A 271,854-nucleotide genomic window follows, 5' to 3' on the forward strand; every position below is an offset into this window, starting at 1 on the left:
TTTTCACTAAAAGAGTAGACTTTTTTTGCTTCATTCCTTTTCAGCCATTGCTGTGTCTTATCACATTTACTTTTTTGTAAGTTTTTTTTTTTCCCTTCAGCTTCATTACCCCAGTCTTTGATGATGACATGGCATGACCTGAGTTCCTGTATAGTGAATTCCTGATTGATAGTGGAGTGGTCATGAAATGAAACTAAGATGATTGATCACTCATAAGAAATATTGATCCTTGACTTTAACATTATATCCTTAACGTTTTCATGAATATATGAAATAATTTTAGTTTATAACTTAGCTGTTTAAAGTGTTATAAGTATAAAGTGTTTCATCTCATTGCTGTTCATCCAGACCATTTCACTGCCAGCCACTGTGTCCCTTGAATATCTACTGAGCTCTGAGTTAACTAGCACAATACTCCCTACTTCATACACCTTGGACTTAGGATTTTGGCATTTCGTTCACTCTTTGGTGATATACACATTTTATGGTCACTCTTTCATTCGTTTCTTTAGTCAAAAATCCAAACAGCATCATATTAATGGCAGAAAGAAAGTCCATTACAAAGTGCTTGCTTGGATGAAGCTTCACATTTGTGCAAGCTGTACTGAGGTCAGAAAATTATAAAGACATTTAACAATATAAAGAAGCTGTTGACAACAATTACAGAAAAATTCTCACGGATTTTTCAACCAGATAATTTTCCCTCATTTCAATGGCAACGAAGCTACAGCATCAATTTCATGAATAACTAAAGGCAGTTGTGTTTTCACAACTATATCTCTGATTGCATAGTCTTATCTCTCTCTGGACATTAATTCCTACCTGCTGAAATGCAATGCAAATGTAATGAACCAATTTTAACCTTCTTTGCTAGCAAATTTTCTCTTTCCACATTGCATTATCAAACTGCACTCTTAAGCCTTTTTTGAATCAACAGAGGTTTGAAAGCTGCATTCACAGACAACACACATTCAACTTTCTCATTGCTTTTCTTGTTTCCAGTAAGTTCATACTGAACAGGACTTTTTATATAGCCTGTCTTGTACAAAGGATTATGTTTGCTGTATCCAAACATCTTGGCCAGCTATGTTATCTAACCTCTCTTTCTGTCTAGTTCTTTTTTTTGTCTGGCTGAGCTGAACTCTATTAGATTCAGGTAATGTGCACTGTCAAAGAAAAAGTTCCCTATGACTGAATATCATGCACTTGACTCCAAAAGTTAAATATTTCTCCTCCTCTCAGAAATATTTTCCCCATTTTCCATCACCAAATATTCCTTAAGTCAATAGTGGGTGTTAGCACATACACTTTTGTTCTGAGGGGTCATGTAATTGTCCTTCTTTGAATCTTTGCCTTTCAGAGAAACTGATATTCTGTAACTGGCTTCAGGAATGCACATGACAGTGGTCAGCTTTTGAAGACACTTAAGGTAGTCTACATGCTGAAATTCTATGCAGAATATGAGCATACAGAGGTCTTAAAAACTTTTTACTTTAAAATAATGTGTTGAGATGCTTCTGAATTTGCTCATCATGAATCAGACTTTTAGAGTAATTTAGCAACACTGGAAAATGTTGCACCTATTTTCTACAAACAAAATGAGAAACAAGGGTGAAGAAACAGAGAAATTTGCTGTAGTGACAGAAAATGAAATAACATTTCCTGCCACAGAATTTTTTTTTTTTGTCTTCTAAAAGGGCATGTAAAAATTTAACACATATTAAATGCTTAACTCTATATCCACTATTATACCTAGAACAGGCAAAGCCTCTAAGCTCATGCAAAGCCATGTGTGTCCTGATAGTATTATGTTCAAGAAGACATATAAGCTTCCTTCATATATCATGGGTTGATCATGTTGTTATTTCATTCCAAATCAAATTGACCTAACAGCCAACTTAAATTGCATTTTTTCAGAGTGCGTGGAAATTTTGCATTCACACTCCCTATATGAATGTGCATTGTTTGAATTTTCAAAAATTAGAACAGGAAAAGAATCCCACTTCAGTGCTTAGTGAGATGCTTTATGGTTTTATTTCATTCTTACTGGGGCAAATTCAAGAATACTTGTATTAAATGAAAGGTAATGGTAGCTCAGTTCCAGAGAAGTGTTCAATTGCTCTGAGGTGGATTCTGCTTCCAAGTTCAGGAGCTACCAAACACTACAGCTCAGATATAATCATGTAAAAGTACCCAAAATTGGAATGATTAGAAGAAAATCCCTTTACGGTGTGAGAACTCAAAAAAACCACTGATCAAATATTTTTCCAATCAGGCTCTACTCTGTATACATAGCAAGCACAACCACTATTTCTCTAAGTAATATTCAATTGGCATATTCCAGAATAAAATTTGGATTTTCTTTGTGCTTTTGTAGTTCACATACAGGTAATCTGTGAAATTAAATCTTTGCAGATACTTCTCTTTCAAGATCAGTCTGACATGAATTGGACTGCTGTTTAATTACTCCCTAAATTTCATAGGTTGACACTGGAATAAAATATTGAGATGATGACCTCAGATCACCACAGCAATGACTGAAACTGCTGTGTTTATGACAAAGTACTGGTTTGTATGTATTTGTGTTGAATTTGGATCTTCTTTTTCTGTTATTTAGTGATTAATAAATAATTAAATTAATTTCTCCCCCACAACAATTTTTTAAAGACATATGCAAGGCAACACCATGCTGGTTGACAAAACACAAAAAATTAATAGAAAATATTCTTTTCTGCCAATTTACTCCTGCTCCAGGCAACAACCCAGGCTACTTGTGCAGCTCTAAAGAGATCCTTCTGTGCTATGCATTATGCAAAACCAAACAAAAGGTATTTCCCTGACACTGCTTTTAATCTACTTCTAAGATGAAAAAGGTACACATGAATAATAAATAAAAGAGAAGATTAATTCAAAATTGTTGTCATAATTACTTATCTGTGGCCACAAGATTTCCTTTTTTTCATTTCTAGGAGTTTTAATATTGTCAGTACACAGAGTCACATTGTTTCTGAGGACAAACTTGTTGGAAGAAAATTTAACTGACCAATATTTGTAATGGCCCACCAAATAACCTCACTAGCCATGATTTTTAAAAAGTTGAAAACTGTAAATTATTTTCCCCAATGTTCAGAAGTACTGCATAAGGATTTCATTAACATCATTAATGGAAGGCATCAAATGGCATGTCCAGTGACAGCTACAGGCTGGAAGAGCTCTTTGAGAGCAGCCCTGCTGCAAGGACTTGGGGGTGCTGGTAGGTGAGAGGCTGGCCATGAGCTGTCAGTGTGCACTCAGCCCAGAAAGCCAAACGTGTCCTGGGCTGCACCCAGTGGTGGCAGCAGGGCCAGGGAGGGGATTCTGCCCCTCTGCTCTGCTCTGTGAGACCCACCTGCAGTGCTGCATCAGCTCTGGGGCCAGCACAGGGAGGACAGGGAATGCTGGAGTCTCCTATGAGACCTCTTCTAGGAAGGCAGGTTGAGACAGCTTGGATTGTTCAGCACAAAGGAAAGAATGCCTCAGGATCACCTGAGTGTGGCTTTCCAGTGCCTGAAGGGGCTAATAAAATAGAGGGGGAGTGACTTTTCACATGGGCAGATAGTGACAATGGGTAATGGTCATAAACAAAGAGAGACTTAGGTGTTAGAGACTTAAATGTTAGGCAGAATTTACTCAGAGGGTGTTGAGACACTGGCACAGGTTGCCCAGAGAAGCTGTGGATGTCTCATCCCTGGCAGAGTTCAAATCCAGGCTGGCTGAGTCTCTGAGCAACCTGGTCTAGTGGGAGCTGTCCCTGCCCTTAGCAGGGGGTTTGGAACACCTTATACAATGTCACTTCCAACCCAAACCATTCCATCATTCTGTGATCTTCTTTGATCAGTCAGCAGTGCTCAGTTCTTCAGCCTTGCAATGGCAGGAACAGGATTCCGACCAGATGGATTCAAGCCTTGATCTTTCTTGCATTTAGTTCCCTTAAAACAAGGTCCCTGCTCTGCTAGTGTTAGGATACTGTGAGGTTCTAGAAACAGTGGTGATTTAAATGTTAAATGCAGCAATAGATTTTGAGACTCATTTCTTTTCAAGTTAGGTAAATACATTCTTAGTACATAAAATATAAGTAAACTAAGAAATAGTTTATGCAACTTACAATCATTAAATCACACTGCTACGGCTGTATAATATGAAATGTATGCATTTATATGTCTCAGTCTTCAATCGTCTTGAATTTAAAGTCATAAAAGCACACTTTATATACAATAAAAGTCTGCTTTATTACATCAGAAAGTCTAGTAAGATTCTTTATTCTTGCTCTCTGTTTTCCTTTTTATATACGGTTGCAGTCTATACAGTTTATATAACAATATTTTGTTATATATATAAATATATAATAACACTTTTCTTAGCCTGGAGAAAAGGAGATGAAAGGAGGAACTTATGGTTTCTGCAAGTACCTGAAAGGAGGTTGTAGACATGTGGGGGTCAGTCTTTTTTTCACAGGTAACAAGTAATAGGATGAGAGAAAATGGCCTGGGGAGATTTAAATTAGATAGGAGGAAAAAATTTTCACACAAAGGGTTGTCAAGCATTGGAACAGACTGTACAGGGGAGTGGTGGATTCACCCCTCCTGGAAGTGTTCAAAAAATGTGGATATGAGGGCATGGTTTAGTGGTGAACATGGTGGTACTGCTCAGTTGAACTTCATGACCTTAGAAATCTTTTCCTACCTAAACGACTCTACAGTTCAACAGTTCTATTTCTAATGTACTATAAAGGTGACTACTGTTTATATAGTTCCTGTAAAAAATCTGTATTATGTGGACAGTAACCTTCACAGTTACATTGCAACAAGATTTAAATATGCAACAGTAAGATTTGTAAACTGCTTTGTATTTCCTGAAGGGTAGCCACAGCAGAGATGTAAAAATACTAAAATGAACACATGCAAAAAGAAGCAAGTAAACTCAAAATACAGAGAGAAAATGAGTAAACAAAGGATTAATAAAGCATATCACCAACATTCTCAAGTAACAAGAGATGCATTTCTTTGATACTACTAATAAAACTTATTATTAAACTTTACAGCAGGGCCTAAGCACCTACTGAACTGGACATAACACAAATGGCAGCAAAAGACAGATGTTACAATTTCTTTTACCCAAGAGATATAACATTAAATAATAAAAAAACCAAATTGTACAGTGGTAGACTGTATCAATAAAAGTATTTGCAGAGGCTCAGGAAATATTAATGCTGTTTTATAGTGTACTCATGAGATTTCATCTGGAAACTCCATAAAGTTCTAGCTATCCTCATACAAAAAGAAGAGTTTAAATGGCAAAAGCAGGAGAGAAAATTTCCTACCATGAACAGGGAAATGAGAAAGGTTTTCTTCACAGACAGCACTCAAAGAGCATGACTTGCTCACTTTACCAAAATGAAGGCTGTGATGTGGAAAGGAATTACAAGTGTTTCTTTTACAGAACGAAGGAATGAAGGAAGGTGTAGGAAGATGAAGTAGGATGGTGTCAGATGGAAAGAGAACCAGTGTGGAGGTAGAAGAATCACATAAACTGCAAGAGAGACTAACACAAAAAAATATGTAAACTAGTACAGAAATAAATTCAGGCTGAAAATTAGGATTCTGTTATGAGAGTAATGAGCTTCTGGAACCAGCTTTTGGTTTACATGGCAGATAAAGGGGAACCCACACCGAAATTTTACATGGCCCTGATCAGGTCAGCTCACTGATAGCAGGGAGCTTGAGTTTAAAGCCCAGGGCTTTCCTGCAGTGCCACTTTTCATATCAGTTCAAGGAGTTCATTGAGCTTCACAGCAATGAATTTTGATAAAATGAAAGATAAGACACAGCAAAAGAGTTAGCCCTAATCTCCAGCACTGCATTAAATCTTCCAGAAATGAGTATAGTTTTTTGGAGTTTCTGTTCACCTCTTGGTCTACTGTCAAACTCTGGTGACACTCAAAACAGCTACCATGGTGGATTGAGTTCAGACATGTGAAGAAAATCACAGTCCTTATGTGCTGCAGTCTTTTTTTTTTCCTACTAATGATTTTTCCCAAGGTATACTGCAGACTGTGTTTGCTCTTAATCCCTGAAATTTGACAGGCTATAGATTTTTATAGATACAATCACCATGGTATCCCAACACCTTCTATATTGGGACACTTCAGCACTTGACTTGATCAGAAACACTCCTTTAATGGATTTCCAGAAGAGTGTCAATACTTTTATGCTAATTTTACTGTGTAAATTGGATTAAAAAAAAAAACAAAAAAAAAAAAAAAAAAAAAAACAACCTAGCTAGAAAAACACGATATTATCATATTTCAAGTGACACATCTTCTACACTTTCTCTGTTCCTAGAATTGAAAGAATTGATCCAGACAAGACACTCAGCTGTATATTCCAGAACATCTGCTAAATTTTTAAATACAAGCTCAGAAGAAAATACAGTCAGCAGCTTCCACTTGCTTTTTATTCTTGCTATTAGCAAGTGAAAGTAATCTAAGGTCAAAAATGATTCCCCATAAAATGCAAAAGCTGTGGAAGATATATCTAAACTGAAGAAAATTATCTTATTAACTATCTAAATATGTTAGTTGTGCTCCTTAATCTTGAAGAAAAAGTCATCTGCTAGATTTTGTTCTGTTAATAGCTGCAGGATGACTCAGAATGAGCTGGAAAAAAAAAATAAAGCAGAGAGTGTAGTAGGTCTGGGAGCTGTGTGTATAGATCTGTTCACAGGGAGAGACTTGCACTGCACAATACAAATATAGAGGGTGTACCCACTTCTTGAGTGCTGCAACATCTCACAGCACTGCAGACACCAAGGAACACTGGAGAAATACAGCTGAGTGTAAGACCAGGGACCAGACCCACCTGCACTTGTGCTAAAGGAAAAATGGTTCATCCTTTGAAACTACTCATTTCCTCCCCTTGGAGATGCTGATGAAGTCAAGGCTTTGTGGACAGTGAGGAATACACAGAAATAAATTGAAATATATACCATGACACCCCAAAAGGCCATTTCAAACTCTTCAAATGCATAGACCTTCCTAAATTGGATAATTTTTCTTTAGAAGACATACATCAAGTGTTAATTTCCTGGAGATTTCTGAGGAACCTCCATAAGTTTAGGTCAGGGAAAAAAAATCAGAATAAAATCCTGCCAAACTCTTAATTATTTTTATGGTCTTTCCCCTGGAAAAAGATCTCTGCTACAAACAGAAATATCCATGCAAGTCTCTGTTGCAGAAAATGTCTAGCCTAATTCAACAAATATTTTATTGAAAGGTCAGACACAGGAGTGCTAGGCAAACCTCTATTGGACACAACATGATGCTTCTACTGAAATATAAGATATATTCTTAAATCTCTTTCTTGAAGCCTTGCTCCAGCAGTGTAGTAACTTATTTCATAAACACCCTCTGTCTGCATGCCATTTGCATTTTTGGTGAAGACAAAACATAATTCTTATATTGAATGCAGTAATCCAGAAACTGCTGCATGGTTTGCATGTTGCAATGATTGGCCTAATGTGCTGGCTGAATGGAAAAAAATAACTATTATCTGTACAAAACAGCAACCTTAGATTACAGATGTTCAGGAGTTCTGAGTGTTATATAAAGGCATAACTGATATACTGGGAAGATGATGCTGAGAGAACTTCCATAAGTTTAAAAATAATAAAATTAGTACAAAAGGAAATTTCAGAACTGAAAAAATCTTTAATTGCTGCAAGAACAGTAGTATCTGTGCAAAACTTCTGCTTCAGCATTCCACTGATGCACACAGTAAATGCTTTTAGGGTAAAGGAAACAGTACTATTGGGTATTTACAGGCAAACCAGAATCTTCAGAGACAAAAATTTTTATTTTAATCTTGTAATTCATCATTAAATAAATCTGAATGTGTGACAGAGAATCAGTGGGAGATGAAAAGGGGAGATAAACTCCTTTTGCACCCCCCAATCTTCTCACTGGTGGGGTAGGGTGGGGTGAGAGGCAGAAAAGCCCTTGACTCTGTGCAAGCCCTGCTCAGCAGTGACTGAAACATCCCTGTGGCATCAACACTGTTTCCAGCAAAAATACAAAACACAGCCCTTTAAAGCCCATTGTGACTTAAATCTACCCCTACAAAACAAGTGTTCCAGGAAAACCACCAGTTAATTTATTCAATAGTATTTTCTATCCCCAAATCCACTTTTCCTAGATTCCTTAGAGGTATCTTCTATGTATTAGATTATTGGAGAAAAGAAAAATTACCTTTTTGTCTGTCTAATGCAGCTATAACTCAAAAAATATGTCTATTTTATTATGGAGCACCCAATTTGACTTGGTTGTTTTTATTTATAAGTTTTAAACAAGTCATTTACATATTTTCATATTCTTCTCTGGACACTCTGAAACTGTCAGGTCTTTGTAATCTCTTGCTACAGACCTACTTTTTGAAACTGGGGAGTTCATTCTGTTGTTTCTCTTGCAGAATGCTTGAACTGTCCAGAAAAATTTAAATGGGAACAGCTTTTAGTGCAGAAGGCAATTCTAGCAAGGTTAATACTTGGTGAAAACATCTTCACTGGGATTTTTTTCTTTAAGTGTGGGGGGATTATTAATGAAAGGAAGAAAATGTGACAGAACAAGAGCATGAATTAAACCTTCTTTGAAATTAATTAAACCTTTATTCCCTCCTCATTGTTTAACTTATTTAATCTGTCTGAAGGCTAATGCAGTGGTTAGAATCAAATATGAGCCCTGTTTTCCTGCTATTTCAGGAAAACAATCAGAATTTTTAAGAGCCCCTTACTGCCCTGATAAGTCAGGACCTACAGATTTGTGCAAAGAGACAAGGTTACGTCAGCATTTAAGGACCTGCCTCTGAAAACTGATGTGAAAAACTTTTAGTATTTCCTTTTCCAAGATAGGGTTCTTGTAGATGGATGTATCTGTGGATATTTTTGTAGCAGTGTGATTATTCCTGGCAAGGACACCTGACCCAGTGACAGTTTCTGACAATGGCTTAAGCACAAAAGTATCACTGCAAGGTAAGAATCACTTGGAAAGTCATTGTTTGATGGCCATTTTCTTCCCAGCTATAATAAATAACTTTTGTTGTTGTTGTTATATTCTGTTTAGCAAACCTCAGCAACCAAGTGATAAAATGGCTGTTGAAATTCACAGCAAAGTGAGAAGTAATGCAAGAAGGAAAAATATCTTTATTGATGGACGCTGAGGACTCCACGTCAACCAGCTCCACTAAGAAAAAACTATTAGAACTTCTGTGGATAATCTTCTGAAAATGTCAGGAAAAACACTCAACCAGGAATTCAGGTAGCAACTGAATGCTGAGGATCATTCCAGAACAAATTAAGAGCAACCTACAAGAAATTATTGCATCACCTTTTGAAACCACAGTTTCCATTGGAAAATTTCATAAAGGTCTGGGCAAATCATTGCAAAAAAAGTATCCTAGAAGATGAACACAACTATAGAATATTTTGCATATTACAGGAAATGACAAAGATTTCAGCAAGGAAAATAAATATAATGATTTCACAGAAAACACCTATTGACACAAAAAAGGAAGAAATATATGTCTTTATGTATCATGGCAAGATAACTGGAGAACATGCTAAGAAATAATCAGGCAGTAAGTGTAGATCAAACATTAAAATAAAATAAAATAAAATAAAATAAAATAAAATAAAATAAAATAAAATAAAATAAAATAAAATAATAATAAAACTGTGAAATTGACTGCAGGATGCCATGAAAGGTTAAAATACAGGGACAGCTCCAGATAGGTCAGACATGCTCATGAGATGTGTTAGTCCTGCTGTTTAGAGGTTTAATTTTTTGCTAACTGGACCAAACTAGCTCTTGATAATCATGATTCCATCTTCTAGATTATTTCTGTCATATTAGGAAATAACTCAGCTGGATTCATGCCTTTGACCTACAAAATAATCAATTATTTACACAGTGGTGCACTGCCATCAGGATATATCAGTGTTTCCCACATTGGAGCACCCAGCAGGTATTAGGCATTCTTCTGTGTTATGAAAAGTACAGAAACAAATCCCATCATTTTGCAGAAGAGAATCCTGCCTGCTGCCCACAATGGGCAGGAAGGGACAGGATTTTCTAATCTTCAACACAGGCTTTAGGCACCTAAGTACTGTGACCTATTCTACTAAAAAGAAACTGCTTGGTGAGTTCAATAGTGCTGCTGAAGCTTCTGGTCCTTTCCTCTGCCTCCAAATCTCTGTGTGATTAAGCAACATGAGTGCTGCAGATTAGCAAGTGTCAATTAAAGGGAGGTTGGGATAATCACAAGTGCTGGAGCAGCAACATTTTCTGTGCTACTATAAGCAGCAGGACTCGAAAACACGCAGAACCCACGTGCTTGCAGAGAACCTTGTGTAGGAATCTCTCTTAGACAGGTTTCCAAAATGCTGCAGGGAGTGAGAAGGTGCCTGCTTGTCACAAGCCACACATTGCTAATGCCACGTGTACAGGGCTGAGCAGCAGCAGGGTCTGTTTGAGGCAGGTTGGAGCTGCATCTTCCCCATTGCCCCAAAGCTCTGCAGCCTTGCAGGACACACACAGCTACTCCAAGGGCTCTGGAAACACCAAACATTCATTAATGGGATGGATGCAGCTCATCACAAGGGTGCAGCAAGGTCAGGGAGAGCTCCAGGGGCCACAGTCCCACACCTGAAGGGTGCAGTGCCACTGACACAGGGCAGGGCAGGGCAGGGCAGGGCAGGGGTGACAGCACAGTGTCCTGTCAACAGCCCAGTGGTCACCAGGCAATGGCAAGGCAGCAGGTCAAGCCAGGCAATCCACACCATTTTCTAGGAATGAGAGCAGACACACACACCTACAACAGGGCTCAGACTTGATGGTCCTGGACTGGGCTTAAATGGGACCTTCACTCAGAGGTGTGGAGAGGTCCTAAGCCAGCCTTGTCAAGGCCATCAAGGACTATCCATGACTTCAGGACTCCTACATCTGCATGTAAGGCAAACTCTACTGCACCAAACAATTGTGTGCAAAAATACTTGCCATTTGAGCTGAGATGCACATCTCAGAAATGGAAAATGAAAAGTACTGGGCTGTAAAATCATAGCATACTGCCCTTTGCAAGCTTAGCTCACTGAAAAAGAGTTATTTTCACATTTCCAGTGAAACTCTATGACATGGCTAAATTGATTTACAAAAGCATTTAAAATAGGAATGTGTGGGATTTAAAAAAACCTGCTGATTTTATAGTACTCTGGCAAAACTGAGGTTTTATGCACCCTTATTACAACAATAAGCAATTCATCAAAACAATGGTGCTGCTATAATGTGAGCTGTTGGTAGTACTGTGCAGAAAACATAGAGCAGGACCAGGTGCCTGAGCCTTAAGGAAAACCCAGCAATAATGTTTCCATCCTGCTCTGCATCTGCAGAAGCCCCTACTCCATTAACCAGTGCTAGCTGCAGTGGCAGCTCAGGTGAGACAGTGATGCTGTCTCTGACTGCAATTCTCACCCACCCAGTCTGTACTGGGCATTTACATCAGCATCCAGCCCTCTTTCCTTATTGTCTCACAGGTTGCTGCTTTCAGTACCCACTTATCTCATTTTCTTACAGTAGGGCTCAGTAAATTCATTTCCCTAAGACAAGACTAAGGAGGCATTTTAGCAGCACACATCATCACAGTGTGACATTCTCAAACACTGTTGCTGAGGGTGAATGCATGATCCAACTTCAAAGAAAGACTGAACTTGCCACAGAGTCTGCCTGGGTTACTTATAGCTTATCATGTCTTGTTATTTTGTTTGTGAACCAGTGTATATGTAAAATCAACCTTTCTATTCCCCACCAATCACTGAAAAGGTTTCTCTTTATTTTGTAATATTATTGGAAACCATTTTCCACCAGTCAATTTTAGCATCCTGGAATAATCAAAACCTCTTTAAAAAATAATAAGCTTGCTTGAAAATTTATCTGCTTACTAATGGAATTTGCTGATAATGATTGCCTGTTCAAAGCTTTTATTACTTTCCAGTCCATTTTCTAATAAAATTTACATCTGCAATATATCAATAGGCACATGATCAAGTTGGTTTATGAAAAGAGCATGTACTAGATGGAAAAAAATCAATACACTAACTTTGTATCCTAACAGCCAATTTATAGTAGCATTTGACATTAACTTCAAATAGTTGCTTCATCATTTTAGGGCAGTGTTTATGAGAGGGGAAAAAACTTCTCCAGTGTTCAGGCAACAGGAATTACACAGAAAAGCTTCTGCAACAGATATGACTTGATGTAAAATGGAAGTCTACTAACCTCTACTGCACTGGGTTTGTGCAGCCAGGTTTTGGTATCAGCTGGGTTTGGATACAGGGGGGATGCTTTGAGAAACAGCCTGAAGCTTCCCCCATGTTTGACAGAACCAATTCCAGATGGATACACCACTGGTAAAAGACGATCCCACCAGTGACAGTGGTAGTGCCTGGGATAGAATTGTTAAGAAGGGGTAAAAAAATATCAGTGTGCAGAAATAGTTAAGGCCAAAGAAGTGAGGAGTGAGAATCTGTAAGAACAACCAAGAGCACAGAAGGAGGGGCAGGAGGTGCTCCAGGTGCCAGAGCAGAGATTCCCCTGCAGCCCCCGGTGCAGCTGTGCCCCTGCAGCCCCTGGAGATCCATGGGGATGCAGAGATCCACATCCCACTCCAGAGCAGAGGGATGCCCAAAGAGGTTGTTGCCCTGGCTCCTGGCAGGAACTGTGGCTTCTTGGAGAGAACCTGGAAGAGTTTGCTGGCAGGACTTGTGACCTTATGGTCATGAAAATAAGTTCTCAGGCATGAAGACAAAGTAATATACAGGAAATCATTAACTTTTTTTAAAGTATCATTCAGCAGCCATTTTCCAGTATCACTCTAGAAACCAGCTTATCTTTTTCTCTCATGATAAAGGTGATTTTTCATTACTTAGATTCATATGCCTCACTTTCTTAGAGATTTTCAAATTACAGTAGCTCTGTGCATCACAATCTTCTTCTAACTCCACAACAAAATATGAGTTAATGACTAAAATAAACCCCTAACCTACATTTCTGAGATTTTAGTAACCCTACAAAGCATCATGGCTGCTGACTAAAATGCTTTGACTTTGAAACTATCTATATAAGTTGATTACTTTACTTTAGGCTAGAAGAAAAAGCCCAGCAGCATGGAAAAAGAAAAGAGCAATGAAAGGACATGCCAGCTTATGTGATGCTTTTATTTCAGTCAGAGACCCAAATATCAGTGTACTTCTGCTTCAATTTCAATTTTGTTGTGTTATCAAGCATAACACCATTTCACATGAACAATGCCATCAACACTAAATGTACCACATGTGGCAAGCCTACATTTATAAATAATTATAAAATAACCATATTTACCTGAGACTATCTTGGTATGAATCACAATTCTGATTGTTTAATTTTCTATCTGTATGTCCTCAACAGGATTTTACAGGTAAAAAAGGCATTTATATTTAAAGAAAGTCAAATTATGCCTGAATAGTTTGCAGTACAAGAAGAAAAAGAAGACAGTGATTTTTGCAGATGCTTCTCTTTCTTAAAAAAGTCTGTTCACTTTTCGAGAATCTTCCCCGCTGTCAAAGAATCTGCATGCTGATGTTCTGAAAACCTGGTGACATGGCAATAAATATTTAGTGGAGAATTTAATTTCATACTCATTAACTTTCTGAAAACAAGCTGGTATTCCTTTTCTACAAATCCAAGTTACAATCTTGAACAGAAACAAGAGCCCAGTTCCCAAAACAGAAGTTAGGATGAGAGACAGCATTGTGCATCATGAAAAAAGGCTTTTAAAAAACACACAATAAATAGAAAATTAGTCTTCTTCCAAAGCCTAGCTCTACATCTGTGCTCAGAAAGCATGAACCATGAGACACATGATGAATGTCTGTAAATGCTCACTGAGACTCAGAGGAAAGGTCAGAGTATAAAATATCAGTCAGTCCATCAGCCCAGCATCTGTTTGCACTGATTCTTACAGGCTGATTTTTAAATGCACAGGTGTGGCATTTAAACCATTTGCTGCTGCAAGTTATGAAGCATCACAATGGTCCTTCCCCATATTTCAACCCTCTACCTCACACCTCTTAGAATCTCATCCTTGCAACATGGTAAGTCATTCTGCATTGTATTAACTTTGAATAACTCCTCAGAGGTAGCAGGATTGCTTCATTGTTAACTTATATATGTAAATAATTTTACAGGATCAAGACCACACTGTATAAATACTTGGGTCATGTACTATATCTAAGGTATATTTGAATTGTTGAACACAGTCTGTTTTTGAACATGATTCATAAACAGTCAAACTTTGAAGTTTGCATATTATAATCTCTTAAACTCCTACTAAAAATAATTTATAGGTTTTTTTAGTTGTGCTGACACACTGAGATTCATCTTTTCTTGATGAGAAAACTAAAGCAACTGCAGGAAGCCTTGACCACCTGGAAATAATTTGATCATGTCTCAGCTATTGCTGTTTTTATTATTACCTGACATCCTTCTCAGCCAGCTCCCACTTCTCTATTTGGCTGGGGTTTCTTTCCTATTGAGAACTTTTTTGGTGGGCCATCTGAAGCAGTACACTTCACTTCTTCATGCACATAGTACCTGAAGGAATATCAAACCCTTTAGCACTAATAACAAGAGCAACTTCAAATATCTTGGAATATATACCACTAGATTTCTACAAGACATTTTTCTTCCTGTGCCTGAGAAAATAGGCCTAAACTCTTGAAAAGCATTTTTACTAAAAAGTTCACCAACTCAGTGTAAACATAGGAGCAATAGAATAACTATGAAAAGTGGTCCTGTTTGAGAGAAAAAGTTACAGCTGATTTCCACAAAATTTTATCAGAAAATTCAGAAAACCAGGCTGGTTTTCAATTTGCTCTAATTTTCAGTAGTTTTGAATATATGAAGATAGCTATACATTAACATTCCCTTCCCCTCTGCAGTTACTGAACCTGTCTAGAACTACCAAGGAAGAAAAAACAATTTTGATTTCATGCAAAACAGCTGATACCCTTCCAGATCATCCTCTATTGTTTTTAGTGCATGTCTGGCACATTGCAAGACTTTTTATTTTGCAATTTGACAAATCCTTTAGATTCAGAATTAGTTGGATATATTTGTTTCTTCACTGTAACCACAATATATGCCAGTATTTGCACTTGCATGGATCAAGTGCTCTCAAATCGTGAGATGAGCTTTCCTGATGTGATCTGTGTGATGATGCTTTCCTGTTAGATCTCTCTCAGAGCAAGATGCACCAAGCCCAGGGGAAAAATCCCAAAATCAGAATTCATTTTCTCTTATTTTTCTCTATTTAGGATGACACACCTAGAGTTTCCTAACTTATGATTCATAGAATAGGTGCTTCTGTTTTTTGATGACTTCCAAGCAGAAGTGATCTGGCAAAGCAAGAAGTAGCACCAGGGCTTAGCATCCAGATGTAAACTTTCACAACTATGTGATATTTCCAGAGGTCTATTAGAACAAATTTAATCCACAGGTTTCCTATTTTCGTTTATCTCAGCAGTGGAAACACACTAGGTTGTTTTTCTTTTGCAAGTTTTTGATTTTCTTTTCTTGAATCTAATGGTACTTTATCAATAAGCCTCTAAGTCAACTTTCCAAAGGTATGATTTGGTTATCTCTTGGGGAAGAAATAATTCTTCTTGAGGAAGAAAGTTGGTTGATGCAGTGTTTCTGGAAGAGCTAGATTCCCCTCAAATTTGAAATCCCACACTTTGAACTGGACACTCAAGCCAGGTGTGCAGGTATTGAGATATGGGGTGACAAGTTGGTGTTAAGAACTGTAGCTTGGAAATAAATCAAGCAATATGATTTCTGGTAGGCCACACAGTAAGGATGAAACAAGATTAGGAAAACAACAGATTACAATAATTTATCAGTCTGCCTGTTAACTGTGATTTGTCCTTTATTATGCAATATCTACTGCTTGATCTGATCTTGTTTTAAGCTCTTTCAAATTAAGAACATATTTGTTCCCTTAGATCAAGATCCCCAGCTCACAATTCCCACATCAGTGACATCTTCAGCTAGTGCCAATGGCAAATCTTGAATTACAGATAACAGATGTTTTACTAAAAAAGAGCTAAATATGCCTAATACTTCTCCATTTGCTAAATCTTAACTGTATTTATTATTGCACACTTTGTAAACATATTCTGCATTTAGGTGGAATAGCTCTATGCTTAGATCTGGATAAACTAGCTCAGTTTTACCAGTTTTCAGATTTTTTTATTATTTCTCCTTCTGCTCTACAGAAATTCCCTTAATTTCTTACAGTGAGTTTCCTTACTCAGACTTCATCCTGAAAAATCTCATTCATTAGTTAAGTCAGGACTCTCCTGTCCTATAAAAACAGGGTTGCTGAGCATTTGCATAACTTCCTGTTAGCAGAGTAAATTTCACCTTAAAAGCACCCACAATTTTTGGGGGGAGAACTTATTAATTTGTAAGCATGCTCTTACTAGAGACTGAGTTTTCAAGAAATTTTCTGTAGAAGCCCACTTGTTTGTGCCAAAAAGAGAAAGACTATTATTATATCAGCTCTCATGCTTCAAGATAAACCAGCTAAAAATTTAGAAGTTCATAATCTTCCAGCTCCATTAGAGCTCAAGTTTTTGGTGTTGTTTTGTTTTTTGGTGTTTTTTTTGTTTTGTTTTGTTTTTTTAATTTTGGTCTAAGCTTAATAATTTTAGTGAGTTTGCATAATAGTGAAAGATCCTTTTCTCCATATAGGCAGATATAAATCTATTCAAAAGACACTGAACATGAAGAAGAAAATTTAAGAAAAGACAAGCACTGTGTCCAATATAATTCTGAAGAATGCAACAATGAAGCCTGAGAAATAAATTTTTCTCACTTTTACATTCAGTAGTTACCCTGTTGGAGGAGCTTTTTTACTTCCTTCTTAAAGTTATGCTACAGGAGAAGAAAAGCCCTACAAGATATGCAGCTAAAATAGTAAAATCAAGCAGTTAGAACTGTGAAAATCAAGGGGTTGGAGCTGCATTTGTGATTTTAAATTTGTTCATTTTAAGACATAATTTAAACTGTCATTACTATAAACTGTCATTACACAATTACTTTGAATATTTTCCACATAATTCTGACTCGGTATGTAGTCATTATTCAAGTGAGTAAATATTTAGTGGAAAAATTCAACCCATCTTTATCTACAATCAAAGAATCACAGAATGGTTTAGGTTGGAAAAGACCTAAAAGAGCCTTCATGGGGAGATCTGATGAATGTGCTACAATGATGCATTGGCCAATAACATTAGCAAACACTAAATTTGACATATTTTCCCTCATTAAGCTCACTTGAATATATGTAATATTCATTGACAAGACTGCACCAACACCATTTTTTTAAGACTGCCATTTCTTCTTCTGGGACTATACTGCAGCCTAAATCCTAAAAATGTCAAAAAGTGTTTTATGTACAAATCCTCACTCCTTGCTGCTCCTGGTAGCCAGCAGCACTGCAAGGTAGTCTATAAAGCACACAAATTAGGAGATCTTCACAAGAACATTTTCTTTCTATTAGGTGGGCCAAATAAGTGAAGTCTGATTTTTCCTCCATGACCTGTTAGGCAGCTCAGGCAAAGAATTCCTTCAGATATTAGGTACATGTAGTTTGCCACACATCATCATCAGAAATCATGCATATTTTTTTTCAATGAATAAGGTTTAATTAAATCTTTCCAGAAACATCTGATCATAGATCAAATCATAATTTGGAGAAGTAAAACAGAAATTTCCAAATTCTCAGTTGTTGAATAGCAGGTAATTGCTGAAGCCTAAGAAAATATTTTTGAGCCTATTAGCACTGTCTAGTTTCTTGAGCAACTCTTAAGATGTAATTACCAAGAAAATCACATATGTTTTGATTTGTTCACACTTCTATGCTAGAAACTTCTGATCAGCCACAGTGAATGACTCTTAGCAGCTTTGGCTTAGGAAATCCTGCTTTTCCTAACCTGTGAGAAGGATTTTCAGAGCCCTCCCTGGGCTTCATGCTTCAGCACAGATATCTGGCTACTTCTATTTAAAGTGCATATTTTAAAACTCACTTTACAGCTCCAACCTGCACTAGCACCACATCAGCAACTGCCACCTAGACCTGCTCACAGATGGTCTGGCTGCATATAACTTGACAGCTGCTGTTGATTCCATCCTAATACCATTAACCTATGAAAACACATTCACCATAACTGCAGCCTTCCACACTGAACTTCATAAAGTAGCTCAAATCATTGTTTGCTGCAGGTCATTAAGAAACTAGTAAACAGACTACTTAACAATGATGCTAATGTAAATTTTCCATGACAGCAGCCACTGGTATCCTGCTGACAAATGATAATGTCCTCACAACGTGTCCTTAGAGCTCAGTAATTACTTCTGTATTCATGAGTGTATTTGGCTGGAAGCTTACCTGATCTGAATGTAAAATCTCTCTGCAAAGTCTACATGTGCTGAGTGCATCAGGTGCATGTACAACATGAATATGTACAAAATACCTCTAAGAGAAATAATCTGTTCACCTCAGGCATTACACAATCTTTTTCCCACCACTCAAGATTCTTTCTGAAATACTGCTGTATTCAACTATTGCTTTAGCTTCTCACCTTACAAGGTAACACAATAAGAAAACATTTCAAGGAACAAAAAGTGACATGCTCCAAAAGAAATGCAGAAAAAAAAGCTTCACAAGTGCCTTGGCTACTTGTGTAAAACAGACTTTTGATATTTCAAACAACACTTGCACAGTTTGAAGCAGAATTTTATGATGATGATGATTCTTTCAAGCTGCTTTTAAACCTTCTAAACTATTTGAAGGATAAAATTTGAATTTCAGTAGTTAAGACAGAATAGCTAATATTTTTAAATGAGTTTTTTATTTTAAAGTGTCCTCTACTTGATTAAATTTACCCCAAGTGCAGAAAGAAATAAACAAGACTGTATTTGAAGCATTAGTGATTACATGTGAAAATCATATTAAAGAGGTATAGTCTCAGAAAATAAGCAAATGTGTATCTTTAAAAGAGGGATAATGGGGAATATAAAGAAAACAGAACACTTCAATTAACTACAGACTGCAGTAAAATGGAATAGATGTGTACACAGAAAACTTAGAAACACCTGAAGAATAATAAAATCAAAAAATGTATATTTTTCAAAAATTAACTGTGTCAAGCCAAGCTAACCTCCTGGGGTAGGATAACTATATCACTGGGTGAGCTGATTTTAACTGGTGTAACTTCCTTCAGGGTTTGGGACTGTGTTCTGCAGTTGTGCTGGAAGCAGTGTTGGTAACACAGGGATGTTTTAGTCTGTGCTGAGCAACACTTACACAGAGTTAAGGGCTTTTCCTGCCTCTCACCCCACCAGTGTTAATTTTTTTTGTTTCCTTATTAAGCAGTCTTTATCTCAACCCCTGAGTTTTCTCATTTTTACCATTCTGATTCCCTGATCAAGATGCACAGGGAGAGAGCAAGTGGCTGTGTGGTGCTGAGATGGGGTTAAACCATGACACAGGGAAGAAGAATAAAAAAAATTTGCAGTATCTTGAGTACAGTAAGAAATTTAATATTTTTTCATATTAAATTCTCATAGGAAAAAAGGGAAATGTCATCTAGATGAAAAAACATATAGAGACTGTGTATGACTTCTTGGAAAGCTCTTCTCAAAAGTAACTATCAGTATCAAATGGGGATTTTCTTTCAGACTGTATCCCTCAGAGATTTCAGGCCCAGCTCTGTTCAATGCTTTCATTAAAAGTATGGATTAAAAAGTTTAAAAAGCTTGTAGATGAAATAGGATATGTGCAGGTTACAGAAGTCTGGAGAACAGCCTGAAAATCCAGAACTAATAAATACAGAATTTAGAATTAAATACATGATCTAGAATTAAAAAGAAATTACTAAAATAGAAATAAAGTTCAGAGCAAAATAACGAGTAAGGACAAATTAAACTGAAAATGCCAAGTGAGGAAAGAAGGACCTGGAAGTTTAAGAGTATTAGCAAAGACCTGTGAGTCAATACTGAAGTATTACTGCAAAAGAAGGAAAGGGAAAATCTGTTGTCAAGCATTTTGCAGGTAAGATATGGGTCAGAATCATTTCCTTCTACTTGTTTACAGGGAGAATGAAGCTGAAGGAGTGCCAGTGGCTTCCAGTGACATACTCCAAAACACACATAGTCACTCTGGAAAGAATACAGAAGAAAACAGCAGGAAAGAGAAAAGGGCTCAGAAAGTATTAGTAGTGAAGGAAGACTGCAAAAATAAGGGTTTCATTAAGTCTGGGCAGACAAAGGATTGACAGATCTTTTAGGATATAGCAGATTGTTAATAGGAAAGACAATGATCAATGCTACCAACTGTTCAGGTGAAGGAAAGACAAAAAAAAACCCAGTATAACTTGCAGTAAAGACTATATAGGTCATATATTACCAAAAAAATTGAGAAGAGAAAGCTTGAACAGGACACCCTTGGAGAGTCTTTTAGCAGAAATTCTAAAAAAAAGTAGCAGATAAAAATCTCTGTAGGAAGCTGTGGTGTATTTGTTCCTTCCCCAGAGCCAGAGGACTGGACGATGTAACCTTTGGGATCTATTCCATCCCTGCATTTCTAATTCAATGACCACATGATGTGCTTTAGTGAGGACCACTTATGGGTTTTTTAAAAGAGTCCTCTCAGTGACATAAGGTTAGATAATTTCACCCTTTCACAAAGTAGTATTTTCTTCCCTCAAGGCACCCCTGCTTGCCTTGCACTAATTTACAGATTACAGTGCTATTCAGCACAGCAGAAGTCTGAGAAAGTTAACATAAAATATATTTAGGGTAATTTTTGTAAGTATGTATACATCAATGATCATGACAAAATCTGACCTGTTTTAAAAGATGCTCAATGGAAAACTTTCTACCAATTATCACTAGTCCTTAGAGTATGAATCATTTTGTATCAACTATTAAATAAACCAGCAGCTTATAAATTACTTTCTTTTCAGGGACATTAGTGCTAGATGGGATCATTACAGCACTAAATTGCTTCATAAACTTTACTTAATAATGCAACAGATAAACCCACCTTGTACCACTACATATCTCTAAAGAAGAAGTAACTGGATAAAAGCTGACATGTCTTGACTATCAGAGTGCTAGTAAGAACTCGCAGCATTTAAGGCATCAGAGACTGATTTTCTAGGGAAACAGACTTTAGTTCTGCAAACACAGCACATGGCTATAGCTGAATGACAGCAATTATCTAGTCTGCAGCTTTTGCAGTGTGGGGCACGGGGGCTGGAAGCCAGCTAGAGCTGAGCCAAAGAGACAGATTTATTTGAGATAAACTTTAACCCTACCAAGGAGAAATAATACATTTCTGAATACAGAGAGGCCAAAACTGTGGGCTGAAAATGCATCTTCCAATCCAGGCAATATTTTATGTGCCCTAATTAATGAGAAAATTTAGCAGAAAATAGAGAATGTGTGTGTGTGACTTGAGAAAAGCATACTTGATTGTATGTTTATTTTCTGAAGCTGAGAAATAGCTTCATGTAAGCAAGCAATGCTTTGGTACCAAAGTATAGATGTTATGACAGCAGGATATTTATCTCTCAGACATGCAGATATAGGTCTGTTAGGGACTGGGAAATACAAGGCAAGATCACAGGATGTAAGTGAAAAGTATCATTTTTATTGGCAATAAAGCTCACTAAAACTAATTTTTATGAGCAATTTAGTGTATCAAACTGCAGTTATATTCTGTAAGTATGATTTTGCAGAAACAGCACTGAGGGTTTCCTGCTTATCATGCTTGAAATATTTTTTATCAAATTTGTTTCACTTCATCAGTTAAAAAGACAGGGCAGAGGCTTTTTCTCAGCAACTTCACCATTCCCTTTCTCCTCCTGGATCTGGAATTGTCCTTTCTGCTCATCCAGCATCATCAATACTGAGACTTCTGCAGCTGGATCTGCTGAGGTGATTCTCTGATAGTGGTGGCACAAGCCACCAGAAACCAGCTCACTCCTTCTTGTGGATGACAGCTCTGGGGAGGTGAACAAGAGAAATGAGCTGAAAACTACTGCCTTCAAACAAAGGTGAACTTTGGGGTGTTTTTTCACAAGAAGTGACAATTAGGTCAATACAGCAAAATGCTATGGGTAGTGAACAGAGGCTATTCTTCACATGGCTCTGACATCTTCCTCACTCTGCTGAGTAGATTATGTCACAGAGGTTATGGCAAAACATTTTAATGAGAACTGGTAAGAAAACAAAAAGTATTTTCCATCAACTTCTGGCAAAAAAAAAAAAAAAAAGCCCCAAAGTACATAAATGTTTAGGGCAAAAATATTTTTTTTCATGGAATTAGGGTGATGTTTTAATATGTTTTTTGGTTTGTTTTTTTTTTTTTGTTTTGTTTTTTGTTTTTTTTTTTTTTTTAATATAACCCAAAGGAACAGTCTTTTTTTTTTTATTTAGGAAAAACAAATTTTTATTCATAAGAATTCACATTCCAAACATCTGTAATTACCTAAAAGGAGTTTCTGTCTCCTGATTTTCTTCTGGTTTCTTCCCCTCTCATTCCACACTGAATTGAGTTTCACTACAAAGCATTCACCTGCAGGGAGCTGTCTTTGTTACTCTGACTGCTCTTTGCTCAGGAGAGGTAAAACCAATGTCCCAGTCCCAGATAAAAAAAGAGAATTTTTAAGTGCTGCATGATTCAGAAGAGCCATATGCATGTCTCCTGCCCACAGCAGAAGGACAGGTGGGTGAATGACCTTTCTCAACTTGTTCCCTTGCTCCCTTACAGGCAGCAACCTGACTTTTTGGTGTGGGTGATTATTAACTACACTCCTCAGATATACCCAGGGGGAACCCTTCCTTTGCTACTTTAGAATGCCACTCAAATGAATAAGTATAAAAATGAGAATGAAATACACTTATTTTAAACCTTATTTTATGTAAGTTTACAGACAGTTGGTCTAGCTTTCCCAGCACCTAGAAGAGTAGCAATAACTCATTTTGAATTCAGAAATTATTACAAATGATGAGCAGAAACCAGCATTAGCAAAAGTTGATCTTTTATTCATGTATAAACAAGGCCAGATGGGCTCAGGTGGAATGCTTTTAAGTTGCTGCATTTTCCCCACAAGCACACCTCTAATTGATGAGGAAATTGCCCCATCCTTCAGAATTGCCTGGCATTTACTACTGCAATAAGCTGTACTTAGGAAAGAAACATTGCTTCAAACTTTTGTATTTTCTCAGGTACATGCCATGATGCAGCCCAGGTTATAAATATGGACAGAAAAAAAAACTATTAAGCCATTATAAATGTAATGAATATGAGATCAAATTTAAAGGGAATAGATTCTGATTTTGTTATTTTATCAAATTCCCAGGGACTGAAGCTGCCTGGGAAGTATTGCAGAAGATTTTCACAATACTATTTCATTGAGAAATGCAATTGCAAATTAAATTCTGTATAAAAAAAAAAAATACAAAGCAGTGTACATGAGAAAAACAACCTTAACAATGCATAGACAATTATAGGCTCTAAATTAGCTATTACCATCCAGGAAAGAGATATGGAAGTCTTTGTGGATAGTTTCCTGAAAACATCATTTGCATGGCCAGAAGAAAATGATGTTTTAGGAATGATGAGGAAAAAAAATGAGTTAAGCAGAATCCAGTTTTATAGCTCAAAAAATGTGTCCTATTTCATGTGTCCTGTCTTTCAGAAAGACAAAAGAGGCAGCAGAGAGAATAGTGACAAGGAGGACTGATATATAGCAAAGATTACAAGACATGGGAAGAAAGTAAGAAAGAGGTGACTGAAAGGTGACGTTATAATAGTATACAAAGCTATGGAGGATATGGCAAAATAAACAATTTTTTTTTAGTATTATTACTTTCTGAAATTTCCAGGAAATGATCAATACAAAATCAGGGTTTAAATCAAACTAAATAAACTGTTTTCTTACTATGGGGTTATAGAGTGCATTTGCATAGGATGCTGCTGGACATGGAAATAAATATAAGGCAGCAACATCATAGGCAACTCTTCAACCAAGGACCTCTAGAAAATCTTTAGTTTAGAAGCCTCAAAGCCCTGACTGTCAGGAGGTCAGAGGACTCTGTGAGAAATAACCTCCCGAGGTCCCTTAAAATTTAAAGGAAAAGTTACTCAGCTCTCATTCTCTTCCCTAATAAACCTCTATCAGTTAATGTTACACATAAGATGCTGTTAAAAAAGGACATTGAGTCTAACTTAATAAGGCAGTTCTTAATTATATCAGTGTTGCCACATTTTTCTCAAACTGAATAAACTCCCTGACTAATATCAGCACAATTTAAATTATGATCAGGATTTTTCACTTTCCACAACTACTTCTCCTTTTGTGGTCATGCTGTCTTACAGCACCCCTTTAATTTCTTCAGGTCATTGGGTTCACAAGGAATGATGTCAATGTGCATCACAGTAGAAAGGAGTAGGACTGGTGGATGAACACATTCAAAGCCAGATGCATTGTACAGTTGTTCCAGTATCAAAATAAAACTCTTAATGAGAAGTATTATTAGAAAGAATTAACTGTTCTCTCTACCCCAGAATTTAGATGAATGAAAAATTCTAAGAATGAAAATGGGAGGAAAAAATCTTGCAAAATGAAAGAAATTGCTGTAAAGTGATCTCTTGCAAAGGAGTTCTGCTACTGAAAGAAAACTGTATCTTCTTCTGTGGCTGTTCAGTACTGCTGGTATGACTACAAAAGGTCAGGTGAGACCATGCTGTGGTGGAGTGCAAACAATTTTGCTTAGGTGATTTGTATTTTATTTACTCTTTATTGCTTAGAAGTGCTAAGCACAAAAGACACAGCCTTGTCCCCAGAGTTTACAGTCTAAGGGATCTGTTTGACAGATGTGTGAGCTACAGCATTTCATAAGGCAAGAAAGGACCCAGAAAGCACAGACTCAATTGGATTTACCATCACTTATTTATTGCTGAAGCATTTCCAGTGGCCACACAGTGAAAGCTGCAATGGAAATTGAAGCAAGACTAACCCAAATGAAGGAGCCCCTTTTTGGGATGGATCTCTGTGCCCAGATGGTTGTGCCATAGGGAGCCACTGTGGCACAGACATTTGGCTACCCTGGAAGGACTCACTGGGAGCCCTGGCAAACAGGCCAGGGGCATGGTGTTGTCTGTTTTAAAGCTGTCACTGCCTCTGTGCACCTGGAACCTGCTAGGAAGGGGTGATGCTGGATCTTTATTTTTGTGTCTTTTGATGGTGAAATTGTTGTTCTTCTTTCCTCCTCTCTGTGCCCCTAATTGTCACAACCTGTCCTTGACAATTGGCACAGCCTTTCCTTTCCCCCTTTCTCACTCAAGTCCTCCCTCACAAAGTTACATGCCTCCAGACACAAAATGACATATCTTTTCAATAGATGGTGTAGATGGAATTTGCATTTTGGATGCAAGAAAATATAAATAGGAATCAAAGCTGCTACTTCAGCATGTGGATATTTATTACATATGCATCACAAACTCTCTTCACAGTGCTGTGTCTGTCTCCCCCATACCCTGCTTTTCCTCTGGGATTCCCATAAGATGAATGCCTCTGGTATCTACTCTGCAGTTTTATTCCTCCTAGCTAACATACAGCCTTCATCTCTTCCTTAAAATAAATCTTCTCACGTTATTCAAGTTCCTGCAGGGTCTTTTCATACAGGCATTTTGTTCAAGCACAAGTCTATCTGATCAAGAAAATAGCCAAGGATTTCCAAACCTTGCCAGAAGGGAAAAAAATCCCATTCACGCACCTTCTGCTGCAGGAGTCATTGATGAGCTGCAGCAGCCAGCCAGCCTCAGCTGATTCTCCACAGAGTGAGTCTTCTCTCTAGTGGTGGCCTCCAGCCAAGGCCAGCATGAGCTGTTTGTGCCCTAGGGCAGAGCAAGCCTTCAGCACCACGGTCAGCACTGCCTGGACTGACCCCCTCCAGTCTATTACTTCCATACAACCAATGCAACAAAACTTCTTCCAATAATTTCTCTGATATTCCATTGTGGAACTCCAAGATCTGTCACTTAATCACCTTATCCACAACCTTCCTGGTCTGCCTAAAGGGGAACTAAGGGATCCTGGTACCTCAGTTTAGAAAAGGCTTCAGGGCAGCACCTCCCCAGCTGCCACCAGGAAAACACACAGGCTCTTCCTTCTGGTCACCTCTTGCTTGGCAGCACACAGCTGCACTGGTTTGTGTGGTCAGGCTGGGGTGGGAGGGTGTGCTGCAGGGGTGGCCTCTGCCACAAGGCACCACAAGCTCCCAGGTTTCATCCAGCTCCAAAACAGACCCATTGCTGCCCAAATCTGAGGCCATCAGTGATGCTTGGTGGCACCTCTGGGATGATATATTTAAGAAAGTGACAAAAACCTGCTGCACAGCAGCTGCATGAGAAGAGTGACAAAAATGGGGAAGAAACAGCCCTGCAGACACCAAAGCCAGGGAAGAAGAAGGGGAAGGAGGTGCCCCAGGCATCCCAGCAGCCCGTGGTCAAGATCATGGAGCAGAAACCAGCACTGCAGCCATCCTGTGGAATACCCTACGCTGGAGCAGGTGCAGGTGCCTCAAAAAGCTGCAGCCCTCTGAGAGCTCATGCTGGAGAGGTTTTCTGTCAGGAATGGCAGCCCATGGAAAGCATCCACTGGAACAGACTGTTCTTGAACAACTGCTCCCAGTGGGGAAGACCCACCCTAAAGCAGAGAAAAACAATGAGAAGAAAGGAGCAGCAGAGTTTTATGGACTAACCAGAACTTCCATTCCTCATCCCTCTGTACTGCTCAGGAGGAGGAAGGAGAAAAAGGCAAGAAAGAAGGAGTCAAGTTGGGCCTGGTAAGAGCTATGTATGTCTGAAGTGTTTATAGCTCTGGTCTGTTTCTTACCGTCTATTCTATCCCTCACTGGCAACAAATTAAATTACCTTTACCCAATTTGAGTCTGTTTTGCCTGTGATAGAAACTGGTGAGTGATGTCCCTGTGTTTATCGTGATACATCAGTTCTTCACCTTATTTTTCACCCTGTCCTTCTTGGGAATGGGAGAGCAGCTTCATGAGCACTTGGCGATCAGACAAAGTTAACCCACAGAGCAGTAGAGAGTCCGAATTCTCATCTCACCTTTCCTCTCCTCCAGCCTTAATCCTGATTACATCCCTGTTATCTTTCCTGTTCCAGTTCCTCTGTAAGGTAAACATTGTGATCAATTACTTGATCATCTGCCATTCACTTCTCAAAACTTACTGAAATGGGATTTTACTCCTTTGATACTGCAATTCTTTTTTCTTTTTTCACCTCGTGTCTTTTAAACAAAATTGCTATAGTATGGCCTCATCCCCTTTCTTTCCTCTGCTTTCCACAGCAGCCAAAATGATGCTCAGCTGTCTGAGCAAGAGAGTGTCAAGTGGAGGACAGGATTATTTCCAGGAATAGCACTGAGTGATACCATTACAGGAATACCAGGTTCATCTCTGACAGTGAACATTAGAAACCAAAGCTAGAAAAATGCAGGTTTTAACAAATGAGAAGAGATATCAACTTGAACAACTTACCCTGGGAAGTGATGGATTTCCTGTCTCTTGAGGTCTTTAAATCAAGATTGGATGTTTCTCTAAAATACATTGTCCAACTCCAAGAGAAATTACAGATTTGATGTAGGAACTGCTGGGTGAGACTCTTGGTCAGATCAGCTTGGACCACCATATGTTCCTTGTGCACTCTCAAATTAAATTTAAATTAATGTGCTATCATTGTGTTTGAAAAAGACCAAAGGATATTCCTCAGCTTGGTTAGCAGGCAGTAACTTGCTGATCCACTCTAATGGACATACGTCTAAAATCCTAATATTTAATACTTATTTTGCATGAATTCACATGCAGATGTGCCAGCAAATTGACTAAATACTTTCCCAAGTTCACTTGTTCCTAGTGGTGAAGAACCAGCCAGCCATGGAAATATTATCTAATTTTCGTTGATTTTTATTTGGGTTTACAATGTCAAAAAGTTAAATGACGAAGAATGGAGGAAAAGAGGAACCAAATTTGGGGAGAACTTGGGGAGACAAAGGAGGCAAATGAAGGAAGAAGAAAAGAAAATCAAGCAAGAGCAAAAGCAGAGGTCACAAAAAAGAGATGGGTAAATAATGTGAAGAGCAAGCCTGCTGTTTCAGAGAGAAGACTGAAAAACGTGAAGGGAAAGTAAACAGAAGTAGAAGATTTACTGAAACATAAAGGAATGAGCACTCTGAAATGCAGGTTAAGTCTGTTTGCCATTGATCTAAATCTTTCAAAAAGTAATTTATTTACAGTCTCCCAAACACACACACACACACACACACACACACACACACACACACGCACACACAGAGCCCTGCACACAGCTGGACACGTCCATGCTGGTAAGTCTGTCTGTCTGTACATCTCTGCTTTCAATGTTCTCTGCTTACTCTCCCATGTGGTAGGAGCCCACAATCATCCTTCACAAATCACTGTCACTCTCTGCAGCAAATAGAGGGGCTGTCTTTCACCCTGCAACAGGAGATTTTGAGGACACAAGGTGCAGTAAAAACTAAGAAAGTAAACTTGAGTGAAAGAAGGCAAAACTCTTATCTTGGAGCAAACGTGTGTTTCAAAGCAGAGCACAAAGTTCAACTTAAAAAAAACCCAACATTCTTTCATACTGCCAATTAACATTTTAAAATTATGCTATTGCAACTCCAATCATTCCCTGCGACTGATAGAAATATCTCATAAAGCCACATGTGAAGCTAGAAGCTCCCTCCTCCGATGCACAGCTATTGTTGGATGATTTCATTACCTATCATTTATTATATATATCTTTTAATTATTAACTGCAATAGACCCAGACTTCTGGCAGCTCCTCTGGGAAACTTCCAAGGCTCGAAAAGAGAAAAAATTCAAAGGCACCGAAAAAAGACTAGAGCTCCGCTTTTTTTTTTTTTTTATTCCCCACTTAAAAATATTAAGGAAGAAAAAAAAAAAAAAAAAGAAAAAAAATAAACAAAAAAAGAGGCAGCGAAGAGGAGGCGGCACAGGAGCGGTGAAGTTTTCCTTCCCATCCGCTCTCCCTCCCTTTGGCAGGAGTGCCACAGCGCCGAGCGCTGTGGAGGATGCGCTCCGTGCTGTGCCGCAAAGCCGGGCAGCGCGGACGGGTCCCGGAGATGCGGCGCTGACCCTGCCTGGCCCGCAGCGCAAAGTTCCGCGGGTGGGCGAGGAAAAAGTCGGGGGGGAAAAAAAAATAAAAATAATAAAAAAAAAAAATTTAAAACAAAATAAAACAAAATAAAATAAAATTAAAATAAAATAAAATAAAATATAAAATAAAATAAAATAAAATAAAATAAAATAAAATAAAATAAAAATTAAAATAAAATAAAATAAAATAAAATAAAATAAAATAAAATAAAATAAAATAAAATAAAATAAAATAAAATAAAATAAAATAAAATAAAATAAAATAAAATAAAATAATATAAAATAAAATGAAAAAGCCAAAGCAAGCACACAGCACCCCCGAGGAAGGAGCGGCGGCGGGGCGGAGCGGGGCGCACGGCGGCGCTCCCGCCCGCGGCGGTGCGGGCGGCGGGGGGCGCACGGCGCATGTCCGCCCGCGCCCGCCGCGCCTCCGCCGGGCGCTGCCCCCGCCGCCAAACTCACCACCATCTTCTGCATGTGCAACATCCGCGGCCGGACACACTGCTCCGCTCCCCGGCGATGGAGACTGCGGGAAAAATCCGCCGCGGCGGCGTGGCTTGCTGAGGCGGCAGCCGGGAGAGGGGCAGAGCGCGAGCGGGAGAGGATAGCGGACAAATTCTAAAACAAATCCACCAGGAGAAAAAAAAAACAAAACAAACAAACAAAAAAAAAAAAAAAAACAGAAAAAAAAAAAAAAAAAAGAAAAAAGAGGAAACCTCTCTTTTTCTCTCTCCCCCCTCCCCCTTTTTTTTAATTTTTTTTTTTTTTTTTTTTTTTTTTTTTTTTTTTTTTATTCCTGGTTTTGTGTGCATCCTCCTCGCCCTCGATGCCTCTTTGAGCAGCATCCAGCGAGCGAGCGGGAGAAGGGGAGACAGAGAGGCAGAAGAGAAGATGAGGATAATTTGCAGACAGCTTGTCTTGTTGTTTTCTGGCTTTTGGGGACTAGCAATGGGAGCTTTTCCTAGCAGCGTTCAAATAGGTAAGCGCTGCATTGGGCTGCGTGCATGTGTCCGGAGGTTCAATGCTTTAATGCTTTGCGAAGTGAGTTGGAAAGGAGGCTCTGAAGGCAGTTTTTGCACATTTCTCCTGCAGCACCATCCCATTTCCATGCCCGCACGAATCATCCTCGTGTCTCTGTGTATGTGCCTCCGTGTGTGTGTGTGTAAATATTTCTGTGTGCGTTCGCGTGCGGGAGGAAGGATGCTCATCTCGTGCGGAGCTCATTCCAGCCCCGGGCGTGCGATATCGGCAGGGCAGGAAGGCGCTCGGGGCTGATGCCCCTTGGCTGCTTCAGCCCCCTCCGACTCCCCTTGCTTTTGCCTGACTCTCGAAGGAATGGCGAGTCCTGGGCACCGGGGGTTGCGGTAGCCGGCAGGGATGGGGGGGTAAAAGGCTACACCGTCCTTCGTTCCTCTCTGTAGCTGGAAAGTTTAGGGTTTTGTAGGTGTCTCCCTGTAGTCCTGTACCCCATCCTCACCCCTCTCCCATCGCCTCCTGCTTCCCTCCTTTCGGTCGTGTTTCGGATGGGACGCAGCTATCTGAATTCTTTCCAGCTCAGCTCCATCACTGCATCATTTCTTGTGGACTTGTAAAGATGCTGCTAATAATGCTGAGCTGCTCCCTGCCTGCACATGGCTGCAGAGGAGCAAAGTTCATTATATTCCTCTCCAGTGTGGATTATCCAACACCAAGTTGGTATTCCCTTTTTTTAATCCAGAAAGCATCGTTCCGCTTAATCAGCCCGCCACTTAATGTGAGAGACTGTTGAGCAGCTGATTTACCAGTGTGCTCGGTATCAGGGAGAGATGGAGGCTAAACACTTTAAAAGGTCACTGTAATCATGACAAATCTGGGCATTTATGTATGAAAGGCTGAAAACCGAGAAGTCAGGAAAGAAGCATGAATGCATCAGGGAGGTTAAAATCGATTGAGGACGGTGATTTAAAGGCAGTGGTTGTGATTATGAATACGATTAGTTCCTTATCCATTAAAGTCTTAGCACTTGCCTTACTGTGCAGCTTTGGGAGAGACAGTTGCTCGGTCTTACAAGACAGTGAGTAGCTTGCAAATGATTTACCCGGCTTCTTTTGCTTTTTGTTTTTTTTTTTTTTTTTTTTTCTTTCTGTTTTTTGTAGGTGGTCTCTTCATCAGGAACACAGATCAGGAATACACTGCTTTTCGATTAGCAATCTTTCTTCATAACACCAGCCCCAATGCATCCGAAGCACCTTTTAATTTGGTTCCTCATGTAGACAACATTGAAACAGCTAACAGCTTCGCTGTAACAAATGCCTGTAAGTAAACATGCCACTGATCTGACCACCCTAGGCATAAATTGCAGTGGAAAGAACAGGAAACTACATCGTTATCTTGCATTATAAATACGTCAGGAAGTCTGTCTTCGGTACAGATACCCTTTGCAGAAGAGCAAAAGGGGCAGCAGTCCTTGTTAGTTCCATAGTGGAGCAAAATCCCCTCTCCTGCCTTCTGCTGACTAACCTGATGTGACATTTGCTTTAGTGTTATTACTGTAGTTTCTTGCTTCCTGGTTTCTATGGAGATGAATTTTGTTGTTGTAAAGAAAAATTATGAATGTCTCAGTAAGTGCATAAACCCCACACTTACTCTTGTTTGCTTCTGTGCATGCTGTGCGTGTATTTGAAAATATATGGTAATGTTTGTGCTCCCAAATGCTTTTCTAATGGCTGGAAAGGAGACAGGGAAGCAGTGGTGTGCAGGATAATATATCTGAGTTGCTTGACGCTGCAGTTGATCTGGTGATGTCACTTGAGGCAGCCCTGCTCTTATATTCTAGGTTGTAAATGTCTCTTACCATTTCGTAATGCATACATCCTGTGGATATGTCTCTATGCATCCATACATTGGTGCCAAATCAAGTTAGTATCTGATCTACTTGATTTCACAGACCACCTCAACTGGAACAAATATTCTCATCCTACTATATATTTTATAAACACACACATACCCACATACAGAATCACATACACAATGAGAGGAAGACAGAGCAAGAAATGCCCTTAACAAATGAGGTAACATTTAATTTCTTTATTTTTTATTAAAAAAAAAAAAAAGTGACAAGTAATTAGCTGAACTTGCTACAGTTCAGTCACCTCAGGGTCTTTACCAGGGGCTAAAACACATGCTAGATATGCCTAATCTCTGAGAGGGCATTATTTCTATTATTTCTATTTATTTTCATGTATGTCTGTCTCTATTCTTAAAAGAATTCATGTTATTATGTAAGACTGTGGTATAGAGTGGGGCAAAGCTGCAGACTGTAGTAGCGTTGCTACTTTGATGTTCATGTTTCAGGACTCTGTAGGTTTTCCTCTGTAGCTCTTAAGTTTTCGAATTCCTCCTCTTCATTGAAGAGTGAATTGCCTCTGGAAGTAGATGCACTAAGCAACATTGCTGAGCAAGTCTAAAATAGAAACATACTGGAGAATGTCTTAGTGCTCACTGTGCCTTTAAAATACGTCCTGTGTTTCTCTTCACTTTCTCACTGCCATCTCTGTGGCACCTTTTAGTATGTAAACATACAATATGCTGTGCAGTTCTCATGAATAATTTATTGCATGATTGCTAAATTTATTTATACAAGTCCTTGCTACTTCAAGTTTCAGATGACCTTGCCACCTTGTTTAAGAGGAAAAGCTTCTGAGCTGCCAAAATGGCTCCATTCATTTTATGCAGGAAAGACCGATGTCCCATAAAGTGTGAATTCTGTATAAGGCAATGTACTCATTGTGCATAGTGGGAAAGTCAGTATCAAATTCCTTACAGTAAAAACATTTACCTTAAAAAGATGCTTTGAAACCACAAGGAATCAGATCTGTGCAGCTGTAGTTCATTGAGAAAATATTACAGTTAATGTCAACTTTTGAGGCACTGATAATATTTATTCCATGGAGATCAATAATACAGTTCCTTTTTTAACTTAAATTATTAGTAAAAGAGGATGAGAATAAAAATCAGTAATTTTAGGTGAAGTCAGTTATTCTAGATTCTGCCTATCATCTAGTTCTGATAATTTCTCAGGCTATTGTTAATTTTTGGATTAAGGATATTGCTTAATGTTTCCATTTGACTGTTAGTGAGTTGATTCTGATTTGCACAAATTTAAAAATGTCTCTAATAGGGCCACTTTTCTGTGTAAAACTAAACACCTTAAATTCATAAAGTGTTTGCCCAAAACTTTGCTCATTTACACTATTTGCAGCAGATTCTTCTCTCATTCCAACCACCTTATGGCTTTTTGCTTTATATTTAACTGAGGAACACCTTTCCCATTATGTTTGCTGTCATTTATAGAAATAGTGATTCATAACCTGATCCTTTTTTTTCCCTTTTAAGCTGAACCTAGTTTCAGTTCCAAAATGTTTAATGGCTTTAGAAATTATGAATCCTTGTAGTGTGGAGGGAGGCAGAGGAAAGGGAAAATTAAATTTATATGCTTATGTGTGTGTATGCTCATGCAATTCTGTATCTCTGTATTAAACAGAAGTAATCCTAAGGGCCTTGTTTATGTTCTTGCCACTTAAACCCACATGTATTTTTGAATTAGTCCAAGCTTGCTTTGATTTCATGTTTTGCATTCTTGTGCCAATAATCTGACTACTTCTTCTTTTTAAAAACATTTTATTACTGAAGAATATTTTTTAAGCAACAGATATTCTCCTAATGAAATGTAGGCAAACTGACTGACAAATGAATGAACATATCTCATGTTCCTTAAGCTAAATGTGAGCAGAATCCTGCAAAAATCAATTGTCTGATAGCTGGAGGACACTGGCTTCCATGTGATTGAATTTGCTGGCTTGACAGAGGCTTCTAAAGCACAGATGTGTGAGTTTTTTCCTAACCTAATTAAAGAAACCCCCACCATCAGCTCTGAATTAAGTGATCTCATGGTAATATGAAATGAAAACTCTCTGCTGAACTGCTGTGAAACGGTGGGTTTGGACCTTGCTGTTTGTGTAGAAATTACTCAGAAATTGTCCCCAAATATACAGTACAAAAGCCTTGGAGCTGCTGGACCGAGATGAATATTCATGTGAGTTCAAGCATAAAGCTCTGAGACATTACCAGTTTCCTCTATTTCTGTTTCCATTTGCTGCAGAGGTTACTTGGGAAGATTCAGGGCCTGACCCTTTGCATGTGTCAGGGACAGTAGACAGATTATTCCAAAGGATTATGGATGGCATACTAGCAGGTAACTCACTGCAGCACAGGCAAAACTTTAATGTTTTTTTTTTTCTTTTCACTGAGTAAAAACCATATATCAAAATGTTCACCCAGGAGTACTTTTGGAACTGGAATAATTTGTGTATTCAATGTCATAGCTAGTTTCCAATGGTTATTTTATGCATTTTTGTTTTCTTCAAACAGGCCTAGAACATTAGTATTTTTATTTTAAATCTTGAATACATATGAAACAGGTTGCCTTAGCAGATAGAATCTGTTGTGAGTTGTCAAAATTGATCTGATCTATATCACTTTGGAGATTTCAACCCTTTTTCTTTTCCCTTCACATTTGCGTGTTTTATTTAAACTCTGTTCATTTCTTCTGCACTACATACATTATTCAGAAAATCCCTCTTACTGACAGAACTGAAATTATTCCAAAACATGAATAGTACAAGATTCTTACTCATCAGAACACAATACACCAGAGCTGAAACATTTGTCTATTGGCATACATTGGTTTGCAACTTATAAGCAGGAAAGCTGCTTGTGATTAGAAATCTACCTGCATTCAGTTTGATTTCAGGTGTTGGAGCAATACACTGATTTTTGGAGAGGATTGTATGTATTTATTCTTTAGCTGAATGCAAAATAAGTTTCTTCCCTCCATGCACCCTCTATATAGTACATTAGTATATCTCAGCAAAGCAGTCAACATTAAAACATGCTTGAATACTTTTGAGAGGTAGTGCTGTAATTTTTACAGAGAACTATCTGCCTTTCAGCTCTTGTCTTGTGGTTGAGAATTTTTCTGTTGAAGTTTGAAAAATATTTAATCTGTAGCAGTTTGCAGCTCTTGCACAGAATTAGGCTGAAGGGGATGAAGAGAGATTGATTCAAGTCTTTTGTTAGTGTTTTATACTAAAAGTAAAGCTTATCTCTTTGAGAGTGTTTGAATTCATGTGTGTTTTGAGATGAATATATAACTAATAAGTGTGATTTAGGGAAAATGAGACACTTCCTTCCTCTTTTGCACAGTTCTGTTCTTACTAGATTTTAATCCCAGGAGAAGCAACCCCCCTAAAACATAACCTTGTTTATTATCTGCCACATGAATGAGCAGAAAAGCCTACTGGAATTAAAAATTTTGTATCTTGGAATAACTTTCCTCTTTCTCCAAGAGTTAGTGTCTCTGATTCTTTTGCCTTCTCGATTTATGTGGGGTTGGTGACCTGAAATTGGAGGGCCTGGTTCTGCCTCACTGGTGGGAATGCAGTTTCTGGGGAAGATCTGCTGAGGTCAGGGGCAGCCCTGGGGACAGACAGGAGCCTCCCTTGTCACCCTCACCTCTCTGTGTGTTTGTCTCTGGCTTGTGCATGCTACTGAGGGGAGAGGTAATGCCATTTTGGAGTTAACTTTCTGCTGAGAACTCCAGAAAGCTGAGGAAATAGACTCACACAAGTATTGCCCTTGTATTGTGACTATCTTTCATTTTACCTACAGGAGTTTCAACTTTGATTTACTCAGCTGCATCATAATGGGATTTTCATTAAATTTGCTTATTAATTCTGCTTTATAATTACAACTCAATTTGGCAATAGAAGTGTAACCTTGGTTGAATAATCAGTGTCATTTAAAACCATGGAGTTCTTTATTTAGAAAGTGAGGTTTCATACATCTGAATGGTGTTTTATGATCAAGAGCAGTGCGGTATTCCCAAGGATGCAGCTTGGAGTGTGTTGGGAGTTAACATACAGTCAGGTTTTAACTGCAAAAGCAAATAGTGTACCAGTTAGCTAGGAAGATGAAACTGGATTAAATTTTATCCTTCTAAGACAGGTTTGATTACAAAAAATCATTTTGAAGTGAGTGTTTTGCTTTGATACATGGAATTTATCTCAAGCTAGACTCCCAACCCAAGTATTGAAACAATTTCTCTTAACATTTTTATTATTAGCATTTGCTGATGGAATCAAAGAATGTGTGTGCACTTGGGTGTCATCTACCATAAGAAGGATTCTGTATATTATTAAGAGATAAGAACACCCATATGCAAAGAGTTTCATAGCTCTAAATGTGATATTTATAAAGAGCCATACAACAGAGGGAAGATCAACTGTCACTATCTCCAATCCCTCAGAGACTGGTTTTAATTTTCAAGGTTATTGTTGGGATGATAAATTATGGGCCTTCACTGACATACAGTCAAATTTCTACCCTGGAATCCAGAACTTTCATTTCCCTGGCATTAAACACGACTTTTGTCCTAGCATGTTACTGGACTGACTAAAGCTTTATACTCAAAAGCTTTATAGTAGTCTGTAGAAATAATTTAATGTTCATTTCATAGGATTAATAAGAAAGATTGTGTTCTTTCATTCCTTTTGCAGAAGGCAATGCAGTGCAGTACTTCTTGTGTAGGACAAAGCACTTTAACAAGTAAATTAAATTGATTAACTTCAGCTTTATCATTGTGATCTAAGTTTGTATGCTAGTCAAAATAACTCATGCATTTCATTTTTAGGTCTTGATTGTTTTGAGGCTTGTTTGTTCATGAGAGGGGAAGACGTCTGCTTTGATTTCTTAACGGGCTTAGATCCTGCAATGAATTGTGCAATTTCAGATTGTGAGCAGGTGAAATTCTTTGGATTTAAACATGTTGGATCATTTCTCATAGTTCCTATTCCTTAATATGTGACTGATTCAAGGGTATGCAATTTGTGCTAGTGCAAAAGTGAAGATGTCCCTATGATTGCACCAGTGTAGTTATAGGGAAAGATTGGCCTCCTCTCTGAATTTCCATTCCTCTGGCAAAGATTTTGGACTAGAACAGCACCAAGTCTGCTTCTGCAGCTGAGGTGGGCATACCAAAGTTAAGTCATAGGACACAAAGTCAAATTAGATAATTTATTCCTGTGTAAATCAAGAATTGTTCTGAATTTTGGAAAATAAATTTACTAAAAAGCATCTGATCACAGTGTCTTGTCTTGAAATTCTGGCGTTGCTTTACTTTTAATAATTTTCTCAGAAGTTTTAACGTCTTCCTCTATCTAGTTCAGGTTTTTACATAGATTTTGGTTCTTATTATGGTTTATAAAGATCTTACTGGCTTTTATCAATGTTGATGTGGATTAAGTTGTTTGCCAATGCAGTTACATGTTGAGTAATCTCAAAAATTCTAAATTAGTGATGTCTGCTTTCAGGCATCCAAGTTCGAATAGAAAGCCTACCCTACATTTTGGCACTCAGAGACATTCTGGTATTTTCCAGAGTCCTTAGCATCACTTGCCTTCCTGTTGGGAACTGCTTACTGCTGAGCACTTGGGAAAATCTGTCCCCCTCTGTGAAATAGCACATGGGGCAAGTGTCTTCTGCCAGTAGGGCTGCTTCCTTGTGAGAACTGGGTTTCTTCCCTATTCTTTTCCCATAGTTCAGGTGGAGTTTGCCTGACTTGCACAAATAATTCAGGGTCCATATGGTAAGAAGGTGGAACCAGAGTGACACATACCTGTCACCCTTGTCCTGGCAACATATTGGAAAGACCCAGCTCATCCTTCCTCTTCACCAGTTTCTCCAGAGCTGACTATAGCTAAGTTTTATGTTGGACTCAAGTGGGAATACCAGGATACTTGCAACAAAGCTACTGCAATGGCTGGACTTTGACCAGCCATGCTAACATTAACAAATTCCAATGCAAACACTGGCCCTTGTCCTGCAGGCATTTCCCTCCCAGACAGATCTGTTTGTGATTTAAACAGGGGCTCTACCTGAGCAGTGATTGCAGATTGGAACCTCTTAAAAAGAAGGAGTAGTAGGAATCCACTTGATTTGCAAGGGGAATTTGTTCTCATTTTTCATCTCATAGCTCAAATTTTAAAATATATTAAATTGCTTAACTCCTATTATTTTTAAAAACCAACATGTTTAGCAATTGAACCCCTGGTACATAATGGCCTGTTTACAAAGAAAGTCAGTGGGGCTACTGTTTTCTTTCATTCCACAGGCTATTTCAATGTTGTATTTGTATGCAGCAGTTGCTCCTGGAGCATGCAGGCTCGTGCAGTACCTTTCACTGTATTCATGGCCAACATGCAGTTGTTTTCTTCCTGTAAATACAAATACAGCCCAAGAGAAAGAAAAAATACTTGCACTTTTCACTAGATTATTTATTAGGCTGTTCGTGAGGAAAGGCTTTAAGCACATTTTGAAGATGGATTAAAAGACATGATTATTTAACTACTTATAACAGCTCTCTGTTTCTTGCTTTCACACCCTGTGGGGTAGATCCTGTGCCATTTCTGCATGCACACTCTTCCAGTTGCTTCTGTGGTGTATTTTCATAGTGAACTTTTAAACCCATAAAACTGCAGCTTCATTTTTATTGGCACACATTCTTGATGTAAGGTTGAGATATGCATAATGAGTATCCATCAAATTTTAGGAAAGTTCACAGGTAGAGAGCTAATTGCTGGAAGAATTGAGACCTTTATGCTTTGCTTACCACAGTTTTCAAGGATATGGTATTTACATCTTCACATTGTAATGTAAAAGGTGATGCATATGTTAGTATTAGAAATTATTATGCAAAATGGATAGGAATTATTATAAAAAATATTCTGGTTTTGTTAATTTCTTTCTCAGATATGCGTTATAATTCATTTTTTACTATCTTCAAGGTCCCCTTCCAACCCAAACTGTTCCATGATTTATTTTTGTTGGAGATTCTACTGATGTCAGGGTCAGATCTGCTTTCCCAGTGGATAAAGTGATTCAGGTAATACATATGCAAGGTAAAAACAGCAGAAAGAGAGGAAATTCTTGTAGAAAAGAAAGTACAAAATGTAGCATATTATTTTTCCCCAAAAGCTTCCTGTGCTACTTTAATATTCCTGCTTTCCAGTACAGGTGTTTCACACTACTAGTTAAATTGGGATATGGATCTGGATGGTGCTGTGTTAAGGTCTGGAAAACATTGAGTATGGGGGAGAAAGGTCTTATCAAACACAGATACATTAATGTAAAATCCAGGAGAAAAAGCTATCATGATTTTTAAATAGCATGTGCCTATCAATAAACTGAAATCTGTTTTCTCACCTAAGTTGATGAGGTGAAAAGGGAAGAAGATTTTACAGACCCTCAGTCTCAGCAGAGTAGTGCAGGGTCTTCTTTCAGTGATTTCCTCCAGGTTTTCTGTGTGGATGTGTCCTGGAGAGGTTTGCTAATAAAGGCCTTCAGTCTCAGTAATTTCCATTTGTTTAAACCTGAGAAGAGTGTTTAAGAGTGGACTTTTCAAAAACACTGCAGCTGGGAGGATAATTTCCTTTAAAAATCAATAGTCATGGGCTCTTGGCTGACTCAGGAGTTTTTCCCACTTCTCCTCCAAGTAGAAAGCACAAGCCAAGTAAAAAGCTGGCATTTGGGGCTGTTTGCACACCCTGTTAACACTGTCTCTGTATCTAGCTGTTTGTGTGGCCTCCAGCTGAGAGCTGGTCAGGGGTTTTTCTTTCTCAGGTCCTTTGTTTAAAAATCAGTATCTTTGGACTGTGCTTCTCTCAGGTGGTAAAAGCAGCAGAGTAATACCCTATGATATGTTGTTATTATATAGATTAATTAATAATTAGAGTTGCTGTCTGGAGGCACCAACAAAAGTCCAAGAAAAAGAGCATAAGGGGTGTATTGGGAGGACCTTCATTGGCATTTTCTGTAGGATTACATGTATCCCATGAAAGTGTGTCTGGAAGTTCAGGTGTAGTGCTGAATGGAAGTGATCCAAGCTACAGGTCCATTCCAGATGATGTAGGAGAGGTGTGAAACCAGTCTGGGGAGGAAATATTGACTGATGGCTACGAGCATCGTTGCTTCAACAAAGAAAATGTAAAGGTCACCAATAAGTGGGAGTGTAGAGAGAATGCAATAATTTTCACAGATTAAGGCTAGGTGGGACCATTTTGGTCACCCAGTGGGACCATCAAGATGCTTGTCAGCCAGCCTCAATACCTTTTTTTTTCCCAAATAAATCCAGTGTTGACTTGAAGACTGAAAAAAATATCAGGTAAATTGTCATCAACACTTCATTGAGATATGTCATCCAGTGTCTTTATCTGTGTTGAATGTAGGAGCCATAAAGAGTAGGCAAGGGGGAAAAAGTCTACTGAGTTCATTGTTGGCTTTTACTTTAGAGGGATACCAAAATCAGCATGACTTGTGCAGCTCCCAGAGCCCCTGAGGTTTGGTCAGGATGGTTGGAACTGTGTCTTGCCAGCACAGAAAGGTGGCTGGGGACACCCTTAGTAGCATGGTTTAGGTATGGCAAGACATGTAAGGACTTACTGGGGCCTTTTTCAAGTTCCTTTGAAAAATACTTATGGTGGTCACAAATGGTAGGGCTTTTTCCTTCTCATAAGAAAAAAGACATCTCCTAATTCCAGCAGGGACTGTGGCTAGAAGCAACAGTAATACAAGCTTGGTAAATGTGTTCCAAGAACATTAAGTATATTTTTGCTAACAAATGTGTGGTAATCCCCATTGTTTGTATTCACAGACTCATCTACCTACAAATACAACTTAATGGTCATATATGTTGTACATATTTCACTTTCTATGAGCCACAGAGGATGTGAATCTATTACTGCTTTCACCTGGAGGCTTTGGGCTGTTAGCTTAAGATATCAAGTGTTATGAATTTAGCTTTGGAAATCCCTAGTTTCATCTGCTTTGTGTGTTGGACAAGATTGGAGCCTGAACACAAACACGATGATAAATGAGATTTAAAACACAAGAATATTTGCAGAAAGCAAAAGACTGAATAAAGGAATACAAGAAATACTCCCATAGCTGTCTTTGATGATCTGTTGCACTGTTCTGAATAAGAAATGTATATGGAAAGAATAAAAAAGGACAAACTCTTTCTTTTCTGATACTGTAAGTCACTAAAACTGGGACAAATAGTAAAGAAGACCTCAACAATTAATCATTGTTATAGTAATAGCTATATTTACAATGTTCTGTGTACTACCACTCCATCCACTAAATGCTTTATTTAAATTATTTATTATTCAGTTATTATTTAAATCAGCTGAAAAATGTAAAGTTGTTTTCAGATAACTCAGCAAAAGAACAGGCACAGTTAATGCAAATGCATGTGTGCAGCAGATAATTGACAAGGTTTCAGCAGGTGCTGTGGGAGGTGATTTGGAGCCCAGGTGGGAGGTGGGTCTTCAAGAACCTTTGCAGACTCAGAAATGAGAGGTTATCCAGAGTAAGGACTGTAATTTAGAATTTGAGATCTTGCCCCTGAAGTTGCTCTTTTCCCTCCACTGATCCCCAGCTGGGAGGGAGAAGGGGCTCAAGATACATCAGGAGCTGTGTATTAAGGAAACACCATTATTTGGTCTTGGGGAAAGACATTTCAAAGGGCAGAGAACAGACTGACATGGAGCACTACTTGCTGCATGGGGAATTTTCTGCTTCTGAAAACAGCTGGAAGGTGTGGCTGGTGCTTGTGAACTAGGGATTATAGTTGGTGTGAGCTGACATGTATTTAAAAAGCTTTAAGGTGAACATGTGGTTGTGCCAAGCTGAAAACTTTGTACAGAGGGGGAAGTAACACCTAGACCAGACATCCAGTGAAGCACAGGAGGAGTTACAGAAAAATAGCACAAGACTATAAAATACTGATCCTAGAGAAAACTCTGTTCTCTTCCATCAGCTATCTTCTTCTCCCTGGTTTTTATTGTTACATGCTCCAGCTGTATCTGAGAAAATGGGGACAGTGTTCAAGAAGCGGCACCAGTGGAGCCAGCTGACATGGTGCTTCCCATGCTCTGCACCACTGAAGAGGATCCTGGCATCCCAGAAGTGAAGTCACAAGGTCCCAACCCCACCCCACAGCTGGGGACAGGCTGTTGTGGCTTCTGGGTTCAGCACCAGCAGCCACAGCAGCATATTAGCTCCTGTAATGTATTGATTGCAGGTAACTGTCAGCTTAACTACTGCAGGAAAGGAAGGAAAGGGAAAGAGCATAAAACCTTTGCTTCTTGGTTACAAACAAAAAAGAAATTGCATCCTCATATGACCTCAGGAAAACTCTGCCTGCTTCCATCTCTGTCTTACTCCCCCAAGTCAGACTTGGACTTCAGCATGGCAAACACTTTGAGGGAGTGGTGGTGCTGTACCATAAAAAACAGTTCATGCAGATGAACTGGATTGCTTCCCCCCATTCATTTCTGGGTCTCTAACAGATGTTGAAGGATGTTTTTTTTTTATTTCCTCATGACCTGAAAGTCCATCATTCATTCAGTTACTGTTTGTGATGGGAATCTCTTGCTCTTCAGAGCAGCTGGCAGGCACTAGAGCTTCACACCTTAATCACATTTTCTTTGTCAGCCTTTCACATACTATGCTAAATGGGAGACTAGCAGAAAATCCTTCCAGCAATTACATTAATAGGATAATAATAATTATTGCAGTTCCTTGCACTTATATGGTGTCTGTGAGATTAAAATGAGATCCAGCATAATGTTACCCCTTTGAAAAGGTGTGGATATCCCCTGTCAGCAGCATCACCTTGAGAAACTGCTCTCCAGGGCCTCACCTTCCTGCTCCCTGGTATTTGATATGGTAAAGCAGGGCTGTACTGCCACCTTCCTATTCATGTCTGTGAGCAATTGACTGAACAAATGAAGTCATGAAAGAGAATGCAAATAAGAGGAATTGGCACCATGAAGAAGTTTTTTTTTCCTTTTTATGCCTATAAAAGACAGGAGAACATTAAAGGGTAATCTCTCCAGTTCAGAGGGAGCATGCTTACATAAGATATTTTCCTTTCTTGACTGCACATCATGTAGGTCTTAGACATACTAGTTAAGAAGTGTGTGCCACCAAAAATGTAACACACAGGTGTAGCTTTAAGCCTGTCAATTTCTTAAAAGATGTGCATTTCAATAACAAACTGCCTTCCTGTCTGGGAAGGTATTGTCTGCAAACTTGGATTATTGGCACAGTAAGTTAGCAGTTTCTAGCTGCTGAAATAAAATCCCTTGAGGCCTTTTCTTGGCCCCAATAAAAATGTTTCACATTTAACTAAAATTACAAGGTTCAATGTCAAGCTTTCAAAACTCTGTACCTATTGTTAGTGCTGTGATGATGGTAAGTTCCTTACAGTATGTGACCATTATAAAGTCATGCTATGTTTTTTTCACTGAGACAAAAATAGAAAAGTAATTAAAAATCCTAGGGTTTTTTTTGTTTTCTTTTTTTCTTGTTGATATAGACTGTAACTTCCCACACTGAGAATAAAGAGCTATTCTAGATTTTAGTGGGAACCTGCTCCTTTTTTCTCACCTTTCTCAGCAGACAGAGATGGAAGCATCCAAAACCTGTCAGAAGGCAGGAAGAAAGCAGACTATCTCCCTGCATCTGTAGCATGGGTGACTGAAAGGCTTGTTTGTCACTTCCATTGATGTGTCTATCCTGATGCTTGACTTCAAGGGAGAAGATAATGGCTCAAACTTCCAAAAATCCAGGATGTACCAGAATTCTTCTCCCTATGTAGCCAGCTGTTACCCATAGTAGACCTCCATTGAGGACAGCTTGGATGTGGCCATTCCCAGTGCCACACTGGATGAAATGCTTTTACTGGTCATCATCATTTCATGAAAAAGCAATGTCAGAGATTATGCTGTAATACTTCTCACTCTCTTCTCTTCAACCTCACCAAACAGATGTTTTGGTTCCTGGTGTCTTTTTGGTCATTTTGGGATGGTGTCTTACATTGAGCTGCAGATACGTGCAAAAACATCTTACTTGGTTTCTTCCATCTGTATGTAGAGAAAGCTCTATAAAACATTTGAACACCTTTAAAATGCTGTATTTTGACTTTATATGGAGAACTGTAAACCTTAAGGAGATGCTTTTCAGGACTTTAAGGTAATTCAGGCATTGCACATCCTGGCAGGGCAAATTCCAAAACACTGTTGGAAGCCTGGGTGGGAGTTTTTTTGCTTAGACCAAGTTGTTAATTTCTGATTGAAACTGTTGCCCAGAAGTCTGTGTAAATGTGTATAGCTGTCCCTCTGTGCATGTATTTTTGTACTACTTCCAGCCACTGCAATGATCAAAATACTAAATGCAGCACTCAGACAGCTTCTGGATTTATGACAGTCCCTGAAGGACTTTGGCTTACAGTTATTCATATAGGTAGTTTTGAAAATTTATGACAGAAATAATAACTCTGTGGTAATATTCATCCAATTCCTTATTTAGAGCACACAGTGTGAGAACAAAAAAATGAGCAGCTGGAAATTCCTGGGGCAAAGCTTTGGTTCAGTGCTCTGCTGTCCCTCACAGGATGGGGACATTTCAGAGACTTAAGGCAGTTTTCAGAATTTGCAGAGATTAAAACCGAAGTGAAATTTGTCCCTGAGCAGCAACTAGCATATTTAACTGTATTTTAGGTGCTGTCCTTATCTATTTCAACTTAATTATTGTTTTCTAATATTCATGGATATAGTGCATATGCACTGTAGCAGTATTTAGTGAGTCACCTCTGTTCCACTCCACATGCTGCTCACAGGATGACAGTGATTTTCAGCAGCTTGTTCTGCCCCTCTTGCTCCTCTGTCATTGTCTGTGGTGTTGCCCAGAGCACACTCTGGATCTCAGGAGGCTACAGCAGATCTCTCAGGTCTAGGTAGTAGCAAGGGCACCCTGGAAAAATAAGAACAGGCAGCAGGAGATGAGTGGAGTCAAGTCCCAGTGACCTGAATGATGTGGTGTTGCCTTTCCTTCTCCTTTCTCTCTTGGGCCATCACTTCCACTAAGCTTTGTGAAAGGAGCCTGCCAACTACCAGGGATGAGTTATATATTTATATTTTTCATATTTTTGGTATACCTACCATCAGTGTTTTCTGCATTCTTTGTTCAAAAAGACCAACTGTGACCTGAAGGAAAGTCCTTTGCAGAGGGGGCAGAACGTGTCCTTCTAGCATGCATGTGTTTGTGAGAGGAGGGATGGTGATGTGATCAAGCATGAGCAAGAGATGTGAGCATTCAGGTGTGATCTCTCAGATATGCTTGGGATGATAGTTTTGCTTTAATGTTTGTTTTTTGTTTGGTTTTTTGGAGGATGTTTTCTCTAAAATTCAAAACTAATAACGAAGAATCACTTGCGTAAATCTTAAAAATCTTTAAAAAAAAAGGGGGAGGGGGGACAGGTAGGGCTGATTATCAGATGGGGCTGAGATTTAACTGGTAAAATTGTACAGAAGTCGAGGGGGCTGCAGCTCTTTGGGAGTAATGGAACAAACCTGCCCTGAGCTCCATCTCTATGGAGCATTGCCCACCTCTGTGGCTGCCTGCCATGGAGCTGCCCACCTACCTCCCTCCTGGGGAGGTGGCCAGGCAGCAGGGCTGGAGAGAAATCAGCATTTCTTCCATAGAGGTAAGAACCTAAAAATGCTGATTATCAGCGTCAGGCTTACTGCAGGGAGAGTTCTGCTTTAAAAGTTCAGTTGCAGCTACTAAGATGAATATAAGTGACTCCAAAAATAGGTGATTTCAGAGGGAAACTCTCAGACTTTTCAATAAGCAAAATAACTGGTGCTTATTTGTATGCCTTGAAATAATGTGGGTTTTCTTCTTGCTCTTCAGGGTTAATACACTGTGGCCATGTCAAAAGAGAGTGTCTGCTAAGTGTTTCTAGCAAGGCATCTTGAAATGCTGCCAGGGACCTGGAGGTCTGCATACCTTGCTTTTAACACAGAGTGACAGCTTTGAATCACACATTGTGCCACTGCACAGCCAGGATTGTAAATACCAAATTTTAATTATCAAGTATATTCATAATTCATTAATAGGAGGCAGACAAATAGACTGGGCTGGCTTTGCAAGCAAGAAAGATAAATGGGAGATGGTGCATAGGTAATAGATGCTGGAGTGGAATGTGTAGAATTTTTCTTTCCTCCATTTTGTCTTGCTGCAGCTATTTGTCTTGAACTCTCAAAGTCATTCCAGGAAGAGGGGCTGGAAATAGGACAAATGTACATTCATCACAAACCTTCAGAATTCTGAAACTGAGCTCTAAGTATATTGTGAGCTGTTGAATGCAAAAGCTACATGATCAGCCATTATGTTATGTTCTGTGGCAAATATTTCTCTAGTTACTTAATAGCACCCATTTAAACTTCAGATGTATTAAATAAAATAATTCTTAACCATATCCATTGCATTTGTTCTTGAATATATAAATTTAACTGACTTAATGATAAATATACCAGGAATTGCTTATCAATTTGGGTGGTGTGATAGATGATATGTCATTGATTTAATGACATAGAACCATCTTTAGGTAATGAACTTTTCACAGTCTTTCTGTTGTTAACATACAATCCACAGTTTGGGGTTTTTTTCAGGCTAAATTAAAAGTAGCATGTGAGGAGTGTAATATATATTCAGTATATCACATACTCAGCTGAAACTTGAGGCTAGATAGCAGAGCACACGATTGCCTAACCATCAGGTTGGCTTTGGAGAAGTAATCAGCTATAAGAAAATGATGAGCACATAATTTTAGATCATTAGAGGTAATTATTGTAACTAGGAATGCTTTTAACCTAAAGGTGAATAAATGGCACCTCTGCAGTGTATATGCCCATGGCTTGAAATACCATCTTAAATGAAAGATGTTGTGGAAGATAGAAAATGGAAATTCTTTGTTTGTTCATTATATTCTTTTTTCTTGTGGAGGTGTCTTGGGACGCTTAGGATGGAAATGACATTTAATACAGTATACTATATGGAGGCTTAGTATCAGATGTATGTTAACCTTGCTCCTAAATGGGGTAGTTCTTTGACTGTCTGGATCAGGGCTTGGCTGGGAGGCTCCATGGCCTCTTCTAGTCCCCACAGCTGGGTGTTTGGAGAGCCTGGGGGAGCACAGAATTACAGGGCCATTAACTTGTTTTACTGCCAGATACCCCATTGCCTACTGTGAAAACACCTGCTTATAAAATGATATTCAGAAGCATACTTGAGAAGTCATGGCAGGCAGGTGGAGTTCCCACTGACTGGAAAAGGGGAAGCATAACCTCCATTTTTAAAAAGGGGGAAAAAAGGAAGATATAGGGAACTAGGGACCAGTGAGTCTCACCTTGGCTGGCAAAGTCATGGAGCAGGTCCTCCTGGAAGCTGTGCTGGGATTTAGATTAGATATTAGGAAGAAACTCTTCCCTGTGAGGATGGTGAGGCACTGGGAGAGGTTTCCCAGAGAAGCTGTGGATGTCCCATCCCTGGCAGTGTCCAAGGCCAGGCTGGATGGGGCTCTGAGCAGCCTGCTCTAGTGGAAGGTGTCCCTGCCTAGGCAGGGGTTGGGATGAGACAGTCTTTCAGGTTCTTTCCAATTCCACCCAGTCTATGATTCTTTCATTTTCTACTGATCAGGCATTTGGTGTCTTTCCAGGAGTGGTGTGCTGAAATCACACACGGTTCCATCAGCCACAAAGCTAATGGGAGTGGGTGTTCTCACTTTTCTGAAAAACAGGGCTGAATTTTCCCCCCAGCTGTATCACCAAAGGCCAAAGGCAGTTTATTTTGTTTGGACAAAAAGGGCAGTAGGGTTTCTGCTGAAGCACATAAACGGTTTCATGCAATTACAAAGTTGGTAGTTTGGTGAAGTGACTTCAGCTATCAACTTCTGGTTCCATTTTTGGTTGTAAAATAAGTAAAATTAGCCAAAACCAACTTTTTTTATGATTTCCAGGACAGCTGCAAATTTCAGAAAGGTTCAATTCTCATTCAATGTATGCTGTGTGTGCAATAGCATCTCCTAGGGAAATGCCATGGCAAAATGACTTGAGATCCAATCTCCAACAGTTTATTCATGAATGTACCAAACATAGAAATTTCATCTTATCTAGATGTTCTCATCAGCAGTGATCTGCTACTTAAAGACTGAAAATACACAAAAATGTTTAAGAGAAGGAAATTAATGGCATAATCATCTCAGTTATGGTCCTATTCCCTCTATCTGAGAGTTTAAGGGGACACTTTTATACTTCAAAAAGACATTACACCCTATTAGTTGCAAGTTACTTGTAGCCAAGCTAGAGTGAAAATAATCATTACTTTATGATCCACCCAGTATGCTTTTAGCATTTCCACTTTAAAACACAAGCTACAAATGTTCTTCAAGGCTCATCTCAGAAAAAAAAATTCCTTTTTTTTCAAGAAAACCTATTATGTCAAAGTCATTGCAATTATGTGTAAAGTTAAGCATATGTACTTCAAAATGCTTAACTGAACAAGGCATTCAGGACATTTCAGTGTTCCTCAGGCCAAAACACAAATATTTTACAAATGGGGAAAACAAAGTGAAATACTTGCTTGAGGCTAAGGAACCAATTGCCAGCAGGCTTGGAAAGGACTAAATTCCCTCACTAGCTTCTTGACAGATGGAGCACAGCCTGAAAGCCACTTACTTACTCAGATATAGGTGTAAGAAACTTCATGATGGGTGTGTTTTATAGTTGTCTTCATTCTCTGTCTGAAAAATAGGAAATTTTTAAAAGAGTGAATAAGCTATTACATGGCAATCTATTATTATGAAAATAAATTTAAAATTGTGTATACTTTCTTGTTTTCATCTTATAGTGTGGTCATGAATAAGTTTATAGCTTTAGCAATATGTTTTATTTTCCCTTGAAACATTGAAGCTGTCATTTAATTTTAGTGGGATAGATAATTGCTAGTTGGTTTATCATCCAATTTAGAGGGCCTATTCCTGTTGCATGGAGCACAGTATTTCCCAGGAAAATTAATTCCCTGATTGTAAATGTCAAGAACAGTTGCTGAACTTTAGCTTTACTATTCTGTTTTTAAATTTTGTTTTAATAATATATTAAATATGTAGTGTAAACTTCTGGCACAATAATCTTTGCCTGAAAAAAATCTGAAAATAATCTTATGTTTATTGTTGGGCTGTTTAAAGGGAAAATTTATGTCTCTGATGACTTTTTAATGACAATTGAAGTATGGAAACAATTGTTTCCAGAGAGTGGAATGAAGTTTTAGAGTTTAAAGTAATAATGGTGTAAATTAAAGTTATTTATTTAATTATTTTTTCTGCATTTCCTCAACAGAGCTTTTAAGAAGCAGAATCAAAACAAACAAACAAATAATGAAAAAACAAACAGATGTGGTTTTGCATGGCAAGTGGTAGTCCTGAGGGACCTTTTTCTGAAGAAAAAGGGGGTTGCCAACAGTTTGCATGGCTTCAAGTTCAGATTAGCTGTGCACTGGCAGAGATCCATGAGTCCAGACCACTCAGGAATTGTGAATGCAAATGTTCAGGGGAGAATATTCAGGGGAATTACTGACTTCTGGGCACTAGTGGAGATAGGTGGATGCTTTACCTGAGGCAAAATTACCATTCTTACTCTGAGGCATGTTCCCAATGCTGCTGCAATTACAGGCTCTTCTGTGCACCACTGTGCTAGTGTAAGGACATGGCAAACCAACATCTTTGGGCTGCTGGGACTGACCTGAGGTGTCTTTGGACACCTGTTTCTAGGAAGCAAGGACCAGCTTGCTCATGCTGCTGAGCATCATCAGCCTCTTGTGGCTGTAGGTAATAGCACAGGGTGGAAGGGCCAGAACCAGGGAAGCAATTCCTGTCCAATGCAAACACCAGCACTAATGAAAGCCTCACAGGTATTTTCAGAGGAGAGTGTACCCTTTCTATGCATAAACATCAAAGGATTCATGGGGTTACTGATTAGGAACTGCAGCTTGTGTTAGTTAGAGAAGGCATGGTTAATTAATGATTTTGCGTTCTGATTAGAAAATTAACATTGCTAATGCTGTTATTAGATAACTGAGTTTGGTGTTATAAAAGCCTTTTGAAATGCAATTTGACAGAGCATATATCAGATTAAATTGGATTGATTATGGGAGTTTTGAAGTTGTTGATTTCTTGGAGAGCTCTGTTAACGAGGCATTATATTGCAACAGGATCCATTAATAGCTCTGTTCTCCTTAGCTGACAGCCTGTTACCCTTGGTAGGTGATGGAGTGCAGAAGTGAGAACCCTAGCAGGGTAGGACACAGTTACCCCACTGTGTCCACTGCAGATCTTCATGTACACTTGTACTTTTGTAGAGCTGTTCTACTGTTGGCTTGGGTGGTGACACAGTCCCACAGAGCTCTGCCATGGAGCAAAGCCATGGTTTGGCACTGTCTGTGTGGCAGTACCACCTGGCAGCATGGTGCAGAGACAATGTTCTGTCTAATCCAGGAGCTGGTGAAAAGAATTGACACACTGGGGCATGTGACCCTCCCAAAATGGCAAATACCACCTGCACATCCTCACCTCCCAAGCCTTCTGTTTTGCACTCTACATATGCCAAGGCAATTTCCACAGATTTGCTGATGTGCTAGATACCTAAGTGATCAAGATAATATTATGGGTTTCCCCCTCCCAGGTGGGGGTAGGAATCTTCCATCCCAGAACTAGCAAACTGATTTATTTACCTGATATTTCTGTGTAAAACAGACTTTTCTAAAACGTGTCAGAGTACCTAAAGACATTTACTGTGCATTTCGGGACATCATTAAATTGCTAGTGTGGCATTGCCTTAAGAGTACTAGTGTTTTTTCTTTGTGTTTGGATGACATTTGACACATTCTTTTTTTTTTTTTTTTTTTTTTTTTTTTAAGACAAACTGGCTAATAGTTGAACATAGTGATCTTAAAGGTGTCTTCCAACATAAAAAAATTCTGTGATTTTATGATTCTATGTTGTTTTGCTAAGTTTCTTTCAGGTGAAGTACTTTTCTCCCTGAAGGCTAAAACAAGCATGTTGTACTCTGGGGTGCCATACAAGAAATTAAAAATATGCATTGACTGTTAAAATAAGGAAGCCAGCCTCCAAGCTAACAGCAACTAGAGGCTTTGGCTAAATACCAGAAACTCTTGTCAATTCTTTCACAAACTTCTCTGCATTGGATCTTGGATGAAACCTTATGTTGCCAAACCCTGTATGTTCAAAACTTTGGAGAGAAGAAGCCTTGGTGTCTCATCTCTGAGTGTCAGTGCTGCATCTTTGCTGCTTTCCCATCCATTACTGCAATGCTCCCACTGAAGGCAATGGGCACTTCCACAGCAAAACTCAAGAGTATAATCCAAAATCCGGTGGTGCACAGACACACCAAAAAGTTATTTTTCATCTTCTAAAATTTTTTGCAACAGTAATGATGCAGGAAAAGGTATTTTCACAGCCAGCAGTTGGAAACTGGAATATTTAAGGTCAGGAATATGAAAGGTCGAAAAATAAAATCCATGGTGCTATCTATTGTCACCTTTTGCAGTAAAATTGCCTTTAATGTAAAGCTGCCAAGTCCACAGTTACATACTGTGGTTGTCTGGGAACCCTGAAAAAGAAGCCTGCAAAGGAAACAACCAATAGGGAAATAAATTATACAGCAGTTCTGTTGCCATCCTGACATGCAGTGTCTGCTTTTTTATGCCTGGGAGATAAAGCAAAACTTTTATTTTATTCTGTGAGGAGATTTTTGAGGGTGGAAGGAAAATTGGGGATGTGAGAAACTATGTACTTTCTGGTGGTTTCTATTAAATTACATGCCCCAACTATCCCTGCATGATCTTGAATGCAAAAGGAGAAATCTGGGCTCAGTAGAGGCTAATAGGTCCCAGAGCAATAACCCAAGAATACCTAAATGCACCTGTCAAAGACTGATAAGAGCTGAGGTCTGTCAGCTGCATTCCTGTAGTTCCAGAATTGTGTCAGCCCAATTTCCTCTCCATTTTATTACTTTCCAGTGACACAAAATTCTTAGGAGTGTCTGGTGCCTTGCAACCCCTGAAACATAATTCAAATTATTTGCCACCAGAAATACACTCACAGACCTGGAATATTAAAATTCTGCCTGCATTGCAGGGTGGAGGCAGTAGGCAATTTATTTTTTTTAAGCCCAAACAAAAAAAACCCAAAAAAAACCCCAAAAAAACCCCAAAAAACAAAAACAAACCAAAAACCAAAATACAAACAAACAAAAAACCAACCAAACAAAAAAAGCAAGACATGACATTGTTAGTCTTTGATGTTAGATTCCTCTTTGTCAGACTGTTTTGTTCTTTTTTTTTTAACGAAAATGACTTTACACAAAGTTAACTAGGTTGAGTTGACATTTATCTGAATTACCATTGGATCTTAATTGTTTTATCAAATTTTCATTTTCAGTAGTTTGGGTTGTATTTTGGAAAGTACTCTCCACACCTGGAGTTGCAGACTTGTGAAGCAGCCTTGTTGTTAATGTGGTCTCTTTCACTCAAGATAATGAAGGAAAGTAAAAAGCAGATGGAAAGGATTCACTGCCATGAGACAAATAGGAAAGTAAAAGAAGCAAGTCCAGGGCACTGGAACATGAGAATAGTTACACTGTGCCATTTCTACCAGGATGCAGAGATTTCTGGAGCCAGTGTGTTTATCCATGCCATGGTGACACATTTAATCAGTTTATCTCTCCTTCAGGAATTTACATAATCCCTTTCTGAATTTGTGTTTCCTCCTGAAATTCTTAGCATCCTGGTGTGGGAAGGGAGCTGGAGATACATCATATCCATCACCTACAGCATCTTTCCTGTTTTAAATTATGAAATTAATGGGAAGGAGTAAAATCTTCAGCTACTGGCTGTTGCTTTTCTGGAGTTTATGAGGAAAGCTGCATTAAGTTTTGATTAAACCAGAAAAAATGTTTCCTCCAAAATATCATTTAGCCAAACATGCAAATCTGTTGCTATTGATATATTTCATTAATCCATTTAGGTTTTATGAGTATGTCTGATAGCATGTTCTCTCCCTGTCTCTCTCATCTCCTTCACATTAGATATACTTGAATACCAATTTTAGGCTTAGTATTTGACATTTCAGTTTTGAAAACTACTTTGAATTCAGTATAAAACAATGAAATTACTCAAATACAGAAGATTTTTTTTTTTTACCTACAGATATGTTTCTGACTGTTTTAGTGTAAAGTAAAAATCCCCATAATACGTTGACTTCATTTGCAGAGTTTCAAACAAACTGAAAAAAAAGTTATTTGGACAATTTTCCTCATGCATCTTTGGAAAACTCACATTTATTTTAGAAGTCTCAGATGACAATAATTTGTACTGTAGTACTCACTGGTGTACTCTACTCCTGCAAATAATAAAAGAACATATATTGACATTGGTGCATTGCATGGAGTGTCACAGGTGGTAGTACTACAATGTACTGGATGCCCAGAATAAACAGTTAACTGTAAAATTAGTCCCTTTATGCAGCTATGAAGTTGCTGCACAACTCCCTGTCCCCTTAAGATTCTTGTGACTGCTCTGTCAATGAAAATCCAAGTGGAGCAAGTAGCTCTTCAGGACACTGGATTTGTCAAAGTCCTTTGGAGAGGTGGCATTTGATTAAAAAGATCAAAATGACAGTAAAATTTTCTGTAATATCTGTGACTTCTTTTCCTGATACCACTGCACTAAAATTTTGAAACATGGAGAGTGTTTGAAGACTTCATTTTGGAAATTGTACTTTTAGGATAAGTAAGCACAGAACAATTATAAAGGATATTACAATGTCTGTATGAATGATCAAAATTTGCAAATTGTTTAATAAGTGGGCACAGTTTTTTATGTCATGTCAGTGCAGAAAGACAGTGAAGCACAGTGAGCAAGGACAGAGCTGAAATGGAGAAGTAATTCCATGATGTTACAGGTAGCTGTTCCCTTCCAGAGTTATTACAACTCTATGTCCCTTGAGAAATTCATTTGCTTGCTTTACTCTCAACTCTTTACACCACTTAATAGAGAACAAGAAATAATCCTTATGACAAATCAGTGTAACTAGATAATTTAGATTTTATTTTCCCTATGTTTTTCCCTCCCTGTATTTTATCACACTGCCTAATTAGGAAGATACCCATGATAGGTGAGAAAATTTCTTGAATATTTAAGTCCTTTTCTTGGTTTATTTTGAAGCAGCAGAAAGCATCTAGAAAAAGGTGTTCATATTTGGTGCCAAATATTGACCTAATAATTTTTAACAGAGCCATTTAAAAAAAAAAACAAACAACTTTTTAATGCAAGCTAAAATATAAATTGGGGAGAGGATTTATGTTATTCATGTACTGTGAGTGGTATCAGAAAATCTGCTAGGGTATGCTTTTTTTCTCCTTTTTTCCTATATAAAACCAGCATACATCTCTTTGTGGGATTTTAGTTTTCAGCATTACATGTGGTAATCCCTGAAATAAAGGCATTGGATAACTATTGCAGCTACAAATATAGCACAATAGGCTACACACACCTTCTCCTCATTTCCACCTGGGATGTTTCATAAGGAGAACAAGATTTTTTTTTTTCCTCCAATTGGACAGACTTCTGGTTGTGCAGACAGTGAATGAGACTGATTCAACATCAATATTCTCAGTAAAATTAGACAGATGTATTAGTAATCTTGCTGCAGTCTGTGTGCTGACAAGCAGTGCATGAATAATGAAGAGGTCTTTCCAATGTGACCCTACTGCAGAGCACTAATGAACAGGGATGTGTGTTATTAGTTGATATACATACCAGAATTAGAACAAAGAAATGTAGTTTAGGGTGCTGCATATGTATCTAATGTTCTAGCTGTTTTACCTTAGGGAGCAGAAGAGAAGTGGGATTTCTCTGCTGGACCTGGACAACTGAAGTTTTCCTTATTTTTTTTTAAGGAATTATAGCTTTTTCAAAAAGATTGTAGAAAGCTTCCAGAAATTATTGTTCCTGTCTTTACAGTCAAAAAAGCAGACTATCTGACCTGTAAAAATATTTCCATTTAAATTGCAGTATGGGTGAACAGGTAGATGCTTTTAAAACTAACAGTCATGTTCAGTTGAAGGTAATAAATACTCTACTTAAAAATGTAAATACATTTTTTTAGGTTTTGACATCCGCTCTTACCTCAGAACTTATAGTCAAACAAACAAACCATTTTCTGTGTTTTTCTCTAGCATATGCTAACAGACCTTATATTTTGCTTCCTATTTGCTGATTTGTTGATAATGAACAGCAACACTTAGGACAAAATCAATTTTTGTATACTTTAGATTGCAGATTAACTCTTTGCATGTTTTGAAATTGCGATCAGTTACATAACAGGAGAAAAAGTAAGATATTACAGAAAAAAATTTAATCTCGGAAACATTGGAATTCATAGGTGCTCATTCAAGTGGGGAGATAGTCCTGGGGAGCTGTCAGAGGTCCAAGGATTCCAGTGCCAATAGCAGTTTGCTCCAGTTGGGCATTGGTGACACATGGGCACTGCTGGAACCCACAACAGTCAAGCACTGGGCCAAGGCAGACACTCACCACCCAACACAGACATTGTCTTTTGGTGCAGTAGTGTGGCTGTTGAGAGGGTTTTTCTGCCCCTTCAGGCTTGCAGCTGTGTGTACACAGGTAGTAGAAAGGAGATGTGTGATGAATTGCTGGCTGGAAGTAGTGTGTGGAAGGAAAATAGCAACTGGTGCTGAGTTCATGCAAGGGGCTTGACTTGTTCCTTGGAGCAAAGGTACTCAGAGAGACTCCAGAGGATCAAAAGAGATTGTAAAATATCCCATAAACCATGCTACTGTGGAAAAAAGTTTCTCTCTCCCAACTTTTAAATTACAGCTAGATGAGAATCAGTATAAAAGATGTTTTTCATTGTCATTGAATAATACATGTTTAGAATAAGGAACACCTAGCTATTATCAGAGCATGAAATCATCATTTTGGTTTTCTTAAAACCAAAAGTTAGCCCCTATTCTGCATTCTAAATACTGTAAAGATGTTGAAATAGTGGAAGAAGGTAAGTAACTCTTTTTGTAAGTCATTTCTCTGTTCATTTTGCTTAGATTGGTTTCAATGAGAATTTGCTTGGTCATATGCACAATAGGTGAAAAAGCAGCTAGCCCAGCCAAACTGGGTAGCATTTTTTACCAGTTTGGCAGTGGATCTTCCAGATGAAGTCCTCTCTGTGTATTGGAGATCAGCTGAATTATTGTCCTTTGTGTTACAACTTTGTTTGCAAAAGTAATGTCATTTTAGTACTTCTATATACTAAAGCATTTTACAAAGTCAGTATGTAAGTTTTAGAACAGGGAAATGCAAGAGACTTAATTTTGTTTCTTTTGTGGTTTGTTTTTATATTAGGTATTTTAAAATATGTGTGTTTTGGTTCTGCTTACCTATTTTCCTCTAGAAAAAAAAAATTCATAGAAATTACAGCAACATTTGCATATATATATATATATATATATATATATGAATGTATGTGTACATGCATGCATGTATGTTAGACTTACCCTAAACCTAGTTATTGGTTCTGATGCAAGTTTGATACCTCTAGTGAAGTAACTGTAAATACCTCTGGAAAATATGCTCATTAGGTTAATAAAAACTGTGTGAAAGTTGTGCTCCTTTTTTTTTTTTTTTTCCTTGCAAAAATTAACATGTTTCTGGGATTGTTTACACCAAATTAGCCAGGCATGAGATTTCTCTGCCTTTACACCATTTTCTGGCTGCCTTGCAGGCTCTCTAGGTCTGGCATGGAGTGCTGTGGGACTGTAGGTCCAGCTGTGGGCACTGGAGGAAATAATCCATTATTTGAACCCAATTGCAAAGATAGAACAGAGGAAAGAACAAAGTATTCCCATTTCTCTGAATGGTTCCTCCCCTTCAGGTGCACAACCTTACCCCACATGAAGTTATTTTCCTTTCCAGAGGGGTGAATGGAGATTAAAGCATTATATCCCCAAGCTCCCCATCTTGTAGAGAAGCTAGGGTGAGTGAACCTGTGGGAAGCAAAAGCCCTTGGCTAAAATTAAGCTAGCTACAAAGAGCACTGGAAGTTTTCCTCTCTGGCAAATTGGCTTTTGACCAGGTATAACCTTAAGGCTTTCCAATGGGAAATTCAGCATACCTTTTGCTGTGACCCTGCCCTAGTAACCATTTGCACCTGTAGCAGCTCAGTGAGTTGGCAGTCCTGCTGTTTTTACAAGAAGTATTCATGAGCATAATGCAATTCAGGGTCATGAAATAAGTTTATAAACCTTATGTTTTCACAGTAGGAAAATAATGCAAATATATTTTACTTTCTAAACAATTCCTTGTGTTCTAGCATAACAGGCAATTTGTATTTTTTTTTTTTTTTTTTTGGTGGGACTTTAATATGTGATTTAACTACATAAATATTTTAACAATAATCTGAACAAGTGATCTCTTTAATTAGTAAGCACTGCTTTAAAAGAACAACTAAAATGTTAAATAAAACTGTAGGGACCCTGAACAACCAAATCCCTGAGCTTTCATACTCTTGCAGTCTAAGTGTGCCATAGTTTGGGCTCCTCTTGCTGGTCCTTGTTTGCTGCAGTGTCTCTGAGTGTCTGCTCTCCTGGCTGGCCCCAGAGGTCTCTGTTGTGCAGAGGGGCAGCAGCAGCAGTTCAGGACCTTTTGCTGGGGCTCCCATCATCTCCTGACAGCCAGAGCCCAACCTGCAGCTCACACTGAGATATCTGCACTGAATGGATTCCTCAGCTGGACCACTGAAGTTGGTGTTTACTGACACGAGTTCCAGAGTGCTCTGCCATCCCACATGCTGAGTTTCATGGAGTTTACCATAATGCATTATGAATGCTGTAGAATGGGAATTATAAAGCTTTACCTGATGTTTTGTTAGAGTCACAGTGGCTGTACACTGAGGATTTGTCATGCCTGACAAATCAGATAATAGACTCTCATGTACTGGGACGGGTGCCCATCAGTGCACTCCAAATTAAGCCATGAGAGGCATACTTAATCATATTGATTAGATGAGAAGAGTTGGAGATGTAGAGGAAGAATCTCGAATGGACTAAAACTCAGAGCAAAAAAATGAACCCAAGAAAGGCAGGGCTGAACTGAAAACCTGGTAAATCCCTGTGCCAAGCCATTATTCCCTGCTTGCAGAAGAGGCAGGGGAAGGAGGCACTGTGTCTGCCTTTGTCCCTGCCAGCACAGCCCAGCTTCATGGCAATGAACCCTGTGGGTGCAGTGACTGTGGCTGCTGTGGCTCCTGTCAGTGTACTAGAGTCAGTGCTAAGCAGGGCTGGAAATTAAGGGAATTGCCCTGTAACTCATGGAGGGCCTTCCTAGAAGGCACTTGTCATATGCTATTAAAGATTGCATCTCTTTGTGCTCTGTTGACTAAAAATTATAATTTAAACCTTTAAAATCACAGTGTCTGTATACTATAACATTTACTAACTTGTACTGATTATGACAAGATAATATATGACTGACAAGATAATATATATTTCAATAAAAAAATGACAGTGGGGCTCCACCAGATTTCCCTGGGATACAACCTGCAATTAAACATTACTCAGTCTTCTTTGTGCCACAAATTAATGAAGAGATAGAACAATGAGGGGGGAAGATTACAGCCAGAAAATACCATTTACATGAAGTGATCATGGGTAGGAAGTCAATATTTACTGCACTGCAAATGCACAGTCTTTCCTTTAGTAAAAAAAATGTAACCACAGGCCCATAGTACATGTCTTTACAGAGATGACTAATGTAGCTGCAAACAGCTATCAAGTAAATACACTGCCAAATGCTATTACCACTTGTTCTTGCCATAGAAATAATAAAAGCTTACATATATTTCTTCAATGAGGGCAGTATAAGTAGCTCTGGGCAGTAATTCAGGATGTCCAGTTGTGTCACTTTTACAAGAGGACTGTGACTAACAATAGCTCTCCAGTACCAGGAATAGTGAGACCAGCTTGGGATGGGATGCTGGATGTAGAAATTTGGGTTATGGGTTATCCAAGTGCTGCTAACTCAGGCTCAGACCTTGTGGGTTTTTTAAAAGGAATCTGTTACTTCAAGATGTTGGGTTAGGTGTGCAATATGAGTAAAAACACAGCGGTGTTAGCCATCAGAGCTGACAGTAAGTGTGGTATTACCACTGAATAACAGCAGGAATTCACTGCTGAAGAGAAGTCATACCTCAAAATTAAAATTGATTAGGAACTTAAAAATCATAAAATCAGCTAGAGTGAATAAAATAATGGCTTAACTGACAGTACTTTAAAAAGGGAAAAACCAAACCAAATTGCTTGTTTCTATCAATGCACTGAAACAGGGACAAAATTCCACTAACATGAACTGTAACAACATTTATTCAGTTTCAGGGTAGAACTGCTTGACAGCATGTTTCCTCAGCTCAGTAAAAGATGTAGTGAGCTTGACAAGTGATAATCGAAATAAATCACTGTCTAACCCTAAATTCATTATAGTATTGCAGTGATAACCTGTACTTAAGGTTGCACTGCCAAATTTAGTCTCATAAAATATTGTTTCAGCTGGGTAATAATACTGAAATGTCAGTCATGTTTTTATTCAGGCAATGTTCAAATAATTAATAGACAGATTCATAGCCATTAATATTATAATTAATATTAAATGTTTTATTACTTCAAATGTCCTAGCACTTGCCTTAACTGGAGGTGACTTCTTTTTGAAGGTAAAATAAACTCAACAACTTTGAGGTTTTCAAGTGCCTGAACAGTGGAGTTTCTTCACCTAAGATAATAGATGGAAAAATATTTTTACACATGTGTAAGAGAGTATAAATTTTAGTCCTTATATTTAAGATGCATAGTATATTCTTGAATGATGAAATATGTCCTCTGTCTTGCTTGAAGATTATTTCCATTAATACAAGTACTGTTTAGATCAGATGGAAGTCAAAATGTGAATTTAGGACTACAGTAAGCGTTCTAGTGTTGCTGCTGAATTGGAGTAAGAAGTGTATGTGTAGTTCAAATTGAAAAAAAAATGTACATTTACATAATTAGCTTTGAGATAGAGTTGTTAAAGTAGCATAATACATATATTTATATGTGTCAATCATAGTAAGGGTTGGGGGTTTTTTTATACTGCAGGTTTCTAGGAAAGGGAGGTACTTTTCCAGATACATTATTTTTTGCAATAGACTTGGGAAAAAAATATTTTTTTTTCCAAATAATAGATTGTTTAAAAAATGAGAAAAATTAAAATCTTCAAATAAAAACTGATCATTTTTTATTTGGATTAAGAAATGTTTATGCTTTTATTTTCATCCTTTGGAGATGAGCAATTGAATTTGGAATGAGTAATTAGCCTGTTTTAAAATACTACTTCAAAGGCAGAAGTGAAATGAAATTATTGTTTCTCCACTGAAACAAGCAAAACTTTATTTCAAAAAATTTGGCAAAAATACCTGCCATTTCTAAACATACTTTATGGTGTATGGTTTTCAGTATTGAGAAGCACATTAAGACATCACAGCTATATTCTTTAACTGACACCTTTCTGAGTATAAGGGTGAATATTTTCTTATGGCAAAGAAAGACAGTCATATTTGCAATAAAAAAAAAAAAAAAGGCATTATCAAAGAAAATTCCTTTGAGTTATATAAAACCAAGTTACCAACCAAACCAAGTTATTAAATTTACCTTGCCTTTTGAAATTTCTATTATATATTCACTCTAAAAAAGATAATCTTATATACCTGTGTGTGCCATTCAACTATATGCCTTGGCTTTTCAGTGTCTATTGTGCTCTTCTGTATTTGAATAGATGTGATGTATTATTTAGTGTTAGGAAGCCACCACCATTTAGTTACAGAAACTCTCTTTATAGTACTAAGAATGGAATATTATCTTCTCATAAGAATTTATTATACAAGTTAGACTAGGCTGTAGTTTTGGAGGAAGGATACAGAACAGATGACCTTTGTGTCCAGTATTGATTTGATTTAATCTAATTAAAAGCCACATGAAATGGTCTCTGATGAAATGCTGCTAAGCAAGGACTCAATATTTCAGCTTTACATTTCTATGCCAGCAGTGGCTCACTCAGCAGTTGGGAGCATTGTGAAATCTTTTTAATACCTGAGGTGCTTCCAGGTTTCCTGGTAGGAGCCACTTATAACATGGTTGCAGGCAGCAGCCTGAGCCTTGCCAGGGTGGGCTGTCTGGCTGCAGTGTGAGCCAGAAATGTACTTTCCCAGTGAAGACCTAAAATATCCTGATGTGCCGTCTTGGCTTGTCACCTCGGATCCCCATCAGGCTTTTCAGTGCTGAGCAGAGACATGGAGGACGAGCTTCTGCCCTACTTTGTGCAAGGTGGCTATGAGGCACACTCAGAGCCACATCAGTGCTACACAGCTCTATTTAATATCATTCTGGGGAGGTTTCTGGCCAGATGTGACTGCCTGTAGGAAGTGCAATGCAGGGGAGTGTCAGGTACTATGATGGGAGCAGGGTTCTTTCTGTTTTGATGGAGAAAATACGAGCTGGCTACGGTAGACTGAGTTCATGTGGTTCAAATTGTTAGCTAATAATTTCCAGGATGATTAGTTATCTTTGTTACAATAGTAGCTACATGCTATTAACACTTCCTTACTTTGTATGCAGCAGGCAAGACCACAGTCTTGTAATATAGGCTTAGTTGGCTTGGGGAACTGATGCTTTGTTTTATTTGTTGGTATTTTTCTCTTTTTATTTTTTTTTTTTTTTTTTCTGGATCTAAATGGAAGAATCTATCTGGAGCTAAAAGATTAATCCAAGCTAGGACTATACTTTTTATACTGAAATTTCTGTTTTGTTTATACCATGTTTGTGAGTATGGCTGAGGCAATACCTGGTAGTCCTTGGGCTGTAGGTGCTTTGAGGTTTGGGTAGCATGGATGCACTGTGTAAATTTTAATAAAAAAAAAAAAAAATAGCCTATGAAAAGAGACTTTACTTCTCCATAATCTGGCTGCCTTGTGTATTTTTCTCTTTGGACACTAAGGTACTGAAACCATCACATCGATTTATGACTTTCTTGGGGAACTTACAGCAGCTCAACAAGTTTTTTATGTGCCCATTTATCGTCTATTTTAAGCAGACTTGGTGGATATTTTTTAGACCTGAATCAGTGTATGAGTCTCTGAATATTATTCATGCATAATTTATTTTTTTTTTGGAAGCATAACATTTTTCATGCATTTAACTTTTCAGTCCAACAGAAGTGTAATGGCAAGTGTTGATTTAGTATAAAAATATTGAATGTTGAGTATATGAAATGCTGAATTTAGAAAAGCATATAGCTGAGAGCTGCCTCTGTGAGTGTTCAATGAAGGTTTAGACTGCAAGTTGTTCACTACCAAAAGTCAGTCTAGTGGAAGTATTTGATTTCAAGAAGTCACAGATTGTGGTCTCCATGTGTACTGTGTATTAGTATTGCCTGAGGTTCTAATTTGAAGGTAGTAACATCTAAAATAGTGCTGTGCTAGGCACTATAGCTGCATAAGGAATCTGTCCCTGCCCAAGGGGCAGGAGATGATCAGTGCAGGGAGCAGGAGTCCCCTCCCTCCCAAAAAAACCAGCAGTGCTCATATGGGCAGATGTTGATAAGGCAGCAGTGGTACCAAGCTCTACAATATCTATGGATGAAACATGTTGATATGAGAAAGGAAGAAAACATATTTTAGCCTAAATTTTCTACTGCAGGTGTCAATACCAAGTACTTAAGTGCTTGAGAGGAGTGAGAATGTTGTACTATTTCCACTGAAATTAACTGATAGAGAGGCAGCTCTCCCAATCAGGCCTGAATTTGTGAATTTTGAGATATTGGCCTCTATATCCCCCTCATATGTGTGTTCCTTCACGGTTTGCATCCTTTAATTTTCTTATAAAATGTTGTTTATTTAGTACATAATTAGAATTCTAGCAATTTCTCTGCTTTCTAAGAAAGAAAGGCAGAATCAGAGTAATAAAATCACACAGGAGAGGCTTGCCTGTATCCACAAAAAAAAGTTAAGCAGTGCAATTTTGTCAGGGTCATGGATATGTAAACCCTACACAAAGATCTGCAACATATTCTGTTATTCTCTTCCTATTTAAGGGCTTCTAGGAAACGAACTCAAGGGTTTTCTGGTATTTCTGGTGTTGTAGTCTTAAGGACTTGATGCTCACAAGAACAAAATCTTGGAGGTGACCCATTTTCCTGAAAGGTGCACTGGGAATTGCCCTTTAGAACCTATGGAGAAAAAAAAATAATGACAGACACAAGTATTCTTGAATATAAATAGTTTTCAGTACTCTTAGAAAAGCTGCACCATTCTCATTTTCTGTGTGTCCTTTTCTGCCTTCCACAAGCTTTCTTTCCTGCATTTATTAATTATTTATTATATGATAATACATTTTATTAAATTACAGGAAACGTTCATGTGATTTTGTGCTTTGAGTTTTGCAAACTCAGTAAGGAAATGCATTAGAACACCAGTAGAGATGTAGTGTGGTTACATTCACTTCTGCCATGTAAGCCTGTACTGAATTTGCCTTACTGGCATAAAACCTCTAGAAAATAGACATTTTTACACAAATGTCATAAGAATAGACTCTTAAGAAAATGAAAGCACTTGCTCTTTCTGACTTCTTATCTAAGTTACCTTTAGAGAGTGTAAAGTATTAAAAAGGTATTTAAAAGGTAAATGTAACAATAAACAATAATATTAATAAGCAATGTTTCAAAGTCAAGGGTATGCTTGCAAGTCTATTCTATCCACCTTACACATCTCATGAGTGCCTGCAGGGTCTAAAAGGGGTGCTGCATGCCCATGCTGAGTTAGGGAAAGGCAGAAAGGGACAGAGAGTTCCAATTTGCAGTTGTTCTTTTACCCTGAGTTTTGTCACCAGCCTACTGAAAAGAAGGTTTTGGCAAGTTGTCTTCATTGGTACTTGCTGAAAAAGAGCCAAAGGGGCTTTATGGCTTACATGTGCTGATGCTGAGTGTGTGGTAGCACTGTTCCAGAATTTCCTTAGGAGGCTTCTCAGGCTGTGGCTGCATTTGTGCCACCTGGAGTGACTGTGCCAGGGTTGTTGGACCTGGAGGTGTTTCTAGGTTCTAAGATCTGTCTGTATATCCTGGATCCATTATCTACTGTGCCTCAAATCCATGCTGCAACACAGACTTGTTTGTGAAACTGTGTGCTTGCCGTTCTTGAATCCATGCAATTTCTAACCCTAATTGCAGATAAGATACAAGACAGCTAAACAGACAAAACTCACCCTGAATAAATAGAGAGATGCTGAATGGTATAAACATGTTGGGAATTTTGCATGTTCCTTAGAAAGCTTTTGCTAACAGCATGTTTCCAGGTACATCAACTAGTGAGACTGGGATTCTGTGAATTCTTCCAGAGTGTTTTCTGTGCACTGGATCTTTTCCCATTCCAGTGCCCTGAGGTCATCTCAGCCTTGTTTGGATATGTGCTTCCTTGGTCATTCTCCAGTCCTTCCTACTGTGTCTCCTTGCTTCACAGTTCAAAAATGTTCAGTTTGTGAAGATCCTTCATTTCTTACAGCTGCTGTGTCTTTATGTCTCCCTCTGATCTCTCCTATCCTCTTCACCTGCATCACTAGACCTTCACCATCACAAGAGCATTACACAGCACTTGTGGCATAAAGAGATTCCAGCAGATCTTGCCAGCCTTGCAGGGTTGGCATCCTGTCACTTGCATGTCAGGAGAAGATATTCCTGTGAAAGCAACTGAATGAATGTACCCCATATTCACAACTTATTAAGAAAGAGCCCTTGCAGAATAAAAGCACCTACTGTTTTCATTTGTTGTGGAACTGTTTGCTGTTTTATTCATTGTTAATTTAGACAATGCTTGCCATAAAACCTATGCTTGTTTGAACTCTAAGTGCCTGTAACTTTTTTGCACTGTTGCAGTATCCCTTCCCATCACATATACAAGTTACTAAAAATGTTAGTTCAGTTTTAAGTCACTTACTCTTTGCAACTACTGAAGCAAAAGCTTTGTCATAATCCTTTCTACACAAGTATTTGGCATAGAGGAGGACTAGTAACAGGGAGGAAAAACAAAAGTAAAGTGTCCATTTTGAACTGCATTTATTATAAATTCTAAAGCCTGAATATGGACCCCACTTCCTGAACTCAATTAAATAGCCTTACATAAGGACATTTTCTGTTTAATACAGCTTTTTTTCTCTTATTTTTAGTGTTTGCCATCTAAAAGAGCAAATGACATCCTGCACTTATAAGCTGAACCTGCTACATGACCAGGGGGCAATAGTTCTGCAGTAGAGGGAAATAATATCAAGTTGCCTTGTATTCTATGTGGAATTAGTGAGCATGTGAATTGATCTGCTGCTTCCTCTCAGTTGTCACCAGATGGGTCACCAGATGTGTATAGTACCAGTCACTGTCCTACCTCTATTTTGTATTATCCATTATGAAATAAAAAGCTCCAGGTAAACAGCAGAACGGTTCAGTACCCTGCTGATTTATGCACACATGCAATAAGGCTATGAAATCAGAAGCAATTGCAGTGTAGAAGAAAGAAACATAATTTTTGGGCAGACCAGGAAAGCTGAAATTGTATTACCAGTTTGTAGTCAATGCGCAGTGAAGCCCTTTCCTACAAGAGCATTTTAGTGTCTAATTAATGGCTCTGTCTTGCTGGGAATTGAACTCCTAACATGAACCATATAGTGTGCTGCAGCCTTGCTTGAGGGAGCAAAGGGTGGGCTAGTCAGCAGTTCACCTGCATGACCTTTTCATTTCTCTGGAGGATTGTGCAGAGTTTGTTTCCTCTCTTGTCTTCTGTAGGAGGGAGGTGTAGAGTGTCCCCTGCATACCATGCACGCACTTAACTCCTCTTAATCCTTTTGGGGGCAACACCGTGGTATCAAAGCAGCTATATACTTTTAATCTCTAAAGCAGCCCTCTAAGAGGTAACTGGAATTTATAGGTCTTATCAATTTGCAGCAGTGCAGGTGCGTAAAGAGAGTCTCTAAAATAAAGCAATTGCTGACTCAGCTTACACAGAGGCTTGGGGAGTAAAACTGAAAATTCAGCAGTGCTAGTCCCTCCTCAGCTATCAGCTGGTTGAAAGTATTACCCTTTTTATGCTAATCCTCTGAGACTGGTGTAAGGTAAAGTACTGGAGACATGGGTGTCTAAATAACAGTAGATCAGTGGTGTTTGGAGACCCTTTAAAGGGCAGCTCCTCAGGGTATCCTCCCACAGCAGGCAGGGAGAAACTCAGAATATTAAGGTTTGCTTTATGTCTGAAAGCTAACAAAACTGTTTAAGTAAATTCAGGAAATTTGCTAGCATGGAGACAGTTCAGATGGATTTCCTTTGCTATGGAAAGGTGGCAGGAGCATCTGCTTTTGATCACTTTTGTATTTTGATTACCTGGGACAAGTAAGGTTCGATAGTCATCCTAACTCGAATAACAGCTGTCCAAATAGCTCACTGCCAATACATGTTGAATAACAGTATCATTGTGTAATGCCAGGTTTATGTAATATGCTATTTGTCAGATCAAAGATAACAGAAATGCAAGTTTGTTGCATGGTTTGTTGTATGGTTGTATGGGATGAGCACATTTGGGATCCACTTTTGTGAGCCAACCTCAATTAAATAAAAAATCACTCCAACCCATAATTAATTATGTTACCCTTCCAATCTAGTCCTAATAGCTCAAATGTCTGTTTAATATTTGAAGATATGTTGAAAAATGGAGCTTAACAAATAGTTCACAAATAAAGAGCACTCAGAGAGCTGTTCCTGCTGCTAATTTTAAATCAACATACTTTCAGACAGTTATGTTTATCTCCTTAGATACTGGTGATATGATGAGTAATAGCAAAATGTACAGTGGAATAAGAAGTCTAGTGCATAGATAATAAATATTATTTAGTGCAGTTAATAAAAATGAGCAGTGGTGTCTTGAAAAGCTTAAAAAATTCAGTGAGAGTTCTGATATTCTCCTGTTAATTAATTTCTAATATCTGTTGTTTGATTAATAATTTCCATAAAATAATGGCCTTCTATTCTTTTGCTTAATTTTTTTTTTCTCACTGTGTACAACCATTGTGCATGGTAGTCCTAGCCCAGGGCACTTTAAGAGCCAGAACCTTGTTCTTAGTTGTCAGAAAAGGGTTTTTTCAAGTGCTATTCACAGGCGTTACTTCCTGCAAGAAACTACATTCAATTTCATATGACCATATTGCAGCCAACTTCTGAGTTTTAGAATGATAAATCACACTGAATTATATCTTTTAAGGATGCAGAAATTGCAGGTTTTCTGAGTCTTATTCTCATTACTCATTGCACTTTGATTTTGAATAAAATGTTCACCCACCTACTAAATGCCTCCTTCACAATGCACAATATAAGAAACAAGTACTGTGAACAGAATTCCATAAAGTAAATATTGCTTATTCTTGTAGAAATGGAGGCATTTTGAAATTTCAAATGCAATGAGGAAAAATGCAAATAAAAAACCACTGTGCTTGCAGATACTTACTGAGAAATTTCCTGGATCATTAAATGCCTCTTTTCATTCATACTAAGGAAGCATAGCAAGATGCATCTGGTATTTCTGTTGAAAAAAATCACATTCAATTTTTTCAGCTTCCTGAAGCTTAAGACATTCATGAATCTGAATAACAGATCTTACAAGAAAAAGATTTACCAGTTAATTCTAAAGGCTGATAACATGAGACAAAATATCAGAATACTTAATTATATGCATAAATCCAGGTAATGAGGGCATGGGGCAAGTCTGCAAAAAACTTTTTGAACCTAGGACATATTTTAATTACTGTTCTATATATAGAAAATAGTTTTCTAAGAACTCACAGTATCTGTAGTTAAATTACAAAGAAGATAACATTATACAAAAGAAGAAACATAAATTTGGAGTTTATGTGCATGACTTCAAAGTCTAGGGATCTGCATATCATCTCAGAAATGAAACAAAAGCTGAACCATAAATCAGCTGGTGTTCATTATAATTTACATACATGTATGTAATTAGAAGTGAATGGAACAGTAGAAAAATACCATCATTTACTATCTTTTCTTAAGAATTGTCTGTAAACATTTTGTGTCTTGACTGTTTGCTAAGTGGCAGCTGTAAGTTGGTGTCTTTCAAAGACAAGAGGCTGTAAAGCAGGTCCCATCATGGGTCCTAGACTCTGCTAGAACATTGCTCATTGGGCTATTTCAGCCTGAGATTGCTGTGGAGTGAATTCCTTGGCAGTGGCAGCTGTTCTTTGCTGGGGCTAGCTGCTGATGCTTTTAATGTGGCAACCCAGCTCCTGTAATTCCATATTGCTGCTGTTGTACTCGGTGTGTGTGTGACTGCTGCCTTCCCTATTCCCTTGACCTTTTCCTTGTTTGAGTGTGGAGTCAAGCATGTTAGATTGAAATGCCTTCACTGTTGATTTAAGATTAAAAAAATTAAAAAAAAAAAAAAAAGAATTTTTACTGGGGCATTGAGTCTAGGAAGCACTCATGGGCTCCATTTAATTTGCTTTGCTGTTGTCATGGTGAACTCCAACATGGAAGTGGAAAAAAATGGCCTGAGGTACTAACATTTGCAGCTCTTCCAGCTGCCTGCAAAGTAAATATGAGTCTGTGACCTTAAATTCTAGGATGTAGTTTTATAGTTTAAAGTGAATTTCTGTCCCTAAAATAAATGCGAATTTTTAAAATGAACCCTTTGAAAAATATATCAATTTAAATCTATAAGATCACATTTTGATAGTTAATAGTAGGGACTGTAACTGCATGTTGTTACTTTGAGGATGCATATCTTGGTGCTTGGCTTTCCCAAGACATTCTCTAAGATCCTGTAATCCTCCCTGGTCCAACAGTAGAGACAGTCTTGTAAACATGGGAGTTTTCTCCATAAAGCTGTCCTTGCAAAATATATCTGTGCAATTAGCCCTCTGTCACTCTGTTCAGCACTTGCTCCTGCAAATATAATGTTTCACTATTCAATGGGTCTAATTTAGAATAAGTCTTCAGATGAGGGTTGTAATTTCTCTGTCTGCTTACATCTGTAGTGCTATTTAAAGATGTCGTATTGTTGACCAAAATTGTAACTTAACAGACATATTTTTATCCAGTAATGTCTGGTGAGGCTATCTGATTACAAGGTGAATGGGGAGAAAAAAGTGCATTTCTAGAGGGACTGGAGATCTTTTTTCAGTCTTTGCATTTTCTGAGGTGCTATGTGAGGGAATTGTGAATTGTGAATGGGGAGAAAAAAATGCATTGCTAGAGGGACTGGAGAGCTTTTTTCAGTCTTTGCATTTTCTGAGGTGCTGCATGAGGGAGCTGTGAATGATAAAGGAATGGTGCAGTGTGTCCAAAGCCTCCAGTTTCTTTTGCAACAACTCAAAGGAGTAGGAAGAAAATGGAACATTTTCTAAGATTTCTTCTGTTTGAAAGCCATGCTCAAAGACTCTGTGAATAATGTTCTATTGATACCCAGGTACCAAGACAAGAGGGGACTCTTCCATCAGCCCCAGTTTTCCTTTGAGCCCACTTAGGTTGCTACTTTGGGCACGTGAAATGACCTGAGAATGGGCATAGCTAACGAGATGACTTGTGGCAATGTCCATTGGGATCTGGGATTGCATCTGTCACTGCACATTGCACTGCCTTATCTCTCTGCAGCTCAGAAAAGTCTCCTCTTGCAGCTCAGAATAATCCTTCCTTTAGGTGATGTTTCTGTCTTTATCGAGCTCTTCTTACATGACTTCACTTTTCTTAAACCATGAAATATATTCCTTCAGCACTGGAAGAAGACCTGCAAATATATCTGTCATTGGCCTCAATTCAGGCTGTGGGGATGTGGCAGGCTGGCTGCTGCAGAGCTGTCCCAGTAGTTAAATCTGTATCTGTCAAAGCTGATGTTTCATTTCTCTATGCATCTCTCTACTTACATCCCCAAAGTTAGAAGCTGGGTCTTAGAATTATTTAAGTCTGTGTACACAATTTTCTACTTGCACCTGAAAGCTTAGGACACTTCTGGACTATTCAGGGCTTTTCACCTTGGCCAAGCCTGCATGGCTGGGTGTGTGTCCTGTCTGTAAAATGCACACTGAAACCAGTCCTAGCTAGTGATCACTGAGGAGAACAATTCTGTGCACAACCTGGCGTGCAGGCAAGGTCTGGTGGGTGTTGGCTGTATTCATGCACCTGAGTGATCTGATATTTCATCACTTGAGGTACAAACTGAGCCAATTTAAATCACTGACAGAGGAGTGGTGCCACAAGGGAGGATACAGGTGAGCTGCTGTGTTTGGGCTGGGTGTGAGATGGAGGTGCTCTGTATGCACAGTGCTTGCATGGCAGAGATGGAGGTATAATGAGTGCAGGGTGAAAGATTTCGTGCCAGGAGGTGTTCCTGGGGTTCTCCTGAAAGCTTTCCCATGGGGCATGTGAGCGTGGAACTGGCCAAATGTTCTATGAATCATCAGTACACATAGCTCAAAGAGGTAAGAAGTTAATGGAGGTGCTTTAGGATAATGCAAAAGGACATATTTAATTAAGGCATATAGCTTCAGGTGCCTTACAAGCACATAAATTTGTTCCTTAAAACTGCACTGAGCAGTTCTGGAATTTCTGTCATTTGACTGAGAAAATCATGAAGTGTCTGTGAACTTCTGTGACTTGAATTCACACAGGAGGACTAAGGGTAGGGTCAGACAGATGCTTGGTATGCATTTACAAGCTCAGTTTCAGTTTGATCTTGAAATTGTAGCTAGATTCACTTAACCATACATCAGTGCCTCTGTGGGTAGTAAATGGGATGGCAGAGGTCTGTCATTTAACAAATTTTTTTTTCTTCAAACCCTTCTTGGGCAAAGCATTGTATTTTAATTACCTGCTGACAATTTATTTTTTATTTGAAAATTGTGAAAGGGGAGGAGAGAAAGGCTTTATTTCCACTTGTCCTGAATAAAACTGAATCATTAATCAATTTAAGTGTTTATTTCATTATTATAATTGATGCAAACATATTAGAAGGGGAGGTGGGGGTGCATTACAGTATCTTTTTATTATTGCTTTGCTTTTCACTATTTTTTATTACTTGGTAGTTATGAAAAATATTATTGATGATGGCTTTAAAGCTGGAATGTATAGTAGTTATTTAGCATCCTTGCTTTTTCTTTAAGATGCCTTAAGCTACCGGAAAAATCATTTACTATGTCACAAAATTTCCTGCCTTATTAGTTAAAAGAAAATATTTCCCTACAGATATTTTCACATGTAATGCTATTTCCCATTTTTCACAAGTTGTTTGCAGTTTAGACTTAATCATATTTGCCTCTCTGCCACTGAGGCTCTTTAGAATTACCTTAGAGATCTAGATATTATTTGGATATTTATAGCATAATTAGATTTGACGTATCATACTTTGTTTATCTCAGTTAATGCCTAAGGGCTTGATTCTGATCTGAGATCTGCAGAGGCATAGCACCAAATTTGGAATAAATTCTGTATTGGAAATGCTAATAGCACTTTCTGTCCAAAACAGTTACCCTGCTCTCCTCCTGTCTCCTAAAATGTGTTAGATTGGAAGGATGCATTTGTATTTTTTTTTTAAGAATGAGGTAATGGCAGGAAGTGGAGCCAGTCTGCAGTACTTTAGTCTTCTCTTATGGGGGTACTCTCTGTAGATAATATTGTGTATCTAACATAAGAATACTTTTTATTTTCTCAAATCAATATGTCTTTCAAATATACCCTCCCACAAAGAGACAAAATCACCTGTATTTTCTGTACTTTTGATTTGTATTTTTTCTCTCAATTTTTAGTAAAACAGAGATCCAGTCATAACATTTAGCATCCCTGGAAAGTCAGTCTGGACTGGTGATGCTCCCCAGAGATCTTTAGTCTCATGAATCAATGAATTAATCATTGCCCAGAATTTGTAGTTTACCCTCAGTAAACGAAAAATATTTTTGGTTATCTTCCTTCATATGTATTTGCCAAGGATAACTGTAGGTTTCTGACTGTATGAATTCACATCTTTCCTTGCTGTAAAAAAAAAGTTTAGTGTGATCCTATCATGCTAGAGATACATGTTCCTTTCAAGACATGGAATGCATTTGTGGATTTCCTGAATGAGATAAAGCAGGGGAGAGGTGTTTTTGAATAACCTGTTGTAATAGACTGAAAATATGGGATTGTGACTTGAAGGTTGTTTATAGGGTTATGTTTATATATATATATATATATATATATATATATTTAGCAATATGCTAAATTAAAGTTTGCTGACATACATTACAGGTTTAACTACACTTAAAAAGAACAATACACATAAAATACTCTGCAATTCTCATAAAAACACAGGCAGGGAGACTGATTTTTTTTTTCTGGTTTAACCTTTAGATGAAGAATGCTGTTTAGTATTCATAAGGCAGAGGGTAAAGTCTTGCTTTTTGAATTCTGGTGCACTGTTGAAAAAATGACTAGTGCTGAAAATCACTATTTCTACAGAATTTAATTTCTTGTTGGACCATTTGTGTCATTTTAGAGAAATATGGCTTTATTAAAGAAAAGACAAATTAATATCCTTTACTCATTAGTAAGAGGTTCTGCATACACCAATTAGCACTATGTTTTCTCAGATATTCAAATTACAGTGTACAAATAAATTTTAATTGCTTATGATTTGTACAAAAGTTATCAATTTCATTATTACAGAATTTTGATACTGTGGAAAATTATTATTTCACTAAGTATTTTAGACAAGAGCAGGGCAGTAATTATTGCTACTATTAGTGTTCTGTGGCTGGGAAATGCTCCCATGTCCTCCTGTGGGCATGAAATGCTTCAGAGCTCTGGATGTGCTTCCCTGCCCCGCTGCCCCCCAGCCCCATTTGGGGATGAGCTGTCTCTTACTTTCATTCCCCTGGAGTGTGATGATGCAGCACGTAGTAGCAGCTGGAATTTGGGCTGCTTCTAGCCTTTTTCCTGCAACACTTCTGGCTAGCTGAGTGTGGGCTTTGTACCTATGGGCCCTACAATGTGTATGAGAGCTGCCATAGGGGAGAAGAGTGACTCAAGGAGACACCTGGCAGGGAGTGGGAAGCTTTTCCAAACATTTCAGAGCAGGTGATCCCCTTGGAGTTGAACCATGGAAGGAAGTGAGGGCATAACTGTGAGAAATGTAATAAATGAGGTGTGAATAATGCCTTCATGACTATTTGCTTTCAATTTGCTGCAGCTGGAGATCTCAGAAGTAGCACTGGTGAGAGCTCAGAGGTGATGCTGTGATGAGGAGCAGCAAGGGAGACCCTGTCAGAGATGACTCTTGCATGGACCAGAACATAATGAGTGTGATTTCTGTCAGGCCAGTGTGCAGGCATCACTGTGAGTTGAGCTGGTGGAGGTGCAATAGGAGAACAAGGCAAAGAAGATGTCTTGTATGCAGTGTGAGAAAAAAGTATTAGACCTGACTTGTGGGAGGGAGGAAGATGAGGAAAAGGGTCAGCACTGAGTTGGGCTATATCAGAACTACATGGTGAAGCAGTTCCTTGAGGAAGCAGAAGAGCTCTGCTTTGCCATGGTGAGTTGGGCAGATATTGTGAAATCATGAATTAGGCTGATTTATAGAACAGAGTAAATTGAGACAGGCCATCACTGAAGAGGCAGCTTTGCTGTGAGTCACCTATACAAGAATATTACCTAACAGTGTGTGAGCATGCAAAATTGGGGAAAAAGAGAGAGAAAAAGGGCATCTTCAAGAGAAATCAGCGAATATGGGTAGACAACTGCATTTGACTGAGCCAAAAAAATATAATGACTGCTCTCACTGTTTTCCATTTTCTCAGCTCATGGTAAATTAACATGTCAATCGGTTTGAATTTACAACAACTGAAAATCAGACCTTCAATACTGAAACAAAGTAGCATTCATAAAACAGGCAGAAAGACCCAATAAATAACTTATTTGACCTTTATATATTATTTATAAAGGGCTATGAATGCAAAGCACTAAGCATCTTCCATTTTCAATAACCAGCCTGCAGCAGATCCCATAAAAGCATTGCTTCAGTCTCACATGGAAGGAAGCCAGATTTATCAGGGGGTTAACCTCAGGCAGTGGGATGTGATGACTTCTGCTGCCTTATTGACATGAACCAGCTGTGTAGTGATACCCAAAAGGAGATTTTAAATAAATAAATGCAAAAAAAGTAAGTGTGCTGGCCTGGCAGTGGTGCTGAAATAATGACAAAAAACCCCAAAGGAATGAAATCCTCTGATACAAATTAATTTAAATATGGTTTATGTTTAAGACTTTCTAAGATTAAAGAAAAACAAAAACTCATAATCTTAAGGCATAACCTGAAGTTATGGTTTATGCAGGGGTGCTAGTGGAGAATGGACCATCTAGGAAAGTTATTGCAAGTCAAACAATTATTTATGTAATGTGCCACATGTATACCAGTGAGCAAGAACAAGTGGAAGCTGTTGCAGCTGTGAAGTTCCTGACATGAAAAGGTTTACAGTCACGGTCAGGATTTGCAGGATTCTGCACTGGGTTATTTAGGTACAGATTCCCCAGTGCTTAATGGGCTGAGATCTACAGACTCGTCTTCAGATCAACCAAAAGTCTGGTACCAGAGGCTATGACTCTAGCACATGTAATTTTAAATGCAGGTTTGGAAACAAGAAAGAACTTCAAAGTTTTGTAGCCCATTCCTTTTCTTAACTTACAAATATACCTGCTTCCTTTCTCAGATCTGATCAGGCTTTTTGTTACAATTACAAACAAACAAACAAACAAACAAGCAAAAGAGCCCAAAAAAATTTTAACTTTCAAAACTCTGTAGAAGAGTCATTAAATTTTTAATTAATTAAAATAGGGCAAATAAACTACTTAGTTTATATCATGAGGGTGGCTAGACAAGATTTTATTATGTTGTCTTCTGAACTAAATATCTGTGTGTCCAGGGTGTTGTGGTAGATTGGTTGATAGCAAAGGGTCTTATTTGTAAATATTGGCTGGGTTTACAGCAGCTCATATCTTAGATGGGGTGATTGGTGGAAGAAGCTATAGGATGTATTTGGCCTTCTTGAGAGTGGCAAAGCATTAATTGCTCATATTTCAAGCTTTACCAATGCAGAAGATTTTGTACATTGGGATTAGCTGGATTTCCTACAGAACTGTGTTTCTTGTACAAATGGCTTAAAGGTGTACCTTTTTTCTTTCAAATCGTGAAGAGTTTTTTGTCTTCGTGAATTCTACATTTGCTGCAATTCAGCTGCTCTGAGAAATCAAAGTTTTTTACAGTGCATAGATTGGAACTTCCAGTGTATATTGGAAGGTTGAATTTTATGATCTTGGAAGTGTTTTCCAACCCTAATGATTCTAAGATGTCCTGTTGGTGTTGGTCTTCCCCCACCTCATGAAGCTTTCTGAGTGTTCAGCTTGCAGCTCAGTGTGTCTGAGGGAGCAGGGCTTCTGCTTCTGCTTATGGGGCAGTTGATCTACACATTGGAATGGCTGGATTGATTCTTCATACTTGTCTTAAGTCATGAGTGTGCAATCTGTGCAAGCCAAAGTATCTTTTCTATCCTTCTCTTCATTTAAGTGTTTGCAGACTATTACTTTTCTATCCTTTAGAAATGTTTCTTCTGATCTCTCTGAGGAAGCAAATTTAAAATTATTTTTTCTTTGGAATCTTCATTCTCCCCTTTGCTTCTCACTTTTGTATGTTTGTATTGTTTGAGTTTTCTAAAAAAATAATAGAATCTCATAAAGAGTGTCATTGCCTGACCTTGGCTAAGGGCCACCTTACCAGTTACTGCCATGGACAACACAGACATGATTTTGGGAAAATTAATTAAGCAGCTTTTCCCAGGTCAGCTGCAGTCCTTCCCTCCTGAGTCCTTCACCTTGGCTGCAGGGCTCAGCCATGCCCTGTGGTGGGGCCCTTGGAGGCAGTGCCTGGGTGCTGACACTCATACAGACACAATTCAGGGAAAACATCCAAAGAAAAGTTCTTCCCAAGCCCAAGTACATTTTCCCCATTCTGTTTTCTAGTACTTTTGGGCTAAAGCTTTTTTTCCTGTCTGGGTATGTGCATGAAAGCTGTCTTGTTTTATATATATAAATTTTATACTTTTCAAATTATATTATTTAATTCATAAGATGCTGCTGCTTCTTGCATAAGTTTATCTCCCTTGCTCTGCTGGTTGTTACCTCCATTTTTTTTCCCCTCTCACAATCAACTGTTAATTAGGGTTTACTGCTCTGTATTTATCAGGCACTTTTGGTGCCCTGCTAGAGCTTGCCTATAGTTTTTGTTTAGTATCAGAGGGCCAGTCTGTGGCACTGGGCCCATTCACTTCTTCCTCTTCCAGTGTGCTCTGGGCATGAGCCTGGTTGATGCCCAAATCCTTGCCCAAGCCTTGCCTCTTTCACCCTTTTGGGCAGCATTACCAATTCCAGCTTGCTTCTTACTGTGCTTGTCTACTGCTTTCAGGAGTAAATGTGCTTTTCTTCTTGGACTTCTTTTCTTGTTTTCTAAGGGCAAGATTGTTTTCATAAGCCTCAGACATTTGATTGTACACTCACAGCCATACTACCTTTTACCTTAGCCTACTTTACATTTTACTTTTCTGTTAGGTGTATATTGATATCTCAGAGGGGTTTTTCCCTACACATATATGTTACATTTATTACATTTATATGTATTTTGTACTTTACAATATATGGCATATTAATATTTCCTCTCCTTAAACTTTAGCCACCCTTATAAATGGTTTAATGCCTTTGCCAGACTCTCACTGTACTCTTGATTGAAAATTATGTTTTTCTTGCTATGTTAGCTATCCTTTATCATGATGGGGTCACACTCCTCTTTCACAGCTACAGATGACTTAATTACTGGAGTCTTCTGTTGATATGAAAACTGAGATTGAACATGGGAATATTTAGACTCAAAAGCTGAGTTTTTTGAGGGAGCTAGTTAAACATTCCTGATCTGAGAAAAGTTTAACAGTGTAAAAGATGATAAAATGTCTTTGTCAAATCCATCTCTGGGCAGCCTGTAAGCTGAACACATGAGCTGTGTACATGTGATTTTAGCTTAGTGAAATGTTATCTTCTGAAGTATAAAAATATAATCACTGCAGAGCTCTGTTTAACGAGTTCAAAATCTGAGTCACAGGAGCTTAATTGCAGTATTTTGTGAAATCCAAGTCAACTATTTTTGTCTTACAAAATTGTGACTTCCTGTCCTTATAAAACTACTATCTATTTTGATGTGCTTGTTTCAACGCTTGGCAGTGATGAAGGTGTATGTATTATTCATGGTCCTTGAATGTCAGGTGTATTTCCAGTTGCATAGCTCTCAAAGTTAGACTGCTCATTTCATGACAGGCTTTTTGAGTAGCACTAGTGTCAGGTATGACCAAGCCACTTGTTAAAAAAATCCTCTTTCTGCTTTACTCTTAGACATTTATAGAAAAAAATGCAGATCAAGTAGTTGTATTATGTGACATATACTTACATATCTTTAGAATAAATTAAGATGGAAAATCACTGCTCCTTCTTCCTTCTACCCTAGCAGCAGCTCTTGTAACCATCCTGTTCAGGAGACCAGGGGAAATGTTTTGTTCCATCATGGGAATTGTGGTTCTGACCAGAGAGCTCCGTTTCAAGTGAGAATGAAAAATTGTCTGAAAAGGGAAATGAATAAGGATAGACAGTTCTGAAACAAAATTTTGCAAGTCAGTTTATAAAAATGAAATATTTTAATCTTATTTGAAATATAATTATTTGTTTAGATTTTACTGGTGAAAGATGGGAGTCTTCAGGTAGTTGTGAGTAGATGTCACTGACCTCTACATTTACAGAAATTGTATTTGCCTAATAGTATTCCTATTTAGATGTCAGAAAAAGAGGGTTTTTTTGATCACACTCTATACCTTGTGATTGCCCTTGCGGCTTTTTTAATTAAATTAGAACCATTAGTTATCATTAGATACTTTTATTTGAAATTGAAATTTGAAATTATTTGGTAGTCCTTGGTTTTTTGACATGTGGGATCTCAAGAGATGAACAGGTGAAAATTCAAGAAAGGTCAGTAAGTAATCATATGCAATTAAAAATGTTTCATGTTGTTTATGAAATCTAACTCAGACAAATATCACAATTTCTAATAACTTTTCTCTTGTGTTAAATACCAAACCAAAAAGTAATTATGGCAAAAAATAATTTGACTGTGTGCATATACACATGTAACTACATTTTTACTTCATTGTTTGTGTGCTGTATCATTCTCTGTTTTGTCCCTATGATAATCTAAAATGTGTACATCATGTAATAGATGTAATTTAAAGAGAGTAGCCTTGCAAAAAGACGATATTTGTCCTTGCCTGTGTGATGCAGTACACAAGGAGAAAAATGCAGCATTTTGCATAAGAGAGAGCCCTCTATCAGAGACTGCTTAAGGCATATCTCACTCGCTGCTTGATTTCCTGATTGCTCAGCATTTTGCAGAAGATTGGAGTTACACTAAAAGCAAAGTTATGTGGTTTTGACAAATTATTCACCATTCCTTTGCTGCCAGGCTAGTGCAGAAAACAGCTTGCCCTTCCCTGGTTTGGCACAGAGGAGGTTTTAGGTGCAGCAAGGCGATAACCTCGCTTCACCTGGCAAACCAGAGCACTGCCCAGCACTGAGGTGTCAGCACTTGGTGCCAGGCAAAGTGCATCAGGAGGGGCCTGGAGAGCTGCTGTTTCCCTTTATCCCCAAGGAGAAGCATCCCTGTCCATCACTCTGTGGTGAGGTGCTCAGTGCTCAGTGCTGTGACTGCCTCCCCTGCCCCATTCCTGCATAAGAGGAGTGGGATGGAACAACCTCGAGGATGATGCTCCATCTAGCTTGGAGGTGTCAGCAAGGTTAACCCATCCTACACCCTGCATCAAAACCACTTCCATAGACCAAAAAAGATGTCTCATTGCCATTGGAGATGGCCTCCTGCAGGGAACACAATATGCAGAGTGGACCAACTACTTAGGGGAGCCTGCTGCTGATTCCCTGGGGGTCTGGTTAAAGATCTGAAGGAAAAGCCTCCTACTCTGGATATGGGCCTCAGATTTTCAGGTCATTATTGATTTATCAGGTATGCAGTGTTGAACTTGCACCAAGAAGTCCAAGGACAATCCAGAGACTTCATTGCCTTGGGATGACAGGTCAAGGGATGAGGAGCACAAGTTATATTCTCCAGCCATCCAGTTGCAGGGAGTGATGTGGGAAAAAATGGGAAGAGCCAACAGATTCTCTTAAATGTACGTACCTTAAATACTAAATTGAAATATATTTCAAAGACATATATCTATATTCTTCACAATCTTTCCACTAACTTCAGGGTGTGGATCACTTATAATGTGTGTCCTCTGTCTACATAGCCTCCTAATTTTGTTAATAAATAGAATCTGCTGTGCCTCTGTAGGAACTGATTTCCACAGGTGTTCTGTTACAGCTCTGTTCTGCCATATACTTCCTTGAGGTAATGCTAAAAGATATGATAGTAAATAGAGAATAGTAGGACAGGATGAAATATAACCTCTAAAGAGCAAGGCCTTTGCACTATACTGACATGTCTAGACCTATGCCTTAGGCTGTGTACAGTGTCAAATAATCAAATTGTGTTGTTTAAAATACTCATTGATATATGTTGCTTTATTTTCTGATGCTGTGGGATGACTTCAGGCTAGATTTTGCCCTTCTGTGAGCAGAAGCAGTTTTTACTGACTTTGAGGCAAGGTGACTCCACACAGAAGTGGGATGCTGTCTCTCAGCCTTTATGGCAATGCAATTATCTAATCAATTGGAGCTGGGCTTTTGCAACACCTCATAGTGCACCAAATCCATAAAAAATGATCAGTCTGGATTTCTGGAGTTAGTAAGTGATTCGGAATAAAACATGTTCCTCAGTGTGTAAATAACATTTTGTCATGGGCTTGTCCCTGCATAAGTGGGTGTGACTTTCTTTATGTTTCTACAGTTGCCTTACCTGTGGTCCAAACTTGTATTGGGATAGAACAATATGATTATCAAGTGCAAGATTATTGTGTTTTAAGTCCGTATTTTCAGACACATGCGTACATTTGTGCTCATTGATAAGCCTTGGTTGTTTTTCTAGTAGCTGTACTGAGTTTGATCATGGTAGTTACTTAATGCTTGCAGTGAGCAATGAAAATTGTGATGTTTTCAGGTAAAATTTATAAAAGGGCCTGTATCAGTATCCAGGGCTGTATTAAAAGTGGCAGAGACAGTAGATAAGTGTATTACCCACCTTGAGCACCAGCCATGTGAGGAGAGGCTGGGGGCTCTGTCTTGTTGAGCCTGGAGCAGGGATGGCTTTGGGGGGTCCTGGCAGCAGCCCCCAGTCCTGTGGGAGATCATCTAGGAGATGGAACTGGGCTCAGTGAAGTGAGGCTGGGGAGAGGACAGTGAAAGTAAAGTGAATCAAGAGAGGGTCAGACTGAAATTTTTTTTTGTTTTTTAAATCCCCCTGTGAAGACAAGCAGTGGCACAGAACAAGCAGATCCATTGTGCCATTTCTGTGCTTAGAGATTTTCAGCCTTAGCCAGGTGAAGCCCTGAAAATATGGCCTGACCTCAGAGCTGACCTCCTGTGAGCAGGAGGTTGGACCAGAGACTGCTGAGGTTACTCCCAGCCTGAACCATCCTGTGATTCTGTTCCTGCCCTCCAGACAGGTTACTTGAAACCTCTGTTTCTATTTGCTTTTCTGAATTTTGATCTCAGCCAAACTCAAGGATAAAAAGTACCATGGTAAGGAAATCCTGTGAGGTTGTGCTGAGTTTGTCAGCCCTGAGATCAGAAGATTGTAGCAAGGAGCATGGTGCTGGAGGAGATTCCTTTGAGTCTCCAATATAGTCCTCTCTACTCTCACAGGCCACCAGCTGGCACACCATCCCTCTTCTTCAGTCCAGAATAAAGGAGAGAAGAAAATCAGGCAGCTGGTTTGGTTAAGCTATCTCTTGATCATATCATACTTGTACTTAGAGGAAGAATTACTCAGCAAGTGAAGTGTATGTGGCTGTGAAGTGGATGATCCAGGCATTGAAAACCAAGAAAGTACAAGGACTGGGTTTTTTTTGTCTCTTCAGTGTGATTTCAGCAAGACATACCTTGAATCCAGATGAACCTGGAAGTTAAATGACCTTACCTAGATTATGTTTTATCTTAAGCAAAAGAGTAACTAGTGCATCTCTTTTTTTTGTGAGTAGGTATAGAAGCATAACTACTATGGAAATGGTAAAAAATAGGCTAAGAAAGAAACTGTAGGGAAAATCAAGTTTTAAAAGGACAAGTTTTCTGTGCTTCTGTGTATTATGCCTTTTCCACAACAAACCTTTTACTTCAAATCAAGCTGTGAAAAAGATTCTGTATTTTTCTTCTGAAGCTTGAGTAGCATCTATGTTCCTTTGTTTACCCATAAGCAAAACAAATTAATCAGGCAGAGTAGTTCTATTTTGCATAACCGTGTAGGAGTAAAAAATGCTTTGCTCTGTTCCTTTTTCCTGACCAAGTTTAGATATATGTCAGCATTTCTTTTAAGTCTTTGGTTGATTGAAAAGTTATAATCAGCATCATCAGCATTTTCTAGACTTGAAGAAGTTGATTTTGGCCAGTAATTGCATATCTGTGTGATAAAATCATTGTGGTGCCTGCTACTGAGTTTTCTGTATGTTAGAAATGTAAAGATCATAAAACTTCTTTGAGACAAATATAATGGGACTTTAAAAAAAAAATACATGCTATGGTAGTTTTGAGCTACCAAAAATTAATAGTTTTTAATGACAGAGGTACTTATATATGTTAGCATATGTACATTAGGAAATGTGTAACAATCCTTGTTCAGGGAAAACTTCCATTTCTGTTAATGAAGTTTTTGCTTGAAACAGAAGAGTATGCAAAATAAGTTTCAGAGTGTAAGGAAAAACTTGTTTTATTAGAACTGTTTTGAGTACATCTTGCTGGAACCAATAAAACCTTTCATTGCCCTTTTTTTAAAAATCTAATTTTATGACTAACAAAAATAAGATTGAACCAGGTTTTCTTAAATACTCTGCTTATATTACTTTCTTTTCCCCCAGTGTGCCTGGAGGCAGTACCAATCCATTATCCTAAGGCAGTAGTGTGGTCCTGAAGAGCACTGTGGAGAAAGGCAGTGTGTACAGAAGCATTTCTGCACTTGCTGTTCTGTGTGATTGGTTTGGTTCCACATTACCACACTCACATCTCATCCACCAGCTCTTTGGCCACTCTTAATATTTTTTTCTCTTTTCTCTTTGCTGTATATAGCAACAGATTGACTGGGAATTATGAATGGATATATGCTAATTAGGACAATAAAGTAGTTTAAAGATACACAAATGTTAATAGGATTTGAAATAAGAGGTAGCTTGAGGCCACTGCTGTAACAAACAGGCCATTTAAAAATTATTAGCACCAGGCCCAGTGGATCAGTAGTAAAATACAGCTGCCTTTTTAGTAGAGTATCAGAGCTAGCAGCCCCTAGACCCTGAGCTTTACTCCAGTGATCACAGCTGTGAGCTGTGCTGAACTAATTTTGCTTATTCCTGCAAATGCCAGCACAGAAGCTACTTGCCTTGCATAATGCCTAAGGTGATAGATACAATATTTTATTATTCTTAAAGCAGTCTTTACAGCAAATTAATTTCAATGCATCAACAAAGACATGTTCTTGCATATCAAGCTGTTAATTATTTTATCACATTTCAGTTGTCTGTTTTCATGTACAAAAGAAGAGTGTATATTGCTCATTTTGTTGACCAAACAGTTCATTGAAGTGATGGACTCTGATTAGCCTAAAGTCCAAAAATAAACAGAAAAAACAAAGGTTTCATTTGAGAAGGCTGCTGTTGGAACAGAAAAATAAGTTTACATAAGGTGACTGCTATTTTAAATCTCTTGTGATAAACATGATAAAAAAAAATTGTAATGGCAGTGCCTGTTTAACAATTTGCCTCCTTTTCCCCCAGACCCCACAGTACACCCTCCTTTGGTCCATTCACAGAGATAACAGGGTGCCAGCCAAACAGTCTCATCTCCCTTCTTATCTGTCTTCTTTTCTAAAACTGTCACCAGCACATTTGCCAGCTCTGTAGAAATCCCAATTATAGATAGTCCATTTCAAAATGTCTCATGGATGAAGCCCCATTCCTGTAAAAGATATGAGAGAACAAAATGAGAGGGCTCATGCTCCTATTTTAAGTTAGTGAAATTGTGGAAATACTTAAGATGGTGCCTGAAAACCAGGCAAAGAGAAGACAGAATTAGTTCAAAATTTAGAAAGAAATGGAGAGGACTGAAAACATATTTTTGTCACTGCTTTTTTTTTTTTTTTTCTTTTTTTTTCTTTTTTTTGGTTAAGCGTTTTCCAACTACAAAAGTCATGAGCTCTGCCTTCAGAAGGTGTATTTTTTGAGATGAAGAAAACTCATTGCATGTAGAAAGATGTGAATTGGTGCATAAAACTGAATATTGACTGCTGCTTTAGGCTTGGGCCAGCAATGCCCTCTCACTTAAATGGTTTCAAATGCATTTTGCCATATTTTTGTGGTGCTTTACAGACTATTGTTCTCATTTAAAACCTCACAACCTGGCAATGTCAATGGAAGAGAGATGGAAACAGCATTTTTGATTGTTGTGCCAAAAGCAGGGTGGGAGCTGAAATACCTGAATCACAGCATGCCCAAGGAGAGCAGTGGGGAGATGGTTTATGAGACACAGTTTGATTTCTTGGGGTTTCTCATTTTAAGTCAGTAGGTTGCACTGGCATCTTTTTGTGTGGTTGCAGGAAAGATTCTGGTATTACTGTAGTCAAGAGCGTAATAATTAAATTTAGTAACATCAACTGATTTTAATGCAAGTTAGCAGTTTTGATGTTAGAGGAGAATACAAGGTATGCTAGGCAATTTCTGCCTATGAAAGGCAGTGTTAGGTTTCAGAGTGGCTCCTTGAGTCAAGGGGAGATAGGTCATGCCAAGTATTCAAAAACTTTACTTCTATCCTACAGTCTGCTTTTAGTTTGGAAGCCCTTAAGAGCTTCAGTTTTGGGTGAAGACACCATTTTTTTTAATGTTTTACAATTACAGAGTTTAAAAAGAGGTGTTCATTCATAACAGAAGTTAATTATTTAATGTAGAAGTTAATTATTTCATGTGAAAAAATGTCTTGTGTGTGGTAACAGTGCTTTATGAGACAGCATAAACATTCTCCTCTCATCAACTGCTAGGCCCTCAGACAATAGCACATTCATTTCCATAAGAATCTCCTGCCCCAGAATGGAAATGAAATAAACTCTCCTTGTTCAAATAAACATGGAGAAATATGTAAGTAAGACAAATATGTTAGACACAAAGTGATGTCCTTTATTAGGCTTATCTGCATGCTTCTTTTAGAGACATCTGAGCTAACATCTGTCTTTTGGTAGTAGAGATTTATGTGTTTAAAACAAGAAGCTGCACAGATTAGAAAAATTTGTGATCCACAGAAACAGAGAACATGCATACATATTATGATGCATACACAGGCATGCTTAGGCATGTATTAAACTTCTTTTCTTAAGTCTTGTTTTAGCTGAAAAGAGTTATTTAGACAGCATACCCTATTCATGGCATTTGACACTGAAAACTGCCTTTCATATCAAAGAGTTGGAGCTTGAAGTCATTAAACACAGAGCACAGCCAGAGTATGTTTTGCACTTGGGTCTGATGAGGCTGGTCTTCCATTTAGAAGGTGAATGCCTTTCACTGTGAATAACCCTGGTCAAGTGGTTCATCCATATTTTATGTTTAGGAAAGTAATTCCTTCTTCTCATTACTGTAGTTATTATGTGAGACCTATAGCTATTGAAAAATGTCTTTTACACATAAAAGGAGTTGAAAGATTAGTTTTTTAGAGAAAGAAAAAGCAGCTTGGTGGAAAAAAATGGAAGACAGTGGAACATGCATTTCCAATCATCCATGCCAAGCATTTGATTTTAAAATCACCCATTTGTACTTTGGCTGATTTCCACTGGCATAATCATGACAGGTAAGAGGAAGCCCTCATAAAATGAGGAGAAAATTCAAGGCACACTGGGAGGAAATGGGCAGAGAGCAGGGGGCTAGCTTGGGGTTTCTTATATTTTGGAGTTCTGGCCCTTCACAGACAGTAATTCCCTAATGTCCTTTGGATCAGATATGTCTGAGTAGGCAGAGTGTGCATCTGAAAAAATTCCTTAGCTATGATTACTGCATTATCTGTCAATCTACAAGATGCTGGGAAAACCTCAGTGCAGTGAGATGTTTGAAACATCAACATAAAGGACCAAGTACAATTAGAGAAGACAGAATCTGTTTGAGTGTTCAGCATGAGATAACCATGATTCCCAGATGTACATAGTCACCCCAGCAGGCTAAGATCCAAATGTCTGGAGAAAAAAATCTCTTGGTATGGATTTGGTTTTATGCAGTTAAGACTGATAATGCCAAGGATTTTTGAGGGAGGGCTGCATTATGAAGTACAAAATGATGAAAGAAATCTCAGAGAATCCTTGCTGAAGAGGCCAGTGATGGGTAATAAGGGTATCTACAGTCATCTTACTGATTCTTTGAAAATACTTTATTCTTTACTTCAATTATATGAGGAACTTAATGTTAGCATTTTAGTTTTCAGAAAACTGGTTCTTGGAAAACTCAGAAGAGCTAATTGACATGCCTGTTGGAAATTAATATAGGAGTTTGAAAATTTACAAGCTCCTTGGCTTTCACTTCTGTATCCTCCAGGTACCATTAAGGGAGTTCATTAGATCAAGGCTAGGAAAAACAGTGAAAACAGAAAGATGGTACCATTTATGAGGTAATTCTGGGCTGTTGGAAGCAGCTAAATTCTGAAAAAGCTGTCATTACCAATTCTCGTGTGGAAGAAGAAACAATCCAAATAATCATGAAGTAAATCTTAGATTTACATGGCAAAGTAAATTTCACATTATTTTTAAAATTTATTTACTCTTCAGAACACACTTGCACCATCACAGAATAAAACTCATGGGAGCCTGGAAATCTCTTATCCTCTGTAAGTAAAGGTCCTCAAATGTGGGTAGACTAATAGAACAATTGGCACTTGATAGATCTTCATCCCTGAAATGATGGCTCAGGAGATATCCATGATTGGGGAGTAGCTTCAGAGAGCCCCATGCACTTTGTCAACAATTCCTTTCCTGCCAATACCTAGTCACAGGCTGCAGAAGGCAGCAGCAGAATTTTTCTAGATTCTGTGATGTTCTGTCTCTCTGATCAAGTTGTATACAACCTCATGATTTGATAGCACATTTCATTTATCCAACAGTAATCCTGGTTTCAAGCTGTGCTTCCTACCATCAAGAGGAAGGAAGCAAGGGAAAGACAAACAGATTTTTTCAAAAGTATTCAGAAACTTTTTGTCTGTAAATCCCAGGTATGGGTATTAAAAAATTACTGAAAATGCTTTTTTTTTCAAGTTAAAGTATGTGTAATTAGGTAATAGTGGTTATTAACCTATGGGAAATTGGGAAAAAATAGATAAGACTTTCATCACACATAGCCTCCTAACATGAAAATATTTTCAGTGATTAGAACCCATGTTTTCTGGATCTTTAAAAGTTACTCAGATCTAAGAGTGGCCAAGGAAGCAATTTTTATTTAATGTTATTTAATCAATATCATGTCATGGATGTCTGTTAACCTTATTGAGGTCAAAAGAAATCCATGACTTCACTCATTCTTAAGAGTAAACAGCAAAGTGGGAGAAATTATTTAAGATTACATCTTTGCACAATAGCATGAATCAAAGTCAGCAATGTTTTAAGTTGCTAGTGAGGGAACTCCTGATGATGTGAAATCAGTTACTGAGGACAGAAGTAGAACCTCAGCCCCACCCTGGGCCAATACATTCTAAAGCCTGGACAGAGATCATTGCAATTCATGGACAACCTGGAAGTGTTGGCTGAAAGATTAAGGTGGAAGAAAAATAATTTAAGAAATAGACTCATTAACAAAAAAAAAAAAAAAAAAAAAAAAAAAAAAAAAAAAAAAAAAAAAAAATAGAGTTCTAGTGATGGATCAAATGACATCACTCCCCTAAGGACTACAAATCAGACAAAAAATAACATATTTGATCAAGTTTGAATGAAAACCATGTTGGAATGAATCCTCGTGCTGAACCAGGTTAGTTACATCTTTTATGATTACCTGCCTTCTGTGTCTTCCTTTGCCAAAGTTTTCAGTGATCTGGGGAGATATTTCCTAACCAGAGGGAGCAGTTAAATGTCTAGTCCCCTTTTACACTCACATAGAAGTGTTATGCCAAGCTTCTCCAATACTTCAAAAAATGCTGTACTTGAGCTTCCTCGAATTAAAGCAGCATTCATGGGTTTTTTTTCAGTTCAGTAAAATTAGAACACAACATTTGTCATAAAGAAGCAAAATGGTTCAAAATGTGAGTTTGAGAATCACAGAATCATTAAAGCTGGAAAAAGACCTCTAAGACCAGAAATCTTAACCTTCTCTGAAGAGGTATGAAAACCAGTGCATTAGGAAAATGTGCTTTCAAGAGAAAATACAGGCTGTGATGTAGGATGCTCTGGCATGTGCTCTCTTTAGAAGATGATGGATAAAATTGGAAGTCCATCCCCCCCCACAGTTTAATAGAATTATAGAATCATTTAGGTTGGAAAAAGACCTCTAAGATCATTCTGTCCAGATATTTACATGCCATATAAACCATGTCCCAAAATCTGCAGGCTTTCTAAACTTTCAGGTAAAGTAATTTAACCACTCTGTGGGCAGCCTGTTCCAATGCTTGACCCTCTTTTTAGGGAAGAAATCTCCAATCTAAACCTCCCTTGGCACAACTTCCCATTTCCTCTTGTCCTGTCATTGTCACCTGGCAGAAGAGGCCGATCCCCCCCCGGCTCCCCCTCCTGTCAGGCAGCTGCAGAGTGCTGGGTCCCCCCTGAGCCTCCTTTTCTCCAGGCTAAACACCCCCAGCTCCCTCAGCTGCTCCTCACAGCACTTGTGCTCCAGAGCCTTCCCCAGCTCCGTGTCCCTTCTCTGGACACGCTCCAGCCCCTCAATGTCTTTCTTGCAGTGGTGCCTCAAACTAAAAGAGTATTTGAGGTCTAAATTATGGTAAAGCTGTCATCAAAACAGCTTAGGTTAAGAGCCATATTGTATAGGTTCACCTCACATCTAAAATGAAAATCAGTTAATTCCTGTCAATGATGGTTTTGCTGGTGGGAGTTCTGCAAAATTAACATGTATTTCTCCAAAATGAAGTGAAAAACTGTTGCTATTTTTTTCTGTGAACTGCAAATAGTTCTATGTGTAAGATAAACCTGTGATTACATAGCTATGTATAAAAAGTTATTTTTGTGTAATTAACTGCATGCTTCATAAGATACCCTCTGATTTAAAACTGATAAAACTGGTTTTTTTCTTCAGCCCTTTTTCTTCTGGAAAGAAAAACTTCTTTTTAAATATGGTTATTTTTTTCCTTTTCAAGATAAATAAACTTTAAAAAAGAGGCTAGTGTTGAAGAGAAGGGGCCATCAAAGGATTACTTCTTAAAACAAAATTCGTATTTTTCTTTGCTCTGTTTCATTAAAATAGGATATAGGGGCAGGTTTTATAAAATCTTAGATTTTGAGGGAAGAAACAAGCTGCAAAGTAATTTATTTTCTCTTCAAAGAAATGTTTGGATTAAGTTCAAATTTGAGCTGAAAGAAGTAATATGTCCTGTAAGGAAATGAATCAATCCAAGAAAGAGAGAAAATGTTTAACCAGAGAAGCAAAAAATGTTTAATCACACAGACAATCTAGATAAGTTATCAAACATGATTTCTCTAGATATTAATTTGATGAGGATGAGTTTTCCCTCAGCTAGCAAACTGAAAAGGTGATAGGATTTTGCTAGATCTCTAACCACCAGGAGTACCAGAGGTATAATGTTCACATCAGTTAAGCAACTGGGAATTGTACGACTGATTCCATAAACCAGTTTTTTACTGTAGTCCAGTCTAATTTCCATGCAATCTGTTATGCCTCTCTAAGCTTTTATCCTGAAGCAGAAAAAAAAAAAAAAAAATTCAAAAGATGGCTGTAGAGACTTTGCCCTTGGGAAAACCTGCCAGTGTCATAGGAACTTCCTACCACGTTTCACTTTTTATAAAACTTCTATAGCTCTGAAAAGCTTGGAACTCTCACACGTTGCTGATATTTTTATCAGCTTTTAAAAACAACCAAAAAAGAACTTCTGTACTGATGTGGATTCTCATTCATGTGGCTATGAAAGGTAAATGCTGCATGTGGATTCTCTATGGGAGAGCTTTCAAAAAGAAAGTTTTGGCAGAGTTAGGGATAGGCACGTGTATGTGCATTGCCAGACAGCTATAAATATCAGATCCATGGAGTGCACAGGACTGGAGGACAAAGGCACAAAGACTGGATGATTTATTGTTGACAGAGCTGTAAAGTGCTTTTAAAAATGAGAAAAATTTGTAAGTGTTCAGCAAACGTGAAGTTCTTGAGGGGTGCCCTATCAAATTTGCCAAGGCACAGAGGAAAAAGAAATTTTCTAAATAAACCCAGTGGAATTTTTTTTTCCTGTTCTGTAAAAACATTCAATTGGATTTAAATTATGCGGAATTATACATTAAGGAAAGTAAAATACTTTAGTGGTGCCCAAGTTTTCAGATGGAAAGTATTTAAAGATGAAAGCCATTTCCCTCACAGAAATTTTTAAATGGCCAGGCTACTTGGTGTTCTTTATCAAGAAATGAGAGTTGTGAGCACTTGTAAAGGAAATAGATACATGATCTCTGTGTGAGAAGTACCTGGAGCCCCTGGCTGCAAGGGACCTGTGTCAGTCATAGGAGGTGGCCTCAGGGAAGGGCAGCTCCAAATCACATTGAATCAAGGGATGGAATGGGAATTTAAAATACAGAGGTATTTTTCCTTAAGTGAGATTGTGTGAACAATTTTTAATCTATCTATCTAAATGTAGGTACCAAGCCTTTTGTAATTGTGTGGTTTCATTTTGCAGTTAAAAAGAGAAAGGTACCTCTAGAGGATAAATCAGTACGAGCAATTTATCACCCATTTTAAGATCTGTCTTCAGAATATGCCTTTTTTTCTATTTTAGAGACACAAAAAAACTGCCAGAATTTAAACCCTTGACTTTTGGGTGGTAAGAACCAGGTGAGACAGACTCCTCCACTCTCCCTTTGTGCCTCTATAATGCAAAGACACACAGGCTTGTTTCACAACTTCTTTTGCAATTGGCTTGCAACTTTAATCAATGCAATAATTTGTGGAGAGAAAATCTTGCCTTCATATGAAGCATGGAGAAGAGTTCAGCAGTTGGATTTACAAGCCAGTCTTACCTGGTCTTAATGGTCTCTTTTATTTTGGGCATCTCTCAGGGTAACCTTCCAAAGTTAATGTTCTGTAGACTAGTGATCTGATATAAGACATTGTACACAAAATACTATATTAGAAAGTTTAAATTTATTTTAAAAGAACAAAATACCATGCATGCTAGCTGAACTCATTCAATTCCATTTTCCATTCAATAGGCAAGAAATGCACTATCACTTTCTGATGTTGTTTCAGGAATTGTCATTGAGCAGAAATAGTCTTTTAGAGACAATTCACAAAAATGATTTCTAGAAATGTAACAATTAATTGTAAAATGTAGTAAGTTTATATCTTGTTTTGCAATATGTTCTCACATCTGCAGCTGAACAAACAGAATTGCTTTCCCCAAATTACCATTTGATCTAGCACATTAAACCAAGGCTTTCATTGTACTTAGGAGAGTATTTTTAAATGAGCTGGTAGGTCTATTAGAAGGGAGTACTAGAAGGAACCCACTGCTATGAGTAAAAAACACTCCTGAATTTTCTCTGTTCAGTGGATGTGTCTGTTGAACTCTATTTTAATACTCCTGCACACTTTTGAGTACTTGCTTAATCTTATGCATACAGCCAAACACAATGACCTTTAGGACAAAGGCTTATGTGGTTTCAGGGTTTCAGAATTTAATATGGAAATTCCAGATACAGCCCCATAGGTATAGGATTCATGCACATGGGGGTAGCACTCAGAAGCCACCCTGAGACACCTGGACCATTGTGCTACACTTTCTACAGATACCTAATAGGAGTCTGGCCTTCCTGTCAAGTGTTTGTAGTCCTCAATAGAACAGACTGTTTAAAACTGAGATGTGGGAATGCAAAATGACTTGCTCCAGGGAATGAATTTAGTTTCAGAGATTCAGTACCCAACATGCCAGACTTCTCATTATGCAATATCTTATTATAGGAGGACAAATGTTTGAGAGGAATAAATACTCAAGAGGATAATACTTGTGATTCACGTAGTGCTTTTTTGTTAAATTTTAGAGCAACAAGCTGGTTTTGGTTAAAGCAATGCTGTGATACTATTTCTGGTTATAAAACTTTAGATATGTTGCTGACATTTGATATATGCCTCCTAAATGCAAGATAATTAATTTTCTTGAAGGAGTTTGGGATCAAAAGACAAAGGTAGATGATGATTTAGAGGCTGCAGGGTCTGTAAATAGAACACAGATAGGGTTTTGTTGGATGTATTAACGATATAATTTGTAAAAAACTCCTTGTTTCCCTTTTGTCCTATTTTGGATAACCATATTTAGAGGTATCCTATTGTACTCCAGACAATTTTTAAGATAGTATAAAACTGGTCCTAATAAATCTATAATGTTTTTCATCTACCCACTTTATGTAACACTGTTTCTCTTTTATAATCCTGTCTGTCATCTTATATCAGTGATTTAGTTCAGCTCATTAAGTTCGTCTCAGTGTTGGGAATTTTTCTTAATGCAAGAGCATAATTTAGTATTAAGCCAGCAGTCTCAAACACAACTGAGGAAAAACATATGAGTTTCAAATCTGTACTGGATTTGGGTGCAAGATAGTTTAAACTGCAGAGGGATGAATTTTGATAATTTGGTTTTAGTTCCAGAGCTCTAACTAGCCCTGTATCCTCTTCCAGAAGGTGGAGGTCAGTGGAGTGATCAGGTGGAGTTGGATCAGAGAGCAGAGAGGAGTAAGAGGGTGTTGGGGTGAACTGTGCAAAATGAGCAGAAAGATCTTTGGACATCTTAACAGGAAATGCCAATCTCAGAGCTATTTTAACAATACTGCCTAATCTCATCTCCAATGTCCTAGTTCTCATGGACATAAGTTGATAAATTAATTGACCTTAGGGGGCAGGTTCATATTTAGATTAAATAATTCTCTGTTCTGTGCTTCATTTCACTTGTAGATCTTGCATTTCCATATGGGTAGGATGTTCCTCTTGGAAGGAGTTCTTCAGGTTGGGAAAATTTGCACACTATTTTTTCATTAGTGCTGGCAGGTGCACAGCAGCTGAACAAAATAGTGTTTATGACTGTGACCCATGAAGATATGAACCACTGATGGCATTGCAGATGTATCTCAAAGTCTTCATGTGCTGTTATGGCAGCACAAGGAAATGTGACTCCCTAAATATATATATTTTTTTTATTTGTTACTCTCTGGAGTTTACCAGATCAAAGAAGCTTAGAATAAGCTGGGTTGGAAGGGACCCTCAAGAATAATTAAGTCCAGCTCCCCGCCCTGCACATTCACAAGAGTCACACCACATGCCCAAGAGTATTGTCCAAATGCTCCTTGAACTCTGCCAGGCTGGTGCTCTGACCACTGCCCTGGGGAGCTGTTCCACTTTCCAACCACCCTCTGGGTGAAGAACCTTTTTCTAATATCCAACTAAACCTCCCCTGACACAGCTCAGGCCATTCCCTCAGGTCCTGCCACTGGTCAGCACAGAGAAGAGATCAGTGCCTGCCCTTCTCTGGCTGGGGAGAAGGAACACAGGGACAGCCTCTGTGAGAAGATGCCAGGGGCCACTCCCATGTCAGAGTTTTCAGCCAGCCCCAAAACAGACCTGCTGGTGGTGAAAGCTGAGCTTGTCAGTGATGCTGTGGTACCTGTGTGATAACACATTTAGTAAAGGAATAAAAACACTGCATAGGAGCAGTGAGAGAGTGGAGTGAGAACCTGTGAGAGGAACAGAAGGAGGGGCTGGAGGTGCTGCAGGTGCCAGAGCTGATTCCCCTGCAGCCCCTGGTGCAGCCCATGGGAGCAGCTGTGCCCCTGCAGCCCCTGGAGATCCATGGGGATGCAGAGATCCCCCTGCAGCCGTGGAGGATCCACACCAGAACAGGTGGAAGTGCCCTAAATGAAGCTGCAGCCCCTGGCAAGGGCCCATGCTGGAGAAGTTTGCAAAGGATGGTGTCCCCTGGGAGGATCCAGTGCGGGGTTGGGCAAGCAGTCTGAGGAGGAAGGACAGTCAGACATGAGTTGTCATTGACCCATCACAATCCCCAATCCCTGTTTGGATGCCCAAAGCATGGGAGGAAGCGAAGAGACAGCAATGAAAAACTTTCCTCATATCTGAAAACTGCCACAATGCAAACTACTCTTGAGTCTCTCACTTTTGGCACTTCCACAGTTTGTGTTTTTATGACAGGCCAGTGTGTCTGTCAATATATCTGTAATAGTTTTCAAAGTATGCTCATAAAAGTGTATTTGTCACTGCTTTGTATTTATGTGGGAAAAAGTCTTGAGCAAAATTTTCTTAGAATGCTAGTATGCAAGTCTTCTGCCAAGCATAATTTAGTGCATTTTTAATAAGTAAAATGCCTTTAGAAGTGCAAGAGAAATGGAAGAAGAATTGGCAAATTCAGGTAGTCATTTTTGCTGGGAGGCATTTTCTGAGAACTGTAGCGAGTTGGAATGCAAATCCTCATGGCTTTGCTGATTTTGTGGTCCCTGCTGATTACTGTAAAATTGATTCAGGAGTGTTGCAGCATCTCTGCATATGTTTAAGCTTCATCTCCATAGTGTCACAGGCATTTTTCCTCTCTGTGGGTTTTGTACTGAGTAAGAAAAAAGTCTCATAACCCTCATCTTGCATTTTTTCTTATCAAGGAGCAAAGAAGGACACTCTTTAGCTATTTCCCAGTCTTGATCTCAAGAATAATAGCACAAATTTTCTTGGATAGGCTATTTCAGGAGTTTAATGTTATTCAGATAATGTTTTATCACATTTGGATTTAGACTGGGGCAAGGATAGTTTGCTTTGAACACGAAGAATTATTATTCTGTTACTCTAAGTTACAAGTATTTCAGGGTCATTTTATATTATTTAATGATATTTCAAGTTTGACTTTTTTCTCCATCCTGAGAATGAATTCGAGCTTTAACTCCACTAAGTGTACAATTTCACAGCTTGGCATTGATTTCTTGAATTTTTCATCATGTGGATTCCTACTGTAAGGGCCATGTGTTATGAAAAGTACTCTGTGCCCCCGTAAAACTGCAAATAAGTACAACAGCAAGGAGCCTTAAGGAAGGATTTTGTCCAAACAAGAAACACATTAAGTAATTACCACTTACATGAGGTTTGTGTTCAATTATTTCAGTTGTCAGAGTTAATTGAACTGCATTTAAAAATAGAGAAGGCCTGCAATATCCTCACAGAAATACTTGTAAAACACAGAGAAATCCCTTTGCAGAGGGAAGTAACGTACAGGATGTGACTGAATGAATGATTATAGAAGGAAGATACAATAAACAAGTCTTTAAAAAGAATTATTAATGAGAAAGGTTGTGTTTTTAAAAGAGGAGATATAAAGGACATTTGCTGCAGAAATGGAATATTAGGTTAGGGCTTCCACTGAAAAATGAAACTTTAAAAGGACATTAAAATGACAGTAGAAGGTCATTTAGATACTTGAATAAAAATACAGGAAATAGGAAAATAATTGAAGCTGTTCTGTATTGATGATGGGATGGAAAAGCAGGAAAATCTGGTTGGAGATTTAAAACTAACTGATATTTCACATTGATTTTCACTCAAGGAGAATGTTGATCTTAAAAGAGGTGTGATGACTAATGGGAACAGAGAGGTCTCATCTTTCTTCCCTGGTTCTTCAGGAACTGGTTTACTGAAGGGCAGAGGCAATAACAGGTGCCTCTTACTACAGCTGTTAAGTAAGTTGTGGTATGTATGATCAATGAAGTTATAGAACAGATTTTGATGGAAAGAAAGCTTTATATAGGGATATAGACTGAAAATTGCATAAAATGCAACCAGAAATTGCTAAGGTAGACAGCATAGGATTGATCTCTATCTTTCAGTTCCTAAGAGCATGCAATAAAATAGACATGCTCTTAAGAGAAGTGATTTATGGAAATGAAGGCAAACAGAGACAAAAGACAAGCAAGAAACTGTGGAGAAGATGGCAACAAATTTTGGTAGAGGAGGAGGTACCAGGCTGGAGAAGCACAATTACAGGAGAAAGATTATAATTTAATATAAGTCTAATTTTACAATAGACACAGATATAAAATGTCAGGGTACCATGACAGAATTTACTGGAAAGGGAGATGGGTACACCAAGCAGAGCAGACTAAGACTATAAGCATAGAAGTAAATAATTTTAAAGGAGTGCAGAAATATGTGTGGCATGATGGAAAACAAATAATAGTGACTAATGAAAATATTCTGCTATAAGCAGAATCTTATCATTTGCAAATGGCCCAGAAGGAAGAAGGAACAGACTTTTGATCCCAACATGATCATCAACCATCACTGAGGTTCAGATTTTAGAAAAACACAGTGTCTTCTTAGGATATGTCAGAAAAAAAAATATTTTATGGTTGAGATGGGGAAATAATACTAAAAAAAAAAAAAAGCAGGAAACCTTTAAGTGAATTTCTCAACATGATGGTCATCTGTATTCAAGCAAAATGAGATGGAGCTGGGAAAGCAGAGAGCAATGTTCCCTGTGATGATTGGTGGAATGACAAGGGAATTAGTGGAATCCTTTGAGGGATCTGTGGGAATCTGTTTTGTGTGGTCCAGAAAAGAAAATACCAAGAGGATTTGTAAGAAATGTGTATACTGAAGTTGAACTTAGGTAAGGGAAGAAAGCTTTTGAAAAAGCTTTATAGATATAAAATCTGGCTATAAAAATCATTAGGATGGGAGCCATAACAGTGAAGGAGAACATAAAATCACAAAACTGCCCTCAAGCTACTTACTCTAGTTCTGGCATCAGAACTGGGTAAATCACCCAAGTCTTAGGAGAAAAACGCACAGTTTGTATTTTCAGCTCTTTATGCAGTAAATGCAATATGAGAAAATTAAAGCTGAAGTGATTTGGATTTGCTAAGGGTGTACATTGTACCCTGAGTGTGCTGCACGTGCAGAATGGCTGTGAACTCCAGGCTGGTGGGAGGGTGTCTGAAGTTTTCCCATGTTTAGGCAACGTGTAGGAACGGGCTGTGAGAAGAGACGATCTGGAACCAGAGAACACAGGAAATACTGAGAGGAAAGCACAGGAAATATTATGATCCCCTAACTGACTGTTCCTTTCTCCATGTTCTGTGATTCTGGGAGAGGTAACACTAGTAATGACCACACAGTTTCTAATAACTTAGTTTGTGCTTAGAAAAATGGGACATTTTTTGTAAGACACTTTATTAATTCATAGAAATGCAATAGTTGCTCAAGTAAATGCCCACATGCCTACTTTTATGTGCAGAGATCAGTAAAATCCTTACCCAGTCTGATGAAATCAATGGAAGTTTTTCCCTGTGTCTTATGTGAGTCCAAGAGCAAATATATATTCCGAATATTATTCAGGTCATTTGTTTTCTGGTTTTCAGTTAGCACAGAGTAGAAACAAAAGGGTTTGAGCAAAAGTCAGATCCCATTGACTTGCAAAGTTTTACTTAACCTGCCCCCTTTAAGTCAAGGAGATTTTCCATGAAGTAGATTTTTACTCAATGTCTCTAGAAGTGTTTTTATGTACCACAAGGGCGTCCTACTTAAAAGGGAGCAAAGGTTCTACATTGTTGCAATCCAAAATGTCCAAATTTCACTTGCAAGGTCAGCAACATGGTTTTGATAATTTTCACATCTTAGAATATGAACATTTTTCAGTTGGAGATAATGGAAATGCTCAGTGCCTGGTACTATGATTTTTTTCACTGATAAGCGTTTTATTTTGGAGAAAAGCCACTATAGATACTTTAGTGTTCTATGAATAGGATCAGAAGGTCACAAAATGTTATTTAGCTACTTATTTATTGGTTTCCAGAACAAAACACATATGAAAATTGAATGCAACTGTACAGGCAGAATTGCAAATCTTCAAATCAAAAATTTGATGATGTTGGAATGTGAAAGTTTGTATTTATAGATTTTTGTCGCTGCTTAAACTCTGTTTGTCTGTTTGTGTGTTTCAGTTTGCTCCCAGTATTCCAGAGGAGTTTTTGCCATTTTTGGACTGTATGACAAGCGATCAGTGCACACCCTGACCTCATTCTGCAGCGCCTTGCACATCTCCCTGATCACGCCCAGCTTCCCCACGGAGGGGGAGAGCCAGTTCGTGCTGCAGCTGCGGCCGTCGCTGCGGGGAGCCCTGCTGAGCCTGCTGGACCACTACGAGTGGAACCGCTTCGTTTTCCTCTACGACACGGACCGAGGTGAGCCTTGTGCCTGTGCTACAGCTCATGGCCCCTGGAGAGCTTGGGGAGCCACATTAAAGGTGAAATACCTCTGACTGGGTAGCTGTGTGGCTGAAGGAAGAACTCCTAGTCTGCAAGAGTTGGGTGTTGGATTCACATAGTGTGTAATCGACCAGGCAAAGCCTGTGCTTCAAGTCTAGAATACTAAAATCTTTAAAGTAATGGCAGTGAAATAAAAACTCAGTTCAATAGGCAGAATGTTACAGCTCTGTTCTCTCTTCAATTCACTTCGTAAGTGGCAGCAGTACAAAGAAGCAGAGAGGAGCAGCCACTTCTCTGCATCTGCTGTAATCTGGTGTAAACTGGGATGAGAGTGAGCCTGTGGGACTTCCAGGTCAGAGAAAGGCTCTGCCCTCAGGTGTGCCAGAGGGGTGGAGGTCAGAGGCAATACCTGCCAGGCAGAGCTATCCACAGGCCAGAGAGGGAGGGAGTGCTGCCACAGCACATCTTCTACTCCTTCCAGCTGGAGTTATCTCTGTGATGGACCACACTCTTACAAAATGTATAGTTAATTGCAGAAAAGGGTGTATTTTCCTACCCATGTTCTCCATTCCATCTCCCAGTGCATCTCAGAACTGTTTAAGTGTTAAAAAACTGTAAGTGCATCACTATACATCACCACTCAGTGAGGAATTCAGAGGTAAAAGCTGTTCTCTGAGTTGTGTGTTCATTCTGCTGGCAAAGTCTTTGTTTGTGGAATAGGACTGAACCAGCTTAGCTGAGCTTCTGTGGAAGAGGAAAGATTTTTCTGTTGGTGGCTTGCAGTTGGGGGGAAGCAAACAGCATTGCTGTAGTCAAATAATTATTTTACTACAGCTGTTTCAATATAGTTCCCCATGTGGACAGCCTATTCCAGAATTAAAGTGGCTTTATTCCAGTATAATTACTCTACAGAAGAAATAGGGAATTACACAGACCTAACTAAATCTGTTTAATTATTTGATTATGGTTATGGAAGTTAATTTTCTCATATATACAAGCACTACATTTTAGTGAGTTTTTACCTTGATGTGCTGCCTAAATACCTGAATTTGAATCAAAATGAATAATGGAAGAAAATGAAAGAGTTTGTATTGCTTCATAATTGTTTGTTTGTTGGTTTTAATTAAATATTTTTTAATGCTTGCTGGACCCATAAAGGAAGTTCTGGGAAGCACTATAGAATGTATTAGGTGACTGGAAAGAGAAAAATATAGTTTTAAAGTATTTCTGCACAAGTTATGCTTATGGGTAACAAGAAAACAAGTACAGAATTACAGATGTGGTCTTACAAGTTCAACAGATTGTTAAGTAAAGAAGTGCACAACCTGCAGTTACCTTTCTCATCTAAATTCACACACTTAATTAGATTGAGACATCGTTTTTGAGCAGGTGATATCGCACCAAGGACAGTTTCAGAACAGAGTCTATAACAGCATGGTTAACAATTAATTCTTATGGCACTGAACCTGGCCACCCTGAACTCATCAGCATGTCTTTGATAAAGACATGACATTTTCCAGCTTGGATTCAGGAGGTGCTGAATTGGATAGTCTCTCAGATCCTGGTCTTGTGATGCAGTTTCATGCAGGAGAAAATAAGGTTCAATGTATCTTTTGGTATTAAGAGTACTGTAAAGACACATAGTTGTTGAGTAAATTTTCACCATCTTTGCACAAAACAAAATTTCAATGTGAACCTGAGATATGCTTTAAAAAAAAGTAAGCATCACCTTAGTATCAGAGTAAAAGAAAAAGAAATAAATCACTAACTAGCTGTCTGTGAAGAAGGAAGTATTTAGCAGCTGTCACTATTGCAAATGGCAGAACTCCTTCACAAAAAGTACAATGACAAAACACACTTAGGCAAACCTTCAGCAGTGGTGGACAATGTTGTTTTCAGACCTGCTTTCAAACCTTTCTGTCCTGCTTGCTTCTCGGTTCTGTTGCATGTGACTCAGTTGCTGCTCACTCCTGGGGCTGAGCAATTAAATCCTGTTATCAAGGTAGGTTTCTCTGTTGTGTCATTCCCCTCATGTCTTTGACAGCCCCTAAGCTCCCTGCAGAACCCCAGTGTTTAATGCTGCAGCCACCTCTGTTACCAGTTCAGTTTAGGCCAGCAATGTACTTCTGTTGGTTCTCTGTAAGTCATTCCCACATACCACACGTGGGGTTGCACCCTGCAGCAGTCTTGGACCACACAAGATCTCATGAGCTGGTGGCTTCAGCTATTATGTGAAATCTGCCTTTCTGATGTTCTGCCAAACTCACAGTCTGGAAAATCACTGTCCTGTGGCAGAATGAAGATACTAGGAAGAATGGCAAAAGTACAAAATTAATTGGCTCTAGCAGGGGACATTATGGAAAAGGAGATCAGGTTTTTGCATTAGACCTAAGAGAAAGATGAAGGAAAATTCAGCTCATTATTTAACAGCAAAAAGTGAGCAAGGAAAGAGTGACATGGAAGGCTAAAGCCTGAAGGATCCTTTTGTTTCAATACATTCCTCTTACTCTTATCCTCCTTCCACATTTAAAAAGGTTTAATTATGACCTGATGCTTAATACAATTAACATTAACAACAAAGTGCCAGGAACACAGACAGGACAGGGAAAAAGCAGGCTGAAGAACATTTATTTGAGTTATTCAAAACATACAAGGAAAGGGCTAAAACAAAAACCCTGCCTCCTTGAGATACCCAGAGGAAAGGGAAGTCCAGCAGGGAAAAAGAGCTCAGGTAATATTTGAAGTCATCTCTAAAGGGCATTAAGTGAAAAAAACCAAATGAGTAGAGCAGGAGAACATTCAGTTTATATATGTTGTTTTATCATGACTGAGAGGTATTTAATTTTAAAAGTGGTGCTGTGTATCTGTGTATTTATGGGATTACTGGCCTAGCACAAGTATGCCTGTAGTGTGATTTCGTTACTTGGTGACAACATTTTCTGGCACCAGAAGGAAAAGTTTGCATCTTGAAACCACAGAAGACTGGAGAGTTTGTGTGACCTGTGAGAAGCTGCTTAAGAATAAAACCATAGAACAATTTAGGTTGAAAAAGACCCTTAATGTTAATGTCCAACCATTCACCTAGCACTGCCAATATCCACTATAGACCTGAGCAGTTCAGGAATTGAGCCTACAAGAGATCAGTGTTAGTTTCCCACCCTATGTGGAGCCTCACTGAGAGCTGGAATGGCTGAAGCTGCTGGTTTAACTGCAGGGGTTCCCCAGAGCTGAGAGATCCCAGGATGGAGAGTGGCAGAGGGGCTGTAGAGCAGCAGGGGACACAGGACACAGGGAGGATGGCAGCCAGCAAGCTGGAAACTGCTGTCACAGAATGTCAGCATCCATTTGAATTCAGCTGTGTTTCCCAGCAAGTTTTCAGTCCCTGGCTGTGACTAAAGTGGGGAGCACAAAGGGTAGAGCTACCAGCTGGCCTAGCAGTTGGTTCACCAGAGGCAAGGGTTGTAAAATATTCTATAGAAATAAGGCATCATGTGGGAGCCTGCTTATGTACCTATGTTATTGGTTTTTTTTTTGCCCTCCATTCCTTTTAACTACATGCTCATAAAGCCAGCTCAGTCATGGCTGCAGATGAGGAAAATTAGCTTGCTGTGCACAAGGTAAATGTAATTTTCCCACATTTATGGATAGTGTTTTAATAGCAACTCCTTTAAAGTTGAAACTCTATGACATTCTAAACCTTGCAGAAGGTTTATACAAGTACTGGTGGCCTGTTAGAATTAATCCTACAGTACACAGAGTAGCAATCTCTAGGCTTTTGTCTCTAAGAACTTGTGGAGGATAAGTGAGTCTCAGAAGAGAACAGAAGATGTCTGGAGAAGACAAATAATGGTACAGGAAATTTAAAACTTTCCCTCTTATTTTGAGGAAGATTATAGGTTTTATTTACAATGGGTTTATCAGGCTAATCTAATTTCCAGCTTTAGCAGAGCATCTGGCTCAGCAGTAGCCATTAGCTTGGGTGTATCCATGATTACTGCCTCCAGTGATACTGCCTCAGGCCTGGCTTTCTCACAGAAAAAAAAAAAATAGAAAATAGAAGTTCAGCTATAGCAAGGCAATTTGAAAAGTAGAAACCACAACCCCAAAATATTTGCTAATAACATATCTTAAAAGTAAGAGCAGGTATCAGGTGAGATGCAAGGGATTTGTCTTTGCATTTGCATGACAGCACAGAGAAAGGCTTTGGTGTGTTCCTGAGCCTGGCCAAGGTATGAGTGGTACAAAAATAGATATATGCCAAATAGATAGTTCAAGAAGGTGAAAAGTGATAAGGTGGTATAAAGGCTAAACATAGTAGGGAAGAATTATAGATACAAAGTGCAGAATTACTGTCTCAATATTAATATCATGGGAGCTGTGGAGAGCATAAGTATAGTGTAAGTACAGAAAGCCATACTGTGTTCAATAAAGTAGAGGTTGTTTTGAAATTTTAAAAAATGCAGTTGCATGTGAGACATGAAAGCTGAATATTGCTCTCACCCAGCTGGCCATGCTGCTGTGTCACAAGTTGAGATTTCCACTGCAAAAAATAACATAAAAAACGTTCAAAAAAATTTATCCTTGCCCTTTTGAAGCACCAGATACTGTTTTCAGCTATAACAAGAGCTTTCAGTATAAATGTAGCACAAGGATCCATTACTGGAATGGCACTGTGATCGCTGACCATCACATACAGATATAAGTTTCAATATCAGGTCCACTAATGAAAAAGAATATATTAAAAAAAAAAAATAAAAAAATTATGTAGGTTATACCTTCAATTATTAAAATACCTAATACTATTAAAATACCTTCATCACTCTTAAAATTTCAGCATCTTTTTAACAATACAAAAACAAACACCTTAGTTTAACATACAAGAACTGAAAATAAAACTGAGTCTCGTATCAATTTCCCTCGTTCTGCTTGTTCTCCACAATATAGATAAAAACAGGTCTTGGTGTCTCTCCATCCCCCATTCCTCCTCCCCTCAGCAGCACTTGACCCGTGCAGGGCAGGGGAGAGCAGCGGGGGTACTGTCGGAGCCCTTTTTTGGGAGCAGGGCAGCGGCGCTCCCCCTCCTCTCTGTGAGCCCCGGGCTGGTGACCTCACGCTGCTGTGTCCGGGTTTTCTTTGAATCAGCTCCGTTCGGGCAGCTGCCTGCAATTGCTTAAAAGTTGTTAAATATTTCTCTTTTGACTTTACAAAGCATGAATTTTTTCCCCTTTTGAATTTGTCTTTCCCTGAAACAGTTTTCCCTGCATCGCTGACATTTCTGGGTTTTGTGTTTGCCGCGCGCTTCCTGCTCGGGGCCGGGGCCGCTGCTGCTGCACCCCGTCCACCGCGCCTCCGTCCGGCACGGGCCGGCTCTGCCCTGTGGTGACTCATTTCTGGCCCTTCCACGCTGGAATCACTGCTCTGTGAACTAAATCTTGGCCTTCGTGCCCGCATGCTGTGATGCCTGTCTACATTTGAGTGTCCCTGTTCTGTTCCTGTCACTTTCGTGTTCGGGGATGTTGGCATCTCCAGGCGCCACGCCTGCGTGTGTTCCCTATGCTTAGGTCGAACCACGCATGCGCCGCCGGCCGCTCCCGGGTCGGGCTGTCCTGCTCTCCCTCCCGGGTGTGACTCGTCCACCCCGGACGTGGCTGGCCCCGCCGCCGCTCCTGTGCCGGCAGCCGAGACCCAGCCCGTCCCCGGCATGGGCGGCGCCACCCCCGCGAATCTCGCCGCGCCGATCCCGCCCGGAGCCACCTCCCCCCGGCCGCGAGAAATTCCCCCGCCCGCCGCGTCAGGGATCGATCCCGCCGCCCCTGGGGGTCGCTCCGCCTGGGTTCCCCATGAGGCGCCACTGACCAACGGGGTTTTTCCGCGGACAAGGAATCGCGCTGCGGTTTCTATACTCATATCTCCACCCCCCGCCACTGCTGCGCGTGTTCCTGTCCCCCCCGCCCCGCTTTCCGAGATCTGTGGCGTCCCTCTCCGCGAAAGTGGTGTCAAGGCCGGTAAAGTGTCCCTGATCTGAAATCCCGATGGCGTTGCAGTTACTCTGTGTATTCCCGCAGCACCACGAATTGTCTGTTCTAGCATTGTAGAAGTATAAGGTATCGTGTGTCCCATTTCATCTCCCTCCCTTAATTCCCCCACCGCTCCCTGGGTAGAATGCAATTGCCTCCCTGCTGGTGGTGAGGTCATTTTTTTGAGGGATTGAAAAAACAAAAGTCTAAATCGTCAAAATTCTTTGGAAAAACCTCCATTCTGAGTTTTCCTGATTTAGGGGTAGGTTCAGGTAATTCTAGGAATTTGGGTGAATCTGAGGAATCTAGGATGTCCGAAGACGAACTGGTCTGCTGCTGGCAGACAGTTTGTGTAGACACCAGCTGCTGGCTGGATGTCCTCTTTTCAAGTCCTGAGAGACCCTCTATGGCCTTCAGAGGACTAGAAACCTTTATTTTTTCAGCAGACAATGCCTCTAACATAACTTGTGCTACCGTTAAAAGATCCTCTGCTGAACCCGCTGCTGCTGGCACGGCAGCCATAAATTTCCCTCCCCCAGCTCATAGCTAGGTAAGAATCCTTCCCCAGTCTCTGAGAGACTTTAATTGCTTTCTGCCAAGGAGAGACTGGATAAAGCTACACTTTCGGGAGTCCTTCACTCCCTTATCTTTCAGAGTTACAGACTTATATCAACCACAATTAACTTTTTTGCCAGAATCCTGCTGTAAATAGTACATTTGTTTCTGCCTGTGGGTAATGAAGCTTCACCCACACAAGCAAATCTCAGAATTCCTTCTCTGTGACAGAGACAGGATGAACAAAAGCTAAAACTTTCAAAGTGGATAGTAAAGTGAGCTGTTCCTTGCTGAGAGTTCTGCCTATAGTGTTCCTATGATGTATCTGAATCTGAACCGTCTTACCCAAAAGCAATTTGTCCAAAATCGATTCGGAGGTTCCTGAAACTGACCAGCAGTGCACAGGAGCGAGGCTTCCCGGGGCACCTCCTCTCCGACTTGCGTCTGGACCTCCTTTTCTTGGCAGAAGGCCAAAAATCTCCTCTGCAGTCCTTTTCAACGGCGTGCCTCTTCTGAAGCTCGGTCTTCTGGAGGTCTGTACCTGCCTTTGCAGGCTACAAGGACCAGCCAGGTGGTCAAATGTCTCTGCCTGGGGGGGTCTCCTCCAGCTGTGTGCATCTTCTCAAGCTGGGTTTTCAGGGTCCAGGGGTCCGCACCCACCTTTGTAGGCTGCAGCCCATCCAGAGGACGCCAAATGTCACATCCTGAGGTGTCTCCTTAGACCTGAGATCACCTCTGGTGGACATGCAGGTGGTTTGGAACCCAGCTCTTTCCAATGCCCGCCGATGAGAGACTGCAGGAGGCTGTTCTTAGAGGTTTTCATGGTTGTTTATTGTTGCTTATCTCAGGAATGCTTTGTCCAGCGAACAGCAGTCTGCTCGCCAGACGTCCATGGCAGAATCTGCCTGGCAGAGGCAGGACTTATCTTTTATAGTCTAAACTACGTACTAGGTATTTACAAATGACTCCCAATACAATACAATCTTGTTACATGGTCTAGGTCTGTCCTCATCCAATCTAAAAGTGCCAGCGTGTCACCCAGCATGGATGACACGGAGAAGAAGGAGGAAGAATATCCACACCCCCAATTCTCCATGTTGGCCACGTGTCCCTTATCACAAACATTCTAGAAATCTGCTAATTCTACATTCTAACAGTCCAATTTACACTCCATTTACTTTTGTGGCTTACATTTCTTCTCTCAATGTTGGCAAACTGCTCCAAGGAGCCAAATCCAGCCCCTGAGACACCTGGGTCCCATTCCAGGGTCTTTGGGGACCCCGCCAGGGGGGTCTTAAACCTTCCAAGGAAGCCAGAGGAATACTCTGGACCCCCACATGTAGGCAGATTTAAAGTGTTGCTAGGAAAATATGTTTCAATCAGGTTGGAATAAGCTGATGAGGTTCTTACCGCTAGGGTAAGAATGTTACCACTTCAGAGGTTTTGAAGAGTTTAGTCCAGCACCATTTTGCAGTGGTGATGGATTTTGCTGTATCCACCTCAGATGATCTCTTATGTCCCCTCAGGATTTTTTATGTAGTTGTCATGATTTCTCTAGGAAACTGGGAATGGCTTCTTCACAGTACTTGGAACACTGAAAAGATAATTTTCTCAATTTTCTATTATGAAGCAACTTTCAATAATATATTATTTCTATTCAATTATATATATATAGCCTTTGTAAAACATTTAGTACCTTCTATTATTCAAAAATCAGATCAAAAGCATTCTAAGTGAACTAGATAAAAACACTGTAAAATCAGGTTGAAGGACTACCATTATAACATGGTACTCAATAAGTTATCATTAGCTGGGCCTGTAGGTGCTGGAAGCATTGGCCCTACATCGGGCTTTACTCAGTATTTTTACTGCACTTCTGAACAAATGTTTTGATGTCTCAATAGTGGAAGAAGTGGCACTGTAATAACAAGTTGTAAAGTTATTTCAATACCTCAATTGCAAGAGCTAAACTTACTAAAGTCAGTAGTGATACAAACAGATGACTTACATTTTTTTGTGTATAAAAATAGTGAGTCAAGGCTCTTATTTGTGAAATAAGTTAAAAGGACCAAGTGTTGCTCATACAAAGCAAATTGCAGGTCACCTTACGACACAATACTGAAAAAGAAATGGATGTGAGAGCAAGTGTTCTTTATTTGTTTTCTGTATAGCACTGTTAAGCCCAAACCTGCATCACTCTTGCCTTAAACTTCTAGAATAACATCACAGGTAAAAGCCTGAAGAAACAAGTTTTGTCTTGGATTGTAAAGAACATTATGTTGGGAATCTGACTTTGTTCAGTTGCAGTTGTTCACATGGTCTTGAGTCCTTTTCTCATTACTATCACCAGAAAGTATTTGGTAGAATTCCCTCAATATGAATTTTTCATCCTACTGATCTTTGGCAAAATGTTGGACAATAAAAAAGAAACATAAGGTCAAATCTGGGTCCACTAAAAATGGAAGGTCCTTTCTTGCATCATGCAGTTTTGTCCCAAAATTTTGTGAAATAAAGATCAGTGTTGTCATGACATTGAAGAAATATTGATAAAAGGAACAGCATCCAATACCTGCTGTCATAGTCTTTAGACTGTTCTAACATCATGCAGGCTTGAACTTTTCCATATTCCTCACAAGATATGATAAAAAGCTGTTTGTCTTCAGCAAACACTTTTACGTGGGCAGTGAATCATGTCACACATATTGGGATCCAGCTACCACTGTGTTTGTTTTTTACCAAAGTTATATTGTAACTTAATAATCTGAACTGATACACAAAACATAGGAAAAAAGTTTTGTCAAATATCTGTGTATTTAGAGAAATGTAGTAAGTTTGTTCATGTGATCCACTGTTTGTACTCAGTAACAGTAAATTCCATGTTTTTAATAAAATAGGGCAATGTACTTTATCCAGAAGTAATTGGCTTGCAGCAAATTTTGTTTTGCCAGTGTTAGCTCATTAATAATTATGCAGCAGAATGCCAGCTCATCCTCATCTTCACAGCAGGTGGTAGCAGCTTGAAAATACAGGTAATAAATGCACACGTGAAACTGAAACACAGCTGGATCCTGAAATCAGCATTAGTAATGATACTGTGACTTTCCATCTTTCCCTTGTCTTGCCACTAAAGAGAAGCAATACTAGTAAATCAACAGGGTCATCATTTAATTTACTACATGTGAAAAATCTTCCAAGAGCTTTCAGAATGCTTCATTTAACAAAAGTGCTCCTCTTGCTGACTGAAATGAATGAACATTAGATCAAGGTGGAAATTAACAGAAAATGTAGGTATTGGAATCAAAATATGATCATCAAGTGTACAGATGAGTCCCCTGAATTTGGTATTCCATGTAAGATGTGGCTCAAATTATGCTGCATCAGAACTTTTCTGTGTGTTTGGTCATCTGGCTCAACACTCAGAACCTGGAGCACAGCCTAATATGCAAATGCCATAGAAATATATAAAACCTAAAACATGAAATAAGCTGCTGCTTATTATATTCCTAACCTGAAGAATTTGCTTTCCTTTATTCTGACTTAGTGGGTGCCATGGAGAAGACAAGAGACTCATGATAATTTTAAATATTGCTTTTTAGGTTGCCATGCCAGTGAATCATCTCTGCCCTTTCTAATGATTTGTTTGTGACAGTGTTGTAGAATCCTTAGAGCTAAGTTCTTTTCTCAGGAGCATTTATCTCAGTTTTGCACATGTGTAATACAAGATTATGCCTGTAACTTCTATATGCTTTTATATTCCAACATCCAAATGTAAATAACATTGCAACTTCCAATGGCTTGTTCTAATGATATCAGAGAATTAGAGAATAGTTAATTTGTTGTTACCTACATATGCAATACGTTCCTTTAAATGAAAACATGTCATTTTTATCTGGTTTTTACACACAGTCTGTATTTACTTGAGAGCAGGGACAGTATGGTCTGTAATTCTGAATGTCTGTTTCCATTTGCTTAAGAGCTTTTCCACACAAGGATGTTATGCTGCAGTTAAGGAAAACAGTGGCTTCATATCATTTTTTCTCAAAAAAAAGTCATGTATTGGCATTTTTGTTCCAGATTTTCTGAGTAGAAGAATTAAGTTCAGCTGCTCTTATGAGTTTCAAATAGCAACTCTGAGCAGATTTCTGATTTTATTGTTATACGATCCCAAATAAGAGGAGGTGTTTTATATATCTAATGACTGGACTTGTGTTCATCTTTACTGCCAGGGAGCAAAGTGTTGAGGAGAAATTTGTGTTATGGTTCACTAGTATTTAACTTTCATACTAATATTTAGGGTAGACTTAGCCCTTCTTTGCATATATCTATATCAGTGGTATCACGTTTGACAAACCCTGCAAAAATCCACCTCCAGTGAAGGCAGCCTTACATCAGCACAGCCAGAGCATCTTTTCCAAGTCTGAGGCTGTGCCCTGTCGCTCTGCACCCTGCTCAGCAGTAACAGTGCAGGCAGTTGATAGATGAGCACCCACAGCACCCAAAGCAAGCCTTGAAAGGAGCCAGACGAGGAAGCCAGCCGCACATCCAAATGCTGCTGCTTTAGAAATTCCTTCCAGCATGGACATCCGAGGGCTGCAGCTGCTCAGCACAGCCTTTTGTATGGCCACAGGTGCTGCCTTCAGTGCCTGAGCACGGGGTGGCAGCAAACAAAGGGCAGCATAGTCAGGGCTGCCAGAGACCAGACGTGGTGCCAGCTTAATACTGAATGTCAAATAAATACTTGTGCCAAGTTGTTTCTAAATGCATTTTTAGTTAGAAAAATTAGCTGGTCTTTTGAGAGTGTTATCTATGGGTGGATGAATGTTCCAATTTTTAATAGAGTACAAAGCAGGCTTTTTAACAATGAAAATAAATAAACAAGATTTAGACTTACAAATATCAAGACATAGTATTTCATTCTTTATGCACCTATTGTTTAAAAAAGAATCAAAATGTATAAGGCTAATTTAATTCTTCATGATCCCTCCTTGGCATATCTGTGAGACATTTATCCCTTGTGTAGTGTGAGCTACTTCTCCAGAGCTGGTGCAAAAAGTAAAGGTAATTCTGCTTTAGAGTAAATCTGTGTTTGTATATTTCTGGAGTAGCACATTCGTAATTCAGCAAATTGAACTGTCATTCTGTCATCTACACAATCTGTGATTTTAGGGCTACATTTTCTGCGTCTGTAAAAAAGCATATTCCAATGTATTTAGATGTTCACTATTCTGAGATGCATTTTCCCTGTAAATGGAATATATTTTAGGTGGCTCCCTCATAACTTACAGCTGAATCCTATTTGCATACATATTTATACAAATAATTTGTGTTTGGTCAATTCCAGAAGGGGTGGTTGAAGTGTAGACATCCTTTTAAAATGATTGACTGCTTATCACAGTGCTACAGATGCTATTTCTGCCTCTGTACAGGGAATTTCCTGCACTAGTATTTACAGATAACAGCATTAGCAGCTGCTTCTGTTACCAAAATTGCAATGCATGTTTGAGGCATTTCGCATTTTGCAATTGCAAAGAGAGTTACTGAAGGGTCCTTTAATCCTGGGGTCTCAAAATCCCTTTTTTGTACTAATACCTGGGTGGGTTTTAATATTAATGCACACCTGGATGCTGCAGGACATTTTCCTTTGGACAAGGAGCATACATTTTGTTCCAGTGTGACTTCATCTGCAAATGGCAAGCAGAACATTGAATGTGGTTTTGAAGATCTGGGCATAATAAATGTTGGATGTGTCACCAAAGAGAAGGGTTGTGAATACACAACTGGTTGCTAGTGTAGGTCCCTGGAACAAAAACACATATTATGTTAACCTCTCTCTGGGAAAAAAAAGTAAATGAAGAAACTGTCCTGGGAGTAAGGACTTCTATCCTAGATCATCCCTCTTCTAAGGGTGAGTCCAGTCAGCATGGGACAGTGGGCTTGGGAAGGTCCTAAATATGTTTTTATTTCATTAAAGGTATTGAGCCAAATTTCCTCTGTAGTGAGTTCAGAATAAGAAAACTAAATAAAAAATGTCAACTATACATAACATAGTAACTATTAAACACAGAATAATAATAAGCAATGTTTTTTCATAGTGATATTCAAAGAAGTCTCTCATATCAGAGAAATGAGTTTGCAGATGCCCCTTATAAAATGATATGATATGTGTGAATAAATCAAGTGGAAAGAAAACAGTTTACTATGTTACCAAATTTGATAAAAGTAAGGCTTTTTGATATCTGCCTTCAGTGATATCCTTCCTGTAAAAAAAAAACCACTCTCCTTTATATAATGGGATAAAGAAGGTTTCAATAGACCTAAATTACTCAAAGCTGTTTTTAAGAATCTATAACTAATCGCAGTAAAAATAAGGCAGCTTTGCTAAGTTTACATTATAAAGAGTTTGCATTTAGAGTACAAAACAAGTCATGAACCTGACCCTTAAAACAAGTGACTATTCTAATCACAAACCTATCAATTATTTTTTGTGTGGAATCTACTTTTGAGGGTGTGGGTGAATTTCTATCTTTACATATTTACATATATATATATATATATATGTGTGTGTGTGTGTGTATGTGTATGCCTAATAATTATATCCTCTAGCTTTCTCTGGATGCAGAAAAGCTGAAGTCATTTAAATATCAAAAATCTTCATATCTTACAAATTCAAATCATGCTACTGAAAAATATTCTAGCAGTAATTTTAGATTATATTTTCTTTTTAATTTGTATTTTCATTCTCGTTAAGAAATGTATTAAAACCATACTGTTTTTACAACCTTCAGTGGGTGTTTCTCAACATCTTCATTATTTTGTTTTAAACCATTCAAAATTAGAAACTCATCTAAAATAGCCTTTTCCCGTGAAAAGCATTTCGATATTTGTTTTTCAAGGAAAGAGTCAGGGAAAAAATGTCCCAGCTAATTCTATCAAGTAATTGTTTTACTGAGAAAATAATATCCTTCTTTTGAAGCGTTTAGCAAAATGTGCATTAAAAGACCAGTAAGTCACTGTATATATCTGTTCCTTTGTGCCTTTTGCTAGATTGATTTCACATCCAATTTCTCCTCAAATAAGCAAAGCATTCTGCCAGGTATTCCCTAATGCAGCTACATGCTCTTGATCTTGGGGCAGAATGAAAATCTCTGTTCTGAAGCCAAGGGTGACGTTCACTGTGTGCCTTTCTGCACAGGACTTCTATTATTCTGTGACACATCCCCTAACCCCCCCACTTGATGCATCCTTCTCTCTGCTGATCTCTTCATTACCCCTTTGGGAAGAGGAGCTTCCTTTCTCCTCTGTATCAGAAAATCCCCTGGTGGGTTCTGAATCTCTGGACCGTGGGTAGAACTGCAGCAACTTTATCTTCTGTCCCTTCAGAAACTCTTCTTTGGTAGGGCCTCCCAAAACTCATTTTGTTGCTCACATTCCCGCTGCTTCAGGGAGGTTTAATTATTTTCAATTGCATTAGCTTGTGAATCACCTCAGGTTCTACCTCTGCATTCCTGCTTTCATATGTTTGCCCAGATTTATTAGCTTGATTCTGCTTTTCTTTTCCTCTTTGATAACTTAAAGTGGCTTTTTTTCCACATCTTCTTCTACTCCTTTTGCCACCTTTTCTTGTTCTTTCAGTACATTCCAGTAAGCTTGGTCCATTTTCAGGTCTTATATGTAATTTCAGAGTCTGGGAGCATCCCGCTGCCCTTATTTTTATTTCTGCCATTTACAATTTTCACAGATCACAGTTTTTAGCTTGAAAAATTAGCAAAACCAAACATGTAATAAGACTTAAATTTAGTCTATGGCTTTCATGGTGAAAAAAAAAATGCAGTTTTGTCTCAGGGTGAACAAATAGTTATCAATGTATTTTAATGCATCAACATTCCAGTTTGAATGAAACAACAGACATAAGAAACAAAAACCCTAAACAAAGCCCAAAACCAGATATCAATTATTTTTTGTTTTAGTCTAAGTCATTTTAGAATGAGAAAGAATTCCAGTTTTTGTCTACTTACTTTATTTCTGCTAAAAATGTCTGTGGTTTTCATGTGCATGAATCACCCAACAGCAAAAGGAGAGGTGCGCATCTTGTAATCTCAACTGCACTTCCAAGCTTCCAGACAAGTGACAATAGGAAATGCACAGAGGTGCAGTATTTCATCTGTACCAAAAGATGAATTCACAAGTAATCTAAACACAAAATTACATAATTTCTCCTCCTGCAAGTCAGGCACGTTGTGGTGGCCACTGCACAGCTGCTGGCCTGGGCGACATCCAGGCAGACACAGCCACAATGGTCTCCTTTCATCTGGGTCATTCTGAATTCCTTCAACAGGAAATGGAGCACAAGCAGAAAGTTTTAAAAACATCCCAGACATGAATCAACAAAAACCCCAAACATCTGCTCATCAAAGCTCATCAGAAAACAGTGTATTTTATTTACACTACTCTTCTGGGTGTACTGAGAATTCTTAATGAGGCTAGAGATCACTGGAAAATATTGCTGGTATAAGGTGCCCATTTCACGTTCAGAAAAACTGGCCTAATCTACCCAAAGATATGTGAAATACAGTGTATTTCTCTGCCATTTTGTTGTTTATTTTAGCATAAAATGATACAGTTTTATTTAAAAACACAGCTGACTTCAAAGCTGGCTAGAAGAAGATACATATAAAACAATATTTTAATTTGTTTTGGACATAAAATTGTTATAGTAAATGCAGAAACCAAGACAGTAGAAAACACAGTGTAAATGAATTCATCAGAGATGTGAGAAACATTTTCACATGTAAGGAAACTTGGGCTCAGATCCTCAGAGCAGCTCAGCACAGCTACTGACTGCCTCCTTAATGAGAAATTGGGCCACTGGGTTTAAACATCTGATGTTATATAGCTTTTCTGTTCCACAGCACAGATCCTACAGTCTGTGCTCATGCAGGATTTATGAATCCATGTGTCCTTACAGGAGGTCTCGTTACTGGGGCAGGTCTAATTTTGGCTTTGTCCATTGTAAGAGCTCAGATACCCTTTTCTTCAGCAGTTGGTTTTTCTGTAGAGCTGCATTCAAGCTACTACATGAGAAGTGGCTAACTAAAAGCTGATTACTGACCTGAGCTACTTCAGTTATTTCAGCAAGGGGTTCACCTCAGCTACAGTGAGAATACAGTGTCTTTGATTTGTCCTTGCAGACATCCTCACATCTCTGTGCATGTAAGAAGGGGAAGAAAATTTTCTTTTGTCAGAGTAAAACTTGTCAGGGAGCAATGGGATTGTTTAAATTTTACTTGTACACTGATCCTTGTCTTATTCCAGATCTTTAAATGGTTCTTACCATCTTAGCATCAAAACAGCACACAGTATTTCTTCTGAGGCTTTTCTGTTTGTGTTCATAGGAAAGCATCTTCCTTAGCTTTTAAAGGAAGCTAACAGAACTCCTTGGTCACTCTCCTATGGGGGACACAACTTGGAGATTATGTTTTTTTTAGTAAATTCCAGAAGCAGCAGTATTTTCATAGTGTTTGAAGAAGGAGGACATCAGCTATGAATGACTGGAGCAGCTGTAAATCACATAAGGGGAAATTATTCTTTGCAAGTGTGGAAAGAAATCTTATTCTGCATATCTGCTGTGTAGCTACAAAATATTGCTGTCGATGCCAAAAAGGATAAACACCTGCTGAAAGAGCTGTGAAGAAGATTATCTCTCTTTCTTACACATGCACTTATGAAACTGTACTACACACTGGACCATCTCCAGGTTTTTTCTCTTTCTCTCAGCATTTTTCTAGCCATTGAATCAGTTGTTCACCTCTCTGCCTGACCTGTGGAAAAGACATCTGCTATGGAGAGAGGCCAAATATCAACATATGACATGCTTCAATTTTGTGGTGCCAACCTTGTAGGATAGAACACTTGTCTGTTTTTTATTCGACCTGCTTTAGAGTTTTTTCACATAATTTTGTCATTGGTATGTGGGGCCAGTACTCTTTTCTGCTTTTTATCCCTTTTCACTAGGCTGGAAAGAGCTTCTTGCTGACTTCTCTCTACCTGTACAGCTGTAACAATGCTCTGCCAGCAATGCTAATGCTCCCTTGCCAGTTTTTAAACGTTCTGCCAAGTAGAGAGAATTAATAACAAGATCTGAATCATCTCTAAAGTAACCCCTGTGTCCTATTCCTCCAGTATGATGTCATTTTTCAGCTTCTGTCCAGGATAATAAGAAGGATCTCTTATAGCCCCAGAGCTGAGAAGTGTGTCAGGGCAGGCCACACCATTATTTCAGCCTACCCTTTTGCCTTTGCAGCTCTAAATGTTTGCAAACCTTCAGGCCAGATTTTACAGAGCATGCCGTGCTGCTCAGCTGGTGCAAAGTGGATGGACTCCAGCCAGGGCTGGTGAGTGGCCACAGCCTTGCCCTGGTGCCCTGGGGACAGCTGGGACAGTGCTGTCCCTGTCCCCCTGGCCCTCTGGGTGTCACAGCAAGGCAGCCCCAAGCAGACCCCACCCTTGGAGAGGAGCCCTGTGCATGGGCCACAGCTGGCATGGGCCCTCTGAGCACATCCACCTTGTAGAGCAGAGCTTTTGGGGTTTAGACTAAAACCAGAAGAGTTGGAACAGCTGAAGGGTTTGAATGGAGGTTAAACTAATAGGTAAAAACTACTTAAGCTGAACCATAAATGATTGTTCTGGTTTGAAGGACAGGTGTCTGCCAATAAAGGCAGAAGCTTCTCTTGGAAATGGAGAATGTAAACCCCCTCCCCTCAAATTATTATTATAATTTGAAATTAAGGGGCTCTCAGGCAAAGATATGGGAATTAGGAATAACAGTTCTTTACTAGGAAAATTAAAATAGAAATACAGTATTACAAAGAACAATCCCAAAAACACTGACAGAGTCAGAATACAGCCTGACACCCTGTCAGTCAGGGTGTTGGTAGCAGTCCCATTAAATGGTGGCTGCATCCTCCTGCAGTGACAGATGTGGTTCAGCTGGAGCAGTGCTCCTGTAGAAGGTGCAGTTTTCCTCTGAAGGTCCAGGGATGATGTGGAAAGGTCCAGTTTTCCTCTGGAATCCAGTGGAAAGAAGGTACCTTGTTGTCCAAAATCTCAGTTTTTATCTAGGTAGGAAAGGCTTGGCTCCTCCCCCTGGCTGGAGCATCTCCCAGTGGGATGATGTAATTTTATCAGTCATACAGTGGGACTGAATGGCCCAGCAGCAGATGATATCTTCCTGCAGGGAGGATGGGTTGTGGAAAAGATAAAGATCACTGCCCCCCTGGTTTTAAAGATGGCCCATTAGCAGATGGTATGTGCTGCAGATGGTGATAAATACACATTTCTGGCCACATCAACCCAACACACTGATAATACCTGCAGTATACATGCCTACTATATCTCCAGCACCAACTTTCTACTGCATTGTGGGCTCAGCTTGTTTCTCTTTATTTCGTCTTGTTTCATCCTTTTTGCTCTATTTGGAAGAAAAAGGTATTGAAAAGCAAAGGTATTAAAAGAGTCAAGATGAGCTGTCAAAAATTAATAGTGGAAGATGCTTTGGGATAGCCATGCTTGGTTAGTGCCACACCTTCAAGACATGCTAAAAAGCACTACTTTTAGGTTTAAAAGTGTTTAATTTCTTGTGTTAAGAGGAAAACTTGGCCTTTAGTCTCCAGAGACCTCTACAAACTGTATGAATGTGTTCAGGAGCAAAGGAGTGGATCATGCTCCAGTGAACTGTGGCACCTGTTTCTGCTCCTGGCACCTTCCATTCCTGTTGCAGCTTCCAATGGCTTGCTTTGGCTGGTGTTGAGTTTTTTCCTTCCCCAGGGATGTGGAGAACAACATAAGCTGGTACACTCTGAGCTTCTCCCCTCTCTTCTCTCCTGTCTGTCTTCTACCACACACACACATCAGGCATGAGCTTTATTTCATATTTACATGGTATCCTTTGCTTGTCTCCAGTGCTCTGCATTGCTTTTGGTTTATTGTTGAGTGTGAAGACTTTGAGGCAACAGTTCTACAGCTCATTGTTTCTGTTTCTACAGCCTACATCTTCTGTCCACTGTTTGGGTAGAAGGGCAACTCTGACTGCTGGCAGCAGCATCCCTAAATCCCAATAATGTGGTAATAGTGTGGTAATTAAAAAGTAGTGTGGTAAAAGGGAACCCTCTTTGCAGAAATGCAAACAGGCTCCCAGTACTTTGGCATTCACCTGTCAGTGGCTGTGCCTTGGCTTTGTCCTGCCCTAAGTGTGTGAGTTGCTTATAAATACCACATCACATCCTTTGGCCACTGCTCTTATTCCTAAGGGTTATACCACACTGGCTGTGATAATCACAAAGTACCTTAATTGATATGTCTGAAAGAGACATCTGGTACAAGACACTAAATTCTTTCTGGTTCTCTGCTCCATTTGTTATAAAGAGGCAGTTTCTGAAAGCCTGAAAAGTTATCTGGCTTGTAAAGAAAAATCCAGTCTCTGGCAGAGACTGAAGTTATAAAATTTGATCTACTTAACTAAAAATCCTATTAGATGGATTTACACATGGCTCTCTGACATCAGGCTGTCCAATATGAAGAACAGGACCCGAGGCCTTTTAATGGAATCTGATGCCTTAAGGCTGTTTAACGCTGTCAGGAATTTTTTCCAGGTTACTTTTCCATGGTTGCTTTTGATTCTGGTGCTAAAAACAATGAAAACCAGTGCCTGATCCATATAAACCTTTCAGTTTGAAATATTATTCTGTCAAATTAACAAATCTATTACATTCGAATTTGATAAACAGTAATCAAGAAATTTAATTTTTTTTTTGCCACAACTGGCTGCACGGCATGGCAAGATGCATCTCCTTTGAGACTGTTTTGAGCTCTTAAACAGCCATTTCTCATTTTAACTTGCTGGTTTTAAATCCATTTTTTCTTGACTTCATAGCACTTCCTCACCCCATTCTGCAAAATCATGTGACTTAATTTCAAAGCTAACAGTGTTTAGTGTTTTCTTCCTTGAATCTCTTGCTTGGAGAGCCAGGCAGTTTGTAAAGCTCTCAGAACTCCTTTCTGTCCAAAAAGAAAACATGAAAAAGGAAATTTCTGTCCTCCTCAATTGTGCAAAAGAGTTTGACACTGCACTGGCTCAGAAATCAGGCAACAAAACATTTATCATTCAATTCCTTTATTGGTATTAGTCTTGTAATTTTTTATTTAATATATTTTTTATTATTATTATTATTATTTATTTTTTTTTTTTTTTTTAGTATCAAGCAATTGGTTTGGAAGGTTTTTGGCTTAGTTAAACTTTAGTTAACATGATCCTACCAAAAAAACCAAAACCCAACAAATGAGCCCCAAAGTCAACACACTGCTAAAGATCCTATTAAATCCACAATCACTAATAGTTTAGTTAATTGGGAGTATGCCTTACTCCCTTATTCTCTTTGATTTCTCATCTTCTATATAATAATGTTCCTGTAAGTGAGAGAGATGTTTGCCAGTATCTTGGTGCCATCTTTGCCATAGCTGTCAGAATTTTCATAACCTGGGCAGAAGAAAATGCATATAGCAGCCTGCAAAAACTAGAGAATTTGCTTTCTGCATTTCCAGGAACTCAGGGTACTCAGAGTCACACTTGGCAAAACTTTGTGAGATGTTTTTCCCTAAAGTGTTTGGGGTGGTGTTTCTGGGCCCTGAGCACCTTTTCCTCCAGCATCCCACAATCTAAGCACAAGGAGAGAATATTGCTGTGTTGGGCACACTGAGTTCTTACTGGTTGTGAGCAGTATTGGTGCAGGTGATTTGCAAGGCAAAGTAGCTTACTTCCTAGATAAAATAGCATTATTTTTAGGTGAAATATTATTTGCCTGAATTAAAACACGCTACACTGGGTTTGCATTTAGTTACCATAAATGATCATGAAAATGCAAGGCCTTATATATTGATTCCTCACTCTTCAGATCATTGAAGTTTACAGTGCATTTGGCAAGTGAGTATTGGCCTTCACATTGATGATGGTCAACGCTGTCTCTTAAAACATTTAAATCCTAGTTTCATCTAAAGTGTATCTCTCCTTACTACCTCTCCTTTTTCCACATGGTTTATTGTATTATAAATGACAATCTATTAATTTAGCCTGGCCTTACTTTGAATCTTACATATGCTTGAATTTTCAAATAGGGTGTTTGAAACTAAAATAATGTATTAAAGAACTCTGGTGAGATATAGTGTATTTATAAAAATAGAAAACTGCAAGTAAAAACATGTACTTATTTATGGTGAATTTTCTTATCCCTCTTTATATTTTATGTAGCATAATCTTTCTATCATAGTATTAGGTTTGGTCTGCCATTGGTTTGTGTGACAATAAATTTAGAATAGCTCACATCAATCAAAATAAATCACAGTATGCAAAGAGTTAATATCAGCTCCACAAATGTGAAAGCTTTTTAATGCATGACTAATGTATGTGCATGTCTTGTCCTTCTAAGTTAAAAGGACCATTTAGGGCTGAAAATTAAATGCTAGATGAACTGTTCTTCAATTAATAAAACAAGGGATACAGAGCTTTTAAAGTACTTTGTGATTCATAGATACACTTCATAGAGTGCACATGGCAGTGGCTGTTTCTTGAGCCTTCACTGACAGTGGTGAAAATCAGGAGTAACTCCAGCAAAGGCAGTGGAGCTACCTGGGATAAGATGAGAACAAAATGAGGAATTTATTGTCACAGCTGTGAAGAAAATGTACTGCAGTGATGGATTATTTCTTTATGGGCTATGACACAGCTTGAAGGAAGGAAAAATAGCAGTGGCCTATGAGCAATTGATTTTTTTTTTCGCAATGCTGAATAAAAGTGGAGCCATTGTTAGCCACTGCTCTTATACAGAAAAACAACTGAAAAAGTATGAAGAAGTTGTACTGGATGGGAAGATCATTTGCGAAGATATTTTCACTTTAATGATTGGAACACATTATTTTGCCTTTTTATAAAGGAAAATGTATGTCTCTGAAAATGGTGATGAAGTCTGCCTGGTAGCAAACAACTTGGAGAAATGTATGCCAGAGACTGCCTGAAATATTCTTTATTTGCATATTAGGATATTTTAATGTATGTAGTTTTGAACTATTGCAATCTTCTATGACTGTTTAATTCTTTAGTTAATAAATGATGGATGACATTGGGTTAAACAGATCAATGAAGACTTTAATTTCCAGAGTGTTTTTCAAACTGCTTTAACTCCTCTCAACTTTCCATGCCTACAGGTTAGTATAATGCTTATATCTGGTTGACAGTGAACACTGCAAGTCACTAGCTGGTGCTAGTAAAATTCAATAAGCCATTTAATTTATCTTTTTCTTGCTATCCCTTGTCCTTTTCAAATTAGATCTAACACTTGGTTTTGATCTTTAGCAAAAATGTGCCATATGTTCTTCTTCTAATGAATCAAAGTGCAAACTGACACCTAAGTCTAACTACTTAAAATGCAGAGGGTAGAAGATTCACTCAGTGATAGAATTTTAATAGCCAACAAGACTTCAATAAATTAAGTGAAAGGAAAGCAAAAGAAGGATATCAGACTATTATTTTTGCTTGGTAGGATTAAAAAAGAGCTACTAAGATGGGGGATTTAAGCATCAAAAAAAACTTACATGGAAAATTACTTGGAACACTATTTTAAATCAGCCAAAGAAAACCTTTAAGGAGCAGAGTCCTAGACTCAGAAAATGCCTAGTGGGCAGATGCTGAGAAATGTAAAATATTGTAACTACAGGACTATCACTAAAGGGAAAGGAAGCTAACAAGTGAATACCAGGGGCAGATAGCTGTAGATTGTATTCATTGCCTTTGAAATGAATCAGAGGAAATACAGAAGCTATCTAATAAAGAGAATAAAGCTGTTGTTACAGGAGACCAGTTCTCTTTCTCCATTTGAGTGCATATCAACAAAGATATGGTAAATTTATAGATCTATAGATTCTCTAGATTGAAACAGGCATGGAAAGGTGGCCATTTCAAAACTCCTGAAGAATTTTGTACACAGTTTTGAATTATACCATGAAAATGACACAGGATATTGCTGAAGGTATAAATGTAGCATACCTCAATTATCAATTGCAGATGTGATGAGTAACAGTATCTTGAGTTACACTCTTGAGTAGAACTCATGGCAGATTTTAAGCCAGTCTCTGAATGTAAAGGGGCATGATAGAACTGATAGAGAGTATAAAACATAGCAACTGCCTTTTGGCCTTCTTGTGAAACAGCTGGTGCTGCATAGTGTAAGAGGTAGGATTCTGGATGGATTTGGCTTTGTTCCATGTTAAAAACTATAAACAGCAAAGTAAAAAAGATGGCAATGACTCTCAAATACAGTGATATAAAACCTGTCTATAAAAATTATCTGGCCCAAGTTTCTCTTGGATAGTTTGCCCAATTTCATTCAGCGTGGTAGTACTGTGGTAATTTATCCTAGGTGACAGTAGGTCTTGGAGTTTTAAGATAAGCTACATAAGAGAAGAGACTTCAGCAAAAAAAACACTGAGAAGTAATCAATCTTTTAACTTCTGATTGAAAAACTACCACAAAGCTAAAAAATTGCTTTTAAAACTAATGACAACATAAAGTGAAAATCTAGTTTTTGTGGGAAGTAGCATTTCATTCTGATTTTCAAGCCAAATCACAGTTTCCTCACAGGAAGCAGCTCCCATGTTTTCTGTTGTTAACTGGTAAAATTCACCTTCAAGTACTGCATTGAGGTAGTACAGCTGGCTAATGTTTGTCTGGGAAATAGAAACATTCAAATGCTAATGTCAAGCTACTTTTTGAACAGCTAATATTACTGGGTTTGGGAGCAATATAATTATAAATGTAGATCATGAAATTGTAGAAAAAAAGATGTGTGTGTTTCCGTAGCATTTGTTATTATTCCTAAGCAGTGTGAAAGATGCCCATATATCTGGTGCCATAACAGTCAAAGTTACCACAAACTCTTTAACCATAGAGTAAAAAAAAATATTCAAATATATAGAACAAGAAGGAATAAAAAAGAGAGAGAACCCATATCCTAGAAAATGTTGGGGTTTCTTCCATAATCAGTCTTTGGGATGGCCATCAACCCACAAAAAACAGAATATTATTTTCTGAACTAGAGGAGTAAAAATTCTGTGAATAATGTAGCAATAATTAAAGTGTCTAATGAAAATAAAACAAAAAACACACAGACAAATTCCTTTGTTTTCTGGTAGCTCAGAAATGCCATGTTTCAAATGTGAGAAGGTTCACATTTATGTAAAGAGGGAAATGAGTCTAAAAATTTAAACCCCCCTCAGTGATGTTTTAAACCAAGTTTTTTCATGGATCTCTGATGTCATTACCAGGTTTTACACATCTACATTGCTTTGCAAAGAGTATTTGTGTATATTCTTAGCACTTATCAAAAAGTGATGCTTGTGATAAACTGGCAATTAGCTAATTACCAAGCTGCTTTGAGAAAGATTGTCTCACTTGGTCTGTCTTCACTGGTTTGCAATTCTGTCTTACTTGTTTTTTCTGTTCTCTTTGTTGTCCTTGATGGTCTCTTCAGCTGACTAAGTGACCAGCCACTGACCACTATGATTTGTGATTACAGCATCAGGCATCTGCACTTCACTTCTATCTGTTCTGCTCTACGATACACTTCTGTTCTAACTCATGGACTGCTCACCCTATGGTTAATAAGTATTTTACCACTGTCTACTAATTAGGAATAGGTGCTGTTCCATATCACTACACACAGCTGAACTGCAGCTGAATTATTTAGACAACAGTCAACAGACTGCCAGATGTTCTCTAAAACAAGCCTAAAACCTGTGTACATGGTGTGGCAAGTTACTGACTCTTTCTCCGTGGTTTCTGGGGACTTCACTCTTCTCCCTGTTTCTGTCTTCCAGCTCAGGGAATGGATGGATACCTGCATACAACTGATCCTACTAATAAAAACTGAGGCAAGGAGGTGCTTAATACTATCTCAGCCTTTTCATCAGCCTTTGTTACTGTGTTTTCCTGCATCTAGTAAAGGATGTAGGTTCTCCTTAACCCTCCTTTTGTTGCTAATGCATTTACAGAATCATCTTTTGGTCTTTTACAGCAGATTAGTTGGGCTTAGACCCTTCTAATTTTCTCCTTTCATAACCACACAACATCCTTGCAGCCCCTCTGAGTTGCCTGCCCCTTCTTAAAGTCTCCACTTTACCCTGAGTTCTGGACAAATCTCTGCTCAGCCAGGTGGGTGAGCCAGCTCATCTTTCAGCACATTTGTATGACCTGCTCCTGTGCCTTTAAGATTTCCTTCTTGAAATATGTGCAACCTTCCTGGACTCCTTTGCCCTTCAGGACTGCCTCCCAAGGGATTCTGTCAAGTGAACTGCTAAACAGGCCAAAGTCTGCCCTCTGGAACTTGTTTTTTGACACAGTATATATGTATTTGCAGATTTTCAATGTCACAACGAAGTTCTTTATAGCAACATCCTAATAATGAATAATGCAATTATAAATAATCAGAGCAGCCCGAGCACTAGTTCACATTGAGAGTCTGCAAAAATAAAAAAGCTATTTATTGTTAATGAGTGAAAGAATATTAACTAGAAAGCTGATGATCTAAAATGTTCCTACTAATTTTTTACATTTGAAAACAGGCTCATGTACAAATTACATTGTGAGACTTAATCTAAGAACACATAGTTAAATTAAAGGAAATATCATTTTCCTTTTGGCTGATTCTTAACCTGATAGGGGTCTGCCCCAGTTGCAGTTTCAAAATGAGAAACTGGGGAATCCCCATTAAAGGATTAATCTGGCTGATAAAATGAAAAAAAAAAAAAAAAAAAAAAAAAAAAGAAAAAAAACCAACAAAGAATGAAAAGAATGAATTAACAAAAAGCCCTATTTAGTTGCTATTAGAATTTATTTTAAGCCTTGAGTTAGTTTACAAGAAAAACTTCTGTCTTCTTCATTGAGAAAATACCACAGCTACTACAGTTTTGATCACCACCCCTGCTAAATCTTGGATTACATTTATGTATTCTGTCTTTACATGGGTTTCTTGCTTCCTTAGACTTGATGCAGTGTTAAAAATGAGAGCACAGATGAAAAGAGAGTGAGAGATTTTCTTGATAGACATGGGCAGAATTTCTAACATTACATTCTTTCTGTCTAGTTCCTTCTTTCTTTTCTTTGAATAATAAACCATCATGTTTCTGATGGACACCACAAAAATGGTGAAGAAATGCAGCACCTCTTACTGTTCCCATCAGAGTGCCTCAATGAGAACTGAGGGGTTCTTAAGATGAGTTACTGGGCTGTGTTCATCACCTGGGCACTTTGCCATGCATGGGGCAGCAGTTCTCAGCAAATGCTGCCCTGAGTCCATCCTGCAGGCAAGAGTGCTGCACCATGGGCCACTCTTCCACAGGGCCAGTCCTTAAGGACAGGCTGCTCCAGCCTGGGGCACATCCCACCAGGAAACCTGCTCCAGTGTGGGCTCCTCTCTCCATGGGTCTGCAGGTCCCTGCCAGGAGCCTGTTCCAGCACTGGCCTCCCATGGGGTCACAGCCCTGCCAGGCATCCCCCTGCTCTGCTGTGGGTCTCCTCCATGGGCTGCAGGTGCATCTCTGCATCCCCAAGGTTCTCCAGGGGCTGCAGGGGCACAGCTGCCTCCCATGGGCTGCACCAGGGGCTGCAGGAATCTCAGCTCCAGTGCCTGGAGCACCTCCAGCCCCTCCTCTGCACTGACCCTGGGGTCTGCAGGGCTGCTCCTCTCACATATTCTCACTGTGCTCTTCCCTGGATGCAGTTACACCTTTGGCTGGCATTGACCCTGCTGGACATGGGGAAAGTTTCTGGCAGCTTCTCACAGAAGCCACCCCTGTAGTTTTTTCTGCCACCAAAACCTGGTCATGCAAACTCAATGCAAACACAGATCTGAGTCAATAGCAAAATCAATAGCAAAACAGACTGATATCCCTGCTAAAATCACAGAATCAAAGAATAATTTGTGTTGGAATGGGCCTCTGGATGTCATGTGAAGATTTCCCCACCTAAATATATGGGCAAAATTCAGCCTTAGAAAGGTTGCTCAAAACCTTTTCTGATCCGTTTATGATGTATCCAATGATAAGGATCACAGATCTCTGAGAATTCTCCCCTTTTGATCACCTTCATTATGAGAATTTAAAATTTTGGGTCTGGAGCTTGCATCTATTTGGGCCTTTTTTTCATAGATATTCAAAATGAATAAAGAAACTTATTTGGAGTCACTTACAGCAATAATAGCCTTTTTCAATCTTAGTTATAGTGTCAGTAGTATAATTTTATAATAGGAAGATTTTTTTTTCTCTGCCTTGAGGTAAAAATAACTGCAGAGACAGAAACTGCACATTGTGTTAGACTTTGCTGGTTATATACCCTGTTAGCAGGGGGGAAAACAAGTGACACTGCTCCATTCTGTGCTCTGTAGATTATCATCTCCCCTCCACCTCAGTCCGTCCTTTTCTGAGATTCCCAGATGCAGTAACAGCTCTTGAAAAACCAGTGAGTGTCAGGATTGAAATCGTTCCTGGCTTCAGTGAGCAGTGCATGAGGAGCTGGTTGCACAAGGAGTAGGGATAATCTAATGGCATGGAAATGTCCCACTTCTTGGATATGCTAAGGGCTGAATGTTTTTGCTCCAGTGCCTTTGAAGACAGGGGCAGTTTCCCCAGTGTGAGCTGATGGGGGAGGGTACAGGAGGCAGAAATGAGAGGCTTGCTGTGTCTGACCCCCAGCACTCTCCTCCCAGCAGCTGGGCTGTCAGGAGGGCATCTCAGTGCACCTGGTGCATGCCTGGCTCCGGCTGCTCCCCTGCAAGGGGACTGGAATGTGACTTTCTGGGTCACCGTGCACACCCGAATCTGCCCCTGAGCTATGCAATTACACATCTCCCTTATTCAGGGATCATGCTGACTATGTGATCTAAATAAATTTCAGAGCTTCTTTTCATGTAGCTGTGATTAGATAAGTTGGCACAATGGCTGTTTTATAGAGCTGCAGTGCACTCTGTCTATGTAGAGTGTAGAGAAATGTTGAAAAGGAAAATCTGAAATAATTATTTCTTCAACTGAAATTTGGTTTTCATGTTATAAATGAAGGGTATTTTTGAAGAGTGTTTAACCAGATATTTTTTCTCTCCTGGGAGATGTGTGCAAAGCTCTCTACCCTGTAGATAAGGCAATGACAAAGCTAAATTTCATGCACTAAATGTCATGCTTCTACATTTTCTGGTGGGCATACATTGGAATGATGTTTACAACATGAATCAGCATAATTGCTCCTGATAAGTTGCTTGTATCAATTTAACTTTCCTCCAACAAAGACAGCTCTTTGTTTTCTTTAGAAAGTTGACTGCTTCTTATACAGCATAAAGCTTCATAAGTGAATTTGATGTTTTTATGAATATCAGAAGAAATACCTTTAATTGCATTTGCTCCTGATGGAATTACTATGGAGGATGAAAATTTTTGATCTAAGTATGGCTCCTCCAAACCATAAATATACTAATGCAGAACATCCCACATCAGACAATTATAAGTGTCTGTGTGCCAGAAAATTTGAACTATTGTTCTCACAGATTGTAATTTCTTTCTGCTGGGTATATGCAGAATTTAACATTTCTCAGTACTGCTTTATTGTACTTAATTTTCATTTCATAGCTGCCTTACACGTGATTTATTATTACTGAAAGTTGCTCATTCAGATTCTCATTGTTTTATGTGTTCACACAGTGCATTTTTCCAACGTTGTATACAGAAAGGTGTTGTGGGTCCTGATTTGGGGGTGAAAGGAGGATCAAAGTCAGGAAAGGAGGAGGGATAATTAGACAGAAAACAGTGCACATTCCTGAACAATACTGTGTAATTTTGTCAGAAGTCTGTTCCTGAACTGATGCTTCTTTCAGGCCCTGTGCTGTAACTGAGACAAAATCTGATCTGGTTGCTTTTGTATTGTGACTTTGCAAAAATGCAGGATATGATGAGATAGTATAATGAGATGCAGAAGCACTTGTAGCCACTGAAGTCTCTCCTTGTCACTGCTTGTGTGCAGCTGCTGTATGTAAAGACTGACAATTCTGTGAACTCAGGATGGAAGCACCAGAGGGAAGGAAAAAGCAACTACATTTATTCAATACTACATTGTCAACAACAGCCAGGCTGCAATTTTAAAATGGATGCATTTGTTCTAGATCTGATTTTGAGTCATTGTTCTAGGAGAAAGTTAAAAACTGAAAGTGAGGGAGATTGAGAAGTAATAGTACCATCCTCCACATGCATACTGAAATATGTCAGTCTGGTATAGAACAGTGACACACATACTTTGGAAATGCAAACAGCAATGCTGCACCATCAGAATGGAATCAATATTATTAAAGTACTAAAAATAGCAAAATTAATGAGGATCTTGAAGAGGAAAATAAAAAAAAAAAGAGCAAGAAGTTTTGTATGGGTTTGAGAAAAAGGAAGTAACAGAGTGTGAATAGAAAAAATAATTATGTTTATGAAGTTGTTTATACAAAATTTTGCTTCAATGTTTTTTAGCAGTGGTCAAATTATCCCTATTCCATAAAGGAGGACATATTTGTGGGCAGTCATTGGAACCCTTCAGAGTATTCACAGAATCACAGTAATATAATTTGTCCCATATAGTTCAATAATGACACAGCAGAGTTTATAATTTTTAGTCATTAATTTTATTTATTAACAACTTTCTCCTCTTTAAAAAACAGAATGATGTTACCTTATAACATACAAGTATTCTACAAGTGGCTACATTATACTTACCCTGGAATCACTGAAATACATCTCTAGGTACCTGTCAAGGACCAGGCCTTGGCATACAGCTACATATTAAGAATGTTAATATAATATGAAGTGAAGAGGGGCTGTCCAAATTTGTCTGTAAAATGGGGTTAATAGCTGGTCTCTGTTGCAAAAACATACACAGTAAAGTACAGTGTTTGAGATGCTGAGATACAGGAATACTAGAAGTTATTGAAGACTATGAAAAAGGAATCTGAAGGTTATAAAAAAAGTGATAATTAATATAAATCAGAGGGGTTTTTCCTTATTTCTTCTATTTTGTGATTTGTCGAATCACATGGAAAATGACTTTGTTTGTGGAGAGAATAAAGTCTATATGTCTTCTGTCACATCTTTGAGCAGGCAAGAAGCCAGTTCATGACATAAACTGATGCCCCTTTTTTGCCTTTTTGAACTATTCATTATGCTACAGGAGTTCACATTTTTATTTAAACCGCTCCCCCCTGAATTAATAAAGTGATGTCAGCTACATGTAGAAGGCCAAAACAACCAACTGTGGATGATTCCCCTTCAATATCTGTCAGATACAATTTTCCAAAGCATGAAAAAGGCAACTTACCCAATAACATTCTACCTCTTATGAAATATATTTCATAGATTGATTACATGCAGAAACATAAAGAGAGAAGCACACTAAGGCATCCTACTTTCTTTTTTCTTGCAGTTGTAATTTGACTTTCTGGCTTCTCTTGCACTTACAAGAAGTACAGCTACTGATCCTGCTGAATTATCAGTGTTACCTGGTGAACCCTGTCACGAGTGCTGTGCATTAGCAAATGAAAAGCAGTGGATTGTTCTTATTTCCTTTCTTTTTTCACTCTTTCCTTCTGGTTCTCAATGTACTCTGGCATACAGCTTTTAGCTTCATATGGCTGCAAAGATATTTGAAGAATCTGGGCAAAATTGGAGAAGGTGACAGCAACAAGACCCAGGTACAAAGTGTTAGAGGACCATTGCAGAGTGCTCTGATTTTTCTGTTTTGTTGAAGAGCATTCAGTCCCCAAGTGGTGCTCACTTACAGATGGCAGAGCTGCTGAAAGGAATTAATGTGGGAGTGTGGTGTAGTCATGACTATTTTTTACCTCTGGTAGGATGGAATAGCTGCTAACAAAATATCCAGGTGATTGTTTCATCTAGTATCATTCAAAGCCTTTGGTTTTAAGATTCCAGCTTTTCAGATATAGAATTCTTGGTTCACATAGATAGCTGACAAGCAGTTCATTAAACACAATAAGACATGAGTCAAGACAGTGTGGGCTGTGCCTACACTTCATGCTATGCTTTGATTGGGAGCTTGCTTTTTTGACCATTTTTGTCATATTGCATGGAGGTTTCCTGACTGCTCAAGAAACATTCCAAAAATGGGTGTCTTCCTCAACAACCTTAATGGATTGCTCATAGCATGAAAATTTTAGAATGGAATGAATAGCAGAACTGCCTAAAGCACACTACCAATAAAATGGAAGTAGTATGTTCATATGAGTATTATTTCTTGGCATAATCATAGTATTTCAGAATTGTAGTTACACATGAGGAAAGAAGAGCAGCATAACAGGAATACAAAGAAAGGAATATTATCACCCTAACAGTAAGCTAAGAGACATTGAGTAACATTATGGATGGATATGAGAAAAAATTATATCTGTCAGAAATTAATAAATAATGTTGAAATAGATGAGAAAAAGGATGAAAGCTATGGTGAGTTTGGACTGCAGGCCAGATACAATACACAAATATTAAGGAATTTAAACTGCAAAGATAATTTGTACCGTTAGCATGTTTCATGTGAAAAAATTATTAGAATTCTGATGTGTAGGTTAAGAGCCTGCCTTATAAATAAGATGTGCTGTTTATGTTATCACACTGTTTAAGTCAATAGGCAGGTCAAAAAGGAAAATTGTTCATGTTGACCCTGAGCTTATGAGGAAAGAGTAGAAAGGCAGAGGACAATTTTCATCTGTCAGAAGCACAGGCTAGACTCACAAATGCACAGGTTATACATTTGACAATGGCTAAATATCTAGGAAAGTAGGGACAGAATACAGATTTAAATGCTTAAGCAGAAACTTCAGCTGATACAGACAGGTAGGTGGGAAAGCAGATGAGATGATCTGAGAGGGATCTGGCAGACAAATATGCTTAAAGGAATTGTAAGCAGAGGATTCAGAAAGCTTAGAAAGAAAGGAGATTAAAGTAGTAATTGTAAAGGCGAATGGATGTTGGATTGGTACAAATTCAGGTTCTGATTGGGAGGAAAGGATGATAACTAATGTGTATGAAAAGTATATACCTGCTTATTCATATTTATAAGCTTATAAAATAAATACACCAAAGGCAAACACAATTGCCTTTTTTTTTCACTGTAGCCTCATTGCCACTTTATTTTTATATGAAGTATGTGGGTTGGTTTTAGAATTCAGCAATTCCTTGAGAATAAAAAGGGCATAACACTGGCTTAATGTGTGAAAGGTCTGTTTTAAATTATTCTATTAAGAGCTTTGTTCCACTAATTATATAGGTAAGTGCTAATATAACTGGTTTATATTACATTTAGAGTACAAAATGCAAGAGGAGGAATGTTGGTTTTCTAGACCTCCTTTGCTGCAGAAGAAGATAATGAGAGCTATATAAAGTCCTGAAATCACAGCCAATTTATCAGGCCTGCTATGTGAGCTAATGCAAGCCTAGAGACATACTGCATTGACTGCTGATCGTTTTATACCACTTTTAATGCCTAGAAATGAAAAGAAAGAAATTAATGGGGAAATAAAGAGAGAAAATGGAATATATGTAATGTGTTTTTGACACTTTGAATCTCACCCTATTATTAGTCTTTTTATACGGAAAAAAAAATCCAATGAAATCAGACGAGTATTCAGATTTTCAGTTTTATCCCATATACAGGGATTTTTAGAGGATACTCCAAGCAGTATTGCAAAATAATATATTTCTGATCCCTATCTAAAGCGAACAATGAATGGGAGCTAACACAAATATGGTTCCCTTATCAATGATGCTTCATGATACCATAATTATTTGTTTATAATACAGCAGTAAATATTCTTTTATAATACTATTACTAGAAGTCTGTAATTTACTTTTGAGGCCTTGCTTTAGTCTAAGAATTGACTTTAAAATGCAAACTAAATCAGCTTATTTTAAGAAGGGAAGGAGAAAGATAATAAGGAGCAATAGTAATAATTCAAGGCTTTGTAATAGCCTCAAATAGTAATAATTTCTTCTGACTACATAAAAATTAATTTGATTCCCAGTCTGAACTGTTGCATTTAGGCTTAAAAATCAGAGTTATCTGCATGTCTGTTTATTTAAGAAAATTTCAGAGGGCTTGACGTAGTGGGGACTGGGAGGACATGAGAAAGCACCAGGGGAGCAGAGTAGTGGGAGAGGCTCTCATGTTGAAAAAGATTGGTGGCTGGTGAGAAAATTTTGGCTGTAGTCCCATCCCAGTTGTCTGTGCCTGAATTCAGAGATCATATGGAGCAAACAAGTGGGATTAGGTGTAACACACCACACTGGTGGGTTGCAGAAAGCAGTGCTGTGGCTGCAAGGATGGGAGTGTTGCAGGACGTGGGAGACATGGGCAGGATCCAGTGCTGGGCTCTGTGCAAATGGATTATTGCACTGTGCACGAAATTCCCTAAAGGGCAAATTGGCCTGGAGCGTGGGGGTCAGGAGCAGAGGATAGATAACCAGGTGTATGGTGCCTCTGCTACATGCAGTCAAGAGGTGGAGGTGAATGAACCCTTTGGGCAGCTGGAGGAACCTCAAAATTGCAGGTTCTGCTACTCATGAGTACATCTTCCACTACATCAGGCTGCTCAGAGTCTCATCCAACCTGACCTTGGGACAGCTGCAGTGATGGGATATCCACAGCTTCTTTGGGCAACCTCTTCCAGTGCCTCACCAGCCTAACTGGAAAGGATTTCTTCAGTGTAAAGGATTTCTTTATTATATCCAACCTAAATCTACCCTCTTTTATTTTAAAACCATTGCCCTTTGTCCTGCCATTACAGGCCCTGACAAAAGGTCTCTCTCCATCTTTCTTAAAAGTCCATTTTATATATTGAAAGGATGCAATAAGGTCTCCCCAGTTTTCTCTTGTCCCAATTCTCTCCATCTCTGATTGTTGCAGCCCTCTGACCATTTCTGTGGCAATCCTCTGGATTTGTTCTGACATATCCATTCTTTCTTGTACTAAGTCCCAGAGCAGGACATGTACTCCAGATGAGATCTCAGGAGAGCAGAGAGTAGATGGGAAAAATCCTCTCCCTCAACCTGCTGGCCACACTACTTTTGGTACAGCCCAGGATGTGGTTGGCTTTCTGGGCTGCAAGCACACACTACCAGATCACATCCAGTTTTTCCTCCACCAGTACTGCCAAGCCCTTTTCATCAGGGCTGTCCTCAATCCATTCAGCCCCCAGTTTGAGATTGCCCTGACCCACGTGCAGGACCACGCACTTGGCCTTGACAAACATCTTGAGATTTCATGGGTTCACTTCTCAAGTCTTTAAAGTTCCTCTGGATGGCATCGTATCCACCTAACAAATCATCTAGACCTCTCAGTTTGGTGTGATGTGCAAACTTTCTGAGCTTGCACTCAGTCCCATTGCCTTTATCATTAGTGAAGGTATCCAATGTTATTGGTCCCAGCATGAACCCTGGAGGAACACTGCTCATTACTGGTCTTCATTTGGGCATTGAACCATTGGCAATAAATCTTTGTCCAATGCAGCCAGCCAGGCTTTTCCTTATCCATCTAGCAGTTCAGGCATCAAATGTGTATCTCTCAAATTTAGAGATGAGAATACTGGGGAGGATGATAGCAAAGGATTTGGAGAATTAAATGTAATTTTTATTTTTTTTAGCATTTAGAATTTGGGAGACAATGAAAGGAACACATTAAGTACCGGTAATGAGATTGTGTACTATAAACATTACAGTTTTTATTCCTCTTCTGCCCCAGAAGACTGTGTTAGAAAGAGAGAAATAGTTTATATTAAGACACATAAAATATTTTCCTGTGTTTTAATCAATCTCTACATTTACATATGTGTGCATTTTTCTTTTTAAGTCTCTTAGAATTGTTTTTACACTTCACTCTCCTTTTCATGCCTTTTGGTTTTTTTCTTCAAAACATTAATGAAGGAGTAATTTTTTTGTCAATTATAGGTTCATTTTGAGCCTATATAAAACCTCACCTTGCCTGTATAAATTACTAAGAGGAGGAAAAAAAATGTATTTCTTCATCCTTAATGTTTACAATATGTATCATAATGGTTTCTTAAAAAGCAACATTGAAGTCCTGACAGGCGTGTGAAAGCATTTCTCATGCATGAGTTGTGCCTTTCCCTACCCCCACCAAAAGTGCTGCCTAAATGGATTTTTTTAACCACTTGTCTTTATTAGTGCACATTCCAAACAAGTAGCAGATTACTGCTCGTAACTCACGATGTTCATTGATTCATTGGAAACCACTGTTCTGCTCCCTCAGCTCCATATTTCATCTGCCTTCTTCTTAACTATCAGGGGTTCTTTGCATATTAAAGATTTTTCAAACAGCCCTGAGACAAGTGCCAGGGAAATTAGATTATCATACCTCTGGAGAACTGAATTTACTTGGATACCACTCTTCAAGGTGCTGTAGTATTCAATTATCTCCTGAGAATTCAAGCTCAGTTATTTTAAATAGTCTACGTGCTTCCTAACACTTCTTAGTGGTTTTTTATTTCTCTCCAAACTTACAACAAATAAATGATTTGTGCTTTGAAAGGATGATAGTTAGTGTTCCTGAGCATAATGCTGATCAGCATGAACAATTTTTTTTATTATTATTATTTGGTGCTGAAAACTTTTAGCCACATTAGTTCTTGTGGCTTCTCTTCAAAAAATAAGGTTTCTGGGGAGAGCTGCTAGGATGATCATCACTATGCACCATTTGTGTCATGAAAGAAAGAGGCTTGTCTGTAAAAGAAAAATTACTGGTTTCATATATTATTAGGAGAACAAAAGTAATGGAAGAAACAAAACTTCTTAAACTAAAGAAGTGTTGAGTGAAAGACAAAGTAATTTTAAAATGACCCAAAAAAGCTAATCTATATTAGAAATAAGATTATTTACTAAATTATTTATTAATAAAAATTGAAGAATGCTGTGGAAGAAGCGCCTCAAGAAGTTTATGAAGAAAAGATTGTGAAGTATTTTTAAAAGGTGAAGTGATGATTCTTGTCTTAAGTTTAGATTTTGCCCAGGTGTTTTGTCACAGAATGACTTTTAATCTTTGAAAAGAGAAGTTTGTGTTGTTCTAATGTCATGTGCTTCTACTATACTGTTTCTGTATCAACTTTTGAAAATGGCATACATGCACTTTTGGGGAAGATACCATATTCAGCAATGTACAGATAGGGAACAAAGGTATTTGGTAATTTCTAAGTAATAATGGTAGTTTCATAGGGATAAAACTCACTTTTCAGATTCAAATATTCAGTAAGGATAAATACTGCAGAAGACTTTGAAAAGATTGTATGCAGTATAAATCACCCATTATCAATAACCAATCAATGAACTTAGAGTACAAAATAAGAATTTCTGCTGTTTTACTTTCTGTAAAATTATTTTCCCCAGTCCTGGGCTTTGTATTGTCTTACTTTTGCAAATGTCATTGCCATTAGGAAAAATCAACATCATCTGAATAAACCAAGAAGAGCCCAAAATAAATAGGAAGTGATTCTGTTCCAATTCTCCATGAAATCTAGGATTTAGTTTTGTAAACTAAGGGTCAGAAATATAGTGTCTAGAAAGACCACTATGGTAAAAGAAAGATCAGTCTTCTGAGAAGACAAAAAACGAAGAACTGTCAGGATTTTATTTACTTGTCAAGAAAAAGTAAATTTCTGAAAATGAGATGCCTGACCCTTTCATAGAGTTTGCCTCTCTCTTTCTTATTGTGTCTCACTGTCTGAAGGGAAGTTCTTCTTCTGACTGTTCAGGTCAAGTAACTCCTCTCTTTTATTAGATACACTGGTCTTTGGCAGGGATTTTAGGAAATTAATTCACTTCCTTTTGGACTTCATCCCATGCCCAATACCTAACCAATATTTTCAGGAAGATCTTTTCTCCTCTTGCTGTTCAGTGGGGTGTTATTTCTACTTGTCAGATTTTAAAGAGACCCTCGGATTTTGACTAGTCAAATGAAACAGCCTCTTGAATAAAAACAAAAATGAAAAGAAAAAAGAGAGAAGAGAAGAGAAGAGAAGAGAAGAGAAGAGAAGAGAAGAGAAGAGAAGAGAAGAGAAGAGAAGAGAAGAGAAGAGAAGAGAAGAGAAGAGAAGAGAAGAGAAGAGAAGAGAAGAGAAGAGAAGAGAAGAAGAGAAGAGAGCAAAAAAAATTAAAAAAAAACCAAACCTCAAAAAACAAACAAACAAAACAGTTAATTGGCAAAAGCCCCTTTGAAAAGCATTTTCTATCTTGCTGACTGTATTTTGCCTGTATTGATATATAATGAATAATAATAATTAATTTACAATAATTAATTCCCTCTGCATTTACTGGAAGGACTTTGGGTTTCCCTGGACATACACACACAGACACAATCTGGTTTTAGTTTGTTTTTTTATTTCATAGTATGCAGAAGATACATACATCCTGTTGGGATAGTGAGTTGGTACAAACACCTGATTATGGGGAAAAAAGAGGATTCAGGAGGCCCAGCTGCTTCCTGATGCCAGGAGCAAGCTCTCTGTGTTTACCAGATTGCAAGCAAAAGCACTAGATGAAATTCTCTGTTGAACTGTTAGATGTGAGGTGGGACTAAATGACATAGAAAGGTGTAATTCACTCTTCCTGATTCAGCATATTTGTGTATGGGCAAGAGTATCAATAATGAATGCTCTAGAGAATTGGAGGAGGTTTTAACTCAAGGTAATATACCCATGAGGAACAGTCATGGGTTTCATATGATTATCTCCAGTGTCTTTGAACTTGATTACTTCATTGTTTCACAAATCCTTCATTTCAGCCTTGGACTGGCTAGACACTTGGGGTAGCTTGGCACTCTGCTTTCTAAAAAAATGAGGAATGAGTTACTGAATTTGAATTTTTTTGCACTAAAATAGAGTGTAGGCTGTTGGGCACTTTCCACAGACTTTTTGCCTTTTTCAGGTGAATACATTACATTTGTGGATTAAGTCTTTGTATTTATTGAAAATTAGCATTTATGTAAAAAAAGCACCATAAAACATATACACAGATCCAGCACATTCTGTGGATCTGGATTTCTATAAATTTACTGAGGTGCTTATACATCTCTTTAAATGTAATTTCCTAGGGTGCTAATTTATCAGATATACCCATTTTATTGTCTGTTCTTTCAGATGCCTGATTTCCTGCTAAATTTTCTCCTTCAACTTCGTTGGAAAATAAAGATATTTTTCAAACTTACAAAGAGCCAATCTAGTATAAAATTTGATTTTTAAGTGTATTTTGCAATCCCATGTGACTGACAGTACCTTCTAGGTTCATTCTTTCTAAAATCACTCTTTATAAGTTTATCCCAAAGAGGCAGCTTGTACTGAAAGTTGTATTACTTTGAGATTTGGCCTGTGACATTTATGGGAACTGTTTGTTTGGACATGTCTGCTGTTATCAGGGTTATTGTATAAAAGCAGATTCTCATTCAGCTTTTCAGAACACAGATGGAACTTCCCAAGGATAAGGTTAGGCATTGGCACAGGACTTCCAAATATAGGAAGGTTAGGTATTTTGCCATGCTTTAATTATGTATCTTAAAAGCATCAAGTCAGAATATGTGTGTAGCTGACTTTTTAAGAGCTGAATTGTAATAAACCCACAGGATGGAAAACCCTTGGAGTGCCAGAGTACGATGGAGAAATGTGGCCTTTAGGTGAGATTGTGCAAGATATGATGAGGTACTTACAAGAGTGTATCTTTCAGATTTGATTATTACTGTGTTGCAGCACAAAGACCTTTTCTGGTGCCACTTTTGAGTGGCATGAGACCACAAGTTCAGTTCCTCACAGATTTCAATTGACATGCAAGCCTGGAGCATGCCTGGAGCAAATTGCTGTGCCAACAATGGGAGTTGCTTTTCAAACTGAGTGGTGAAACACCAGCTTGCTGCTGGGGTTTTTTAAAGTTCCTTTCTTAGCCAGCTGTTAACTATCCTGGATATTGACTGAGTAGGTTCCAGGGTAGAAGATTGCTTTTGCTGTTGCAATCCATTGAATTTGTCATACACTTCACCTGCATAGTTCTCCTCAGCCAGGAGCCAGCTAATATTGACATACTGGCGTGCTGACAATGAACTGTCAAAAATGTCATGAATTCTAAAGAAAAAAATATGTTTCTCTATGGTAGACATGTTTAGCCATGTTTTAAGTGCTCAGTTTCCAAATGATGTATGTCACATAAAAATCAGAATCTGTCACTTCATGTCTTTTTGAAATTATCATAAAACACATGCAGTGCTTTTTAAACGATGTGCCAAAATTGTCACATACATTGTGACCACCCTGAAGCTGTGAAACTGCATGTATATGGAGGATGTATTTCAGAAAGTTACACAGAACAGGTGAGCATTCTGCCTAAAGAGTGAATAATCAATTTCTTGGGAAAAAGTATATCAAAACAATATTTAACATAAGAATAAAACATCAGTTCAAGTCCAGCCTATAATTTGTCATGTTTACTACCCAAATTCACCTATTATATTGAATATGCTTTGTGGCAGGACAGTAGTTTTAGTATCTAGTCCTAGTCCTACAAAGGAGGGTCCCCTTCCTACCTGCCTTCCCTCCAGCTTTAAAGTTTTGTCAGCATACTGGGATTTCATTTTCATATCTGGTTCTTTGTTAGCTTTAACTTCTTTTAGTCAATTGCATTTTCACCTGGCATGGAATTAGTTGTTATACAGTTAAAACTCAGTGAATGTATTAAATGGGTTTTGGAATTAAATGCTCTCAAATTTTAATTATATCAGATTTCAAATATTGAACCAGCTTCTTCTCCCGTGAGTAGTTCCAGCTAAAGTCAATACGAATATTTTATGAGTTATGCAACAGGATTTGTCCTGCCTTTTATAAGTAATCCTAACACCCACACACAGAGTATTTCTCTAGTTCTTATTCTGTGAAAATGCAAGTTAGAATATGGACTGTGTAGTGACTTATCTGTTATACTAAAAAAGAATGATAGAAATGAATATGAAAAGTAAATTATTTAAATTATTGGCTCCTAAACATATTTCAAAAGAAACAAATATAAATAAAAATAAGAATATATATATATATATATATATATATATGTTTTTATATATATATGTATTCAATATATGTCTAATTTGTATTGTGTATTTTTGATCATCCTACTTTTAAATTAATTACTGTATATCCATTTAGAAGCAAGTTGTTTTATTTTCAGACTGATAAGTATGAAAAATGCCTCTGCAATATCTTGTTGATCTAACTAAAAATAAAAGTAGGAATAAACAACTTGTCCTACCTCTGAGTCTATTTGGTTTCCAAAGTCATTTTTTGAGACCTTTTTCTGCACATGTACTTGGTACAGCAACTGGAACATTGAGGCCTTTAAGCACAAAATTACTTATGTAAATACAATTATTCCTATCAACATTCTTAAAATTTGATCCACATTCTCTACTATAGGCTGTACAGGCCTATATTTCAGATAGTTGTCTCAGGATCAGGATAACCTTTTTAATTGTACAAATGCATTAACACCAGACTCTTTCACTGGAAAAGGTCTTGTTCATTTTAACTACCAGAGAGATGAAAGCTAAGTAGTGAATATTAACATTCTCAGACAGAGATAAAACCTTAAAGAAATCTCTATTAAGTTATAACGACTCTTTTTCTTGCACAAAAGCATTCCTAAAAGAAGACATTAATGGGTTTTTTTAAGTCTTGATTTAGTGATACACAAGTCAAGATGACATCATCAATAGAATGCTAAATGCATGCTGAAACTGGTATCTTGTATTCTTCTGTGAATAGATGTTTTATGTTTTCTCCATTATATTAAGGAGAAATCTCTGCTTTGTGTGTCATGAGCAGCCCCAGAGGACACAGCATGATGCCTCAGAGTAGCTCCAGGCCATGGAAGCAGCCTGGCTCCAGGACCTCTGGGTCCTTGGAGGGGGCATGGGGAACAACACAGGACGACTTTGCAGATTTACAGCAGCAAAGTTGTTTGGTGTAAATGTCCTGCAGTGTGTCAATACTGAGATTTTTGTCCTCCTATCATCTCCAGTGTTAACAGCTCAGCAGGGAAGCTCCTGCTGCTGCTTATATCTGTGCAAATTGTCTCTTATGAAACCATCTCATAAGGGACGTAGGCAAATGTCCAGTTTCTGTAATGGTGATGTTTGTTTATTTGCAATTAATTAGTTTGAGATTTGGCTCAGTGATTTGGAACCTGAGTTAGCAGGTAACTTTAGCAGGAGGGATGAGGTCACCCTGTCTTTTGTACTTTGGGACACTGTACCACGTACATCCCAGCCTGGAGTTGAGGCACAAAGCTGCCATGTGACTGCTCCTACAGGCTGCCACTGGGCATAATTCAATATCACTAGCAAAACACAAAGTGCTTAAGGAATTCTGTGCAGTTTTACAGCTGTAGCCTGGTCTCCTGGAGACACTTTAGGGTCCCCAGCATGGGAGCCAGGCGTGATGCCCGCTCCCTTCCACTCTGCTTCCAGAGAAAATGCCCTCAAGGAATAATTGTGGCCCACTGCTCCTTTTGGAATAATGCTTCAGGGCTCAGGTTGAAAAGGTTGGATGCCACTGCTTTAAGCAAATTGGAAAATTCAAGTCTACGTGGTATCTCTTTAGGAAAATAAGACATTTGAGGTAATTTATAGCTTTTAAGATACTGTATTGTGAAATAATATCCTGTCAATCACATTGAAGGGGGCAATGGAAGCAGAAGCCAAAATGCATAAAGAATTATTAGTGGGCAGCAGGTTTTTTCACAGTGATTTTTGAGCAGTAAGCATAGACAGTGTTGTTCTTGGCAGAAGAAAATTAAATAATATTGTTTATTTAGATGGATTATCATCTGCTGTAGATTTCTGAAATAGATTTTAATTTCCATATACAGAAGTGGAGACATCAAAAAAATGATCAAAGTGGGATTTTCTGTTTTTGCAGTAGTACAATTAAAATTTGACCTTATTTACTATTTTATTTTCAACTTAAATTGAAGTCTAAAATGCCAAATACATGTTCTAGGACTTATAAAGTATCTTATATCTATTGAGCAGTTCCTGCATTCTCACTTCTCATTCCTCTTAGATACAGAAAGTCCCTCTGTAATGTCTTATTTTTTACCTCCTTACATTTTTGCAGCCAATTCCCACATCCTATGCAGCTTTTTCAGATATTCTTTTATAAACTAATTAGCCACTAAAGACAAGACTGCATGAAAGGTTTCCCACCTTTCTGATTAATATTCTTTGTACCATGCTGCAGAGTAATTTTCTCTGTCTTTTTCTGCCTTGGCAGCTCTTTCAGCATTGTTTTCATACTGTGGGTTTGCTGGAGAGGCTTAGGCTAACCCAGCCAGGGCATGCTCAGTCCTAATGATCATGCCACAGTGTACTCAGAGGCACTTGCAGAATTCCATGCCTTCTTGACCAGGAATACCAAGTGGGTACCCTGCTGCCACTGCTCACCTGGGTATGCAGATCCCAAACTGTGCCTATTGTTTCTGTTCGTGGAGATGGCCTAAATGGAAACATTTAAGCAATATCCATTTTTATTAGAGAGATGTTTCCACTCTTTTGAAACCTTAGTCATTTTTTCTCCTGGCAAGTCCAAGGCAGGAATGCTCACTTCTGCTCATTAAGACTTGGGATTACACCAGAGTGTACTTTTCTGTGAATAAACAGCTGTTCAGGGGAAGGAAAATGCCCAGCTCTAAAATGAACAAAATTCTTAAGATCATTTGCTTTCAAAATGGTCAGTGCAAGTGCCATTGTCTAATGAAACGTCACAGGCACTTAACTTTTATGGAGCAGTTATTGACTGGTCACCGTGTTCATTTTCAGACATTAATGCCAAGGTCAGTTAAAACTAACCAAAGTCCCAATAAACATATATTTCATACTAGAAACTGCCAGGATTTTATTCACAATTTTCTCTCCTGGTCTGTTTTCAGACAGGCTAGTCACAGCTTTCAAGGTCTATATTCTTTTACCTGTTATCTTTTCATTATACCTTTCCCATTTCCATGTTTCCCACTAAATGTCACTTCCTACAGCTAAAATTTAATTTAAATTGTTAAATATATTCATTCTACTAGAGCTTTGGACCTGAGTTTATGATTACTTTTTGCCATATAGCATGCCTCAGTGGGATGTAATAAATTAGTCTAATCATATGGTGAGTACTTACTTCATTCTGTGTTTGTTCCTGCTAGGAGCTGAAATTGTCTCTGTAATTGTATGCAAATCCCTTCACCAGAATAATCAAAAGGAAACCTGTGTGTAGCTGCCCATCCTCCACAAGAGAAGCATAAAAGTAGCCTAACTTCTAATTCTACTTAAATGAAATGTTGTATCTTCATATGTGAAATGTAGATACAAAACAGAAGAATAAAATTTAAAGTGTGTGAGTAGCAGATTCTGTGATAATATTACTGGTTGTTTTTAGTCTTGCTCTTTGCATATGCATAACATGATGTTAATAGTGTTCATGGCATTGAACTTGAGAAATAATAATATTGGGATTTTTCATTTTAAACATGGAGGAGTGTCTTCTCCTCCAAAAAGTACATGAGACATATGATGGAGTGTTTTATGAGTTGCCTTCAAGAAGGTGCCTGTTTCCTTCTACTGCCTGAAGAAGAATACTGGATGAACTAGCTCAGAATTAGCCAAATTCAAATTAGTCAAAATTTCAGTTGAGAAAAATTCTCCTGTAATTCTTTTACTCCAAGGCACGTTTTATGTATTGGCCTCAAATCATCTTGATTTACTTCTTTGACCTCTGTCAAGTATTTCAGCATTACTTTTTAAATGTGGACACCAAAAGGAGGTTCAGCCACTTAGGAGTAGTCCAGTGTTCTCTGTGAATATCATATTATTCTCTTTCTCCCCTGTTTCTCTGCATAAGTATCTAGATGTTCCATGAGCTGCCTTACAGCATTACTGGAAAAGATCAGCTCTGTATATCAATGGCTGTGATAGCAGTGTTTGTGAGGACACTCAAATGAGAAAAGGTTACTAAGTTCCCTTTGCTCTGCCAGTTCTTTTCAGAGGAGTACTGAAAAGAGTGAGAAGTAGAGGGAGACGAAACAACAAACACTCTCTGTTCATTTTCCTTCTTTGAAATTTCTGTCATTTCTTTGCATGCTGCTTTGCACAGGTTCATATAAAGCAATTGCAGATATGCATACACATAGATGTATTTATTTGTTTACATATTTAGGTACACTTGTGATGTTTCCTAATATCCAATCTAAACTTCCCTTGGTGCAAGTTGAGACCATTTGCTCTTGTTCTATCACTTGTTACCTGGCAGAAGAGGCTGACCCCCCTGGCTCCCCCTCCTGTCAGGCAGCTGCAGAGTGCTGGGTCCCCCCTGAGCCTCCTTTTCTCCAGGCTAAACACCCCCAGCTCCCTCAGCTGCTCCTCACAGCACTTGTGCTCCAGAGCCTTCCCCAGCTCCGTGTCCCTTCTCTGGACACGCTCCAGCCCCTCAATGTCTTTCTTGCAGGGAGGGGCCCAGAACTGAATTTGAAGCCAGGTGAGGGGAGTGTTCATTGTCATTACATTTCAATAAAAGCTACTATATGAAATCTTCATGTCTCACAAGTTGCTGCTCCAGTTCAAAAAGAAGACCATCTTCAAGCTAGTCTACATGCAAAAAGCACTGAATTAATTTTAGGAACTAGAAGAAAATCATAGATTCTTTAGGATTATTTCCAAACTATTAGTTGTTGGGGGAGCAATTAACTTCTAATAAATTTGTGGTCCATGTGTCAGTTTCAAAGATTCAGTAAGACTTATTTCAATCTCTCTTCAGACAAGCAATAGCCATAACTGTAGTATTCACATTTTAAGTCCTGTTTTCCCAGAGCTTGTTGCATTTTTCTGAAACAACTAAATATTTCAAAATGTAGATTTCAAAGGCATCTTAAATGAAATTTAAAATCAGAAATAATGTGCCTCAGATCTACAAATAGAACTTATGGAAGGAGTGAGATCCTAAATATTATCTGCTGTGTAGCCCCTGATAAATATAGACATGGCCACAAGTGCACAGAGATAGATTTAAGGTTGTGACTTCCTTCAAAAGAATGCTTGTGAATGTGAACACCTGTTGTTTCAGTGTGAAGACTGAAATTTTCTATTTTCTCTCAGGCAGGTATTACAAATGGCACAGCCAGTAGGCAGAGACTGCCAGATATTTTATAGTAAAACACTACTTTTCTAGCAAATCCCTGTAGAAAGCAGGCAGAAGACCTGACATCAAGATCTTCATTAAGTACCCACAGTCAGCTCTGTCCTAGGGCACAGGTATCTTTCTGAGGTAGATGCTTTATGGGAAAAGTAGTAGGTGACAATATAAAGACAGCACCATAACACATTAACCAGAATACACCAAGGTACTGCTAATTTGACGATATACCAGCTCTTGTGACCTTTAGCTTGCAATGCTAGTATCCTTTGACATGGCTCTTTAGGATGTTATTTACACAAATTTCTGTGTACGTTTGTATATCATCACAGGGCAAAGTAAATCCTACTAAATTGAGACTAGAGAGGTAAATTGTCAGCAAGCTAGCAATTCCTGGAAAATAGCTATGCCTGAATGAAGATATTGTGCAAGAAGGATAATTTATTAGTATCAGTCTTACAAACTATAGGTTTTAGTGAAATTGAGTGTTTTGGCAAAAGGTAATAAGGTAAATATTTGAATTTTTTTTTTTCCTTCCAAAGTAGATTTTTTTTTCTTCTTTTCTGCCCTTTCATTAAAAATACTGATACACATTAGCCCTAATGATTGTCCCAAGATGACATATCAGACAACTTGCTATTTATAGAGACTATATAGATGATCTGACAGAGGGCAAGCCTAACACATGCTTATTTTTTTCCCCTCTCTCTGTTGTTCCACTTGTTAGCTCAATTGCTGGAGGTTTTTAGGTAATAGTTTGTAAAGTTTTGATAACACTGTAATTACATGCAGTTTCCAATTTGGCATTTAAATGTAGTAGGAATTTTCTGAGATTTGCTAAGAAAGAGTCTCCTTGCTGATTGTAAACTACAGAGAAGCCAATGACCTCTTACCTGAGCCAGTTGCATCTGAAGCTTATGGCATAACTAAAAATAGACAAATAAAACCAAATAATATATAAAATATTATTTTTTTTTTTTTTTTTCATTTTGGCCTGTATCTGTAAGTACCTTTGGAAGTTTTCATCTCCATGCATCCTTGTCATAAGAAAGATTATGGGACTGCAATGTTATTTTGAAGGCATTTAGTGAAGTGGGAAGGGTAATGATATCTCAAAACTGTGAAAAGCCAACCAAAACTATTAGACTGGCTTCAAAACCAGGGCTTTTCTTCAATCCCTCTCAGGTTCCAGTTATCTCTATCACTCAGCACTTTGATGAGCCACCTTTACAGTGTTTTTCATATGAAGGCTGCAGGCTCTGAAATGCAAAGAAGGGGGAAAATCTTGCTGCTGAGTGGGTGTAGCATAAATGGGACCTGACACAGCTTGAATCTTTGATCATGAATTCCCATTGTGGTGTAAGACAAACGTCCTCCCATATGCTCCCTGAAAGGACATTTCTTAGACTATGTTGATCCACTTCAGACTTTTATTTTAAAAAAAAGTCGTCATGGTTGTAATATATTGCAGCATTTTCTTGTAGCTTTCTGTTGCCCTCAGGAAAGAAGGATTATTAAATACTGTAGATGAAGCTGCACAGGTACCAGTCTCTAAAGGATTAAGGGAGAAAATGGCAGAAAGTCTGACCATACACCGCTGCAGGATCTTGTTTTGAAGGTGTCTCTCAAACACTGAGATAATATTCAAGGTCATAATTGTCAGGCAGGCAAGAAACATGAACTCAAAAGTGGCTTCCTTTATCATCAAATATTCCAAAATATTTAAAACAACAATGCAATAGAAGAGATGCCTAAACTGGATGCAGTATTTCCTCAGTTTTGTTTCTGAACCATTTGTAGTAAAATTGTCTTGATCATTGATGGTATAGGTGGCTTTATTCACAATCTACATCATCGTAGATGTCTTTGAAAGTAGACAGGATTTGGAAAGCTAAGTAAACCCAAATAAGGATCTTTCAAAAACAGATTTTGTGGGATAAAGCAATTTTCATTCTATTACAAATTAATTTGTTTTCTAGACATTTGAAAAAAAAAAAAAATCATGTGTCTCATTCTAGTGCAAGTTTTTACATTTCCATGAAATTTTGCTCAATGAGTGCATTGGGCTTGCATGGCAGGGTCTACAGGAGTGGCTGCTGTGAGAAGCTGCCAGAAGTTTGCCCCATGTGTGAGAGAGCCAAAGCCAGCTGGCTCCAAGATGAACCTGCCACAGGCCATAGCCAAGCCCATCTGTGATGGTGGGAGCACCTCTAGGATAGTGTATTTGAGAAGGGGAAAAAGCTGTGCAACAGAGATGGGAGTGAGAATATGAGGGAGAAACAGCTCTGCAGACACCAGTGTCAGTGCAGAAGAAGGGGTAGGATGCTCTCTAGAGCTGAAGTTCCCCTGCAGCCCCTGGTGCAGACCATGGTGAGGCAGCTGTGCCCCTGCAGCCCATGGACATCCACAGTGGAGCAGATCATAGAATTATAGATGGTTTGGGTTGGAAGAGACCTTAAACATCACCTGGTTCAAACACCTCTGCCACAGACAGCAAACCTTCCACTAGACTAGGCTGCTCAGAGCCTTGACTGTCTCCAGGGATGAGCATCCACAGCTTCTTTGGGCAAGAATGACCTTCCACAGCCATATGCGTGCATGAGGAAAGGGGAGGTGGAGGGAAGGTATTTAAAGAAATTTTTTTCCACATTATTCTGCTCTGATTTGAAATTAATTTTCCCAAGTTGAGACTGTTTTGCCCACGACAGTAGTTGGTGATTGATCTCTCATTTTCTTTGCCTTGACCTATGTTTTCCCTCATCCCATCCAGAGGAGAAAGGGTGATAGAGGGTTTGGTGAGTACACAGCATCCACACAAGGTCAACCCATGACAATGAGCTTACGAAATTTTTTCATTATGATCTATCAAACACTGATCACACTCAAACTCAGAAAGAATTATATGAGTTTCACTGTCAAATAAAGAGTTATTAAGTGTTGATCCATTCTGGTTGCAAGTTTTTTTCCTGGTACCTTTGTTAATGATTTGTATGAAGAAATATAAAATTTTCAATTGCAGAGGATAAAAATTCAAGAGGACTGTGTGTATTCTGTAATACATTTTTTAAATACATCACATTTTCACCAATGTACTTCAGGAAAAACTTGGATCAACTGCAACATATCCAGAGGAAAGCAAGGAAAATTGTCAGAATCGAGACTAAAACATTTTCCACAAGAAAAAAACTGAGACAATCATGTTTCAGAAGCAGAAGTGCAGAAAAAAAAAGAAACGTAACAACAATCTTCAGTTACATAAAGGATTGCTTTAAGGAAGAAGGGAACAAACTGTTCTCCAGGCCTACTAGAGATAGGACAAGAATGAGTGCCTTTAAATTATGCCAGGGAAGACTTAGGTTAGACTTTATAAAACATCTCCTAATGATAAGGATAATTAAGCAATGAATATATTACCTAGGACGTGACTGAATCCTCTTTAGAGATTTTTAAGGACAAAGAAAGATATCTGTCTAGAATTTTTTTAATATTATTTATATGCCTTGGGGAATGGAAGATTAGAGAGAATAGATGGAACTATTTCTTGAGTTCCCTGTCTTATTTTCCAATCTCTGTATCATTCCTGGGAATCAGACCCAAGAAGGACTCAGAACACAGAACACACCTGTAGTTCTAGCTTCCACTCTGTCATCTGAATTGGCCAGTTTCTATGTACTTTTTGGGAATGTTCTGGCTCTAGCTCACACTGTAGAAAAAATCAGAGATGTGATTTTGTTTAAGTTCTGGAAGTTCTATGCTGACCAAAATCTGGAACAAAACTGTATGTTAATGAAAAGGTGATAAACACAACAAGGAAAAATGAAATATACATGAATTTGAGGACTTGTAGTAATTGGTGGTATAGTCATGCATCATTCATACTGTAAATTTCTTGTAAGTTTTTCGTCACTGTATTTTCTGGATTTATCTCGACAAGATTTGGACAGATAAAATAAATGGTAGATATTTTCACTAAGCCTCATGTCCAAGCTCCCTCAGTATTCATTGAAGAAAATGCACCTTTGGAATAGATATTTAAGACCAAAAAAAAGGGGATTTTTATATCTCTCCTTTGAAACTTGGATGATTAACTTATACAACTAAACAGCTAGAATTAAGCTACATGAATCCAGTCCTGAATTTTAAATACAATGTCTTATCCTTACCAAATGATTTATTGTTTATTCTTCACTTCTGCTGTGTGTTGGATTTATAAAAAACTCACCCTGATATTAATTCCCATAGTTGGAAGTAGCTTTTGTAAAGTAGCTCCACCAGTGTATGGGCTTTTGGAATCATAGTAAATCTTGGGAATGAGATTTATTCCTATTTGAAAATTAACTGGCCCTGAAAGAGAAGCAAATGAATTTGCATTTCAGTAACATGCAGTATATGAGCCCATATAAGCCCATCTTTGGAAAAGACCCATGTTCATCAGAGATGTTTTCCATGCCTGGGGTCATAACAAATATATTGCATATGCTGTTTCCAAGTTTATTAACCTATTAACTTGCTGATTCAGTATTGCTAGTCTGATAAGCATAGTAAAATAAAGTCATAGTATGTAAATATTGCATCCTCTTCATTGTAGAAAATTAATAATAGCTTACTGCACACAGGTTCCAAAATAAGAATTATTACTGGGGATGCTGCTGTTTGGAGCAAGCAGCCACTTTGCTGTCTGTCTCCTGGCAAGCCCAGCAGGAATGATTGCCTGTGCTTAGAGGGCTGGGGAAATGGTTTCCCAGAATGAAAAGGCTGCTGGAAGATGAAAGTTATTGAAATTTAATTATATCACTGTAATTGATCACTGAACTATTTTCTGGTGAAAGCAAGTAAGAAAGAAAGGGGGGGAAAAAAAGAGAAAAAGGAAAAATGTGCATTCCAGCAGAAAAAATAAGATGGTGCTTCTCTATCTCTTCAGTTTATGCTGAAGAGATTTAGATAGCAGATTTTACTTTTAATTTAAATTGAAATAAATTAAATCAAATCATTGCCTGCTGGAAAGAAATTGGTTAGGGGAAAATCTAGCTAAAGACAAATAAAAAAAAAACTTAAAGGCAACTTAAATTTTAAAATCAAAAAGATTTCTCATGATTTCAGCTACTTGGGTGGAGGAAGGCTGTGTATAGCTCCAATTACAGAAATGTTGCAGTGAGTAGGAGGAATCCTGGACTACAAATTGACCATTTTACACACTTCAGCCCCCAGAAAATCTCTGACCCTGAAGAAGTACTAATATCTCTACAGCACCAGGTGCACATATGCTATTATTTTTCTATGGCTGATGCATTTTTGATGAAAAAATACCAGTGGGTTGTGGAAAGAGGGAAGGGGAAGAAGGCTTAAAAAATCTGAGATTTTGTTTGTAATGTATTTTACTGTAGTATCAACCCCAATACATAGATTTTTTGCAGTAGGCATGTCCAGCTTTGATTTTACATGAAATGAATAGAGCAACTTTTCATTTTCATGGTGGGGGTGGGCGAGGGGTGGTGTTCACAGATTTTTTTCCCAACATTATGTCTGTGTGTTATCTTCTGGGAAAAAAAAATAAAAAAAATAAAAAAATTTAAAAAAAAAATAAAAAATAAAAAAATTAAAAAAAAAAAGAGAAAATCACAGTATGGTAGATCATCACAATTCCACCTGACCAGAGAACAGAAAAACAAGGAGAAAAGGGACCAAGAAAACAAAATTTTGCATCCTTGCCCTGTTGCTGTTTTGGTTCCAGGATACTGAGGTGGAATAGTGTCTACATTTAAGCAATGACCTATAAAAATCAGTTGGCAGACTTCTCATCACAGGTCATTTGAGGAAAATTCCCCAGAATACAGTCCCATGGAGAGGAAAAAGAAGTCCTTCTTGCATATAATGCCTTTGGGAGGGACTTCAGTTGAGCTTTCAGGAAGTTCTGTTCATGTTTTATTTAGTTCACAGATTTGCTAATTAAAAAAGAAAAAAAAAGCAAGCTCTGTGAAGGACCTGGAACTCCTTGATACATATTTCCAGGCTTCAAAGTTATTCTTGGGCACAACCATTTGTCTTTTTTAAGAAATTAGCTATCTGCATTTCAAGGTTGAATTAGTTGATGAGGAAGGGTTACTTTAAAAATTTGTGAGAGAACTTAGCTTACTTTTATGTATTGGCATAGTCCTAAACATTTTCTTAAATAATATTGTTTAGTATGGATTGTGCAGCTCAGCTGATATGAGCTAGCCTAGGAATTTTTTTGTTTGCAACAAATAGTATTTCACAAATAAAATGGGAGGGAAAGTATTCCAGAAAATGAATCATTCATCTTTCTGTAGAATAACTGAGGATAAACAGCATGTCTGCTGTCTTTACTTGGGCAAACATCTTTCTAAAGGTTAGGAATTTTGCTTGAATGGAAATGCAGCATTCAGTTTCTGAGAATTATCCCAGGTTAGTTTCAGAGGTTTTTGCCTTATAAAATGTGTGCAGAAACCATTTTTTTTCCTTGGCAGCTGTCGCCAATTATTTTGGAAAAATAAGCATTTTCCACAGCATGTCTAATTTTTATCCAACTGAGCCTGTGAATGCTTTTATTCATTCTGTGTAAACTTCATCTTCATCAGTCTGTTATATTAAAAATAGTTCCTGCCCACTGAAGAGGTGGCCATGCCACTGATGACTTGCACGGGGATTCTGAGCTCTTCTGCTGGAGGATTTTGCACCATATCCACTTAGTGCTGTCTAGCTGTGTTGTGCCTACATGTGAAAACCCTCATCTGAGTACCAGCCCCAGAAGCTTCAAATGCCTAAATGAAGGTAGTTGCTAATGAAATGTGGCAAGTGAAACCTTGATCCAAGAGAGAAGAAAAGGTTTTCTATGTGTTTGTCTGATATTTGTCATGCTTTGTGCTGGGATAAATTACCAGCTTGATCAAAACACATCTTAGCAAAGTTGTCCAAATGAAATAAGAAAGGAAAGAGAGAATGTCAATTGCTGTTCCAAACACCATTCATTCTGAATCAAAGAAAATGTTAATTAGTGTCAGGAAGCTGAATTAAGTAAATGTTGACTGCCTTGGTAGCAAAGATCAAGTCAAAGTTACAGTGTAAGTGAAGCAGGAACCCCTGTAACATTGGAGTGGTTTTGATTTATGTCTATATATGGAAATGAATAGGAAATGAAGCAAGAAATACAATGCTTGGGAAAGAATCTCGTCATGATTTGCAGAGATAATTACAGGCAAAAAGGAGATTGGATATAGCAACAGGAAAAGCAGAATAATTATGCAGCAATTAAGAGGAAAGCTGATGGTTCTTTGAAAAAAATAACAGTCATTGGGTTAAAAATATATGCTGAGTACAGAGATGTTTTAATACTCAATACATCAAGTATTTGAATTTGTTTCCTGCAATAAAATACTGTTTCATAAAATAAATGTCTCATTTATATTATAAATATGTTCTGCATTTTATGTATTTATTATAATTGTTAGTATTTTTATCTGAAATATGACATCTGAATTGGAGGAAAAAATAACTAATAAATGTTCATTTTGGAGTGCTGGTGCATAATGTCACAAAGATAAGAAAAGTTATATTTTATGTTAGTATTTTAAAGACTGCAAACGTTATAGGAGCCAGTAGAAAAATAGCTACTCCTAGATTTGCAAGAAGATTAGTTTCCCATGTGTCCAAAAAACTTCATGTTATACTGACATTATCATCTAATTCTATTTGACTGGAGTTTGGTTGTGTTGTAGGTCTTCTGCTAATTAGTTAGCTAGCAATCACACACTAAAAAGTGCTCTGTCTGAAATGTAACTTACAAAGATTCCTCTTGAAATCTGTGGGAATATCTCACAATTCTTCTACAGGGAATCTGTCATGCATGTACAGGGCATCTTTAAGTGCATTAAAATGACACCTGGGGGTCACTGCACTCAGGCATGGGACCCTCATGTTAAAGAGGGAAAGAGACTACCACTGGGTAACTACATCACTAAGGAAAATTTTTAAAAGGTGAAATCTTTCATTTAAAGCTAGTGGGGAAAATTCTGCCAGCTAATGAGTTAAAAGCCACAATCCTGTCGTGATTCTAGACAGGAGGATTTGTGAATTGTGTCATTTTTATGAACGTGTTATTGAGAAATATATCTATCCTTTTGTACTTTTTGTCTTTTTTAAACATTAACTCTGGGTGTGAGGAATACAATCTTCATTGCTTTAAACAAATTCCCCACTTATTCTGGATGACAAATAGAATAATACATGCTTCCTGCTTCAGGGGTTGGTTGAGCAAGTCAAGATGAGGTTTGCAAGCTGTTCTAAGTCATGTCATCAGCTCCCCTTCTGCCTCTCTACTGCACATCCCCAGTGGAAAAAAAAAACAGAGCAGGAAGAAGGTAGAGGGCCAGTGGTCCAGGGCAGCCTGAGACTGCCCTGCAGGTTCAGGGGGAGACCTCTGACAGGACACTGCCATTTCCATCTGTGAAAGACAACACGGGGGGACATCAAATACTGGTACTAATAAAGAGCAATAATTCTGCCAGTAGTGCTGCTTCTCTGGTGCCCTTCATTCATTGACCTCTAATCTCTTTGCATACATTGATTCGAGCTATATGGAAGCTCTGAAATAGTTCAATATAATTTCTATTCATACATCTACACTGGCATATAAATGTATATGTATAATTAAGTTAAACAAAGAATTCTAGCTAGGAAGCATTAAAACGTGCTGTGTTGTTATTAAAAAACCAACCCAAACCAGAGTATTTGAGTGCTTTTGTGGTGTGCAAATACTTCTGCTGAATAAGTAGGCTCAGATTTTTCCTTTGCTGTGTCATTAAATGCCCAGATACAGAAACTGTACAAAACTAATCTGAGAAGCTGAATGCTTGAGTGGAAGAGTTTGTGTGTATGAATCATATGAAGATTATCCATAATTCTCACTCCCAGCATTCTGATCACAGCAATTGTAAATTTTGTTAATTGCATGCTGTACACTGATCACGACAAGCAGCACGGGTAGGGATTCAAATATTCTCTTATTCCTTTCCCTGCAGGAGCGTATGTTAAGAGACATAATATTGATTAAGGACAATTCCTATTCAGAAAACGCAATGATTGTGTTACTAGTGTGTCGTATCCTTCTCTTTTAGGTTATTCAATACTTCAAGCAATTATGGAAAAAGCAGGACAAAATAGCTGGCAAGTCAGTGCCATCTGTGTGGAGAATTTTAACGATGCCAGCTACAGGCGGCTTTTAGAAGATCTGGACCGAAGGCAAGAAAAGAAATTTGTAATAGACTGTGAAATAGAGAGGCTTCAGAATCTCTTAGAACAGGTAACACCTGCTTTTAATGTTACTATAAGCACATTGCTGAAACTCCAGATGAGATTGCATTTTGTTTATTTTGGCAATGAAAATGAAATTGTTTCTTTAATTTATTATTTTTTTTAACGTCATGGGCCTATATTTGTGTGTCCACTTGCCTGCTCCATTCTCTTTCCATACACAATACTTGTCTTAGCAGCTGGCATGTCAGGGCAGGGAGCCTCTCCTTTCCCCTCAGGACCTTGGTGGTGAAAGGTGCCAGCAGCCAGGGCAGCTGCACACTTGGTCCCACTCCCAGCACCTCCCTGCCTGATGCCTCCTGCATGAGGGTCAGGAGGCTGCTGCAACAACGTGGTGTTGTTGAATTGCCAGTGTGTTCTTAGTCTGCACCTTCATGGGGGTAAAGCTCTCCTTTGTTTGAGGGAGGGGGAAAAAAATCTATTTTAAATCCATTATTCTTTCTATTTGGCAAATAGCATAGGTCGTGTATTTCTAGCCATAAAAAGCTTTAAAATTATTATTACAAATATTTAAACTGATAGCTTTATCACCTTAGCAGGGTTTTTAGGAGCACAAAGAGCAGTGAATAAAAGTGCTATTGAACAGAGAAGAGAGGTCCAGTTCTTCCATCAATTACTCATGGAAACATGCTGCTGGGGAAAGAAAATACTGGGTCAGACAGACTGGCTTGCACTGGGTATTATCTATCACCAGTGTGCAAAGTGAATATCAAACCCTGCTGCTCTGATGTGGCAAATCTATCTGCATATAGTGTTTATGTGTAAGCTCTTTCCTAAGTGACAGAAAAAATTAAATTATGCTTTGAAAGAAAAATTTTGCCAAATAACAGGAAAATAACTTATGGTTAACTATCTGCATCTCCTATGATCCCACATATTACATAGCTGTGGTGCAAGTTCACTGTTCAGTGCCTCCTGCTGCTGCAGGAATTGCAGGGAATGAATGCCATCTGCTGGTGCTGGACCCTCTGCCACCACTCTGCTTCTCTGGGTTAATGCATTGGAGAATTTTGAAGATTTTGTTGCAAAACCATTCGTGATGCATCTGCCTCTGAAGTCACTGAAGAATGAAATGTCATTTTTGATACAGAAATTCATAAAATAGTACTCAATATCATATGTACATCAATTTTGCTTTCACTGGCAGAAGGTAAAGAGAGAAACTGAGAATTTATAGTGTGGCTGATATAACAAGAACTTTTTCTATGACTATTGCCAAGAAAAGGACAGACAATCCCGTATTGCTACAGATACTCATTTGGCCATTATATCCTTCTTTATTCTAAATGCCATTATGTTTTAACACATACTTTCTACAGCATATAATGAAATCCTCCCCCAGTTTAGCCCACATTGTGTTAAAACAGAACACCCATGTGAGGGTCTTCTAAATTACATTCAGAGGAGCAATTCCTCCCTCATTTCTGTGTGTGCACATGATGTTACCTGATTTCTTTTACATAGCATTCAAATGTGATATAGAAAAATATGTTCTGTTACCACAAGCCTTGAAGTACACCCACCATCCTGCACAGGTGTTTCTTCTGACAGTTTCAAGGGAAAGTGAAGTCACTGAGTGAGTACATGTTTGGATCTCACTGATCTAAAATGTACACTTGATTTTCAACCAGGAGCTGCTACTTATTTTCCTTCTAGATTGGCAGCTGCATAGTCAGTTCATGCAGGTCTGGATTTTGCATGCCTAAAATAGGCAGCTAACACAGGCAAGCTAAGAAATAAAAATGGAATGCTGGCCACAACAGGCTGAATCAGACATGGTGAGTTTGTCTCACACCTCTATAGGACAAGCCTTAAGGCTAATTGAGCTGCTTTTTCTTTAACTGCACAGGGAGAGTTGAGGGTAGGAGTTAACACCTTACATGCAGCATACTTGTATCACTTTTAGGAAATGATTTATCTAGCTACTGCCTAATTTTGGGTGGGATAAATTTTACCTAGGAAATGAGCTTTTTCATACTTTTGCTTATTTTTATTTGCTCCTAAGTGTAAAATCTTTGCCCTAAATCTAAAAGAAACTGGCTTGAGAGCTCAGAGATTTTGTTCTTCTCTCAGTAGTCACAGTCTATACATATCTAACATATACATATCTATATTTGCATGACCTAATTATATTGGAAGTAATGTGTCATGTGAATTCCCTTCTTCCCCAGTATACCTGGAGATTCTCTCCCTCCTCCTAAAGGACTGTCACTGTAAAAGCAGGAATGGCATTACACACAGGCTAGAGAAAGCATGCAGAAGAGCTGCAGCTTCACTCTCCCCTGTGAAGGTCCTGGTCTTCCTAGACAGGCTGACCTACAAATGAGCCTGGGATACTGGTTTGGAGTTCCAATATGACCCTCAAAGACCAAGAGCTGCCTTGAGGACGGACAGTCAGAAGAAGTCTCAGACACAAAACATTTAGTTTTCAAAAACAGAAATTAAGAAATTGCCAACAAGAAATTAGCCCCATGTAAAAAATGCCAAATAACAACCATCTCCCAATATCAGCCATTGACTTTTTCCCTTTGCTTGAGGGCTTTAATAACCTGTAGCAGACAGGTAAGGTGGCTTCACAGCTTCACAGATGGACTAAAATTTGGCATGTTCTTCTCTGCATACACCGAGGAATTGATTAAGCTTCAGTGAGTCTAATTAACTCAACTTCTTTCCTGCCTAGTTCTCCTGTAATTGAGAGCCTAAGTTGTGACTATACTGTAATACTTTGCAATGTACAAGTAAATGTTCTGCAGAACATTTAGGAAAAGTAATTAAATCTCAGTAATGAGACCATAACTCAAAGCGCTTTGCCCTTAAATCTGCGCTAATGAAGGGAGGGAAACTGGCTTGTGGGCTTGTGGCTTTCTTCTCAACTGACTGCCCATGTACATACACATTCACACTTCTCATGACTGTGGATCTCAAGCAGTGAAGAGTGGAGGCTTTTTCACTGTCTGTGTTGTAGAAGTGAGCTAATGTGCTTCTCCCCTGCCCATGCCTGCTGCCCACTTACCTGACCTGGTGTTTTCTGCTCGCTGCCCTCTTCACCTGCCAGCAGAGAAAAACAGCACCTGGCTGTTTCCTCACTTCTTGTGCTTTATTGTCAGCATTTCCTATTTCCTTTTGTCCCCTATATTTCTTAGTTTTATTAGTTTTTCTCATTTATTTTCTCCTCTCCGTGTATGTTGGTGTTTGTGTGTAGAAGCCACCCCCCACACTCTGTATCTGGGCATTGTCTTCACAGAAGAGTTGTCTCCTGGAACCCAGTGATGTATCTGAATTCCAGACTCCCCCATGCACAAACCAGGATGTGCATTTTTTATCAAGAGATCTTCCTTTTAGATTTTATGTGGCTGTGATGTTTTGGGCAGGGCCAAGTCTGTATTGCTTTTTATGGTGAAATGCAGAGAAATGGGGTTTGATTTTAAGATTTCCATTCTAGAACAGCACAGTAGGGCTGCCATAACATTAAATCCAGAAGATGGATTCAGCCTGCAAGGCTGAATCAGCTCAAGGGTTTGTATCTGATTTGCTTGGATTACTCCCTCTTGTCTTCACCTAAGCAAAGGTTTCAGATCTTACCTCTCAAGGATACACCAAGATTGTGATGATTTTCTTAATAAAGCTGTGCTCCACTTCTTTGGTCATGTTCACCCACACAGGACTGACTTGGAGTTATTTGGGGATTATTGGAAACATTTTGCTTGGTTTAGATGTTAGTGCCCATTGGTATGATGCAGCTCAAAGCCCTGTTTAAACATAACACTGAAGCAAGACATCCATTTCTGCACACATGAAAGAGCTGTTGCCTCTAGGATCAGTAAGAAAGACAATGTCATCAGCCTGAGTCAGCAGATCTCCACCTACACTTAATAACCTGCTGTAACTTAAGCCTATGAGATAATTTTAGCTCCTTTTCATCCTTTATTCTCAAGATGGTGAAAGAACACCTTACCTTCTTAACAGCTTTCAACAACCATAACCAGGAAAACCATTTTTTTTTTACCTGGAAGTGAAACTCATCCTTTATACTCCACTGGCAGACCTTACCATCCTGCTTCCCAGGCTCTGGAGAACACCACACCAAGACTGTTGCCAGAAGTGTTTTGTTTACTTGCCCACTTTAAGTGATGCACATGATTTGCCTTTGGGAATGGAAATACACCCACTTTATTGAGCAGTGGCTGGGGTGGTGTGGCTCTAGGCATGGACTGCTCCCTCCCTGTGGCCTCTCAGGGCAGCCTTGGCAGTGCTGGTGCTTGGGGCAGACCCACAGTCTGTAACACAAGGGGGCTCAATGCTTGACATGACCACTGCTGCTTGCCTGCAGAAATAACCCAAAATCAGTGGGTCACTGCTGAGCAGGAACCCCCAAAGTAGTAAAAATAAGATGGAAAGTGTCTCTGTCCATGGCAGGGGGGTTACAACTCAGTAACCTTTAAGGTCCCTTCCAATTCAAACCATTCTAGTATTCTGTGATCTTACAAAGATGTATTCCATGTCAGCTTTCCACACAGCTTTCCATTTTGGAGAAAGCACATCTGTGCTTAATGGTTATAGAAAACTGTTTATGCTTAACAGGATGTGTTCTAGAGCCTGGTAAGTGATGTCACTAAATCTGATTCCCAGTAAATTTACTTAGCCCTTTGTTTCATCTGTTTATACACAGCCATTAAAAAAAAAAAAAGTCCAACAAGTTTTTAATTCAAAACATAAACCAGGGTAGCCTCTATTTGTGTTGCATAAGTGACTAGCGACAGAGGCAAAACACCATTTTCCTACAGGCATGAAATTAGGGATTTTTTTTACCATTACCTTTACAGATTACAGAAAGTGAGCTAAAACAAAGACACAGAAAGACAAAATGATAGCTCCACAGCTTTATGTAACAGCTATAGCTTATATATCAGAATGCATTTCTAGTGATTCATTTTCTGTCAAGGACCGTTGTGTCCTTGTTTACTGACATCCCTTTTTCCACTGCACTTTCAGCAGGTGGTCTTTTAAAAGCACAAAAATATTCTGTTTGAATGAAAGGATGAAAGTCAGTGAAAGGGATGGAAAATTCTTTGCCTCTGTGTCTCTTCTTTACAAGCTGTGTTTCTAAAGTGCTCCCATGAATTTAATACAAAGAACTTTCTGCTTAAGATGAAACGAATGCTTGAAGCCCATTGTAACATGATTTCCAGTTCCTTCCAACTAATCCACTAACACTGGCAGCAAGCTGTAAAGCATCTGAGCAGTCCAGGCCAAAGGAGTCATTTGCCACATACAGAACAGCAAGAAACACACAACTGTTCTTTGGGAGTTTTGCTTCTTTCCTTACCCCTTCTTTTCATTTTATTTTTCTTCCTGCCTTTAAAAAATAGTGTGTCTGTTTGCATTTTTCTTCTCATTCAGTGAAAATCAGAAGTCAAGGCAGCCTAGGACTGAAGGTTATATCTATCAAAATCAGAAAATTATTGCTATAAACTTATATGTATTTACTGAATTTTGATCTGAAATGCAGAATCCATGATCCACAATAAATATGCCAACAAAAGCAATGTGGGCTTATTTATTACTAAGAAAGCTCAAACAAAACAAATGCCACACACCTATTTCAGCTGAAGTTATGAAACCCCAAGTCAGGATTCCCAGTCTAACAAATTCATTATTTTTTAATTTTATTTTTTCCCACAGAATTTTATTCACATTGGTACTTATTTATTCCTTAATTTGTATAATTACAATTTGAAACAATACAGAAACTGCCTACAACAGACAGGAGTGGTGTTTAGAAGTACTGAAACAAGTGATATCCCTCTGGTTTTTTGTGGGTTTTGTTTTTCTCCTAGACCACCTCTTCCACAAGAACCAAAAATTTTTTCTTCTGAGAAGTGTACTGAGAAAAGATAATTCCTATGGCTAATCAAAAAATGTGTGGAAGGTGTCAGTACCTGTGTGCTGAATGGTAGGTGTCAGACAGGAGATGTTGTGTCCAGGTGCTTCCTGTCTTTTTGGTGGCTAAAACATCTGGGTCTCTGCTCTCCACCCAGCAGCCAGTGTTAATAAGAACTATACAGACTTGATGCCTTGGATGTCTTAGACAGTGTCTTAAAGATATTGTCTTCCTTTCAAATATAGCTGAAACTGCCATGTGTGTTAAAAAATATTTTACTAGAATATTGATAAACAGATACAGAGTGAGCTCAGTAGCAGAAAAGTGATTTTCTTCAGAAAGATGATTGAAAATATACAACTAAAATCACACATTTCAGGAAATGTCATGGTGCTCTCTCCTAGGTTGTACTTGCATTTAATTAGTTGGGATACTTTACCTTCAGTAAATACACATCATATATTTCTTCCATTATTTCTTTGTTTGCTCTTTTGCAAGCAATACTGAAGTGTAATAAATCAATGTGGTAAGATTTGAAGACTATCACAGAAAATAATTTTGAAGATTTCAGTGAAAACATATTTTATTTGTTCAACCACTGTATTTGTTCTTTTTACTTCTTCAGAGGCTAATAACCCTTATTACTGGAGAAGCAGACTGTTGTTTGCTCAGCCAAAGCTAATCTCACAACTATTTCTTACAGTTTGTTCAGAAATGTGTTCAGGTATACAATGCAGTCAATAATCCAAACAGATTTGATAATTACACTGAAAAGTGTGAGGTAAAAGTCATTTATATAATGAGGAATAGTGTTATTAACTATAAATATTTTAGCCCTTTTCTTCTGGTCTTTCAATATTTTTTCTTTTTGCTGTTAATCTATACCAAAAGGACATGTAAAATGATGTAAGGAAGCTTTCAAAAGCATGGAGTGCTGAAATTGGAAGTCAACAGTTTTGTTCCCCCATCACTTTTTCTGACAGAATTCTCATTGTCGACCCATATTAAGCATTGCAGAGCAAATAAGATACCAGAAGGAGAAAAAAAAACCACTGTACTCTTAGAGTGGTGGGATTTGTTTTCAGACAAATTTTGGAGCTGGTTTTGAAATTCAGATTGTGAAGTACTGACATGAACAGTTCTATTTCACAAACTAAGAGAATGATTGGGATTGAAAATCATCTCTGAACTACACTCCTGGTGCTCAAGGGAGCAACCTTAGATCAGGTTACTCATTCGGCCGAATTCTGAATGCTTCCAAGGATGGACATCCCATAACACTTTTATTTCCTGTTTTTCTAGTTGACTACCTCATATAAAAAAATAAATTCCTCATATCTAGCTGGAATTTCTTGTGTTGCAACCTGTGTCCCTTTCCTTTTGTCCTACTGTTGTACACCTCAAGGGACAGACAGGTACCCTATTCCCTGCACCATCCCATTGGGGTTTTATAGATAATTGCTGAGATTTGCTTGAGCTGTTTGTTCTCCAGGCTGCTCCAGTCACTGTTCTCTCATCTTCTCATATGACAGACACTTCAATACCCTTTTTGGTGTTTTCTGGACTGTTTCAGAGTGTCCATGTCTCCTTGGTACTGGGGAGCCAGCAGTGGGCACTCCATTGCAGATGTGCCTCAGCAGGGCTGAGCAGAGGGCAGCATCACCTCCCTCCCTGGTGGCAATGCAGTCCAGAGGCTGTGGCTTTCTCTGCCATGGGTGCATGACTGGTCCATGGGAAACTCCAGCCAGAATCCCAGCAGCTTTCTGGCAAAGCCTCTTCCTACCTAGTGTGTACTCAACCTGTCCTGCTGTGCTTGGTGAGTCAGGCTGAGAGTCAGGCCAGAAAACAGGGCACAGATGTACACAGCTGAGCTCCTTTGATTCACAGTACTCTCTTTAACCACCCATAGGCAGCTCTTGAGATAGAAATACCTTGTGAGTGAGTGAACTGTGTATCATCTTGTACTGAATCTTGCAAACCCCTGATGTGCTTGCATCAGAAACAGCCAGAAGAAGTATCGGGGTAATCAGGTCAACCTCTGTGCTACACTGTGTGACTGCATCTAAAAAGCCCTTCACTAAGCCTGGCAGATGCTTCTCCAGCATTTTGGTTCCTCATTCTCTGCTACTTCATTATTTCAGGTAGCCCTCTCAGGCAGATTTTTACCAGAAATTCGATTTAATTGCGTCTCCATAATGTCCTTCACATGAAGCTCAGCAAAGCAAGCTGAAAATGCAAGATAATTGTAATTGCATTTGCCTAGGACCTTTGTGTTTACTTCTTTCTGAAAGAGAATATTGCTACTCCTAATTTCTGTTTTCTAGGGCTTTTCATATGCAGCAATGTGACAGTGTTTGTTTCTATATTTATACAAACAGATATGTCCATAAACACATCCACATGATGAGGACTATATTCAGAAAAGAAATGTTTCTCCTTTCTGCATGAATGGCAATGGATTTCCTTTCTTCTTCCATCTGTAGAAGCTCCATCCTCTCCCATTGTCTCCATCTGACAAAGTTGAAACCTCAGCATTCTGTGTGTCCAAAGCCTTCCAGTGTCCACTGTGAACAGCATTTTCTTCTGAATTTTGCATAGTGAATCAGTTTTGCTGTCAGAGATCATCAGTCTAGCTCCTGGTGTACCAAACAGGCTGATTCCAATGTTTTTTTCCTGCACCCTGCTCTCCCCAGCCCATAAGAATTAAATAGGATGTTTCCCAGTAAATGAGCACTTTTCTCAGCTCTGTCAGTGCTCTGTATCATCAAGATCAAGCTTCATTGCTCAACCAGGGCTTATTTGCCTTTAAACACAGAGGTGAAAACTGTTATGGAGCATCTGGCACAGATTTAATGCTTCACTGTACACAGCTGAACTGATACATAATAATAAAAATAAATACCTTGTCCTGTGTAATACTAAAATTTACACATGGATGTAAAGTTGTCACAATGTACTAGTACCCCTAATCTTGTAAAAACTGCCAGCCAATCAGCTCCAATTAATAACAATCAAGAATTGCAATTAACAGGCATAATAAGGAAGTAGCTGCCCAGTGTCTTGAATGCTGTTCACAGCTGTCTGATTAACTCAGTTGTTCAATGTGTTGTTTGACATCACTGATTCCTCAGCCTTAAAGAGCCCTGAGATATGTTGCTGGGAAATATCATGTGTGTGTCTGCACTGAAAACCAAATCTCTCTGATAGGCAAAACAGAGCAGGTTGTCACAGCAAGAATTAGTAGCAGTAGTTGAAGAATTAGTAGCAGTAGCAGTAGTTAGTATAATCACCAAAATGAAAGCAAATATATGTGTACAGAAAAGTACAGAAGCCAACATAGTCCCCTCCTTCTTCATCTCCTCTAATTTTATCTCAGGAGTGCTAAATTTGAAAAAGTGATGTTTGCTGAATTTCTCTAAATTGATCAAGATGTCAGTTTGGCTGGTTTTAAAAACAATTTTTTCTCGTCTTTGTGTCTACTAACTGAAGATAGCACTTGGCACTTCTGCAAATCATATTTTGATTACTAGCATACTTATTTCAAGATAATAATAAATTTAAACATGATACTTTGCCACAAATTCCAACATAATATAAGAAGGCAAAAAATTAACCAGACATGTGAGTTACTCAGAGTACAGCTCCAACATTCCTACTTCTCTGGTTTTCCTGAGCACAGAGATGTGCTGGCACAAAGGATCACTAGCACAGCACAGATGAGTATTCATCAAGAGACACATGGCTGTTACATGTAGTTTAACAGCATAATGTGGATTTCTTTATCTCTTGTTTCAGAAGCAGCATGGGCTGTCTGCAGTTCTCACCTATGTCTGTTAGATTTTCATTAATAAAGTGCAGGTTCAATTCTGGTCTCCCAGAACCACAGGAGCAAGTCATTAGCCAGAGTTTGGTATGTGCACAGCACACACTAGTGTGGGCTGGTAGCAGCATTGTTGGGCTTCATACCACTCCAGGGACACAGTAGCAGCTCTCTGCCTATCTCAGTCCCAGAGGGAATGGGAGGTTCATAAAGTGTCTTTTCTTCATCATTCTTTACTCTCCATGTTGATTTTTTTCCTTAGAGATCTATGGAGCTGCTCTAACCAACATCTCAATGCATGCTGATAGTTCTTCTCCTTGAAGGAGCCAGGTGCCAGCTCTGCCACCAGCAGCTTCCTCACCCCACAGAGCCAGGAGGAGCTCTGCAAAGGCTCATTTCTGTGCAGCAGCTGGGACTTTGCACACAGTCCCACAGTAATAATGTATTTTGTTACTGCAGCACACAACTGATGAGGTTTGGACATGAGAAATAAGTTATTTCAGTCACTGAAAGAGCAAATAGGCAGTGGGAGACAAAGGATGAATATGAATGATTCAAAGGATTTATGAAGTGACCTTCTTCTTAAAACCTTCATCTCTTTCCTTGCTTTCTTTTTCCTTGCAAGTCTGCATATCCTGTTGAGGATAGGAGTAGGCTTTGAATGCAAACAACTTTAGCAGCAGAAGGAAGCAACTAGCCATGCTCAGGTTGATGACCTTGAGCCACCTCTCCATGTTTTCTTCCCCAGCAGCTTCCTACACCTCCTACACTGCTCTCTCTCTGCTTTGCCAGCTGGTGGTAAGCATGGGGTCTGTGGGGGAAGCATCATCCTCTGCCCAGCCATGTCAGGGGCAGGTGTGCACATCCCTGTTCCAGCTCAGCACCTGCCTTCACAAGAGAGACAAAGCCACATCTGCTTTGTTTTCTGCCTTCTTTAGCATCCTCTCTAGTGGCTGTCCACCCTTTCTCCAGTAAAAATGCCCTTTCCTGAGCAGTAGTTGTTAAAATTAGGCTTGTTTCTCAATTGCTTTTTTTATGGCTTTGTGAAAGATTTATCCTGACTTCAGATATTGTATAAAAGCCCACTTCAGTTTTGGTTTATATCATCACCATTTCTGCTGCAATATTTCAGGTCAGGTCTCAATCTTCTGTCTTTAACAAGTGTCCTCTCTTTTTATATTGCGTTAGACAGACTTGCTTTTATTGCAGGTGTTCTTTTTCAGAAGGCAGTGGATTGTGACACAATAACAGAGGAAAACCTTTGTTGAAGTCCAATTGGTAATGCACAGCTATCACCCTTTGAAGAGATTTGACTGAAAATAAGTCCTTTTCACTCCAGCTGTACTGACCTCCATCTTCTGTAAATCATAACGAGGGACATTTCATGCTACAGAAGTTAAGCTTTATTTTAAATGAGTTATGTGCAATATCCATTTCACAGTGGTAGAGAACAGAGGATGACTTGGGGCCAGATTCTCTGTTCAGATGCTGATGCAAGTTTGCAAATGGTTTTATCAAAGTCAGTGACCTTGCCACACACAGGAAAAAAAAAAAAAAAGCAAAAATCAAAGCAGACACTAGTAGCCCTTTTTTACAATAGTAGAACAGTTTCTGAATTTCCCAGACCAGGCTATTGTTCAGCTAAATTGAAAGAACAGTATTGTATGATAAAGTCAGAGAATTGTGTCAAAAGCCTGAGTTGGATCTCACTGGCCCTGATTTTACTAAGTTTTAATGTAATTCTAGTTACTTTTGTTTACCACTGGAATTCTGAAATCAGAATAAGGCATTTTCATAATTGTGTTATAGTAGATCAGAGACTAAAAATTCTCAAAATGCACTGTCCTTTTTAGTTTCTTTTATATATGCATTTTATAATGTGATTAGATCCTAATGCTGATTTGAGTTTTTTTGAAGTTCCCCTTTCTGCAGACACCTACATAAACAGTAATATTAAAAAAAAAAAGAAACAAAATTGTGTTAGATTCTGAAATAAACTTGATAGCCTAATGGCCTTAATATCTCACTTCTTTTTTATTCTGTTCTGTTTTATTTACAGAAATGAGATAATCACCAATAGTGTGACTATAGGATAACATGTAGAATGACTGTTAATGGCAATTTGGGAAGCAAATTATATTTCCTTACTCATTCTTCTTAACACTGATGATTATTTAATAATTTCTTCAATTTTACAAATAAACTCATAAAAATGCTTCAATTCTAGTTACTAGTCACCTTGGTCATGGAACTAAAACCTGCAAATCAACATGCAAAAGCCACTGCAGCATCCTGCTTACATCTGCTCTCAGCCTTCCCCAAAAAAAACAGAGTTTACCCTTCCCAGCAGTTTCTTCCTATAATCTCCCTGAGCAAGCTGAGGTCACCCTAAATTCCTATTGTGGCAAAAGCCATGTGCACTATGTTTTTGGGGCATTTAAGATGACAGAGTGCAAGTACAGAGCAAAACCAAATATTTGCATAGCACATGAGTGTGCAAAACGTGTAAATACTGCCCCAGACTGCTGGCACTAGGAGAGGTCTGAATCAGAGCATCCTGATGCAGTGAAGGGCACAGTTACACACACAGGAGGCTCTTCCTGACCTACTGTGCCAGCAGTTTCCTGGTGTTTCACTGCTGGTGGGGCTGGCACAGCCCAGCTTTGATGCCTTAGCCCTGCTAGTTTGCACAACTGGCCACAGGGAATGCTGTGTGAAGCTCCCCAACAGAGCCACTAAATGTCCCTGTGGCAGCACTGCCCTCTCTTCCAGGAGCTTGCTTTTGAAAGGAAGGCAGTTTTCACTGCTCAGCCTTGTGTTGCATGAATCTGCCACCTGCCTCACCTATGCTCAGGGCCTGTCTAAGAAAGTGCAGCCCACAGGAACACAGAGGATCTCAGCTGGAACATGCTTTCTTTTGCAGTCAGTCTCCTGGTTCCTGAGTTTCTATCAAGGTTGGATTCAAAATACATGAGCTGGTTTTTGTTTGGATGATGCTAATCAAGATGTGCCCTAAAGTGTAGCATGAGCTCAGTCTGGTGACCAGGTTAGAGGGAGTTCATTGTAAATCTCTGAAATGTATGCTATGGATGCCAGCTCCTTAGCACCAACAGTTTTGCTGTACAGATCTTATCCCACCAGCTGCCCTATTTGCTAATGTAGATATTAGACAATGCCACTCTACCTTCCCTCTGGGCTGTGATTGAACTTGGCCTTTTTGTCTGAATTGAGGGATGCACAAGGAGGTACCTTGTACAAGGGTTTTAAAGTGCCCCCAGACTTAATGAACTTCTGTAGCAAAGGCTTTCTGAAACATCCTCTCTTATCTGCCAAAATCTCAGGCCAGTTTTGGGTTCTGGGTGACATCTACCCTTACATGAATGGAATGGTTGAGGTCTCATGTCTCAAAATTTTAGCCACTCTTAACCAGTTAAAGGACAGAGAAGGAAAGTGAGAGACTTCACATTCCAGACTGGAGTAGCTGTCAAGTTCCTTCCCCTGTTTCAAGGAGACTTAAGTTCATTGCCTCAGTGTGACTCAGGGCAGAAGTACAGAGAAGCAAAAGGGGGTGGTTCAGGAGCAAGAATTCATATCCTATTTTGTAGATCATAATCTGCAGCTTTGAGTATTTGAGAAAGAAAGGTGACTGCCTGTTTATTTTGGATACTCAAAACTATGACATGTTCACAGAAAGCTATTTCACTAACCAGGCACTTTTCCCCTAAACTGTAACAAATTCTCAGTTTTCAAAGTCTGTGTGATCAATAGCTGTAATAATTTCCAAATTCAAAATCAGAATTGTACCCAGTCTTGGTTGAAAATAGAAGCCATTACTTCTCTTTTCTGGCTACACAATCAGCATTTTTAGGGTGAAATTCATCTCACTTAACATTAGGATATAAAATGTAGGTGTCTACATCAGAGCTAATCTGCATCAACCCTTTTTCTACTCAGTGCAGAAAAATAGGCACTTTCAGGGCACAAGCTGTCTAATTCGTTTTACACATGTGCTTTAGAATAAGCTGAATCATTTCCTCAACGTGCCTGCTCTTTCCACTGACTATAAGGGAAGTTAAGACAACTATGAGATACATAACTGTGTACTTGTGTTGCTCACCCGAAGAGACAAATTTTGAGAGAATACAATGAAGACGTCAAATTTCAGGTTTTTCAAAAATATTATGCATTATTCACATCAAGTCCATGAATTCTGAAGTAGTGTCTACATGCATTTCCTAGGAATAAGCACAGAAATAAATCTCAAAAGAAGATTTGCCCAAGCTGAGGGTGAATAGATTAAGCAAGCATCATAAAGTCACCCTAGGACACCTATGCATGCGAAACAAAGTTTGGGATAGAGCAAAAGGATGAAAGACAAATTACTTATTTATTATTATTTTATTGCTTTAAAGTAATTAAATTAGAACAATTTTGACCACATACTTATGCCACATCCCTTGGATTTTCCCATCCATACTGCTGCAAAAGGGAATTATTTACTGGAATGATAGGGTTGAGAGTCAAGTGTTTCCATGTCTTAATCTAGATTTAGATAATGGACTCCTGGATGTCTTTGGTCAAAATATTTAGCCCTTCATCATCTTATCTTCATCTCTAAAATATACTTTTACTCACTTTTTACAGCACTGGGAAAAAGGGCTACAAGGCACAGTGAATGTTTGTTCTGTCTTTTATCATGAGGTGTGATCCCTAAAGGCAGGAAGTTGTCAATTCTTCAGGCAGAGAAGAATTAGAGCTAAGATTTCCAAGCAGGAAAGGAAACAGATCCATAAGCTACCTGTTACCTACTGAGCAACCTGCACTTCATGGAAAACTTTTGCTTGCATCTTAGTTATTAATTTGGAGGGAAGCTAAAATGCTTTCTGGAGAGGTAAAAATTTGACCTGCATGCAGACTTTTTCTAAATGAGTGGTAGACTATTAAAAATAAGAGTTCAATGGACTGTACTGTCAACTGCAAGCTGCATGCTACTGGTAATACTTTAGTTACTAGTCATTGGTTATTAGTACTGGTGAGTTTCTTTAGTAAAAGCAGCTTTAATCTTTTTATTATCATCATTTTCTACTGACAAAATATTGCCTCATTTTCTTTTTTCATCACATTAAATAAGAGTCACTCCATCATAGAAGTTGCAATAATATTGATGCAACATGCAGGTGGACATAGTTTTTGTGTAAACCCTCTGGTTGATCTTGCCATACAGTGATTGTTGCCTTTCTGCATTGCTTGATGGTACATTTTGGTTAAACACTCAGACAATCTTGCTCTGTCCTCCCTCATTCCCATTCCCAGAGCCTTTAGCATTTTACTAAGAGCTGAATGACACTCTTAGTATTTGACCATGTCAAGAGCAAACAGCTTTGATCCCAAGAGATGCCCCCCTAGTTTCATTCATAAATTCTGCACTTAAAGAAAAAAGTAAATCAATGGGTAGGCTTTCTAGCTGATGTGAGATCTCCTCCTTCTGAATTTGTATCCCCTAGGTGATTGCTCTATTTGTTAAAATAGTATATACTACAGTAACATTTTCGATACTGAAGGCTCTCAGATTGCCAGTTCATTACTTTACTCACTGTAATTTTAGCTTTTTCTCTTTATTAAGCCCCTGGAAAGTTATAGCTATGTTACTGCAAAAAGACTCCCAACATTATATTACCAGTGCTATATATTTTAGTGTATATCTAGCTTTCTATGAAAACACCTTTATAGAGAAAACAGTATGACATTGTTATTCCTTTTTTCCTCTTATTTCTCTCCCACAGATTGTGAGCGTGGGAAAACATGTTAAAGGATACCATTATATTGTTGCCAACCTGGTAAGATACTTTTCTAGAATTATACCCCTGCTCGGTAAGTGAAACACTCAGTTCTGCTTTGAAGTTACAGCACATTACAAAGCATTTCCCATTTTTCTCTAATATGTGGTTGTACATAATACATTCTTTATGATGTGTAAAAGAACTTGGGTTTCTTATTGCAGCTATCTAGATATAAAAGGCACAGTAACATAATGAGTAATACTCCTAAATTTTATCAAAATCAAGGTAGGAGAAAGAACTGATAGGTGCATCTTGAGGCTGAGTTCAAATTTACAAAACTACAGTGATTTTTGACTCATCTTTTTATTATTAGTAGCATAAGATTTCTAGAGGTAACTTTCATACATTCCCCAGGGAACATCTATTTTCTGGTAAGATCATTTCCAGTCAAATTACTAGTTCAGTATTTTTACTTTAAGGCTAAACTGGACATTCACACAGCTAACGATCAGAAGAGGGCAAAGAAAGAGTAAATGTAGTATTTTATTATTTAAATGACTCATTCTTTAAGCCAAAATACCTGCCTGGCAAAGCACAGTGAATGTAGGACAGAATCTAATGCGTGCTTTAAGCTGTTTTCTTTCTATTCTCCCTCAAGGAATTTTAGTTGACATGAAATATTTTATTGTGCTTTGCTGCATTTGAACCTTAACTTAATACCACTTCAGATTATTTTTAAAGCCTCAGGTGTTCCAGATGAGATGTCTGTGCTCTTAGGTCTTATAAATTAGGTTTTTAAGCATTACAATTTTGTAGTTCTCCAAGTAATTTTTCTCATGCAAAAGAATTGCTATAAACAAGGATGTTGCAGTAATCTGCTAGTGGGATATGCAGTGAAAACAGCATCTGATCTACTTCAGCAGGGGCACACTTCATTATCTACTGTCTCTTCAATTTTGTGGGTAATATGACTTCCTGATATGTCACCTTTGATATTTACTGTCAGAATCCCTTGGGACATGAATCAGATCTCTGTCCTTAACAAGTGTTTTTCCCCTGGGATATTGGGTCAGTACTCCAGTACCCCACAATTTTTTTTTCCTAAATATTTCTAGATTCATGTTTTACCTTGTGTTGTCATTGAGAAATACCAACTAGAGGAATTTAAGAAAATTAAAATAAGATACCTCTGAGCTAGCCTTAGACATAGCAGCTAGGAAAGGAGGAGAAAGATTTATGCTTGCTTCTTACTGCTTTAGCAGTTTGTGTTATTCAGTTTATTGAAGTTCAGTTCTGTCTCTAAAGGCAAATTCTAGTAAAGAATTATGCTGAACAGATTAGTCAGAGAAGCCAATAGGTCAGGAGATATATGTAGTTTATCTTCTTTTTCACTGCTGAGATTCAGTCTAGGTTTTCAGTATATAACAGATCTAAGAGCTACCACAATCCTATTTAACAGATTTTTGTTTAATTCTGATTTTGTTTTCCTTGCACTAACAATGAGATCCTAATGTGCTGTCTCTGTCTTCTAATGTCTACTATATTATCTCATTTTCAGCCTAAACAATGAATCCTGGAGTAAATGTATTTACAGAACTGTGTTGTTTGTTATTTAAACATGCAAAAAAAGAGGGAGGCATTTTTTTAAAGCACTAGTATAGGGCTTTTTCCAATCTGACAATTTTGATGGAAATTGGATTAAGCCTTTAATATTCTGCAGGCATTTTTCAGTTGATTTGCCAAAGGCACTTCAAAAGCAGCCATTCCCAACAGCGTGTTGCTTAGCTTTCAAGACCACCCTAGCAATAATGTGGCAGATTTATTTCTTGGCTTTTTTTTCTTTATTACACAAATGGAATTTATGAATGAAGGTTCAACATTATTCTCTGGTTTTAAATTTTTCCTCCTGATGGAATCCTGCTGTTGTGCACTCTTTATTCTTCCGTGCTGACCTAGAACAGATTGGACCCACAGCGGTGTAGGAGGGCAAACAAAATCTTAAATTGATTTTCTAGGGATTCAAAGATATTTCTCTGGAGAGATTTATGCATGGAGGAGCCAATGTGACTGGATTTCAGCTAGTGGATTTCAGTACCCCAATGGTAACTAAGCTGATGCAGCGCTGGAAGAAACTGGACCAGAGAGAATACCCAGGATCTGAGACCCCACCCAAGGTACTCCCTGATCTGAAGCACTACTGAAGATATCACTCCAGTTTCTAATTTCTGATTAACATTGTTGAATGCTTGAATAAAGCCTTTAATATTTAAGAGAGGAGAAGTTGATCTGACTATTACTAGCCATCAATCTTGCCTATCCTTATATTTGTATGGTGGAAGCAAAAACTGCAACACATTTTGCTGATGTACTTAAATGTCTGTTGTCACTTATTCTCCAACTTCACCCCCTTAATGACAGCAGTTAAAGGTCAAATGCTTAACTGACAACTTAATTTCAGCCAAATTTACATTAATTAGTCTAATTATCTAGTTTTCTTTGGAGTGCAGATCTTTCCTGACAGATTAATTCTTCTGGATGAGATATTACTGTAACTGTAAATTTGCTACCTTTACATTATCATGTGGAGTTTCCTCTGGAAATTTTCCACCTCAAAACCTCATGTAGAAACCACATTCAGGCATGATTTTAAATCTCATCCCAGTGTTCCTCTATCCTAATCCTTCACAGATTGATAAGAAAATATTTCTTTGACATATAGTTTTCCTGGAAGGCAGCTCACAGCACACCTGTAAAAATGGCTTCATCAAAGTAGTTCTGTTATTATATGCACTAATGTACACCAGACATGCTTGAAAATGGGCCCCCTTGTGCTGGGCACTATGCAAAGATAAGCAACCAGCCCTCCCTTGGCTGGGACATTAAGTATTACAAGACATAGCTACAGAATTCAATGAAACTCCAAAAATTTGTGTTTAAAAAAAAACCCAAAACAAATACAAACAAACCAAAACCAAGGGCTTGGAATGCAGACATCCTCAGTAACTAGTGACAGCAAAAATTCTACCTATAGGACTCCTTGCCACAAAAACAGGATTATTCCATCTGCTTTTGAGAAGTCAGCATGATTAATTGGAATTGTACATAATTCATCTAGGGATAACCAAAATTTGAGGTTATGAAGATAAATCATGTCTCAAAGACCTTATAATCTGCAAGACAAAGGAATAAAAGGAAATGAGATTTGAATAATGGAATTTGAATTTTGGAAGTTAGAGAGCATATCAGTAGCAGCCCTGGGCATGTGAACAACTTTTCCTGATGCATTGTTTTCATCAGAGGACCATAGTGAGAAAACACCCCTTTGTTTATGTGGCTCCAGGCTAACATCTGCCAAAGACTTGTTCTAAACATTTCATTTGGCATGTTATCAACCTAAAGCAGTTGCTGCAGTTAGTGTAGAAACACAGACTGCTCAGGGTACATATCAGGCAGAGAGCCAACACAGGTTTTCCAATAGGAAGAACCTATTCTTGATCATTCTTAACAGTTCCAGTAGCCTGGATGTCTGCTTATTAGCTGCGAATTTTTTCAGTTATATTTTCTCAGGGAGTTGCTGTTTCTTCCCTTTCTTTTGAGTAAGTTGGGTGAGTGGTAATATTCCCCATTGTTTAAGTCAAGTAGGGAAACAAAAAGAAAAATACTTGGATATTTCAAGTTTAATTTGATTGGTTTTTAATTAATTCTTAAGATGCAGATTTTCTACCCTCAGGAAATACAATTTTAAAGCTGTACCTACTGAAATGTCCTGCATTTGTCCCTTAGACAAAATTGCTTTTGATTTTGAGGAGAGCTGTTTTCTAAACAAAGATGTAGACACTGCTGCATAATGAATCAAACTGGAATTATCTTGAAATAGCAGATTTTTTGTCAACTCTGAAGGGCTGTTTGTCCATCTATTTAGTACACATCTGCACTGACATATGATGGAGTCCTTGTGATGGCTGAAACTTTCCGTAATCTTAGAAGACAGAAAATTGATATTTCAAGGAGAGGAAATGCTGGTGACTGTCTTGCAAACCCTGCAGCCCCATGGGGTCAAGGAATTGATATGGAGAGGACATTAAAACAGGTAAGGGGAGGAATCTTTTAGAATTTTGCACACTATATGCACAAGGGGAGTAATAGGAGAGGGAAAATTATTTTTTACTTGGAAATTGGAAGCAGCTTGGGCTGTTTAGGTTGTTCTGATTTGTAAGTTGGAATGAAGGCAGAGAGGAACTAGTGCTATTTGAAGCTACTGTTAGATCTTTTGAGCTAGTGGGAACTTCCTCCGCTGCACTGCTGAATTCATTTGTTACTATTGCAAATAACCTGGCTGTACAGATATTGTCATTTAAGGAAAAAGGTATAACCACATAATATAACCTTTCAAATAAGTTTCTGTCATCTTCAATAAAAGTAGACTTCTTCCAGGGAAAACACATAGGTAGTTTTGGGGTTTTTTTTTCTTTAAAAAAAAGAAATAACCCAGAGCTATGGGTTATCTCAGGATTTTGAATTCCTGATGAATATGGATGCCTAGAAAGTTCGAGATCTCTGTCAAGATGATTTAGCCTTTCCTTTGAGTGGGACAGTAGAGAAAATAAAAATCCTGCAGTAGAATTTAAATCATTGCAAATGAGCAGACTCCACTCAGGAGAAACTGCTGAGGAGAAGTGACTGCTGACAGAGCTGGCAGCTCTGTGCCTGGAAGCCAAGGTTTCAGTCCTGGAGAAAAATCAACAGATAGAAATGGACATAGGGAAAGAGTAAGTGATTTCAAGCCACATCATGACTCTTAGGGAGAGAAATAAAGCATTTTGTATGCTTCACATATTTTGTGCAGATGCACAGATCTGTAACAACTGAGAGAAACATTGTCAAGCTTCTCTGTTCAGGCAGACAGCATGAGACTTCAAATTCTGCCAGAGAGGTTTTCATGGCCAGATCCTGATAAAATCAAAGCCAGCAGCAATACGGCCACGATTTCTCTGGGCAGTGTTTTTATGGTAATCTAAGGATGCAGCCAGGATAACTTGCACTGTTCTGTGACATTTGAAATAAAGACATGAGACTGTATCTTCATGGTGGATTTTCTTCCATTTGCAGGTTCGAATACAAGGTTTGACTGGAAATGTTCAGTTCGACCACTACGGCCGCAGAGTCAACTACACCATGGATGTGTTTGAGCTGAAAAACACTGGCCCTAGGAAGGTATGTGCTGAAATTGCTACTCTCATGTCATGTAAATGAGTTGTGTATGATCACATGGTTATGCAAACTTATATTAAAGTGGACTCTGCAGTTTTGAAAAGGAATAATGCATTGAGTACATGTATATGTCAATGAAAGCAGTTTTTAGCTGCCTTTTCTACTGGATGCTATTATTCAGTGCCTCAAATTGGGGAACACAAAAACAAGTGTGCATCTTGGAGTGGTGGGATGTCAGTCAGTCAGTCAAGCATACTAATGAAAACCAGCTGGATGGCATGTTGCTAGGCTGCTGGGTGATGGAAAATGGTCAGAATTCTGAATAGTATATATTTCTTGTATCTTATCCCAAGATTTCTGTCTTGAAAATTACTTGTATTTTTAAGCAAGTTGATTTTTGTTCTGTGTATACATGAACCATAGGCTGTAACTAACTCAGGGCTTTTAAGGACGAAAGGACAGAAGAGGAGAGAAGAGGAAGAGAGAATGACCTGAATACTTACATTTTCTGAAATTTATTGCAGTATCTAATCCTGTGTGCTTGATTGGCTTGATTGCTTGTAAGCAAATGCACATTAATACATGTCTAAGCAGATCCTTCTTGCCTGAATGCTCATTATCACTCAGCCCAATCACTTTCAAAAGAGAAGCCTGGGTACTTTGTTGATCCTTTTTATTCTCTGCTGAAATTTGTCCATTTATCATAGTATAAAACAAATAAAAGCAGAAAATGTACTCAGGCTCAAGGATTTTCTTTTTTTTTTTTTTTTTTTTTTTTGAGTCATTGTGGGCTATTTTGTTTGTGAGGTTGTCAGAACAAGAAAAGGGGGCAGGTGATGGTGAGTAGGATACTCAGTGTTGCTTGAGTAGGGAAGGATTTTGAAGAATCAAAATTGAGTTAAACAGTCCCATGATGCTGGCCAGAGGTGACAAGCACAGTAAATAGTACCACAGGTGAACTGTGGGTCCCTGGAGACAGTTACCTGCCACAGGGCTGAGGAGGCAGAGTGGTAAATTGCAGACCCAGGGCAGAGTTACACACTTGGATGAAAAAGTTGCCACTATATCATGGTGTGGAGCTGTAGACCAGAGCAAAGCATGTGCCTGCATATAAGGCCTGTTGGTGCAGTTGTCTTTTAAAGTGTGACAGATGCTGAAGAATAAATTGGGAAAGGTGTGTTTGTCTTTCCTCCCTTGGAAATTCCACTGTCCTGTGCCATAAAATGTGTCTGGTCTTGCTACCAGCCCTGCTTCCTTCCTGTCCCTGTGCAGCACCATTGGCAGCCAGGAGGATTTATGGGTGGCTGGGGTGCACTGGGGGAAACTGTGAATTATGCCCTTTCCATGCCCTATTCCCAGTTGCACAGGAGGGAAGGCAAGGTGCAAAGAGATGTGTTTAATTAGATCACAACTTCAGTAACTCATTAGGGAGTTTGCTTGCCAGCCAGTTTTTGAGAAGAGTTGTTGTTTCAAACTTTGTCACCTGTTGCAGGGGAGGTGCATGTCTGGCACCACTGCAGGGATGTCCCTGTGCTCTCTTCCTGCCTGCAGTTTAAGGGGAGGCTGATTGCAAACTGAGGAGTTAGGTCTGTGCTGTGCTAAAGGCCCAAGGTGCTTTTCTTACCTTTCAGTCATGCCTCTCTGCTACTCCTAAGTCATTACCTGTATTTGATATAACAAATCAGAACAGCTTTGACAGATCTGACTACTCACAAGAATTTATTTCTCATGTATTAGATAGTGCTTTATATATGATCATTGGACCAGTTCTGTGGTCCAGCCTGACAAATCCTATACAATATGTGAGAAATGACTCTACTTAATTGAACTAAAAGGCCTTCAGTATTAATGTCTTCTTCTCATGTCAAACATAACATGACTTGTGACTCACCCAGCACTATCATTTCAAAACTGCTGTTCCTGTCAGAGCAACACATGGCTCTAATCTTTAGAAACGTTATTTTTGTTGCCTATAGCTTTAAATATGTGAAGAGACCATTAGAAAACAGCACAGCTAGACAGAGGTAGACTTCCAAATAGTTTAGTAAAATGGGAAATATTAGCCTATGCTCATGCTATTTTCACTTATGCAGAACTTCTTACTAGGCTCTGCTCTGCAGAGCAGAACCAAAATGGACTGGTGAGGGGAAAGGGTGGGAGGACAAGGATCACAGAGATGTAATGGAATGGCTCCTGGAGGGTTGTGACCAAGTGATACAGGCTTTTCAGTGGTGCCCAGGGACTCAACCAGAGGCAATGAGCACAAGCTGAAACACAGAAGGTTCCTTCTGAGCATTAGGAAATACATTCTTATACTCTGAGAGTGACCAAGCATTGCCACAGGTTGTGCAGGGAGGTTGTGAAGTCTTCATCCTTGGAGACATTCAGAAGCCATCCAGACATAGCCCTGGGAAATTTGCTTTAGGCTGAACAAGGGGTTTGACCAAATGACTTTCAGAGGTCCCTTCCCAGCTCAATAATTGTGTAATTGTGTCATTCACCATGAATCCCATTACCAAAATTTAAAAAAAAAAAATGGAAAAGATAAAGTAAACAAAGCATATACATTACATTACATGCACAAGACAGTCTAAGATTTGTCTTCTGAATTCCAACTTGGCAACATGAAAATTTTGATAATGTTTGAGTATTCTCTTGCCCTCAGTGGCTTGTGAGTTCCAACAGGATCACTTCAGTGGTTCCTACAAGGTGCACAGGCCTTCAGAAAGGACACTATTCATTCAAATGCCAAGCTGTTATGGCAAAATTACTTTGAGGCAAATATTTTTGCAGTACTTGTTCCTAAAAGATAAATTAATCTCCTGTGTAAGTGGATGCGACTGCTATGGAGCTCAAATGCAACCCAAATAGAATTGGAAGTACTTTTATAGCTAAATCAATCCTATCCTTTGAGGAGTTTTTTCCTTGTGGAGCTCAGGTATCTATGGGAAAGCATACTGTTATTTAGTGCTCTCAAAGTGACTGTGTATCTCTATACTTTTATACAAGTGTCATGGCATATCTTTCATATTTCTTCAATAATCTAGTTCCAAAGTTACTTTAGTGCAGGTTTGTACTGAAGACATACAAGCTCACACCAATGCACAAAAGCTAAAATTCCTTTAAAAGATGCCTGTCATTTCTCAAATAATGCCTTTATCTCTATCTGAATTTTCATATGGTACTTATTTCTGTAGCACAGTACATCATTCATTTTCTACTTTCCTTCTCAACTTTATAGCAGTGAAGGATTGCACAATGAAAAATCATTCACTATCATAATAGTTCTGCAAACTGCCAGATTTTGGTGTACCTATGTTGCCTTTAGCTGGTCACAGTTTTTGGACAAGAACTCCACATTTTCAATAATCAATTGTATCTGTGGCTGTATAGCTGAAAAAGAATATTTGTTACCAGTGCATACTGCTAGGAAGAAAACCTTCCTCTCCACTATATCAGCACTGCTGACAATTCCTGTTAGCTGCAGACACCTAAATCAAGGTTCCAGTGCTGTAAGAGCAATCACAAAAAGAAAAGGAATATTTCATCTAAATATACCAGAACTTGTGAGTGGACAGTTTGTGCTTGTTTGCTTCACTAATAGCAAAAAAAAAAAATCCCTCATGTTCAGGCAAACTGCTCTAGGGACTGTTAAAATGACTTGCCTCTCCATGCATTTTTATTTTTCAAGAAGGAAACTAATGAAACAGTAAACGTAAAAAATCAAGAGGAAGGTTGACTATTTTAGTAAAATACAGAATATATATATATATAATGCATATGAGACAGGAACCAGAAGCACTCCTCTGCTCTTTTAGCTCTCACATCACTGCATTGAGCAGAACATATCATGGAGGCAGAGTCCTATGTGATAGTGAATTTAATCAGGGTTCTACAGTAGCGTTGGAAATAATATTGACTACATAACTGATTTGATCATTTAGCCAGTTTCCATCATACTGAAATTTTTCATCCAAAGCACAGAGTGTCCTTTGGTCCTGACAATGACATTGAAGCTCTGCCTGGACCCCACTTTCCACTAAAATGCCTGTTCCTCTTCTAATAAGATAGACAAGGCATTCCTCTTTCCTAACTCTTGCCTGCAGTTTAAGGGGAACTTCTTAAACTCATAAACTCCTAATTAATCAAGGGAGGGGGCAAGGGGCAGTTGCTGCTGACTCGTCCCCAGGTGCTCCTGGAAACTGAGCTGTGTCTGGTTGGATTTCTCTTTGATAGAAACATTTTAAATCATGCTGGGAAGAAAGATCAGTCTCCCAGTTCATTAGGTTCTCAGTGAGCAAGGGAGCCCCCTGAGGTGGGATTAGCACACTCCTCTACTGACACCTTTGTGTTCCTGTTGTCCATTTGACAGGGAGCTGAGTGCTGTCAGTGCTGGGTCAGAGGAAGAAGCCCCAGCAGCCTTGTCAGTGGATGCACAGACAGCCATGACCTATCTGCAGAAAAGGGAATTGGCAGGAAGGGGAGGAAAATAGGTTTGGGGGTTTTCCTCTGTGGGATTACACGAATGAATGATTCAAATCTGACTCTAGAGAAGTTCATTGCCAGCAATGAACAAAGGGAACTGTTTTACCTTAAAGCTGCTCAGGGAAGGGTTATGGCAGACTAAATGCAGCCAAGGAGAGAAAAACCTGCTTTGTTCCACCTCCCTGTAGGCATATATAGAGATATATTTAGGAAGAATTCAGTCTCACCATGCTTTACAGTCAGTGGGAAAAGCAAGAACCTTTCTAGCAGGGATGCTTATCCTGCATGAGCTGAGTCACTGCCTGCTGGTACTGTCTGTGCTGTGAGTGTAAAGAAAGCATAAATAACAGGGCTTCCAATGTAGGTATTAAAAGGTCAGTGATAGCAGTTAAGTGGAACAAGTCTGGTATAAATCCCAGAGCTGGGATCTCCTGGGAAGCCCATAATGGAGCAAGGAATCAGGATCAGCCATGGGATTGCAAAACTGTCATCCAGATGTCTTTCATTCCTCTGCCTAACACCAAAAGATCTGAAGGACCAATAAATGAAAATATTCTTGTGGGGAGAAAAAATTCTTGTATCTCATTTATGCCCCAGGAAGCCTTCAAGCTAATTGAAATGGGGTTTACCTTGTGTCTCTGGTTGAGGTAAGTAGCCCAGATCATTCAGGAGCAGCAAAGTGGAGGTGACACCAGGACTGTCTCTGTGCAGCAGGGGTGCAAGGTGGTACACCCAGAGGGGTGGATGCATCCTCCCATATCTAATGGGACACCACTTCCTTTGGACAAAACCATCTTTGGATCATGCTGCTGTTCTTAGAGTAGTTTATATTTGTAGTTATGCAGAATCTAGACCTTACTGCAAATTATATACATTTTGTTTTGCAGGTTGGTTATTGGAACGACATGGATAAATTAGTTTTGATTCAGCATGAACCTACACTTGGAAATGACACTGCAGCCATTGAGAACAGAACAGTAGTTGTCACTACAATTTTGGTAAGGTGTTTCTTTTTTTAATACTTATACTGGTGTGGGACACAATCTGATTTCTAGTTATGATCTAATTTAGTCTGCCAGTTTCTAGGTTAGTGGGAGGATGAAAGCCATATATCTTAATTATATTGACTGTCATGTCTGCACAGATTTTTTTGGTATGCATTTAATATAATGATTCACTTGAAATCGGGTTTTAAAAATTGAGTTGTGAAAATTTTTTTCTTTTTTTCAGACTTTTCCATTTTTTTCCTAAAATAAGTCTCAGAGATATGAGTTCTTATAACCTCTAATTGATAAATCTTGACTCTCAAGAAACTGGAAGAAACGAAAAACCCAGAACCTTTAAAAGACAGGATAGAGCATAGGGTATAAAATGAGATTACTGTAATGCTATTGTCCCTTTTTGTTGGTAAATTATAAACTCAATAATTGACTTTAGCAAGAGGTAAAATTCTAAGTAGTATTGTTCAGTCAGCCAATCCAAACTGGATTATCTACTGTTAGTTGTGAATGAAAACATGAATTTAGTAGATGCATTCTTAATGTGTTTATTCAGCATTGCAGTAAAATTTCCATTTTAATAAAATCTACATAGATTTGGAGTTTGATTTTCCAGGACTATTGAGTTTTTAAAGAGTCGTTGCAAAGGAGAATGAGTTGCTTCATTCATTGACATTCTTAATTCACAACTTTTCAAAGCAATTGTTTCTCACAAATCTGTATTTTAAGCAAAATATTTAACATTTTTTCCTCTGAAGTCAGACATGCCCTTTAAAGCTGATGTTTATCAAAGCCAACTGGCAAAGGGTGACCTTTACATGACCGCTTTTAAGATTTTACATTTCAGTTCACTGCCCTTTTCACCTGCTTCATTTAGACAAGACATGTTAACCCAATAAACTGTATCTCAAATGGGAAGGAATATTCTGTAGGTGTTATTAAGAAATAATTTTTCTAACTCAATACAGAGTTTAAAGTAATCCAAAGGAAAGCATCGAGACATTTTCTAACTAAAAATACAGTTAATTACCAGATTTTCAGCAGTGTGTATCAGCATTTATGCATTAAGTATGTCTTAACAAATCTCCTGTTGAAGGTTATCATTCCAGGATACAAAACAACCAAACTACTATACAGCAATTCAGAATGTAACTCCTACCCAAACTGTGTAACTTTTCATTTTATTTTTGCATGGGAAATTTTAAATATATGTATCTTTTTCCTAAAAAAAAAAATTAAAAAAAGACTCGATGATGGAAAAAAATATACTTCAGTACAGTCCTCCTCTTTTCAGCCTCTGATGAAGAATCCTATTTTAAGAAATTGATCAAGGAAGAAAAGAGTCCCAAGATGCTGCGAACATTCCTAACTAAGGCTCAAGTATTAACCACCAGTCTAGTAACATTGAGCTAATTTTTCCATATGGATTACTGTTCCTCTGACTGGATGACCAGGCACTGAACCACCAAGAAAAGTTCTGTGATTAATCTGAAATGTCTAGAACAGATGATGCTAACCTTCAACTTTGCCAAGCTGAGAAGAGAACGATGTGAATTACAAGCTTTCAGTCGAAATTTTCCTCTCAAACCAATCCTGATACCTTTGACTGAAGCTCTTACACATGAATACTGTAATTTCCATAAATAGCTCCAAGCTTAGGAGAAGCAAGTAAAATATAATAATGAAAAGTAATAGAAAAGGTTTCTGTTCACTAGAAAGGAAAAAAAAAAGGAAAGCAAGAAAGCTTTTAAAATGTGTTATCTTGACTGTCCTGTTTGCATTGAAGCATTTTGATGTGCATAATAAATGTTAACTTCAAAAGAACTTTTCCAGCCCCTGTATTGAAGGGACTGGTGGGATCATTTGCAAAACCAAAAAGCTGAATTAATATTCCAAAGCATGCCCTGTGTTTATGCAGCATGTCATTTTTGGATAAATGCAATTAATTGAAAGCAGCACAGCTTCTTGATCAGAACTGTCCCCTTTCCATGTTTCAAAATCACAGTGCAAGAGAAATATATTGGAATTTGGTTTGAATAAGAATATATGGTGAATTCTGCCTTATCATGCCCATCTCCCATGTGCTCCTCTGGGAGCTGCACACATGATGCTGAAGGCAGAATAGAGCCATGATTCTTAATATTGGCCTGCTAGAACAATGTATTTAGCATCTGCAAGCATATGATCACACACAAAGAAAAGAAATATTTAACTAGAACAACATTCAGAGTCCTGTTATTTTTCTCTTCTTTGTTATGTTGCAAATGCCACAGAGACTTTTTCACCTCTTCACTGCCCTCTTCATGATGAAGGGAGGTTGAACCATTGTAGATGACACACTTAATTTTGGCTGCATGCATATTAAACTGAACATTAAACATTAAACTGATAAGCTTCTGCAAGCAGTGCTGTCAGACTTTTCAAAGACAGATGTCATGGCAGCATAGGAAAAGCTTAGAGGTTTTCAGCATGGCTCGCTTTAATTTTGGCCTAAAGCCAAGTAGCACAAGTTGATTTGTCCTCTGTTTCTTCAGCTTTTATGTGTCTATGCTTACTTTGCTGTAGTGTGGCTGTATGGCTGTTGCATAGAAACTGCAGTATAATGAATTAGCTCTGCACTCAAAGAACTTAGTACAGCGTTTTCTACTAGGCAATATGTTTTCTTCATTTGTGACATAGTGAGAGCACATAGAAGTTATTTTACGTATTTGGTTTAGGCTCTCAGCCTATCCCCAGTTAGCTGTGGTGCAGTAGCAGCCCAGAGAGAGGAGGCAGCAGGGGCAGTTGATGTTCTTTACCAACTGCCATTTACAGTTCCTATTCTGCACCTCACGTGATGCACAGCCTCCTGCACTCTGGAAAGGACAGATTTCCTACCTATGCAGAAGCATTCCCTTTGGGGTGGGATGGCAACACCTCCAAATGCACAGTAGGCTCATTGCACGACTGGAGAAGGCTGCTCTTTGCAGCTCTAACACTAAGGTAAAGCAAAGGACTTGTCTAGCTAGGGAGAATGATCATCTCCAATTTAGGAGGTTCAGAATTATGGTCACAAGTTGTTGAGGCAGAGTTTAGGGAAGCAGGCTCAGAAGACTAATCCAAACTCTCCAGTACATTTCATGGTACAGCCAACTCTGTACTTAACTCTGAGACTGCAAAACTTAAAAATCCTAACATTCCTTTAAAACCAAAGCTTGATGATGATCTGCATCTGCATTGTGGCTTGCAGTTCAATATCTTAATGAGATATCCTTGGTACTGGCAGATAAATTTCAAGGGCAGGATCCAGTTCATAACCAAGTCACCTAGATGTGGATGACTTTACAAAGGGTATCAATTCAGCTGCATTCAGTGACATTTAAGACGCTCTAGGATATACAGCCTGTTCCCCATTTCTTACACTGGCAGGTGGCCCTTGCCTGCCTCATGCTATACGTGACCTCTCCCTCTGGTGTATGTACTTTTTCAGGCATGTGGGGTAAGTTTTGCCCCAAGTTTGTAAGTCCACAAAGGATTCAGTGGCCCATAGATGGATGCCTTATACTGAGGGTATCAGTCCTACCTGTGAAGGGCAAGCACCTGCAGAACAGCACCTTGGGGTCAAGCAGGTCACCTTAGGGCATCTAAGATGATAGGCAACTTCCATTAGGTGACTGAGAAACACCATCACTGTTTTGACTGATGTACTCTTGATGGAGCCTTACCTCAGAAATTCTAATTATAGCCTTTTTTCACATAATAGAAAAATATTTTTTCATTAGAAACTTTATTAATTGAATTATTCAGTAGACTGGAGGAAAAAAATGAAGTTTGGTGCATGAAAATAATAAAGACTTCAAACCGAATCCTGGACACTTTATTCAGAAAAAAAAAAGTCACCAAAAAAACCTTCCATTGATATTTATAGAAGTTTCTTTCAGAATAAAGTGTGATAATGTGTCCCACACATTCTAAAAATCAGAAATTTCCTTGCACAGATATTTGTCACTCTTACAAATTATTTTTGCAATGGTGAATATTTTGAAATCCACTTTAGAATAGGAAAACCAAGTTTAGATCTGTCTGTTATTTGGGTTAGTTACTTTGTCTGACTCCCTTATAGTATGAATCATCAGCTGTGAGCATTTAACTGTACACATGAATTTGTGGCAATGTGGTGGAATGATTTGTTTACATCTATAAAGGTAATTGTTGCAGACATCAACTTGTATTTGCAAATGTTAAGTATTGTTATGAAATTGTGAATTATATAAGTAAAGCTTGCACCATTTCAAATATCTGTTCCGTGCTAGTCATTGATCATTTCAATGTGGACTTTTCCTTGATTCACTACCCCATAGAATACGCTTTAAGCAGCCGAAATCTTGCAAACATTGCAATGTTAAACCTCATTCAGCAGTAAGTCAGACGTGTGTTTTGTATCAATAGGTTAAAAGTGCAGAGTCCAAAAATATAGCAAGCACATGGTGGGGAGAGATAATCTTTCTATTAGACAAGATGCTATACCTGGAAATGATGAAAAAGTAGGCCTATGTTTTCAGCTATTTCAGCTGATTTAATAGAAGATATTACCTCTCCACAGACAACTTATATCTTGCACTTTTAGACTACCATGATTACACTATCACTACTAACTTCAAAAATGCTATTGCAATGATTATACAGAATAAAAAGGTACTTTTCAGTGCCACACATTGAAAAGAGTATCAAAATATGGCTAAGTACATGCTATTGATCATGATCAGTTCAGGTATTTCATGACTTCCCAGTGCGATCTTGAAAGTTCATCTGTGTGAGTTACTTGTTAGCAAACCAGTAAAACTTGCCTTTCAGTGTCTTTTTATTATAACAACTGAAAACCTCATCAATTTGAAACACCCTCAAAGTCTGAAATGGACAGGATTTAAAACTAGGGCTACTATTTGACTTCTTTTTTTCTAGAAACAGCCTTTATCAGAAACTCACATGCAGTCCCACCCGCATTCCTCCATCAAATTCTACCTTGAAAATAGATACCTGATTATTTGGCAGGTAAAGTAGGCACAACAATTAAAGAGGTATAAAATAGGTTAGGAGGGAAAGATCAACATGGTAAGCAAATGGTAGTAGGTGTTGCTGTTATCTTTAATTGTACCATTTCACACTGGCACATCATACTCAGTTGCTGCTTCTTTGAAAGCAGTCACAGCAAGCCAATGCTACCTTACTTTGTAAGGTAATTGCATTACCAAAAAAATATGCTCCCTGCTGTATTTTGCTCTAAATCAGTGAGATCAGTGTAAGAAAGGGAGGTGAATGGGAAAAAGAACCAATGTGGTTCTTCCAAGTACCCAGCAGGTCCCTGTCAGATCTTGGTGGTCACTCCACTGGATGGGATGGCCTCTGCTTGTACCACCAAGGGCACTATTGGGCCACCCCACTTCCCTTCTCAGTGCTCCCTCACAGAGCTCCTGGGTAGGAAGGCTGAAGTTCACTTAACTTTTGACAGAAAAAATGAGGCATCTGTCACTTGGCTTTGCTGTGCAGAAACTGTTAAAATGCTTTTTTTGCAGCAGCCCTGCCAGTAGTGAGGTGCAGGCAGAAGCACAGTGTCTGGGTTTTGGAAGAAGGAGCAAGCTGATCTAGTATGCTCTGTGCCTGTCTTCTTTGAGTCCACCACCAGAATTATCTCATGGTTTGACTCTAGTTGCATGCCTTTGGCCAGGGATTTATGGCTGAATCAGAAGAGCTGGAAATCACTGACTCTGGTCATTGGAAAGCAAAATTACTTTTGAGGTGCAGCAAGCAATGCAGCTGAAGCTTGTAAGGAGAGTTCACAAATGTAGGACAGTGGACAGACTTGGTTGCCCTTCTAGCAAGCAGTTGGCTAAATCACAGACAGGACAGAGTATTTTTCACCTCTGTTTAACTTAAATCTTTTTGTGTGCGGTAACATACGTGGAAAGACAGATTTTGGCTCTTCCTCTCATGCAAACAGAAAGCCTTTGTGAGGGAGGAACATGCTATATACATGGCCAAAATACTTCTGCAAATCAAGAACTACTGCAGAGCTCAAGATCTCCCTGCTTTTCTCCCTCTCTCTGTCTAGAAGACCAGTGGTTAAGATCAAGGTGATTTAAGTAGGGATAGGAATACAAGAAAAGGTGCAGGCTGATACTCAGCAGTTTTTCTTTGGAGATGCACTCTCTATACAGGCAAAAGCATTGCACTGCACTCATGTAATACCACCTATCCTCCCTTGTTAGACACCTAATAAAGGTGTCTGCAAAATTGTTGCAGGTTACAAAATTGGTTTTGCTTACAGATTATGTTCTTCTTGTTTCAGTGAAGCAGACATTGCTGCACTACATGTTTAAATTTATTTTTAGTTTTGTACTAATTATATTTGTAAGAAAAACGTGTGTAGGTCAGAGGACTACCAAGGTTAGTGTCAGACGACCAACATTTGCAAGGGATAGCACAGAGAAAACTTAGGTTGCCAGTATTTTGTGATGTAAATTCAAACAAAGGGTGACCTTAGTCACCCTTTATATTAGACAAATATTTCATCTGGAACTGGCTTTGAATATGAATTATGTGAAGTGATTTAAAATACCATCAGAAAGTATAGTTTTACTTGATAATTTCTAAAGTCTGAATTCACATAGAGCTAAAAATAAAAATGACCTTGGTTTCCCAGTTGGTTTTCCAGGATGGTTTATATAGGGAATGCAAGATCCACTCTTCAAGACAGGTTTTACTCGTTTTCAGTGGCACTCACTGTCCCAAAATATTTGGTACTTCTTTTTCATACAACATGTAAAGTCACTGTCAACTTAATACCATTCTTGTCCATGCATATCACTGAAGTTCATCCTAAACAACCTTGCAGAATCTGCACTGTTTATTTTAAAAGGAAGATGCATGTTTCCTTGGGAATGTATTTCTATGTTCTCACTAAAATCTCTGCATCTGAAATTACATAGGCAGTAACCCCACTGTATTAGAGGATATAGAGGATATTAGAGAATATATATATATAAGTCAGAAGTCTACACTGTACTTTCATGATTTCACAGCCCTTTGCACTGTATAGGCCCAACCTCTAGTCATGCTTTAAATTTAGCGTATTCTGCACTAAAGTCTTCATTTAAAACAAAGTAAGGTTGATAATTCTTGTGAAATGTATAATCCAAATTAGTGTAAAGAGTATACATTGCCAGAAGGATTTCTGTTCATACATTTTAATTCAAATGTGCTAATACTGTCCATGAACTTTTTATAAAGTGTGTGTTGCTCAGTCAGTTCATGACATGTTTGGTTTTTTTTCAGACTATATTTGGTACACTTCTCCTTTACAGTTCTACTTCTTTCATTATAGGAAGCCCCATATGTTATGTTCAAGAAAAACCATGATACGTTTGAAGGGAATGACAAGTTTGAAGGATACTGTGTAGATCTGGCATCAGAAATTGCAAAACATATTGGTATCAAGTACAAAATTGCCATTGTTCCTGATGGAAAATATGGAGCAAGGGATCCAGAGACAAAAATCTGGAATGGGATGGTGGGAGAACTTGTTTATGGGGTAAGCATACCAATTTTTGAAGCAGGATTTAATTTATCATAGTATAAGTCATAAAATAGGAAGTATATGTGCATTTTATTTAACCTGGGGTCACAGAAAAGAAACAGAATCTTGTTTCAGATCTGTGTGTTTTCACTTATTTTTAAGATAAAATTTAAGTTTCATGCAAGTTCTACTATTTATTCAACTAGTACCTTGAAACATTAGAACATCCAACAGTTTGTATATCCCTTTAAAATTCATTAATGTTAGAGACCATCTACTCCTGACACACTGTAAAATTTGGTTGGGAAGAATTTCACTCATTAATTCATTTTCATGGAATGGTGGACAGATCTTTTTTAAAAGGTGGGATTCTTGGTCTAGTTTGAGAAATGAAAAATCCACCATCATATGTATTAAGCATAGGTAATAAACCACTACAGACAAGTACATAATTAGGCAATTCACAATGAAGACAGACTTTTAAGGTGACCATCAATAAAATTTAAGAGCAAATCTGGTAAGTTTAACAACTGAGAACATTATGTTATAGAGTGTTCTGGAGAAGGATTCCTCAGAATACCATAATAGTTAGCAATTATGTTGACACATATAGTTCCAATATTTAAAGAAAATATCTCCAATGAACCTAAAAAATTATTTGCAATATCTGGTGTTACCAAAAGTATCAAAACTTACAGCTGAGCTTCCTGATGACTGCAGTTGCTGGTATCTGCACTGAGAACAGTTCAGAATTCTTAGAGAAACTTTTCATTTCAGTGATGGAATAATAAAAAAAATAATCCTCAAACAACTCAGGTGTGAATATTTCCACCCGTGAACTCATAACATGCCTCAACCTCTTCATGAAACAATTCCTGCATACCAGTTGATCCATCCCCAACTGCATTTTTCACAATTCCATTGACAGTTTGAGCCATATGTTGCAGAGGCCTCATGGCTTTTGTAGCAGCTCTATCTCAGTTCCCTTCTGTCAGTTTAGCACAGCTGATAAATTCTCTATTAGCATCAGTTCAGGGCACTCTGCAGAATTGAAACAGTCTCTGTGCTGTTGGAGAAATGCCACCCCAGAATTTCGGTAATCTCCCCTCCCAATTGGAATGGAAAGTTTCGCAAAACTCTCCATGTTCTTGGAAGTTCATGAAGGAACCAACCTCAATTTTGTTTTTAAGGAGTAGAAACACTGAATGTCACCAAGCATGTATATCTACTTCAGTGGCTTGAAAACAGCTCAACACTTAGGATATTAAAAGATAAAGATTTTTCAGACTTATTTTATCAAGTATGGAGGTTACTACTTCTCTGGCTTTTAATTGCAATAGCAAACTCATGGACATTAATGGCCAAGCACTGTTTTATACTAGAATGCTTTTTCAGTAATGCAAGAAATGTTACTTTTTATGAGAAACCTCTTTTGCTCAGATTCAGTAGCCTATCATCTAGCTGAAAATTATAGAAGAAACTTGATATTACACTTCATTTTCTGTTTGTTTGGGGTATCTTTTTTTTCCTTCTTTTGTCTTAAAAAATTTACCTCATCAAACCCAAGCTGTCCTAGGACTAGACTGAAATAAAAATTGTTGTAAGGAAGCTCACACAGATATGTCAACACCTACAGCTTTTAAGAGAGCAGAAAGCAGTAAAGTTCACAGGCATGAGGAACCTGTTGCAAATTACCTGCATGAGGAAGGGCAGCCCAGACTACAAGGCCAACACTCCATTTTTCGTCATGGAAGAGAGTGAGGAGGAGGCTCTTTCCAGCTGTTTAGGATGGCTGCAGTGTCTGTAATTCTGGGAATGAGCTGCAGCAGAGCTCCTGGAGCTGCTTTTATGAAGCCAGCTGCTGCCCAGCCATGGGCCCCACTGCCCTAAGGCGCCCTGAGGCCGTGCCCATCCTGCTGCGTCGGGGCAATGAGGAATTCTCATGGTTAATTATTGCAAGAACGGTCTCTGGGGTATTTCTGGCCCATAGTTACTGTCCAGAACAACTCCTGAGCCCAGCTGGAGGCTGGGATGGAGCAGAGACCTTTCCTTACAGGCAGCCTGAGCGTGGCCAGGCGGGTTGAGGGGCTGCAGGCCAGGAGTGCCTAAGGGACTTTTACAGGTGCAGCTTAAGAGGAAATTGCTCTTTCTGTTACTTACAAAGTTTTCTTCTAAAGATTCCCACAGGGAATCCATCAAGAGCATCCTCCCTGCAACTTCCTTGAGACCTTGCCAGACAATTTGCAGAGCTTCAGGTTCCCAGGCCTATTCCACATACAGCAGAAAAATCAGTCAGCCAGGGACTTTGCTGCAAAGATCTGCTAGAAGAGTGTGTTCATCTTCTCTGATAGATCCCCTAATCAAGAACATAAGTAGTCTGAGTATTTGGCTGTGTTTCAATAAGGCTTTTTATCTGCAGCCAGGACTGGGAGAGAATTTGCAACTGAATTAGCAAGTTGACCAAATTATGTGTTTGGGAAACATTTTACAGCTTTTAATTCCCAACCACATTAATGGATTGACAGACAGTTTTGCTCTGGCCAGTGAGATTGAGCAGTTTCTGAACAACACAAAAGGTTCCTCTGCTCTCCTCTCTCACCATCATACCCCAATGCCCCTTAGCTCTCTCCATATTACTGAGAATGGACATGTGAAAATTTTATCCCATGTTCCCTTAAGGCCTGTGTGCACCAGAGGTTGTTCTGGTATCTGGACACTCAGGTGCTGCACAGAGTAGCTTAGTCATTTCCTAAACTCCATGGTTGATTTTTCCATCATGCCCAGAGGAAACATAATATAAAATGATGTAGGGTACAGTTTTGCTAAGATTGTACAGAATGTCATGGTGGGGATGGTTATTTTCCTGGGGTTTTTTTTCCTGTTTTGTTTTTAGCACATTATTAAAAACTGACAGGAAATCTTGGACATTTGTCCCTGACATACCCAAATGCATGCAGTAGTCCCTGTAGGTTCTATTTGCCTTGATATCTAGTTCACAGAAGAAATTCTGGCAGGGGATGAAATGCCATTAAGCACATGTAACAGGTGTTTTCAAATTCACTAGCAGTCAGCTCCAATTAAATATTCATTCTCCTGACACAGAATGCTTTTCTTTCACTGCTTAACACAAAAGGTCACAACTCAATTCTGTTTGAAATTCCAGAAGCCATGAGCTTCTGAGATAGAAATCACTTTCTGCATGATTTTTTCTCAGATAGCCTTACTACCTTCACAATACTTGTACCAAGCATATATTTTATTCACAAGGATGTAATAATTATGTATTCTGGAAAAGAAAATGTCTTTCACCATCAGAATCAATCTTGTCTCATTGTGTAATATTGGAAGAATCCAGAATGCATCTGTACTTGGTAATGGTGGAGCCTTGATTGAAATGCTGTTAAAGATGCAGTTGATTTAACTGTGAAGTATCATTAGTCTTTGTCAAAACAGATTTCACTGGCAACAAAACCATTAATTGTTTTTGCACCATAGTTATAGTGTTAATCATTTCAATCCGTAATTATATGGTGTACATTAAACGGGCAAAGCACAAATGCTGATAATTATCATGCACAGCTATTTTCATTATTTAGCTTTTGCAATGAAGAGTTTATGTAGGCTTTACATGGCACACAATTGACTTACAAAAATAATAATATGATCAGTCTGGAGTGCTGTAGTTTCTCCAAATTTTTGGTATTTAATTATGACCTAGCTATATATTTTCCCTTTTGATTTGTTGACATGAAATGGATTTATCTAAATTATGAATTATCTGATACTACATCACTATTGTGAAAAATGGGTTAAGTTGCTATTTCTCCTCTTTAACTCCTTCAGTACTGTAGGCAGCTAGTTCTGATGTTGCTCAAGTCCTGCATACCCTATTTGAGAATTTAAATTTGGTAAGATAAATCCTCTCCAGCATTTCACATATAATATGCAACGTGCTAAGTAGGTATTTAAAATCTCAATTCACACTAAAATGGCAATGTCACTTTTCCAGCTCACACTGAGAAAACTAACAGCCCCAAGGGATCTGTCTTTTAACTCCAGCAGAAATCTGCAGACACAGAAAAAACCTTTTAGCCAACACCCTTGAAGACCAGTGGCCAGGTTTATAATTTACACTGTGTTAATGAAGATACCATTATGTGACAAACAGAGAGAAGACTGGCAGGAAGAGGTCACAGTTGTCATGAGTCTCAATTAAAAGACTCCACATTAGGCATTCTCAGTAATCAAAATTTAGAAATACAAAAGACGTTGACTCTAAAGAAGGAAACCATTCTTCTGGAAAAAAGCTACTTATGGGTGAGATGAAAAACAAAAATATGCAGGCAGCTCAAACCATCCTACAGTCTTTAGACTACAGAAACTAAGTTTACTTAATTTTCAGGCTACTTAAAAATATATTTTAGGCATGTTACCCTTCCTCATAAAGTAGCTGTTTTCATAAAACATCTGTTTCAGCCTGACTTAGGTAGTCACAAGGGATTAGGAAGCCAAATTTTTAAAAGTGCCTTGTATAACAAAATGTAAATTAAAATTCAGAGAATTAGCAGTGTTATCATAACATTTACCTGAGACATTAGCACCAGAGGTAATTTCTGATACCTTTGCAAAATTATGATTTCAGATGCATTGCTTGAAATGTGATATCTTTATATAAAATTTTGGGAAGTGTTTGCATCACAACTATTTCAGAATGACAGGTATAATCTGATGATTAATATACAGTCATTTTAATACAAATGTGCATTTATGGGCCATTGCACTGCAATGAGTCAGTTCTTTTGAATTATTTACAATTGCAAAGCTGCCAAAACAGGTTTAATTTTTAATTACACAATATTGGTTTAAAATTAAATTCCATAAAACATATATGGCTCCATAGGAATTAGCATACAAAATAAAAACCACAAATTATTTTAAATGCATTTACCTGTTTCAAAGATGACAAAGAGGCTCCATGTCAATATTTTCTTTAGCACACAAGCTATTTACATAACTCTTGGATTAAACTGTTTGAGCACATCCTTATTTTTCCGCATGTTTTAATCTCATTGAAACAACAAAGTGTTCACACTGTTACTCTCCTGAGCCCATAAGCTATAGAATATATGTATACAAGTTCACAGAGCTTGGGCTGTGCTCTGTGACTGTACCTAGACACAGCATCATGATGATGAACAGGAGAGAGGTTTCAGCAGCTCTTGCATCTGCTCCCCTCTCAGAGGTGCATCCCCATACAATTCCCATCTGAAGCACTGCTCTAATGACAGCTTTAGTGTGAAAGGCAAGGCCAGGACCAAGGAACAGACCTTAATGTAATGTAGCATCCCTAATGAGAAAAACGATCCATTAGCTTAGTTCCAATATTTTATAGTGCATAAAGACATCATTGTTAGCAGCCATAATCACCTCCATCAATAATGATTCGTTCAAGATTGGCATCTTCATCCAAAATACATGTTAGACACATTTAACAATGTTCCTGACACTAGTGGGAATGGATTCAGCACACATTTTATCCTTTTATCACATGATTTTGCACACCTATTTCCTGTATACTTGCTGGTTTTTGCTGTTTAAAACCTAATTCACTCCTATTGAACTATATTTCCCTTGAGACAACTCTGTGCAGTTTGGTGGAATCACAGCAACAGTTAATCACTTTTGCATTCTCATGCCATTTGGAGCTTTCTTGAGTCTATGAATTGCTTTACCTCAAAATTTTATTATGCCTTACAAAGATATGATAAGTAATTACTGTGTCTGGAGTCTTAAAAAATCTCTGTATGTTCAGTGACAATAGGGTCATTCTAATTTTCCATTTTCCCTTGAATTCCTTTATTTAAATCTAAATTAATGCTTAAAATGGTTATCCTACACTGCTGCCCACCTCTATGAGATTTAAAAGTCTTCTCCTTAGTGGAAAAATTAAGTATTTCCATAATTCTGTGAACTAAAAACCTGCAATGTGCATGTTTTACTGAAAGCATATTGAGTAAACGCAGAGTGTGATAGAAAGAAAGAGAAAAATGCTACAAAGAGCATTTAAGCCACAGTGTCCTGATGTTAATAACATACCTTTGGAATTAGCTGCTTTAGCTGAGTGTATAAGCACACATCAATTAATCTATACATCTATATTTCTTTTTTCTTTGTAGAAAGCAGAGATTGCTGTTGCGCCTCTGACCATCACTTTGGTACGAGAAGAGGTCATTGATTTTTCTAAGCCTTTTATGAGTTTGGGGATATCCATTATGATCAAAAAGCCCCAGAAATCTAAACCAGGAGTGTTTTCCTTCTTGGACCCTTTGGCGTATGAGATCTGGATGTGCATAGTCTTTGCCTACATTGGTGTCAGTGTGGTCCTGTTCCTAGTTAGCAGGTTTAGTCCATATGAGTGGCACACAGAAGAACCAGAGGATGGGAAAGAAGGACCCAGTGACCAGCCTCCCAATGAGTTTGGCATATTCAACAGCCTCTGGTTTTCCCTGGGTGCCTTTATGCAACAAGGATGTGATATTTCCCCAAGGTTTGTGTCAAATCTTTTTACATTTGCATTTTACCCTCAACACTGAAGCATAAAATCTCTCTTCGTTAATTTTCCTGGCAGTGTTTTGAAGTTCATTTTTCAGGAAGCCTTTTCTTCTTTTTTTTTCTTTTTACTTTTTTAATAGCCATGACAAGAGCAACAGATAATCTGCTTTGTATTTCAGTCATTACTATTATTTTACCAGTGTTGATGTTCATAAACCACAAGCATGTCTCAGAAACAGCAGGTTCACACAGGGGAAATTCCACTGGGTTGACTTCAGAAGAACTGTGTTGTTGCTAGGTTAGTTCCATTGTGTTACACCCATGAAATGCACACAGTTGTGCTGAATATCTGCCTTGCATCAAGGAATGTCCTGCTACTGTTTCAAGTTCTACAGTGCTGCTTCACAAATATTGCTGCCTGTGAAAGAATATTTGACTGTCTGTTTCTGAGAATCTGTGCTCTGTTGCTCAGGTGTGCCTTACAGAGCACATGCCTCAGATCTACTACATGTTGGGTCCTATAATACATAATTAGTACTGTAATATATGATTATCTAGTACATGATTCATCTAATACATGCAGTCCTGAATGTCTCAGTCTCTTAAGAAGTTTTGGAACCTCAGTGGGCCATAACTAAAATTTTTTAATTAAATATTATGACCCAATCTTTCAAACTTAAAGGTTCCATTTTAGCCATTTGCAGTGAAATTTTAAATGTTCAGCTTTGGCCTAATCCTTCTATTATTGAAGCAGTAAAATGGGTACTAATTAAAAGTGCATGTGCATTACTCCTCAACAGCCTTCTCATCAAATTGCAGGTATTAAAAAGGAAAATATAATTTTTTACTTAACAGAAATGTCTCTTATCACAAAGTTATTGCTTCTTAAAGAAGAAAAATGTGAATGTTTAATGAATGATTGCAGTATCTTGTGGAATTTTTGAGAAGTTTGGGTGACAATAATATTTTAATCCTAGAGACAGCATCATCCTGCAAGCCTGTTGCTTTTTTTTTTCAAAAGGAAATCGAGAAAGCTACTGATTTTCCGCTATAGTGCTTTGCTTTTGTCTCCAAAAAGAGATTACTTACCCAGTATTTTTGAAATTTTTTTTCCCTATTTTTAGGCATATCCTGAAATAATAGGAACACTGATATTACTGTTGAAGAGGATTTAAGCTTCTCTGTATGTGTGATACACAGTAATACCGTGGACTACACTGTTGACATTAAGTTTCAAGAGTAGAAGCATTTATTAATATTTACAATGCAAATGATCTTGCTCCCATTGATTGTTAGTTAATGACAAATGTTCAGCAATAATGGTCACTTCACTCTCTCTCTGTCTCTCTCTCTCACTCTTTGTGGTTCGAGAGACAGGAAAATGTGCATTATCTTATTCATGTTTAGATCCCTCTCAGGTCGCATTGTCGGAGGTGTCTGGTGGTTCTTCACGCTCATCATTATCTCATCCTACACTGCTAACCTCGCTGCTTTCTTGACTGTTGAGAGAATGGTCTCACCCATAGAGAGTGCAGAAGACCTTGCCAAACAAACCGAAATTGCTTACGGGACACTGGACTCAGGGTCAACCAAAGAGTTCTTCAGAGTAAGTTGGCGTGTCCATTAGAGCAGCTATCCCTACCAACCACTCTTTTAACATGCTTGGAAATGTGAAATAATGTGACTTTGCAATTATGTGCAGTATAGTTTTGTAACTCCTGCAATGCTTTAGCTGCATTTTTACCCCCACAAGACCATTCGTTGAATTTTCCAGTTTTTTAATCTATGGAAAGTTTATTGATCCTGCCGAAAAAAAAAGAGATGCAAAAGAGATGCCGGGGGGGATACTGAAGCCAGTGATAATTAAGGCAGCATTGCACTATTGATTTGTGTGAAGCTACAGTACTGAAGTGATGTGCAGCATTGAAAGCCTGTGATGGTAACGTGGAGTCTTGCAGGTTTTGTTTCTGCCTATGGATTTGGCTGTGTGCATTCTGCTTTAGGGTCTTGGGTGGTGGGCAGGAAATGCGTTTTTTAATTGCTGACTTTCAGATGGATAATAAAGAGAAAATTTAACTTGAGGGGATGTGGTTGGAGCATCAGGAAATAGCCTAAATAGCCATTCATATGCCTGTGCTGTCTCTATTGATTACTTCATTTTCATTTGCTTTCCTGCATTAGTGTGGTTGGTATGTAATCCTCATCATTTGCCAGCTGGAAAGCAGGGAGCTTGGACATCACAAGCAGTACATAATAAACAGTCCTTCCTGCTTTATTTCATGTCTCCAGCAGATGAAAGTTAAGCTCAGCTGACCAAAGTGAGTTTAGTGTTTGAACATAGCTCTGAATAAATGCTGTGAGCCAGTAACCCTTCCTTGAAAATTACACAGCTAATTAGGTCATTATTTATCTGAAATGTGGAGATTAAGAGATTTTTAGAAGTGGAAGATGGAATGAAAATTTCTTCTAATTGACTAATTGAAAGGAGTTCTTTGCTAGGTACTCACATGCACCTGCACTGATTTCAATTTGGCCAAACTGAACTCAGTAAATCATTAACAAAATTTTCAATGTGATTTGGAAACTATAGACAACGTCTATTCAGAGACATTGTCTCAAGTGAAATAACCTTTCTATTGCAACAAATATCCCCATAGAAGTGCTTGCAAATCTGTTCTATTAGCTGCAGAAAGATGATTGATAAGATACAAATTTCACTTAACAAGCACACAGTGATTGGACCTTCACATCATGAAACTGATCAAGGAGTTTGGTTTAACCCAGTTTTCTAGATTTTTTCTGCAGAAACTGGAGAAAGAAAACAACCTTGTGCATCACGAGTGGGATATGTGTGTTGTGATGAAGTAAAGCACACATTAAAGTATCTGCCTCTTTAACTGAACTCTAGAGGGGTCCAGCTAGGGTGCTTGGTACCTCATTTTTAATGGATACTGTCCACTGAAAAGTTTCTAACTACACCTGTCATACTATTTTTTTCTCATGAGTATTGTCCCTCTTACCAATTATTTATATTCACCTATGTTTCCCATAAACACATTTTTTGTTCTTTTTGTGGAATGTTAGATACTTTATTCTTGGAGCTCCAGTTTCAGTCCATCATAAGTTGAGATGGTAGCCACAATATATGGGTACAAATAGTTCTTTCTACTGGAATGAAGCTGTGATGATACTTTAAAACATGGTGCTGATGGCCAGGCAGATTTATGTTTCTTTGTATTTATTAACTTTATGTATTTTCAGGAGTATCTAGTGTTTACAAATTTTGTAGGTGATGATATGCAAAAATTAATTCCCAAAGAAAGAATAGACAATGAAGGACTGGAATTGTTTTCTTAAGTTTCAAAATACTTGGACAGGCATTTTATTGAAGTAATGAGATCAGATGTATGATGTAGAAACATTGGTCACAAAAATTTTGTGGTTCTTTTAAATCATCCTGTAAACACAGAAACTTTTTCAATATTTTATGCAAGTTCTCATTTTAAAGAGAAGACACTATAATGAAGTAAAAATATCTATGGTGATAGCCCATCTTTCACTTCAATCTTAAAGTGCTAAGAGAAAAAAGAAGGAAAATCAATATTGCTGTCTTTAATTTTTCTTTCAAAATAGAGTGGAAAACATTAAAATTAACTACAAATTCTAAATACTATTGCATATGCAAAATTTGAAGCTTAATGAAGATTTGAACTGTGTTGATCACTTTCTTTAAAATAACTTGCTTTCAAATGATTTCTAATCTCTCCCACAGTATAATGATTATTAATGATACTTTATATGCTATTTCTAAAAATATTTCTCACAAAACAGGGAGAAAGATAAAATATTGACAGACAATATTTACACAAAAGCTATTTTCATAATACATAAATTAAGAGCTAGCCTGAAACAATAGTACAAGAAGACTTGTGTCCAAGTCCAACATTTTGTGGATTTGAAAGCAATTCACTTTTTGGTATTAGAACCATGTCTAACTTTTGTGTCAGTGGTGATTATCTGGCTGAAGATGAGCCTTCAGGACATTTTCCCATCATTTTGTCATTTCTGATCAAAATGTCAGAAACTCTGAACACCTCTTCAGCCTGTTTTAAATCTGGATTGAAAGCAGAAAAGAGAAAATACTTTTTTAAAGCCAACATAAAGAAAAATAGGAACTTTGATACTGTTAGCTCTTATATACTCCTATTTTCTTCTTTAGATGCAGTGGGAGTTGTATTTTCCAGGCAGACTGCTCAAGAGGGAAAGTAGTTAGTTTTAGCAGTTCTACTCAGAAAAGCCCAAAATGAAAATTGTCCCATCTTGGCTGACTGTAGTGAAAGTTGCAATGTTTCCTCATATGATAATAAAAAATATTTGTTAGTTCATTCTTCAATTTTCCCTCTGAGTTGACATGTTGAAATTGAATGTAAACAAATGAAAGTTTGGGAGGAGAAAATTTTCTTATAGAGCAGATATCTTGTTAGACTTTCCTTTTTTTTTCTTTTTTTTTTTTATTTTCATAGGCAAAGGAGACTAGATTCTGAAAAAAAGTAAATTTAAATGCAACCTTTTTCAATTTAGGGCAGTGTTTCCTGTTACTAATCCAGCTATTTTATGTGCTGCATAAAGTTTTAAATGAAAGTTACCTATTATATGGTTACTTTATAAAGAATTAGATGTAATGGATGTTAAGATGAGAAAAATGTTTGGAAGTAAAGGCAGAAAAAGGCAAGAAAATACTCTTGAAATTATGACTGATTTATTACTATTCTCTTCCATTTTTTTCTTTCTGTAAATTTAAATCCATGAAATTACATCACTGTAAAGCAAAAAGAATGTATTGATGGCTTAGTTTATGCTCTGCTTCCAGCCACTATTATGTAAATGCAAAATAGCTGTGACTACAGTCGAAAGAAAGGGTGACAAGTCAGGATGTAATTATGGACATACACAGCTGTTGTTGATTCAAATATTTTTATATTTGACAGAAAGATAAAATTATACATACATACAAACTAAAAAAGGAAAGTATAATTTATGATGTTCTGCTATATGGCATTTTTATTGAACATTTTTAGTTAAATGCCACTTATTTTCAGGACAGACTTAGGTCCCTAACAAACTATTTTCTAAGTAATAGCACAGTCATTCAGTAATTGGTAAATTGAAGTGCTTCAGGGAAATTACTCTCACATATAAAAAGGCTCAGTTCCAGGCTTCTTAGAGCATTTTTAATTTATATAATACAAAGATAATAGGATTTGGTATTTGTTTAAATAATCTAAGGCCCTTTGTCTTGGGGTTTTATAATAATGAATATTTTCCTGGAGTGCTCAGCACAGTGTAGGAAGAGGCTCATACACCAAATCTTGCTTAGCTAAAAACTCCTCTTGACTCAATAAAAACTGACTTGAGCATTAGATTAAAAGGTCCTTTTTACAGCAAACATAGGGGAAGACAAGTGCCATCTGTTATTATAAAAACAGTGTGTAGTGTTCAGCTGACACACTGCTGGCTTGCATGTATGTATTCCTAGTGCTGGAGGAAGCAAAGGAGCTGTTGAGTGAATCTAATGAGCATTGGAAACTTCTCAGCCTGACAGTATTTCCTTCCTTTCTTTTAGTGAAAATTTTTATTTGCTTTAATTTTTTATTAAGAAGTTTTATTTTTGCTTAAGTATTTACTAATGCACTCTAAGCCATGAATTCTTGTTCATTCTTTGAGAAAGTGCATTTCTTACTCAGTTATTGGCAGGATCAGTCTTTAAAATAAATCCACTGATACTGCAGTTCTAAAATCATACCTAATTCTTTAAGAAAGATGCTTATGGCATTTTGCTTCCTTTAATATTTGGTCCAGCTTGCTGTTTCCATCCTTCATTGTGAACCATGTCCTCAAATATTGTATAGCATTTCTGAATATAAATCAGGTCAGTCCTGGACTCTGAATTATGAATGCAGAAATCTTACTTAAGCTATTGTGGTTTTGATGGTGGAAGAAGTGGGTATTAGAGAAATGCTTTAAGATTCAGCTGAGTATTTATGGGAAGATTATTTTACTGTTTCTTTTAAGAGTACAGGCTTATTGTGGACATCTACTTCATATATAATTCTCTAAAACACACTTTACCATACATTGACTGCGTGAACTTCCTCTATCTAACAGTAAATTCAGCTTTGCAGGTTTCTTTTTTGACTGCTAGAGGGTAGCCAAACTTAAAAATAGTATTTGCTGTTGTAGTATTGATACTTGTAATTCTTGTCTCTTTTAAAATAATGGAATTCAAATGAAACCCTTCTCCAAGATTTTCCCAACCTCGAATGTCTGAAAAATTAAGTACGATTGATTTTGTTTGAGCAGTGCCATTCTGAAACGTTGCAACATTCTTTTGTTCTAACTTGTTTTTTTGTTACCTCCAGAGATCAAAAATAGCAGTGTATGAAAAGATGTGGACCTACATGAAATCAGCTGAGCCATCAGTGTTCACTAGGACTACTGCAGAGGGAGTAGCTCGTGTGCGCAAGTCCAAGGGCAAGTTTGCCTTCCTGCTGGAGTCCACCATGAATGAGTACATTGAGCAGCGAAAGCCTTGTGACACCATGAAAGTGGGAGGAAATCTGGATTCCAAGGGCTACGGCGTAGCCACACCGAAGGGTTCTCCATTAAGGTGGGTGGAATAGTATAACAATATAAAATGTGTTGTTATAGTATTCCACCTTCCCTGATGTCCCTGATATAGCTCTTTTTGTTTTGTGTGTGAACATGGTATGTTCTTTTTATTTTCTTCCATTTCATTTTCTTTTTTTTTGATCAACAAAGGTAACCATTTATAATTGCAATATGGATTTAGCAGCTATAATTGGCATATGTTTCAAGGCCATATAAAAACCAAACTGGTTGAACACTAGCTACTTGAAGTCAGCCTCAATAGAATTAACATTGGTTATTCTATTTCATCATCTTTTTTCATGGAATTCAGCCCTTTATAGCAGTATTATGCTTACATTATCTACATCAGTATCTGCATCAATAATATGCCTACATTTTATGTTTTGTTTATTGATCTCAGCTACTAATTTCTGAGTAAGAAGCTGCTTGCAACACCTTTTTTAAATGTCATCACTTGGAGGTAATTAGTCCTTTATTAAAGCAACTTCATTAAAGTACTTTTTTATTAAAGCACCTTCTTATTTAGAAAAAAATGTTTGTGTTTCTAGCATTATGCATTTCAGTACTGCCTTCAAACTCACCAGTATTTTTTTATCATGGTATCAGATGCATTCAGTAAAGTAGGAGAGTTTTTGATTCACAGGCAGAACATCATTTGCATTTCATTTAAATTGTCAGGTCACACAAGTCAAGGTACCAGCTTTGTGTTAAAATTGTATTTACCATTCTGTTTCTGTAATGTTTAAGGCAAACAAAACTTGCATCTTCCAGTGCAGATTTGCCAATTTTCTTCAAAACAAGAGCAACTAGCAGTCGAGGGAGTATGGCCTGTGGAGTTTGACAGTGATAAGGTGCACAGGGGTGGGGGAAAGGGAATGCTCTGCAGTGTGCTCAGCACCCCATTTCTCACATTTGTGCTCATGATAAGGGATTACCATGTGGAACAAAGGGGAGGAAGTAGGTGCAAAGGAAGAGTTGCAAGTGCAGGTGGAGCCATATAACTGTGGATGAAATAACTAAGGAGCTACATCTGTTAGTGCAGAGGAGACATCATTATCACTATGCAGATAACTAGACTCACTCATAACTCATCAGTTTAACCTGTACACAATGCCACAAACATCAGTAGCTGTAACTGTATTACAGGTTGGTGAAAGGAGTTTCATTAGAATCATCTCCATCCACAGTAAAAGAAGATTTGTATGTGCAGGGGGAAAATGAGGCCAGTTATTTCAGTGACTGCATACGAATTTTTGGTCCTTAACATTTGGTACCTCTCAGATTTAAAAATTTCCACCTAAGGAGGTGAGAGAGGAAAAATGACAATTAAAATGTTAATTCTATAGAAAAACATGTCCAGAACTCATAGAGTAATTAAAGGTAGAAGGCTGCGCTAATAAGAGAGGCTGATCTCTTATCTGGATATATTCTGAACCCATTTTTTTTTTTGTTAATTTTACATTTCTGATAGATTGCTATCTCCTCAGTGTTTCGGTCAGCCTTAGAGTGGTAGGCAGTTTAGGGTAGGAAGGAAGCCCATTGCTGACAGTCATGCTTTCCTGAGCCAAAGCTAGGGCATACATTGTAGGAGTACTTTGGCTGCTGTCATATATGTGGGCAGCAGTGGGCTCTTTGCTTTAAGAGTGCATTATGGCGTTCTTTAGTCCCTTTCCCTTTTTTCTGCAGGGTATTCAATACCAACAAGAGACAGCCGGTTATAATGAGCACTGATAGTCTGTGGAAGTTGATTTGTGTCAAATTTGGGCTTATTTTAGGTTTGTTCAGTTGGCTAGACAAAAAAAAACCTAGGTGCAATGGGGATGAGACATAAAGCAGTTAGTAAAAAAAAGAAAGAGGGCCTAGTAAGACTAATAAGAGCAGAGAGGAAGAGCACAACCACAATTGTAAGGATCCAGTGTGAACTCCTGGTTCCATCCCAGCTAAAGACCAAGCTCCCAGACATTTCAGTGAGGCTATAGTTTCATCTAACTGGGGGTCAGCAACTCTCATTAGGGTGATGTGATCAAAGCCATGTAGTTTTTCACATCCTACCTTCAAATATGTTTCAAAAAGCAGAATAGGGGAAATCCTACCGGACTTGAAAATCGGACCAAATCTTCTTTCAAGCTGTCTCGACTGGCTGTCCATGTCCATGCCTTTCCTGAGCCTTTCTTTCACATGTGCTGAGCTGCTTGTTCTCCTGTTGCACCCCATTCCCTCTCCAGCCCCAGTGACAAACCATCAGTGCTGCTTACCTACTAAAAACATTAAGCAACACACTTAATGTTCTGGATGAAAATAAAGAACAAGCAATACCTCACATTCGTACCACCTCTTTCATGTATATCTACAGAGAGTAGCAGAAGAGGGGAAAAGCTTCCTCCCCCTGTGTTTTTGAATAGAAAAGAGTCAGCTGTAAATTTTAACTGCATGTTTCAGTATTTTCTGAATTTTTAAAGATTTAGAATGTGCTGCTTTTGCTATTGTGATTGCATCCCACATGGTAGTGTTTCTGTCACTGATCAGATGACTTATGTAACTGCTGTCTGCACAGATAATTGCAAATATTGAACATGCAGTTTGAAATCCATGAAGGGCAGGCTAGCTGAGCTCATTACATAAATTAGTCAAAAGACATAATTTGCTACGGGAGTTGTAAATTGAGTTTTATTTAATAATCCTAATTTCCTATTTGAGTTATATGTAAATCATGTAGTTCACAAATAATTGCAAGTAGCATACAAAAGTTAAGCATTCAAATGCTATCTTTGATCTATTCAGGACTAGGGAAAAATAACAATTTTTCCAAATGAATTATTAATATCAAATTATTCACCAAACTGCTTGAACACCTATTTCATTAAAAGCATTTTAGTCTTAATCCTCTTCCTACTTATGAGGATATAAATCAGGAGTTTTTTCCCAGAAAATATAGTAGCATCTGCATAAAATTGATGTGAGTGTATGGAGAACCAGACCATATATTTTCATACATCTAACTGACAGAAAGTGGTTCCTCCTGTAGCATAGGATTAGGGATGGTTCCCTGCCATCCCATCACTGGGCTCATGTTCATTACAGAGCACATATCCATCACTTGGTTCATGCAGATGAAATCCACCTGTCAGAGAGATCCAAGGACTGGTATCTCTTGCTCATGGCCACACGCATGAGCAGTGTAGTGGATTTTAATTCAAAACTCTTCCTTGTTGGGTTTCATGCTACACTCCTGCAGTGTTCAACCAGTACCTATTGGCTAATTGGAATTATTCATTCTCAGGGCTGGTGCAGTATTACAATGAATGCATATCACTGAATGGAGGAGAATGGGAAATGCCTGATGTGTGCTTCTTTTACGCCCAACGGGCAGTTCCACACCACATATCACGTGTGTCTCCTTCCTTCCTTCCTTTTCAGTGATATCCATTTCTATATGGTGTTGTGTTTGAGAAGGAATGTGGGATTGAGGGCAAAGGCTCTCATCACAACAAAGGTTGAGTTTCTCTCATGGCACTACCCAACTGTTCTTACTGTTTTCTCCTCCTACAACGGTAGGTATCCTTCCAAAGCCACTGTGTAGTACTCAGTGTGAATTAATGAGTTTTTTTTCAAAGGTGGTGCTTTCAGAGGTGGTTAAGAGAGTGCTGCTTGTCTGCTTAGCAAGACCTGCCTTTGTAGAAGTGTTGTCATTAGAAGATATTGTCGTGGCCAGACTTCTGGCTGTTGTGGATCACCCCTGGGTCATCTGCCTTGCCACTTGCAGTAACTGTGTTTCCAGAGGGCAACACCTGGAGATCTTGTACTACTCAAGTCCTGTGCCTTGCACGCCTCTGCTTTTCTGTTTTAGATATGTAGGCATCATAAACAAGTTTGAATAGTGAAGAACATCAAAGAGTTCTCCACTCTAAGAGGTAATGAAAATGGAGTTAAGGGCAATATTTTCTCAAAGGTACACTAAAAGCATTTTCAGCTTTTTGTACCTTGAAGCTGTTTTATGTAAAGGTGTATGACAGGTTGGGCTAAAAAATTAGGAGTTGTTGTCATTTTTTATTTTACTGTTTTAACTAAGGACATTTGTCCTGTCTTGTACCACAAGTGTGAAGCATGGCTGAGTGAAACCTACAAGGTCATAACTGTCTGGTGAGAAACTTTGTGCCCAGGCAGATGAGAATGGCAGGATTAGATTTAGACATACAATAGAAACACTTCAACTAGATGCATCAATGTGTTTTAGAGATTGGTGATATTTGTTCAGCAACCTCATGAAATCCAGGGCTATAGTAAGTTCCTGCTGTTGGAATTGCAATTAATGTTTGTTTATTTATATATATATATATATATATATATATATGAACCTGGGATTCTATATTCCATTATTCAAGTCTCTATTCTTTTTATGCAGTAAAGGATTAACTCAGTTTGCCTTTGGGAAGAATTCTTTATGTTCTGGAGAGGAGGCAAAAAGGTCCACCTGGTGATAGCTGCTGTTTTTTGCAGTGTGACATTGGTGACACGAACTGACTGTGCATTACCCGTTCTTTACTGTGTTTAACATAAGAGGTGCAGTGTGGGTGGTGCATCAGTGTTGATCCTGCTGTTGTAGATGTAACTTTCTGATCATTCTAGCAACTTTTGTGGAGAGAAAAGTGTAGCTAGAGGTTTTAATTTCCATCCTGTGAAAGGGAGGACTGTCCTGCAGATTGCTGGGGGTGCAAAAGGTGCCCTGTCAACAGTGCATGGATTCTCCTGTTTTATATAATATAATGTGCAATACATGAAAGAGATCTACCTTAGAAGTGAGAGAACTGTGGTGGAAGGAACATTTTCTTGAAGAAAAATGAATCTGTAGGAATAAGATAAAGATCTGTTATGAAGGGAGTCTTTGTGTGCATGGGCTCTATAACCGACTATCCTGATCTCAGTGACTTCCTCTTCTCCTTGTTTTCCTGAGGTGATCCTCTAAAATTACCATTCTTTCATTGCTTTGTTTCAGTGTGGCACTACAGCTAGCAATGTTGCCTTTGCTTTTCACAGATATATATAGTATGGTTCCCTACAAATCTAGTGTTGGAAGAAAACTTATTTTAGTAATGCATGCTAATTTGTACCAAATTTTAGCATACCTTATAGGATGGAATTTTTTCCAGTGGGACTATTAAACATTTTATCAAATGTTTTACTCAATGTTTTTGGAGACCAGAGTATAAGGAGCTTATTTTGGAAGGAATTCCCAGCTCATCATTCACTGCCAAAGCTTTTTATTGTTAATTTAATATATTATTGTGAGGTATACCCCAGTTCCCATTTTACTCTGGATTTCTAGGTCAGTGAGCTGGTAATTCACACCCAGCTCTGTAGGAAAACCATCAGAGTCATTATGTAATAGTCAGCTGTAAGGACAGGTAAAAATATTTTCCCCCAATACTTCTTGCATGCTCTGGTTTATGCTTTCTATAAGATTGAATTTTTGTGCACAAAAGGATAAGTGTGATATTCATAGACCTCCTAAAAGAAGAACTAGCAAAAATGTTTGAGCTGGCCACCCAAATTTTTTACACTGTCAACATGTATTTACTACAGAGGACTTCTTCCACTGTTGTTTTTAAATTATTTTGTACTGTGGAAATCCATGAATCTTTAGAAAAATAGACTTTTCCCATCAGTGAAGCTTCCTTGTACAAGTTGTGTTGTATCATAAAGGAAGAATTTCCCTGGATCACTCTTCAGTGTACCCTATATTGTTCAGTTTTCAAAAGTCTTTATAGATTTTAATTTTTTTTTAACTAATAATGTTGATGTAACTGTTCTATCTTGGTGTTTCTGTGCCTCTGGGCTGCATTCTTCACTCAATGGCATGTTCCTGTTTCTAGAAAGGTACAGAAATAGGTAAAGGTAATGCATGGTTGGGTCATCCTGATGACATCTGCAGCCCATGTGGTTCTGAGCATGTTCTGGCACTTCAGAGAAGAATGGGCATTTCTTTTGCTGGTTAGCTGTCTTCTGGCTGCAACAGTGGCACTTAAAGGCCTACCCAGATCATTCTGAAGACAAGCAGCTGTCACAGTGAGGAGAGACACAGAGGAAGCAGGTTTGATTTTTCTACATTTCTTTTCTCCTGCCAGAGTGCCTGGTCTTGCCCTTAATCAGTGTGCCATTTCAGCAAAGCACCCTGGTACCTAGAAACTGATGTTATTTATATACAGTGTAGAGAAGATATAGAGAGAACTGGTCAATAATTGAGGTTTGAGAACTGAGTGATGTCAAAATACTGAGTTTGACCTCTACCCTTCTGAAGCAAGGGCCACTGGAGAAAGCAAGAACCCCTGCATAGTTATGGGGTGGTCTGTTGAACAGGATTTTCGTCAGCTTACCAAGATTTTCCAAGGTCATTTCTTTGTGTAATACAAAATTATATGAAAACTAGAGTGTGATCTGTAGCATTTTATACATATGTAAACATTATCCTGTTTGACTGATGGTGTAGATCATACTGTATGACTTTGCATAATATTTTTCCCTTCGCTGTAGGCATAACAAGGCTTGAATTACCACCTCATTACCATTCAGTGTCAAAGCTTATAGCTGAGATATTTCTCAAGCAGGTCAGATCCTTCAGAGCTTGTTGGGTTTTCTATCAACTGAAAATAACATTTACTAAGTAAAAAGGCAGAGATTGGGCCACTTCTTATGAAGTAATATAAGTCAGGGGTCAAAAGAAGATCAGTGGAGAGAACCTGACAATGAATGTTAGCAAGTTGTTTTTTCAGCTGAGCCTGGAAGGCATACTTAATTTTGGTTACCTGGACTATTTCTGTCTATAAACAGAGTATCTATTTGAAAAGTAAATATAAAGCCTTGGGAACAGAGATTAGAATCCCAGCTTGCTCTATTCCCCAGTGATGCCTGTTGGATTAGTTTCATAATTTTCAATCACGATAAGGGTCTTCCCTGTGCAAAAATAGTGCAGTAAGAAAGGGGAAAATTTGATGATGACTAATAAGATCCATTGCAAGATGTACAAGCAAATGTATTGAGGCAAAATCTTCTACTTGAAAGAGTTTTGCTCATTCTTGCAATTTTTACTTACAGAGGAAGGAAATTGTAATAATTCTGATTTAATTTACCCAATTGCAGTGAAAAGCATTGCTATTGAGATAATTTCTGATACTTGAGTCTTTGAAAGAAAACAACTCATTAGTGTCCACAATGCTGCACTTGCTGAATTTTCTCTGACCTGGGGGGAGGCAGGAAATCACTAGATCTTTCAAGTACTTCAAAGAGTCATCTCTGACCTGCCTTGCCTCACAGAGCCTGTTTCTCCATTGCCACTAGCAGGAAGTTTCTGCTCTCAGATTTCAGAGATGATTCATAATTGAACAAAGCTCTCTGTGGTTTGGAGGAGAAAGCAAAAGTCACAGGAATTTGTTCTGCTGCCATTTCTGTTTTCCTACACTACAAATGACAGTAGAAGCCACTGATGGAAGGCAAACCTCTTGCAAGAAGCTCAGCTCCCATTTTGGTCACACTGTTAGGTTCTGGTTCCTCTCTGCTAATATCATACTGCTTCTAACTCCAAGGAAGGTCTTGGGATTTTAGTGACAAAGGTTGTGAAATGAAGTGTTTCTGAGCAGGAGTGAAAGAACAGAGCATGGAAACAACAATAAAACTATTGCAGAGAAAGGGTGGGGTTTTTTTTTTTTTTTTTTTTTTTTTTTTTTTGGGTTTTTTTTTAATATAAACATTTCAGTGGCAATACGTATTTTTAAATTAGCATAATCTAATTTAATACTAATACTAATAATACTAATTTTTAAATTAGTATAATCAGTTAAAGGTGAAGTTACCATTCTGTGTCTTTGGCTTTACTCTTGGCTTAAAAGCACAATGAGGCTTCTTTTTTTAAAAAAAAAAATATTTTTCCAAGCTGTTTATACAAGAGATTTCTCTTTCTGATATTTAGTGATTGCTAAAGTTTTCTTTACTGTCCTACAGAAACATTGGGACAGTCTCAGGTAGTCAGCACCAGGAAAAGTTCAATAACAAGCTTGTTTTCTACAATCAGAAAGGAATCAAGGCAGCAAAGAAATCAGAGATCTTTTCTTGCTCGTCTGTTTCAGAATTATTTGAATGCAAACAGGACAGGAGCTTCACAATAACAAATCTGTCCAAATGAAATTTGTCAGACTGTTGAATTTTCTGATGAGTAAAAAGTGGAATATATTTAAGTATAACCAGTGAATTTACCTCAGACTATCAGCAAAGGCCATAATGTCTCAAAAATACTGATACCATTGCTGTGCACACAGCCTACTGATTTTCTGGACTTTTACAAACCTTTGATAACCATTAATCCCCACTGTATGCCAGTGGGATACAAAAGGTTATGGTTGTTTCCAGTCTATAGATCCCCTGAGAAATAAATGCTGCCTCTTGGCACTTCACAAATAATTTTCTCCTGCCCTTTTCCCTGCCATTTCCTCAATCCCTTATAAAGCATCTCAGCAGAGGGCAAGATACAGCCCTTTATATTTTAACAATGCTGCTCATTATTATTTCTCTCTTTTCTTTTTATTACAACTCTCTGGCTGTTAAGGTGTCAAGTCCCAGGAACTGCCATTTGAAGTTGATGGTACAGTTCCCAACAACTAAAAGGCCTATCCCACTAAGATAATAATTGTTCAGGTAAATTGTAGGTAGACTAAAGCAAGGGAGCAGGCTGCTGAAAGGCATCTCAGCAACTTGTAACAATACCTCTCCGTGGAAATGACATTTGGGGAACAAATAGCACCTGAAAAACAGTTTGCCATTAATCTGTGTGGTAGTTGCAAAACTGCCCACTTCCAATTGACAGTAACTACTAGATGGACTCCAAGAGACATAAAATGGCCATTTAGTCTTTGTGCAGGCTTGATTCTTGTGAGAAATCCCCAACCAAAAGTAGGGAGAAAAGTTTGTTTTCTTTCTTGTGATTTCTTTGAACTGAGACTCAGACTGGCACAGCGTGTGACAGAGTAGGCATTATGGGCTGCACATCCCAGCATAAAAGGTGGAAAGGTGTTGACAGCACAAAACAAGATTCAGAAGTTTTAATGTATAATTTAAGCTACTGTATGTCTTGACACAACAGCTCTAAAATGCAGCTCTTTCCCATCATCAGAATGTTCCCAAGTATCTCAGGTTCCAAATAAAAATGGCCATAAATGTAACTCATTGAACAGTACAAGTTTAAAATATTACTTTTTAAAGTGGTGGCTTGTGGTTGAGCAATAATTTTTCCTCTTAACTGCTCTGCTTTGTGTGTGGTAGGAGGTAGAATGAAAACTAGTGTTCTTTTTCTCAACCACCTCTAGCTATCCTTGGCTGAATCTCTGTACTTCTACAACTCGATGCCTTACTCCCGTTTTCTGCTTTCCTTCCTCTGCTTCCTATTCCAACCAAGTCACTGAGTGAGAGCTTAAATCAAGCCTGAAAAAGGATTTAGCTCCTATTTAACTATATCTTTTAGCAAATGACATAATGCTAAAGAATGCTGTGTGTTCTTTTGTTGCTACTCTCTTTTAAGAGTTTTTGGCAGGATTGGCAGTTTTCTGTAGTCAAAGTTTGACTAAAATTTTCCCTGCAGTTTTTTAAAGCCAAAAGTCAACTGGATAAAAGTGATCTAAGCCTGACCTGATACAGAGACCTATTTCATTGTTACACTTCAGGTACTCCTTTCTTCTCTAAAAGAACACGTGAAAATAATAATCTGCCTCCAGCACACAAAGAAAATAGAGCTGTTTTAGCGTTCTTTTTTCTCCCCTCTTGGTCAGGAATAGCATCTCTGTGCAGGAAGATCCAGATCCCTTGCTAGCTTCCAGATCTTCCATTACTAGCAGCAGGGATGAATGAGGCCTGCAGGTGAGAGCAGCCCCAACATCTGGCAGCCCATCTGTTACCTCCAGAATATGTGCAGCTTTCTCTGTACAATCTGCCGCTGATATGGTTCCATTTAGTGCAGCACAGATTTGTAACTATGTCTTTAAGAGGCTTTTATATGTAGGATTAGATCTTTGGATTCTTTGGGATGGATGCAGGCACCTGATTTCGCACATTTGTTGTTTGTGTGATTTAGGTCTATTTTGGATCTTAAAACTCAAGCCTACAGAAAAAAAATTCATGGGTTTTCTGTAGTTATTTCCTACAGAAAATCTCAGCTCTTTCTAGAAAACCCAAATTGTCTATATTTCATGTGCCTAAATGTTAACATTATTAGACAATTCACATTTTTACATTTTCAACCAAAATTTTCAATTTTAAGGTTTCCCAAGAGCCTTCTACTGCTTGCAATACTAAATATGAAGATACTGGTTTTAGGAGGATGCTCATTTCATTATTAGTTTTAAATAAAAATAAAATGCCTTCTTTCCCAAGTTAGGGAACCGACCCACATTCAGATGCTCTGCATTTACTACGATCCAGCTCCTCAGGTTTTGATTAGTATATGATATCATTTTGATTATATTCTATACCTGCTGATAATATTTTTTGGTTTAAAACCACATGAACACATTACAGTTAGTTCTGACTTTTCAGTTTAAATAAAACAAACTCAGTCTTTGAAAGTGTAGTTGAAAGTGAACAGAAAGTCATCACAGTTTCTTGACAATTTAGGATTTTTTTTCCTGTCACAGTTAAATAAGCAGGCTCCTATTTTTGGCATCTCTTTCAGATAGTGGGCAATTATCCAAAGCAGTTTCCAATTAGAGTGCTTTTAGTTCATCCAATTTGTAGGCCACAAGAGAAGATACTATTGCATCAGATAAAATAATTGCAAACATTCAGACTGCATCTAGAACACGACATCCTTTTTATTTTTTTTTTCTTTTTTGCCTCCTCATTTAAAAAACCATCAATAAATTGAACTTATTTCATGGAAGATGATCAAGATGGAGCTGGATATGGATCTCAACCTTCTCTGATGAAGAGAGTGTGGAAGAGCTGGATTTGTTCAGTATGGAGCAGAGATGGTTTTGGGGCATCCTAGGAGCAGCCCAGAGTGTCCACAGGGGAATCCTGGAGGAGATGGAGCCAGACCCTTCACAGCAGTGTAGGGCAGGAAGATTGGTGACAATGAACATAAAATAAAAATGGGAGAAGTTCAGATTGGATGGTTCAGATTGGATGTAGGGAGGAACTATTTCCCCTGACAGTGACACTCTGCTCAGAGAGGCTCTGCAGGCTTCATCCGTGGAAGTTTACAAAACGTGACTGTTGGAGCCCTGAGCAGCTTGGTCTGACCTCAGGACTGACCCTTGTTTGAGCAGGAGGTTGGACCAGACAACTCCTTAGGCACTTTCAAAACTGCACTGTGTTACAATACTTTTATGAGAATTATGGCTATGATAAGGATATTTTCAGACAGCACATCAAATCTCTTGGAGCTACAGGAGTATTTGGAAAGTTGTAGTAGCTTATGGAAAGTGATGTTCATGATTCCTGCATGGTAGAAGGTCTTCTCCTGACCACTAGGCTTTAGTTACAATATCTGTGAATTAAAAGTCAAGCAGATCATTCTCATCTAAATAAAAATTTCTTGGTGGAAAAGCAAAATAGAGTGAGAGAATCTGAAGTCTGTGAAGTAAGTGGCAGTGCTTCATACCTCTTCTTTGCCAGGGAAAGAGGAACAGTTTTAACTTCCTAAGCAGATTTATATAGCTGCTGAGTGATGGACAGCATGGACTTTTTGGGTCAAAATTTGGAAGAGTTTGTTTGCTGTGGGAATCAGGCCAGTCAGGTTGGCTGTCTCCCACTTTTGGCAGGAAAAATAAGGAATGTGTTGTGGTAAAAGACTGAATTGATGAAATACACACAGAAGTTTAAGCTTAGTCTATTTCTGGGAGATAAGAAGGATAAAATCTCTATGAATTGTTGCCTGAAAAGACACAGAGATTTCTGGGAAGCAATGAAGTTTGATTGCCTGAAGTTGTGTCACACTGGTGAGCTTAGTTAATGACCCTGCCCAGATTTCCTGGGCACCTGAGATCAGTGCACCTTCTTACTTCAGAGTCACCTTTGCAAATTGAGGGTAATGACGATTGCCCATCAGCCTCAGAGGAGTAGTGAAGATTAATAGCATAGTGTTTAATGTGCTGTGAATATTTTAAGCCCATTCCCACTCCAGATGCTTGTATGATTATTTCAAATCCATGGAGGTGTGTGCATCAGGATAAACATGGTGGCAGATTTCTCAGTGTCTTTGGTCAAAGAAACTGTTCTGGAAAGAAAACGATCAGGAAATTGTAACTTTGACTAATGCTTTCTGAAACAGTCTGTGGTTTGTGACCACGTTTTGTGTTCCATTTATAAAGCAATAGCAGAAATGTACATCATCAGTGGACCCTACTCCATATGGCTTTTTAAATTAAAATTGGCACATGGACATGTGTTCAGGACAACAGTAATTACATCATTTGTAACTCCATATCCACTGTGGAGATCTATTAGTGCTTTTAATACTATGCTTTTTCTGTAGCCTGGCTGCTTGCATTTGAAACACTACAAGCATGTGTTACCATATTGATGTGTTTGTGCTTGGTCTGACTGGTCTGAGAGCTGCTATATTTGCATTTCACAGAGTGCTTTGGGTTGGAAGACACCTTAAAGATCATCTGTTTCCAACATGGCAGGGACACCTTCTACTAGACCAGGTGGTGTAGTGGATGAGAATGAGTGGGACATAGAAAAGGCTTTTCCTGCACCACCACCAGTGGCAGTATAGGGAGACAGAGCTGTGCAAATGTGAAGGTGCTCCATGCTTAAGTGGACCCTGCTTCCATGCTGGGAAGGTGGAGAGTTTGCTGCTATGTATATGGCTGCATGGATGGTGGCATCATATAGCTGGTTGCCAGAGGGATTGGATTGCCCTTGTGATCATTTCACCTGATCTTGGGCTGATGTCCAGCTGGCTTCAGGGCATTTTAATTATCAGCACACTGGCTATTGGACCAACCATCTCATCTGGTTGCTGGCACTGTCCATGTTTGTCTAAGCATATCAGATATTCCTCATTAACTTCTGCAATAATATTCAGACAGAAAGTCCTAGGAACTCTTCCAGCTAATCCCCATTTTGGCTGCTGACCAAATAAGGCTTTATATGGCACAACTGTAATTGCTTCATTTGTATGGTATTGATCTGCCATTAGGCAAAACACAAGCCAGCATTTCACTAGGGCACAAGTTATGCAGTGTTCTTTATTGTTTGCATTGCAGTTGCAGCTCCAGTTCCCACCTGGGAAATAGCTCCCCTGTTTTTTTCTTTCAGTCTCTGCTTCTAATTAAAGTAATGAACTTCAAAGTACTTACATCATAATTAGACCAAAGCTTAAGAAAACATGTCTTAGCTGGAATCTTTCCATTTATTGCCTTTATGGAAAACATCAGTATGGAGGTACAAAGAAGCATGAATGCAATGTTACAGAAATCCGTCATGCCTCTACTCAGTCTAAGTTTAGACCTGCCAAAAGTGTATCAACTGTACAAATCTCATGAATTAGTGATCTGTTTCTGGCGGCCAGAAAAGTCAAGAATCCTTCCTGATTTCTGTGCTGCCAATAGCTTTTGGCATAGTGGCCATGTTTCATTAATAACTTCATGGGCATTGATGTCAGTGGATGAATGCCCTCAGAAGCAAACAGCAGTTTTGCCCTACAGCTTTCCCATGTGGAGTAAGCTTTTCTTACTAGGAAAAAGCTATTGAAGAGCTTGCTTGTATTGCAGCACTTTTAATACTGTACAGAATGCTGATGGTGTTTGGCTTCACAGTCACTTCATGCTTCATTCTCAAAAAGGTGGGACTAGGGCTTGATGGCTGAAAGGTCTAAACAGACAAGCAAAGGTTAGAAACAGTACCTTAGAAACAGGACAAGCATGGGCTTGTTTCTAAAACAGAGATTTAAGCATAAATAGAACCACAGAATCATAGAATCACAGAACAGTTTGGGTGTGAAGGGACCTTTAAGGGTCATCTAGTCCAGCCCTTCTGCAATGTGCAGGTTGCTCAAAGCTCAGTCCAGCCTGACCTGGAATATTTCCAGGAAAGAGACACCTCTCTGGACAACCTATTCCAGTGTTTTACCATCCTTATTCTAAGAAATTTATTCCTTATGCCTAGTTTAAGTCTACCTTGTTTTAGTCTAAATCTGCCTTCCTTTAGCTGAAAACCACTGCTTCTTGTTTTCAAAAACCTCTGCTTCCATCCATCTTTCTTATTACCTCCCTTTAAGTATTGAAAGGCCTTAATAAGGTTTCCCTGTAGCCTAGTTTTCTTCAAGCTGAACAACTCCAACTCTCTCAGCAAATTCTGATGGGAGGGCTGCTCTGTCCCTCTGATCATTTTTGGATCCACTCCAATGGGTCCCTGTCCTCTCTGTGCTGGGGTCCCCAGAGCTGGATGGAGGCAATCAAGAGGAATGGAGTAGAGGGGCACAATCAACTCCTTTCATCTGCTAGCTGTGCTTCTTTTTATGAATTCATGTTCAACTGAATGTGGATACTCCACGACTTCCTGAGATCAGAAGTAGCATTTTTTTTTCCCAAATGCAGCTGCTGGGAAGATGGCAGAAATTGGATTTTTTTTCTTTCACTGTAGCTCTTGCCACAGATACCTATATCTGTCACCCTGAAAGTGGTTAAATGCAACTCCTTTTGTATGAGTCTTCTCTGAGAGCATCTCAGAAATATTAGCTAGGATAGAGGACTTTTATCATTTTTTATGGAGAATCATAAGCTGATGGTGAGGTAGCTTATGAAAAAGGAATGTAGAGATGCTCAGTTGAGCACTTTTACTTGTAGAAGTCACTCCATCATTACTCCTTAGAATAAACATTATTAGATGTTTTTCTACCATTTCTGAGTCTTAAAGACATCTTACACTAGTCAGGTGGTCTTGAGAGATCCTGATGCTTGCAAGAAGGAAAATACAGGAACATATCATAAGGAGTAGAACACAGGCAAAGACCATTTCAGATGTAGCTCCTCTTACCCATTATTGTATGTTCATAAATGGTGGATTCAGCCTTACATTAATGAAAAATTGGAGAAGTCAGAGACTGAACTCTTTTGAACCAAATCTGCAAAAATTCCATGTTCAATACTGCATTAAAATCTTGGGTTTGTTATTATGCCCTGCTACCCACTAAATAGAACATACATTTATATAGCACATTGAGATATGGGGCTGGTTAGGAATGAGAAAACCTAATATTTACAGTTAGCCCAGCAGGATATATTATTTTCATGATTTGTTGTGAGATTCAGCAATAAGTTCTGACTCCTTTTGGAAGTCACAGTAACATTTCTTCTGGGATAGGTGATTCAACCTAGAGTCTTCCTGCAGAGGAAATCTGTGAAATGCTCTGTCAAAGGGACAATATTTCTGCCACTGCTGGGACATGTTGAATGGAGTGAAAAATTAGAAGCTGCTGAAACAGCTGCCACCCACTTTTTTCTGGAAGATTTTGATGCAGTAAAATCTTCCTCTGCATAAGGTATCCAGAGTCAGTGATCTTAATAGGCTGTCTAGTAATCCATCAGTGATATCAAATGGATTGAGGTGGATGTAAAGAAGGAACAGCTTTCTAAGTTACAAGGAGCCACACCGTATTTTTATTCAATAAGCACTGAATTGCATCTAAAAGTGATATGTTTTCCTAGCACCATTCTGGGTGAAAATAGTACCTTTGTGGCATTCAGAAGCATCAATTTAAAATGCCTTACAAATATGGTTAAGATATTATGTAAAGGAAAATTTAAATCTTCTAGCCAAGATCAGTAATGGTGAATAATATTTTCAGTCCTGTTAGATCATCCATAGATCTGTTGTGCAGGCAGTAAACTGCAGCATTTGTCTTTTTCTTGAGATGGAAAAACATAAGAAGTTTCAACATATGCTTGGGTAACATAACATAATGTGGTTGCAAGAGGCTTGCACTAATGCAGTCTAAGTAGGAGAGGAGAGAGACAGCATGAGGCATGACAGATCTTCACTGCTGTGACCCTCAGCCCAAGCTGCTACTCCCTGACTTTCAGCAGTGCTTTTCCAACACAGATGGAGCCTCTGCCTGGCACTGAACCACATGCTGTGCTTTGCCACCACACCCCAACCTATCTGTGCCAATACTGTCATTTTCTTTCTGCTGGGGGACCCTAAACTTAGGAGTTACTGGAAAGGCAGGTAAAACATCCAAACATCTTGCTGCAACAAAACTGTGATGTCTGCTTCACCTAAGGCATAAAAAGCTTTTTGCCAGCCATGCCAGAGATGAATGTTGCCCCATGTGAAAGCATTATCTATTGGGATGGTAGGGGGATGGACTTAAACATGCTCACTTTACACATTTCAATTTTAAAAATATTACTGTAAGTTCTTTCAGCAATTTCAACTATAAAACCCACAAATGGCACAGGGTTGCTAATGCTTCTGAGGTGAAAGAAAGTTTTGAGGCACTTGGCAGTGGGCTAAGCTTGTCCTGAGAGGGATTCCTGCAGCGTGGAGACAGCATTGCAGTGGTGCTAAGATACTTTTGAAAACAATCACTCAGGTGAGGGATTTGCTGAGGGTGGTGAGACTGGCACAGGTTAGTCAGCATTGCTGTGGATACCACATCCCTGGAAGGGTTCAAGGGCTGGCTGGGGCTTTGAGCAACCTGGTCCAGTGGAACCTGTCCCTGCCCATGGCAGGGGACTTGGAACTAGGTGATCATTAAGGTCCCTTCCAACCCACACCATTCTATGACTCAATGGTTCTAAGCCTTTAAAACATGTATTCTGACTTGCAGGTGTTGGATTGCAGCAGCCTATTCACATATCCTGCTGATGCTGGAACCAGCAAGAAAAATTGTGCTTTAAAAAAAAAAAAAAATGCACTGCTCAAAGAGAACAGGACTAGGTAGTTGTTAGAAAAGTTAAAAAAGCTCAGAGGTGAAGAAACTAGCATTTCTGCTGCTGCTAAAGACTGTGTACTGAACCAATATAAACAGTTTCTCTAGGGACAATTTGATGTGTTTTTTATTTACAGCAAATCTTTGTATAAAACAGAGAAACAAGCTGAGTTGCAATCCCAGGTCAACTGCTGCTGTTTTTACACAGGCAAAATATATATTTAATTGTTTGTGCCAAGAAGTGTTTGCATACTGTAATTGGAATATTTTCCTGCAAAACAGCTTTCAATCTATATAAATATTTTAAACTACAGTCACCAGACCTCTAGCTGGTGTAAATTGTCAGAACCTCTTTGAATTCAAAGTAGTTATGGCAATTTTTAGCAGCAGTGGGTCTCCCATTAATTGGAACTCCTGCTGATCCTCAAGGTGTCAGTTTGGCTCATATTTGTTTACAAAGCTCAGCTTGAGGAACTAAACTGTGTACTATACTTAGGATATACATAGAAGCTGTAAATAGTCACTGCCCCTGGAAATTAACCATCTTATTTGGATGGCTAAATGAAGAGTGCTATACTTATTTTAATTAGCCACAATTGAAAAGTATCTGAGCACTGCTGTAAATTTCCCCTCTCTAAACAGACAGGAATAAACACACATTCTTGTAAAAATACTTTATTCTGATTGTTTGACTAATATTTTGATATATTTTTCTGTAAGTAATGTTTTAAATGCAGTTGGACAGGGGATTTTAAAATAATGCTTTTAAAAACCTTCAGCTTCTAATGCAGCACAGAACCTGCCCAGAGCTTTTTTGCTTTTTTTGGCTTTCTATAGAGCAGTCAGTTCTTCAGGGGTATGTGAATTTTTGTGAGATGGAATTCAGGAGGCATTCACTCTTCTGGTGGGTCCTGAGCTGGACCTGAGCATTCTGCTGACATGGCTGATCACATCCTTTCTTTGATAAGCATGAATATAGAAATGGAGGAGCTTAGCAGAAAAGCTTGAGAGACCCACTGCAGAAGAGCTAGTATGTTATGAAGACTCACAAATTGAATACTAGCAGTTCTTTATTTAATATAAATGCCAAGTTATGACAGCAAGTGCCAAGAACTCTGTTTTATTTGAACTAACATGTAAAAATATTTTGATGACTGCTGTGCTTCAGTATTTGAATGCAGCTTTTTTTCATACAAGTAACATGACAGCATGCAAACCTTTATAAATCCCAGTAAAAATATTTCCCCTGTAAGAGTTTAAATGTGTTTAAGAGGACATGCTTTTAAAGCAGGCCTTTTGTCCTTAAAGCTAAGGTCATTTTTCTTGTAAAAATATTCATGCATTAGCTCTCCTTTTTAATATTTACATTATTGATCCTTCAAGCCTTCTGAGTACACAGTGATGTAAGCTTTGGCTACATCTTCCTCGTTAACAGAGTGCTTGTTTCATTCCTAATTTATTAAACATATTCAGCCAGTGCCATGCAGCTTTACACTTAATTTCTCTTGAATTGTCAAACACCCCTAAACCACACTACATTTGTGTCATGTTACAATCTGCCATCAGTGCTTTTCAAAACCTGGATAAAATAAACAGCTCAAAAGATGTGCAGGTCTTAATTTTTTGCTTGGTAAGGTTGCATTTTAATTTTTCCTGTTAAAAGTCATTTGAATGGATGATATATACAAGCTATAAAAATGCACCCACTTGTGTTTTGCTGAGCACATTTAAGGCAGATGCTCAGCTGCATCCAGGAAGCACTAGGCTGGGGAGTGAGGAGAGGCTCCTGGCAGCTGTGGCCTCCTCTTCCCAAGCCACCTGGGCTGGATGCAGATTAGATCATAGAGAATAACTGCAATTCACAACACTGAAATAAGGTCACTGACTTTGGCTTCACTCTCTGCCTTGTCCTGCCTGCAGGACACAGCCCTCCAGCCTGTGCCAGGAGTGGCCAGGGGCAGGTCTGCATGATGGTGCACCAGCAGGCAGCTGCAGGGAGGGACATCCAAAGTGCAAGGAACAAAATGAGCTTGGGGTTGCTTGAGACATTTGCCAACACTGGCCGTGATCCTGCAGTCTCAGGAAAACTTGTTCCTTTAGTGGTGATGCACCACCACATCTGTGGTTTTACTTTCTGTTGTACAGTAGTTTGCTGATCCCCCTTTCTTTACAGGTACCAGTTCTATAGGAGTATATGTCCAACAAACTTACAGGACAAATGTGGTCATATATTTTATCATAATAGAAAGGAAGCCTCTGTATTTTGCCAGTTGGTCCCTACCTCACATATGGCCCACCTATGGAGCTTTGTTCATATAACATTCAGTACTCCTTGCTGAACTTTGTTGTATGTTCAGAGAACCTGAGGTTAACCAGAGATGCCATGTCTCTGCACATGACTTGTAAGCAGCTGGGTGATTTCTGAGACTTGAAATCCCATGTGGGATTGATTTGTGAGAAGCCTTTTGGAGGGTTGGGGGCCTTTGCTCTGCTTTTGCCTCAGCAGCTGCAGCAGTGGCCCCAGCATTTCTGGGATGATGGGCTGTACAGTATGGCTGCAATTTAAACAAGGCTGCTTTTGTGTAGGTAGGGTCTCATTAGTGAGTCACACTATTTTTGCACATCTTGCTCATTCACTATTGCAAGTGAGGAACATCCCCAACTCTAGCAGTGAAACAACAGTGCCGCCGTCTGTGGTGATAACTGCAGAACTGTGCTAAGAATCTGCCCAGGATGCAGGGAAGTATTTTTGCTCTCTAACATGCCAGTTACACAGAATTTATGAGACTAAGTTCAGGAAAGGGATTCAGGAAAATGTCAAAGCTGTTTAAATAGCTAAGACATTTAAGTTTTCCTGGCAAAGCTCTACCGGCTGCCTGAAATATTGTTATTAAATGCCTAGAGCAGAGATCCTGCCTTTGCTGTAATGAGTACTTATGTACCTGTCTGTGCCTTTATGCCAGGATTCAGTATTCAGTATTCAAAAGCAGATATTCTGAGGCCCTACTTCATGGAGGCAGTCTCCATGAAGCAGGCCAAGGCTGAGTCCTTGGAGGTGCATTTTGGGATGATGCTGAATGGTGTGGATGGGTGGTGCTTTCCACCCATCCCATGAACCATGGTGCATCCAGAGATTTTGGGAACTGAATGACTTTAATGAAAAGCAGCTGTGGCTGAGAGTGTACATATTTGTATACAAGTATACATACATCTGGACACATATTCAGCCTAACCAGGCTGGAGAGAGCCTTTTCTTTCTGTTGTGTATATACAAGCTGTGGGCATTAGGCTGTGAGAACAGACCTGATCTTACTGAGCAGAATGCATTTCATGTTTTAGTTCCTGATCTCTAAGTAGTGATGAGTTGCTGTGCTGAAATTGATATGGAAAGTGTTACATGAGGCAAAATTTTGTGTCCCTTTTCATGACGTTCTGCTATGACTGCCTCAGATTTCCAGCAGTGCTTGTGATGCTGGCCATGGTGGTCCCTAGCCTGGACCTCTGCCTCATTCCCTTGTGGTGCAGGGACCTTTGTGTCTTTACCAGCTGTGGAAATGCCCCTCCTGTGGTTGAGCATGTACATGAGCTGGGTTTCCCAGTGTGGTGCACCATGGTGTTCAGGTCGTTTGTTGCATGCCTCCTTGAAGTCCAGCAGGTGGGTCAACTGCTAGCCATTGATGTGATCCAAACTCACTGGAAGTCAAAGCAAACCTCTCTGCTGGCTTCCCTGGGCTTTGGGCAAGAACCCTGCTGCAATTGTTTTGGGTAACAAATGAAATATCTGCTTGGAATTGCTGATGTTGTTTTTCAAGGGACTGGGTAGTCTCCTTGTCATCTGTCTGTGCAGTTTTATCTCTTGATAACTGTGTAAGGTGTATCTGCAGTACAGATGGGCTTTTATAGAAAAAAAAAAAAAAAAAAAAAAAAAAAAGAAGATATCCAAATTAATGTTTTAAACAGCTTACTACTGTTTATTTATAGTGAGATGGAAAGTGATTTCAAATGAGAGATAATGATTATATTTTCATCATGTTTTTCAAACTGTAATTCTAAAGACTGGTTAAAAATAGCTGTGATCCAGCTGAAATCACTGTCCATGCACCCAAATACTTGTGAAGTGAGGGCTGCAGTTTTGGCTTGACTATTTCATGCAAGGACTCTGTTTTCTTCAGAGTAATGGAAAAGGCAGGACTGTGCAGTGACACCAAGGACTAAGAGTCAAATATTAAACCCCTTGCCTACTTTCTGCTGTTAACCCTGACTCTTGCAAAGACATCAGTTCCTGTTTTGAGGAATATATTGTCTTTAAGTGTGGTACTGAGGATGCAGTCCTATTTTTTAGGATGAAAGAGAAGTTTCTGCCACGGACACTCAGGTTTCCAAATGCCTTCTTCTGTGGCAGAACAAAGCACTGTCTAGGATGGGTGTGGGTGATCCAGCCTGGCTGTGAGGTCTCAATATAACTTTCAATGCAGTCACCATTGCACGTTGTAGGCTCTCAGTCATAACCTGCCTGGGAGGTACAGCAGTGTTGAGCAAAGGTGCTCTGTGTTTTGCTGACCAGAGGGAAATTATTTATTTCCACATGTTGAGGTGGACCTGGATAACAAAGCAACAGAGAAAGCAGTGTGAAACTAACCTGGTTTTACATGGCCTACTAGACATGATGAGGACAATAATGTGTTGAATTTATAAACAATACAGTTTAATTTCAGAGTGATGATTGCAGCTTAAATCCACATTTACTTCTTCATCCTTTTTATTTTCATTTCTCTATTGTGCTGTGAAACTGTCTATGGATATGGCTAATAACCCAGCTAAATAACCCTCTCATGAATGGGTTTCATTTATTTATTTATTACTCCAGGATTACTATCAACCAGCTGCAGCTTCTCTAAATGACTGTGGGAAAATTTTCCTTGATAATCATTAATGATTTGAAAGATAAATTTAAACATTTGGCAAGTGAGAAAGCTCTCTCCCTAACATGAAAATTAAACATGAAAACTTATATTAGTTGTCAAAGATATCACCTAGTTGTTTTTAACTAATCTTGGACTATCCAAATAAAAGGTACAAGTAGACATTAACTTGAAAAAAAAAGTTTTAAATTATCAGGTAACATCTTCACCCAATTTAAGATAAACATTGAAAAGAAAAAACTGTTCTAAGGATTTCAGAATAAGGACTTTGTCAAATTTGGTGAGCTTTAATGTTCACACTGGAGAGACTACAGCTCAGAGGAAATAATTTGAAGATGCTTTTTTCAGATAGACAGATAGAGAGGGCTTCCCATCTGCTTTAAAATCAGACTGAGATTAAGTGTCTTGTTGAATTGGGAGCTAGTGATATTCCTTGAGATACATTTCATTTTTTGTGGGAGTGATCAATCCTGCCTGCATCTGTGGAACTGTCAAAGCAGCTGCTTGTGCTATTGCTGCCCAGTGTGACAATTCAACACAGCAGCATTAAATTAGACCTTGGTTTGGATCCTGTTGAAGCAAGGAGGAGTTTTGACATTGACTTTGTAGGCAGCAGCTCCAGATACATATCTAAGTGATTTTCAAAGTAACTAATGTTCAGCATCAGAGGAATAGTGTTTCCAGGATCATCTTTCATCTATGGCCCAGTCCCAATGTCCTTAAAAAGGTAACATTTATGTTTGGTGTACTGGAAATGTGCCTGTTAAGTGGCAAGGCTGGCCACACAGTTACCTTTCTGAATGGGGCACACAGACTGAAAGCACAGGCTTTTTTTAATGAAAAGCTGAGTATGAAAAATCTGTTGCAAATATGGTTCAAAAGCAATTGCTTCCATGAACAAAAGGGACAAATGAACAATTTCATTCCAATTTTGCAATTGCTTCTCTCCCTCTGGAGTGGGAACCATAATTAGAGCACTCATGGAAAATCACATTTGTCAGCCTGGCTGCTAAATTCCCCTTAAAGATTTATCCACAAAGAGCAGTCTGTTATCACTCCCACTACAGCCTACAGTTCTCATTTTCACTTTTAGGGAGAGACAAGCAATTACTTTATCTCTATTGAAAATCTCCTCTAAGTCTAGCTGCAGTGAAGTTAGTAACATTTGGTCTACACATAAATAGTTTCCAAACTTCATGACCAGCCAACAAAGACCTGTCTTTCATCCAGGAGGAGCTTTATGAAAAGAAAGATACAATTTTACTGATACTCATGTAGTTGTGCATCATTAGGATATGTGACAGTAATACAGATAGGAAGGTGACACTTAAACAAGTACAAAGCTTCCTTTGGAGATGATGAAGGCTGCATAAGTACCTTGGAAGATTAACTATCAACTGATTTTAAAATGTTTTATAGTGGCTATAGTCACTATCATAAATCCAGATGCCTTACATTTGGGTTTGTATGGTGGTCCATACATCATTCTGACCATTGCCATCCAGTCCTGATGCTCTCTGGACACCTAAAGAGAAACATCTGAGCATGCACAGAAGCAACTGCATCCTAGGACAAGCTGTGTCCTAGTTCTTGGCTGAGTTTCAGTACAATTCCAGCAGCCTTAACTTTCTACAGAAGCAGTGATTCTGTGCTTTAGCCTTTGTGTTGGCCATGCCCCTCTGCCTGCACAGATCCAAAGTCTCTCTCAGGTATTTCTCCCACCTGAAGAAAAGACCATTTAAATGTGATAAGGAGGACACCAGGCTCACAGAACCCCTTTCAGTCTGTTGTGCCCATGCCACTGTGTTGCTAGCAAAGCAGGATTTTTCATTCACCCAGTGGTAGCATAACATATAAACTCTCCAGAAAAAGTCCTCAGGATGTCCAAAAAATCTCCTTGCATCTCAGGTCTTCAGGATGCCCAATAGCTTTCTTGTCTCTCAGCACTGAGCTAATTGTCTGGCTTTTCTCTTCCAGCAGTGCTTGGGCTTCAGTTTGGCTGCGCTGTTCCCAGTTTTTCCCAGTGCAGACACCCTTCATCACCACCTTCCTCCTCCATTCCCCAGGTGCTCTTTGGGCTGGGACTCAGGGTGCTTTCCCAGAACAGCAGAGTGGTCCCTGGAGTCATGGCACTAAGCTAGACCCCAGGTCCTGCCTTTCAGCTAAGCCTCTAATGTGCAAAGGGAGCAGGAGTCTAGACCCTGCATCCCAAATGCACAGATGTGCCAGCAGCAGGGCTTCAGTCCCCTGGGCACTTTTGTCCAGTGCTTTCTATTGACTGGCTCTGGCCAGCACCTTAGTAGTGTGAGCTGTAAGTCCTCAGCCCTTCCTTCCACAGCCTGTTTCTGGAGCCCTAATCCATAGCTCGTGCAGATCAGTCTGAAGAGCTTTATGTCAGAACTGCAGAGACACAGTGACTGGCAGAGTCTAGCACAGGCAGTCTGGATCTTGCCTCTTTAGTACTTGGGGATAAAATTTCTCATCTGCTTGAAAAACCAGCCTGGGCCCACAATGAACATACTTTAAATATAGATTCAAATCAATCTGTGCAAATCGTTTTTAATTCCAGGCAGAGTTTTATCACCATTTTGCAAAAATAGTTTGGGTTGGTTGATAGAATTTTTGCATTAAAATCCAAGATGTTCTGAAAATCTTTTCTAGAACTGGAAACACATTTTTCATGTTTGGAAGCAACCACAATTATTTGTGCTGCCAAGGGCTTTGAAATGTGGAAATGAGAGGTTTATTTAGTGTGTGGATCAAGCTTATAAACAGCTTAAGTCCTCATTCCTTCTAACATCTTAACAGCTGTGCAGTTTCTTACAAAATATGTTTTATCGTTTCAAGAAATGCTGTTAACCTCGCAGTTTTAAAACTGAATGAACAAGGCCTCTTGGACAAATTGAAAAACAAATGGTGGTACGACAAAGGAGAATGTGGCAGCGGGGGAGGTGACTCCAAGGTTAGCCTCAATGTCACCAAAAGCGGGTAAACAGTATGTGAAGTAATTGGTGCATCTGCTGGGGTCTTACCTGCCACGAAACAGCTTCACCAGCAGCACAGCACTGCTGGCACCTGCAGCTGAAACCGAGGTGTATGCAATTACTGTCAAAGCAAAAATATTTGCATTTGCTTCAGCACCCCAAGGGGAGCTCGTACGTGGTCTCTGGGGTGAGATCTGTCGCCAGTTTTCAGAAACATACTTCTTCTGAAATTGTGGTGAGCCTTTTCCAAGCTTCTTAAATGCCTTCAGAAGCCTGCTCACCAGCTAAGACTTTTTTTTTTCCTACTATATGGTACTACTTAAAATATTTTTCAGTGACATTAGAGGAAAAGGGGAAAAAAATCAGTGTGACTACCCCTGAGGGGTAATTTAATGTATGGTCCAGGCTCAGGGATCCATTGTTGACATAAACAATACAATTTTCACAAGTATCCAAAATAGGAAGACAAATTTCAGATGAAATATCTTCATGCTGACATTTTCTGATATCTTTCCAACAAATTGAAATCCATGGTGGTTCCCTAGGCATAATTTACCAGAATTTATGGGACAGGAATTTTAGGCTGCATGCTAGGCTGAGGTGTTAATAGCTTCATATTCTTTCTGCATTCCTCTATCTTCCATATGGCCAGTACCAGTACTTCCTTGCTTCCTCACAGCTTCTTTTGAGAAACTGCTTGGTGCTGAAAAGAAGCTAAAATGTGGAAGATGGTGAAGTGGGGGAGAATTGAGGTATTATAAATACCCCTTCTGTTCCAGGCAGCATGTAATAATATTTATTTATGTGCTTGTGTGTGAACACTATATTAGAGAATGCTGCACGGGTAGCTGTGTGGGCACAGAGCTAGACAGATATAGATGATTTAATATGACTAATTTGTCATACACAGTTTATGTAGCTTTCTTTACAGTTGCCTACATATATTTTTTCTTACTATTTTCTCTCCTTTTTTAGTCCTCCTGCTCTTTTGTGCTGTGTCCTGGCCTCAGGGACCATCCCTTGGGCTGTTCTGCACTCACCCAGAACTGGTCTCCTAATCCTCTTCACTTTGCTTGCAATCCTGCTGCTCTACCTATTTTTCCCCACACCACTCTGCTCGCCAGCAGTCACAGTTTCAAAAATGGTCTCTATTTTCTCTTCCAAAATATTCAGATATATTAAACCCAATAGCACTTACCTCTATGCAAGCCTAAGCTTTTGCAGTACTGGGGGAGGAGTAGTTACTTATTTATTTAATGTCACAGGCAGAGAATAAAATCATTAAAATACCTTAATTTTCTTAGAATATCCCCCTCATAAGCTTGCAGTGGTTGCAAAGTGAGACAAAAGCTAGATAGCAAACTAAGGATGTTTTTTAACTTACCTTCCCTAATTACCAGCCACAAGTGCTGTGAGTCATGAAGCAGGAAAAAGGGAACACTCATGGTAGAGGGACACACAGGGCTTCACCAGGGAAATGTCTATAAGTGCTGAAGGAGCAAGTTTGGTGTGATAGAAAGTGACAGAAAAAAGGACTTGGGGGGTAAAAGGAGAAAAGAAAGGTGAGGAGTGCAGTTCATGGAGAAACAGAGGACCTGTGAATGCAAGAGGAAGGAAAGAACATGTTGCCAGTGGAAATAAACAGCTCAGGATGCACTGAACAATGAGGTGGGCAGGACAGTGTTAGCAAAGGATGGAGAACATGCCAGAGCTCATTGGTTCTGGGACAATACACAGCCTGCCGTGAGCAGGAGCACTCATCTGACCTTGACAGTTTTTCCCAGGCACAGCTGAGTGAGGAGGCAGTAGCCCTGGTCCTGGGAAGCTCCAGGTCTGTCATGTGCCTACTGCCCACGTTTGGTGGAACAGGCACATGATGCAGGTGAGCAGGCATTCATTCCCACGCTTCTCAAAACCTGCACTGCAGCAGCATCTGCTCTTGGGGTATAAACCAGAGCCAGGCTGATCCCCCAAAGGGTAACCTAGCCTTTTATCATCTCTAATATTCATTTCCTTGTTCAGAAACAGTCTGATCAATTGAAGTCAAGACCCTTTCTACTAAATTAATGGAGCTCTAAGCATTTTATTTATTTTCTGCTAGCAAATTATCATTAGCAGAATAACTGGGACACTTTGCATTACTTTTGTAAATGTGATAGCTACAACAAGTACTGAAATAAGTTCTTACCTTCAGAAGAAGCTTAAGAATACTTCTTTTCATTGTATGAATTTAACAAGAACAAGCCCTGAGCTTTTTCAGCAGCTTCAGTTTAAATTTCAGGGCTTTGCGCTCTCATAAATGAGAATAAGGAACTCCTCTTCTCTTGACAGAAATACAGCACCTGAGGCTTGACTGATAACTGTGCTGTTACTATTTGAGATTCGTTATTCAGAATATGAGAGTGTAGACCCACAATAACCCTTCATGGTAGTACAGAAGACTACAGAAATGAGGGAGCTTCCAGAGGGCTCAGCTGTTCTCCAAAGGCTTGTATTGCTGTGTAAAACAAGATGTCTCCTACCTCCATTCTCTGCTGTTAAAAGGTCACCTCTAGCCTCCCCATTTATTGTTCCCTTTAAGGGACAATCTTCCAAAATTCAGAAAGACAGTTCAGAAAGATGCCCTGTGTGAACCACCTGTGGTTTAGTGATCTGATTAGTTAGTTCATGATTGAAGATAAAAGTGAGTTCCTCAAGTCATTTGAGTGCTTTGGGAAGTATTACCTCAGATCCTAACTGTATGCCATCATTTCATGTGGTGCATGGGAAGGTACTAGAACAGTTTCTGCCACTTTGTTCCATTGTTTTTATAAAGTGTGAGTGGACAGAAGCTGTGCTGATGGAGATCCTTTCCTGTCTCTGCTGGCAGCCCTTAGGAGAACACTGTGGCCCATGTTTTTTTCAGTCAGCTGATGAGACTGACCTTAGCCTTAATTAATGTTTCAGCCACGAGTGGGTAATGAAAATGCTGCTAAAATATACCCATGATTGCATTTTTTAAATCCCTTTCTACCAGAATTCTGTATTTGCTTCAGAATCACTCAGTATTGTGATTTAAATATTATAATTGCCCAATTGTTATCCTGAACACAGCTAGCTCAGAACTTCATTAATGCCATTTTAAAGCACTCTGATTTTGCTGATGTTGCTGGCTCAAGATCCAGCCTCAGGCTCTTAAAAATGGCCTTTCCAACACCCAGTGATTGATGACAGGATAGGAGGAAATGAGTAAGAAGGCAAGAGAGGAGGCAGAAGGGCTGAGAACGTGATGAAAAGTTAGAAAACCAGTGTCCCTGTGCTAGGTCAGGCTGTGCCAACATGGACTTCAGCACATGGGTGAAAAACAGGGTCTCCTGTGCTGTCACACAGCAGTTTTACACTATGGCTACATGGGACAAATTCTTCTCCATATATATAAAGGCTAATTTTAGTTATTATTTCTCATATATTATCCTTACACGAACTTGAGGCTGTTGGATCCTCTTTATATACAACAAGAGAGATTCTCAGCAGCTGTGCACTGGAAAAAAACTACACTGATTTTCACAAACCATGCCAGTTTACTCTCATTGAAGGTTTAGCCCAACATTAGTAATTCAGGAATCATTAAGGAACTGAACAAAACCTAAATCTATAGTCATTTTCCACTGCCATTTTAAGTATACAATACTGAACATAATGGGAAATTTAATTATAAATGTGACTTTAGTGCATTGCTCTTGTTCACATACAGAAAGCCATACCAATTTTTTGTTTCTGTCCCCTTAAATATCAGTGGGACTATTTACCAACTGATTGTGTAAGCAATCTAGTAACAAGCTGTAGTCTCTGAGTTTGTGACTGACATGGTCAAAATAAGTGACTTGCCCTGAGAGCCAAGGTGAGCTGGACATATATCTCCTATAAGAGCAATTGAAAATCTACTGAAAATGAAACAAAGAAACAAATAAACAAAAAAAAAAAAAAAAAAAAGCACACCAAAAACAAACAAGCAAACAAACAAAAAAGTCTAAAATAGATTAAAATGCACTACACCTGCAATCACTTGCTGTGATTGCAAAGAGGTGTATATATGCTGTGATTCTGAAACATAAGCAAAACATTTTCTTTTTCCACTCTGCAGCCTCTTAGTCTGGGCTTCTTATATTGGACCATGTGCACTTCCCATCACAGCTGACTGATTTAAATTAGGACAGAAATCCAGTCTTGAAGGTGTAAAATATTTGGAAGTATTGTAATATATAATTTTAGGTTTTTCTCAGAATGCTTTTCCCTCGTCACAGCTGGGGCTGTCTGAGGGCAGATGTGAAGGAAATGTCACAGAGCCTTGTTAAGGCAGGCAAGAAAGAAAGGGGCAGAGGACAGGCTTTCTTGAGCTTCAGAAGGGCCTTCAGTCAGAAAGTTTTCCACCAAAATTTTTGCAGAGGAGAAACAAGGGCCTGGCATCACTCACATCACTGCTGCATCCCAGTGAAAAATGGGAATTTCTCTGCTGACCATTGCCATTGAGATCACTGGGAAACTGAGGATAGTGTGGCAATTTAAAGTGTGAGATTAATTGTTTTTCCTGAAGGAAAGCCTGAGGGCTTCCCTGCAGAGACAGTGCAGAAAGGATGACATTAAAGGAACTACAGTTGCAAAAAAGAAAAAGCCTCCTGCCTTTTCAGTTTTTATATGCCTAAAATTTTAGTGATGAAAGAAAATAAGCAAAGGACATGGAGACATCTGTTTTCTGACTTGCTCCCACCTTGATTCTGGCCTTGATAGTTTGTATCTATTCCTAGTTATCAGTTTGATCAGTTTAATCTGCAAGAACTCCATAGGTTTTCCAAATGAGAACAGTACCTGTATGCCCCCTTACCTTTGTCATAACCAGCCCTGTTACACTGATGGGATTTAGGAGCATGGGAATGTGGCTCAGTGCCAGTGCATGACATGTTACAGATGATGGCTATTCAAATAATATTAATTATTTTGCACTTGTACTAGAAGCCAGCAGAGGATCATGTTGACAGGCAACTTGCCAGCACCCCAAGCCCACTCATTTCACAGCTGTGGGACTCTCATGTTCCACTGTCAACCTGCACAGCCTGCTGCCAAAAGCCTTAAGGCAAAATGTAAGTTTGAATACTGGAAAAGAGCAAAATATGGGCATTTTTGTTCCTAGAAGCAGAGTATTGCATATGAATTAAATGTGTGGGATTTGGAAAGTGGATGGAGCTTTTCCTTTACTTAGAGTGAACACTCGAGAGTTCCTGGGAAATCCTCTCACCCAACTGTGGCTGTCAAAAATTTCTCCAAGGCACCAAGGCTTCCTTAGCAGTAAATGAAGAGACAGGCATCTCAACATCATCCTTTGTTAATACTGATATCAAAGCTCACCATTTGGAGGTACCTAACTCTTCCCATTAACTGCAGGGAAGTCTGGGCAGACAGACAAAGCATAATTTAGGGGTGAAAATATTGAGGTGAATCCCCCCACTTTAGGTACATACAGAAAGAGTAATCAGAATGTATGAAGTGGCAGGGTCCCTAGAGCTAAGAACAGCATACAAGGCTCAGAAGCTGTTATTTGTGTAGTAAATAGCTATATACAAGCCTGCACAAATATATAATATATAAGCATTTGGGGATTTCCAGTTAAATCAGTTATAGAATGCAGTAAGACTCTTTCCTCTTCAATGCAAACTATTTTAGTAGGTTCAGTTACACTATGCTAATTAATTTTTGCACTAGTTATTTATTTCTTAAGCCTTGAATCCATAAGTTAATGTTTAAGCGATGCATGGATTGTGGCATATTATGGGAGATAAATTTTCCCATGGGAATCTGCTGGCACACACAGGATCATGTCATTTAACATCCCCAGAAGGTTATCTGTCATATGCCATTTCTGTTTATCTCCCTGCTTCTCTGATTGTATTGTGTTTGCATGCACACCTGCACATAAATAGATATCCATATAAGACAGATATCCATTAATAATTGGACAGTGATTTGAAGTGGAAAGTACATAAAATAAGTCTGTAAATAATTTAATACATCTTCAAAACATATAGTGATAGATCTGCATAAAGTGGGGCATTACCATAGTACTCTGAGATTATTCAATGAGATTAAGCAACTTCACTGTAAACCTATAGCATTTTATGATTTTTAGATATTGCATTAGGTTTCATTTCAATATTAAACTCTGTTATGTCACCCACAGCAAAAACCACCATGAAAAAAGCTATTCCAAGTAGAAATTTATCACCAGCCTGGGACCCTTGAAATATTGACATGAATAAGTGAGATTTAAGGAAAAACTTTGAATTTTAAAATTATGTTGAAACAGGAAATGAAAATGGAAGACTCACTGTCCTTAGCTGGGGATAAGGGGATCTTCACAGCTCTCCCCCCAAGTTCTTTGCATGCAGACATCCTATTACAGACTGTGCCAAATGGTTATGGGCAGCACCCTGCAGGAAGCCTCTTCTTTTCTTGCCAGGATAATTTTGAGGGCAGTAAATGAAATACCTATGGCCAAATCATATTATTAGTTTGTATGCATACAAACTAAAAATAGATTGCAAGCAAGGAACACAAATTGACGTTTCTGAAGTCGCACATGCAGCTGTCTCACGTATATCTCTGCAGGGCGTGTTGTTAAAATGTGTAAGCCAATAGTTTTGGGTTCACAGTAATTGCATACTATTTATTTACAAATCTTCCCCAGCAGTATGTGCCTGTTACCTAAAGCGATGGAGCAGGTCCCGGTCATATGTCTGTCTCTAAACCTGGGCCAACAGTACATGACATAGCACCCACTGTGGCCTCTGCTCTGTCACTTTGCAATGCGATTCTATGTAGTTTTACTTGAATAACATAAAATAACATATATAATGTTATTTATGTTATTTTCCACGTGAAGAACTCCTGTAAACCTTGCCGTTTTGAAACTCAGTGAGGCAGGCGTCTTAGACAAGCTGAAAAACAAATGGTGGTACGATAAAGGTGAATGTGGACCCAAGGACTCTGGAAGTAAGGTCAGTCGCTACAGCTCGGGACCTAACTATCGTGTTCACAAAGCACTAGAGGAAGTAATAAGCAGAATGACATAGAAATAAAATAAGCAGCTGGAGACACAGAATCAATCAGCTTTGGCCCGTCTTGGTGGGGGTCACGCTTTAATTTAAGGAAGCACTATGGCATTTTAAAGTCTTCAGGGATGTAAATCACCAAAGATCGTCCCACATATTCAGAGCATCTCTTGAAGAAACACAAAGCAGATTTTTGGGTTCAGAAGAGGCAGGCTGGATTAGTTGTTTCCTTCCTGCCTGGAGGGTATGGACTTTTCCCATTAACTACATAGGAAATGTCCCTTCACACCTTCTTTCGAAGCTGGCTGACCTCAGCAGTTTTCTGAAAAGGAGAAATGCTAGGAGGAAGGATTGCCTTTCATTGATGGCCAGGAAGGTGGTGTCTTGTGGCCTTTGGGGATGTCTCTGGCTCCTTGAGAGCCAAGGAAAACTTAACTTGAGCTTTGAAGTGAAAGGCTTCAGTAATTAATAGTTTCTACAGCTTCCAGTGTTTATCCTAGTCCATACCCAAAAAGCAATCCTAGCAGCTCGAGAGAGCTGAGAGCTCCTTCTCTTTATGGGGACAGACCCAGAACCAGGTGTTTTCTAATGGCTGGGAAACACCAGAGTCAGTGCCAGCCCTCTCGTCTGACATTTCTTCACAGTACCTGACTCCATGCCAGCCTCTGCAGCTAAGAGGAAAGAATGGCAGGCACTCCATTGCTGCCTTTACTTCCTGAGACTTACCTCGATAAAATTAGCATGGGAAACAAGCTTTCAACACATTTCGCTTTTTCTGGAAAATGCTTTGAAAAAAAGGAGTGAAAACCATTTAAGAGGATGGCAATGTACCCGTAAAAAACAGCTGAGAAAGCCTCAGCCCACCACCTACATTAGGTCTTTCTCAGTCCTGCCTCCTGCTTGTTTGCAAGCACCATGTTAGAATTGTTACTAGAGGAACAGTCATCTCCAAGACACTTAGACTCCTTCTAGCCAGCTAAAAAGGCACAGACAAACAGAACCCAGCTATAAGCCCCAATCACCTCTGTACATCCATGGGAACCTTTACTGTGCTAATCTACTCATTGCACAATGAATAGTGCTTCTTTAAATTAAGCATCCATATTTTTTGCAGTCTTCATAAGTTGAAATTTCATAGAGATTACAATCAGAAGTTAAGTACTCTCCTAACTTTAGCTAAAGATTATATAGTCTGCATAAGTATAAAGCTTTGTAAGTATTTTAAGGCACACGATATAGCATATGAAGTCAATCCTGAGAGTTCCTTGAGAACTATGCTGAAAAAGCACATGGATTTCAAGTAAAAAAATGTGCTTCATAAGTAAGCAGTGAAGTATAGAGAAATATAGAATAGTTATATATATTTAATAATTTGCTAAAGAAAACCCTCACTTTTATCTAAATTACGAAAAATGTGTTAAATTGCATAAATTGATATTTAGAAGTATACTGTTACTGAGCTTAGTAGTCCATGGGCATGTTCCAGAACTGTGTCTGTAGTAAAATAAAACCAAAATGCAATAATAGGTAAGAGGCAAATGTATCAGAATGTGTATGGTACAGTGTGCACTTTCAAAGGAACTGTTTGTTCAAAGAAACAACTTAAGCCTCGCTTGTTATTTTCGCCTGTCATTAAAGTATTGGAAGCTCAGTCTGGATCTTTTAAATTAACAGCAGTGCCTATCACAAGTACAGTTACTGGTTTTTGTAAAGATCAAGCAGAGTCTTGTCTGATATAAATGGATTTCTGGATTCCAAGGCTTCTGAAGAGCTTTACATAAATGCAGTTTCATATCAGTGCTGAAATGTCCCCTAAAGAGAGCTAGACATGTCATTGTTTAATTCCCCAAGTAATGGAAGTAATGCTTTGCAGTAAGCAAGCAATGACATCCTGATATGTTGGCAGTAGACTTGGAATATTTTTAATGCCAACCAGGAAAACTAGATGCTTAAAATATATCTTATAGATCCAGATAGGTCAAATTTTGCTGAAGTGTGTAAACAACTGCCATTAAATTTCAGCTAAACATTGTTATTTGTCTATTTATGATGTTTTCATGTGTGGTTTGTGCTTCTTGGGATCCATTTTCCAGGGTTAACTGTGTCACTTCTGTTTTCCCAGGACAAGACGAGTGCCTTGAGTCTCAGCAACGTTGCTGGAGTCTTCTACATTCTGGTTGGAGGCTTGGGCTTGGCAATGCTGGTGGCTTTGATAGAGTTCTGTTACAAGTCCAGGGCAGAGGCGAAACGAATGAAGGTGGCAAAGAGTGCACAGACTTTTAACCCAACTTCCTCGCAGAATACCCAGAATTTAGCAACTTATAGAGAAGGTTACAACGTATATGGAACCGAAAGTATTAAAATTTAGGGGTAGGACTTAGGGCCTACTACAGCGAGTGGGTGATGCATCTTGTAACGCAGTGTTGTGACATGTCTGTCTAGTGGTGCTTGCTTCTGAACAGAGCTTTATATTTTGGAAAACTTCAGTGCAAAGTGGTTCAGTTCTTTTGGCTGCAGATGTACAGTATATTATTCTATGTTGCTAATAGACATCTGCATTGCAAGGAATTTTTAACATGAAAAGTATGTTTTGAACAACTCAAAGTTGTCAGATCAGTTGAGAGATGACAACTATTTTAAATAAGAAAGTTTGTATCCAGAGGGCCAGTTTTTAAGTACTTGATTGGAAAGTCTGTTTTCTGAAAGGCTTGCACTCCACTAGTGACAAATTGCTGCAAGCCTGAATTATTCAATGTTGGCCCTATCTGTAACCAAGATTTAGGATAGGCAACATCACTGAACCATAGTTAACCTAATGGAAGAAAAGGCACTGTTACAAGAAGTCTAAATGTTGTTTTAGTTTCTCCCCCTCCTCCCCTCCATGTTCCTTCACCCTCCCTTCGATACATGTTTTATGCTAATTGTGTGGCTTTTTTTTTTCCCTCCCCACAATATCCTGCTTCAGGTCGACTTTAGCCCACTATAATAGTCAGAGAGAGTCACTAACCAGTGAATAGACCTTGATTATCATCCTCAGCTTTCAGTATCAAACCCCCTTGCCTAGGTCAAGACTAGTGTATTTTAGACATTCATGCAGTGATTTTGGAGGCTGATGCTGCCGAGCTGCATCCTGCATAGCTCCCCTGAGTAGGTGTTCAGGGATGGTTTACTGATGCACTTGCTCTCATCCGTACAGTGAGTATCTTGCCAACTAATCATTAGACAAATCAACTCTATGACCTTTGGAAGTGGCACGCAGCAGCAAATTGAGCTTCTAAATATAACTTTGACGTAGCTCCCAAGCTATGCTGGCTGCTTTATAAGTGAATGTGCAGCTAGCACCCTGCCCTGTCATGCTAGAGCTCCCTTGCCCTTGCAAATAGCAAGCTCCACGTCTCCTCTGTTAACATCTATCTTCAGCTACATTTTCCTGAGCCATCCCTCTAGCGGAAATAGAAAACACAAATTTAGGGAAACTAGATGAATAATATAATACTTATGTTGCCACCTAGGGAACAAACGAAAACTTGTAGGGAACAGCTGGAGATCCACTTATTATTTTCTATTTATTATTCATATAGCGCTGGAGTAGGCGGCGCTGTACAGTAGGTGAAGTGTGCCAGACACACAGCAGGTCCCTGTCCCGAGGAGCTTACAGCCTAAAGGCCCAGCCCGTGCAGTACCGCACCATTCAGTACAGAGCACAGCCAGAGTGAGCAGAGAAGGCTGTTTGGGCATGCTAGCTGCAGCGCTGCCAGGAATAGGTGGGTGCTCGCCGCGCGAGGGAGGGGCTGGCTGGGAAACTGCCCCTGCACACTGCTCCGTGGGCTTCTCTTCTCTTCCTTGCTCTGCAAAGAGTCACCACCCTGCGTGCGTTCTAATTGTAACACAGCTGCCAAATTCCCCATGTAAAAAAAAAAACAAAACCAAAAAACCAGTGTTAGCTGTGCACTTTGCTCGCTGGTGAAATGTCAGGCACACTATGTGTCAAGGGGTTCATTACTATGAACTGGAACACAGTGCTTCCAGATGCCAATATTAATCTCCCAAGTCCACTCCCTCCTGTCAGTAAAAAGGGTCTAAAAAAGAAGCAATCCTGTGCCAAGTCATTGTGCAAACTGCAGGCAAAGGGTGCTTTTTGCCTTTAAATTCTTCAGCGATGCTCTCACAACTGAGAGTGTCCCCAGGCTGGTATGAAAATAAGAATCCCAGAAAATATATTCCTTATCAAGTTTACAGACTGCAATGCATTCAGAATATAGTCCTAAAAAACAACAACAACAACCAAAAAAAAAATTAGGCTTTCATTCAAATACTGACCTGACCCAAATTGGCTGAGCGTGCTAAACATGATTTGACAATCCCCACAGTTGCCACCCAGCTCTGTTATTCCAGTGCAACAGACACTGATTATACTTGCAGAAATTTTTTTAGTCTTAGTGTTTTTTTATTATAATAAAAAATAGAGCTAACTGAGATTTGCATTTGAAAAAAAGATCATAAGTACCTTACTCTAAAGTTTGGATTTCTGTGGGACTTCTTGTAACATAGATTAATTCCTATTGGAAAAATACACTTTAAACAATGCAAAAAACATACAAAAGTGTTGCATTTTATTTTGCAGGAAATTCATTTTTGGGTCATTCAAAACCTCTGATAATGAATATTTTAGAGTGCACACTTTTAAAATTCACCAAAAAATCACTAGGATTTTGAACAAATATTTACAGACCTCTGAAATTCTTCTTTCTGTTTATTTGGCGTAATATTTATGTGAAATTGAGAAATTTCAAGTGAAATTCTTATAAAAATACTTATGCTTATATGTGGCAGCATTACAGAGCCCACAATGATGGCTGCACGTATTTCTGTAGAAATATGTCTATCTTAAGTATTTTGAAACCTTTGATATGGTTTTTTTTTATATTTTTATCCAAGGAGTAAAGAGATTGAATTGGAACTAAAACTTGCTAATATGGAAAGATGCCTGGTGGTTCTAACCTGCATGAGTAACCAACACATCTGACTTTAAGCTAACATCAAATAGTTTTAATGGTATATGTTTTAAACTAATATAAAATAGCTTAAATAACCCTCTTGATAATTAATATTCATTACCACGATTTTTATTTTAGTTTCATTCAGTCAAACATGAGTTAGCTCAGGGAAATTCACCCTGCCTGCAAGGGAGCTGAAAGTGAAAATGAAGGACTAGTCTGTATGTCTATGTGATAGTGGACTAGTCTACATGTGTGGGACAAAGACATTCAGAAGCACTGGCAGGCAGTTGCATCTGCTGAAGGCAGGGAAGGAAATTTGCTTTAAGGAGGGAACAATCCTTTCCTCTTCCCCTGGGCAGCACTTTTTACATTTGTATTAAGCCCTTAGTGTACAAGTAGAGCTGATATCAAGAGAAGAGAGGAGCTTAACATCCTTCTGTCCAGCTCCTCCAAGGCAAAGCCCTGCTGAGTTCCTCACCCCAAACCCACAGGCTTTTGAAGGGGTTGTCCCAGTATCCAGCCAGCCTCCACCACCTCTCCATGGCCTTCTCATTGGGCCATGAAGCTCAGGAGCCAGCTTCCAGCTCAGCTGCTTTCTCTTGCTCTCCCATCCCATGTTGTTGTTTATAACTAATGAATGAAATTAATTTCTGTACTAGAAAAATGAATGAAAAACATCATTGTTACAAAAAAGGTGAAGTGCTACAGGATGGCTCAGTAAGTGTGTAATGTACTTATTTTGACTTGCATACTTTCAATTTCATAGTCAAGAGAGAAAAATACATTAAAAGTTCATCTTAGATATTTGGGCTGAAGCCACCTCCATGTGACCCAAGTACTAGAGGAGCTAGAACAACAAAAGAACCCACACAGGCAAGGATATTTGTATTACACAGACTGAGGAGATCAGTTTCTGACATTCCCATTTCCCATTAGGAACAGGGCAGTCAGTGTTCTCAAGTGATTAATTTCACAACCAATCTAATCAAAACTAATGACAAATTTGAAAATACGTTATCACTATTAACTGCGTACATTTACCAAAAGGAGACTTTCATGGTTTGGGTAATATTCACAGTAAATACTGAGACTTTTCCCTCTTATCCCAGCCACTCCTGAACCTGTTTCTGCATCCAGGCCATAAATCTGAAGTTGTAGCAGTACAGTTAAGCAGAGTATTAGCCTGGCTTGTTAACTGTAGCTTAGTTTAAAACTGGTTACTTGGCCTTATGGCACTGTCCCAGTACAAGTTTGACCTGCTCCTCCTGGCTTTGTAAATGTCTGAGTCCTGTGGTGTGCTGCTGAGCTGTTGTTAGTCTTGCACTGAGGATGAGAGTTATTTCCTTGCAGCTTTTCTGTTTTTCTGTGGAAGGCTGCTGAGAAAGTGTTGTTTTCTTTTTTTTTTTGTTTTTTTTTTTTTTTTTTTTTTTTGTTTTTTTTTTCTGGATCCCTTTTATTGTCTTTCTGTCCTGAGTGTGGTGTCAATGGCCAGAAAGTTATTTAGACTGAGCTACTAAAGCACAGTTATATACAGCTTGTATATCCCATACAAATCTGAGTGCTCTCACTCAGATTTCCTGGTGGGAATCTCTGAATGGCCATGAACAGATAGCTGATCAGTGTGCTGGAGAGACTCTGGCACACAAAGATGACTTTCTGGGAAATTTAACACATCTGGAGCAAGCTGCCCCATTTCCACCCAAGTTTGCTTTCTAATCTGGTTTGGACTCTCATCCCTCTCCCACTAAAGCACCTTCAGTTTTTTTCTTGCCAGATCATGTTCTCAGCACTTCTGCAGTTGCCAGTATCCATTTGCAGTGGGACTCAGGACATGCACCATGTGCATCCATACCACACAGCATTGTGCCTGTGCTTTGCAAATGCAGAAATTTTCATTTGCTGCTGGGAAGTTGTTAAAGTTTTTGGTAATGTATAGGCCCAGGTCCCCACTTTCTCATCACCTCTGCTACACTTTTTGTATCTGGGTGTTGTTTTCGATCAAGATATGTTTGGCAACAGTCCCTGTCACAAAGTACAGGGGCACGGAAAGTTTTCAAAGGCTGTCCTTTACCAAAGCCAAAGTTTTTCAGTGTAAGGGGAATGCCATAACTCCCTCTGTAAACTGAGGCCTTTTCCTGAATTTGGGTGCTTTTGAGGGCTGAAGTTTTTAGGGTAATTGGTTTGGAAAGCTGCTTTTAAATCCAAGTTCTGACTGTGCCACAAACAGCTGCTGTATTTTAGACAACTTTTTGAAGGAGCTACTGATAACAATGCAATATTAGACTGGTACATTTCCACAGAAGTGCACCAGAAGCAGTGGAAATGTTTGGGAGTTTTAAGGGCTCTTCCTCATCCCTATATACTCATATGTAAATTAACTCCTCATATCAAACACCAGCTCAGGATTTCACTGCTACCTCAGAAGGAGAAACTGGGCTCAGAGGGATAAAGTTCAAAATGTAGAGATTAGTAATGAAGCAAACAAAATGACTTCAGGATGTTTGTCATCCTTTTGCTCCTATGTGAATGCACCCTCCTATCTCCCTTTTTTCCCAATTGGTGTTTCAGACTGCATCCCTGCATACCATTTACATAGCTTCTCCTGACTAGAAATCAGATCTCCCCACTAATTAATATCTTAACATGGTTATCTCTGAAATCTCTTTTAATGTAGTATAGTTTGGGTGCCTTGCTGCATTTTTTGATCTTAGACACTTACCTAATTTTAGTCATCTGGAAATCATTTACTTTAAACTAGTTATCTTGGCTTTTTTTATAATGACGTGAAAGATCTCTGTTAGGTTTGGCTACTGATATTTGGATGACTAAAGTTATATGGCATAGCTACTAACCTTTTAATAAATCCGAATATTTTGCTTGAATAATTTAGTCCCTAAACGAGATATTTGGTTCTAATTTACCTGAAACTAAAGATTTTCAAGTAAAAAAAAATTTAAATCTTCATATGGGAAATTTAGCCATAATGTATAAAACGGTATAAAATTGTATTTTCTCTCAATAAATTACATTTTCTTTGAAAGTTATAATCTTTTCTAATTGTAGGAAGATGAAGATATATATATATATATATGAAGAAAGATATTTGAGGACAGTTCTCAGATTTCCTGATATTAAACATTTGCATTGTGAAAATAAGTAATAATTTCTTTAGATTTGAATGATGGAATTGCCAGAGAGATAGCTGGTACAGTTATTGCAATTTATAAACAATTTTCAGCAGTTATATTTAATCCCGGCATTCCTAGTTGAAGGTCAAAGCCTATAAACACCTGTGCATGACTTTATTCACAGATGCTAATGCTTTCAGGTTCCAAAAGTTCTTCTCACCGTATAGAAATTTAGTTTGAAGCAGTTTAGATGAAGGTATTACCTCTTCAGTTAATTTCATTATCAAATTCAGATTTTATACTTAAATCAGTAATGATTTATTGTAATGAAATTTACCCTCAGAATTGCTAGTCTTTTTTTCCCCAGAAGACTTAAGTGCTGTGTATTATATTTACCATGATTACTATTTTTATACTTAACGTTAACATGAAAAAATGCAGATGTCTAAAATTTAACATTTCGGTGTTGGCTGTGTCCTGGTTGTCTGGAGGACAGAAACATGATAACACTTCCCTGTCTTCTGCTTTTTCTTCCAACCTAGCTTACCTTTTCTGAAGCCATAAGAAACAAAGCCAGATTATCCATCACGGGCAGCGTGGGAGAGAACGGCCGCGTGCTGACCCCCGACTGCCCCAAGGCCGTGCACGCCGGAACCGCGATCAGACAGAGTTCAGGATTGGCTGTCATTGCATCGGACCTACCATAAAAACCAAAAACACAACTGAGTGCCTTAATCTAACTGTGTTGGTGGCTGATGGCAACGCAGCACAGACTGTACCGACGTGGGAGTGTCCTTGACGGACTGATCATTTGGCTGGGAAAGGGAAGTACGTCCAAATGCGCCAGACATCATCAGCAACAACGTCTGCATGAGCTCAGCTCGGAAACCCAAACTCAGATTTTATATCAGGAAAATTCATAATTTAGTTTTGTTGGGGGGAGGGGGCTGGGAAGGGTGTATTAACAGCAACAAATTTCACTTGAGTGGACTTAAAACTAATAAGACTTGCCAATTTAGCGCATTAAACTGTGAAGAACATGCTCAGAAAGGACACCATTTTGGTCTTTGTCTTGACAAAGAGAGAAAAATAGCTATAGAAGTCAATGAACATGCTAACCTGTGTCTCCAGAACATCAATATATACAATGGAAGAATACTCAGCTGTTCAGCTGTAGAAATGAATCACTAAACTGTGATAAAAAAATAATAAATATGTAAATCCTGTGAAAAAAAAAATAAAGAAATTATTTACATTTTCTTTGGAAAAAGAGGAATATTGAAACATGCTTGCTTTTTAACTGATGTAAATTCAGTAGAGGACAACACAATTCTTTTTTCTAACCATCTTAGGGAAAAATCATTGCAATAATTGATATAAAATGCCATCACTGTAATAAAATTCAGAGAATTTTTTTTTATAAAAGTTGTTGGTCATCCTCTTGTTTGCTGTTACCTTCATTCTGTTCCATCATTCCGTGTTCCACAGATTTGCATCTGTCTAATACAAGAAACAAAATGATAAAATGTTTAGAGTACTTCATCAGTCTGCAGTGTAGAATCAAAAGAGACTACGGGTCACTCATGTTACAGATATTATTTATAATCTTGTTCTGTGTAAGAAACTGTGGTTTTTGTACCCACCAAAAAGAATAAAACAACAATTGTTCTTATAATATTGACAGAGCTTGAGTTGTTTTCTGATCATTAGGGATGCCACCTGGAAAATAAAAAAGGGCTGTTCAATTCTTACATCAGGATTCAGAATTTTATCTGAATCAGAGTCAGTCTGAGTCCCTGCACATTTCTGAAGTGCTTTTAAGTCCATAGGGAGGAGGGACTCTGAGCAGCTAAAGAATTGTCATGATTATTCACTAGGTATTTTAGTACTAGTCACTGAAAACCTTTCTCAAGTGTTAGGGAACCATTTAGTGATAGCATTGTCCTCTGGATAGGTCAGGGGATGAGATGCCAGGAGCAAGGAAGTACAAATGACAGTCCTTGAGACTGATGTGATGGATGACAGATGCAGCCTGCTTGCTATCCAGGAGCCTCAGTTTTCATCCCCCAGCCTATCAGTGGCGTGCCTGGGAAAGACTAGCAGCCACCACTTGAACAGAAGCCAGATGTCAGCAGGAGCATGTCTGTAGGTGCAGAGCTGCAGCAAGTCTGTTCTGTGCTGGTCATTCTCCTTGGCCTCTCAGGACCTGGCAGTGGTGTCCAAATCCAGGGTATTGTCAGCAGTGTAACATGCCAGAGCCCAGACTGCAAGGGAATTGAGATGTGAGTAATCACAGCTCATGGGTTTACAGGCACACGAGGGCCATGGTCCAATGGCTGACATTTCCCAGAGCTGGTGTGGTGCTTCCCTCAGCCACCAGGGCTCTCATGTGGAGGAGAAGGGCCAGGTGAGCTCAAGGCTGCCCAGCAAGGACCAACCCCCAGCTGCTGTAAAAACAGCAGCCAGGCACTGCTGAGCTGATGCCCCCTCTGCCTGGCAGACAGCTACAGGGCTGCACAGCAGGGGTTAGCTTCAGTCCACATATCTGCAGTATAAATACCAGATTCTTGCCTCAAATACTCTGTAGAGACTCTTTATAGCTCCTGGGGAGAAATAAAGAATGAGAGTGAATGACTTCATCTTAAAGTAGACTTTAAAATATCAGACAGCTGAATCACAGGAGCAAGAGCCTAAATCCCTCCACTAACCTTAATATAGGCTGACAGAAACCAGTTCTTATACAGAGCTTGAGAGTGCAGGCAAACATGAAAATAAGGTGATGCTTGCCCCTCAGGCATAATAGCTGCAGTGTGTGCAGGGGTCTGAGGGAAAAAGACAGGTAACACTACTATGAATCACTGTGACTAAATTTTCTTTGTATCCATGTTTTACTGGCATGTTTAGCACATTCATGAGTTACTGTGAATTGTTCTATGTTTCTTTGGCTAGGTTAAGTGAGTTGTCTGTTTTTTCTCTTTTTGGAGTAAACCTGGAAGCTCCCTTCTTTTTGCAGCTAAATTTAAAAACAACTTCTGGGTGGGTTGATTCTGAGTTTGTCCTTTTTTTAAAAAAAGAAAAAAGTGTCTGCCTCCATTTTTCACAAAGTAACATATTAGAGGCTGAACAGATTGAGAGACTGAGTATGAGGAATGCTGTCTATTTTGTTTCACTGTGTCTGTCTGTTTTTCCAGGAGCTTGTCTTCATCCTTTCCTTGTCCACAACTGAGCAGTGCCAGGGCTGTCTTGGGATATTTACTGTCTTCCAGTGTTACTCCTCTTATACACTCCCCTGTCTCTTTAACACATTATATTTATTTTTCAGCCCATCACTGCCATTAGGAATGTTGCTCCATGGAGCTCACTGTTATTTCCCTAAGTCAGGTTTCCACTTGGCAAGGAGGCACCCAAGTTCTCTGAGAAGTCCAGTGTCAGTAACCATGCACAGAGAAGGATTCAGGATTGAGCAGCACGAGCAGTGCAGCACCCACCTGTGTGACCCACCAGGGCCATGTGGCCAGCAGCCACAGGGGGAATCACCACATCCTCTTACCATTTCTAAGCCTTGTCCTTGCCAAGAGAATGCTTTACTGAAAGAAAACTTGGTCAGTTGAGGTAAAGAGGATATTCCCACTTGGCTGATGCCTGTCATAAGCAGATAAAATATTTGAATAGAAAACAAAAAAAAAAAAAAGAAAAAATCTAGATAGGAAAATTCTACAGCAGGGAGAGTTGCACTGCAGTTCAGATGGTTGAGAAAGCAATCTCAGGGAATTGGTCTGCTGTCTCTACAGTAATTTACTCTTTTTCTTATTCAAGAGGGTAGCTGTTGCATGACTGCTGTGACCATAGAGAGCAGCCCTGTGAGAAGGACTTGGGGGTGCTGGTGGGTGAGAGGCTGGCCATGAGCTGTCAGTGTGCACCCAGCCCAGAAAGCCAAACGTGTCCTGGGCTGCATCCAGTGGTGGCAGCAGGGCCAGGGAGGGGATTCTGCCCCTCTGCTCTGCTCTGTGAGACCCACCTGCAGTGCTGCATCAGCTCTGGGGCCAGCACAGGGAGGACAGGGAATGCTGGAGAGAGTCCAGAGGAGGGACACCAAGTGTATCACAGGTCTGGAACACCTCTCTTGTGAAGACAGACTGAGAGAGTTGGGGTTCAGCCTGGAGAAGAGAAGAAACCCCCATGCAGATGTCTCAGATGGCCTAAGGCATCTCAAATAGTGCCTGTGGGAGACTAAATGAATTGTCCAAGTCTCTTCAGATGAGTTCTTTTCAAGCCTCCATTGACTAGATTTCCATAGAGAATGAAAAGACTTCAGACACATAATTTTCCTATAGATTTCTAAATTTAGCTGTCTTAATGATGAACTGAATTACACCAGCATTTATCTGCTTCTAAAATAATTTCAGTTTCAATGTAATCAAGAGCAATTATTAACACTCACAACAATATTAGACTTACCTGAAAAATAAGTTTCCTGAGCTGGTGTGAATCACAATGCAGGACCAGCCTGCTTTGACATTCACTGTTGTATTAGCAGCTTTTTGTCCTACACGTTAAACCCTCCCACACTGGTTGTGTATTCTATTAAACACCTATTAAATTTAAAATCAGTACAGACTTGCTGGGCTGTCTGAGAACCTCACATGCAGAATTAGTTTATGCAAGCACTTGTTACTGCTGAATTTCACCTAGGGACTATTCTGGGAACTGAAAGTACATGTTCTGAATCGAATTTGCCTGAGTGCAATTGAGAACAGAGCCTGGGGAAAGCAGTAGAGCTTTATATGACTGGTTGTAATCATTGCATGTGGTACCTGTTCACCTCTGTTCCTTAATAATTCTGTAATAGCTTCTGCCCTGATAGGATGCCAGAATGAGGAACAAATACACTTTAATATTCAAAGTGTAAGTACACTTTCATCCATGATTAGAAAATCACCACAGAAGGAACCTCCTAAAGCTCTCAACCTGCAGAATTTACCCATCACACTAATGCCAAAAACAAGGAAAGAAAGGAAGCCTGCAAGGAGCTGCAGAGATTTGTTATAGACATGGATTAATTAACAGTGTTACCACAAAATGTGTAATTGGTATTCAACAGCAAGTTTAGCTTCAGCTAAAATGTCTAAGGGTAAGAAGTCACCAGTGGAATTATAAATAGAAATTTAGAGTCACTTCCTTTTCTAAGTGAGAGGAGTGCCACAGATTCCAAATAACTTACTGATTTCATAAATGGCTGCATTAAATGTAAGGTCAGGCAAGCTAAAACTAGCAAATAGGAAACATGAAATAATTTAGACTGGATTTCTGGAGGTCAGTTCCTTCAAACTTTCATTTAAAGTTGATTCAGCTTTGAAGGTAGATCCAATTTCAAAGCTTAAGAGGTTTCTCAATGTTATTATATCATAATTTTAGCATCTCCAGTGTTGAAAATACATAACCTCTCTGGGCAACCTCTTCAAAAGTTCTGACCATCCTCAATATTTTCCTAAGAGCAAAGTTTGCTTAAATTTTTTGTTGTTATTCTGCTCTGAGAGTAGATCAAAAAGCAGCAACACATACCCCAAGCTGCTTACCTAAATGAAGATGTGTATTATCATTTGTGTTGCTGAGCTCAGAATCTGAACCTGCCTGTTAGGGGCTAAGGATGTTATCATCACACTTTAGAGGAGTGTGCCCTGCTGTTGGTCTTTCCTTACAGCCAAAGCAAGGATTCACACCCCTAGCTCACCAATCCATCACCTTCCATTAGCACCAAATACTGAAAAGTGTCTTTTAGCTTGTTTCATCTCTAAGAGCTTCAAAGAGACCTTCAACAACACTAAACTGTTAAAGTGGACTTTCAAGTGCTTTGAGATAAGTTACACATTTCCCTAAGTCCTGGAAAAACAATTATATTACTTTTCAAGGTTTTGTGTACTTTAGCTGTTCCCATAAGGATTCCAGTGCTAAGGCCCTGATTTTACCTTGCATTTTGCCTGATACTAATTGTTCAAATCCATGCATAATGGTATAAAGATGTAACCATTAGTGTGGATGGAAAGATCTGAGGTGGTAAGACTTTTAAATGCATTAGAAAGCGTAGAGAATTTGGAAGTCACAAGACTGCAGCAGTTTAAATCCAGTGATTCTATTAAAAGAGTATTTCTACACACTACTGTAGTCATGAAGCCCATGAATACATAACAGAGGTGGTGTCTTCCCTTTTTCCCTTTTATATTCTGGCCACCTGCACTACTGTCAATTGCTGGAAGTTCCATGACATTTCTAAAACAACTTTAAAGAAAAAACAAGTCTTTTTGGCTAAAGGACAGAATCCATTTTCTACAAAAAAAAAATCATCTGTTAAAAGCTCCATCACAAGGATTAGGAAATAACTGCTGGAAAGCCAATAGAAAATGCAATGGCATTCTGAGAACATCTGACATTCAGGGTGACACTCACTGACTTTAAACATCTCCAGCTTAACTATCTAGTAACTTGTAGGATGCAATATAAATAACTGGTTTGAGATGACTGTGGGTGGGATAGTTATGCCCTAACAATCTTTTCTGAGTTTGGTTGGAGAAGACAACCAAGAATGATTCATTCAATAGTTGAATTTCCTGCTACAGGTGCCTCCACTTGGGCAGATGACTGCTCCCCATGGTGATCCATGTCCAGCCAGCACCCTGTGGAATGGAGTGAGTCTGGAACGTTTGCAGCACCAGTGAGACGAGCTGTGATCACAGTGCTGGTGACACAGGGACACAAGGATGGAGCCACTGCCATCACTTCCAAACTGGATGCTTATTGCCTTCAGCTACACAGCACCTGATGGCAGAGGTTGCTTGTTAGGCACTCTGTGTGTGAACACACACCTCTGCTCTCACAGCTGCTACTGAGATGCCACCAGCCCCTAGCAATGGCTGCTCACCCCAGCTCCAAAAGATTTTGTTGCTTGGTACCCACTGTGTTCAAATTGCCCTTTAATTAATAAAAGCCACTGGTAAGCTGGTGGGAACCCTGGTTACAGCAGCAGCTGCATGGCCCAAAATCTGAGGAGACAATTCCCTAGTGGTGAATGTATCTTCAGCAAACCTCAGGCATGACACTTTGGATCAAGAGGGCTGAAGGCAGGTCAGTGCAGCCTCTCTCTGTGCATTTCACTAGGAACATTTTCCTTACTGCTGGAACTTGAGCCTGTATTTCCTACAGCTGAATTGAGTTAACTATTGGTAACAGGAATTTCCATTTTCATGTTACTACATTAGTGCTTATTTCTTCACACCAACTGGAATGTCTACAGAAGAAATCCAAGCCAGGGGCAGACTTATTTTTATCTTCACCACAGGAACTATTCCATGAATCAGATCTAAGATAAAAACAAATAAATTGAAAATACATGAAAAGTAATAATTTATATAAACACTAGATATAAGACTTAATTTCTTCCTTTAGGGAGTATTTTAAACTAATTCTAAAACAAAGCAAAAAAATGAAGTCACTGTATGAAACACTGCGTTCCATCAAGGAAAACGTAAAGTGGTGCTTCCTTTTAAAACAAGCAATTATCACTCTGAATAATGTTGGGAAGAAATGCCTGCTCTTTCTGAGTACAAGTAGGAACCCTGTGGAAGGAGGCTGTCAAACATGTTGAGTTACACTGATAACCATGTCAGGTTCAGTTAGGTTTGATATTTTCCAAGTGTGTGATCAGTTGCTGAAGTTGAAGTGGCAAGTGTGATGAAATCAAGTCTGAAATTCCTGCAGAGTTCCTGAACAGAAGGGGAGGTTTCTTTGCGAGCAACTTCTAACCTGTCTCCTCTTTCTCCCCATCAAGCAGAATCTGTTTCAGGAGAGTCAGTGCACTTAAGGTCACAGGTTCCTCAGTGCTTGGAAGGCAGGAAGGTGATGTGGAAATGCTGCAGCATCCTTTTCCTCCCATTTTATTTGGTCACAGGGGCATGCAAAGCCTGAGAGAAGGCTGTAAGACATCAAAGCCATTAGCAAGCAGAACTGATGGGATTTGGTCCATCATGCTGATATACTTTCCATGAATTCAGACCTGTCCACCTGATTATCACATCCTCTGTTAGGAACTGAAAACCAGGAGTCACTGTGACATTAAATTAACCTAGGAAAAAAGAACTGACAAGCATGAACACATTCTTCCTACTTTTGGCAAATTCTGTAGGATGTTTCTACAGATAAATCATAGGAGTCCTGACCCAAAGAGGAAATTGGGTGATGCTTTCACTCAGCATTGTTGTAACCATGCTGTTTTCTGAAGGCCAATGAAGCTCTTTAGGACTGTGTTTGGTCATAGAGCACTAGCAATTTGTGGTCAAGCTGAAAAAAGCCCCTTGGAGATTTTATTCCCACAAGGCAACACAGGTTTCCTTCAGCATGAAGCTCAACCCAACCAGTCATGCTGTCTCATCTTGTTATGAGTCTCAGTAATAGTCACAATCCACAGCTCATGGACACATCACTTGATGGGATGCTCATCTGGCCACTTGTGGATCAGCAAACAAGAGAAGCAGAAAGACTTCTTCTGAGGTGCTTTGTTTCAGGTCCTGCTTCTGGTCCCATCCTTTTTTCTCTTCCCTACCTGCTGGGAGGGAGGAACTTTGGCCCTTTTCCCTGTTTGTGAGATTCTAGGCTAGAATTCTGCCCTGTCAGGCATCAATGGGCTACAGCTGGTGAGGAGGAAAGGGATTGATGGAAATTTGAATGAGTGAGCTTTGAACCTGCTCTACTGCTTGCTATTTGGCTGCCTTTCCTCTTTACAGTTCCCTTGCTCTCCCCCACACTCTCTTAGATCTCCTTCCTTATTTCAAGCCCCATTTTTCCTTTCCATGCTCATTGCAGACAGAATTCTTAATTGTTTTTTCTTTTTAAATCTGCCAGAGTAGGAGGATGTTGGTGCATTTTCTTCCTGACTTTTTGCAGTAAAGCTACAGAGCCACTGACCCTTCATTCTGCACTTCTGATGTGGATTACTCTTAATTAAGTGTACAGTTTTACATTTGCCCATCTTAAATTGCATTCAGTTTTTCTAAACTATTTATCCAAACTCTTAGCTTCATATAAAACTTTTCAACATTTCATATGAAATAGAAAATAATAAGGGAGAACAAAATGGAAAAGTAGGTTTTAATAGTGAAAAACATAATTTCATGATCACAAATTACCAATGCTGTTTATATTTAATAAAATGGTACTTAATTCTAAAGTCTTCCTATTAAAAATGTGATTTTCTACAAAACATTGCAGAAAGACTGTATTTAAAGTCATACTTCAGAGTTATTTTCAAAATGATGGCCATGAAATGTTTTTAAGTCATGAGATGATGTTTAGTTGTTATAGCAATAGAAGTGATGCAGTGACTTTGTGGAACTGAGTGACATTATGGTGACAGTTTGGGAACAGTCCTTTGTTTATGAACTTGGCTTTGAAGAAGAAAGAAAGATGAAGCTTTGCAAATCTAAAGCTTCTCTGTGTATAGAATGCCAAATATCCTAACTTCTCTCTGACCAAATTTACTTAAAGAAAATAAATATTTCAACAGTATTTCCTCAGGCCCATTTATTTTAATATCCCTTAGGAAAATAAGATTTATACCCATACAGTAAGCTTGCACAATGGGATGAACATCACATTTTAGTAAATTTGATATATCTGAAGGGTTTCCCAGTAGTTAGAAAACAGAAGTAATTTCTAGGCAGAATAATATTTTTTTTCTTTTCTGGTATGAAGTCATCAATCACAAAACTTTATTGTTTGTTTTTTAATTAGGTCTCTTGGATGAATGCCAAAAAAATTTATTCAGTAAAATGATGTTAAGACAAAAAATGTCCCTTTCTAGAACATCCTTTCTTATGTTCTTTGTTAGAAGAAAGAAAAGGAAAGAAAAAGATTTGTATCTTTTCCAACTGTGGTATTGAAATTTTTATAGGGAATCAGCACATGCCACTGAGCAGCATTTCAGTCAGTGGGAAGACTAGTGTCAGCCCACAAAAAAAAAAAGGGAAAAATGCCAAACTCCAGAGTTCCAGCCACCATTAATGTCAAACAGAAAATGTGCAATTGAAACAAAAACAAAGAAAGAATTCTAGCAGTTTTCTCAAAAGTGGAAAGTGCCACAGAAAGACTAAATCTTTTGTACTGAGCTGGTCCTAGTGATCAAGCAGAAATCCAAATATCTTGTTAGAACAAATCCAGTGGGAGATTGTTCCAAGGAAAGAGAAAGCACCTCTAGAAATGCCAAGTCAAGGCTTGAAGGGGACATCCAGGCAGCAGAAGGACATGACACAGTGGAGAGATAGCAGCAGCAGAAATCCAAGTTAGACAATTGTACACAAAATTTTTACAGAAAGGTTGGTCAAACACAGAGACAGGCTGCTCAGAGGGACTGTGGAGACTCCATTCTTGGGGTAATTAAAAGTTGCTGGATGTGGCTCTGATGAACCTGATCTAACACTGAGACGGGATGTCCTAGTTCTGAGTGGGGATTGGTACAGGAACTTGCAATGGCCTTGAGCTTCTTATAAGCTGAATGACATTCTGAGTACATTTTTCAGTGGAGGACCCTTTCCTTCCTGCCACTGGCTCTTCAACATGGAACAGCATTGCTCCTTGAATGGACAATCTAGAGAGAGATACAAACAGTAGTTTTGTGGCCAAGCAGATCCTATGTAGTGAACTAAAGAGAAAAAGGCAGCAGAACTGGCTGACATGAGACTTTGGAGCTGTTCTTAGAAGTACATTCCATAAGTAGGATTTTCTGACTTTCAAACCCTTTGCAGCCAATGTGGAAGCAATGAGTCACAAAGATGAGGCAGCAACAAGTTTCCTGGGATAGAAGGAACAGGCAGCTGGGCAGGAGTTCTATGCTTAGCATGTGATAGAGCAGTGTGTGCTGGGAGATGATGTGGAAGCAGCAATTTAAGGTGCTGATCATACCCAAAATTTAAGAGCCAACAGCACCCCCACAGATCCTGATTTGTCCATCCCAGTGAGAAACTGGAATTCTTCAGCAGAGATTATTCTTATCTAGTAAATGACTCGTTTTTAAAGGATGAGACCATATACTAAACAGTTGCTCCTTATAATGCCCAGCTTCCCCACAGCCCCTTTGCTCTCTCAGCTCCTTTCATGACCAGGTACCATATATTTCCCAAATCTCCTTCACTAAGAGAACACCCACTCTGCAAGATCCTGGACTTCTACTGTCCATAGGCACACTGCTCCCTATATACAGGAAAGAGAGACATTTTCATTTCTAAAAGAGATTTAAGGAAAAGCATAGAGTCAAAGGAATGGGGACAGCAGCTATAGCAAAGTTCCAGCAGAGAAAATGAGATGTGTGATAGATGCACACATCTAAGGTGGTAATCATTGCTGAAGGGAGCAAACATTTGTAGCAGAGTAAATGCAAACTGTTGCAAATGAATGGTAGAATCATTTAGGTTGGAAAAGACCTTCAAGATCAGTGACTCCAACTGTAAACCTTACTCTTCCAAGACCACCACTAAATATAAAACCCAAGGGATTTCTGTTTTCTGATGTTTATTTTGGTAAAAGACATCACAATGGCAGGATTGCAAGGACATAAGGAGCAGCAGCTAGCATGCAATATAATTTATATCATATAAAGATAACAGGGGAAAAACACTGGGGTGTGGGCTGGTCACTTGGTTTCACAAACTAATTTTTTGTGTGGTGCATGCTGACTCCATCTCATGATACCCACCTACCACCTGGGGTGTTTATCTTCTTAAGGCACTCAGACCTTCATCCTTTATTAGGACAGTTTGGGCAATCCCAAATTGCTCTATTTAGAGACTCACAGGTCTACAGAGGAGAAGAGAAAATTACAAGTATCTCACTGGAGGGCACATTTGTCACAGCCCACAGCACCTCCCATGCTGGTGCTGGGTTTTCAAATGCCACTCAGAACTGACTTAGAGTCCACCTTCTTTGAAGGTTAAACACAGCTATTTTCTGTACACAGGAATTTGATGGTGTTGTTTTGCCTTTATGTGCTAGAATACCCTACCCTCTGAAATCTCCCATGTAGATAAATCTAGACCTTAATCAAGCTATGTTGCCATGACATGTTCTCTCAGATAAATTAAATTGATCTATTATTTAAATAGCTGATTGTACAGCAGTTTTTTTCAGCCTGGAGTGGCTCTTGATCCATGCACGCTTGGGCTGCGTCAGCACAATGCTTTAGTCAGCCATATTTCATGCTCCTAAAAGCTTTGTCAATCCAAGACCAATGTTGGCAGGAGGAAGGGAAACCTCTCTGCAGCCTGTGAGACCCATTCAGACGTGTGCAGCTGAAGACAGAAAGCTCTGCCTTGCCTGGTTTGAGCTGCAGATCTGCCTGCCCTCTCCTCAGGGACGTGGCAGGTTTGCTGTGACCCAAGAGATGCTCCTACCTGCTGCCAGCTCTCCCTCCAAAGGCAGTCAGTCAGGGACAGCCACCACAGCCACCAGCCCTGGATGGACACTCTGGGAGGAGGAGAATGAAGCCAAGCTCCCACCCAGGACCCTTAGGACAGGTTTACCCCACCCAAAGCTGATCCTGGAGCAAATGACCAAATCCCAGGGCAGTCAGACTGTCAGAGGGAGGACAAGGTGGGATGAGAGCCCAACCACACTCAGCACTCAGTGAGTTATTATCACATGCTGCAGTGAACATGTGGTGGCTTTTTCCCTGCCTACTCCTTGCGGGCCGACAACCTTGTTCTGTTAATTTCAGTGGGAAATGTGATGAGTAGGTGAGTATGTCCCTGAGCTGGTATTTCAGGCAGAAAAGATTAATTTATGTATATTGGATAATTGGCGATGCATTTCTTAATTTGATTTCTTTTGGATGATTTCCCATATACCCACACATACGCAAAATAAAGGACAAAACGCTTTTTGCCTGCTCTGTTTCATAAATATTAGTAGCATGGTTGGTGGGTTGGGGTTTTTTCTGACAAATACATAAGAACTCCTAAAACTTACCAAACAGACTCTGTTTGAAACTGAAATTTCTTGTATAGCCCTGGGAAAAATATTCCACAGGCACTAACAGTGCTGGCTGGCCCCAGACCACACCAGTAAATCTTGATATCAGCCTTTAGTTAAAGAGAAAACCACACCTTAGTTTTCCTTCTCTGTCTTTTGCTTCTGGAGATGAACTGCCTGGCATTTTGGTGACAAAGCTGTCTGTCCATTTGTAACCCTCTTGGGTCAGCTTGGTGATGTCAAACTTGGGTGCTGATGGATGGGAAACCACTGTAGGGGAATGCCTGAGAATTGGTCTGGGCCATTCTTTCTGCTGCTGATGTAAATATGCTCAGCTCTTGCAAACCTGTTTGTCCCTGGAGGTTCTCATCACCTATGAAGCACCATCTCTCAGGACTGTAGGGGTTGATAGTAGTTACATTGGAGGTCAAATTTCAATAAGGAACAAGCCAAAAGTGTTGAATTTAAAAACTTTGTAAGCATTTGGTTTTGGTTCTCACAAATACCTGGTTAGAATTTCCTCTAGTACTTGTTTAAAACAAGTTCCTATCTTTGCTCAGTCCCTATTATTTCCCTTCCTTCTCCAGTATAAAAAAAATTTGTATATTGGGTAAGACTTTTCCAGGTAGCCTTGTACCCAAGGTTTGGGAAATCTAAACAGGACACTTCAGTTTTACCAACTGCCTCCCTATACTGGTTTAAAATATAATTTAAAATTTTGGTTTGAACTCCAGGTTGAATATGACAAATGAGCAGAGATAAGTCTAGAAAAAATATCTCTAATAAAAATGCAGGATTAATAAGATCAGCGTGAAATTTATATTGGAAAAACAAAGACTCTGTCAGAAAAGCACCTTGATGAGAAGATAATGGTTCACCTAAAATTATAGTCTCAAAGCTCCCTGTTTGTTTACTTTCTGGGGTTCATTTTTAGCTATCAAATTAAAATAAAGCCAAAACAATGCCATTGTGCCACATAAATTGTATCTATCACAACTCTGGACCTGCTCACTCTTTTCAGACACTCATCCCAGGAGAGTTCCATAATCCAGGCCTTTGAAAAGAAATATTCCACAAGGAAAATGTGCTATGCAATTAACCTGAGAAGATCCACCATTCCAATTTTATGATTTCCTTTTCCTTGGATGCACCACGAAATTTCTGAAAGTCTCACCACAGACATTCACCACTGGTTTTGCAGGAATGATTTCAGACTAAAATCCATTTATCTCAGTATCGTAGAACCAGTTTGAATAACCAGTATAGTAATTTCTTAACAATGGGACTTGCTTCATCCCTTCTTTTTTCATTCTCAAAAAGGTGGTTTTTAAATTTCCTTAGTAGACTTTGGATCTGAGCCAATGGTGATAGAGAAAGTGCTTTAAATTTCCTTAGGAGTTACTAGTGTTAATTTGGTCTCTTCTCTGAATTCTCCAACTGTCCTGGCTCTCCACCCTTTTGTTCTTTGCTTGCTCCAGTTACAGAAGCACAGTAATGGTGGGGAGGCTCTGAAGCCGATGGAAAACCTGCCATGGGACCTGGAATGCTTGTGCCATGCTGGACAAAGACTAATAAAGGAGAACAACAACCTCCTTCCCTCCTTTCATGAATGAGTGCTGGAAATTGCTTAAAGAACCACCAACAAAGTGAAAACAAGTTAATTATAAAAGGGACAGCACAACAATGTGCATTGGTAAGGTTCACTCTGCTACTTACTAAGTAGTTAAGCACTGTGAGGAAAAACAGCAAGAAGAAATCCAGGGTCAACCAATCCAAACCAAAATGAACCAGAACTATCTTTGCAGGGACAGAGGGGAGAGGGGAGGTAAAGGAAGAGAGTAAAGGATTCATATAGGATTTGCAATAACACAACAGAAATTTACTTACAGGCCAAATATACAAATCTAAAGTACTCAAGAATCCAGGAGAGCAGCATTTTCCCCACATTGGCTATAGCACACACAGCTGTGTGCACACAGACACCGTGGTCCAGGAGAGTTCAAAGGGTCTCCTTTTGGACTGCTGTCCATAGGGCCTCAAGAGAACAGGCTCCAGTCTTAATAAAGGTTCATCCTGACCACACTTTGGGTCAGCACTCTTCCTTTGAAAGTTTGAGAACAAAAATGGGTAGGAGTACACCAGCACTTGGGACAAGTGTCCAACTGCATTACCATGGGCTGAGGGGCAGCTCTCACCCTGTGGTCCAAGGGCTCCACCTCCATCAGAACCCATATTCTCCTAAATCTCCTCTGGTTTACATGCACACACAGACATACACATTCCTGTTCATGTCTCCACCACCTGAAGAGCAGAGACACTGCTGAGCCTTCTGAGCTTCCCTTGGTGCAGGCAGTGGTGAGGATGCCAGCACAGTGCTCCTCAGGAGAGGGACATGGCCCTGACACCATCTGTGCCATGCAGAAGGCTCTGCTGACCCCAAGGGAAGCTGGCAGATCCAAGTCTGGAGGTTGCTCCCTCCCTCTGACAATGTCAGAGCAGATTCAGGAGAAGCTTTTCAAAGTCTGCTCCACTTGCACTGTTTTTGTTTTTCCCCTAACCTCTTTCTGAACTCTTGGATAAAAAGCTGTGAATTGAAGTTCACAGAGCTTGATTTCTTTCCCAAAAGACTTCTGTTCTACAGGAAATAACTCTTTTCTACAAAAAGAATAAACATACGAACTACTCAGACTTAAAAATGCTCATGCATCAAAAGGGAGAGTGTGAAGAGGGCACAAGGGATTTATTTTCTGAATGGATTTGCTCATCCTGAATAAAAGCTGGCATCTTTTAATAGACTGAATTTTCTTTTCTGGCAAACAGTCCAGCTAAACTGACAAGTTTCTGAGTACAGCCTCCTAAATAAACAGCCCTGTCTTCATCTTGAGGAAACATTGCAACTATAATAAACACTGCAGATGAAAAACAATCTGAAGGAAGAGAAGCTGGAGGGCTCCAGGAAGAAGGAGGAGCTGGCACACGCACTTAGATTCACAGGAAGGGCCCTCTTGTGATAAAAAATTAAGTAGTTCAAGTGTTTGTGTTCACTACTGCCTCTGAAAGAGCTGCTTCCAGAAAATATTTTGTTATCAAGATGATCTAGGACAAAAAAAGTTCAGATTATCCACATCTTTCATATGAGGTCAGCTATAAATCAGTACTTTATGTGACAAAGCCTATTTGACTTGACAGAAATGCTTTTTCTTCGGTGTGAGACAGTCCAGAGGCTGGTGATAACCCTCAGCTTGTCCTTTAGAAGTAAGAGCTTTCCTGCAAACCATCCTGGATTAGCCCACCCTTTTTCCTCTGTGTTTCTGACCCAAAAGATCTCTGTGGGTCCCACCTGTGAGAGAAACAGTGTTAGTTCCTTTTCCTGTAGTCTGCTCTAGTGATTTAGGAAGCCATTAGTGCACCAGCCACCATCCCTGGAGCAGACCATGAGCCAGTGCCCTGGGAGGTCTCTGCAGGGAGACCTGCACATGTCTAAAAACAACTGTACTCTTGCCCAAGCCCTGTGCAGGTCTTGAAAAGTAGCACACACACAATCACACAACAAAAAACATTTTTTTAAACAGTTTTTTTCATTAGATTGGTCCATTTTTGTCTCCTGCCTTCAGCTCTGAGGTTTTTTTGTGTAATAAAACCAATACAAAAGAACAGTAACTTATCTGTTTTTTTCTCTTTCTGCATTTTGTGCAATTCCTAAAGCTTTGAGGCAGTTGGATGACGACAGCCTGAGTTCAGCAGGATGCTGAACCTCCCCTCCTTCCCCAGATTGCTCAGTCAGCACAGGCTTAAGGATCATCACACTCCTCAGGAGTCTGTGCTGCTACTGCCCCCCATCTTAGTTTCACCTCCTGAGTTCTCAGGTCCTCTCCAGAAATCCTGAGGCTTATTCCCCAAGAAGGGATCACTGAGCAGACCTCAGATCTGCAAGTGCTCGAAGCACCAGTGTTGCTCTTGTTCAGCATATCTGAACCCAGGCACAGTAAAATTACTAATTCGCCTCTTCACCTTTGCATATTCAATTTCCCGACTTTTTTCTGCTGTGTTTTAACTTTCTTAATTACTATATTGATGCAATAGTGAAAAAAGATGCATGCCAAAAGTGGAGCGGCTGAACAAATTATCTGTCTTCACAGTACTTCTCCAAAATTCTCTTGGGTGGAGCCATTTGCTGTTCTCAGAAACAACCTGAAGTCCTTCAACTAAAAAACTTTTGTGTTAGCAGCATTTGTATAAAATAGTAGTGTTGTTTCCATTTCAAAGTCTGTTGAATACCTGAATCAATAGAAAAAGCATATTGATCCCACAGAGCCAAGGAGAGAGGTGAGATGCTATCCATTCTGTAGCTGCCAGCATTCTTGGCCTTCACTCATGTCCCTGGAATTCACTTATTGACTCTGCCTCTGTTATCCAATTCCAGATGTGGTGCTTTGCCCCTCTACTTGTTAAGTATCACAGTTAACTCCTTCCAGCTGTTTTGATACCCACTGTCAGAGCAGAGTGTGCACTACCTGCTTCACCAGTCTAGTACTCCTGCTGCTCTCTCTCCTTTCAACTACCTCTAACTGAATTCTGAACATCAGACCTTTCTCAAAGTTTTGGATACAAAATGGCCTTGACATAATCTGAGACACAGCCACATTGCCTTGCTTTGGTGAGATGACAAAATACCCATTAAGGTACCAGAGACCCTGGCTTTCTGAGGAGCTTTTAAGTTTGTTTTTTCTGACTAATGGGATCTCACTGGTCTTCCTTGGGGGAAGGACTATACACAAAAAAGAATGGCAGACAGGATGTAAGATGGAAAAGTCAGACGTGCAGCCCCAAGCAAAAGTCAAAGAGCAATGAAGACCAGAGAATTTTGTAACGTAAATAGGAAAAAAATTCTATTTCTGTCCAAAATCTAGGAATAGGTTGTGCCCTCATATCTATAAAGATATGAAAGAGCATGAACTTTGCTTTATTGAACCAAAGCAATAGCTTGTCTGGACAGAAATTCTCTCCATGGAATTGGCTCCTAGCAGGTCCTTTTCAGAAAAGTGTAAACATGCCCCACTAGGATCAGGCTTTCCTCTGCTGTAACCTCAGGCACTAGGGTGCCATTTGTCCCTAAAGGCCACAGCTCTCTCCACCCTTACTCCACTGGCATGGCTGTCCTGGCTGTCCCTGCAACCCATGCCACACTCTTGCACCCCACACGTGCAACCCTTCCCTCGCTAGGAAAAGGCACTCCCTAAATCCTGTGACTGTTTAAAAGTGTTACCAGCACTTCAGAAAACTGTTTGACTCACAAACACCTCTACTACAGAGAAAAAAACCTTTGAAAATCTTTCTTCCACAGGCCTAGCACTGAGCAATAGCAGTAAGTAAGATGATGAGCTCATTTTACATAACCCTTAGAACAGTTATAAGAAGCAGGTAATGATTTTCTCCAGTACATTAAACAGGTGACTAGAAGATTGGCAATCCATTAACAGAATAACACACAATAGCTTTCTGTGGAAGAACATTTAATTTTTATCTCTCCTGGTTTGCAAACCAAAACTTTATAAAATGCTTTTCAAACTTCAATTCTCTCTTTTAAGTTCTCATTTCTGTTATCTCTACAGTGAGATAAATATTGGTCTGAAAAGAAGTATTCGAGTAGCTAAATTGGCAGGGGAGCAAAATTAAAAATTTGCTTCTTCCTTTAACTCTTATACACTCTGTGATGGGGCTATCCATCACAAGTGAACTATCTCAGGATTGATCACAAGTCTGGCACAATGTAATTACTGAACCAAAAGCATTGTATTATATAGCATGAAATGAAATAGCAACTTTGCCTTCCACATTATGAACCCGTTGACTAATGATGGAGTGTTGCAATTAGAAAATATGGAAGTAACAAGACAAGGTATTTCACAGTCTACCAATGTATAGAATAAAACTACTGATAGAGTGAAGCAGGGAAATTAAAACCAATAAAACTGGAACAGAAAATAACAACGGTGTTCTTAATAATCTGTAAAAGGAGAGGATGGAAGTGTCCTCTAAAGCAGGTCAAGTTTAAAAGGATCATGTGCAGCATCTGAAAAGGGCTTCTCTTGTCTTGTGTCAGTGGACCTATTTTTTTTTTTATAGCATGTTTTGTGATGGCTGGGAACTCTTGCATTCATTGGTATCATGTGACCTAGCATCAGGAGATTTTGTTTTAAGAGACCAGAGAGGAAAACCCCATGAGTTGTGGACAAGAGCTCCCATTGCCCAGAGTTCCCTCCCCAGCTCCCATTTGATGCTGCCTGAGTGGCAAAAGGCTGATCACTGTGTCACTGCTAGATCACCTGGGGACACCAAGCCAGGAGCACGAGCGGCATAGCTAGTGCTTTGGAAATCACGGGTTAGGTACACATTGGCAACAAAAAACAAAAACAAAAACAAAAAAAAAAAAAAGAAGACCAAAAACACTCAAAGAAAGAGAAGAAAAAAAAAAAGGGGGAAAGTACTACAGCTGCCCCAAGCCCATACTAAAGGTGTTCTTCCCTCCTCATATTTGCTTGAAGCATGCATCTTCAAATCTTCAAATAAGCTGATTATCTGGAAGCAAAAAATCAAGTGAGAAATTATTTAAAAATGCAATCCCTTTTCTCCTTTTTTTGGGGTTCTTTTTTGTTGTTGTTGTTGTTGTCTTTTTTTTAAACCCGAATTAAAATCTTTCCATAATCCTGATACCAACCACAAGCATTCTGAGTCCCTGACACAAAACAAACCCATTAACCTACAGAATAATCCAGCCTATACTTATATTTCATCTTAATGTTAGCTGCAAACTTCAACAGTGCCTGAGTGATACATGTATTCATGTACAGTTATACAAATAAAAGAAAATTAAAAAGAGAAAGAAAAGAGAAAAATGGAAATGTTAAAGGAAAAGGAAAGGGATAAAGGGAGAAGAATAGAGAGAAAAGGTGAATACTATTGCATGTGGTGACATTTTCTGACACTGTCTGGCTTAAATTCACTAATTAATTTCAGCAACAACAGAGAAACATTAGTCTTTCCTCCTCCCTCTTCTCCCACCTATCACTCCTGTCAAGGCTCCTGACTGACAGAGAGTAGGATTTTTGAGGGTATTTTCGTGTTTGTAAAATATCAGCCCTAGGTCTGACTCCATCTCCTTGGAGCACTCTGTGCCTTTCTGCAGGGAGCTTTTGGGGGCGAATGAGCCAGAGAGGATACTCATCACTGATGCTCTTTTGTGGCAACTGCATGAACAGTTCTGCTGTGAAAAGGTTAAGAAGTGTATAATATAGGCTTCTGTTCCCACTTGCAAGGGGGATTTTAGAAACTCTTCCTCTCCTGGCAGATATAATTCCCTGGGTAGTAAAGACGCCTTGAGGTGACAAGAATACAAATGCTTATGAAATCCTAACTATCTCTTGTTTACCTTAATAAACTGGTATTTTATACCTTGTGTACGTTGCTTGCAGCATCTCTTTATTCACAATGAAAGTTAGAAATAACATAAACCACTGACTCAAGGAAAGGAAGTTGTCTTTGAAGTCTACTGTACTTTGTCAGCCGTGTCCTGTTGGGATGCTGCTCATCCTGGGCTGTTCTTGGGGACTGCATTTACAACTTCACCCCATAATCAGTGTTGGTAGAACAGTGAGTTCACGTGTATGTCCTAACCTGGGTGACATTTACAGGGTCAAAATCTTGACCTTAGGCTTCACCAACAAGATCACAGGTTGGTAAATCAGGCAATTAAAGTTTAAGAGATTGCAGATTAGTATTTAAATAGATGACATTTTATTTCAAATCACCACAAAATGACAGCATTTTCATTATGAAAAAAGCAAGCTATAAAATGGATGTATTAAACTCTGTAATTTTCTCTAAATTTTATGTTGAAACTGTATTTTCAATGATTTATGTCAATACGTAATTTCATCATTCAGTATTTTCCAAGACATCTTCTATAACCAAAAGCTGCATCATTTCCCTAGGAGGCTGAATAGTTGTTAGGAAAAGTAATTGCTTACATACAGCTCTATTAACATTTGGGAAAGTGTTCAAATTTCCAAAACAATTAAGAATTCAGAAATGGATAAGATTTATCTACCTATTTTTCCCTAAAACCTTTAATGCTCTTGGGGTAGAATTCTGAAGACATTCAATGTAAAATACAAATCATTATCCTGATGGATAAATGAAATAAAACATGAAGACTGAGGTGCTGGGATCAAGCAGCTGCTCAACTACCTGCCAGAACAGGAGCCAGATTCCACATCTGCTCCTTCCTTCCTTCCAGACAAGATTGTAGGAACATTCTCTCTCTCCTGGCTTGGTCCTTTTGGTCACTACCTCTTCCAGAGCTGGATATGCCCCTTGCTCCTACTCTGACCCTGTCTGGAAGTCAGAATAGTTATCTAGAAAGTTGGTCACCTCAGGACACATGCCACTATCTTGGTCGATGTTCTATACACGTGACTAACTCTGTAAATTCTGCCTCTTTCATGCTTTAAAAGGAAAAGATAAGTATTTTCTCCAAATCACAGAAAGTTACTTTTAATGCCAAATTGCATGATACATATCAGGGAGCTGCCAGTTTGTCCCTTTATTTTGGTGTATTGGATTTGTGAGGTAATGTCTTGGTAGCAGGAGGGGCTACAGGGGTGGTTTCTGAGATAAGCTGTCAGAAGTTGTCCACATGTCCAACAGAACCAATCCCTGGGGGCTCCAAGATGGACCTGCCCATCAGTGATGGTGCTAGTGACACTGGGAGAATGTATTCAACACGGGGAAAATGCACAGAAGCCAATGCAGCCAGAGAGGAATGACAACATCCAAACAAAAAAGCCCCAGACACCACAGTCAGGGCACAAGGAGAGGCAGGAGGTGTCCCAGGTGCTGGAGCTGAAGTTCCCCTGCAGCCCCTGGTGCAGACCATGGCAGGGCAGCTGTGCCCCTGCAGCCCCTGGGGGAGCAGAGATCCACCTGCAGCCTGTGGAGGAGCCCACGCTGGAGCACATCTGAAGGAGGCTGTGACCCAAGGGAAGCCTGCACTGGAGCAGGCTCCCAGCAGGAGAGAGGAGCTCACACTGGAGCAGGTTTGCTGGCAGGACTCGAGACCCCACAGGGGACCCATACTGGAGCAGCCTGTTCCTGAAGGACTGAACCTTGTAGGAGCCACACCAGAACACTTCATGAAGAACTGCTGCCTGGGGGATGGACTCCTGTTACAAAAATTCATGGAGGACTGTCTCCAGTGGGAAGAACCCCATGCTGGAGCAGGGAAAGAGTGTGAGGAGTCCTCCCCTCGAGGAAGAAGAGACAGCATGTGATGAAGTGACCACAGTCCCAGTTCCTCATCCTCCTGCACCACTTGCAGGGAGAGGTAGAGAAAATCAGGAGTAAAGTTAAGCCTGGGAAGAAGGGCATGCTGTGGGAAAGGTGGTTAAAGATTTGGTTTTATTTTTCATTACTCTACTCCTAACTGATAGTAAGCTAATTTCCCCAAGTCCAGCCAGTTTTGCCCATGACTGTAACTAATGAGTCATCTCTCCCTGCTCTTATCTCCACCTATGAATCTTTTGTTGTACTTCCTCTCCCCTGTCTAGCTGAAGAGTGATGGAGCAATACTGACATGAACTTGGCAACCCACTGAGGTAAGCCCACCCCACTCAGGAAGAAAAAACTCAGGGAAATTTTCCCCAGGGCAGTTCTATCTAACTGGTTGGTGTCTCCTTCATTTTTCTTTTCTCAAGTAAGCCCCAGTTAACTTAAATCCAGCTCTGAGGTGCCTCATCTTTCTGACTGACTACACAGGGAACACAGGCATCAGCAACTTTGGGGTGCTGCAGCATTCTGTATTCAGGTTTCTCTTATGATATACATACCTTAGTTTCTCTGTGAAGAAAGCCTCAAGAGCCATTTTGGAGTGCAGTAGTCAAATTTATTTCCACTGTAGAAGCACATTTGTTTCAGTAATAAAAAAATAATCTTTGCAGAATAAAAGTAAACCTGTAGTGGTATAAATATTATTTACTTGCACAAGAATTCACCTAAGTCACTCAACATATGTTTAGACTTAGTATTCCCACAGTCCTACATCTCCAATAGAGTTGACAAGATAGTTACTTGCAAAAAGATGAGAAAGGTGAAATCTGGCTCAGATGGGATTTAAACATATATGGAATAATAGAAAGCTTCCTTCCTTGGGTGTTTGTTTTTTTTGTTACATGACTACATTGCCTATGAAAAATACCAAGAGCCTTCAGCACTGACCATTTTTGTTTGTCTAATTAAAATATATTACATAGAGTCGCAGAAGCCTCTTCTGGCTGCCTTGCAGACATGACTTTGGCACTGGCCACACAGAACCAGCAATGAGTATAGAAGTGCTCAAGCTCAGAGGTTCTTTCTTAGGCTGTGCTCAGTCTCTGTGTCTCCGTTTCTAAGACTCCCATCACCAGCTACTGCCTTCCAAGAACAAACAAGGTCTAGCAGTTTTCTTCAGGGGATCATCACAGACTCATTAGACAGCATGGCTGATCAATCAGTAAGTCCCTGTGCTATGCTAACACAAGTGCTCTACTCCATACAGCATTACTAATGACCTGGTGAAACCAACTGGCCAGCTCATAGTAGGTATGGCTAATGTGTAACTTTACCTAATACGAATACTCCATCCAAAAAAAACCCAACAAAACCCAAACCTAAAAAAACCCTCAAACCTATTTTCTGCACTTCAGTTCAAGTTATGGAACGACAGTAAATACAATTGCAAGGAATTTAACTTGCACTTTAACTTCTAGATAACTCTTCAACTGTTTTTCCCAGTTGTGGGGGTGGAGAAAAAAAGGTGTGTGGGTGAAATAAAATTTAATGAATCACTCTCATAATGACTCCATATTCCTGTGTTCTGCCAAAATTATACTTCTTTACCATATAGGCTATCGTCAGCACCATGTCCTCACAGCAAACACTGATTTATTCTGATCCTTCCTGTTAGTACAGAGACAAAAAGTAAAAGGTTCAGCCTTGTTTCTTCTCAAGGCCTCTATGAGAGGACACTGAACTAATACAGCACAATACTGAAGACAAGAGAACATAACACTTAAGTTCTGATACACTGAAAAGCAATTTCACACATAAGCTCATTTATGTAGGCACACTGACATATTGAGCACCATTTTTTTTTTTTCAGTTTAACATCAACATTCAACTCTGAACAGAAGAATGTTAAGCCTCTAGGACAGTTTCAGTACCAAGGAAAGAACTACTTCTAATTTAGAAACATCAAAACACTAATGTTGACACCTTAGCTGAGACGTTCACTGCAAGTGACCCTCTCTCTGAATTCGAAGGCGCTCCTTCTCCACTTGCAAGCGTTCCTTCTCAATCTGCAGCTTTTCTGACTCAAACTTCAGGAACTGCAGCCTCTCTTTCTCTAACTGCAAACGTTCCTTTTCAAGTTTTAACTTTTCAGTTTCTAGATCCAGAGGCTGCATGATGGGTTTTTCAGTTTGGGTGAGGTCATTTTCCAGGGCAGGTTTCTCAGCATGCAGAGTGTCTAGCCTGAGTTTCTCCCACTCAATCTGAAGTCGCTCCTTCTCAATCTGAAGCCTCTCACGCTCCAAGTCAACGTGCCGCAACCGCTCCTTCTCAATCTGCAGGCGCTCCTTCTCCACCTGCAACCTTTCGGCTTCGATGTCCAGTCGCTGTTTCTCCAGCTCCACCTTTTGCTTCTCCAGATTTATAAGCAAGTGAGAATCTTCATAGGCTAGCCTAGCTTGAGCAGAGCTCAGATTTCCAAACTCTTCAATGTGGGGGAAGTCTGGTAGGTCGTTTTCCTTTTTCGAATCTGGCAGAACTGATGACAGTATTTCTTCTTCTTCCTCAATAGGAAACTGCAGAGAGGAATGCGACAGACAAGAATTACATTCCAGTCCTTATGCCAGAATAAATCTGTTACATACAACTGGACTGAAAAGAACATACTGCATTTTTTCGTCTTTAAATCTATTCAGAAGTGTTTAACTTGTATGTTGTAAAATAACCACGCTACATCAGAACATTTTTTTATCATTACACGGGAAGAGAAACAGGCTTTATCTGCAAGTTAGCATTTGGTAATGAAAAATGGAAAATCTTGTTCAGTGAATATACAAGAACTCCCAGAAAATACAGCACAGTAGTTTTTACAGATCATTCAGAACAACTGACAGAAAACTGGATCTAGAAGACCATATGTTGTGCTTACCTTTCATAGAGCTGAGTGACATTTATGTAAGCCACCAGGCATTTGTTGTGACTAATTATTTATCAGAGCAGATGGATCCATAGGCTATGTGTTATGTAAGCTAGCCTAACCTTCAATAACTTGGGCTATTGCATTCCTAAAAAACATTTAACACTGACATTTTTCACATGCTCCTAACTCTTCCAACTCTATTAAGTGGGTCAATAAGCAGAACTTGTTTAAGTATTATTATATTTGTATTATCATATTTGCTGTAAAGCTATTTGTGACACAGATGATGAGGTGGTTACAACCACTGCTCTCGGTAGACTGTAACATTTAGTGTACTATCACAGCCCTCATGCGCTATAAATTCATAGTACAAAAGAGATAAATTGTCTCCCAATACGTATGCTGCAAGAGAAAAGCAAACTGAGGAAGGTAAAACCCCTAAAGAAAAACCTTAGGAATGAGAGAGCCACTGCCAGTCCTCTAGCATTCAAGACACACACTGCTCTTCAGCACTGTATGACTGTAGTTCTCACTACCATCTAACAGCTTAGACTGGTTTTCTTCCAGCATACATATCAATGGAGTTAAGACAGGAATTGCTTCCCCACTCCTCCCACTCAGGAAAGAAAAAAAAGAAAAAAAAAAAAAATCAAAAAAGCCTCTCCCTTAAAAAACCCAAAACAAAATACCCCAAACAAATGTGTTCTAGTATCCCTTTTGGAAAAGAGAACTATGCATTTAAAGAGGAACAGCAAAACAATCCCAACATTTGACTGCACTCCAGCTAGTTGCCTATCCCAGGACAATCTCAGTACTACCAGGAGTATCAACTTGTCTATCAAACCCACTACTGCTGGTAAAATTCACACTAAATTCTGACAGAGAGGAATGGCTGACTGACTAATTCAAGTAATGTTTTCATCTTCTGTAGGCTCATTTCAAGAAATGCAAGCAGTATCATATTTCTTTCTATACCTGCAGGTAACATGTACTTTTATTTGTTAAAGATGAGTACCTCTCTGTTCATCCATCGAGGCAGTCTGAATACTAACATGATTAGTTTCCTTCAAAAGCGTATTTTCCTTGCATTGGCTCAACTAATGCTTATCTGTGGCACCCACAGAAAATACATGTGCAAAGACAAAGTTTAGGGATATCAAATCAGTAATCAGCATCCAAGACCTTACACGCAATTTCAAGCTGCTAGATTTGAATACCATGCCTTAGAAAAAAACATAAACAGATGCTGTGAAGAAACACAATAAGAAGCCTTATGCTGAAATGAAGCAAAGGCCACACTGCATATAGCTCACATATGTCAGTCACTCACTTCAAAATTCTGCGGGTCCTCCTCTTCCTCTTCTACTTTGATTTCTGTTAAAGATCCACCAGCTTCTCTGAAGTCAGTGATATTCTGCCATTCAAAACTAGATTCAATTGCAAATCCCATTTTCTCATCCATGTCTTCATTGAGAGAGTCATCTAAATTGGATGAAGGAAGGTGAAACCCAGCACCTACTACTTTGATGTTTGCATTCAGACGTTTTCTCTTCATGAGTGCTCTCCAGTCAAGGTATCGCCTTTTCACCTCTGTCCCTGTTCTCTGCTCTCCTTCACCTACTGCATTGACACACTCTGCTATTTCCTCCCAAGCTTTCCGTTTCATCTCGTTAATTGTTGTATTAAGTTGCTTTGAAAAGAGTACTTCTCTCCTTTTTCTGATTTCCTTAAGGAGAGTTTGAGTTTCCTGAACACTAAAATTGCTTTTTCTTTTTCTTTTTAACTGTTTCATTTTTTCGAGGCTTAACCTACTAATTTCACCACAGCAGACTACAGAGATGATCTGACACTAATCAGCTACTAATATAAATAAATTTAAAAGCAAATGAAAGCAGAGCTCAGTTCTCATGAAGTAAATTTTCTCTTCACTTTGTTGTATTTTTCTATTTGTCAGGCTTCCTAAGAGAAAAAGAGCAAACAAGATAAATCTCCAAGGCATATACCATATATTCTCATTTAACAACTTGAATCCTAAGTCATCATTTAAGGAATGCATATTTTGAACTAACTGTTTATTTGATAAAGAAAAACCATTTTGTTAAACTTTCAATACAAAGTAGCCATAGATACTTCCTCTAATTTCCTACAAATTATAAAATCATTAATATATCCATGTCACGAACTGTTAAGGTTGATTTGATATTTCCATTACAAAAGTACAGCTATTTTCCTTCAGCTCTTAAGAATTTTGCCAGTTGGGATTTCCTTAATACTGAAATTTGACACATACATTTCAGTTCTAATGCTCAATTACTACCCAAAGAAGCTGAAATTGTTATATCATTACTTCAAAAACATAAAATGTCTAGGGGAGTGAAATTTCTGAGACACATTTTAAATGAGACACCATTTTCATTAAAAAAAAAAAGGAAATTTATATGAGAAGTTGATATTTTCGAGACTTAACACAATCATAAATAAAAGAATTGGAGTAATCCTTTGAATGTCATAAAATATCTACTAGCTCAGACAAATGTCATTTGTTAGACAGGAAGCTTGTTAGACAGGACATTCTATTTTAACAGGAAATAGATTTAAGTCACTATATGCCCACAGTAAAACCCTCCTGTGTCCTTCTCTGCTAAACATTTCATGTCAGATACCATGGCATCTTTAAAGCTCATCCAGTGCTCTACCAGTGCTCAGCACCAGCTGGTCCTTTGCCTGATGCTGAAGAGAACTCGAACCCCCACAATTCACCTGACAGACTGTGCACAGCTGCAGAGAAGTGGAGAGTGAGTGGGAGGAACAGGGGACTAGTAAAGCAGTAATGAATATTATTATAATATAATATAAAAAAAAGCAAACAAAAAAACAATCCCAAAACAGCCCATCAAAACCTGGAAGCAAAGACTAAGAATCAAAAATGGTTCTTGGTCACAGACTGCTTTGCAATAGGTCCAGTTTAGGATTATTTTGACCTGTCTTTCGTACCATGCTCCATACCACTGCAGTAGGTTTCAAAGGCTTTAAGTCAAGTATGCCAGGGATCCACTATACACTACAGGCAGTTTCAAGCTGCTATTTGTTCACTATTGGTGCAGTAGAGACATTTGTCCACCTGAAGGCAAATGGCTTCCAGATTATAGATTCAATTGTTACTAACTAATGGACTTAATTCTTAAATAACTCCCTCCCAGCTACACAGGATTCTTGAATTACTAAGTATTTTTCCTCCTACTGGTCTACCTAAACTTGGTTAAAGCATACACATTAGCACATTGCACCACAAGGCCCCACTAGGGCAATAATGTCTAGTAGTTTAGACATTATTCTTCATCTCCTATACACTATTGACTGTAGTTAAGTGGCTCACTTGCAGTTTTCCATGTCAAGCAACATTCTTTCATAGCCAACAGGTATGCATGCTGCCATCAAGTATTTTCTCAAACACTGTGTTTAAAAAACTGCTTTACTACTTTTGCTCACTAAAATACCACTGTCACTATGAAATCACTTACTTCCAATGATTACTAGGTAGCAAATCTGCAAAACCAAGTCCCAAAAAGAAATCAAGTTATTATAAAGCACGGCCCTGTATCAGCACACACTCTACAATGCTCCCATGTAGCTATCCAGCACTTTGGACTCCTCAGACTCAAGCAGGAAGCTGCATGCTGCTGTTCAGGATGTGTGAAACTTTCTGCCCTTCTGAAAATAAAACCCCAGCTGTGTTTATGAAAAGCGAATTATTAAAAAAAATTTAGGTAACCTACTGTTTTAATGCAGACCCTTAACTTGACAAGACAAATAGCCAAAAAAAAAAAGCCATTGTGTAGAAAATCAGATTTATACTACAAGACAAACTCTATCTGCTAGAATTACACCAAATTTTCCTGAGATCTTTTATCTGATCTTTTAGCATACTCCTTAGAAGACTTCTGCTGAATGACAGCCATTTTCAGATCAAGGTATATACTGGTTAAGTTACTTAGCCTCAGCTAGGTGAAGAAGGTTCTTTAGGTCATGCCAAAATGGAACATGCCAACAAGGAATTTACATATTCATTTGGTATCTCAGCTTCCCTGGCTTCTTCTAAATTTCTCAGGGCTAGCACAGCAGGATAATGTGGGCACAAACACAGGACACCAAACAAAAATAAACCGGGTTTCCAAATCAATTTTTCATCATCTTCCAAATACAGTTCTACATCAGCATGGAAAATGCTGACAGGTAAGCTTTCTCCAAAGCTCTGGACAGGGCTGAGAGTTAAAAGATGCAAATGTCAGGCCACCCTGTGGGCCAGCCCACTGCTCCTTGCACAGTGCTCTCTCTGCATCATCTGCCTCATCTCCCCAGCCACGCTTTGCTAAGCACCTTATTTCAGTTATATTTTATGCCATAAGCCAAGGGCACAACCTTTAAGAACTACAATACTAACTTGGAAACTATTGACATCCAATTCTTTTACTAAGTGAAGTTTCCTTTCAGACTTTTTAAAACTTTTGCTAGAACACATCCAATAAAAGCCCCTGAATTTCACAGTGAAACATCAGCAAAACCTATATATTTTAAAACTCATGACTACCAACTTCCAGTTGGTAAGGACATCCTGCCTCTTTAACTTTTTCCTTTTTGAAAGCACACTGCCTTGTTAAGGACAAATCCTTTCTAATTCATATAAATGGAGTTAGTGAATTGTATTAACAGTATCCCAGAGATTGCTCTGTGTACTTATCTTATATGAACTAAAAAACATTATCTAACAAAAGCTGTGATTTGGGATATTCAGTTCCTAGCAATTACGAGGTGGTCTCTAGGATATTACTCTTTAATGAGGAAAAATGAGCTGTTCCATATTCAAAGTATATAAGAGATGGGAATATAAATGAGCTAGGATTTGTACACCTTCTAGATAGCTACAAGAAAAAAAAAATCCTAATATTCCAAACCTCAACAGCTGGGATAGCATTAATGCTCATACAATGCTGTGGTTTTGGATTAGTGTGACAATAATACTGGCAACACAGCAACGTGTTGGCTGTGGTTAAGTTTTAAACCAAGGATTTTTCGGTTTCCCATGCTCCACCAGTGAGGATGTGCACAAGAAGCTGGGTGAACTGCAATGCAAAACGTGTACTTTTAGGGCTTGGGTAGAAATGTGAAGTGATTGCTAAAAAAAACCTATTCTGATGACATCATAAAGACTTCAAGAGCCTTCCAGAAAAGATGGCAACATGGAGCTTTGACTTTCGGCCTGTCAGGCCTAAACCAGCCTGTAATCAAGAAAGGTCTCATCACTGCACCAAAGAAACACAAACTGTTGGGGTGAAAAGAAACAAGTACTGCAAAACTAAGCTGGAAACTTCACAAAGACAGAATATGCATACATTGAATACTTTTGACATAGTTAAAGACAAAAGCATCCTCATTGTGCCTCTCTTTTCTGTCTCCTTTGTTCACACTTTACTGTCTGACCACGTGGGACCAACAAAAATTAGCAAATGCCTCAAACAATCAATGAAGCAAACAAAAAGATCTATACATTCACCAGGAATGGTAGACTGTTGCTAGTATCAAACTTGAATTTTATGAAAATCATGATTTTTTACAAAAGATGATGTCTTGATTTTTTTAAACTTCCAGGGCTTGAATAAAAAACCATTCAAATTACGAGGACCTGCTATCTCTAAGTTTTTAAAAACAAAATTAGAGTCTTGAGTATCTTCTGACTAAAGCTTTCTAGAAAACTTTTTTGTGATTTCTAACAGATGGGTACATTAACTTGGAGACACTTACGCTTTTGTACAAAGGTTTTTAGTACTGGAGGGTCTGGGCGCTGCACAACACACCACCCAACACAACCATGCAACAGGACCGCGGTTTACACCAACGAAAAGGGAGGCACAGAAGGGACCCAACACCACCTAAAAGGACAATTCACCGAAGCAGGGAGAAAGCAGAGAGAAGACGGGGAGCAGCTGGGGATTCAGGAAGGCACAGAGTCATGAGGCCGAAGCTCTGTTTCCCCGGAGGAGGCACGGCCAGAAGGAACAGAACGGCCGGTCCGGCGCGGGAAGCGCTCGCAGGCGTGGGGCGGGCCCGGGAACACCGGGATCCCACCCGGAGCGCCGCAGGAGCAGCAACAAAGGGAGGCGGGGGCACGGCCGGCTGCCCGGCCAGCACAGCCCGGCTCCCGGGGAGCACAGGGGCCCGTGGGCCTGCTGCAGACCAGCGCCTCTCCGGCCGCCGGGGCCCTGCGCCGCCCCCGGGCAAGGAGAAATAGGGGCAGGACCTCCCATGGGAGACAAGACAGCGGGCAATCTCCTCATCAGCCCCAGGGGCCGAGGGCAGCGGAGCCCCACCGCTCTACGCCCGGCAGGGCGGCGGGGGCTGCCCACACGCAGGGGAGCGGCCGCCCCATCCCAGGGCCGGTCCCGCTGCCCGCCCCGCCCGGTCCCCGGGGGCCGCGCGCGCGACTCACCTGCGCCCGGCGCTCCCCTCCGGGCCGCTGGCCCTTTAACGGCCCCGCCGTCCCATTGGGCGAGCTCCCTGCCTGTCACTCTCCTCCGCACGCCTATTGGTGCCCCGTGCCCGCCGCTTCCCCCGCCCCGCCCTGCCGCGCCAGGCGGGCCGGAATCCCCGTCGCTCCTCCGCCGGCGGGGCCGCGCCGCGCGCAGCCGCCGGGCAGCCATTGGCTGCAGCCGCCGCCTGTCTTCCCCAGGCGTGCCGGTGATTGGCTGCGGCTGTCGCGGCCCGCCCCCTCAGCGAGGGCCCCTGCGCGGGGTGGGTGGGTGCCGCCGCTTCCCCGGGGGGCGCGGCGCAGGGAGGGGCCCGGCGCCGCTGGGCGGTGGCCTGGGAGGGCGGGAGCGATGGAGGGAGGAGCAGGGTCAGCCCGAGCGTGAGGGATAGCCGTGCATAAACCAGCCGTGCGGCCGGCGGGATAGCCGTGCATAAACCAGCGGTGTGGCCGCCAGGTGTATTATGCTGCTACCCAGAGCGAGCGCGCGGCAACCTGCTGTTCCTCCTGAACTGCGCGGTTTGTGGTTAAAATGGAGAAATGGCGTTTATCACATACAGTATTACATACTGTAATGAAAGAAATGAAAGTATTTTTCGGGAAG

The 271,854-nt window shown here is 39.0% G+C and overlaps 2 protein-coding genes across 5 annotated transcripts; one reads left to right on the plus strand and one right to left on the minus strand.

The window, feature by feature from the left end:
- Window positions 1-30,188: 30,188 nt before the first annotated feature.
- Window positions 30,189-241,154, plus strand: GRIA4 (glutamate ionotropic receptor AMPA type subunit 4). 3 transcript variants are annotated; one of them, XM_056498542.1, is made up of 16 exons: window positions 30,189-30,395; window positions 31,552-31,710; window positions 98,001-98,240; window positions 152,304-152,488; window positions 167,984-168,037; window positions 169,996-170,154; window positions 171,903-172,070; window positions 173,090-173,194; window positions 178,564-178,674; window positions 186,035-186,241; window positions 192,403-192,773; window positions 194,186-194,384; window positions 199,198-199,445; window positions 224,135-224,249; window positions 233,476-233,610; window positions 240,024-241,154. In XM_056498542.1, exons 1-16 carry the CDS (start codon window positions 30,308-30,310, stop codon window positions 240,186-240,188), a joined length of 2,709 nt encoding a protein of 902 aa, XP_056354517.1. In that variant the 5' UTR covers window positions 30,189-30,307; the 3' UTR covers window positions 240,189-241,154. The 3 variants fall into 3 exon arrangements, with proteins under 3 accessions (XP_056354517.1, XP_056354524.1, XP_056354534.1); XM_056498549.1 differs by lacking the exon at window positions 224,135-224,249 and adding an exon at window positions 231,185-231,299; XM_056498559.1 differs by lacking the exons at window positions 186,035-186,241; window positions 192,403-192,773; window positions 194,186-194,384; ... (2 more) ...; window positions 233,476-233,610; window positions 240,024-241,154 and adding an exon at window positions 179,969-182,953.
- A 21,259-nt stretch (window positions 241,155-262,413) lies between these two features.
- On the minus strand, window positions 262,414-271,305 carry MSANTD4 (Myb/SANT DNA binding domain containing 4 with coiled-coils). Of its 2 annotated transcripts, XM_056498172.1 has the most exons (3): window positions 271,215-271,305; window positions 266,061-266,689; window positions 262,414-264,386 (listed from the first exon to the last, which is right to left on the minus strand). In XM_056498172.1, exons 2-3 carry the CDS (start codon window positions 266,520-266,522, stop codon window positions 263,811-263,813), a joined length of 1,038 nt encoding a protein of 345 aa, XP_056354147.1. In that variant the 5' UTR covers window positions 266,523-266,689; window positions 271,215-271,305; the 3' UTR covers window positions 262,414-263,810. The 2 variants fall into 2 exon arrangements, with proteins under 2 accessions (XP_056354147.1, XP_056354138.1); XM_056498163.1 differs by lacking the exon at window positions 271,215-271,305 and having other exon boundaries at window positions 266,061-271,196.
- Window positions 271,306-271,854: the final 549 nt, after the last annotated feature.

Source organism: Oenanthe melanoleuca, chromosome 1, assembly GCF_029582105.1.
Source record: "Oenanthe melanoleuca isolate GR-GAL-2019-014 chromosome 1, OMel1.0, whole genome shotgun sequence".
Classification (NCBI taxonomy): domain Eukaryota; kingdom Metazoa; phylum Chordata; class Aves; order Passeriformes; family Muscicapidae; genus Oenanthe; species Oenanthe melanoleuca.

What these genes read in the sequence shown, in the direction of transcription:
- MSANTD4 (XM_056498172.1), bottom strand. Translation starts at nt 266,522, where the DNA reads ATGAAACAGTTAAAAAGAAAAAGAAAAAGCAATTTTAGTGTTCAGGAA. An exon ending in AGGACCCGCAGAATTTTGAA is followed by an intron (nt 264,387 to 266,060) that starts GTGAGTGACTGA and finishes TCCTCTCTGCAG; the next exon opens with TTTCCTATTGAGGAAGAAGA.
- GRIA4 (XM_056498542.1), top strand. Translation starts at nt 30,308, where the DNA reads ATGAGGATAATTTGCAGACAGCTTGTCTTGTTGTTTTCTGGCTTTTGG. An exon ending in CTTCGCTGTAACAAATGCCT is followed by an intron (nt 31,711 to 98,000) that starts GTAAGTAAACAT and finishes TGTGTGTTTCAG; the next exon opens with TTTGCTCCCAGTATTCCAGA. An exon ending in CCGAAGGGTTCTCCATTAAG is followed by an intron (nt 199,446 to 224,134) that starts GTGGGTGGAATA and finishes TATCGTTTCAAG; the next exon opens with AAATGCTGTTAACCTCGCAG.